Source organism: Phyllostomus discolor, chromosome 1 (assembly GCF_004126475.2).
Source record: "Phyllostomus discolor isolate MPI-MPIP mPhyDis1 chromosome 1, mPhyDis1.pri.v3, whole genome shotgun sequence".
In the NCBI taxonomy this organism is placed as follows: Eukaryota; Metazoa; Chordata; class Mammalia; order Chiroptera; family Phyllostomidae; genus Phyllostomus; species Phyllostomus discolor.
In genome coordinates, this window is record NC_040903.2 from 22,867,446 (window position 1) to 23,155,039 (window position 287,594).

General features: G+C 47.9%; 1 protein-coding gene across 8 annotated transcripts; it reads left to right on the forward strand.

The window, feature by feature from the left end:
• Positions 1-5,993: 5,993 nt before the first annotated feature.
• On the forward strand, positions 5,994-213,296 carry TBC1D1 (TBC1 domain family member 1). 8 transcript variants are annotated; one of them, XM_036019712.1, is made up of 22 exons: positions 5,994-6,174; positions 16,560-17,065; positions 108,221-108,739; positions 110,714-110,803; positions 111,912-112,016; positions 112,497-112,626; positions 118,485-118,576; positions 125,743-125,853; positions 130,447-130,575; positions 131,879-131,965; positions 134,904-135,148; positions 136,983-137,144; positions 137,946-138,065; positions 139,161-139,300; positions 173,167-173,352; positions 180,202-180,363; positions 186,029-186,187; positions 193,154-193,398; positions 195,750-195,909; positions 202,099-202,268; positions 208,760-208,933; positions 212,821-213,296. In XM_036019712.1, exons 2-22 carry the CDS (start codon positions 16,649-16,651, stop codon positions 213,019-213,021), a joined length of 3,804 nt encoding a protein of 1,267 aa, XP_035875605.1. In that variant the 5' UTR covers positions 5,994-6,174; positions 16,560-16,648; the 3' UTR covers positions 213,022-213,296. The 8 variants fall into 8 exon arrangements, with proteins under 8 accessions (XP_035875605.1, XP_035875597.1, XP_035875611.1 ...); XM_036019704.1 differs by having other exon boundaries at positions 134,904-135,187; positions 212,821-213,021; XM_036019718.1 differs by lacking the exon at positions 137,946-138,065 and having other exon boundaries at positions 134,904-135,187.
• The last annotated feature ends 74,298 nt before the right edge of the window (positions 213,297-287,594 follow it).

Genomic DNA, 287,594 nt, shown 5'->3' on the forward strand with positions numbered 1-287,594 from the left:
AAAAAAAATATTTCCTCATGGAACAGGGGCAAAGAAACAGATGACAAATGTTAGGCAAGTAACTAATAAAGCATATCAGACAGCGATAAATGCTATAGATAAATATGACTTTTCAAAAGATTGATCAGAATCCTCAGAGGTAAGGTGATATTTAGACAAAGATCTAAAGAAGCTGAAGTAGGGGCAACGTGGGGGTCTGAGGGAGGAGCGTGCCTGGCAGAGGGAACCGTGAGTGCAGTGGTCTGGGGCAGGAGTGTGCCAGGCAGGCCTGAGGCACAGCAAGCAAGGCCAGGGCAGTCTGAGCAGGGAGGGCCCCAAGGCTGGTAGCATGAGGTGCAGGGGTGGGGTGGGGTGCAGGTGATGGAAAGAGAGCTCCCTCAGGGCTGCATAAACCGTTAGAAGGACTTGGGATTTCAGTCTGGGAAATCAGAAGCCGTGGCAGGGTTCTAGGCTGAGCAGTGGCATACCCCACCCACCCAGCATGACAACAGATTCACTTGGCTGCTGCATGAAATGCAGACTGCAGGGTGGTGAGGGTGGAGGCAGGGAGCCCAGTTAGTCAGCTACTGCCGTTTTCTAGGTGAGATTACACATTATGTACCAGCAATATAGCGAAGGCTTTGGAGATGAAGTGACTGGAGGTCTTGTAGTGGTGGAAGCGTAGTCATCGTACCAGTCTGGACAACATCCCTGAGACCCATAACTCTGACAGTTGCAAAGAAATCCTCACAGACCTCAGGCAACTTTCAATATCCCTTCTCAGGGGGATGTGCCAGCTAGCACCTGCTCAGCCTTGCTCTGGAAGCCCACACCCACAAAACCAGCTCGGGTGGCAAGTGGGACCCCGGAGTAGAGGCTGCATGCTATCAGAGAGCTGCTGGTAACTGTGGCTTGTGTAGAGCGATGATTTAACAAACAGGAGAGGGAACTGAAAAGGGAAGTGGAACCAGAGCCCAGAGTTCTATCTGCTTTGTCCATAAAAGGAGGTTGGACTCTTCACAGAAGCTGGCCCTGGGGCGCAGACACAGTCCACTTGTCCTCACATGACACAGGTTTATGTGGTTCCCCCCCCGCCACTCCCCCACCCCCTGTAAGCATGAGATGGCTCGGCAGTAAAATTCGTGTTTACCTAAACTGCTGAAGTTCCAAAATCTGCACTGGTTATCTGCTTGTTTTATTTATTTTTTATGATCCCACTGCGTTTTGTCATTCTTATGCCTTTCAGAAAGCAATTCTAGGGGCAAGTCAATGAAATGGACTCAGACCTTGACTTCAACCCATTTACTTGTCATGAACAATATTTCTTACAGCTAATTAGGACACTTGGGAATGACTTCATGTACTTTTTAGATGCGAATGGTTACGTCTCAGGTTGGCACGGCTGGCAAACCACCCAGCACCTGAGCTATGGTATGGCTTCCTCCCGTGCTGGAGGCCGAGGCTGCTTCTCAGTCTCGTGCCCTTTCCCGCTGAGCTCACACTCGCCTCTGGAACCTTCTCCTGACATCCCCGGTGTCACCATCAGTCCCGGGATCCAGAAAGTCACTACCAGCTCATGAGCACCAGCACCCGCACTGAACCGCTCCAGGGTTCTACCCAGGATTATTTTAACTCCTTGCCTTTATTTACACCAACTTTGGAAGACGCACTAGTCAAGAACTCTGACCCTATTATGTATATTTGGGAATTAGGTGAAAACGCATCATAGCAATAAAGTTTGGATTTCTAACTTATATAAATACTCAATAACCGACAGAGCTAAAAATATTGAGTAATTTTATTAAAGGTCTCTTTTCTACTTAAACAAAGACTTTTCATTCTAGATTTATCCATGCTTCTCTTAGCTTTTTACAAGTTGAGTGGCCTGTTTTTTGTTTTCTGGGTTTTTTTTTTTTTTCAGCATCTGGGCTTCTCATTTGCTTTAGTGCATCAGTGGATCACCGTTTTCTAGAACTCTGCAGCCCTTCACAAACTGATACTGTGTTGGCCACAAAGTTAGTTTTTGTTTGTTTGTTTGTTTGTTTTTTATAGGGCGGCTCTAGTAGTGCTTAGTTGTCCTTAATTTCATTTGAAACAGTTTTGTTAGATTGTATTGTGACAGTTGTCATATCACTGTGCATTTAAAAAGAAAACATTAAAACTGGTAAATTTTTGTATAGCTATTTTAATATTGAAAGTGGAAGCAAATATGCAACATTTTTGGCATATTGTGCTTAATTATTTCAAGAAAGGTAAAAATGCAACTGAAATGCAAAATATGATTTATGCAGTGTATGGAGAAGGTGCTGTAACTGGTGGAATGTGTCAAAAGTGGTTTGCGAAGTTTTGTGCTGGAGGTTTCTTGCTGGACGACGCTCCACAGTTGGGTAGACCAGCTGAAGTTGATGGCGATCAAATTGAGACATTAATTGAGAACAATCAATGTTATATACCATGCAGAAGATAGTCAACATACTCAAAATATCCAAATCAATAGAATTAGTGGTGAAAATGAACAAAGTCTTTTATTTTATGGAAAAAAACCGCACGAACTCTTTGGCCAACCTAATATTAATGTCCATGGCCTTTGGCAACGAACAAATTAATTGTGCTGCAAATGACGACTTTGGGAAGGAGTCTATAGGGAAAGCCCCAGAAGAATGACCCTTGGCGGGATTTCAGAAGGAGCGGGAGGTGCAGAGGTTGTCCACAGAAGGCCAAGGCAGCAGTCAAGACTGTGGAAGCCTTTCTGTCTGGGGTTTTCATTCACTGAGCCGAGGGGTCAGGAACTGGTGTCAGCTAAATGCCTCGTGCCTTGTGTGCTCCTGGGTCACACCAGTCATAAGAATCAGGGGCCTGAAGCAGAGTCACAGAAGAGCTTGGCCCCATTCCCTACTTACATTTGTTCCTGGTGACTTAGTGACTTAACTATCAGCAGAACACCTCCGCTGCCCCCAGGGGCTCCCTGCTGCTCCAGCCTCCGGCAGGACCTTACGCCAGCCCTGCTCTGAGTCACACAGCAGCAGGGCCAGGGGAGGAGCTGTTCTTTCCTGGAGCAAAGGCACCTGCAGGTGAGACCTGGGTGGTTAGCTCTTACTTTCTCACTCTGCACTGGGACAACTTGATGTCCCCTCCTGGTTTGACACCCTTCATCCTGCCATCAGCCCCCAAATCCCCTTTATGCTTTCTTCCAAAACTGCTAGAAATGAGTGCAAATGAGGCTGAGGGGGCCATATCCTACTCTCTGAGATGTGTATTTTTCCTGTGTTATAAACCCCTCATTATCATTCCTAGGCCACTACTTCACCCTGGAAACTGGAAAGATGATGCAGAAATCACTGCTGTGTACAAGGCCATGACCCTTCCCTAACCTAGGTTGGGTTATTTACTTATGGTCATTTGCCACTAAGTTATAAGTCACTGAGCTGCAACTTGCTGGTTCTTAGCGAGGGAGTGTGGGGCAGGCATGTGTTCCCCCTCCACAGCCTGGGCCTGCCTCTGCCCCCCCTCACTCCTCTCACTTCCTGCCTCGGTGACCTGATTAGGCACCATCTGGCAGCCTGCCTGCACCCTGGAATTAGGGGTGAGGGTGGAGTGGGAGTGAGGGGGTAAGTGAGGGAAAGAAAAGGGAAGGGAGTGGCAGCATGATAGGCGGTTCTGACCAAAATGTTAGCAGAGCCCAACCTTGGACTAACCCTTCTCCCAGAGGCAGGGGCTAGCAGGCGGGGTTGTTAGGTCATAGTTTCATCCATCACCTTCCAGGTCATGCACGCATGTAAGGCAGTTGAGGGGTGGCAATGAAATTGATGACAGTGTACTTGTCTTGACATCCAAGCACTTGATGTACGTGTGTCCAGCAGGCTGCTCCAGGGAGGGAATGTGAACTGTCAAGTCGAGGTGGAGATAAAGATGTGGAATAATGACGGTGTGACCCAGGCGCCAGTACGGCATAGCTGGTTTACCTGGCCTTGGAACCAGTGAACATTCCAGTCCTCAGAGTATTCATGTCCATGTATATTCCTTACCTCTTTTTAGAAAAGATTTGAGGCTAAGTATACAAACAATTGCCCGATAACAAAGAATGAGCCAAGTGCTATAAGAGAGTTTACACAGCGGCCAAAAAGAAAGTATATTATTGGGAGCTTTGGATTTTGGAGGTTCCAGCACCTACTAGCTTTCCCAGAGGCCTTAACTTAGTTTCCTCATTAGTCCAGGGGCTTTAATTCACCTCTGCTCTGCAGAGTTTTGTGAAAACTAGAGACAATACATGTAAAGTCCCTACCACAAGGTCCCAAATAGACTAGCCCCTCAATGAAGAGTAGCTATCACCACTACTAGAGTTTTAAATCAAGCTGTGAACAAAACTTTTGTGTCCCACTCAAACATACCTCCCCTGGATGCTTACTTATTATGTCCAGGGGAATGGGCTCAGAGAATCTCATAAAGGGATCCTAATCAAACAGGACCCTGCTCTGCGGGAGGCAGGGATGAGGAGAGAGTCACCTCGAACCCCTGTTTGCCTCCATGGTAACCACAGGTGCTGCCATTAGTTGAGGCCCTTGTACCTACCACTGAGCACTTTACATCCCCTTCCCATGTGTCCTCGCAGTGGTCCTATAACGTGTGCATTGGTCCCATTCTACAGGTGAGACAAGGGAGGCCCTGCAGCTTGCCTAGGCCACACCAGGGGTAGAGTTGGGGTTTGGGTTCAAGTTCAACCCTGAAGCCCAAACTTTCTGCCACTTCCCTAAGGTGGGTCTCCAGTTACACTAAGCAAAATAACTCCGAAGATGCCTCTCCAGGGCTGCCCCTTCCACTCCTCACCTCCGCCTCCCTCCTCTTCCCCTCCGCTCTCCCGTTCACTCATCTCTGGAGTTGGGCCGTGTGCGGTACTTTCTTCAGATCCGGCATCCTTCTCAGGAAAGAGAGATGGGGGGGGGGGGGGGGACAGGGATTTGGGAGGGTTCCTGTTTCCTGCTCACCGCCATCCCCTAACCCTAGAAGCCCACTTTCCCAAGCATCTTGCATGTCCCTGGAGTGCCTCCTTACACTCTGCAAGACCGCTTGGGAACTTTCCCAAACCTGATCCAGGGCTAAGCACGCCTCGCACGCGCACGCGCGTGCACACGCGAGAAAGCTCCCAGTCCGGTCCCTGCGTGGCCCCTGCAGTTGTTCAGAAACCGGCTCCCTGATATTTCGTAGGGGAGGGCACCTCAGCCTTTGCGGCGTCCCCGAGCCCTCGCTTTTCCTGCCTTGCCTGCCAGCAACCCATAGCTTGTCGTGGCCTCACTTCACTCTCCGCCGTTATCCAACGCAGGCCTGGAAGACGGGGTGATGCGGAGGGCAGCCAGGTGGCTCGGCCGCCTTCCCGTTCGGTGCAGGTCCCTGACGGAGGGAGAAGGCGAGAGTGCAAATGAGGCTAGCCTCGGCGGGGGCGAGAAGAGCGGGCTGGCAGTGCCACCTGCTGAGAGCCCCGCGGGCACGGCCACCTGCTATAAATAGGCTGCTGAGGACAGAGTGTGTGACCGCGCATCCCGCCACGAGGGCCTTAATCACGCGCGGGGGCCCTGCGCACCAGGAGTCCGGCCGGCCAGGACCTTACGCTGGGACGGCACCCCAGACACCCTCCCCACGCCCTCCTCCGGGGGGGCTGGAGCCTCCGGCGGGCCCGGGATGGACCGCCAGGAAGGGGGGAAGCGGGCAGGCGAGGGAGGCCGCGGCGGACCCGCAGTGCAGCAGCTGTTGGCCGCCCGTGACTCGCCTGTCCCGGCCGCGCCGCTCGCGCAGTCACACGGTGCAGTGGGGAGGGGGGGCGCCGCGTCCCTCTCGGAGGTCCCGGGGGGCCGAATCGGGAGATCCCCACTCCTGCCCTCCCCTCGCCTCGCCCGCGCTCGCCCAGCCCGCGAGGAGGAAACGCGAGCCGCGCGCAGACACCTCCTCCTCCACCTCCTCCTCCTCCGCCGCCGCTGCTGTGCCTGTTGCTGCCGCCGCCGCCCGCGGGGTCCCTGGTATCCTCAGCTTGGGGGAGAAGAGGCGGGAGCCGAGCCGAAGGCTCTCCTCCCGGCTTCCTGCGGCTGGAAGCCCGCAGCCCAGGGCCACGATGGAAGTCCCGCCCGCCCAGGCCGGCCCCGAGCTGCCCCCGAGCACCTGCGCGCCCCGGCCCGACCCGGCGCAGTGAGCGCGCCGCCCTCCCAGGTAGGCGCCCTCTCCCGCCACCCGGCGGGTTCCTCCCGGGCATCCCGGCCGCTCCCCGCCGCAGCGGCGCTCCCGGGCCCGCGGGATTCGGGCAGCTCAGGGGCGTTTCTGCCGTCTCCGCGGCCCGGGCGTGTGTGTGTGTAGAAGGGAAGCTCTGGGGGAGGAAGTGCCTTGCCACCTCTTTGATCTCCTGCTTGGATGAAAGCGAAACCTTCTGGTTGTTAAAGACCCAGGAGCTCCGAGGAGCCCGCCGCCCTCCCCACCCCTGCTCTCGGGTCCGCGGATCTCCCTCCACCCCCTCCTGCCAAACATCTCCAGGGCTGGCGTTTGTGAGGCGACCAGACTGAGGGGAGGGCGCCCGAGTGAGTCATCCCGTGCCGCCCTTTGAAAGTTCAGGGTACTTTGCAGGAGTAACTTGAGCGGCGGCACCAGTGCGTGAAACATGTCTTTCTATGGGCACGTCCTGCGCCAGTCATTTCGAAACCCGGCTTCATTGTTCCCAGCGGCTTCAGGCTGTGGGACCTCTCCAACCCCGGCACATGCTGTTGTTTTCATTTTCAAAAAAAAGAGGTGTCGTTCTGTTTGCCATCCACCTAGAGGCGGCTGGACTCGTGATTTATTTAAAATAGCCTCTTCTCTGGAAGTTGCTTAAAAAGGAAAAGAAATGGAAAGTGATGAACTGTTTCCTCCACCAGTTTTCCGAGTGCCCTGCATTCGCGGATGAGTCGTCGCTGCATACGGCTCTCAATCCTCCTTGTAGGCGATTGGGTGGTTTCATTTATTAATGTAATCAGACTTTGAAAGAGCACTTTAAAACGACCTGGTTTAAATGGGTCGCACCCAGGAAACGCAGCTATTTCTGCAAGTCCAAACTTCTAAACTTTTTGCACTGTACTTAAGCTGAACTGCAGAGGCCTCGGTAGAAAGCTCCTGTTTTCAGGAAAGCAGAAATTCATTCTCTCCCCCAGAGTCCAAAGGGGATTGGTTGGAGGGGATTGGGTGGAGTGGCCACCCTGGGTTTTGTTGTGTTTGGGGAGCCTGCTCTGTGTGGGAGGGGTGGGCGGAGGAATGAATGGGGAGCTGTCCAGGGAGGCGGGGACTCCCACCTCGCAGAAGTGCCCTTCTCGTCTGCGAACACTCCTGTTCCATCGCTCCCTTGGGTTAGGGAGCCTGGAGGCAGGTGAGTCTCAGAATTGAGATGGCTCCTCTGGGTTGGGGAGGAGTTCCTTCCTGGGAACCCTGAGGACTTGCAGGAGGAAGGACATTGCATACAAACGCTGGGATAGGGAAGGGTTGACTGCTTTGTAAACAGGTGTTTTACTCATGTTGGAAATGGAACGCTACCACAGTCTCAAATCTGACTATATTTTTTCTAACCAAGTTATAGGGAAGTGACTCTTTTTTTAAAAAAAATATTTTTTGAATGCCTACTTTATTTATTTTTATTTATTTATATTTTTAGAGAGGGAAGGGAGGGAGAAAGAGAGAGAGAGAAGAATCAATGTGCGGTTGCTGGGGGCCATGGCCTGCAACTCAGGCATGTGCCCTGACTGGGAATCGAACATGCGATGGGAAGTGACTCTTCAAAGTGCTTTCTCTCCAGCTGTATCTATAGGTAATCATGGACAAAACAAGCTACTGGATGGTGAGCACGGCTGTGAGTTACAGGGTGAAATGTTGAGGGGGCATTTTCCAAAGTGAACCCAGTGGAGTATCCTGAGACTGTTAATTGAGCACAGGAGGTATAAAGGGGACTAAAAGTGGCTCAGAGCAGCACATAAAATCATCAAGTGATAATTAAAATAAATGCCTTTATGTGGATTTCCCAGCTGTTGGCAAGCCCGTAAAATAGGAGGGAAACGCAGTGATGTTGTCAATGATGATCAGATAGGACCGAGCCACAGCCGGCCATTGTCCGCCCCGCAGAGCACTCTGGGGGGTTCCCTTCACCGCAAACACACTCCTGGCTGGGCGCAGACTCGTCCGTGGTGACCTTTTCTCCCATTGTGACATTGTTTGTCACGGTACCGGGGTGGGAGAAAGACACCGGCCACTCCAAAGAAACCCAGCTTGCCCCTCGCCCTCCTCACCCAGCTGCTGACGGTCTCTGTCCCCCACTTCCCCAGAGAGCAACCTGCACCAGAAGGGCTGCAGTGGCCATCTGCCGAGCTCCTGTGGGGGGCAAGGTGTGGGCGGTCCATTCCTTTCATGGCCACAGCTTCTAGGATGTGCCTCTGGGAAGCAGGGAGGATGCACTCGGTAGCATGGTGCTTCCTGCTCCTCATCCACACCAACACCTCCAGTCACTACAGTGCCCGGAGACTGGCTGCCTGCCTGAGAGGAGCTGGTCTTTGAATACGCTTTTAATCTTCTGTCACAATAGGAGAGCTCCCTCAGATGCCTTTGCCTCCCCTCACACCTTTCTCTGCAGGTCCCCAGTTTCTGCTCTTCACATTGCCCGGATGACCTAAAATGTGTATCAGCTCATCTGGGGGCTTATGTCTGTGTGTGTGTGTGTGTGTGTGTGTGTGTGTATATGTGGTGGGAGTGGGGACTTTTCCCTGCCTTTTCCTTGCCCTTTTCCCTGCCTCCTCAAGTTTAATGGCTACATTGCTGCCAGTCTGTGATATGTTTCTCGGCCCTTTTCTTGATCATTAAAAGCTGGAGAAGCAGGCTCTGCTCATTTAGAAAGGACTGTGAGTCCGCTGAGCAGACAAGGAATGTTGGGGGTGGCCAAGGATTGTCTTACAGTACCCTTTAGTGACCTTTATCTTCATTTCTTCCTTTCCAACTTCACATTCTGATAGAAATATTTTTAAACCAGACTCTTCAGAAAAGACAGGAAGGGTTCCCTGTTTCAAGGTTTTGACATTTTCAAGTCATTGGGTGTATTCTTAGATTTAAGGACAGTGTGTCCCTTTTCGGGTTTCAAATATTTAGAAAAAGATTCATCACGCATGGGCCACGTGAAACAATCTTGCCTCTTAGGTTTCAGCGGAGCCGTGCAGAATGCAGGAGCGTGTTTTAGCGCCCACACAGGGCATTTCATTTTGAGTGCGCCCGTGTCCTCTGTGACGAGCAGCAGCTGTTTTTCTCTTAAAATGGAATGTACGTATTTAACAATGCATTATTTATGACCCTTGACTCTGCACTTCCAAAGCAGGTAAGCACTTACGGGTTTATCGTCAAACTTGATTTACCTCTGTGAAGTTCTTAGAATGGTGCCTGATATGTAGTGAGCTCTCAAATATTACCTTATTATTTATTTGTTTACTTATACTTTTAGAGTATGACTTTGACATTTGATTTGGATTACTGAGACCAAGAAAGATTTAGGTAGACAAACAACCTAACTACTCCACTAGAAAGGCATTTTAGAGGTATCCCCCTCTAGAAATAGTCTTATATCTCAAAGAATAGGCATGTGGGCATAAGGCAGGTCTAGATTCAAGTCCCGGCTTCACCGTCTACTAGCCAGGGGATCCTTAGGTAAAATAAGGGTGCTGAAACATACTTCTCAAAGTCGTAAGAGTATAGAAGCTCTTACATGTAATGTCCAAGAAGAGGCAGTTAATCAAGAGCAAAGTGGTTAAGAGCAAGAATAAACTCCGCGGAAGGACCTGGGTTTAACACCCGGCTGTGCTTGTTACTAGTATGACCTTGAGCAAGTAATTTCAGTTCTCTGTGCAACAACTTCCTTCTTATTCCCCATCTTCAAACTGGAGTGACAATGATAATAGTTCGTAAGAGTCCTTCTTCCAATGTGGTAATAGTCCTTATTGTCCAAGGCGGTCGTGAGAGTTAAGTCAGTTAACAGACACAAAAGTGCTATTATGTGTGAACAATTATTACTCATAGACAAACGGATAAAGATGAGGTACATATATACAGTGGAATGTTACTCAGCCATAAAACATGAAGCCTTGCCATGTGTGGCAACATGGGTAGACCTAGAAGGTATTATGCTAAGTGAAACAGAGAGAAAGACCAATACCATGTGAGTTCACATGCATGTGGAATCTAAAAAACGACCAAACAAACAAAACAGAAACAAACTCATTGATGATACAGAGAACATTTTGGTGGTGACCAGATGAGAGGGGGGTGGGGGAGGATGGGAAAAGAAGGTGAAGGGGTTAAAACTACAAACTGGTAGTTGTAAAATAGTCACGGGGATGTAAAGTACAGCATAGGGAATATAGTCAATAATATTGTAATAACCTATTGGGATGCTTGCTTTGTAAGTTATGTAAATGCCTAATCACTATGTTGTACACCTGAAACTAGTATAATATTGTATGTCAACTATAACTGAAAAATAAAGTTATTAGATTATATATGTATATATATATATGTATATATATACTACTATTACTCTTAGGAGAATAACTTAAAGCAGCTATGCCAGGAGGGAGGGTTAAACATAACCCCTGAAAGCCACTGGGCCCCCCACCCACCACCCCTTTATCCTGTGCAGTACAGTGGAAGAGTTTACAAGACGTGACAGTGTAAGGACTAGCCTTAAACTGGCTCTGATTTACATAGGGAGGAAATCATTCAGAACATCATTACTTGACGTGTCAAATTAGAGAGGTGCACGCTGGTGCGGGAGCATCCCTGATGATGAAGGTTAGAAGCTCTGGCTCCAGGAGCTCCGTGTGATGCTGACGACTGCTCCAAAGGGACCTGTGGGTGATCCCTTGGTGAGCAGCACACTGCTCTGATTGGGTGGCGTTCTATGCAAAAACAAACAAATGATTTAGCCAATCCGGTGGTCTTACTGCATGATGAGATTAGAGTATTCGGGTGGCAGAATAATTCTGTTCAGCTCCATGCCCACTCTGGGTTAAAGAACAGAAAAATTAACCCCTGATATGCCATCAGGGGTGGAGGGGAGTGGCCACCTGGGGCCTCCCTGCCCTTCTTGGAGGCGCCCAATAGCTCATCAGTATGGGCTGTTTCCTAACCTGGCCTGGAGCTAGAAGCTTCCAACACACCTCCTTTTATACTTCTTTCTTTTCTTCCTCCCACCAGTTCTGCCAAGGTGAAGGCAGAACCTGCAGAGGCTGCAGTGTCATTAGCCTCTGGAAAGTCCCCCTCCTACTCCCGTGGTTTGCTGGCAGGGAGCGAAGGGGCTGGAAAGAGAGGGGGTTCCCTGTGGCAGCCTCCTCCTAAGGCCCACCGCCCACCGTCATTGTTCCTCTCACTTCCTTCCTGATCAGTCAGTGCCATCCTTTCCTTAGGTCCCTCCCCCACATTTATGTTCCTGACAGGAGGAGGAGAGCAGCTTTCTGTCCCCACACAATGCCAGGGACATTTGGTATCATGCATTATGAAAATTAGATTCGCCAGATTTTAGAACTAGAAGAAAACTTGGGGATGATCCCGTTCCATTCCCATACGAGTCAACTTGAAATCTGGAGACGTTCAGCAACTTGCTTTCATAACTGCATACTCGAACGTGTTTTCAGGAGGAAACTGAGGTTCTCTGTGGCACTTGGATGGGAGTCGGGGACTTGGATTGTCCTAGTTCTGTCACCAACGTTGGACAAACCACTTAACTTCTCCAGAGCCCGGTTTGCTCCCTTCAAATATGAGGGAAATTCCTACGTGGCTTTAAAGGACCTTTTCTAGCTTTAAAATGTTACGATCCTAAGTGCAGCCTTCCAGGAACATTTTTAGTGGGATTCACTGGAAGGACGGCTGCAGCTGTGCTGGTGCCCACCGTGTTCATGGACAGTGGCAGGTAGGCGTTGGATAGAATGCAGACGGTCTCTGTCAGTGATCGGGCTGCACACACGGGAGCACAACTGAACCTCACTGGAACTGCAGGTCACAGTGCGTCTCACCGAGGGGATGAGGTGCAAGGGGCCTCCTGGAATCGGTCGTTCAACCTGGGGCTTGAAGATAAAGGTTGTGTGCGAATAATGTGGATGGAGACAGCTCAAAAAATAATCTAATTGTTTGTTAGTATTATTTGAATGGTTAATCTGTTTAATGGAGTATTTTATTGAAAAGTACTACAAATGGTTAGCTAGTCTGTTATTATGAATCTTATGTCAGCAGAATCTGGATTGCTTATAAATAATTGTGGCCATGTCTGAGATAGAACTTATTGTTTCATAGTTCACAAATAGTATTATGGTCCAATCTGCTTTGTTCAGAGACACTGACAGTGAAAACGTTAGTTTTGTCTATGAAATGGCAGAACTTATTTGATGACTAATTATTTACCAAATTATTGAAATGACTAAATTGTATATTTTTGGGGCATTATGTATATATTCCCTTATAAGAAAACTAAAAGTAATTCTGTGATACTGTTTTGCCATCATATTAATAATGGTTTTTATCTACAACATGTGGCCCAGGGTGGCTATGAATGTGGCCCAATACAAAATCATAAATTTACTTAAAATCTTTTTTTCTTTTTATGCATCGTTTTTCACTGGTGTTAAGTTTCCTTAGTGTGTGGCTAACCCAAGAAAACTCTCCTCCTCCCAGTGTGGCCCAGAAGGCTGGACACCCCTGAATTCTGCACTGACTGAGAGGTCTCAGGTCTACCCTTGTCATAATTCTAGTACTTCTTCAAACATGTCTTAGGATTAGCAGCTGTCAGCGGGTAAATCTGAAACAGATTCAGTTACAGGGGTGGAAGTTAACCCAGACATTTAACGCCACTTTCACCTGTAGGCGAGAGAGAGGGAAATGAGCGAGACCATTATTTATGGGGTTATATGAACTTCAGGCCTGTTCTCATCACCAATAAAAGCTGTACTTCAAAGGAAAAGAGACAGGCACTACACTTGCATGCAATGCGCTGGTGCTCTACTAAAGTAGGGGTTTACTTCTGAGCTTTTGAACATTGAAAAGAAAAATTAGTTCTAAGCTATGTTCACATTATGTTGTAAAATTCACTCTTAGCATATATGCATATATATCATATAGAAATACAAGGGTCAAGAGGAGAGACTTCTGTTTCAGAAAAGGTTTAGAACTTCAGTACTGGTTTCAGAAATCCCAAACCTTCCGGGTTTAAGAAGCTTGCAGTCTTGTTGACAGACGCCTCTTCAAACTAACGTAGACGTGACGATCAGGTGCAAAGCGCAGAGATCATGGTGGCGGATGCCCTAACCCACCTTGAGAGAAGGAGGTGGGAGTTGCTTGGCCCGTACGTGAAATGTGTGCTGGGAGTATTTAGAGGACCAGAGTGGGAGTCCTCGGGCGATGATTCTGCATGGGTCTCTCGTGTCTTGTGAGACAAGGCAGTCACTGCCTTTGTTTTGAACTTCCTTTTCTTCAAATTTGCAAACAGCCACAGAAGCCAGAAATAGTGTCTCCCTCTGGAGCAAAGGGCAGATCCGCTTACTCCCCATTATGAAATATTTGGGCTCCCGATGCTCAGGTGTCTGTCCTGTAGGTCAGCATGGATACAGGGTGCACCTGGCCTAGGAGAATTGGGAGTCAGGGAACTGACGCAAATGCTGCCTCTCTGGCTGCTGCTGCTGCTCTGAGTCATACACTGTCCTTTGTCTCACACCCAGGTACCGCGTGTCTCCCACCAGCAGGCTAGCTGTGGCAGGCTAACCTGCTAAAAGCTCAGAGCCTTTATGGTCTGTGACCGGCGTTGCTGGGAGAGAGGAACAGGATGCTCTGTGGCACAGAAACCTGAGAAACACATCTCACACAGGAAACCCTAACTAGGTGCATGAAGGCAGGCATCTGAGGGGAGCACAGAGTTGGACCAGATTCTGAAGAGACCTTATATACCATGTAAAAGACTTTAGATTTTATTTGGGCAGTTATTAAGGAATTCTTAGCAGAGGAGTAAGGATCAATTTTGTGTGTATGTTAAATTACTCTAGGACATATATGTGAAGGACGGATTGAAGGTTGGGACTCTTTTTTATCTCTAGTTGAGAAAAGATATGGTAAGGTGTCGAGTCAGTTTAGAAGTGATGATAAGACAGGAATCGGAGTGATTTATCTTAGTTTATTCCGGCTGCATTACACAGCATACGGTAGACGGAGCAGTTTATAAACAACAGAAGATGGCTGGGAAGTTCAAGATCAAGGCTCTGGCAGATTCCATATCTGGTGATGGCCCACTTCCTCATTCACAGACTGCCGTCTTTTTTTCTGTGTCCTCATGTGGTGGAAGGGGCAAGGGAGCTGTCTGGGCCTCTTTCATGAGGGCACTAACTCTGTCCATGAGGATTCTACCCTCATGACCTAATCGCCCTGAGAGGCCCAACCTCCTAATATCATCACATTGAAAATTAGGATTTCAGCACACGAATTTGGGGAGGGGAAACACAGACCTTGAGTCTATAGCAATGACTCCTTTGCTTGTGGCTTAGTCAATAAAATAAGTATTGTTGCTGGTCACAGAGATATAGCTTAGAGGGAGGAAGAGAAATTTTGGAAAGGGGAAAGGAAAGAAGTGAGACTGAGTTAGTTTTAAAATAACTAAATGGAGACTGAGGTGCCTGTAGGCTATCTGGAGAGAAATATCTCATGGCTTGTGCTGATCTGGGATTCTTTGAGGTTCAATGGGAGGTGAACACTGGAGAATCATCAGGGTGTGTGTGGTAGACGCATTCTTGGCCAGCACTCACGAGCACGGGTTGAAAATGAGGTGTAGACTCTCAAGTCACCAGTGACAACTAACTCGAACTCTTTAGGCCTCAGTTTCCTCGGTCACAATAGTGGCAATAATCGTGGTCTCTAACTGGTACTAAGGTTAGAGATGAAGATCCTTATAAAGATGAAGTGAGATAACACATGCTGAGTGCCTGGTATTTAATTAAAGTAAACTCTTTGCAGCAGCAGCAGCAGAATTGGAATGTGGTTGTTGACACCAGGAGGTTAGGTGAGATTTTCCAAAGAGAGCAAGTGGAATGAGGGGAGCAGGGAATGAAAGCCATGGAAGAGACTGAAAAGAAGGAACCCAGAGAGGAAGGATGAGAACCAGAAGTTTTCAGCAGGAAGGGGAATGGTCAACATTGAGAAATTCACCAGCAAGGGCAAGACAGTTAAGAACTCAAAAGCCCCCTGTGGGTTGCGCAACCAGAGGATGTGGGTGATCTGAACGGGAGCCATTTCAGAAGCGATTTCAGTGCTTCTGGTCCGAGTCCAGATTGTGGATGGACAGTCAGCAGTGGAGACAGCGGAGACTCTATCCTGCAGAAGTTTGTGTAGAAAAGGAAGAGCTGTGGCTGGAGGAGGTTTGGAGTCCATTGGAAATACCTTTAGTTTTAGGCTAGGACAGTCTTCATGCGCTCCTGTAAAATATTTATGGGAGCCTATTCTGAGCCAGGCGCTGTGCCAGGCACCAGGGATGCAACGGCGACAGGCAGGTGTGGCCCTGGTCTGGGTCCTCAGCATGTGCATACGCGCTCAGGAAACACATACGAGAATGCATATGAAGGGAGCAGATGAGTACAGAGTAGGGCTTCTGGTGCTGTGGGCAGCTCAGCCTTGAACAGAAGGGTTTTGGCGTGCAGTGGAACAAGAAGGTGTTAGGGTACGTGGGATACGGGTATTGAAAGTGAGACACACGGAGGGGAGGCAGCTGAGAGAGTCTGGTTCTAGTAGAAGCAACATCCTTTAGCAAGGTGTCGGGATGATGGCGCACGTGAACAAAACAAAACGATATTTAGGACAGTGTTTGGAACATAATGGCCACCGAGGACCCGTTAATGGAATTTGAATTTGTGATTCTGAACCTCTGTACTACGTCAGGGAGAGGCTTTTGGAAGTTAAGTGGTATCATAAGCAATAGATAAGGTGTTAAAACTGGTCTAGTTTATGATGATGGATAGCTGATATTTTTTCTGTGAGATTGCTGGGGGTTTTTTTGGGGGGGGAGGGGTGGCAATTACCAGTACTGAATTTGGTTATCTTAAACTCCTTGAAGCATAGGTGAAGTAATATAACAGTGTTTCAAGCTGTCTGAGTAGTATCACATTGTTTTCTATAGAGCTTGCCTTTGTGGGCCCTGTGAAGCTTAAGTTTAATAAGAATTTCCCCCATGGGATCTTTGTAACCTGTTCGTAAGTGTGGCATTTATGGCACATTCAGGTTTTATATGAAATTCAATTTCAAGAAAGCTCTTTCTCGGCTTATTTGAACAAACCTCCATTTCTTCCTGTGTTTGGGTTTCAGACTTTTTTAATTGAATGTGTTGGGGTGACACTGGTTAATAAAATTATATAGGTTTTGGGTATATACAATCCTACAATACATCAACTGTATATTGTATTGCATGCTTACTACCCCAAGCTGGATTTCAGACTTTGAAGTTCTCCTGAACTAATAACCCTTTGAAAGTAGCTCTTGCTGTGGTTTCATCAAATCCTGATGCCTCTGTGTTTCCCTCCCAGGATTCTGTACCAGAAGCACGTAAAATAGATTGCTTGGTCTAAAAGAGAAGAGCAGCAGCGCTTTGCTGAGTTTCCAGACCTCTGGCACGATGGAACCCATAACATTCACAGCGAGGAAACATCCGCTCCCCGCGGAGGTCCGGGTGGACTTCGGGCTCCAGCTGGTGGGCTCCTTGGCGGTGCATTCTCTGACCACCATGCCCATGCTGCCGTGGGTCGTGGCAGAAGTGCGGCGGCGCAGCGCGCAGGCCTCCAACAAGGAGCCGGCTTCCAAGCAAGTCCGGCTTTGCGTCTCGCCCTCGGGACTGAGATGTGAACCCGAGCCGGGGAGAGCTCAGCAGTGGGATCCCCTGATCTGCTCCAGCGTCTTCGAGTGTAAGCCCCAGCACGTGCACAAACTGATCCACAACAGTCACGACCCAAGTTACTTTGCTTGTCTGATTAAGGATGAAACGGCCAGTAAGCGGAGCATCTGCTACGTGTTCAAAGCTGATGATCAAACAAAAGTAAGTGGAGGCTGGGGAGAAACAATTAAGGTGTGGCTGGATGGTTTGTATTGCACAGGGGCCCAGACATTCATTTTACTATGCTGGCATGAATAAGAGGTAATGCTGCCGTTACATGCAGATTATTTCACTGGACTTCTGGTTTATGGGGATAGTTTCTCTGTAGTCTTAAGGAACACTTGATAACAGATACTAGAAATTGCAAGTTTATGAAGTCAAAATTCAAAAGAGAAATCTAACTGTATAAATAAGAGCTGAACTTTTAGGATTTAGATCATTTAAGGAGTGTGTTCTAAAGCGGTGCTTCTCAACCAGAAATGTGTACACGAATCACCTGGCCATCCTGTTAAAATGCACGTTCCGCTCCCGTGGGGCTGGGGTGGAGCTCAGGACTCCGAGTGTCCAATGAGCTGTCAGGTGATGCTGATGCTGGCCTCTCTGCAGAGCGCGCTTCGAGAGGCCAGCTCTAGGTCAGCGAACTCCCCATTTATGATGCTGTTAATAAAAATATACTTATTTATAAGCTGTGTAAGAATGCAACCAGCCAGTTTCCCAAGGCAGGATGTTCCCCCAGGCAAGGACTATATTCACAAGAACAGTGGATAGGAATCTAAGTTTGATAGTTGCTGGGTGGTTCATTGTTGTCCTTATTGCTGTGTGCATGTGTGTGTGTTTTGCCAGCTTCATGCCAGATCTGATTAGCTTGTTATTGTTATATCTCATGATGTGGCTGAGAAAAATATTATATGAGAAACACAGGTCATCATATATTTCTCATATAAAAATGTCATCAGCTCCATTATTTACCTGTTCATTTGTGTTGCATTGTCTTTGGCTTTCCTATTTTTTTTTTCAGTTCTGTGTAAGACTTTTTTACAGCCCGTTCTGGGATGGTTAGTTCAGATAAAATGGAAAATATAAGCCCTACAGACACTTTCTCTGTTGGGCTCATGTAAACTGTGATTTGGTACAGACTCCGGAAAGCAAATGGGTGAGGGTGCCACTGCTCACGGGTGCACTGAGGAATACCTGGGCTGGGCCCCCCAGGGCAGCTCACTGCCCCTGTAGCTGTGAGGATGCCAGTGTCCACCCACGTGGTAGATGTTAGAGGAGAGACTTGCTAATGTTTTCTTCCTGCATCCCACCGGGTGTTTTACGTACTTTCCAGGGTGCACCAAACTCATTTGTCAATTCATCTTCTTGGAGACTAAGTAGATTTGTGGAAGTTCACTTTTGTGTGCTCACTCCTTGGTCCTTTTACGCATTCATTCACTGACTGCTGCTCCAGGCACCATGCAGGAAGATATTAGCACAGGCTAGGAGGAAGGCAGGAGCATCAGCAGGTAAATACTGTGTGGTTGTGGTGTGGTGGGGAAGACAGAGAATGGGACCTAACGCACCAGAGCATAGGGAAGTCTTTTTAAAATAAAGGCTAGTCTGGGGCATAAAACCCCTCTCTTCCCCACAGAAGTAGATATCTTCTTACTGTGAATCATTTAAGGTTAGTGTCCATGCATCTCAGGTAGACAGGGCGGCATCCTGGTTTAGGAGTTCAGGGGGACTAACTTCCTGGATCCCAGTTTTCCACCAAGAGTTAGTGAATCAATCAGGCGGCTTTGGCTAGAAATAAATGATAAAGATTTTTTTCAAGGGTCTTAGAGCTTGTGAACCGGAAACACTACTAGGCAATACCTACCTACAGTGTTCTGAAGAAGAAAGAAAAGCTAGGGTTTCTTCCAACAGACAGTATATCCTGGAGAAGAATCAGTCCTGCATTCTTAGGCTCTGGATTGGTCTGGGAAGGGAATCCTCTAGATCGGGGTCCCCAACATCTCGACCTTGGACCAGTATCGGTCTGGGCCTGTTAGGAACTGGGCCACACCACACGAGGTGAGCTTGAATGTAATGCGCTTGAATCATCCTGAAGCCATCCCCCCAACCCTGGTCCATGGAAAAATTGTCTTTCATGAAACCGGTCCCTGGTGCCAAAACCACTGGGGATCACTGCTCTAGATGATTGGTGGTCTAACTACCAGATGCCAGGAGGTATGAATACATGAACATTCTTTCCTTGGATTTTCAGGGGATAATCAGAGGTTTATCTGGAGGTTTGTATTTCCAGGCATTGACAGACACCGGACTGAAAAGTTCAAGTTCTAGTTGCTAGGCTAGTTAGAACAAGGATAGTAGTTTGGCAGCTTAGCTGCAGTGACTCCATTTTGTCCCTCTGTTCTTTAGTCTCATCTGCTGTGCATAAACCGCGTGGCCACACTGAGCCTGCACCTTCGTCTGTGAAATGGGGGTAATTATTGTCTCTCTCTCATCGAGTTTCTGGGCAGACGAAGTGAGTCGACTAGGACCGGAAACGTACTAAGCATTTATGACTATCAGAAAAATTTCACCCAAGAAAGTCTTACTAGAAGCCAATTATATGTTAATTGAATCTCATCTTCAGTTAAAAAAAAATAGAGTTCAAGGTGAGTGTCTTTGGCTTTCAGGATGAAATCCTGGCCATCTTTTAAAAATTAAGCAACATTTTAGGAACTAGGCACTTACAAAACTGCATTCATAAACTTAATGGTTTCTATTCTTTGGGCAAATTCCAGAAGGAAAATGAGAGGATTGAACAGCCTGTGCTCCGGGCCAGCTCCGTGTAAGCACTGTGTTTCCTTGGGGAGAGGCTGTGCGCACAATAGTTGTTCGGCACTTTGCACTTTTGACTGTTCCCCAGCATCTTCCGTGGCCATCTGAGAGTAGGCCTCTGGCCAGGCGTTCGGATGCCAGACAGGAAGGAGAGATTTATAACTAAATTTTGTAATTGGGGCTTCCAGTCTTGCCAAAAGTAGAGAAATGGCCGTACTCTATATTCTAAAAGCATGGTAGAACTATGAATTAGTTCTGAAGTTATTTTTGGCTTGCATACAAATTGTCGGTACTCAGAGTAATAAATTGCTATCATCCTGCTCATTTTTATAAAAGAGCAGTTTGTAACATGGGAGCCTCAGTCAGGGAGTCAGCTGTTGTGGGTCGTGGAATGCTGCGCCACCCTGGCCCTGATCTTCACTGGCGGGTGTCTCTTATGTTCCGGGGCATCCCTGGCACTGTGTCTCGTAACAGAGGCTCACCTGCTGGCGGGCATGGTAACCTGTGCCATCGTTTCTCCTGACTGTTTGTGACATTTGCTCAGGGAGATGGTTCTCGAAATTCTAAAGACCCCTTCGAGAGAGATGAGACCACCATCAGCTGTGTTTGCCAGAGGAGATATCCGCATTCACTGCCGGGGTCACAAGTACAAACCTACTGTTTGAGAGGAAAACCGCTCATCAGAATCTAAATGAATTTACCGAGCAATGTCTAGGGAGACGAGAGGCACATAAAAGAATAATTTCATAAGCACAGCATGAGACGGTTTCCAATTGTATGTTCCACAAGCAAAGTGTATTAGTGTGGCATCTCGACCCTTTTTTTTTTAAGATTTTATTTATTTATTTATTTTTAGGGAGGGAAGGGAGGGAGATAGAGAGAGCTAGAGAGAGAGAGAGAGAGAGAGAGCGAAACATCAATGTTCGGTTGCTGGGAGTTATGGCCTGCAACCCAGGAATGTACCCTGACTGGGAATCGAACCTGGGACACTTTGGTTCCCAGTCCGTGCTCAATCCACTGAGCTACGCCAGCCAGGGCGCATCTCAACCCTTTTGATTGAAGCACCTCTTCCCACTCTTAAAAGTCACTGAGGGTCCCAAAGAGCATCAGTTTATGTGGGTTACTCCTACTAAGACCATATTAGACATTAAAGCTGAGAAATTAGGTCTTCACTTATTTAAAATTCACTTCATTATTTAAATTTTATTGTAACTATTATAGATAATTAAGAAAGTATTTAATTATTAAAATAATTTATTTAAAATAAGCTCCTAATACGTTAGTATAAGTAATATTTCTATGAAAAAATGGCCATAATTTTGAAAAATGATTTAGTGGTGAGAGGCACAGGGCTGTTGGTGGCGGTCAGAACACCACGGCATCAGACGCTGGAGTCCGACTGGACTTCGGTTCAGCAACCTCTGTACTTGAATTCTGGCGAAGAAAGAGTTCAGAGCCAAGACTCGAACCGTAAGAGAAAGTTTATTTGGAAAGTCATGGAAGTGGGAGAAGTGAGCTGTAGAGGGAACGGCCTCAGGAAAAAAGTTACAGAGGCAAAGAGGGGGGTGGTGACTTGGAGCTTAGGAGACCAGAGGGTAAAGGCAGTGTGCTTGGGGGGAGGGAAGAGGGGGGGAGGGGCCCGGGTGTGCTCCTGAGTGGGGGGAGTGCGCTGAGTCCTCCATCCTTAGGGCTTTGAAGGGTGGGATTTTAGGGGGTGGGGTCCCAGGAGAGGATCTCAATAGAATATTCGTCAGCTTTTCAGGTGTGGTCTTTCAGGGTACTGGTCTCCACTGATTGGTCAGGGCCAGGGCAGGGGTCATTCATTATTGAGTGTGGCTGGTCCTGAGGTCAGCCATGGAATTGCTGGTTTGGTTGTGCTGCTTTTCTGGGCCCAGAGCTGAAACACAACAGGGCCCTAGATGTCACCCCTAAGGGCTGATGCTTAAGGAAGGGGTTGTACAAGGGCCTGCATGGGGGTCACATAAGGCTACTCTTTGGCCCTCTTGTTCCTTCTTCAAGGGGGTCTACCCATGACTAGCAACATGCCAGGGGAGGAAAGGCCAAGGGAGGGTCTAAATCATATGACCAGTGATGTGAAAAGTCAGGGGGTCCAAACTGCATGAAGGGAAGAAAAGGTCACCCTGGGGGTGACATCCTCGTTTTCTCAGTTTTGCCCATGGCTAGGCACCCTGGGCTTTCTGCCCTGGTGACCTTCTGTACCTGGCCCATTGTCCTTGTGTTGCCCGTGCAAACAGGATTCTTCCACAGAGCCACAAGAAAAACATTTCGGAGACCCACACATAGGAGGATGGGAGCAATTGCTGTAAGGTTTATTGGAGCGAAGACAAAGTACTGCCCTCAGGTGCCCGATGTCTCATCCACGATCGGGTAGCTCAGCTCCATCTTGCTGCAGGAAGAGTCCAGCCTCTGGGGCTGCAGGTCCACACTTGTCCTCACCAAGCCTGGGAGGACCAGGGCCCAGAAATGCCATGCCACTACCCAGGAACCCAAAGTGCTAGTAGTATAGCTTAGTCTCTCTCCCCCATCCAGCTGAGTGTCTGATCCTTCCTGCACTGTGATTGGTCCTGCACTTGGGTCCCTGTGGCTGCCACACCCAGGCCTGTACGGCTGCTACAGAAAGAGAATGTGGGAATGAAGAAATGAAACTTGGGCCTTTGTTAAGCTTTGATTACATCTTATTGGGTTTGGGAAAGGATAAGCGCACTTTCAAACTAACCTCTTTTCTGGCTCTTGCAGGCTGGGCCTTCTCCTTGTGCCATCTTGGCTTCTAGTGTTTCTGTGCCCGGCAAAGGAGTTTCCCCTGCTCTTTTATCCCTCCTCATGTGCCCCCTCCCCGTGGTAACCGTGGAGGATGCAGCTGTCCCCTGGGGAGCCCGTGAATGCTACAGCTTCCTAGTAAATCAGCCTTAATGTCTGATTCAGCTCCCCAGTTCCTTATGCTTCAATTCTGATTCTACTGCCTTCCTTTGTTAATAAGTGACTGCCGACCTACAGTAACACTTGCTCTGCTCGTGTCTGTTTAACTCGGGGACACATCTCTTTAATGTATGGATTAATAGACAACTGCTGGATTCTCAGCTGCTTCTACGGTCTTTGCGATGTGTTGTTTTGCTTGAGTGCATGGAAAAGGTTTGGCATCGTACAGATATGTAATAAGGAAATGGGAAAATATTTTATAGCCATTTTAGAAAATGTTTCTTTAACACTGTACCAAAACTCAACAAGTGGTAGTTTCTTAAACGTTTGTTACAACATGAATTCTGAAGTCATATCAAAGTGTTACCGGAGGAAATAGGTTTTTTTAGCAGAAGTACTCTTTGTAGTTTGTTATAGTCAAACTCATTGGTCCGTCTCACACTTCAATGACTCTTTTACGCATGGGAAGGAAGCTGAAGTTTTGTCAACCTGAAGCTGCCTGTTTGGGATGTTTGTTTTAAGCTATTTGTTAAGAAACAAGACTCAGAAAGAATCTTTGACCCTCCCCCGACTTTCCTGCCCAAGAGATCCAGATAGAAAACTCTGCTTCAGGAAGGAGTGTGTAGGATGTCACCTTGGCCGGATTTGGATTGGGTAGGGCAAATGAGGGCTCCAGGCAGAAGCCTCTTGGCCAGATACCTCCGTGTTCCGCCCTTTCTGAGGAGCCTGGCAAGGATTTTCATATATATTTTACTCTTCCTCAACTACCTGCAAACCATCCGCTGTCACTTCTGGTATCTAACGCCCCACCCCTCTTCCTCCTTTGTCCAGGAATGTCTCCTAGACCCAGTGGTGCCTCACTGTCTTTGGCATTCTCGTGCTTATGTGAATTCCCCACGTGCATGTATTAAACACTTTATTTTTTTCCTGTTAATGTCTTTGTTAATTTGATTATTTGGCCCAGCTGGAAGAATGCAGAAGGTGGAAAGAAAAATATTAATTTTTTGATCCCTCACATATCATGAACTGATTATTGGAAAATACTGGTTCACTAAATTATGCAGGCCATACTCTGAGAACTGCTGTGTTAGAGAAACACAATCTTTTCTATTCCACTCTTGAGTTGTACACTAGCCCACTAAATCCTCAGATTTATCGGGCCATAGATTACATTTGCTCATAAAATCCAAGAATACCCCTCAGAACACATGGGAACGCCGGGAGTGAGGTTCTGGGTTGAAGCGTAATTTTGAGCGTAGGTTCACGGCAGGAAGCGGTGGCACCTACTCTGGAAGGCCCGTGGTTGCGGGGCTCACCCAGACCAGGCCTTCACCCAGTACATCACAAAGAAACCACGAGTTCTGTCTGGGCCCAGCCCTCGAAAAAACATAAAGTCTAAGAAAATTATCTCAAGATTCTTCCCTTATCCAGTTTTTCAGCTTTGTCTAGTCTACAAAAACCTGAACTCGGAAGAACATCGGATGTGCCACCACTTTAGGTCACCCCTGGAATTTACATTTTAATTCTTTTCTTCATCTAAGGAGTGAAACGTTCTGCTTCCTTGAAAGAGACCTTTCTGCACGAAGTTGCAGGGAGCGGAGGCATTAGGGCTGGGGCTTCTGCCGTTGTATGTGTTGCTGTTTAATGTCAGTAAAAAGACTGTTTTTCAATGGGGAGCGGCCGGGATTTTTGAGATGGTAATGCATGCAGGGGAAGTGTGGGCTGGTGTGCAGGTGAGGGGAGGGAATAGTGTGTGCGTGGTGTGAGTCAGAGATGGGGTCCATGGGACTGATTTTGCTCTAAGTGCACACTGCTTTTTAAATGACTTTCCTTTTCACACCTGAACTAGATCCTGGCTTTTCACACACTGTTCTGACTTTATTCAGATTCTGATTTTCTGGATTTGGCATCCAGTCTGGGCACAGTGTGCATGTCCCATAACCGTGATGGGACAGATGTCATTAATGCAGGAGTGCTCAGGGGCTTCCCCTTCTCCAACCTGCCTTAGAGGTTCTGGCGTCTGCTAAAATCCGGCTAGCGTATTCCCCTCTCCTCCACAGAGGATGTGTTCTTTCTTGCTGGGAGAGAAGCTAAACTGATCTCCAGAGTAGAGCTACAACCTTAGGGATGAGGAGGGGAGGGGGAAAGTGTGGGAGGGGAGGCTGGGGTGGGCTAGAGGAGCTGCAGTAACTGCACAGGAAGTGGGAATCTACTTGAAGAAAGGGATTTTAGTAAATGTGGCGGAGGAAGATGTGTTTGAGAAAAGGTCAATGTCCTTTGAGTGAATGGGTTTCCTTTAGTATGATTTTTGGCAATTAAACTGCATTTCTGGAAGGTGCCATATATCTGAGACTATAAAGCTGGTGGGTTTCCCTACCGCTAATTTTAAGACTACTTAACTATGTGTAGACTTAAGAGCAGTAAGCATTCCCTTTTCCAATTTCCAGTATAGAGCCAGGGTGTTCTCGCACGAGGCCCGGTAAGTGCGTCGTCTTTCTCAGTAGCTGCCCGGCCTCTCTGGATTCGATTACGTTGTATATGCAACAAAAAGGTGGCCTGAAGTTACTTTCCTGTGATCGGCAAAATACCTCAGTCTCCTATGTTAAAAGCCAGAGTTGCCTTGGTTGAGTTTTATGATTTAATTTAAAATTTGGGGGAAGTTATTTTTAGATTGTAGCTTTGTTTCAGTTGCATTTTACCCATTACTAATTTGTCTTAATAATTCTCCATCTGCTTGGAATTTTAAGTTAGTGACTTAAAACATGCTCCACTTATTTTAGGGTTTTCGTTATAGTCTGCCTTCAGTTGGGTCTCTTGCTCAGCTGTTATATTTGCCAGCTCATTACTTTCCTTTGCTTTCCTCCCTCCATCTTTCCCTGCCTCCCTCCCTGTCAAAGATTTTATTTATCCACTTTTAGAGAGAGGGGAGGGGAGGGAGAAAGAAAGGGAGAGAAACATCCATCGGTTGCCTCTCACAAGTCCCCAGCTTGGGACCTGGCTCACAACCCAGGCATGTGTCCTGACCGGGAACTGAACCAGCGACCTTTCATTTGTGGGATGACACTCAACCTACCAAGCCACACCAGCCAGGACTCATAACCTTCTTGCTTTGCTGAAGGGAAGATCAAAATTATAACACTGAGCAGGGTGCTTTGTTCCTGAGGATGATGATTCTGAAGAACGTAGTATTATTTTAGATATTTTTTTATCTATTGCCCTTTCTGCATTTGGGCATAAATTCTAAATATCAGACATTGTTATTATTATTGTTTGGTACTCGGGCAATGGTTGGGGAAGGTTTGCTGTGTTGGTTTTAAATCTGTGGACTTTTAAATCTGTGTTGAATTCCCCCTGGGCACCTCCAATCCCATTCTGGCTTATTATGTTTTATTTGGGGTCCCACCAGCAGTGGTGAGTCAGTGCCCAGTTGCACGGAACAGGGTATTCGCACCAGCTAATCATCACTTGAGCATGCATCATGCTAAACAGAAGTCGGTTGCCGGCTGCATGAGCTGGCAGGCACTCCTTTCATCTATAAAAAGAATGTCCCGGACCGCATGAACTCTGAAGTATTTGCTGGAAGGTTTGGGTTCCTGACACTGGGTGGATTACACAATTTATCGTTGACTTTGAACAATGAGTCTGAGGGCTTCGGAAGCATCCCCCTTACAGCAGATGCTTGGAAAATATTTTTAAAGTCTATTTCTTTAATACCTATCACATTAAATAGCTTTGCATTCTTTTACTGAATGCTTTGAGTTTGATGATTATTTTTTAATATGCGTCTGATCCTAAGAATAGACTTTACAAGTATCTGGAAACTAGAGTTGACTTGTATCTTAAAAGGATTAATCTGTGGCCTAGACCTGGCCATGTGGCTGCTCTGAATTGAGATGGACTGTAAATGTCAGAACAGGGGTTGGAGAGGTCTTCGTTTGAAAAACAAAACCGTAAAATATCTCAATAGTGTATATTGATTACCTGTTGCCATGATAGGCTTTTGGATATACTGGATTAAATAAAATATACCACTAACATTAATTCCACCTCTTCCATTTTACTATCTCTAATGTGCTGCGGAGAAAATTTCCAGTTGCATAGGCTGTGTGCATCTCCTTTTTGCCAGGCAGCTCTGGACGCCACTAGTGACCTAGGGAGTATTTCTGGGAATATTCTGATCATTCATCTGAGGGACTCCAGGCTGTCTCCTTTCCTTTGCTAGCTTCTATTCGTTGATGATAGAGTTTTGCTCTCAGTTCTCCTGAAAAGGTTGTGTACAAAACTACAGACTGTTTTAATTTTGGATGTGTAGTGCAGTGGACAAGAGCCTTGAGGGCTACTGGCTTGGGATATACTAAAGCAGATAAATTTCTTGTTTCTACTTTTTCTCTCTATGAAATACTTTTCCTCCCTCTGGATGCTTAGGCATCCCGCCCCACTAGTTATGCCTGAGCCTGCACCGAGCAGGTGTGTCCGACCTGAGGCTCGTGGGCCACCTGTGGCTCAGGGTGGCCATGAATGCGGCCCAACACAAAGTCACGCATTTATTTAAAACATTGAGATTTTCGCGTGATGATGTGTTGCAATGTATTTAATGTGTGGCCCAAGACAACTCTTCTTCTTCCAGTGTGGCGCAGAGGCGCCCAAACAGCGGACACCCCTGATACAGCAGGCCGAGCTGCAGGAGAGGCTGGGTTGGGGGGAGGGCGTGGAGGAAGAGCCTGACGCTGGGCACCCAAGAAAAGAGGTGGACTTGAGTGTGATCACTACTGTGCAACTGTGTGTGACTGAGCACCTTACATGTGACGTCACGGCAGCCGGTCCTGCAGCAGACTTTCCCATCTGCTTTAGTCCCGGTGGTGCATCAGCAGTCATCACTTTTGCTGGTCGAGTGACGTAGGCATTTGTAATGTTGCCGTTTTCACAGGAATTCATTTGTTGGAATGCTACCAATGTGTCATGTACAGGGCTGGGCACGAGGACACACAGTCAAATAAGGCATCAGAGCCCCCTCGAGAAGTGTTACGATGTTCCACATGCCAAATACAGGTTCTGAGTCCCGCACTGCAGGAGTTAGCAACCATCTGTAAGCTATGGCAGAGGAAATTTGGAAGAATGGGAGGAGGACTCCAGTAACAATGCTGCAGTTACTTGAAAAGCTACCATGTACAAAAAGTAATGGACAAGCCCTGGTCGCTGTGGCCCAGTTGGTTGGGCATCATCCCACAAAGTGAAAAGGATTGCTTGTTCGATCCCTGGTCAGGGCACATGCCTAGGTTGCAAGTTGGGTCCCTGGTTGGGGGCAACCAAACGATGTTTCTCTCCTTCTCTTTCTCCCTTCTTTCCCTCCCTCTAAAAATAAATAAGTAAAACCTTAAAAAAAGTAACGGAAAAATTGTTAATTACTCCAGAGAGCGGAACTGGGAACAATGCGAATATGTAGAAAGGCAGATTTTTCGCTTTTCCTGACAATGATAGCCATTTGATAATCCCGTGGGTTATATTGAACAACGGGCGTGGATGGGTCTAGTCTCAACGTGGTTTTACCTGGAAAGTCATCCTCTTCCTTGTCTCCACATCTCCCACCATGAAGAACGTACTTCCTGGCAATGTTCCACCTTTGTTTCAGACATCCGAGTTGATCTTAAATCCAATTTACATCAAAGTGAACTTGTTCCCTGTATGTCTAGCTGTTTGTCATAAATCTCTCTGCTGGAGGCACTGACCCAGAATAAATGTAATGCATTTTCCATGGGACATCTGAGTGGGTTTCAAAGCCCTGCTATGAGTTTTCCAGGCCAGTGAGTTGGGTGTAGATCGAATGGATGTTTTAAGTGGAGGAGGTAGCATGAGCCAAGCCATAGCAGGACAAGGGAATGCCCATGGTGGCTGCGGATGCTGTGATTAGTGTTTTACAAATTGCATGGTCAGTGATAAGACAGCAAAAAAGGCTGGGGCCAGAGTTTATGGGGCTGTGTGTGCCTCTCTAAGGGGGTTGGATACTCTCCTTGAGAAGGTTGCATTTAGAAGCATTGATTGGGGGAAGCGAAATAATTGGGTTTGGTTTTAGATTTTGGAGTGGAGGATAGAGTAGAGGAATGAGGGACAGATGAGGCAGACCAGTCGGGAGGTTGTAGACGCAGTCGGGGGAAAAACTCAAGAAGCGTCCTGATTCAAAGTGTAATAGGGAGTGGCTTGTTCTCACAGACCCCACGTGACATCTTCCAAACACTCCCAGATAGTCGGTTGGTGTCTAAGGGAAGGGAAAGTCAGTCAGATTTCAATTTCCTGTCCTATTGATACTGATCTGTTTGGTCCCTAAGGAATGAGAAGAAAAATAACATAGAAACAAATTCTCAATCTGATTCTGCTTAGTCTTCTAAAAAATATATCCTGGTATCTCCCATCTTAAAAACAAACCCTTCCCTGACCCCATTTCCCACCCCAGCTTCCTTCAGTTACTGGACCAAGTTTCTGCTCTATTTTTCGAGCGTTGCCATGGTGGTGACCTTCACTTCCACTCATCCACTTTCTCCTTGGTTTACCAATGGAGCTTCTGTCCTGACTGTGCCATTAAAATGGCTCTCATGTCACCAGCCACCTCCAGCTTGTCCGGTGATCCCTTCATCACTGCGTTTCTCCTGGGCAATTGCTTAGTCGCTTTCAGCAGCTTTGGAGAAAAGTAGGTCGTTCATCTTGACACTCTCCCTTCTCTTGGCTTTTGGAAAACCACGCCCTCCTGTTTTTTCCATTCGACTGCAACGGTGGTTTCTACCCAGTCCCCTTTGTTGTTGTCCTTCTCAATTCTGAGTTGTGTGTCCCTCAATGCTTGGTCTTCCACACGTCTCTTCTAGGCACTCTTTCCAGAGGGACTCATATGGTTCAATACCACCTATTTGAAGGTGACTCTGGAGAGTTCATCTGTTGCTACAGGCTCACTGAGGATTCCCAGACTTGTGTATCCAAGTGCCAACCTGACTTTCAATGTGTTTGTCAAGTAGGCATCTCAAACCCAATGTGGTTAAAACAGAACCCCTGGATTCACTCCCCACCCCCTTGTCAGCCTTCTCAGTCTTTTGCAGCTCCTTTATGGCAATGACAGTTGCTGCAGCCAAAATCTAGGAGTTGTCTTTGATTTTTCACTTTCCTTCACACATTCATCCAGATTATTAATACCCGTTACAAGTCTGCCACTTCTCTCATTCCACTGCTAATCCTGAGTCCAAGGCCGCATCTCTCCTGGACAGCGTCAATACCTCCTGGCTGTTCTCCCTGTTTTCGTTCTTGCTTCTTCTCTCCACCAAGAAAGTATCCAGACCCAGCTTTGGAGAACCTATCAATCATGCCACTCCCCTGCTTGAAACCTTTCTAGTGACTTCTCCCATACTTGGGTTAAATTTATGTGTTGTTGCTGGGGCTTACCATGGGGACCTCATTTTCCCACATTCTTTCCAGTGCCCTGTGGACCCTGGCCACCCTGGTGTTTATATTACTAAAACACGACAACCTCATTCTTCATACAGGTCTTTGTACTTATTATTGCCTCTGCCTAGAAGGCTCTGCTCCCAGCTCCTCACGTGGCTCTTTCCTTGAGTCATCATCTCTGGCTACCCAGTTAAAAGTGCCCTCACACCAATCACTGTCGCTTCATCTGGTTTTTAACTTCTTCAGAATACTTGCTGCTATCTGACATTATCTTGGTTATTCATATGCTTCCTTGTTTACCATCTCCCCACCTGCCTAAGTGACAGGGGAACAGAGCCAGTGGCCGCCAGACCTCAGTACCCAGAACAGTGCCTGGGACCTCGTGGGTGCTTCATGAATGAATGGATGAATGAATGAATGAATGAATGTTACTTTTTTGTATTCATTCTTAGGTATGTGTTCCTCCTCCCCGCAGCTTCCAATCTCATCGGGAAACTCCCTGTGTAGCCCTATTAGTTTATTTCCTTGCTTGTCTTTTCCTTCCTCATCAGGACAGATGTCTCTTGTTCAGTCGGGATTTTATTTTTAGATAACACCTCTCTTCTTCTATTGCTCTTGAACTTATTTTCCTCTAGAGTCTTTGTTCATAAGATAATACTCATTGGCTCTCATCCCTTTGAAATCTACACACTTCTCCTCCTTGGTTTTTAGGAACAAAAGATTTTCCTGGGATTTTTTTGGTGATGGTGGGAAAGGCTTCACAAATGTCCAAGCTGCCTTTACTGGTGAGAATCTCGTCACATGTATGAGTTAAATCCTTTCAGCTGCTACTTGAGCCCATTTTCTTACATCAGTTTTTTCCAAAATAAATGTTTTCTCTGATTATAGAAACATTTATGCCAAATGTAAAAAAAAATCAGTACAAAATTGTTAAAATTAGAAGTTTTGCCTTAATCCTACCTCCTAGAGAGAAACCAACATTAACAGAATAGTATATATTCCTTATCGAGTGTATTCTTTGTTGTCATATAAACACATGGTTCTATAAGTAGTCAATTCATATATTCATTTCTACCATTTCTGTTTTAACTCAACCCTCTCAAAATTAAAATATATTAATAAGAATCAATATTAACATAGAGCATGTTAAATATATTAATGTAAATAAATATATCTCTACATAGTTATAAAATAAAAATATATACATACATAGCTATAGCTATAGTTATAGATACATGTAGATGTGCTCTGTGTCATTGAGGTGTATCCTTTGGAGTGACTGCAATTCCATGCAGCAGGGTTCAGAAGGGAAGGGGTAGTCTCATGGCTGCGGGAGAGGGGCTCCTGGGTGGCAGCACTGTCTTTGTGTAGCTTTGATGAGCCATTTTGGTTCGGAAAAGAGAGCATGGCCAGGATGGGCTGAATGTGACTCAGAGTTGTCTAATCTGCCTAGCATAAGAGACAAGTGGGATTTTAGAGAAACTTTTGTTTCTCTAAAAAATAAACACACAGGACTACATCAAAGAAAAAGCTTCTGCACAGCCTAGAAAACCATCATCAAAATAAAAAGACAACCTATGCAATGAGAGAAAATACTTGCAAATCACGTATCTGTTGAGGGGCTAACATATAAAATTTATAAAGAACTTATGCAACTCAATAGCCAAAAAACATTTTGACTTAAAAAATGGGCAGAGGAACTAAACCAACATTTTTCCAAAGATGTGAGACAGGTGGCCAACAGGTACCTGACAAGGTATTTAACATCACTGACCATCGGGGAAATGCAACTCAAAACACGAGATATCACTCCATACCTGTTAGAATAGCTACTCACTCTCAAAGAGACAAGATGTAACACATGTTGGTGAGGATGTGGAGAACAGGGAACTCCGGTGCACTGTTGGTAGGAATGCAAATTAGGACAACCACTATGGAAAACAGTATGGTGGTTTCTCAAAAAAAATTATGAACAGAACTACCTTATGACCCAACCATCCCATTTCTGGGTATATACCCAAAGGAAATGAAAACAGGATTTTATTTTTATTCTCACCAGAGGACATGCCGTAGATTTCTAGAGCGAGGGGAAGGGAGCTAGAGAGAGGGAGAGAAACAAAGATCGGTTGCCCCTTACATATGCCCTGACTGGGATCTGAACCTACAACGCAGGCATGTGCCCTGCCCAGGAATTGAACCCATGACCTTTCAGTTTACGGGATAATGCTCAACCAACTGAGTCCCAAGATAATGGAAGCAACCCAGGTATCCATGAGCAGATGAATGGACAAAGAAGGAGTGGTATGTGTATACAACGGAATATTACTCAGCCATAGGAAAGGAGGAAGTTCTGCAGTTCGTGACAGCGTGGGTGGACCTTGAAGGCATGACGCTAAGTGAGATACGTCAGACCCAGAAAGACAAATACCATATGGTGTCGCTTTTATGTGGATCTGAAAAGCGAAAATCACAGAAACAGAGAGTTGCATGGTAGTCACCAGGGGCTGGGTGTGGGAGAAATGAGGAGAGGTTGGCCAAAGAGCATACATTTCCAACTATAAGACGAGTAAGTCCTGGGGACCTAGTATGCAGCGTCGGGATTACAGTTAATAACACTGTGTTAAACACTTGAAAGTTGCTAAAGAGTGGGTCTTAAATGTTCTCACCACAATGAAAGCAATGGTAATTATGAAATGAGATGGGCGTATTAACCACCACGAAGGTGGTAATCATTTTGCAATACATAATTATATGAAGTCAACACCTTGTGCACCCTAACCTTACACAATGTTATATGTGAATTACATCTCAGTAAAGCTAGAAAAAAAAAGATTCACGAGAACAATAAAAAAAGAAACAAATAAAATAACAACAACAAAAAATATTTTGGAGAAAGCCAGGCTTCAATAGTATGGAACGTGGAGGCCAAAGTGAAATTCCTATTTTTGATGGAAAATGAGGGAAGGACTAAGGTCTAAGAATGGGAGGCCTAATACTTGTTTTTAGCTGGCTGCCGTAGTGTATTATGTTGCAGTGGAATAGCTCACTCCGCCTCCCACCAGGGTCTCGCCTTGCTGATATTCCCAAATAGCTGTTGCAGTCTACAGCGCCTGAGAGGTCGCGTGAACATTGTTTGTAGACACCAAAGAAATGGGTCCGTGTGGTCTGTCTGCACACAGTGAACAGAGGAGGGACAAGTACGAAGAGTGACCGGAGGCAGGACAGGGAAGACAGCCAGTGCTCACTGGGGGCCGGACATGGGAGGCAGAGGGAACAGGAGGAGCCGTGACTCCCAAGAACCCCTGGAGAATTTGGGATGGATGCTGGACTTCTCTTTTCCCGTGAGAAGAGAGAAATGATTTTCTCACCATTTTGATGCATTTTCTTCATCTCTCAAATGACAGAAGGACCCCAGCTGCTATCTGGACTGTATATGGATGTGTACCAGAATTTATCCAGCCCTATTAATGGTCACTGAGATTTTCCCCATTTTCCCTCTTTATTATACTTGTCTCTGCAATGAGAGTTTTGCATTGCTTTGTATCTGCTATGATGCTGGCCCCTCAAGAACAGATGAAGAATATTTTGAAGCTGATCCCCTTGGTGGCAGGTGTGGTTTGGAGCCTGTGCTTGCCCTATGCTACTTCCACAATGCTAATTTCAAACCAGAGATTACATTCTAATTATAATGGCATGCCTTAATGGAATTCATAGCTAAAAAAACAGCCACCAGAGACAAGTTGTACATGCAGGGGAATAAATATCACTTCCGTGTGATTTCCATTCTCAAAGCTTGATTTATAACACGTGGACTTCTAAAATCTGTTCTTACCCTTCTCCTTCCACGAGATCATGGATTTTCCCAGGAGTGCTCCTAATAAATGAGGTGACTTCCACTGACTTTTACAATGAAGAAAACAAAAAGAAAGATGGTTTTATCTTGAAAGCCGTGATGGCACTTGTGGTTTATGAAGAAAACAAAATGACGCTAAATTAAGATTTTAGGCTTTTCTGTTTGGACATTCATGTTTTAAATAGTCAAAATAGCATTTTTGATCAGTATCCAAAACTGCATGTACAAATGCACACTTCATCTATCAACTAAAAACAAATTATGATATTTTAAAAAATATATATAACATACTATTTTAAAATTTTCTTATTGCATTTCTGGTATATATAACATTTTATATATGTCAACTAGCATAATTCAATGTAATTGTTAAATAACTCTTCCTCTAAGGTGTTAGATGATATTTTATTTCTTACAAGAGAATGTCAACCACAGGGGAAAAAAGATGACCCCTGTCTGGAGTCTCAAAACCTTATTTCCTTCCCTTTTAAAAAAATTGGAAACATGCATCTTGGAAATGAAAAGTTAAAAAAAAAATAAATAACCTGGAGGATTTTAAGGTTATAGATTTTTAATTGATCATACAGTTTCTATGCAGTTGACTACTGGGAAAAGAGCAATTACTTCTTTTTAAGACTCATAATATGATCACTGATTAAAAAATGCAAGTGCATATTTCTCAAGATAGATGCGCTAACATAAATTCAGAAGCTGCAGCATCATCTGTTTCATAGTTGTGTTTTAAAAAGATTTTTAAAATGGATTTTTCAATTATAAGTGACATATAATGTTATACTAGTTTCGGGTGTACAACATAGTGATCAGATATTTATATACCTTATGAAGTAATCACCCCAACGAAGTTTTATAGTTTAGATGTTTGAAATGCCCCTTCTTCTGACTTTGTCAGCGGTGACTAATTACATTAAATTATCTATGTTGGCTCTTCAAAGTTAAACTATTTTTTTTATTATCACAAGCAGAATGTTCTTATTTAGGTTCACTATCACTGGTGAAAAATGGTTTCGTTCAGTAAGCAGTAACTGAACGTCTGCTCTGTCCCACATGCTGTGCTAGGCGTGAGGGAGATAAAACCCAACAAACAGCCTGAGGAGCTCGGGCGTCCAGGGGCCATGAGAGTTGGTGGGGGGTGGGGAGGGTTTGGGGTGCAGTGCCAGCTGGATGCTTCAGTGTAATCTGGCGAGAGATAATGAGGTACAGTTATGTCAGGGCACAGGGTAAGCTCTGCTGCACCTGGGGGATCCAGGAAACCATCTTTGAGGAGAATGTGTGAGCTGAATCTTTAAGGAGAAATGAAAACCAAGTGAGGGGAAAAGGCACAGCACTATGAAAGCTGTGAGCGGGGAGGTGGAGAGGGGCAGGAAAGAGGAGGGAGAATGAGTGAGTAGGTTTCTGGCCTTACTGGGCTGCCCGAGTTGGGGACTGGAATAAGGAGTGGATTTAAGGGAGAGGAGCTGATGACTTCCATCTGGGGCTTGTGGGGTGTTGGAGTTTTTTGGGGGGATGTCCCATGAGCTGAATCTCAGAATGCCCAAGGTTAGAGGTATGCAGATGGAGCATATGCATGGTGGTCAGAACTATGGGCGTGGGTGACAATATCCAAGGAGAGAGGATATCCATGATATTCTAGGAGGGAGGCAGGGAATGGGAAGTCCGACAGAATATTAAGATAGAAGGAGACCCACAAGACAGCGGTGTCACGGGATCCAAGAATCAGGACAAGGACAGCAGTGTCAAGAGCAGCAGTGAAGTCTGTAAAAATCTAGCTGACAGATGTTCCCTGCATTTGGCCCCGTGGGTGGTCCTCGCATGGGGACCTTCGTTTCAGTGCAGCGGTGGGGGGTGGACGCCAGATGTCAGTGCAGACTGACTGAGCCGCAAAGATGCCATTGTGACTTCTGCCCGCCCCACATATTTATGCACATACATATATAGCTAGGTAACGTTTTCATTACGCTTGACCTAGTTATTTTCTTCCTTTTCCTATTTTTATCTCTACTCAAGCCCATCCACATTTTGTTTTTACCTCCCCTACTTTTTGACTTTAAGAGCAACAGCAGCAACTAATTTGCATGGCTCTTTGTGATTTACAGAATGCTTTCACATATGGCACTGTATTTAGTATGCTTACCCACCCACCCTTCAGTATTGTAACTAATTGACAGTTGTTTAGGATCGAGGTTCCGACACATAGGGCCCCAGATGCCTTGTAATGTAATCTTCCTTTGATACTGAGAAAGCTGAGGCTCAGGGAGACCTAGTGTCTTAATGCTGAATCTCACTGCCATTCGGTGGACTGTGCGGTGCCTGGGCGCCTTTCACAGGTGGTGTGCTGTCTTCCCCAGTTGCCCTGTGGGGCTTTATTCTGGCCCCACCAGGTACCAGTTATGCCAACCTCTTTCAGAGCGAGTACAGCTGCTTTCTTGCATGAATCCAGTCCCATCTTGTAGGTGGAAGGAACGAAGAAATAAGCTCAAAAAATTATACATGTCTTCTGATTATAAAAATGACGTATGACCACTGCAGACAGTTTGGAAAAATATGGAAACATATACCTAAGGAAATGGAAACCACCCTATAATTATGCCATTGGAAGAGAATTGTTTTTAATGAAAGCTTATAATAAATTAATACAAAGCTATATTATCCTCTATTAAAAAAGATCAAAGCAGTTTGGTGTCAATTTAGTCTGTAAAACAAAAGGGAGAAATTGGCCTTAAAAGTCTCTCCGTCTACCTCTGATATGTTTAAATTACTCAATTCAATTACTGTAGATTGATGTCTTTCTGTTTGGAGGACATTTATCCTACAGAATTCGCCAGCTGGTGCCCTGCGATGGCTCTGTGATTATCCATCATCATTAGAAGGAAATGCTCTATAATCTGTCTGCATTAACTTTAAATCACTTGGAAGGAATGTCTGTGCTTTGGAAGAAAGGTACCCTGTGAGGAAAACGTACAGGGAGACCTCTCTGGGGAAGATGGTGAATCCTAGCAGGAAACGTTGTTATCTAAATTCTGCTGCCCGAGGCAGAGATGGTGTAAGTGACTCGGGGATCTCAGGACACCGATTCTCTCCCTTCGTGCCTCCGAAGGGTCCTCTCTTCTTCCCATCGCTGCAGGTCAGGTTGGCTTCTTCACGCCTTAGCATCGCTTTCCAGGGCTGTTGGAGCCCTTCTACACTTTTGTCTACGTTAGAAGGTGCCCGCTTCTTCCTCTGGGAGGAAGCCCCGCTCTACAGCTTGGCCAGCAGAGTGGGGCAGTGGGGGGACTCAGTTCATTCTGCACGTGACCAAGCAGCCTTGTTCAGGGTACAATACATAAAACTCTGTGTAATGGTCTGGTTCTGGCTTTTTGAGGCTCACCTTTCTCTGGGGATGTGGAGGCTGTAGATATTGTAGATGTAGGTGATGCCGCCCCAATTCCAGGTTGACGTGAGCCCTGATAGACACAGTCCTCAAGTCAACACATGCTTATTGAGCGCTTACTGTCCAAGCCTAGTCCCCATGGCAAGCTACCTGGACTGGGTCCCAGGCCCGGCTTCTCCTCGGCCACAGCCGCCACCACCTTTGCGTTTTAGGGACTAGGCCTTTCAACCAGGTCCTTTAAGTCCAGCTGAACTTACTAGAAGTAGTGTTGTCTACGGGTCCTTGAAATATCACCATGTCATCATTAGCAGTTATTCAAATTAATACCCTCCTATCATAGTCAGGGGCGTACATAGTCAGGGATGTGTCTGCTAAATATTGCAAAGCTGCATGGCCCCATCTAAAACGCTCGTTATTTCCAATTTCTCTTTTCATTTGAAGCTAGAGTCTACTCTTCTGCTAAAACCACTTCTATTTCTTCTGTGAGTATTGGTTTTTAAGCTCACCAGGGCTACTTGGTCTCAAGCTTTTCCTTCTCTCAAGCTACTCCTGAGGAGTCTCTCTCGTTACTATGGATGTTTAACTCATGTTTTCTTTGGTCTGGTTCCAGCTGTACTAGGCATCCTGAGTGTTTGCTTTACCATGATGATATTTTACAAGCAAAATCAGCAATTGCATTGTCTTAGACGTTGTAGATGGATTTTTCATGTAGAAACAATCGTGCAAATGCTGTGTAATTTTGTGGAAATAGGGGATGCAGTGTGAAGCTGAGCTGCCTCAGTACTAATTCTCATGGTTTTGTTCTGTTGAGGTGTTCTCAAAAATATTGTGGGATCTGATTCAGGTCATTGTGTTGCCTTCACTGAAACAAAAATGATGGGTAGGTAGCAAAGGGCATTAAGGCCGTACTCTAGAGCAAGCGGCTTACTAGTTTAGGGACCTCGGGGAAAGTGCGGACTTTCTCTGGGCCTTCATTTCCTCCTCTGGAAAATAGGGATATTACTAGTACCATTATCCTGGGTTGTTGGAAGGATTAAGTAAGTTAATACGTACAAAGTCCTTAGAATAGGGCCTGGCACATAGTAGAAGCTACTAGTCTATGAATGTTAGGTAGTACATGAAAAACACTATCTGGTTATCTTTGGGAAGTCAGGCACCATTTATGTGTGCATTTTAATAAAGTAGTATTACTTTTTTAAAAAAGATTTTATTTATTTATTTTTTAGAGAGGGAAGGGAGGGAGAAAGAGAGAGAGAGAAACATCAATGTGTGGTGGCTGGGGGTCATGGCCTGCAACCCAGGCACGTACCCTGACTGGGAATTGAACCGGCGACACTTTGGTATGTAGCCCGTGCTCAATCCACTGAGCTATGCCAGCCAGGGCAAGTAGTATTACTTTTTAATGCTTTGGCCAAGCTCATTGTGATTCAGTCCAACAGTGACAAATACCAAATATTTGAATGTTTTAAAACACAGTGGTGTTTTTATACTGTTTTGCAAACGTTTGATAACAAACCACTCTAGGAGTTTTCCCTCTTAGATGGGATATATCTGTTGTCAGTGCAGGTGAGCTGAATAAGCAGAACCTTAGCTTTTTTTTTCTTGTAGGTCTGGTTGTTGAGTCTCTGGTCTGTCACCCTTTCCTAACTCCAGAGGCAGGCTCTTCTGCTCTGGTTTGCTCCGTGCCGTTTGGTGAGAGTCTGTTCACTCCCTTTCTTCCTCAGTGCGGGAAGGCCGCCAGCCCTCCCACCGGGTCTGCTTTTGAAAAAAGTAGCTTGTCTGTGCACAATGAGCAGCCTGCCTGTGCCAGAGTTTCTTCTAGGCTCTTTCTGGCTGAGGAAGGACGGCTGGCGGCTCTGGCCAGGGATGCCGTGTGCTCGCTCCTCTCTGTGGGTGGCCAGAATCAGAGCTAAAATATAAGAAGCCTAACTTTAAGCTATTTTTTTCTCTTGCAGAAATAGATGCTATTCTAATGAAGAAGTTTAAGATGGCAAGTTAATTTCCGTTTTTATACCGCAGTAGTTACTTTTGCGGATAACTATTTGAAATTCAAGGTTATAGGAACTGTAGGCAGAATTATCTGAAGCAAGCCCTTCCTGAAAAGCTTCTAGGCGTGGTTTAGGAACTGGGGACAGGAAACAAAGAATCTGCTTCTGGATCACTAGTTGAGCCCATCATCACCTCTCTTTATTGGTGTTATAAATTTATCATGATGAAACTATAAGATGGCTCAAGGTGTAATGGCATTCACTTATTGTATCTACTTAATCTCTTACAAATTTTATTGAAGCATAATTGGCATACCAATTGGCACAATTGGTATGTTAGTTTTGGATGGACAACACAGTGATCCCACATTTACATACTTTCCAGTGTGATCGCCACACACAGTTTATTACCCACCTGTCACAGTGCGGCTATTACAATATTGTCAACTGTACTCCCCATGCTGTACACTACACCCCATAGCTTATTTTTATAACTGGAAGTTTGTACCTCGTATATCTGTTTCTGATAGTATCATAACCAAGCAGTAGTGTCTGTAGTTAGGGGATGCTAGAGCAACCTTTCCTTTCTATAGATCTAGTCTAGTATCTATCTGTTTACTTACCTATCAGTCCAGATCTCGAACCAGGAACAACCACAGGGCATTTACAAGTATGCAGAAAATGCAGTGACCATCTATGGGTTAAAAATTGGGTGACAGAGGCAAGAAACACAATGATAAGGACATAATATTGAATTAGAAAGGAAAGTTAAAACACAGTATCATGTAGCATGACACTAGCATTTTTGAAATTCAGTACTCATTGGCCTGCAGGGGTATTGTTAAAATTTCAGGATCCTTGGTTTCACCAGGAGCCCCGGGGCACCTGCACCGTTAACGCGTGCCCTCAGGGCCTGGGGTGCAGTGGTGTGGGACTGTACTCCACATGCACTGACCTGTTTGCTTGTTGCTCACGGGTAAACTCGGCTCTGAGCTTTCTGGAGTCGACATGAAAAGGGAAGACTGTCTTTTCTTAGTGTGCAGAGAGAACATCTTTGACATGAGGTTTAAATGAAGATTTAACTATACTTATATCCACTTTAATAGCTGAATAAGATCTTGACTTGCATAGGAATTCAGAAAGGGAATGTGTTCTATTTTCCTCCCTAACAGGAAATCTGCCATTGAGACTGTTTTACTCAATTAAATGGCATTAACTGATCTTTTTTGGGTGTGTGCCAAAGTCTCTTAGGGAGAAAGGAAATGAAGAAAAATAGCGGAGTGGGTGGAGGCGGTGGTGGGAAAATACAAAACAAGGAGGAGGAATGAGAGAATAAAGATAATATTGGCTACCGTTTTGGGTAACAGTTTGCTGTAATCTGCAAAAAGTGAATATATTGCATAACCCGTGACTCAGCAGTTCCATTCCTAAGACTGTCCCCTATGGAATTTGTGCCATTAACGCCAGGAAACATGAACAGAAAGTTTACAGCAACATGATTTGTAACAGAATATTGGAAATAACCCAAATGCCTATTAACAATAGGAGGGATAAATTGTGGAATACTAAACAGCCACAGTGAATGAACTACAGTTGTGTGCCATAATATGGATACATTTTTAAAACACACTGCTGATCAGAGAAAGCCAGGTGGAAGAAAATACATACAGTATGATCCCATTCACATAAACTTCAAAGCGGGTGAAAAGAAAGCTGATACATTTTTAGGGACACATACTAAGAAGTCAGGAGCCACAGCTTACCAGGGAAGGAAAGGGCTGGGAACATGAAGAGACTCTGGGATGATGACCATCGTTTATTTCTTTACTTGGGTGTAGTTATGTATGTGTCTGTATTAATATAATTCGGTAGGTTGTTGCACTTTTCTGTATGTGTGTTATTTCTCACAATAAAAATGTTTTCTAAGTGTAGAGTAACTGTTGCCAACAGGTTCATGGATAAGCTTTATCCACACAATGGAAAATGACTTTGCAGTAAAAAGGAATAGACTATTGATACATGCCACAGAGGAATGATCCCAAACCATTATGCTCAGTAAGCCATTCCAAAAAGGATGTCCTGTATGATTCCATTTATAATGTAAAGGGACAGAAGGTAGCTCAGTGATGCCCTGACTGGTGTGGCTCGGTTGGCTGACCGTCATCCTGTAAAGCGAGAGGTTGCTGGTTTGATTCCCAGTCTGGGCGTGCGTCTGGGTTGAGGGTTAGGTCCCTGGGCGTGGAGCTTATGAGAGGCAACCGATCAAGGTTTCTCTCTCACATCAGTGTTTCACTTCCTCTCTTTCTCCCTCCTTTCCCCTCTCTCTAAAAATAAATAACATCTTAAAAAAAACCCCAAAAAAGCAGCCCAGTGATTGCCTGGCAACAGGGCAGGGTAGACGTGGAAGGGAGGGCTGACAAAGGCCACGAGGAAACCTTTGCAAGTAATGGAGATCTTCATTATCATAATTGCGGTGATAATGTTGCAGGTGTATCAAATGTCAAAATGTATCAAATGTGTTCCTTAAATATGCGCTGATGATTATATAATGTGTTTCAATAAAGCTGTTAAAAGAAAGTGTTGGGGGCAGGGGGAAGAAAGGGCTAGAAATGCCAAAGAAATGGAACTGTCCTGTCCCTCACAGGATTAGGGGTGGAACCACGCCCAGAGTGAGTGGGAGGCGCTGCGGGCTCGGACGTGCCGAGCGGGCCAGCCCCTCCTTCCTGTGTTGGGGGACAGCCATTCGTCGAACCGCTGTACCTTCATGCCTTCACTTGTCATGGGACACACATACCTTTCTTCTCACGATCTTTCATGAGGAAGGGGGCCCCAGAAGAAGTCTCCCATTGGCCGGTTCGGTTGCTCGCTCACAGTTGGTTCGGACCAGGAGGCCTGGAAGGGGGACTGAAAAGTCTCAGCATTTACCCATCTTCCACATTTGCCTTCCCTTAGGGTGAGGCATCCAGAGATGGCCACAGGGTTTGGCTGTAGAGTCTCACCCACTGAGCCGTCAGACAAAGGACGTGTTCTCCTAATGTGCACATTTTTTCAAAATAAATAGTTCAAGGCAGTGTGTTACACGTCTGGGTTAAATTTTAGAAATGCACTAACATAACCTGTTTGGAGGGCAGATCTGTGTGCACTGCAGCATGAATATGTTCATCAGCTCAACACACTCAGCGGCACGGGGTGCTGGCCCCCCACTGTGCTCAGTTATCATGGTTACTCGGATAAACGTAAGTTAAATCATTTCTTGGAATCATATCTAGTTCAAAAATAAAGTGAAATACAAGGCTAAAGGCCAACTATTTAAACAGGGAACTAGATAGAGATTTTGAATAATTAAAAGTTTTAAAGGTAGAATATACTATTAAGTTATTTAACTTTCCCTTAGAACGCCGAGTTCCGTAGTTACAGGTTTCTAGAGAGACAAGTAATGCTTTTAAGCAAATCTGCTTCAGTCGTCTGAAGATTTTGTATTGGATGAAATAAGTACTGCCCATATATTTGTTTTTCTAATGGAGTATTTGCAAGATATTAAAATAAAAAGTAATTACCTAAAACTGTAAAGTAATGAAAAGGTGAAGAATTAGGCACATTCCCAAGATGCGGACTTTAAGGGAAGCAGAGAAAATCATGCTGGATAATACTTTCCATGCTCCTCCTTTCATATGGAGAGAAATGGATTAGGAGACTTTTTGATAGACTTTCATAAGAACAGGGATGACTATTATCACTTCTTACATGCCTACATAGCATGAACCATTTGTCACGTATATGTTTTAATTCCAATCATCACAAAAATTCCTGAGAATGAAGTATTGTTGTCCCCAGCACCCCCTAACCTTCCCCCCCGCCCCCCCATTCCTGTCTTACCCAAACTCATCCACCCCAGACCTTTTGCAAATTTGTCCCGCAATGGAGAAAACATGTTACCCTTCCTGCTGCCTCACGTCTGATTTACTTTGTCCTCGTGCTGGTAACGGAACAGGATCGAGACATATTGTACGTTTGGAACTCATGAATCAGCTCTCAGATCCCTGCATCTGTCCCCGTTTTTCTGCATCAGCTTCAGTCCGTAGGATTTTGACTAACAAATTTGGAGTCGTCTGAGAAAATCTTAAAATCATCTGTCATGGTTTTTTCCCAGTGGCAGCTAAACACTGCATTCGTGGGCTTTTGCCAGAGTAAACAGTCTGCGTGCTGGGGAGATCTCTGAAACCTAATTCCCAGTCCTTTCCCAAGTATGTGTCGAGACCCGGCTCTGAGGCCTGCCCTTTACTGAAATAGCTCCGCCAGCTCCCCATCACTGGTTCCTGTCCTGGTGCGCGGTCCAGCCCCCGGAATGCAGCGGGAATGTGCCATCTTTCTCGTTCCTGAGCTTTTAACAGAGGCGTGAAACCAGACATTTCTCACTAATGTCTTATAATTGTTCTGTTTTAATGCGTTCATTAGAACGAAGGTCACATAAAATCGGCTTTTATTTTTCTCACTGATATTTGGAGAAATAATCTTACAAGGCCTTACAGGATGGGAGCAGGTACTAGAGAATCAAAAGTGCCAGTACTAGTGACCCTTACGAGCAAGCATCAATCTACTTTAAAGATGAGCTATTATTTTAAGAGGGATTTGATCTGGACATTTTAGGGCTTCCGAGTTGTGGCATTTCAGAGCAGGAGTGGCCCTGACGAGACACCACGTCGAACTCCTTCACTCTGCAGAGAGGAAAGGCGATTCCAAGCGGGCGCGTGCGGGCGGGAGGGCAGGCCGCAGCTGGGACGGGCCCAGACCCCCTGCCTGCTGCCCTCACAGAGCGTTTTCTAAGTGATTTCCACATCAAATATAATTTTAGAAGTTTATTTAATAAACTTAAAAATTATGAATAGGCATTTGAAAACTTCCATTGGGATGTTGTATTGAATTAGGTGTGATACCAGGTGGTTAAAACAGGATATATTGCCTACTTTCTAACCTAAGATCAGAAAAGGTTTGCACCTAACAGTTGTACACACACGTACATATATCCACGTATACTAACAAACACATACACATACACACATCTATATATATGCACACATATATGCACACACATATTTATATACACATATATGTCACCACAAATATATATGGCAGAATAATAGAATATAAGGGCTCTGGAATCAGGGAAACCTATAACCCTGCTGTATTTCCCCAGGTAATTATGTGAACTTTTAAGATCTAAGTTTCACCATTTGTCAAATGAGGAAAATACTACTAGTCTTAGTCTGACTATGAGAAACAAAATAGATAATATACGTGTTTAACACATTATCTGCCACCTACTACGCTTTTGATAAATGTTAGAAGAGTAGCTAACACTGTGAACCATACGTACAGGTGTGGACGAGTAAACTGAAGGAAAGATAGGTGTGTTTCGCTGTCTCAACCTCCATGCTTCGCGTAATCATCACAATGGCTGGACGCCTCTGGTCTGGGGACTGGGCCCAAACCAAGGGAAGTGGCACATTGGGAGAAGAAGGCTTTTACACAGAGGGCGACAGTCTCAGGACTGATCCGTGGTAGATGGGGAAAAAGCCTTCAGGGACCTGTGGAGTGGGGGGGCCAGGCAGCCCGTTGACTAGCCTTGTCCTGGTTGACGGTGAGCAGAAGCCACCCTGACTGCATATGTTCTGTGTAAGTGATGACACTGACATATGTCAGTTCCTACTGGGTGAAGCAGTGACCCTCTGGGTCAGCTGGGAGGAAGCTGGTGGGTGAGAAGTTTTGACCTCAGGCATCCAGGGTGTCACAGTCTGAATTCTGAGACCAGGGTGGGGGTGGGGGCGTGAGTGTGAAGGAAGAGGCACCAGATGGAGGGGGATCTGGGTGTGCAGCTGTTGTCTGGGGCGTAGCCAGGAGCTACGGCCAGTAAGCTCAGAGGAGTCAGAACGGGCCTGGGTACCACAGGTGCAGGCTGTCCCAGAGGCTGTGCCAGGGCCAAATGGTCTCAGGCTGTGCAGACAGCCCAGGCACCTGGGGGTTCTGAGACCTAGACCAAGGTTAGCCAGCAATGAATCCAAGGAATTGGTTGAGACCTAAAGGGAGTGAAGAGAGCAAGTCACAGGCGGGACCAAGGCAAGGACAGGTTGGAGGATAAAGGGGATGAAGATGAGTGGCTTCAACTGTCACCTGTCCCTATGGTTCCTGGTGCAGAGTTTGTGCCCCAAGGCCTGAAAGTTGATGCAGTGGCTTCTGACCAAAGGAAAGGAAGCAGAGTGAGCATAAGGAGAAAAAGAGTTGGCTTTTGTTAGGACAGGAACCTGAGGCAGCCTGCAGAGAGGAGTCCCACAAAGGCTAAAGTATAGAGATTTTGTGAATCAGGCTGGGGCTGGAGCCGGCTTTCTCTGTAGGCGCTGCTTTATCTGCTGACCCTTAAATCTTGCTTTTCCCAGGGTTCTGTCACGGACTGCCTTCTCTTCCCACCTGAGTCAGAGTAGGCTTGGTTTTGCTGCAGTAACAAATGACTCCCAAATCTCAGTGGCTTATAACAATAAACAGTTATTTCTTGCTCTAGCTATGTGTTCATTATGAATTGGCTTCCACTCAGTTGCTTATAATCTTTACTCTGAGACCCAGGCTGACTGAGCAATCTCTGGAATGCTGCTGCTTGTCACAGCAGATGGCGAAGCTCAGTTGACCTGAGCTTAAAGCTTCTGCACAGAAGGGAGGTGACATATGTGATTTCTATTCACATTTCATTAGTCAAAACATGCCTTGTGGCCAAGCCTGTCATCAATAGTGTGGCAAATGGAATCCTTCCCTTCCCCGGGATGGGGCAGTGAATCTTTGCAACAATAACAGAGTTCACCCCAGGATTGTTCCGACCCTGGGGGCATCTCAGTAGTCCTGTGCCTTGGTAGCTGTCCTTATGATGCCAGGTTTCAGCCCTGTAGCTCAGATCTCTGCACTGAAATCCTGGGCCACCCATGCAGATGCTAATCAGGCTGGTTTCCTTGGTTGCTGTCAATTGTTCAGGACCAAATTGAAGTCTTTTCCTTTTCAGCACTTTTTTTTATCGAAGGCTCACTGCCCACCTGGTTACCCAAACCAGATGCCTCAGTGTTATCTTTGACTCCTCTTTCTCTTTCTTCACCCCATATCCAACCATCAATCAGAAAGTTCTCTTGGCTGTATTCAGTAAATGTCTTGTGAATATTTCTGCTACTTTTCATCTCTCCTACCGCTGCAAATTCAGGATATCCTCTTTCTATCCTGGACTACTTTGGTGAGCTTTCAAACAACCTCGATGCCTCCATATTTCCCCTTGTCAATTCATTCCACCTGGCGTCCAGAGTGACCTTTCTGATTGCAGATCTGAGGTTTGCAGAACCTGTTGCCATCTCTGCTTAGGCTCTTGCATGGCTTCTGATGGTTCTGAGAATAAAGCTGTGGAACGCTAATGAGATTCCCCATCTGCCTCTGCAGTGTCACCTTAGCCATTACCCTACCCCTCACAATGGTTGATGCTTCATGCCCTCACCATACTGACCCCCTTCCCTTTGTTTGAACATGCTATGCTCTCTTACTCCTAGAACATTGTATGTGTTGTTCCTTCTAACTGTTATGCTCTATTTCCTCTTCAGCTGGCTAACATTTCTTTTAAAAAACTAAATTTATTGGGGTGACAGTTAATAAGATTATATTTCTCAAGTGTACAATTCTGTACTACATCATGTGTATACTGCATCGTATGCTCACCACCCGAAGTCTGGTCTCCCTTTGTCTCCGTATATTTGACCCCCTTTACCCTCTTCAACTTCCCCTCAACCCCCTTCCTCTCTGGTAAGCCTTCTGTTGTCTGTGTCTGTAAGTTTGTTTGTTTTGTTTGTTCATCTGTTGCTTTCTGTTTTATGTCCCACATATGAGTGAAATCATATGGTTCTTGTCCTTGTCCATTTGACTTATCTTGCTGAGCATGATACCCTCAAGGTCCATCCGTGTTATAGCAAGTGGTAGGAATTCATCATTTCTGATCGCTCAGTAGTATCCCATTATATATATACCAAATCTTTATCCAGTCGTCCATCGAAGGGCACTTAGGTTGTTTCCATGTCTAGGCTATCATGGACAATTCAGTGACTAACTTTAACCCACCTCTCAGATGTCAGCTTAAATCTCACTTCCCCCAAGCAGCTCTCTCTGGCTCCTTCCTGAACAAGTGTTCTTGTTGAGTGCTCTGTGGCACCGTGCTTCCTCTTCTGTGGCACAGGCTGCCCTTTAGAGCTTACTTAAATGTCTCTTCTCTGTTTTGCTGCTGCGCTGCAATCTCTTTGAGGGCAGTGGCTAGTTTAATATTATGTTTCTAGCTCCTAGCAGAGTGCCTCACACAGTCTAGCTGCTAGCCAGTATTTATGGAATGATGACGCATGACTATATATGGTGTCAAACAGTAGGGTTTGGCCTGAACTCAAGAGCAAGGCCAATGACATGAAAATGTCCTTGCTTCCCTAATGTCAAGGGAAGCTGAGAAAGGCTAGCTTCAATTTCAGCTAGAAAGATAGCATCAAAATACAACAGATTTCTTGACAAAGCAATATATATTATTAATATATTATATTTATGTATATGACAAAGATAGGAAAGATAGGGTCAAGGAAAAAGTGAGATCCATTATAATACAAGCTTCTAGAGAGAATGGGTTTTGTTGTTCATTGCAGAATCCTCATGCCTGGAACAGTTCAGTGCCTGTCAGGCCCTTTATGAACACTTTACTGAGTGAATGGATGAACAGGTTGTGGGTCACAGCTCTTGGCTGCTAGAATCAACCCTGGCTATTATAAGCAGAAAAAAGGATCTATTGGAAGGATATAGGATAGTTCACAGAATCAATGTAAAGACCAGAGAATCAAGCCTTGCAAATGAACAGTGACCAAGGGCAGCTGGGCAGGTGGAACCATGGCCAAGGTTGCATCACAGGGATACCTTGCTAAGGACACCGCCGCTGGCACCGCTGCTGCCGGACGCTGAGGCCCCTGGCACCGCCACCACTGTTATTAGCTGTGGTATCACTGGACTCAGCACCACTGCCCTCATTGCGGGGCAGGGCTCACTGACCCTGTGACCTGACTCAGTCCTCCAAGATTCAAAATCCCAGACAGGAATCCCTGACCGGCTGAACCAAGGTCGCTTGCCTGCCCACTCGCTGCCAGGAAGTGGAAGAGAGTGAACATTTGTCCCCATCAGCAGAGGGAACCGTGCTGCCACCTGTTTTGTCTCTTTAAATAAAATGGTCATTCAGGCCAGGCAGCCTAAAAACTCTGAGTTTCACTATGGGAGGACCAGACAGAAAAATTCAGAGCCAAGGAAAGTATTTTCTCATTTAAAATACTTTATTGTAAATGCTCACTATTGAAAACACAACCAGTTCAGAAATTTGTCAGATATAAAATGTAAGCCCACCCCTTACTTCCCAATTCCTGTTCCACCCCGAGCAATAACCACTGTTTTCAGCTGGAAATATGTTTTTACATGCTCTTTCAGAACACTTTTTGGGTGTGAGTTGTTTCTTAAACTGTACAGGGCTGGACTTCATAGGTGTTACTGGGTGCTTAGAAGGTACATATAAAGTTTGTTGTCTCATTCCTTTTACTTGGCAATTAAGTGGCTGCTTGGAGTCCCAAGGCGATGTCATGGCACATCGTTGTGATGGGTGGGCACAGCTGGGTTCTGTGGGAGGGAAGGCACTCACTCCACCTTTGCCCTAAGTGATTTGAGTTGCTGAGGGGACAGCTTCCTGTTTGAGAGTTCTGTTCTTTAAAAGAAAAAAAACACCAAAATTGTCTGAAATAATATTTTGCTGAGATTTTAAAGAAATAAAGTTCTGGTAGGAACTCATCCTTAACTGACCAGGGAAGTTATTCTGGGTGTGTGACTGTTGATTTTCCTTGTTGTCTTGGCCTTAGGCTGGTCTGTAAGTGCCCAGGAAGCAGCGCTCAGGCGCCCCACAGTGGTTGGGCAGTGCAAGTGCAACACTTTTTGATTGGGGATGGTTCTGCATGAAGAACAGCTGAGTTCTTGCTCATATAAGCGATGTGAATTTTAACAAAGTAGAACTAATTGTTAAAAGTCTTATTTGTAAGAAATGGATGAAAAACCGTATGCTAAAGTTGTAAACTGAACAATATACTTAAGTGCGGTTGGATAAATGCATCTGAGGTTACTACGGGGCTGACCCAAACCGGTCCCTCAGATTGGCCCCAAAATAAGGCATTGGCCTGGAGTCCAGTGTGGCCTCTGAGAGCCAACAGCAAAGGCCAGCACTTCATTTCAGTCTGCTTTGCTCTGCATTGTCCTGTGCCCACGTTTCTGTCAATGAAAGATGTTGCATTTGTAGTTTTTGAATGGATGTGCTTCTTCTTTGCCACAGAACCAGCCCCCAGTATTTCTACACGGAAGGGAGCAGGTTCAGTCAGACCGAGATGTGACACCCAGAATTCCTACACAAAGCCATTATGTCTGAAATCAAAGCCATATTTGTACCTAAACTGGTAGCCGTTCTGTTTTATACTCATGAAACGGGATGCATCTTAGGCCTTTTTGATAGACTCAAGGAACAGATACAGGTTGAAAATGTAAAATGTGGATTAATTGAGACCATTCCATTTTGGATTCACGGCCAAAATAAAAGTCGGCTGTGATTCACTTGAAAATATGCGGACATTTTTGCGTGTTGATAATAGAGAAGGGTCTTCATTAAAAATATTATTTTACATGTAATTATAGCAAACGTATAATGAATGTGACAGAAGGTACCAGTTAAAATGGCAATGTTTAAAACGAGATGAGAGCAATACACTTCAGTGTTTTAATTTGAATTTCATTTGCTCTTGCCTCGGTGTCTTGACCGTTACACGAACCGTCCTCAGTGGGCTGAGAATGTCGGAAGACCTGGTGTCATCCGAATCTGTTAAAACAACACCCTTGCTTTGTCTGAGCAGGAAGTGAACAATTCTGTCGTGTCCCGAGGAGAGGCTAGACCATGACTGGGGCATTGAAAGGTCAGCAGTGGCCCAAGGAAAGGTCTTAGAGGTGTCGGGGGAGGAAGGAAGAAGAAGCTGAGTTGTGGTGGCCGTTGGGACCAGAAGTGGGAGTTGCGGCGGGAGCGGTGGTGTCTGCAGAGGGCGTGTCTGAGTGGCAGTCGTGGCAATGTTGAGACTGGTTGACCTTTCAGCCCAAGGGCCACGAGCCAGGTGCTGTACTAGGCTCCACAGCCACAGGATTCTACATGGAAATGAAAATACATGTAGAGCCCTGGCTGGTGTGTCTCAGTGGATTGAGTGACAGCCTATGAATCAAAGGGTCACCCGTTCCATTCCCTGACATGACTAGTTTGGGGTCTGGGTCCCCCGTTGGGGATATGTGAGAGGCAACCACACACTGATGTTTCTCTCCCTCTCTTTCTCCCTCCCTTCCTCTTTCTTGAAAAATAAATTAATTAAATTAAAAAGAAAAAGAAAATACATATCTACATGAGTCTTATAGACCAAGGCTTCCAGCAACTTTATACATAATAGCCAAAAATGGAAAATGTTCAGAAACTGAAGCCAACCCAGGTGTCCATCTGTAGGTGGTAAGTTAAAGTGCCAGTCCCCAAGAAAAAGAATGCAATGCACACAGCAGTGTAGACAATCTCAAAATCATTGGGCTGAATAAAACGGCCCCCTTCCTAAGACAAAGAGGACATGTTGTAGAATTCCACTTTCATAAAACTCCAGAAAGTGCAAACTGATCTATAATGAAGAAAACAGACCGGTGGTTGCTTGGGGATGGGTAGAGGGAGGGGTGGTTTGCAAAGTGGCACAAGAACTTTTGGGGGGTGATAAAAATTGGGGGTAAATTGTATTGATTTTACAGATATGTTCATAAAAATGTGAAGTCAAACAACATCAAATTGTACACTCTAAATATGCACCATTTACTGTAAAAAAAGCTATACAACAACAAAAAACCTCCAAAAAAGAGAACAGGGCTGGTTAGACAGTAAATGCTCAATGAATGTTAGTTAATAATAGTAGTAATGGCAATACGAGGCAGGCACCATTATCATCTGTTTCCCAGAGGAGGAAACAAGCCCAGAGAGGTAATGTAACTTGTCCAAGGTCGCCCAGTTGGTACGATGAGAATGCAGCCTGACTGTAGGATCTGAACCCCACAGTGGGAAAGCGAGTGTGGAGACAGAGCTCAAAGAAGGAGCCAGCCCCGAAAGAGGGTTACAAGAGTCCCCATGTCAAGGAGGCAGCCAGTACAGAACAAAAACAGCAGGCAGGGGGGAGAGCAGCCACTGAGAATGTTTTGTGGTCATTCTTTAAGCACAGGAACTTGCCTTTTCTCTTTCAGTTTTTAATTCACACATTATAAAATCCACCCGTTTAAAGCCCACAATTCAGTGGTTTTGAGTGTGCTCACAGAGCTGTGCAACCATCACCACAATCTAATTCTGTAGCCGTCGGTGCACCCACCAAAAGAAACACGGCATCTATCAGCTGCCGCTCTCCATCCTCCCCTCGTCCTCCCCTTCTTCCTGCTCAACCCCCAAGCCTTAGAAAACCAGGAATCTGTTTTTTTGTCTCTATAGATTTGCCTCTTTTGGATATATCATATAAATGGAATAATATATCATGTGGCCTTTTGTGTCTGGCTTCTTTCGCTTGCTATAAAGTATTCAGGTTCATCCAGGTTATCACATGTATCTGCCCTTCGTTCCACCTCACGGCTGAATGATATTCATTGCACGGATACACCTCATTTTGTTTATCCAGCCATCGGTCGATGGAGACTTGGTTGTCTCTCCTTTTGGGCTACCGTGAATAGTGCTGCTCTTCTCCATCAGTTTTGTTTGAACCGATGGTTATTAACTGGTAGAGAGAGGGGCAGGTATCAATCACAGGCATAAACGCCATGCAAGCAGAAGGCTCTGAATTTATTTGCAGGCCTTCTGGTCTATTTTGAATTTAACAAGGTATGTGGGGACTCCTGAAATGTTTTCCTCCGAGGTAAAGAATTAGACTTAGGCTATGGGTAGCCATAATTCTGTTTCCTAAAACTAGTGTTTAGGAAAGTCATTTGCAAAATAACTGGCAACGTTTATCAAGCACTCCCTATCTGCTTGGCACGTCCTACGAGGTTGGCGGGTATTTTCCAATATAACTTTTACACTAACCTCTGTGCCAAACGTGGTTATTATTTCTTTTATGGAAGAGGCTTCTCAGGCCCAGAGAGGTCGTGTGTAGCGCATGCTGGTGGTGCCCAGCTGGCTCTCTGACCCACCTCTGAGGTCCCCGCAGCTGTGGGCAGGCAGCTTCTCATTTTAGCCGTCATGCATCTGTGGCCCTCGGCCTGAGGCTCGCTCAGGAGCCACAGGGCTGTTGCTCAGACAGCCCAGAGGACAGTGTGGCAGTGCCAAGAATCCAATGATCCCAGGGCAACCCTGAGCTAATGAGGTAAATAAATACTCAGCTTCCCTCTTTCCTTCCAGATGTTCTATGTCAGGAATCGGCAACTTTTTCTCTTAAGGTCCAGATAGTGACTATTTTCAACTTCGCAGGCCATACAGTCTCTGTCGCAACTCTTCAGCTGAAAGAGTGAGGCTGGCTGTGTGCCAATTAATCTTTATTTACAAAAAGAGGTGGTGGGTTGGATTTGACCTGCCAGCTGTGGTTTGCTGATCCCTATTCTTTGAAATTCCTCGGAAGATTGCCCAGGGCAGTTGAACCCCAGTGGGTGGTGCTTTTATTGCCACACCAGTCCTGGCTTTTCTTACTTTCCTGCATCATTGTCAGCACACCCTCCTCACTTGAGCTTCCTGGGATCTCTAACCAGACAAGCTGCCTATCCCCAATTCCTTTTCTCGGGGCCTGTTTTTGGGGGGACCAAGTTGAGAAAGCAGGACAATGCCATTTAATACAATATTACGACGGGCCGATGACATTGAGAGGTCACATCAGTGCGTGTCGATATTGTAAAACATGGAGACTTCTGCATCGTTAATGCCATTTTTCCTTCATTTGTGGAGAAGTGCCTTAATGCCCTCTCTGCAGGAAAACTTCATAATGGATTGATGGGTTTCGTTACTTACTGTAAGTGAGAAATATAAATGTCTGGCCAATACTCTATGCTTCCCCCCAGTTTGGGTCTTGATTTGCAAATGTATTGTCTTTCAGTTAAACAGCACAAAGTACAAAGCATTTAGGTCTTTTAAAGCTATATACTCAAGTATTTATAAATGAAATAATATGTTGAGGATCGTCTTTCGAATAATTTGTGGGAGAGAGGTGCGCGTGGGTATAAATGAAACAAGACTCTTCTTGAGTTAACAATTGTCGATGTCAGGGCGATGGAACCTGGGAGTTCATTATAATATTTTCTCTACTTTTCTATTTGAAATGTCCATAATTAAAAAAGTTTCAGAATTTGTAGATAAGCGCCTGCAGTTATAAGGACTGCATTATGGAAGGAAAGGAAAAGTGATCTCTGGCCAGAGGATGGGGACCAACTACCATTTCATCCCTTCCTATATGGAGAGGACAGGCTTTTTCATCCTGACTATACCTAAGACCTCCTGCAAGATTTATCTTACGTGGTCAGCGTCGGGGGAATGACATTCGGCTAAGGAAGCCAAGATAAGGTGACACTTGGCAAAATGGGAAAGTGGACATTATGCTCATAAATTAGCAACCTTCAAAGAGAACAAACATTTGAAAGCAATCAGAGTATCTGTTCAGTAAGACACTTGGGATCTATAGAGTAGCTATAGTGTTTGCCCAGGAGAATAAAACTCTGAAGATCTAGAAGGAGGTCACAGTGTTTGCTCAGGGGAGCAGGTCGTTAAGCTAAGAGCATCAGCTCGTGGAGCATTCCCATGAAGTTCAGTTGATAATGGACATGCTCTTCGCCACGCCCCTGCTCTGTGGGTATATGAATCAATACTTTAGTACCTAAGAGTCCTCAGGCTATGAGTAAGTCTTTTCCTGGCTTTGTTCATCATTTCCCCACATTGCTCATCGTTACTGTAAGAGACCTTGGAAAGGGATGAAGGGGAAGCTGGGGAAGGTCTACCTGGAAAGCAGCAGTGTGCTGCCAGGGTTGGCGAGGCCGAGACTGTTACCGAGCCTGTGGCCCAGCCCACACCAGTCCACACTAGGGGCCCTGAGTATTTTTATGCCGTGACTTCATACCGTTCTCTGAGTTTTCTGTCATGTTCTTCACTCAATCAGTTGTGAATGTTACAGGGTAGTTTTAGGTTTTACTCTTACAGTGTGTAACTTAAAAGTTCTACTGAGTTTGTGGGAAACTGGTATTCTTGTGCAAAGTCATTGGAAAGATCTGAATTACAACCTCCGTCTCTGGAGCCCCGATTATTCAGTCCCTGAAGTCCTTGTTGTTTGCACAAATGTGATGGTTTTCAGGTGAGTGGGGCTGCAGATAACCTGGGCTAATTTTCAGTGGAAGTCACAGTGAATCAGCATGTGTGGGTGATGGGTTACGGTTATCGTCATGTGCTGATTGACATTCAAGGTCTGTGAGAGCTCTAGGTCACCCACACAGTTCCCCTCCAGTCCTCCCCCACTCTGGCACTCGGACAGATCTGGCATTCAAATCCAGTATGTGATGCCCCTGCTGACAAGTTGGAACTGAAAAGTGTAAATGTTAGATTTTGTCATAATATTAGAAAATTACAGGGGAATACAGTGTGGTATGAAAAGCATGTTGTTAATGAGATAGGATCAGGTAGGAATTCTTGGATGGATAAGAGAGGGAAGGTGTTTTTAATATGGGAGTGATCATGAATAATTCTTCTGAACTCAGTTTTAAGTTGATACATGTTAATAACAGACTTCATTTAAAAAGGTGTCAAAGTGTCATGTGCAATTAAGGCTTAATCAAGGAGAGACACATGCGTGTCACTACTGCCAACAGAACACCATTTAGGTGGCTTTTAATTCCCCCATTGCTGACACAGAATTCAACAATTTTGCAATTAAGTTTAAGGTCTTTCAAAATCATTTTCCCTATTAAACATATCACCGTAATTGTTGACTAGTGACTTGAATAAAAGACTGTAGAGAAACATATTTGGAAGTAAGTGCAAACAAGGCTGATGAGGGGGAAAAGTGACCAGCGCAGGTGTGTACACTAGTGGTAAGATCTACAGAAGCTCCATCCAGGGAGTGATGGGCATGAGCCAAACCCAGGAGGTTGTATACATTGGGAAGTATGGGAGGTTCGTGCGGTTCACGTGGTATGTGAGGGGGGGACGGTAGCCAGTAAGGATGGGTTCAGCTCCAAGTAACAGAGTGCCCAATTCATAGTGGCATGTGCCCTCGTTCCTCAGCATGCGGTCCCTGGACAGCAAGGTCACCTGGGAGCCTATGATTAGTGTAGAGTCTGGGGCTCTGCCTCAGACTTTCTGAGTCAGAATTTTCTTTTTGGTGGAGTTTCCAAGTGACTCCTAGGCACATTAGAGTCCAGTTGAGGCAATCACAGTATTTGACATCTCATTTAATAAGGATTTGAAAGTAAGCGGTTTCAGAATGGCTGTGTCTACACCATTCGTGTCACAGACTTTTATCTCAGGATTTAGAGGGAAGCCGTCCAGGAGGCTGATCTACGTCGTCAATCACACAAGCTCTCATCTCGTCACACTCTGCCCTCCTTAGTGTGCTGATTCGGCCTTGTGGTTTGTGGACTCGCGGTTCCTAGAGGATGCTGCAGCTCCTTGTGCAAACGAGTTCCAAGCAGGAGGGATGGGGCCCACTCTTCTAATATCTCATTGGCCATGACTGGGTCACATGCTGACGGGTACACCAATCACTTGGGAAGAGGAATGGTGTAAATGTGACTAATTTATACCATTCACTAATTTAGTTTTTAAAAATGAATTGCCTACTATGTGCCAACTCCTGAGAATCCTTGGGATAAAGCGGGGATCACGTTTCTTTGCTCATTAATTGAACAAAACTAGGGTGGTAAAGAGGAGTGGGGGCAATGGTTGTGAGGTAGGAATCACTGTCTGCCACACGTAGGTGAGTCCAGGTTTGAAGGAGTCTCGGAAGCCATGCCAAGCCTGGACTCAATCCAGCTCTCGTTGGAGAATCAAGAGAGTGGCATAATCAGATGTCTGTTTTGAGAAGTCAGTCTAGCCTGTGGAGCGTAGACTGAGACCAGTAAGCGAACATATGCAGTGGTCCGAGGGAGAGGTGGTGAGGGCTGCCCCAGGACAGTGGAATGGAAAGAAGGGATACATTCATAAGGCTGCCCTGAGACAGAAGCGTTGCTCTGTGATGCTGTGTGTGGGTGGTGAGCAAGGGAGAGGACTCCCAGGTGGTTCCCTGGGCCTTTGGTGGGACAGCTCTCTCAGCTGCCTAACACTAGCTGACATTTTTAAAAGTCTATGTATTTCACACACATAGGATCGCAGGATGCAAAGCCCTGTGACCTAGAGTTTGCTCTTTATTTATCACAACTGATTTCTATGTCATTACATGTAGAGCTACATCTCATCCTTCTTTAGCTCTATTTTGATTTGTAATTTGACAAGTATTATAAAACATAAGCAAGTTGAACACCATTTATAATCTGATAAATGTAAGAAATTATAAAAAAGCAGGGAAAGGATTTGCCCTTTCCACCCTGCTTCTGGAACAGGTGCCTCACCCGATTTGTGTCCTAGGTCTTACAGACACATCGAGAGATTCTGGTCCACGTGCGTACTCTCTCCTTGGTCTCTCTCACAGTGACGCTGTTTGTATTAGCCTGCAGTGTGCCGCTTCCACTGTTGCTTTCCCCCCAAATCTTTGCCTTTTATTTGTCATGAGCAGCCCATGCTCCAAGAATAACTGTATTCACTGTAACAGGACTTTACCTAAAAGTTTACACCTTCTTTTTTTCTATTTATGTATGTATTTAATTTTTAAAAGATTTTATTTATTTACTTTTAGAAAGAGGGGAAGGGAGGGAGAAAGAGAGGGAGAGAAACACCAATCGGTTGCCTCTCGAGTGCCCCAAACCAGGGACCTGGCCTGCAACCCGGGCATGTGCCCTGATTGGGAACCAAACTGGGGACCTTTCAGTTTGCAGGACGATGCCCAATCCAGTGAGCTACAGCAGTCAGGGCTATTTATGTATTTAGATCATAATCTACACAGTCTGCCTCTAACAAATGTCTAGTATGCCGTGGCATTAAAATTGTGTTTATGGGCTGCCTGTCTCTCTTCGCTAATAAGTACGTTTCGTGAGGGCAGAGATTTTTGCTTGTTTTGTTAACAGATGTATCCTTACAGTCTACACAGTATGTGGGCCCAGATGGGTGTTCAATAAATGTTTGTAGACAAAGGAACACATCTGCAGCTGATTATCCTCATTGTACTTTTCTTTAGGACATTGAAACCTCCGAATGGTTTTTCCCTGTACAGCCATTCTGTGTCTGTCCCCCTTGACCTCATATGGTGTCAACTAATTTTAATGTTAATGTAAAGAAAAGGGGGTACATTCTCCCAGAAAAGTCACTCGATGCATACCACAGTGAAACATGAGGATTATCATTATCTGGCCTTTGGGGTTACCTGCCCCCCTCTTCCCTGGCTCCCTCCCCATGCATGAAGCCTCAAGCTGGCTGCACCACCATTCACACGTCCTTCGTGGCTGCGGGGCCACAAGCAGCTGAGGAGATGGTATAAGTACCACGGCCACACCAGCTCAATGTGGCAGGGACACCCCTCCTTTCCAAAGGAAAGAACGAACTTGATAGAGGTGAGACATGGTTTTATGCAATGCTTTCATTCTTCACAACCATTAAAGTAATAAATATTATCACCCTATATGAGATAAGCAAATTTATCTCATCACAAGAATATACAGTAAAGGGAGACAGCTGATACTCTAATGCAGACTTTGCCTCCAAATTCTACTTGTTTTTTAGCTTCCATCCCTTTCTCAAGAAAGTTCAAAAGAGATGAATGATTTTCTTCTTCTTCAGCATTACTTTTAAAAGGTCAACAGTTGATTTACGTTTCCTGACAAGCTGCCTAGGCTTGTCCTCCCTCCTGCCTTCCTCTTCTCTCCTTTCTCGTTCTTTCCATTTATAGTCCAGCAGACGACAGTGTTTTGTGATGGCCTGTGGATGGTGGATTTTATTGAAAATTCCAGACAAATAAACTTGCGAGCGGTCACGGGTGGAAGCTTACAGTGGAAAATATGATTTTCAGCCTTTTTTTTTTTGTCTTGCGCTCAGCTCTTCTCAGAGCCCCAGAAACAGATGGCCGCGTTTGCTGGGTCCGCTGCTAGTTTTCCTGCCCGCTTTCTCACGCACGTCCACGGCGGCTGGGTTTACTTTTAAACACATATGCTAAGAATAATGCCATGATTTTTAGATGGACGTTCTCTAGGAGAAAATTATGCTTCGGGAAGAATCTGTGAGATCAGCCTACGAGACCTGTCTCCTAGAAAACCCATTCTCGAAGTAGGCCATTTAAAGTCCACCTTCCAACTCCAACCAGTAAGTGCCAAACCCCTTGGCTTGGCAGTCAAGGGCCTTGACCGTGTGGTCGCAGATGATTTTTTATACTTTTTCCCCTAAGTCCAGGATTTTGTATCCTTTTCTCCAGCACAATGGGATTGTTGTTTTTCCAAAATAGCCAAGCTTTCTTCTTTTTTGCCCATTTTGGTTTCTCTTATCTGGAGAGGTTTTTCTCTTCTTTTACTGGATGAAAGCATTTCCTCTCTCCCAGCTCACAGGCCACCTCCTCTAGAAAGCTTCCCCAGACTGGATTTGCTGTCACCCCTCTAGCCCTCACAAGTCTTTGTTTATTCCTTCTTTGGGACACTTATACTATATCTTTTACTTTATTTCTGCCTCAATTCAGAGAACCACTTTAAGGCTATTCATTTAGAAAAGGAATGCGTCAGAATACGTAAAAAGATGCTAATGGTGTATTGGGGCAGAGTTGCAGAAAAGCAGTTCAGTGTGAATGCCTGCATCTTGGCATGCGCAGTTTGTTTTACCGTCTCCGCACCCCTCCCACCCCTATTGCCTTCCAGTTGCCATTCACATAATTACTTGTGCTGCCTGAGCCCTCATGGGCTGCGAGTTCACGAGCTCCGTGGAGCAGTTCAGTCAATCACTGGATACACCAGGTTCAAGTTAAGGCTCTGTCACAGACCAGCTAGCTGGCTGTCTCAGGCTGGGGGTCAGTGTTCTGATGGTATCTCTGAATGGCCTTTTGTACTGGAGGTGGGCCGTATGCAAATAAATAGGTTTGCTTTTGGGTTTGATGTTTTTTGCCTGTGAACTCAAATACAAACAGATGGCCATGTGTCAGAGATTCCTGGAATGAATTGGAGAGCAAGCATATTTATCTTCAGACTGAAAGGACTCCCTGCGAAACTGCCTCCAGCTTGTCTTGAGGCCTTAGAAACAGCAGTGGCACTTTGCTGCTGTCCATCAGGAGACGGGGCTGGAGTAGGGCTGGCAGCTGTGCGCAGTCCTCACCGCGCCCCTGTACCCTGTACCCGCACCAGACACCAGAGGAATCACAGTACCTGGAATGTGCCCGCTGAGCCCAGACAGGGCCTCCTGACTTGACTCATCGCTGCAGCTAAATTGCTACTGCCAATCGGTCAGAGTTGGCAAAAGAGAGACGTCATGGTAAGGCATGGTTGCCATCTTGTAATTAGGAGAACTTTGAGGTGCTGCTTTAGTCAAAAATGACAGACTTGCATTTACTACAGATTAGTAGGGTGTGAGATCCTGTATGCATGAGGACATTATAAATTAGGAAATGCTATAAAGGCAGGTACTCTTTCTTTATTGGTGCCCTTTACCTAAATGGTTTCTGAAAACCATTTCAAAGTGCCTGAGAGATGGGTGTCACCTCCATTTTATGGGTGTGGAAAACTTAGGAGTTGTGTAGGTTGGCCTGAGTCTCCCGGCTCACAGTAGGTGGTACGCAGGGACATCCACCAGCTAGCTCTGTCTGACCTCAGGCCTCTGCTGTTTGCCCGAGATCACAGCCTAGGCATGTAAGTTACTTCTCACAGCAACAATTTCTACTGAAATTAAGGTTCTGTTTCCGTATAGAGTGGGGTGTGTTCCTTCTTATTCTCCCTGGTTCCACATTCCTTCCAACCCAAGGCTCCCACTGCTGGGGATGTGTGAACAAGATTTGCTCCTGCAGAGAAAACAGGGGACAGGAAATAGCAAAGGATAAAGGAGGAAAGGCCACGGTCAGGTCAAGAGTTTCCCACATCTTGTACCAGTCTGGCATCAACCAGACAGAAGCCGTAGGGAGGTCCTAGAAGCCAGAGGCTGTAATCAGAAGATGGGAAGATAAGCGGAATGCTGAAAACACAAGACACACGATTGCAGCTTGGACTAACATTGATTAGCCTAAAATGTCTGCACAGGTAAATGATATGAATGGATCTTAGTTTTGCTTCTAACATCTCACTTAAAGCAGCTTTATGTTCATGTCTTGGATTTTGTATAAAGCTTTGACAGAGTCACAGATTTCTGATGTCAGTCTACGTCATCTGTGAGGCTTGAGGAATTCCTCCATGGTTGCTGGGTTCCAGGATTTAGTGACTATTTATCGCACAAGTTAGTAGTTTCGTTGCTGTTGCTGAAAGTAAGTGGTGGTTTGATACGATCACCAACTGGCAGTGACCGTGGAACGTTGTGGATGGCTCATCAACACTCAAGAAAAACATACACAGAGACAACCAGGTCCTGTGGAGAAGTAGGAACGGAATGGCCACTCTCTCTGGTGGGGAGACCACCCCGTCCCCCTCCGGAGAGACTTTTTATTGGGTTTGTTTGCACAAGAATTCAGGTAAAGCTCATTAATCATTGCCAGGAAGTAAGGATCAAACAATAGGTAACAAGGAAGTCTGAGGGCCTATTTTGAGTCAGGGTCAAAGAGCTGTAAAACTTTGAGGAATAAACTTACTTCTTCCTTGGACCCTTATCATTCAACTGAGAGCATTCTAAACAAAGCAGGTTTCACAGGATTTTTACATGTTCTTTCTTAGGCATGATCACCCGGGGAACCCACCCTTTTCAGCACAGGGCGGCACCACCCTGTCATTGTTTCAGGTTTAGGTGGAGCAAGGGAAGTAAGGCAGCCAAAAGATTAGGAGATTTTCTCATAGACAATGAGGACTCGGGCTTTGTCAAAGCTGAGGGGCTAGGGTCCATCACCCCCTTTTGCTGTAGACCCAAAAGTCCTTCTTTTGGGGGCCTCCCACGTGATCATGCCTGTCTTAGATCATTCCCCCCTTGGGGAATCTTACCCATCATTGGCTATCCGACCAAGCATTGGGGGCCAGGCAGGGTGAAGTAAAAGGAGCAGAAGCGGTGCTCCTGCCAGGGAGATAAGCTTTTGTCTCCTTGCTGGCTTACGGTCCAAGGTCATTGCCTTAGCCTTAGCCATGGCAGGGGTTCCCAACAGTGGTTTTGTCTCTGAATATTTTATTCCATAAGAAGCCAACTAGATAGGCTGTTCAAGAACCATCTGAGGCAGCTAGCTGCCAAGGTTTCTGGATCCCTTCCCAATCAAAGGATGCTGAGAACTAACCTCCAGAAAAGATACAAATTCCCAGGCCTACGATGCCTTGGCATCCTTTCTAGAAGAGTCACTATTTTGTGAACTTCTGTTCCCCTCACACTTCTCACTAGAGATGGTTTAAGTTAACAACTTCAAGACAAATCATAAAATGTTTCAGAAGTAATTATAGATGGTTTCTTAGTCATGTTTTTGAGCTTAGAGAGCATTCTTGATTCTTCTCCTAGCTTTCCTCCAATGGCAAGTGCTGTTGGCTCCATTTCCAAGATATATTTGGAATCCATCAGTTTCTATCTGATTTTCACTGCCAACCACCGTCCTCATCCAAACCACCATCACACTAGAAACCAGTTCTAACTGGAGAACGGGTTTCTTGCTTCCATCTTGCCCCTCAGTATTCCATTCTCCATGGTCACAGTGGCTGAGTGAAGAGTTAAACCATGCAATTCCTCTCCTCCAACCCACCAAGAGTTCCCTATTACTTTTAGGTTACGGTCCAACTCCTTGCCACTGCCTTCAAGGCCTTGGGTCGTCTGTCTTTTGCTTTTATCATCAGCGTTCTCTTGAGCCACTTTGTACCTCCATCTTCGGTACCCACAGAGACAGTTCCCTCCTTCCACTCACAGAGCCTTCGCACACGATGTTCTCCTAACTTACGACGTGCCTAGCTCATCGGGTCTCAGGTTTAGAACTAACAGAGAGACCTACTGACTAGACATTTTAACGCCAGTCCCTGGCCCGCAAGCCATCCTCTCTCACACTACCTTGTCTCTTCCTGCAGAGCACTTGCCTCACTGTGTGATTGTGTATTTCACTCACATTCTCCCTTGCTTATAGCTCATCTCCTCCACTAGACTGTGAGCCCCAAGAGGGCAGGGACGGCACCTGCTTTGTTCACCACGATGCCCGAGTGCAGGCACGCCTCGGAGGTTTTGCGGGTTTGGTTCCAGACCACCCACATTAAAGTCAATATCACAATGAAGCGAGTCACATGAATTGTTTTGATTTCTCAGTTCATATAAAAGTTCTGTTTATACTATAATGTAGTCTATTAAGTGTGCAATAGCATTATGTCTAAAAAAATCTATGTTCATACCTCAATTATAAAATGCTGTGTTGCTTAAAAAATGCTAAACATTATTTGAACCCTCAGCTAATTTTAATGTTTTGGCTGGTGGAGGGTCCTACCTTCAGTTTGTGAGGGAATTTGTAAGGTTAATACATAATAACAGATGGGGAAAGATACACCTAGCTCAATGGTGGTTACCCCTGGGCAGGGAGGGAGAACGCTATAAGTAATATTTTACTTTAAAAAATATGTATGTACATATGCACAAAATATTTATTTTTTAAATTTTATTTATTTCCAGAGAGAGGGGAAGGGAGGAAGAAAGTGAGGGAGAGAGACATCAATTGATTGCCTCTTGCACGCCCCCAAACGGGGACCTGGCCTGCATACTAGGCATGTGCCCTGACTGAGAATCGAACCAGTGACCTTTCTGTTTGCAGGCCAATGCTCAGTCCACTGAGCCACACCAGCCAGCTCTGTGCAAAATATTTAAAACTAGTAAAACTGGGTAGTAGCTACATAGATATCATTCCTATTATTCCATTGATTTTTAAAAAAATATTTTGTCAAAAATATCTTTAGAGAACAAGAATGTTGTTCTCTAAATGTAATGTAACATTACATTTAGTAATGTAACAAAAGTCCAGTAACAGAGTCTACTGCTTTGTAGATGAGGAATAATCTGGCTTTTCTTTTAACCTCTCGGGGCTAATTTCTACTTGGCCTTTGTGTGTGTCACCTCATTAAGCCTCACTTCCTCCAGGCATTTTACAGGCCCCCGGGGGTGGGTTCAAGGCCTCCGTATCTTTTCATAGCATTCGCTCTTTTCCTTCTCGAAGCACTTCTCCCCCGTCACGTAGCTTCCTGTTTACTTGCTGTCTGTGCCCACTGGACCCCGAGATGCTCCTCTAGGGGCAGGTGGCTTCTCTGCTGCAGCGTCCCCAGAGACCGGTGTGCAGCCATGCGCCAGAAATGCTTACGAAGTGGCTCAATGTGTTAACCGATATTTCAATGGCTTAAGTTCACTGCTAGGCACACGGTGGGCCAGAGTCGGATACTTGAAATCAGCAGTTATATTTGCTGTGTATGAACGATGAACTGAAACAATAAAGCAACACATCTTGGCCCCAAGGGGCTATGTGTCCCTTTCTGGGACCTGGCGAGCCTGTGGCCCTTGTACCACAGTGTCACAGTTGGAGTAGAGGAGCAGGGTGATGTGCTTCTTGTAAGGAAACGTTATCCTAGACCCACTGACTCATCTAACCCAGCAACAGGCTCCACTAAGCTTTGACAAGGGCCATACCCACTCAACCAAACTTCCTGGGCACTGGGAGGTCAGGGGCCTGCAGTCCGGCAGCCAGGCCAGCTTTTCACAGGGAGGGACACTGTGCCTGCCTCCCCCACCCCCTGCCAGCAGCCCAGCCCCTGCTCTGTCTCAGGTTAAGGGTGTGACGGGCTCACTGGCCCCCAGTGTGGCCTCGGCGTGGAGCCTGCCTCAGGCCTCACTCACCTCGAGAAGGGCCCTGCTGCCTCAGACTCAAAGAGAACTCACTTCCTTTCCCTTTCCTTCCTTGCTCATTCATTTGAATATTTTTTAGAACCTGCTGCCCCTGGCCCCACAAGAGAGGCAGAACTTTTTCCCCAATAAAGCCAGCTGTAGGCTGGAAGCGGGTGCTTGTCTCAAGGACCTCCCTTGACCAGACCTGGTCCCTGAAATCTTAGAGCGTGCAGTCCAGTGTTGAGAGCAGTTAGGACCGTTCGCTTCCCTGACATTGCACCACAGGTTTCCCAGGCAAATTATTTTACCTTCCTGAACCTCGGCTTCTCTGTCTGTGACACAGAATAAATAATGCCTCGCAGGAGAGTGTTGAGATAATAACTAGGGGCCATGTAGTGACGTGGTTAAGTTGACAGAGTGCTTACGCCCAGATCCTGGTTCTGACCCTTCAGGTTCCCCATCAGAAACAGGGCGATCCTGGTCCCTACCTCACACATTGTGAGTGCTGCATGCCTGGCCCCTAATGAACGCCATCCGAAGGTGTGCTGGTTGTAGCAGTGTCTGCTAGGTAGTAAGGGCTCAATGCACATTATGTTCTATTACCATGATTATTGCTTGTCTAGGTCTGTTCAGGTTGCTGTAACAAAAACACCATAGATCAAGTGGCTTATAAAGTATAGAAATTTATTCCTCACATTTCTGGAGGCTAGGAAGTCCAAGATCAAGGTGCTGGCAGACTCGGTTTCTGGTGAAAGCCCACTGCCTGGTTCACAGATGGTCATCCTCTCGCTTCACCTGGTGGGAGGGGCAAAAGATCTCCCTGGGGCCTTTTTTAAATAAGGGCACCACTAATCACCTCCCAGAGGCCCCACTTCCAAATGCCATCCCATTAGGGAGTAGGTTTCACATAGGAATGTGGGGAGGATACAAACATTTAGTCTGTAGCATTCTGCTGCTCCTGGTCCCCCAGAGTCCATGTCTTTCTCACATGCAAAATACACGTATTGAGTCCCAATAGCCCCTGAAGTCTTCGCTTGTTCCAGCATCAACTCAAAAGTCTAAAACCGAAAGCCTCCTCTAAGTCTTATCTAAATCAGATGCAGGTGAGACTCCAGATGTGATTCACCCGGAAACAGATTCCTCTCCAGCTATGAACCTGTGAACCCAGATAAGATATGTGCTTCCCAAATACTACAGTGGGACAGGCATGGGATAGACATTCCCATTCTAAAAACAAGTCCAAACTACAGGGAAAACCCCATGAGATCTTCAGACTTGAGGGTAATGCCCTTCAGCTTGATTCTCTGTCCTCCAGGCTCACTGGGGCAGGGGTCCCGCCTTCTGGACACAGTGGGACAGAGGTCCTGCCCCTGCAGCTTTGTAGAGCAGGAGTGGAGCCTCCAAGACTTTGTGGTTGTCGTGAGGATTGATGAGATAACACGAGGCCTGTCCTGAAAAGGTCCAGTCCTTGTTAATATAATGAGAATGGTTTGCATGGCATCCATGCAACCTGGCAGCCAAGGAGAGAGGACTGGAATGTGCGTGCACGAACAATGACGAGCTGCACTAGAGCGGAGACAGTAGGTGCTGTTGAGCGAGCATGTGTGCTGTGTGGCCATTGCATTCAGAATGACTGAGTGAGTAGAGCAATGAATGTGTGTCAAATTTTGTGTTGAGTTTGAACATTCCTTCAGGAAACTATCCAGATGATTCAGAAGGCTGCAGCTGTGGGTAGGTTATGACTGGCAGCTTCATCATGACAATACACTCACTCATACATCACGTCTTATACAGAGTTTTTTGGCAAAATATCAAATTACACAGGTGACTCAGTCCCCCTACAGGCCAGATTTGGTGCCCTGAGACTTTGGGCTTTTCCCAAAACTGAAATCACCTTTGAAAGGGAAGAGATTTCAGACCATTGATGAGATTCAGGAAAATACGACAGCAGATGGTGATTGGGAGAACCGTGTGAAGTCCCAAGGTGCCAATGTTGAAGGGGACTGAAGAATCACTGTCCTGTGTATAATGTTTCTGGCATCTTGTATCTTCTTCAATAAATGTCTCTTTTTCATATTATGTGGCTGGATACCTTCTGGACAGATCTTGCATACAAAAATATTTGGCACGCATAAGTGCTCAATGGATATGGTCCCGAGCCTTCCTTCGTGACCCTTAACTTTGGTAAAGGGGTACTTCCGACAAAAGGCAGGTGACTGTTGCCACTGAGTTGCAAGCATTTATTCTTGCCATCACCCCAAAGGTAAGGAATCTACTCTAGGTTCCTGGAAAAGTTCCAACAGCTTTGGTGCCCTTGCAACATTATGATCTCAAGACTGATAAGCAGTTATGATTAGTTTCACCTTGACCCTGAGGCAAGGCTTTCGAGGTACAAACCCATCATTGGCATTTAATTGAGCACATGTTCCTGAGAGAAGCTGGGAAGGGACCCTGGAGATCACGAGACTAAACTCTGAAATTTACCAGGTGGACACAGGCCCAGAGATGTAACACAGGCTTCCTGAGATCACACAGCCAGTCGTGGGCAGGTAGAAGCTAGGGCACACACCTGCATGCCCAGCCCCGTGTTCCTCCGGGCTGCCTTTGAAGACATCCCCCTCCACAGAGAGGAAGACTCCAAAGGGCTGTGTGCCAATCAGTCAGACCATTCTAGGTGAATTCTGATCCTCCTCTGAAAGCCGGTTTATCTTCCCCTTGCCCAGCACATAACCTGTGTCTGCTGGAAAAATTCAGGTGAGAAGAGCCATGTCTCAGGCGCGCCCCCCACTTGTAAACATTTGAGAAATTGAAGGAGAGTCCAACACGAAGGAAAAAGAGAAGCTATTTCCTTCTTACACCTTCTCGGCCCTTATGTTTCCATCAAAGCCAACAGAAGTTGTTTCCATTTCTGTATCTTATCTAACTGTCTATGGAGACCAGGATGCTGATGGTGGCTTATTTTATTTTCTTTAAAGATTTTATTTATTTATTTCTAGAGAGAGGGGAAGGGAGGGAGAACAAGAGGGAGAGAAACATCAATGTGAGGGAGAAACATCGATCCGTTGCCTCTCCTACATGCCCCAGCTGGGGGTCGAACCTGCAACCCAGGCTTGGGCTGTAACTGAGAATGGGAACAGTGACCTTTTGCTTTGCAGGACAGCGCCCAACCAGCTGAGCCACACTGGTCAGGCTGATGGTTTATTTTATAGTCCACGTATTTCTTTGCTAAGCAGTGACTCCAGAGAGACCTTTTATTTTAAAGTTTTTAGAGAGGCTTTACTGTGGAACATGGTATTTGGATCTTAGCTTCTAGAAAGTATGCTTGTTCTGTGCACCTGAAAATTGCGCTGAGCTAACCAGGTACACTCCTCTTGGTGGAAGGCAGGTGTGCCTGGTGTGGTGGACTTTTGTAGGAATCTCAAGCCACAGCAAGGAAACAGATGGGAATTGCTTTGTGCGGCTCTGCAGAGGAGTGTGGCTCCCTGACAGGGCCAGGCAACCTGCAGGGAAGAATCACCCTTCTGCCTGTGTGCATGTGTGCTGTGTGGTTCTGACTCAGAACGCTGACACACACAAATTTAGGCTTTGCAAACAGTGAGGACATTGACAGAGAATTTCGATTGTGTTTAAAGCCTGCGAAATCTTTAAGACAATTTTTTAAAGAGCAGTTTTAGGTTCACGGCAGAACTGAGCAGAAGACACAGATTGCCCGTGGCCCCTGCCCTCATATGTAAATCGCCTCTCCCTTCATCAAAATGCCCCACCAAGAGTGACTGTTTGTTACAACGGACAAACCTGCACTGATACATCACTGTCCCCTACAGTCCGCAGTGCAGTTCCCATTACAGTTCCCTCTTGGTGCTGTGCATCGAGTAGGTTTGGACACTTGTCTAGTGACATGTGTCCATCATTATAGTGTCATACAGAGTATTTTTGCCCCCCACCCAGAGGTCCTCTGTGTCCTACCTACTCACCCCTTCCCCAGCCCCACCCTCAGCAACAACTGATCTTTTACTGTCCCCATAGTTTTGCCTTTTTCAGAATGTTGTATAGTTGGAATCAAATAGTATGTGGCCTTTTCAGATTGACTTCTTTCACTTAGTAATATGCAGCTAAGTTTTCCGCATTCCTTTTCATGGTTTGATCACCCATTTCTTTTTAGTGATGAACAATATCCATTGTCTGGATATACTACTGTTTATTTATCCACTCATCTATTAAATGGCATCTTGGATGCTTCCAAGTTTTGGTAATGATCAGTAAAGCTGCTATCAACATGCCCGTGCAGGATTTTGTATGGATGTAAGTTTTCACTTTCTTTGGGTAAATATCAAGGAGGGAGATTGCTGGATTGATATTTACCATTTTAAGGAACTAAATGAAGGTGAACAAATAGAACTTGTTTTAGAAGTGGGAAATAATTCTTATTAAAAGTAAACTAAGCTATCTTTTAATGAAGAAGGAAATTGTGATTTGTTATAGGAAGAAAAGGAAGTTTGGTCTGATTTGCATTCACTGATAGGTTTGTTCAGGAGGCAGGAGTTGATGTTTTTCAGTCTAATTTTTAAGGAGAAACATACTTTCCAGTTTAGAAAAGAGGTTATTTTTTGGTGAAATTTGCTATGCAAGTGGTGCTTTTTCTGTTTCCATTATAAATTATAATGAAAATGTCTGAGTTTAAGGTTGAGCATCTATATTTAGTTATAACACAGGGAGAGGATGTCAAAATCTTTGACTCTAAATTTTCAGTGTGTTTTCTTTTATGAGCTCATTGCCGCTGGGTTTTTCCATGAATTTGAAACATGTGTGTGCAGTACTTTGGAAAGAAGATTATTTGCTTAAACTTTATAGGATGAGCTAAAAATAGAAAAACACTGTTTCTATTTTTGGAATGTCTTTCCAGCTGAAAAGTGAACATGATCACTGTATATATTAAGCAAAAATATTGAAAAGGAAACATATTTAAATGGCAAAATATGTTAACTTAGCTTGTTTAGAAATGTCACAAGCATTTTAATGAAGAGATAAATTTGTGTCAAAAAGTAGATTTCTGTTTTAACAAGACTGCTGACTGCAGAGAGAAAAAAGGCGTCCTGAAAGTGGTGTAAACTTTCATCTTTAGGAGGTTTGTTCCTGTCTGGTTCCCTCTGGAGTTACAAGTTCAACAGCTTTCTTTTTTACACTGCAAAGTCAGTAGTTCCAGTGGGGTTGCAGCCAGCTTTTAATTTTGCAAGGGTTTTGGATAAATATAATGACGTGAAGGTGGCTGGAGCCCCGAAAAATGGTTTTATTAAGCCTGCTTGCTATTATTTTGACTTACAAGAAACTACAACTGGACACACATTTTCCCTTCCACCTTCTAAGTTCTTCAAGGCTGGGCTCAAAATCATAACAGAGAGATTAACAGGGGAGAATCAAAGTTTTAATACATGTGTAGGGAATTCACATAGGCCTGAAAATTCCAGAGATACTGAGCCAACAGTGAGGGTATATACACTGAGGGTATACATGACACTTTGGACAAAGGAGAAAATGGGGGGATGAATGGGGTATTAGATTTCAGAAATGAGAATGGAGGATTCACAGGTGGTTGGGGAAGAGCAGGAAAGTCTTTGCTAGGCAAGCCCGAAACAGGGAGACACAGGGCTCTCCCGCTAACAGGCACTTGCCTGGTGCCCTCTGAGTTACCACACTTCCTTCAGATCAGGCTAAGGTGAACATCCAGAGATCTCCTTCCTGGAGCAGGTTTCCCTGTCTGAATCTCTTGGACAGGAAAGTGCGGGGAGGGTCAAAGGTTCTTTCTGAGTCTTTTGTTTCCTCATAAACAGCTTAGAAATCAATATCCCATAAAAGCAACTTCAGGGGGACAGAATTTGGGTTCCCTTTGCAATCAAAACATAAAATTAGAGACCTCAATTTAAACGTTGACATGGTTCTGTTAAAGCACAATGCTCTTTAGTGATTACCTGAGCTTACTGTCGACCTCCAAATAAGCCTTCACCTGGTTTGTTCGTTCACTCTCCCCCGTGCTTCCTTTTACTCGTTCACCAATTCCCTGAGCGCACTTGCCCTGAAGCCAGTCTTCAGAGTGCTCAGTTTTGTCACTCAGAGACTCTGTGTTTGAAGTTAGTGTGATCTGAAATGTGAGTCCGTGTGTGCTTGAGAGAGAGAGACAGATGTGGACCTGGAGGGAGGCACAGGACGGTGGGGAAGTGAGGGAGGGGAGCAGTGAGTAAGTGGGGGGTGTGAGTGGACAGAATCCGTGGCTTGGGGAGGGATTTCTGAACCGTCTGAAAGTGTGAGGGGCTAGTATGCTCTCGAACCCTCAGTCTCTGCCCAGCTACAATGATCGGGACCTGCCAGAGAACCTTGGGGTGCTCACTGTGTGGCTTACAAAGTGACAAATGGAATGCAGTCATGCTGCCAGACGCAGCGACTCATAAAAAGGGGGAGGAGATACCGAGAGACATCCGGGGGGCCCACTGAGCCTGGCATCAGTTTTGGCTAACACGCAGTCTCCTCTTGGACCTCACCTGTGTGCCCTGTCTATAAACCCCGGCAAGACCTTGAGACCTCCAGCCCATCGCTTCTGTATTATTTCTACATTAATGTATCATATTGCATTGCTCAGGGTTCTCTAGAGAAACAGAGAAAATTATTTAGGTATATTCAAAGTCCAGTTACGTCTTAGCATGTATTACTTTTTATGACCAACTAATACTCCATTGTACGGGTATACTGTATTTTGTTCATTCATATGAGGGAGAGAGTGAGGGAGCGTAGAGACCTACTATAGGAATTGGCTCATGGGGTACGGAGGCCGAGAAGTCCCAAGGTCTGCCATCTAAAGGATGGAGAACTCGGGAAGCTGAAGGTGTAACTCAGCATGAGTCCAAGGGCCTGAGGACTGGGGAGCCGATGGTGCAAGTCCTGGTCTGGGTCCTAAGGTGTGCTGATGTTTGAGGGCGGGAGAAGACGGGTATCTCAGCTCAAGCAGAGGGCAAGTCTGCCCTTCCGCCTTTTTGTTCTATTCAGGCCAAAGACTGGATGATGTCCACCCAACGTTGGTGAGGGCAATCTTTACTGATTCAAATGCTAACCTCTATCCAGAGGCACCCTCACAGTTACACCCTGAAATAATGTTTACCAGCTATCTGAGCATGCCTTGTTCAGTCCAGTGGACACATAAAATTAACCATCACACGTACCCATTATTAACCAACAGCAATTACTACTATTATCACCACAGCTAACGTTTGCTGAGCACCTACTATATATGCAAGGACTTAAGCAGAGTGTTTTACATGCATCTCATTGAATCCTGAAACTAGCCCTTTGAAGTGTGGGTTCCATTATTGTAAATCCTCAGGAAATTAATCAACCTGAAGTCATTCAACTATCATCACATAGAGGGATTTAAAAATTAAGGTATAATTCACGTACCATGAAATTTGGATTTTTAGTATATTCATGTCACCACTATCTAATTCCAAAACAATTTCATCTCCCCAAAGAGAAACTCATTAGCCATCACTCCTAATTAATCCCTCCCCAGCAGTCCCTGGAAAATATGAATCTACTTCCTGTCTCTACGGATTGCTTATTCTGGATATTTCTTGTAAGTGAAGCCATACAATGTATAGTTTTTTGAGTCTGGTTTCTTTCACTTAGCATAATGTTTTCAAAGCCCATTTGTGTCTTAGCATGCATTACTTTCTATGACCAACTAATATCCCATTGTGTGGGTACACTGCATTTTGTTCATTCATTCTTCAACTGCTGGACATTTAGGTTGTGTCCACTTTTAGCCATCACGAATAATATTATCATGAATAGTCACATACAGGTTTTCTCATGGGCAGGTGTTTTCAATGCACACAGAGGGATTTTTTTCATGATTTTTCTGGACTTGATAGTATTCTCAGCAAGTATTTTTTCTGGAAACAAACTTCTGTGCTGGTGGGAGATGACCAAGGAGTGTCCTCTGTGCCTTTGTCCAGCTGGGGTCCTTCCCCCAGGGAAGCCCACTCTCGCATCACCGTCTGCAGAAGAGTCAAAGTCTCCCAGCCAGGAAGCTGGTTCTTCCCCTGTGGCCCGATCTTACCTTATTTCTCTGGGAAGTCCACGGAGTTCCTGCTGGATCCTCCTGCTAGGTCTTCCCTGCTGGACTCTCCAGCTACTCTTTCTGCGCCTTGAGGTCAAGCTTCAGGTCTGACCACTTTTGCTATTTTTTGTAAGGACAGATGTTGCTTTTATACAATAGGTACTAATGGATGTTTGTGAATTGAATAAACTTCTGGTCAGCTGCTGCGATATTATGATTTATAATAAGAAAAATATATTGGATCTTTTTCCCCCTTCCTGGCAGAGAGAGCTCCTAAACTCCTTGGGTTTTCCCATGAAGAGAATGAGAAAGGTGTCTTTTGTTATGTTAATGAGCGATTTTTTTTTTTGGTTAAACCCCTGGGTCAGCAAAGGTTAGAGGTTGGTTGCTAGGGGAACCAACCACGTGATTAAAGGGTTGAAGTTTCTAGTCCTGCTCCCTAGCCTCTGCGGAGTGGGGAGAGGCTAGAGATCGAGTTCAGTCGCCTATTGCCAATGAGCTAATTAATTATGTTTATATAATGGAACCTCCATAAAAACTCAAATGATGGGGTTCAGGGAGCTTCCTGGTCGGTGAACACGTGTAGACGCAGGAAGAGCGCGCTCCCGGAGGGCGTGGACGCTCTGTGCACTTTCCCCGTTCATTGTCCTGTTCATCTCTGCCGTCTGGCTCTTTCTGAGGTACAGCCTTTTGTGATAAACCACTAAACTTGGAAGTAAAATGTTTCTCTGACTTCTGTTAGCCGTTCTACAAATTAATGGAACCCAAGAAGGGGGTTGTGAGAACCTGTGATCTGCAGCTAGTCAGTCTGATGCGCAGGTGACAACCTGGACTTTGGTTGGCATCTGAAGTGGGGGAAGAGGACAGTGCCGTGGGATTGAGCCCTTAACCTGTGGGATCTGACGATATCTCCAGGTGGATAGTGTCAGAATTGAGTAGGAATTCTAGGTTGGTGTCAGAGTAGTGCTTGGTGAAAGAAAACACACACTGTAATCAGTGTCAATTGTAGTTGCCAAGTGGTTCTGATTCATTTGAAGTTGAGTTTCCTTTTGTTAGTATTGCAATGGCTTTTTCCCAAACCAGGTCTTGCAGGGAAGTGGCGGGGACAGGTTGGTAGGGTGAGGTCATGCTTTCGCATCTTCCCCTGATTTGAGTGGGAGAGCAGCCTGTCTGAAAATCCCTCCCAACCTCAGAAGGTTTTGCGGTCCTGGCCTGTTGCTCCTCCTCAAAGGAGGGGATGGGCAGCAGAGTAGGGCAGGGGTGTCAGGGTGGTTTTTGAGGGGGGTGTTAGGGTCAGGCTTAGCAGGGGAGCAATTCTTCGAGGATTTACCTGTCTCCTCTTTCTCAAGTCCTTCCTTAATATCTCAGGAAAGCTGAGTGGGTGAGAGATTAGATCAGACTTTTAAAGTTGCTTGGAAAGGTAGCAGTCCTGGATTATCTGTAGATCCTATTTGTTTAAATCTCTGCAGCTCTATCTGGGTAGCCTATTGCTCTGCACAGAGCAACCAGATAGATAGACACAATTTGCTTGTCAAGGTGGAGTTTTAACAATTGAGCATACCTTCTCCAAGATGCCACAGTTCATTCATTCCTTATTGTCTCACACATGGCCCTCTTCACACATCCATATGACCTGCCTGCCCTCTGAGGTCTCTGAGAATTCCACTCTGCCCAAGCAGCCAAATCAGCAGCCTTCCTTCCCTACCTGCTCCCCTTGACACCACTGGTAACTCTGATAGATAATCAGGTCTTGGAACTATCAGCATCTTTGAGCAGTGACAATTCTGTCTGTAGAGGTTCTCAGTTCCAGTTGAAAGAGAATCACAGGGAGCTGTTAAAAATCACTGATGCCTGGTCTATATACAGTTCTCTCCTGGGGGAATATTGTCTCAGGGAAGGATACACTTTTCCGACGGGAGGGAGTGTGGTGATTTAAGGAAACTTGAGTGTGGAATCAGTTAGATTGGAGTTAACAGTTTCCCTTTAATGAAATTTCAAATTGTAACAGAATTTCTTTGTGCAATGTAACTGTCAAGCTACATGTTGTCGGTGAATTAAAATAAGATCTTTCATGTGTATTTCTTAAAATATTTGGTGTTAGAGCTCTACACCTTACTATCTCCCAAGTCAACTCTGTGGAAAGGTCCTTGGGTTCCCGTGAATCGAGTGATTCTGTCCAGTGCTGGGCCAGGGAGACCCGGAGCAGAGGGAGGCCTCTGTGAGTCTGAAAGAGATGTAAGGTGTAGGCAAGTTCAGGCCAAGATCTGCAAGAGCCTCCACTGTGATGTGTATGTATGGAGGCTTGGATTCGGGTTTAAACAAATGAAGTTTTGATGTCCCTATTTCTCCTGCACCCTATCCCATTGTAACCGCACTACATCCAGGATTTGGTCTGACTTCAATTTTTTTTCCATAAGAAGTGCAATTTTTATTCTCTTAAATTTAGTGTAATTTTTTTTTGCCATTCCACCTCCTGCCCAAGTGGCAGGAAATTTATTTCAATCAGTTAGAGGCAATGCAGGTTTCTTTAGTCAATTTCGGACTCCCCTTATTTGCTCCTCAGTGTTGCTTTTAAATGGTGGGCATTCTCATAGAGCTCAGTCCCAGCGGCGTTGGAGTGATGGGGGACTACAATGTTAGTCATCAGCCTAACTTGCCCTGCCTGGTGCTCAGCTGCCCATCCACTCCCATCAAGATGATGTTGTTGCCTAGGCACTCTCAAGATTTCTCTGCAGTTCACACCATTCCAAGGATACACGACAATTTTAACCGCTTGCTTAGGGGGCTGTTTGTCAGTGCTGTATTATGGTTAGACTGAGGTCAATGAATCTCCTGTACTAGTGCATTCTCAAACTTTCCATGTACATACAGCTACCTGGAGACATGGTGAAACGAAGGCCCTGACTCTGTAGGTCTGGATTAGGGCAGGGCCTGCGTTCTAACAAATCGTCAAGTGACACTGAGGCTGTGGGTCCATGGACCGCACTTGAAGGAGCAAGGCTGGAAAGTCAGAAGGGCTCTGACTTTAATGGAGCTCTCAGCCTGCATCTCTTCCACTTGCTTGGGAAAGTGATGTGGTCACAGAGAAAGATTTGGTTAGATGGCTACAAATGCACTCCCGTTTTCTGACTCTTCATTTCTTCAGGGAACATCTCTGCTTAAAAGAATAAAAGAAAAGCACTTCCCTAAAATGCTTCTAGGGCGGGTTTCAATTACCCAGGTTTGCTCTTTTGGAATGATACCTCTCTTGACTTCCACCCTGCCTTTATCACTTATCTTCCCATGCATCCCCAGGGAAGGAGAAAAAAAGAGATGACGCCCCCTACATCTCCCATGATCCCCCTCTTGGTACTCAGGTCTTGAGTGTGGACTACACTTACTTCCCTACTTTAGCGAATAGAGTACAGCAGAAGTCTTGGGATTAATTTCTGAGATTAGTTTATACCAGCAATTATCAACCGGCGTGCTGCAAGAATTATTAAAACATGCAACACCTCACTATTTAGTCAGGGGCACTGACATTTCTCCCTTAGATTGTCAAATAAAAAATGACAACAGCCAACGTGATAGCCATCCTGTGTGAATGAATCAAAATTATACCGATTCTTTAGTCAGATCAGCAAAAAATATATTTGTTGGTGGGCTGCAGAATTTTAGCAGTAAGTTTGTGTGTGCCATGGGATGAAAAGGGTTGAAAATCGCTGGTTTAGACAATGGCTGACTTCCTTCTTGGACACGTGCTCTTACTCAAATCACCGGTGCTGGGCTGCAAGCTGCCATTCTGAGAGCCGCCCTATGGAGAGGCCCACCATGGTGCAGCAAGAAATCGATGCCCTGAGACCAGCAGTCTGCAAGGAAGGAATCCTGAAAACAACTAGATGAGTGATCTGGAAAGGGGATCCTTCAGCCCCCGTCCAGTTTTGGGATGGACTGCAATCCTAGCTAACAGCAATCTCAAGAGAGGCCTTGAGCCAGAGGCATTCAGCTAAGATGCTTCTGGGTTTCTCACCTATAGAAACTATTGATTTAAGCTTCTCAGATTTGGGGTAATCTGTTACTCAGCAATGCTAGGCATTTGGAGAACCCAAATGGGGATCCCATTAAAATGTCTGACTAACCTAGCATGAAGATAATGCACAATTATTATGACAAAAGGAAAGAGAAGCAATGTTCTTGGGCTAGGGTGGCTATTTGGAACTCAGTGAGTGGCTCAGAGTAACACACGCCTTCACTTGTCAGTTACTAGACCTTTGGCCTTTTTACTTTTTATTTTGTTCAACGTGGAACTCTCAGGTGTCTGAGTTTGAACCTCAATTTAACCTTTGTAGCTATAAACCGACTACACTTGTACTTATCATCTTGCTGTGGAAGAGAACCGGCGAAATCAACATTTCTCACTTTGCTAAACCCTCCGCGGGATTGGCAGGAGCAGAAGGTGCCTTTCCTCCGCTCCTTTTCTAGTCTCAATAGCCGAGTTGTCTGACTCGGAGAAAACCACCTTCGATTACACAAAGGTTATTAGGGGCCGGGGAAACACTAGTCCTTTTGTTACCAGCAATCTCCAGAGTTTAGGGATGGGGGTAGCCCCTAGAAAGTTGGGCGGGCTTTTGTGTTCTCTCCAACTCTGGGGCTTTGATCAAACTTCAGAGACAGGAATTTCTAGTTTTCCGAAAGTTGTGCGAAACGGACCCTGGAGGCTTAGAAAGCCGCGTCCCTAGTCTAGTCTTCAGGGTTTGGACTCCTCCCCTCCGAGCTGCGCCGCGCGGGGCAGCGGGAGCAGGGAGATCCCGGTGCCTCCCAACTTCCCGCCGCGCGCCCGGCGTGGGTGTGGGCGGGGCGAGGGCGGGGCGGCCCGCGCTCCCTCCCCTCCCCTCTCCCGCGCTGTCCCCACCCACTTCCCTTTCAGAGTCTGGCTGTCGGGCGGACGCGACCTCTCCGGGCTGTGACGCGCGGGGAGGAGCCCGCCGCCGCCTCCGCCGGGCTGGTAGCCATGCCCACGCCCCGCCGCTCCGGGAGCCCGCTCCGGGCTGCCTGCCGTTCCACGGGCCGGCGACGGGAGTGAGCGGGAGCGGGGGGCGAGGAGCCGCCGCTCGGCCCGCGATGTCACCATTGTTCAGCTGGGTGGCCAAGGTAGGCGGCGTCGGGCGGGCGCCTGTTACCAACGCGGACCGCCCTGGGAGCCGGTGTCCCGGCGGCGCGGTTCTAGGAGCATTTGTAACTGTCGGGGATCTGGAGCGCGGGGAGCGCGGGCGGCGGGGTGGTTCCACTTGAGCCCTGGCCGCCTGCGGCAGGGGGCGCCCCGCAGCCCCGGGACCGCGGTGGGAGAGTGGCCAGTGCGCCTTGGGTCGTTGTCCTAGAGGTTCTCATTCATTCGTAGCCGTCCCCCTCGGAGCAAACGGGCAAGTAGTGTCACGCCCATTTCACAGGTGGAGAGAGTGAGGCTGACACGGGGACCCGGGGATTCGCGCCTGGCGATCAGCTTCTCTGGCCCCTCAGCCCCCCACGCGCGGTGGATTCGGTGCTTGGTGTTTTATCGGCTCGGACCTGTGTGTCATCCTCCTTGATGCACGTTTGTAGGTGGTCTGGAATTAGACTGAGGACGTCTAAAATGCTGATGAACATAGTGCACTTAGAAAGTGTCTGTCTTTTGTTTTTAACTCCCTGGCTTTAAAGGCAGGTTTTGAAATCTGAATTTGAAATGTAAGTTATTTGCTCTCTATTTCCTTAAAGTTTTATTTTCAGAACATTGGCGCCTTCAGAATAACCGAGCGTGACAAATCCAGGCCAGTGTCAACTATTGCAAAAAGGAAGGGATTGGAGTAGATTTGCAGAGTTCCCACTAGCATGAAAACACAGTAATAGAATAATACCCCACCCCCTGGGTGGTTGTGCGTTTTGAATGATGCACCCCTCACAGCCTCTAGGGCCAGCGGGGCAGTAGGGCATTTTTCTCGCTCCCTACGGACCCCCTTCCTTTGCTAGCACCTTGGCAGTGCTCGCTCCTGGGGTATGGCATGGTGAGTAATAAGCTCACATTGAGAGAACCCGTTAGCCATTTTGTGACCCTTCACGGATACTAATTAGGTGGTTGTTAGAGCTCTAGTTATGATGCAGTGCTTTTGGAGTGTTGTTTTAAAGTACGTTTTTATGAATACCTGTTTATGAGACATCTAAGCCTTTGCCTATCATTTAAGAGACAATAAAATGGAGACACAGAGACCAAATGAAATTAGTTGTTAGACAGGTGCCATGTCCTATTCCTCCCTAGAACTTTCCCTAGAACTGAATCCTCCCTAGAACCTTCATTTCCTGAAACACAGCTGGTGGTAAAATGAACTGATGAAAAAGTTCCAAATTGTCATTTTCTTGCTGAATAAAAACTGATAATACCCAGATTTTCTGGCTTGAAGTGATAGCTAATTGGCTTTTATAAATAATGGTAAATTTTTAAAAAGGTGTTACATTGTTTGAAAAGTAATTCAGGGTGTGTGGTCTGGTTATATGTTACTTAACCCATTCTAGGTTGAGGATTTGACTGTAGTTAAGGCCAAAATGAGGGGAAAAAACCCAAACAAATAGAAACTTACCTTTTTAATTACAAAATCAATAAGAAGTTAACCTAAAAAACCCCCCAACTTATTGCCAGTACTGTTTTATAGTTTTATTTACTTTTCCAAAATGTATTTAATAAAGTGCTTTCCACAGGGATTTGAGATGGACTTTTGGCCTGCGGTGGTGACAGTGAAAACACAGGACCACAGCCTTATTTAAAAAAAAAAGGACTTTTCACAAGGATAGTCAGCCTACTAGCAATGCTTCTGAAAAGTTTATGTAAATGAACTCTATGTTAATAATTTGATCTAAATTCCGAATGTTATTCCAAAGTTATTTAAACTGCAGAGCAACAACAACAAACTACAATGTTTGGGGAGCAAATTTGTCAGTTGTCAGCATAATTTTTAAAAGTATTGTCATTTTATTTCTTCTAGGTGGTGTGCTATTATGAATTGCATCCTGAAATTGATTTTCATAGACAATATGTTATTCTCTGAGAGCTTTTAGAGTATGAAAGTTCATTTCTTGGGGTTATAGATTATCAGAGTGACTTTCTATGGAACTTATTTGTTTTTCAGTTGAGACAAGTCATTCACACACTTTGCATTATAGGCTAGGGAATGGTTTAAAGGCAGAAGCGAGAGGCACAGATAATGCACACAATGCATAATCCCAAAGTGCATTTATATTTGATTTTAGAATGACCCTTCAAGAACACACAAATGCAAATGAGCACACACCTCATACGAACATGTAATTTTCTTTTCAGTTTTGACCCTTGCAAACGGCAGCTCAACAGCTGGTGGGGAAGGAGAAAGGGGAGTGGGTATAGCTTGAAGCAGATGGGTACCTGAACATGAATTTGTTTTTCTTGGGTGATGCCTTAATCTCGCATGACTGTTTACGGTGAGCAGTTTTATGGTGTAAAAGTAAAGCCAAAACGGGGAAGAATTTTATTTCAAAGAGATTATCTGTTAAAAAATTATAATACATACTTTTGTGTTTGTTTTATATCTAGTTCCAGGACCTGGAACATTAAAGCAGGTGTGCATTGTACCGCAAGTGGGGCCAGGTTATATAGAGGTGTGATTTTTTTTATTAGTCTCTCATTGAGAACACTTGAGTTTTACGTAGACTAGAACAACAAACCTCTCAAGCGTTGTGACTTTCATACCAATCCCAGAGACATCCCCAACAGCCTGGCAGTTCTGAGTATCTCTGTGCCTCCGTGTATCAGTTGGTGAGGGCTGACTGCAGCGGAACCGCCAGGCAAGTTTCTGAAGTTACTCGGGTTTGCACCTGCTCGTGAAGGTAATGGGTAAGAGTATCGCTAGCATCTCACATTAGTGGATTATAAGTATATGTGCCCATTTATCAGGTAAAATGGAAAATGGGACCTAAATATAGTCAAATTTGCTGTGCTTTCAAATCCAAGTGCCCGTTCATATAACTTAGGCCTTGTATTAACGTAGTTCCCAGTGCTCGTGTATTTATTCAGTAGGCGTTTGTTGGGTGTCTTCTGTGCACCAGACACTGTTCATGCCCTGGAGGAGTTTAGTTTATTTTGCCAAATAGATTTAACCTTTGGAAAGTGCACACTGAGGCTTCATAAGCCAAATAGTTAAAAATGCATTGGGGAAGGAATGAGTCTTCTATGAAACAAGTAATCGATTGGCAGACTAGTTGGTATTTTACAGAATACCAGGTTTCTCATGTTTTGGCTTTGCGTAAAACAGAGGTTTATAGCCGTTATTCATTTACTGAGTTATTCAATAAAATGTTTTTGATGCAGATATTTTTTGAGCAGGTACTGTTTGAGGAACTGGAATTAAGCAGTGAACAAGGTAGACCAGGTGCATGTTTTTATGGAGCGCGAACTGTAGACAGGTGTGGCAGCTAATAGACGGGAGAAGCAAGCAAATAGATGAGCCAGGTGATTTCAGGTGGTGGTGAGTACTAGGAAGAAAAGTCAACAAGGTGGTTTGGTAGAGTGACTGGAGCCTGGGCCGGTAAAGAGGTGACATTTCATCAGTGGTAAGAGGGCACTAGACGTGTTCCAGGCAGAGGGAACTGCAGGGTCCAGGGCCTGGAGGTGGCACCAGGAGGGCCTGTTGAAGCAGCAGGAAGAAGGCAGGTGTGACAGGTGCAGCGGGGGTGTGTGTGTGGGGGCGGGGGTCGACCCTGAGTCTGGAGGGGTTGTCTGGGCCAGGATGTTGAAGGCTCTGTAGGCACAGTATGGGTTTGGGTTTGCTTTGAAGAGCCGTGGAAGTCATTAGAAGGTGTGAAAGAGCAGAGCGCCGTCAGCTCAGCCCGTGTACACGGTGCGTGCAAGGCGAGAGGCCACTCAGGCCGCTGTGGTTCAGGTAGGAGGTGAGAGTGGTGGCTTGGACTTGGGTAGGAAGGGGGGAGCACCAGTGGATACATGGCGGTTCTTTGTCTTCTGAAATGGTGTGACCCAGTGCGGTTCTTTGCTGTCTCGTTTGTCTGAGGTTGGTGCCAGTGACCGGGTAACTAATTGCTGCTTCTACGTTAAGTACAAGTGCAGCGTTTCCTTTGTTCGGCTGCGGCTAACCGTGGCTTTCAGGCGCAGCTGTGCCCGTGCTCTGGGCGTGTTTATTGACTTTGGAAATTTTTTGCAGACTGGATCAGTCCACCTTGGGTGCCTCAGATGAGTTGAACTTGCCTTTCTGTTTACACAGAACACAGCAGCCTTCCTGTAAGGTGTGGATCTGACTGGCTGGTGTGGATCTGACTGGCTAGTGTTCAGGCAGCAGACCTGCCACCTTGCCTAAAGTCAGTCCGATGTCGGTGAGTCCTAGCTTACTGTGATGGCTTATTTAAAAATAGATCTTACAAGGTTTTTTCTCTCCTGTAGACTTCTACGACTTTTAATTAGTGGATATTTGAGTTTAATAAAGAGGAAAAACTTATTGTCCTAGTCCAACCATCCCTTGAATTTGAAAAATTTGCTGACTCTGCTAAGCAAAGCTGGTGTAGCCCTGAACCAGATTTTGGCAGAGAACCCGTGGGGGCGTTTTTGTCTGGTGGTGGCAGTAGCTTCTCTGGGCTCCGGGAACTCCGGTTGCTCAGCGTGACAATACTTGGGGCCAGGCAGGTTTTACTAAGGGAGAGTGGAGAAAAGCAGGGATAGAGAGCCCACCTCATCCATGAGCCCAGAGCACATCTTCTAAAGAGAAAAAAAGCAAATGATAATTTGTTTCCCACATTCCCTAAACTGCTCTGAGCCTATAGGAGCTCCTGCCCTTGTCTTCCATGTGTATTAAGCCCTTCTCGTTTTGCACCCCTCCCCTGAAACATTTCTGATATTCACTCATTCATTCAATGCATTGTACTAAACAGGGTAGAAAATAACCCCCAGGGCGTTTTCTTTGTCCCGTGGGAGTTTCCCTGCCAGGGGACGTTAGACCACTAGCCAGCTGGCCGGTGGCAGGGGACCAGAGGGGGTGGCTGCACCCCTGCCTGAAGGTGGCCAGAAAGGAGGCAGCAGAGGGCAGCAGGCTGTTGGAATAACGTGTGTGCAGAAAGGCCTGGAAACACACTGGAGAATCTGCTTTAGGGAGTAGCAGAGGGTGAGCCTGGCCAGGTGAGCAGGGGCCAGGATGCACATGGCAACAGATCCCTTCAGAGACGCTGGCATTTTACCCCGGGGCAGTGGGGACCCCTGTGGGGACTAAAGCCTGTTTTTGCCCACATTGTTGTCACATCGTCTGTTCTGTGTGAGGCCTTGAGTTAGTGATCTCCTCTCCTAGCCTGTAGAGGCTATGAACATAGGAGTGGTGTTGTGTTATATGCCAGCGCACACTAACCACCTGGGGACCGTGTTCACATGCAGTTCTGCTTTAGAAGGTCTGGGATGGAATGCCAGATCCTGCATTTGCAACAAGCACCCTGGTGTTGCTGCTGCTGCTGCTGGTCTGGGGACCACACTTTGAGGAGCAAGGGTCTCAGTGTAGTATTTTTGGTTACACCTACCTTTAGACATAGGAGATGCTCATATTTTTTTTCTGAACAGATGCCATTATTTCCAGTTAGTTCCTTGTATCTTCTGAAAGGATAACAGCAGAAATTAATGAAATAAAACTTTAGAAACTTAATATCACAACAACCTTGAGATTGGGTGTCTGGAGAACAGTAGAAAAAAATTTACTCACGCACCCCCCCTTTTATTTTTAGAGAGAGAGCAGAAGGTTCAGAGACTTCCCACAGATCCTCTGTTCCCACACGTGCCTAGCCTCCCCCATCCTCAGCATCGCCAGCCGGGGTGGCCCATTTCCTACAGCTGATAAATCTGCGTTGACCTACTATCATCGTCACCCGAAGTCTTTAGTTTCCGCTAACTATGGCTCATTCTAGGTGTTGTGTATTCTGTGTGTGTGGACAAATGTGTAATGGCATGAATCTGTGGTATCACACCCAGTAGTTTCAGTGTCCTCAGAATCCTCCGTGCTCTGCCTCTTCTTTGTTCCGCCTCATCCCCTGGCAACCACTAATCTCTGTAGTGGTGCCTTTTCCAGAACGTCATGTGGTTGGAACCATAAGGTCTATGCCCTTTTCAGATTGGCTGCTTTCACTTGGTAATGCACACTTAAGGTTCTGCTGTGTCTTTTCATGGCTTGATTGCTCACTGTTTAGTGCTGAACAATAAATATTCCATTGTCCAATTGAGTTTATCTGTTCATCTATAGGAGCACATCTTAGTTGCTTCCAAGTTTTGACAATTGTGAATAAAGCTGCTATAAACATCTGAGTGCAGATTTTTGTGTGGACAAGAGTTTTTACCTCCTTTGGGTAACTATCAAGGAGCACAGTTTCTGGATCATGTGGAAGACTAGTTTAGTTTTGCACGAAGCTGCCAAACTGTCTCCCAAAGTGGCTGTGACATTTTGCTCCCCACCAGCAGTGAGGGAGAGTTCCTGCTGCTCCAGGTCCTCACCAGCATTCGGGCTCGTCAGGGCTCCGGATTGTGGCCATTCTCACAGCCGCGCAGTGCCGTCTCACTGTCGCTTTAGTCGGCGATTCCCTAGTGGCACGTGGTGTGGAGCACCCCCTCTTTTGATGGCTAACGTTCAGTGAGTAAAAATAATAAATTAGTCCTTTATACATTGTGTTTCTGACTCTAAACCCTCCTTCTTCTGTTATTTCTATTATTTCTGATTTTACTATTTGCAATGTGCAGAACCACCAGTCTATCGCACTATTAGATTTATAAGACAGACAAAATGGAAGAACTTTTTTAGTGTTTATGTACTTTGTTACTTTTTCTGCAAATTATTTTTATTTCTGTCACGTATTATAATGGGATTAAAGTGACAGGCTTTGTTCTCTTGCTTTAGTTGAGCTTTGCTAAGTTAACTTTGCTAAGCCTGCTTTCTTGTCCACGAAGTCGATTTAGTATATTCTTTATCTTTTTTAAAATATAGATCCTATCTTAAAATTGAATAATGTCAAAATGTGCTTAGGAGATTTCGAAGAACACGGCTGAGCTTGTGGTCTAAGCCACGCCTCTGGTGCGTGTGTGGCACTGGGCGCTGTGGCTCCAGAGATGAGTAGGACTCGGGCCCCGCCTCCAGCAGCTCGTATGTAGTCTTGGAGGCAGAGGAGCGCCCGTGAAGACAGTTTAATGTGATGATACGGATGCGTGCACAGGGAGCCCCTCAGCTGTGGTTTCCGGGCAGACCTTCGAAGGAGATGAGGTCCGAGCTAAGCCTTTGAAGGAAAGACAATTGAGTTGATGTGGTAGGTTATATGGGTCGTGGAAAAGAACAGGAAATATTAGTGTTAGTTTTCCAGCATGTTTTAGCATTATTCAGGGTTGCATTCCAACTGTGTTTGCCTTGTTTTTGAGACCAGTGATTTTTAACCTTGGGGAAGGCACATCAGGTTAAATAAACTACTCAGATGCAGGGAGATTCAGAGTTAAGAAGGGCCCTTGCTTTCACTCCAGCACACTCTGGGCTGTGTATACACTTATCAGTGGCTGTGGCCAGCCTGGCCGTGGTCTTTCTGCTGTAACCAGAATGTAATCTTGAGTGTAATTCTACCAGCTCTTTTCTACATGAGGAAACTGAGACCCAGAGCACCGAAGTCATTTAATTTGAACAGTGTCACACAGCTGGTTTGTGGCAGAACTTAAGCCCAAGTTCTTGGACCTTTGCATATCTTTTTCCTGTCGCCCCACATCCTCACCAGCATTCAGCCTTGTGAGGGCTGCAGATCGTGGCCGTTCTAATAGGCATGCCATCCCATTGTTGCTTTAGTTAGCAGCTCCCTAGTGACACATGTTAATGTTGTCCCTCTCATTTGTTTGTGCTTTGTCTTTAAAGTATTTTACTAAAATCAAAAGTCTGTGCATCTATCAAACTAGTGCTTGCATTTTGGAGTACTTGATTTAATCACCGAGTGTATACCTGTGCGCCACAGAGTGTGTTGGGGTGCCTGCGAGGAAGAGGGCAGAGAAAGGAAGCCTGACGCTGAGCATCTGTTGGGGGATGGTGGGGCCCTCTATCATGTGAAGGTGTCACAAATGCCCCAGAGCCCGGGCGGCCCAAGTAGCTGTGTGAACTGTGTGCAGGAAGAAACCAGGACCCGAGTATTTGAAGAGGGTGGACGCTGCCAGCGTCCAGTGTGGCTCCCTAGGACTGGGCTGCGGTGACCTGCTGATTTCACTTGGCGCTCCCGTTTCTGGGGGCCGTGCTGCGGGAGATGGGGCAGGGCTGTATAGTGTGTCTCTCTCTTCTGGCACGGGAGATGGAGTTTGCTCAGAAAAACATCACCCGCAAAGACGATTTAACAGGAAAAATTATATTAGCAGTAACACAACCATGGAAAGGAAGATATAGTAGTGTTTTTTGATCACGTAGTATGTCCCAGCCATTATGTTGGAAGTAGTCCACTCCCAGCTAATTGTGGAAGCAATGGTTCGATTCCTGCCTCCTGTGTTTTGTGAAGGAAGAGCATGAGGAAACTGGAATTGAGAGATCAGGAGCAGGTGTGATAGAAAGAGGTCAGTTTTGAGATGACCATAAGCCTGCATTTTCTTCTTGTTGACCTGAACTGTGGGCTTTAGAGAGTGTTCACTTAGTATCCGATATTCTTTTTCAAAGTGCCACAAGACCACGCTTCACAGTTACTCAGCTTCTGTGGAAAATTTTCTGATGTCAAGAGTCCACCCTGAATAGGCTCTCCAGAGAATCCTGCCACAGTGGATTTTTTCTCCGCTCTGTGGCAGAGCACCAGGCAGGAAGTCACAGGCATGGGCTGGAGGCCCAGCTCTGCCCTGAATTTGTGTTTGACCTTGGCCAGAAGCCACGGGAGTGATGACTGTGGCCCTGCTGTCCATCAGGAGGCCCTGTTTGGGTGTCACATGAGGTGATGTGAGTGTGAACTGTCAGGTTCTTGTTAGGAAGAGCTTGTCTAGTCGTGGGAGGTGTGGCCATTTATTTCCAGTACCTTTCCTGGCTTGCACTCAAGCCGTACCTCCTTGGGCCTCAGGACTTGATATGCAAAATGAGGTCATTATGTAGAATGATTGCTGATTCCTTTCAACTTGGAATCTAGGGCTGTATTACTGCAAGTCAGGCCAATCATCTTCGAGTGTCCACCTCTGATAAGGAAGAGCAGGCTCCGGGAGCCATTGGTCTGGGACACACCTTGTCTCCACCTGTCGCCGGTGGAGATAGGACCTTTAGCCAGTCACTTCTCTCTAAGCGGGAGTGTGCCCATCCACAAAGTGGGGATGGTAGCGTCATCCAGGCAGGGGAGGATTTTTCCACGTGGCATGCTCCGAACAATGCCTGGCTCAGAGTAGCACTCAGTGAGGGGGAGCCCTCACTGTAATTGCCACCTCCACCACCACCATCATCATCATCATGGAATTTGGGCAGGGAGAAGACCTTTACAGTTGCTTAGTTCTGTGCTCTTTTTTAAAAGATAAAAAAAAAATTGAACCCTCCAGAGGTGAGGTCACTTTCCCCAAGTGATAGCTAAGATTAAGGTGTTCTGACTCTTGGCCTGGAGATTTGTGTCACTTGATGCTCACTATGATGGTTAGAGTTTTTCTGTTGTTTTATCACATTCCGCATGCATTAAACACAAGCCCTTGTTCAGTAGTACAGAACATGGGCAAACTGCTTCTGGCAGGCCCAGGTAACTTAGATCAGATAGGGAGAAAATGGGGCAGAGAGAATTCCACAGGCCTCTGCCACAGCAGCCCTTGCGACCTTGCCCGAGGTTACACTCTACCTCGATTTCCCCTTCCCTAAAAGAGAGCAAGCTGCTCAGCCAGCTCTGACGTCCTCTTATCTCTCAGAATACGGTGAATAATTTCTTCACTTCTACGGCTGTTACAGTCCAGGAAGTAGTGTGCCAACCAAAGATGTAGATACTCTAATTTTGGAAAACTTGAAAAATAGGAAGGAAGTTTATTTGTTTAGCAGAATGCACAATTGTAGGCCCGCTGAAGGCAGAGAATGGTATTTTGCGGAAGTTCCTTTCACAGGGTGGACCCAAAGGAAATCAGTCATTAGGTGAAAATACACTGCAAGGTCTTTGAGACAGTATTTGCTTAGAGACATGCGGGCAGGGCTATTGTGATGGCTTCCATTGTGTCAGGCTTTCTGGTTTTTTTTTTTTTATACATGTAAATTTCCAAAGTTAGAGATTTAATTGTAATATTTCACTTTAGAAACACAAACCAAAAGCCAACTGTGCACTGATTTTTAATAAATTAACTGTATAATGGGCATGAAATAGTGCTAGTACATTTACTAAGGTCACAACCTTCTTAGAGTTTTAGAGACCTCCGTGCTACTGAGTTTCTAGGTGAGTGGAAGGGGTGGATTCTCTTCCCATGTTTGAAAATACTGTGTTGGCCAAGAAGTCCGTTACATTTTTTCCATACGATGGCTCTAGTAGTGTTTAGTTGTCTTTAACTTCATTCGAAACAATTCTGTTAGATTGTATGGTGACAGCTGTCATATCAGTGTGCATTTAAAAAAAACTCACCAAAGTTGGTGAATTTTGGGGCAGCCATTTTAATATTGAAGATGGAAGAAAATAAGCAACATTTTTGGTGTATTATGCTTTATTATTTCAAGAAAGGTAGAAATGCAGCTCAAACACACAAAGATTTGTGCAGTATATGGAGAAGGTGCTGTGACTGATCGAACATGTCAAAAATGGTTTGCAAAGTTCCTTGATACTATTAACATTTTGGCCAAATAATTCTTTGCTGTGGGGCTGTCTTATGCACTGGAAGATGTTTAGCAGCACCCCTGGCCTCTACCCACTAGAAGCCAATAGCAGGAGATAGCTGACATAAAATATCCAAATCAATAAAGTTATTGGTGAAAATGAAAAATGTCTTCTATTTTATGGAAAAAACTTTCAGTGAATGGACTTTTTGGCTAACCCAATACATGGGCAAGGGCATGGAGATGGATATTCAAAGGAGCAGAAGCCCAGATTTTTTTTGAGTGGAGTTGAGTGAGCCGCCTAGCCCCATGCCCCAGTTGGTGAAGAGCAAACTCACAGGGAAGAGATTGCGGGGGTGGGGTGGTGGGGACATGGGCAGCAGTGGTGTTCTGAAGGCCGGGACAGGGTAGTGTTTCGGCGGAGATGAGAGAGAAGCCTCTGGTTTGCGAGTGGCAGGCTGCCGCCCTCACAGCTGTGTTTCGGGAAGACGAGGCTGTCAGTGGGGAGAGGGGTGGGTGGTGGAGGCACTGGGTGAGGCCAGAGGCAGGGTGGCCGGTCAGGGGACTTGCTGCGACTTGGACTTGGCTGAAGCAGTGCAGGCCTAGACCAGCGCTTCGGGTCTGGGGCTTGTTGTGAGAAAGCTGACGGAAGGGTGGAGTGAGGAGAGAGGAGAGTAGAAACCACTTTCCAGGTTTCAAAGTGAGTTACCTAGAAGGCGTTGGGGAGACAAGGAGGAAGGAGAGAGGACCGTTTTAGGGCAAAGAGAATGAGCTTGGTTTGGATGTTTTAAGGTCAGGGCGCCTGAAGTCTGGATGATGCTTAAAGAGGTGGTTGAGAATCTGAGTCAAGTTTAGGAAAGAATTCAGAGCTTCAGATGTATTATAAATTAGGGAATTATCGGAAGGACACTCGACTTTGGATGGTGAGTGCACAATGCAGTGTGCAGATGATGTATTGTAGAATCATATACTTGAAACCGATATGATTAATGACCAGTGTGACCCCAATAAACTCAACAACAAAGAAAGGAATAAAAAAGAAAGAAGGAAAAAAATCTTTTTTTTTTTTTTTTTTTGGCCTTGGGGTAGCGGCTCAGGTCCCTGGAGAGAGACAGAAGGAGCAGAACACCAAAGAATCTTCTCCAAGACGTCTGTGAACAGAGCGCATTGACCAAATACACCCTGGATGAGGTAGTTACGGTATTCAGATTGCCTTATACCATTCCTCCCCTTAGGGCTTCTCTTTATTTTATTTTTCCCTCTTATCCTTGTCAATCAAGATGAAGTCTCACTTTTGAAAACAGCAGGATTCAGAGAGTCCAGGCCCCACTTGGTTGGCAGACTGCTTGTTCCTTGACTGCAGAATTAATGGAGGGTAGGCCAGAGTTGAGTGTCAGGGAGGCACTGAAGCTTCTGGACGCACGGAGCCATGCCCTTGGCCTGGGAAACAACAAAGGTTTGGATGCACTCCCAGTGGCCGATCTGGGCTGGCACAGCCAGCCTTTAAACCTTGTCAGCCTTGGTTTCAGTGTTGGTTCTCTAGGAATGTTCCCGATTTAAAATACCTGGTCTGGGAAAGATGAAGCCCCCAGCCCCGGAAGAGCAGCCTGCAGGGCAGGGAGAGGCGGAACTGTGCCGGCGAGCTGCTGTGGGTCTCCGCGAGGAGCCCCAGAAGCGGGCAACTGAAGGCCTGACTCTGAGCGGTGTGGACACGCTCCGTGCACCCGGTTCTCCAGCCTCCTCAAGGATGTGCTCAGTGTTCCGTAAGAAGTCCGTGTCATTTTACAGAGCTCTAGTGGAAAGGGAGATTTTTGTCCTCTAAGCAGAAGTCTTTCTCGCTTTGTCTCTCTTTCTTTCACATTTACGAGAGAGCTGTGTGCTCACACACCCCTTCCCTGCGACAGATTGCTACGGCAGTGACCTGTGCCCTGTCTTCCCTTCCCAAGCTGGAAGCCCAGAGCTCCTTCCCCCAGTCTCCGTTCATGGAATTGCAGGCACCTTGGGACTCGCATTGCTGCTACCTCTGATGTCTCCTAGAGCCAAATGTGAAACTCCCTACACGGCTGGATTTGCAGGAAGGACTGGTCAGGCTGTGGCCCCTCTCCTCACTTAAGGGTGCCACTTCTCCTAATGCTTTTCATTCTTTTAGTATCCAGGTCATTTTGCCAGCTTATCCTAGACTTACAGTCACCAAAATCCTCCAATCGTTTTCACGTGGACTTTGGCAGACTGTTTCTATCCCTTGGGTACTTTCCCAGCTGAGGTTTATTGTTGTTGTCCTTTTGCAACTTACATATAATACTTTACATCTGTCGCCATGTTCCTGATGTTGGGATTTTTAGGTTTGTTTTTTTCATTCTATTAGCTAATTTTTTAAAATGGTAGTGATACGAAGAGTACTGTAGTTCAGTCAATAATATTGTAATCACTATGGTACCAGGTGGGTACTTGAAATATCTGGGGGTGGGAGATCGCTTTGTAAAGTATATGATGGTCTAACCACTATGTTGAATACCTGAAACTAATACAAAATAGTATATACTGGGCCCTGGCCAGGTAGCTCAGTTGGTTAGAGCGTTGTCCTGATACGCCAAGGTTGCGGATTTGATCCCAGGTCAGGGCACATACAAGAAGCAACCAATAAATGCGTAAATGGTTGGAACAACAAATCGATGTTTCTCTTTCTCTTTCTCTCTCTCCATCCCCCTCTCTCTTTCAAATCAATCAATAAAAAATAAAAATATTGAACGTAAACTAATCAAAAAATAAAAAAAGAATGCGATAGCTCATGCCCTTTGGTGTGACAATGGCTTTGGAGCAGGTGGCCGGGGAGCGGTGTTTGGGTGAGATCAAATATTGTTCCCTGCACACGGGGAGCACAGGCAGGGTCGGGGGAGGAGAGTGGTAGCCGAGGGCTGGCGCTGGCTGTGCATTCGGACCCGGACAGCTTCATTCTCTGTGCAGTTTATGCTGTTTCATTTCTGTCTTGTGTGTGGCTTCGGTTGATTCCCTTCTTCTCTAAAATCATGGAGAAAACACTTGCCACTTAATCCTGATTTTGAGGTGTCATATGCTAGGATACAACGAGTTCTAGGAACACTTATCAAAGTTACCTAACATTTATAACTTCTGAGGAGCAGCAAATAATACTGTTATTGTTGTACTTGGTATTCCATAAAGTGTAAAATATCTAAGTGGAAAATAGATTAGACCAACTCTAACTAATATCCTGTACTGGCCAAAGTTCTGATCTGCTCATTGATAGAGACTAAAGAAAAAAGAATGGCTACTTGGTAAGAACAGTTTATTTCAAGAAAAGCACTACAACGATATGAGATAAAGGCCTGTTTCTACTAACTGAGTGAAGTTCAGGATTCTCAAACACATGTGACAGGTTTTATTCAACAGTGCAGTTACTGCTGTAAAAGCTAGTGTGGCACACTTAAAAACTGTAAATGATTAATATACAGTTGACTCTTAAAGAATGTGGGTTTTGTGGCACCGACGCCCTGTGTAGTTGAAAATCTGCATATAATTTTTGACTCCCCCAAAACTTAGGTTGTCCCTCAGTATCCACTGGGAGTTGGTTCTAGGACCCCTTGCACGTAACAAAAGCCCCGGATGCTCAGGTCCCCTGGGTAAAATGGTGTGGATCAATGCACACAGTTGCTCTTGGCACCACGGGCCTCTAACTGCTGATGGAAAACAGTCCAAGGGGCAGCTGTATTTATAAGACATACCAGCACTCACTCTGACAGTCACGCATTAGTAACTCTGAATTTTTAACATTGGCTCGGACACGATCACTGACCTCACAGGTGTCGGTGACAGAGCCGTGGCTGGGCTGCTCTGTATGTTTGTACAGGTTGCACACGGTGCCCAGCCAACGGCAAAAGTAGGGGCCAAATGCAGCCCGTACTCTGCTTACTGAAGTTTGCTGCCCCGGGTTTTTGTCTGTGAGGTGGAGGTGGACAGAGCTTTGGCTTTTAATAATCTGAACAAAAGCACCGTGTGTGTGGCGGGGGGGGGGAGGGGGGGTTATGTAGCTCTGTGCTAGGAATGATTTTGTGCTTAAAAAATTAACATTGCTGTTGTCAACATGATTCTCTACTGTGCCCACAAATGTAATATTTTGAATCACATTCATTTTACTGCATTTTCTAGGAAGTGATAGGAGTGTTTATCTGAGTAACGAGGCTAATGTTTTCTCTAAACTCATGTTTGAATTGTTCATAGAATAGATCCGTTCCTACTATTATCACAATTTTGATTTAAGCTATAGATTTTTGTCTTAAGTGTCTGTTCATATATAAGGACACTCTTTCAAATATTGCTTCTAGACTGTCCTCTCAAGTTTTTGGTTTCTGTAGAGATTTATTTTTTGGATTGTTTTCTGTGATTTAAAGACTTCTGTATGTTATGTAGTGGAGCATTTGGGGCACATGGAAATGTATGCTATTTCACTTATATATTGAAATAATTTATTATCATACATTTAAAATGATTTTTTTCCTTTCTTCAAATAGTTTTGTCCCTGGAGGTCCTTACCTAATTAACAGTAAACAGTAACCTCTAAAATGTCTTGAAGTTTAAGGACAATGTACTTTCTTAAAAATTAAAGCTAACTTTTGTAAGATTACAGAAACAATACGTGATAATTACAGAAAACATACTGATCAGCAGCAATAACAAACCCGACCACATTCCTGCCACCCGGGGATGAACACAGGTCGCCTCTTCCGGGTCTTTCTTATTGGTAAGCACTGATTTAAGTTGTGTCTCTTTTGCTGAAAACAAGCAGAAGAAGTAGCAGCTCTCTTCATGAACACTCACTTTTCTCCCCATCTGTCCTGATTTCCCGCTAGGATGCCCATGTGGACTGGGAGTAGCTGGTGAGAGGGATGATTCCCTGAGCACACCCTGATTTCAGTGTCTGCACAGTTTCCATTTTCCGTTCAGGAATAAATGTTGAATTCATGGATAACTATTGAATTGTAATTTGTGTTCAGATTTCTAGATTTTTTTTTTTTTTGGTCTCAGCTTTTCCATCCAACCAGCTACCAGTTCTGGGCAGTTTCACCTTCCAAATCATTCTTTATTTTCTCCTCTCTTCGTCTGTCTGACCACGGCCCTTGTGAGGCAGTCATTCCTTTCTCCCCAGGTGCTCGCAGGTTCCTCCATCATTCACTTCCTCAGTCTGAGTGTGAGGAACTGGCCCTGTGACAAGGCCCCTGCCTCCAGGGACTGATCAGCCCGTTGGGGGTGAAGGCAGGTAACTAAGCTGTTCCCACTCCGTATCCTTCTGCCCTGTCATCCTTCCCCAGCTCTTGTGCCTGGCAAACTCAGCCTCTGCACAGCAGCCACGTGGCCGGTCGGGCGTGTGGAGTGGCCCGGCCTCACTGGTCTCCGTCTCGGGGGTTTGCTGGCAGCCTGGGGCCTCCCTCCTTGCCTCCCTGACAGACCTCTCCTGGAAGGCAGCCCAGGGCTCCTCCTCTCCTTTGGGCAGGGCTCTGCGACCCCTCTCCTGTCCTGCCCACCCGTCGGCGTAGGTGGCCGGCCTCTGTGCATGGGCTGAGCTGAGGCTCACGTTGCGTCCTCCTCCACCTCTACCTGGTGCCACGTTCACCTGCAGCCCCGGTGCCCAGCGCTGGTCTGGAAGGGTCTGCGTTTCTGTGAAATGGGAATATTGCCGTCTCCCTCAGAGGGTAGGTGTGAAGATTCAGTGAGATAATCCGAGGAAGGCATAGTGTCTGGCATTGATAAGTGGTGCTCAGTGCCTGAGATTCATGTTAACTAGATTCAAGTGGGAAGTGTCAGAAGCCGAGCTTTCTCCCCCGCCAACGTGTATATGAAATACTGGGGTCACACTTTCTCTACCTAAATACTAGGAAAGGTTAGAAAATGAAGTCATTTTGTTTGTTTCCTTCATTGTAATCTGTAGAGTTTACCGTATACCACTTTGGTGTATTTTCAAGTAAATATATTTAAATTGAGGTGAACTAGCATTACATTATTCACTTTGCACTTTAAGGTGGAGAAACAGAAGATTGCCATTCATTTGCCTGCTATGTTACAGTGTCTGTGTTCAGCAGACACCAACACAGGCCTGCAGGGGTCACAGGACTGGACCCAACGACACCCGACCCCAGCCGAAGTGTCGTGTGGGTAACGGACCCTGTGCTGTGACCTGTGTGACCTGGAGGGCCAGCACCTGGGAACCCGGGACTGGAGCAGAGGAGGTGTTGGGACTGGATCCGGAAGAACCAGATGATAGTGGACAGTCAGGAGGAACATTCTGGAGTCAGGGCCACCCTGCTTGCCTGCAGCTGTCAAATGCGAGCTGCAGCCCAAATGACAGTTTCCTGAAACGAAGATTCGAAGGTTGTTATTGTGTCATGTTTTCTCTCTTCTCCCACTGGCAGGGATAATAGCAAGTTAATTGACAATAATCTCCATCTGTATATTAGACTAAATTACCATGTTCAAGGACTAGGTGGGCAAAAAAAATCACATCAGAATTGAGTAGTTGTAACATTGGGGAAGAGTTGTAACGTCTCTATATTAATGCAGCTCTTACATTATGTAGAAATTAATTCCATAACTCTAGCTAATGGACACTTGAGTTTTACCCAATAGAATTTTCTTTCCTTATTGACTGCATCGTGACATTCTAATTTCTCTGTAGATTTTGATGGCTGCAGCTTCTGGTGCAGCTCTCTCGTTTTCCGTTGGCTTTATGTTTGCCTTGGAATGGGGGGATGGCTTTGCCGCATTAATCCTGTGTGCAGCCTATATGCACCGTTGTCCCCAGAGAGATGACTGCTGCTGGTGTTGGTCTGCCTTGTCCTTGAGTGAGTTGTCATTTGTTCTCCCAGCTCCCTGGGCTTCCTTTAGTCCTGGGATCTGAGGATGGAAGTCAGGGGTGGGGGCCCATGAACTTGGATAGGGAAAAAAATGCATCTTCATTTTTACTATCTTCTTACCGAAATTTAACACTGTCTTCAATTATGAATGTAGTCATCCAACCCAGAAGGGTAAGCAGCTCCTGGGATAGTGACATCAAGCAAATCAGTTATTTTTATGTTGCACCATAGATGTCACACATTTCTACAAAATGCCGTCTATGCCCATCATCACTTTGAATCATAGCATTTATTGGACTTGCGTCTAGATCTTGTTAAATGTGGTGATAAACACATAATGCTATGTCATGATTATTTGGGTAGTCCCCTTTTAGTATAATTAAGTTCTATCGTATTCCCTTGCACTCTATTTTTTGTACTAAAAAACCTTATTTTGAGATGGGGCCATAAGGGTCAGTCAGCGGGGCCTGCAACACAAAGTTTAGGAGCCTCTGCTTTGGTCCCTGGGGTGCATTTGAGAGAAGGCATGTCAGCATTTGCTTAGGGAGGAGTGGTAGGAACGTGGGGTATATAATTAAAGGCTAAAATGCTGTCTCTCAACCTGAGATGCCTACTACCCCATACAGTCTTGCCCGTTGCCCACACCCACAGCGGCACACAGTTTAACACAACCTCAGTAGCTCAGAGGTCATGGTGCAGTGTATGCTCACCACACACCAAAGGGCTAAGCTCCATTCTCTGTCGCAAGGGTCCCCAACCTCAGGCCATTACTAGTCCAGGCCTGTTAGGAACTGGACCACACACAGAAGGATGTGCGCTTGAAAGTAATGCATTTGAGTCATCCCCAAACCACCCCCCTACCCCTGGCCTCCTCCCGGCTCTGTGGAAAAATTGTCTTCCACGTACTCGTCCCTGGTGCCCCAAAGGTTGGGGGCTGCTGCACTATAGCCTTTGAAAACATACATGATCTGACTCCTACCCAAACTTGGCCAAGATAAAAATAGGTTAGGCACTTAGAAGGGCCAGACTTCCGCTGTCCAGAAAAATCTTATCATCCGAAAGGACTTGGTCCCAGCATTTCTGGCTTCTTCGTTTCACGGCACTCGTTCCTCCCGCACATCTTTGTTGCGTGCACAACGGGCGTGGGCATGGCATTGGGGGTGTTACAGATTCTGCGAGATTCTCTTCTGAAGGCTACTCGAGATACTTCTTTCTCATCACCGAGAAACCTGGAATTCACTCAAGTTTCACTTTACAGTTGCAACCATTCACACATTGAACAGATTTACTGAGTTCTTGCTGTGTGTCAGGCACCGTCCTAGGCACCGTGGGCTACGTTAGTGAACACAGTAGACAGTGATTCTCTCTCTCCAAGCTGACATTCAAGCACTGACGTGTTTCACGCCCCAGAGTTGGTAGGGCTGTCCCAAATATGCCACACTAGCTGCTCACCACGCCCAGACTTGTGAGTTCTGCCCCTCTCCGTCCTGTGGGCCGTGTGTCCTGCTTTCTCCGCTCGGGTTTAATCAGAGTTCCTACTCTTAAATATTTGGGGTCACTGGAAAGTGGGGGTGGGTGAGGTAGGGGAGAGTGCTGTTGCCTACACCATGCTTGGAAATGTGGGAAAATCTTCCAATGATTGGTATTATCTGCTGCTGGCTGATATAGACTAAGTTTTTGTCATTTATTAGCAATTCTGTCTGAAAGGTATTGGGACTAATAACAAGCTGACTGCCTTTATGTACTGTTACTTTATTATTTTATTTCATTTTTTTTTAGCGGCTTAATGGAACCATTTATTTTGCATGTGGTTTTGTGGGTAAGGAATTTGGGGAGGGCTGTACCCAGCAGTTTGTCCATCTGGCTTCACGTGGGGCAGCAAGGTCCGGATGACTCACTTCCAAGGTGGCATCTTCGCTTGCGTGTCTGATGTCTCAGTGCTCCTGGGCTTTTCTTGCTGTCCACCTGGGGCCTCAGACCCCAGGGCTGCTTCGGTGTGACCTGGGCTTCTCAGGTACTGTTACTCACACAGAAATTTGACCTTTTCTTACTTTGCAAACATGAAGGTAACAGCTAGCATTTATTGGGAGTTAATATACGCTAGGCTGTATTCCAATAACTTCCACATTCATTGTTTAATTTTATCCTGTAAACAACCTGCAGGGTAGCCAGGAACATCCCATTTTGACGGGTGAGGATGCTGAGGTTCTGAGAGGCTGTGTCCCTTGCCCAGGCTTGCACGTGAAGCCCGCTGCAGAGTTCGGAGCTCGTTTCAGCGTTCCAGTTACAGAGTCCCCCTGCAGGACCCGCCAGCTGGTGGGGGGGTTCACGGCTTCAGCTGGGGCAGGGTTTGGGGCTGGTTTTCTCCTAACAGTTGTGACCAGCAGCAGCGAGAGTTCATCTCCGTCTTTTTAAAGGTTATTCTGCTTCAGTTTCTGCTCCCAGATGTCCTTCCTAATGGAATATTTTCTGCAGTCTAGTAAGCAATTCTGAGTTCACTCTCATCATTTCTCTGCTTACCTCCCTTCCCACAACACGCACATAAACATTTTACATACTCTGAAATGTAACTGGGGATCCAGACTATTTGTGCAAAGGTTGGGATGCTTATCACACATTTTCCAGAATGGCTTATTATTGAGCAGGGTTTATGACAAGTAGTGTGAAGTAAATTGGATGAAGGAATTGGATCCCGGGTAGGTTTAAACATCTTTTAAGGCATCCCCATCGTGTATGGTGCTTGCAGTGAGTGAAATTGATGCCGCGGTCCTCAGCAGGGAATGAGATGGTTCTGTGTGGGTCTGCAGGTCAGTGCTTTCCGCCCGTGATGAGAAGAGTAAGTTTCAGGGCACCGGCCCTCCCTGTTTTGGTAAAGGAAGTGACCATTTAGTATACACAAAGAACCACATGCAAGAAAAACCAAACTGTTAACTGGGTAATTTCTGGGCTGGGATTATGGGTGACTTTGTATGTTTTCGTTTTTGTTTTTCTTAAAGATTTTATTTATTTTTAGAGCAAGGGGAAGAAAAGGAGAAAGAGGGAGAGAAACATCAGTATGTGGTTGCCTCTCACGCACCCCCTCCTGGGACCTGGCTTGCAACTCAGGCGTGTGCCCTGACTAGGAATCGAACTGGCGACAATTTGGTTTGCAGGCTGGTGCTCAATCCACTGAGCCACACCAGCCAGGGCCTGTATGTTTTTCTTTCTTAAACAACACATGATTGTATATTAAGCTTATTATTGGAAGTAGAAGATGACTGACGAATGCATTCTGCTGCGGTGTTGTAAAAGGTGGCTGGAGTATTGGGAAGGGGTCAAACCATCAGTGCTTGTTTTCCTTGGTTCTTCTGGTTGGCTCTCTCGCGCCAAGGCAAGATGCCACAGCCCAGCCTGCCTAACCACCCGGGGTTCCTGGAAGGGAGTCAGGGGCAGGGCTCAAGGCGCTCCTCTTTTTTCCGCCCCTTCTGCTCAGTAGCAGCCTGCCGGCAAACGGTCTTGGTCATAAAACAACTGACCTTTCATTTCAGCCCAGAGATGTCAGCCCCTCTGGCCTGGAGGCATGTTGGCCGGAGGTGACTTGGGGGCCCAAGCCGCAGGGAGTGGGGGAGCAGAGTGTATGTACCAGGAGGGGAAAATCCTAGCTGTATTTTCCTCTTAAAACAAAGGGAGAGGGAAAGAATTCAACAGCAAAGCCTACATTTTCCAGTAGGTGCCTCAGTGCTGGTAAACTGATTCCATTCAGTGTGTTTTAAGTACACAGGGTGAAACTAAGGTGCTCTCTGGGGCTGGGTGCACATGAGTCCTGGGGCTTTGCACATTCTGCTGAGAAGTAAAATTCTGACCTGAGGTGCTGGCAGTGAGTCTGTCCCCTCCCCAGTCTGTGTCTGGCCCGCGTGGTGCTGTTCCCAGCCTCTCGCTGAGTTACCTGTATTCTGAGACACAGCACAGCTTCCGCGGGGACAACCCTGTTTCTTGTTTCTCGTTGCTGAGGCTCAGAGCCCTGCACTTGGCACAGGGAGCTGTCTGGCATTCAATTCCTTTGGGGGGAAGCAAAGCCTTATCTTTTCCCCCCCCCCCCCCCCCCAATAAAAAGGCCTGCCCTAGGAGGTCTGGCTGAAACCCAGAGAATTCCTTTGCTGTGTTTTCCATTGAGGTAGATTCTGCTTACAGGTAAGCAAAGGAGGCATGTGACCCTGGAGAGAGGGCAAGGCTACGCACCACTCCAGAGGCCCGTCGCTGAGGACCGGCACCAGTTCAGCCTCAGACGTGGGGCACGGGGAGGAAGATGCCTTTCAAGAGAACTGGAACCGCCTCTGAGTGGCACATTTAGGCCTGTGAGGGGGGCACCATGTGGACACTTTGCAAATAACCCGTGGTTTTGGTCCTGTTGCTTAGTCCTTGTGTGTTACATGTGATTACAGACTTTTCTCATTCCACACAGCAGGGAGCACGGGGGCCTGGGAATCCTGTGTAACAAGTCATTCAAACGCGAATTTCACTTTGGCCCCTTCCGAACATTTTTTGATATGATCTAAAATTTCATACATTCCCTTTTATAGAGGGAAAAAGTTGAGTCCATTCAGACTCCCTGGGGTCTTTGGTGGCTGGTTTTATTCTAAGAAAAACAGAGTTTGTTAAATATATAAATCACCCTGTTTGCTCATAATAATTTATGTGAGATGTACTTCATACTGAGTTTGTATTTCTATCTTAACCTGCTGAACACTCCTACTCCTGCAGTGCTTAGCTTTCACTTTGTTTAGTCACTTGGGTATTTGTGTATTCCCTCGGCGGGGTCCCCGAAGGAGATCTATGGGTCATTTCTCTTTGTATTCCCAGTAGAATTTGGCATGAAGTTTTATATGTGTTAATAGGACTCTTACTTTCAAGTGGCAGGCACCCAGTGTAAAATGACATTATCAAAAAGGAGATTTATTGTTACAAGAGTCCCATTTTGCCGGCTTCAGGTATAGTTTGATCCAGGTCCTCAACTGTATCAGAACCACCATTTTCACCCTCACTTCCATTCTTTCCCTCCCTGTCTTTGCATCACCTCCTCTGGAACTCTGGCGATGTGCAATGACACCTGCAATTCCAGGCTCAAGTTCATATCCTCAGAACTCTAAGCCCAAAAGCCAGATTTCTCAACCTGGACACTAGTGACATTCTGGGCCAGATAATTCTGCCGTCCAGACTCTCCTGTGCATTGTGGGATGTGTGGCAGCATCACTGGCCTAGTGGCATTTCTCACCCTTCAGTTGCATCAACCCAGAATGTCCCCAGACATTGCCAAATATCCGCTGGGGGAGCAGACTTGCCTCTGCTTGAGAATGACCTTGAGCATGGGGCTGGGAAGTCTTTTTGAATTGAGAGCAAAGTCTTGGTGTGGTAGAGAGAGGATGTGTTAGGGGATGTGGTAGAAAGCCTTGTGCTCCCTGGTTCTTCTGCTTATTAGCTGGGTCACTTGGGGTTAGTTTTTCCCACACTTCTCACTCAAATTAGATCATGCCTGTGAAAATGTTATTTTTGGTGAAGTTTTTATTGCAGTATAACGCACAAACAATTATACATGTGGTGTACTAAGGGACTTCACAGCTGGAATAATCGTGCACAGCCAGCGTCCGGAGGCCCCTCCCAGCCAGTCATCCTCCAGAAATAAACACTGTCCCGCCTCCCACCAGCGTAGTTTGGTTTTGCCATTTTCGAACTTTTGCAAAAATGGAACTATGCCTTGTGATTTTTATACCTGTTTTTATTCATCATGACGTTTGAGCATTTACCATATTATTGCGTACAGAATAGCTTGTTTACCTTCATGCTGCCTGTTTGCAGTTGTGCAACTGTGCCTTGTACTTTTCAGTTCTGCTGATGGGCTGTGGGTCGAGTCTGGTTGTCGACTGTGAGAGGCGCTGTGCTGTCCTCGTACACGGCTGTCGCTGAGCCAGGGCACATCTCTGCCGTGATCCCTGGGCTGGAGTTGCTGGCGCCTGCACCAGAGTTTTATTGGGTTGGCCCAAAAGCCTGTTTAGATTTTTCCATAAAATAAAAGACACATTTTTCATTTTCACCAGTAACTTTATTGATTTGGATACTTTGAGGATGTCGGCTCTCTCCTGCTTTTGGCTTCTAGTGGGTAGGGGCCAGGGTGCTGCTACACATCTTCCAGTGCACAAGACAGCCCCACAGCAAAGAATTATTTGTCTAAAATGTAAATATACCAGGAAACTTCACAAACCACTTTGGACATGTTTGATCAGCCACAGCACTTTCTCCATACACCGTACAAATCTTTTTTGCATTTTATTGCATTTTTACCTTTCTTGAAATAATAAAGCATAATATGCCAAAATTGTTGTGTATTTTCTTCCATCTTCAGTGTTAAAATGGCTGTGCAAAAATTCACCAATTTTGATAATTAAAAAAAAAATGTACACTGGCCTGGCTGGCGTAGCTCAGTGGATTGAGCGTGGGCTGCGAACCAAAGTGTCACAGGTTCAATTCCCAGTCAGGGTACATGCCTGGGTTGCAGGCCATGACCCCCAGCAACCGCACATTGATGTTTCTCTCTTTCTCCTTCCCTTCCCTCTCTAAAAATAAATAAATAAAATCTTTTAAAAAATCTTTAAAAAAATGTACACTGATATGACAGTTCTCACAATACAATCTAACCAAATTGTTTAGAATGAAGTTAAAGACAAATAAGCACTGACAGAGCCATCACACGGAAAAAAACATAATGGACTTTCTGGCCAACCCAATAGAAAAGGGACCCCAGTTTCCCTTTTCAAAGATTTCTTAACATACGCAACTAATATTGGGTGATTGCTATTATAAACTGCTAGTTCGTTGTATTTGTGTTTTTTAATCTTTGAGAGCTTAGTTTGAAGTAAATTTTGATAAAAATTACACAGAGTAGTTTTTTTTTTAATAAGGCATTCGCTCTGATGTATTTTATTAGCTGAGACCTCTGAAATGCAGCGAATCTGTTTGCCCAGTTTGCCCGGAAGTGGTATAAACAGCTCATTGGAACCTGGGTAGTGATTCCGTGTTTCCGTCTTCACTAGTCATTCATCTCTTTGTGAGCTCAGTCTGTGCAGTTGGGCTGTGTCTGTGCTGGTGACGCCTTCTGATCGGTCGTTTAGGGTATGATGGTGTAGGGGACAGGATGAGCAGGTGGCCTTCCTTACCTCGGGGCATGGCAAGGGGCAGATGATAAGTCTGGGATTCTGCCTGCTGGAACTGGGGGGGCTTCTGAAAACCTCAGGTGCCAGAGCCCCACCACCGAATGGGACTGGCTGCCTCCTCTGCACCGGGGTGGGGCTGGGCGTTCGTTTTTTAGAATATTGGCGGTTCTAGGGTGCAGCCACACTTGGGTTGTGAGCGAGCACACTAAATGGAGAGGGTGGAACAGTGAGGACCAGTGTTCCCAGGCGGAACATTCAGTGATGCATTCCATGATTTCTGTCAATATTTATACTAACCAATCAAAATGTTTTGACTTTTAAAACTTGTTTTAGAAAACTTACAAAATAATTTCATAATCTCTCAGCGATATCTTCTTCCACTCTTTCATTTCCTTTCTTACCTTCTGCCTGTCCCTGTTGTTCACTCTTGCAGCTGTTAAATCATTTCTTAGGTTGGATTTTAGCCTCACTGTTTTAGAGGTTTGTAGGAATGTGTTGGTTTAATCAAAAGGTTGTGGTGAACCGATTATTTTGGAGCATGACGCGGAGTTGGTGTTTGCATAGACCCTTTCCGTGTGGTTTGAAAGCCACGTTTATCCAGTTTGCCATTTCAGAGCCAGGGAAGCTGAATACTCCTACTGTTTAACGTGACGAAAGGTATGAATGGATGCAGGTGTGTGGCCCCGCGTTAGGGACTAGCAGTCATTAGTGTTTCATATGTGCCAGACGCTTCCTCAGCCAGCTGATGAGCCCGTCTGATCTCCCTTGTGGGAAGATGTAACACATTAATCTGACCTGGTGGCTAACTGCAAGCACAAAGCAGGAGGTGAGACCTCTGTGCTCAGGACAAGCCGTCTCTGGCACACATTCTGGGCCTTGCTCGTGCTTGCGTCCTAGCATCTGTCACAGTGTATTGAAAATCCCATGTTAAGATGTGTCTCTTCCCTCCTGCACGGCAAGCCCCATAGGTCAGGAGGAATCACGTCTTACTCCCTGCACGACAAGGCGCACTCACATCTCCGAGTCGGACCTGGTCTCAGCAGGCCGAACTGCGGGGTGAAAATGCTCACGCGTGTCCTCCCTAGATGCTGTCAGGTGCTTTATTCTCTTTAGATGATTTAAGACAGAGTGAGGAGGTAGGAAAGACTTGATTTAATTTAGTTTTCTCCCTCTACTTACCTTGTTTTTCACCAAAAAACAAAACAAAACAAAAGAAAACACCCACACACTTAACACCCAAAACAAAGCTGTGCCTCCCTGAAATAATTATGCTGAATAATCATTTTCTGTTCGAAGTGCTTGTTTTTAACCCCTTGCAGTGAGCAAACATTTCATCCAAGGGACAAAGGACAGTGTGGCCTGTCTTATTTGTGCAGTTTTGGAATGTTTTAATGTAAATAACAGGAAAAAATGCCAGTCTTTTAACTACACATACAGGCTTCTTTAGATTCATGTAATATTTATTTGTTACTAGTTGGCAGAAAAACAAAAATGTGAATGTTAAAGTAAAATGACTTTCCATTCTGAATTTTGTTTCAGGAGCTCTTTCCTAAGGTCTTGTGAATGAAACTACACTTTGCGGTGCGTTTATAATCCTTTAAAATCCCTAAATCCTTTAAAGGAAAGTTGACCCAAATGTTTAACAAGGGCTTTATTTACAGAATGAACATTTCCGACTCTCTTAGAGTGTCATTTTCTAGCTATTTAATAAGTACAGTATTCACGTAAGCTTGCTGCAGAGATGTCGTACTATGCTGTGCGTTTGTTAGTACACGAATTCGAAAGACACTTGGTTGTGAAATTAGTGATTTACTTGAAAGTTGAACCTTAGTATAAACTTAAGTAGGTCCACAGAAGAGCAGTTCAGTAACATTGTATGTCTGAACTGGGCCTCTTTAGTACTGAAAGTTCCTATTTGTTGTGATCCCTAACGTAAAGAGGAAATAAAACCAAACCTTAAAGCCTGTGGAATTTATTCCAGTAAAATGTTTTTCAGATTCTTGTTTTTGCTTTGGTTAATTTGATGGACTTTATCTGCTTATCTGCAGCCAGCAGTGACGTAGATATTATTGCTGCGACTAAACTAAAAAAAGGTTTTTGTTACAAGTACCCAGATCATATCAGTGGGAATGAATTCCACTGGCCTCAGCGGATCTGCCCTAGAAGGGTCCGTGTATTTGTAAATATTGTAACTGGAAGTGTATGTTCTCCTAGAGGCTGAAGTTGATCTGGAGACATTTTTCACTCAAGTTTGCTTCTTTTGGGGGTAGTGTTGGCATCCCCCTTTATTTTTATGTATCTCAGTAATCTGCTAGCTTCTGCAGACCTGTCTTGGCCCTTGGTTTGTTCCCAGTCGTGTCCCCTCCCTTTCTGGAAGCGGGAGTGCTGGCTTCCCCTGCACCTCTGACATCATCCTTGCCTGCCTGCCTTCCTGCTGCTCTGCCCACAGCATTGGTGTATCCTGAGGTCTCATCCTTCCTCCCTTTCTTTACTTTCCCTTTTTCTCCTGCCAAGGCACGTTGACATCTGAATCTAGATCTCCTGTCACAGGGGTCAGGGCCATTTGTCCATCTGCCCACTATTTGTCTTTATTTTCAAGTCATCCTGCTCTTCCTCCACATGTGCAAAAGCAGAACTCATGGTAGTATCTCCCCCCAACTCGCTTCTTTTCTGCATTTCTGACTTGGGCTAAAAGCACAACCATCTGCCAAGAAGTCTAAGCCAGAGCTTTGCAAGTCCTGCGCAGTCTTCAGTACCCTCCCCTCCTCCTTCTAGGTGATCACCATGTCCTTTGGATTCTGTCTTCCAGATTCCTTCCATTTATTTATTTATTTATTTATTTATTTTAGAGAGGGGGGGGAATGGAAGGAGAAAGAGAGGGAGAGAAACATCAATGTGTGGTTGCCTCTCACGCACCCCCTTTACTGGGGCCCTGGCCTGCAACCCAGGCATGTGCCCTGATGGGGAATCAACCTGCAACCCCCTGGTTTGCAGGCCCATGCTCAATCCACTGAGCTACACCACCCAGGTGTCTTCCAGATTCTTTTATTCATCCTTTCTCCCCATCTTCAGTGCTGACCTTTAGCTCAGCTCCCAGCAGGCCCCATGCCAATTTTTCAGTACGCCATTCCCTTCCCAAGCAGGGCTGGCTGGCATCCATCTCTCATTTCTGAATCCCTGCCTCCTGGCATTGAATCATACCTGGAAAAATGTTTGGAAATAACTGAAGTGAATGATCCAGTTCTCTCATGTAACAAGTAACAGTGTAGGTGAGTCCAGGACAGAGTTATGAAGAATGGGGAATTCAGGACTTCCTCCCAAGGGGCCGTTATACCCTCCTCTTCCAGAAAGCAGCGCCCAGGTCTGTTCTGGTAACGGAACTAAACAATCAGGAGAGGTTTATACAATTACACACATTTGGAGCCCATTCTTTATTTAAACAGTCTGCTAGTATGCTTGAATGATTTATAGTAATCTTTAAACATTAGGTGTTTAACTGTCTATGATTTATTGTTGAAACTGTGTTTGGCAACATGCCTTCAAATATTCTGAAGTCGTTATATTCCTCTGGTCAGGATCCCAGTGATGTTTTTAACCCCAATGATCTCCTTTATACGCACATCGCACATAACTCCCCAGAGCAGGGAGAGGCAGGCACTGACTGACCTTTGACGGCAGCACGTCATCATTTTAAGGCTCCGGTGAGAGTACAGAAGACATTGGTGGTTGGAAAAGCGACCACAGCTCGAGCCGACCGAGGTACAGTGCACTCTTTGTGCCTCTTCTGACCCTGCAATGCAGGGACCCAGGTCCATCCTCTGCTTTGTGTCTGACTTGAGTCTGTGCCGTTTATTACTGAGTCACCGTAAGTGCCTGCGACTTCACACATTTCCTCCTGCCTTTGGTATATAGTGAAAGACGCCGTTACTCGCTTCAGGTGCAGTGGGTGGCCCCGTGTACAGAAACATCAGTTATTTTAACAAACCTCGAAAGACTGGGTAACCTTTGAGTTTTCTGTTCAGAGAGTGGTTAATCATTGGGACGACTCACATGACTCCTGGTAAAATAATTTCACACGCTGTGCAACGTTCCTTACTTGCATAAATTGGCTCTTTTTCTTTGAAAAACAGCATTATCCTTTACCTCACAGGGACAACTTTTAACTGAAAAACCTTAAGCATTTCTTTTTTTGTCAAGGAGAGAAACAGAGGCTGTTGTTGCCAACATCCCGCAGTGACTTGTTGGCAAAGGTGTGAATGAAACCTACACTTCCGACCTCTTTCTTCTCCTTTTCCCATCTTTTTTCATACTGATGGGCACTTTTTAGGCCTCCACATGATGTCTAATTATTTGGCAGCAGAGGAACGAGCTAGGCTACAGCGTCAGCAAGTAGTTCAGATGGATGCTTAATATCTGTTGACGTTTCTCCTTATTTAGTGTCATTTAGGTTTTATGCTACGATAATCAATTTTTTAAATATAAAATATCCATAAAGGTATTTTGACTCTCTATGTGATAAAATATCCCTAAAGGTATTTTGACTCTTTATGTGATACAATACCTTGAAAGGATGTCTCATAACCTTCTATGGCAGAGATGTGCTCGATGTAAAATCAGAGAGAGAAGAATCATTTGAGTCACTGGGTCTTCAGAGATTATGTCATGAACCCAGAACATAAGTATAATCTATTAAAAATGCCTCCTTTTACTGTATATATTGATCTTTGACCTGAGTTGAAAAGGTTCCTTTTTTTTCCTTCCCTGTAATGTTGTTAAAAAGGCACTGGGCCTTAAATGGAATTTTCTTACATAGGACAAAGAAAAAAAATAGCTCTGGGTGTTAGGTCATGACAGTAACTGGCCACTTGCTTATGAAGACTGAATCCATGCCGGTCTCATGTTAGTGCCGTGGCGGTAGGTACCTCAGCCAGATGATGGCGCAGACGCTCCTCCCTGGGTGACAGACTCACCTTCCTGTCTGCTGCTGCTGGAGGGATCTGGTCCTAAGCTGCTGGTGAGAGGGTGGGGCAGTCGGGACGACCGCAGCACCGGAGAGCGGTCTGTTCATTCTCGTGATCGTGACTTTACATCGAACCCAAAGGCTTTGGAGGCTCCTTGGGTAGAAGCCCCAGTGTGTTGCTATAATAATGACACCGCTGTGGTTGCTTACTCTTTGATTAAAACCTCCAAGCTTTGCAGTTCATACTATTCAACTATTAGGAAATATAGGACTTCGCATTGAAGAAAATAATGACGTTCATGTTTTATAAGATTGTTTCCGTCTTGTCATTCTCCTCCTAACCATGTATTGTGGAAGACTTTCCAAGGTACACTGCCGTGAAATCTAGAGTAACTGCACAGTATTTTGGTGAGCCACCTTGGGGACAAAACTCCCTGGGAGGTGACACCTTCTCCAGAGAGGACCTTTGGTTTTGAAGTGGGACCAGCCTGCATTTGAATTCAAGGCTCGCCACGTTGGTTGGGTGTCTGTGAGACAGTTGACAACCTTGTGGGGTGTACTGGGCATGTGAATCCTCTAGTGTAGCCCCTTGTCTGTAAGAGGTGCTTAATAAATATGGCTGTCCCTCCCTCCTCTCTGCAACTTGTGTATTTCTCTGCCCACGGGAAGGCAGACTTCTTTTTCTAGAAGTCCGGTAAGCTAACAGTGAGACATATGCCGGAGAAGGAATGTGCAGCATCCCCGTGGAGCCCTCCTTTGTCTGGTACCCTGTGACGGAGTGTGCGGTGGGGCCAGGGAGAGCGTGGTTTTGGCTCACTGTGCGCGTGAGTACCGGCTACTGCGTGTTCTAAGGTAACACTCCGTCTGTCCTCTTCCTGCAGGTGCCTGAGATCATCAGCTCCATCCGCCAGGCTGGGAAGATTGCCCGCCAGGAGGAACTCCATTGCCCGTCGGAGTTTGATGACACGTTTGCCAAAAAGTTCGAGGTGCTCTTCTGTGGCCGGGTGACCGTGGCGCACAAGAAGGCCCCGCCAGCCCTGATCGACGAGTGCATTGAGAAGTTCAATCACATCAGCTGCAGCAGGAAGGCCGAATGTGACTCGGCCTCCCTGAATTCTGAGACCGCCAGCCCGGCCGGGGGGTTTTCCTTCACGGACAAGGTGCGATCCGTGCTGCAGCCGGCCGGGAGCGCGGAGCAGGGCCGCTGGCCCATGCGCAAATCCTTCTCGCAGCCGGGCCTGCGCTCCTTGGCCTATAAGAGGGAATTTCAAGATGGAAGCCTTCGAAGCCACAGTTTCTTCAGCTCTTTTGAGGAAGGCGACATTGAGAACCACCTCATCAGTGGACACAATATTGTGCAGCCCACAGATATCGAGGAAAATCGAACTATGCTCTTTACGGTAAAATATCCCCAAGCCTCATGCTCATTCCCAGTCTGAGATAACTAACTTTTCAAAAGAAAATCAGCTTTGTTGAGCGAAGATGCTTAGTCAATCGCTTTGGGATTTATGAGCGAAGCCATATATTTTTATACTGAATAATTCTTTTCTCAGGATAACATCCCTGCTTTTGTCCTAAGCCTTTGCAATCATCAAGGGGAAAGATAAAGAGAATCCATTTCCTTGTGTAATTTTTACCTCCCTGCACCATGGTTGCAAAGATACCTGTTCGCTAGAGGATTCACATGCCCACTACACCCCACAAAGTTGTCCTGTTCTTTCCACGGGTGGAAAGAACGTAGTTAGTATGTGTAAAAGAGACCCCAAAGGGATTTTTAAAAATTTATATTAATTTCAAGTAATCTTTCGACAAACTCTTTTTTGGGAAATACTCCTTCCTTACTGTTTTTATTAATTTTTAAGGCATTTACCCTTTGTTAATAAGGATCATTGGAATTAGAGATGTTGTGATTTTTGAAATTTATACCCAAACTGAAATATTAGTTTAGCCAACTGCCTATTCACTTTTTCTCCTGCAAGTTTGGTCCAACGTCTGAAGAGGGATGGACAGGGAAGCTGACCCTGGCAGTCAGGGTTCTTGGGCCCCGTGCTGGCCTGGACTCTCCTGCTTGGGCTCGGCCCCCCTGGGCGTCCCCCGGTCTGCAGTGATGGATGGGCTCGGGGCTCTCCCGGCAGTGAGCTGGCCTCTGAAGGTGCAGAGAACGGACTGTGCTTGGCCCTCCTTCTCTGTGTTTTCTTTGGCTGAAGGCTGACAAACATCCCAGAGAAAGCAAAATATCTTCAATGTCCTATCTCGCTTTTGTGCCCCACTCAGGGCAGTGGGATGGCTGAGGGATAAGGAAGCAGGCTACTTAGGTTAGTGCTTATGGCTGCGTGCAGGTTTAAGATCAAGAGAGTGAGTCAGGGTAAAGTGGGCTGATTTCTTCCTCTTTTTGTCATAGACCCAGTCAGCCTTCTGCTTTAATCTATTAAATTTAAAAAAATCCCTCCTGGGTGTCATTAGGAAAGCTGCTTGGTGCATTTATTTTCAAGTGCTTATCGTGTGACTGCTGAGTACAGGGTCCCTTGCAATAGAAATACACAAGAAATACAGCAGTGAACGAGACACGTGGCCTCTGCCCACGTGGAATTTAGATTCCGGTAAGAGAGACCCACAGCTGATTTCAAGTAATTATCTCACTGCCATTGTCATAAATGCTGCAAAGTAGAGGGTGCTGCAAGAGCATCGCTGGAATCAGGGAAGACTTCTTTGAGGAAATGATTCTCACTGAGCAGAGGGTTCAGAGTAGACAACAAGAAGAGTGTCCTGGGTTCAGGAAGCAGCAGGAGAGAAGGCCCTGGGGGCAGGGCAGAGCACAGGTAACAGGTGGCCGTTGCCACTCAGTCCTGTTAGGAAGTCTGTTACGCCGACCCACGTCAGTAAGACAGTGCTGACTCACGCTAGCACGCTAACTTTCGCAAGTCAGGCAAGTAGTACAGGGATGCCTAACACACAGTGTGGACTCCACAAATGGCAGGGTTTTTTTAACAACAGTGTAAAAAGACTTTTCAGTAAAAAAAAAAAAACATTAGAAAAGTGGGAAGTTGTAAAGGAGAGCCTCTGTTTTCTGGAAGACTCCTCTCGGGAGGGGGCCTGGTGGGAGCTGAGGCCTTGCTGCTGACGTTTGGTCCCTCCATCCCCAGGAAGGCCTCCGTCTCATGTAGGTCCGTGCACTAAGTCCTCCTGTGCTGCCCAAATCCGTAGGATGACTTACACCTTCGAAGCGATTTTTCTGTGGTGAGACAGTCGGGATTTTCTAGGACTTGCCCCCTTTATTCTTTATTTTCATGGGTCATGAAATGAGAACGTTTGTGTGATAAATTTGAATTCAGCTTTCATAAGAAGCTGGTTGCTTTTTTTGTTTGTCTTTTAAGATTGGTCAATCTGACGTTTACCTCATCAGCCCTGACACCAAAAAAATAGCGTTGGAGAGAAATTTTAAGGAGATTTCCTTTTGTTCTCAGGTGAGTGGAGACGGGTTGTTGGCTGAACTGCAGCAGAATTTTCAGTGAATCATTTTAATACCTGTCCTCCGACAGCAGTGCTAACAATGGTCACAAGATGTGTGTGTTCTGAGTACTCGGTTTGTGTTCCTGCTTGTCTTTTTTCTTTGCTTTGGTGTATTAAGGCAAAGTATAAATATAATTGAGATTAAGAATTTTGTTTTTAGAAACAATAACCTGGAGAAAATAGGTGTACTTTTTATTTTTTTACATTACTGGTGGTAATGTTTCCCAGTGGTGATTTCCAGGTGTATATGTGTACACCTCTGTGGGTGTTTTACATGCATATTTGTATATACACATATATACATATTTTAAAGTAGATACTTATTTCTCCTCTACAAAAATTCATAACTTTTTGGGGTACCAATCTCCATCGTTTCTTTTTCCTTAAAATATAATGGAGAGCCGGCGCTCTCAGGAGACACCGAGTATTAGCATCTGTGGGCGGCGTCTTGTCTGTACTAAGGTGCTTCTTCGTGGGCACTTTCACAACAAGTTGAGCTATTGATATTTACTAAAAAGAACTCTTAAGAAACTATGACAGAGGCCTGGCCTTAATGTCTTATTTTCAAAAGCTTCTCTATTCTTTGTGATTATAGTTTTTGACTCATTCTTCATACTGGTTTACTTCAGTATTTACCCATTTATTTCAGAAGTACACGTTTCACATCTTTTCACCTTTGTGTCTGTGTGTGTCTGCGTGAGTGTATATGCAGGTGCACGTGTGTGTGTAAAATTGAGTTTCTTCATTAACCTCTGGTCTGCCTTTGATTTCCCAAGTAGCTTTTTATTCTTGAATCCCTAACTAAGAGACATTCTTGTTTTTCTGTGTCAGCTTTTCTGCGCTTCCTTTTAGTGCTGACCTGAACATCAAAGACTCCGGTTTTCAAATCTTGCTTCTCTTATTGTGGGAATAATCAGAGTAACATTTTAGAATGTTACTACTTAAAATGTCTGAAAAAATAACTTTGTGGTGCTCTGTCCCAACATTTTCGCTTGCCGTTCTGGCGGCGATGCCACGTGCGGATCCAGCTCAGTGCCCCCTCCTCTCCCCCGCCTCCGACAGGGCATTCGACACGTGGACCACTTCGGGTTCATCTGCCGAGAGTGCTCAGGAGGCGGCGGCTTTCATTTCGTCTGCTACGTGTTTCAGTGCGCGAACGAAGCTCTGGTAAGCCTGAACGAGCCCTTCTTACCCCGGAACCTGAGCTTCACGGGATTCCAGCCTTGCTCATTGTTCTCTGCAGAACCACAGTCTCACTGACATATCATTGTTTGGATTTAGTTATTCTTTCATGCCTATTGTGTATCTAATTAGCGCACATGTGAGACTTATTTGGTGGTGCATTTTCCATGTTCATTTTCAAAGAACTGGCTCACTTGCACCCTCTGGTTTGGCAATTTAAAAAATGTCATTTTCAACTTTGGATCAGAGGAGTTGGCCTTTAATTCGTGTTTTCAGTTTTTACCTCATCTCCTTTAAGAGCCTTGAGCATCTGAGTGGTACTTCTCAAACGGGAACCCAAGCAGCAGTGATTATTACCCACCAACCTCTGACTGAGTGTTCAGAAAACTCTTGAAATGCTGAGTCCTTCCCCAGAGTTCCGAATGCTCGGCCCAGCTCACTTTACATGGCCCTCTCTTCGACCAGGTGGATGAAATCATGATGACCCTGAAGCAGGCGTTCACCGTGGCGGCCGTGCAGCAGACAAAGGCACCGGCCCAGCTGTGCGAGGGCTGCCCGCTGCAGGGCCTGCACAAGCTCTGTGAGCGAGTGGAGGGTGAGTAGGGGCCTGTGCGTGCTTCAACACAGTGGGAGTGAAAGGCGCCCGGAAAACCAGGCGATCTGCATTCATTGAAGGGTTCTGCCTCACAGAGCCTTGTATTGGTTACTGGGATAGTTGGTGAACTCTCAGCATATAGTTGGTGAATGTGTTCCGTTTGTCAGGCATCATGCTAGGTGCTCGTGATATGAAGATAAAGGTCCATGCCCCCTCTGCCATTTCCCCGGCCGGGGGCTCTGAGAGTAGTGGAGGAGTGAGGGGGAGAGGGTACGGAACCAGCCCAGTTGTTCCTCAGGGTTGTGTGACTGGTCAGTCCTATTGGCTGCTACGGAGAGGTCTAGTAAGATAGGACCCAAAGAATTTCCACTGGGTGTCTTGATCAGAAGGTCCTGGGGAACCTCTGCCAGAGCAGGCTTAATGGAGTGCAGGGGACAGAATACAGGTCGCCATGGAGTAGCAATTGGGAAAGAGTAAAGGAAGCAGTAACTGAGTATGGACTACTGTTTCTAGAAATTTGGCTTCAGGAGAAACCGTAATGTTATGATTGGCAGCTATTGTCTACTGAGAATGCAAGCTGTGCTAGGCACTGTGCTGAGTGCTTTTCACTACATCGTGGGCAAAGAACGACCTGTGTGTTTTGCACATTGTAGGGATAAGTTGTGTATTAAAGACGAACTAGTGTAAAGTAGGAATAAACTAGTCCAGGAGTCAGACCCAGGTGGGGAAGCGCCAGCCGGCACCTGCCACCGAGGCTGTCCTCCTGGTGCAGTGATGAGCCAGCTGACGTTTTACAGTTGGGAGGGTTTGAGCAAATCCAGAGCCCGAGGGGCCACATGAGTCAGAATGGAGTGGGGGTGTCCCTCCGCAACACGGGTGGGAAGTTGGCCTCAGGCAGGGAGCAGCGCTGTGTCTCGGACGGCAGGGGCCCAGGGCCAAGGGTGAGGATGCTCTCAGGGGGAACCCCAAAGTGGAGGGGTCCACTCCTCTCCGTTCTTGATTTTGCATCTTGTTCCATTTATGGGAGGATTTCTAAAACTTCGTCGTGTGTGGTTCTGAGGGGAACCACAGATGTAAGCAACCCGTGTTATTGTAAAAAGTAAACAAAGATTTGCCTGTTTCTCTCTAATACTTCTACGCTCTGCTGGTGTAAAGAAAAATGACCTTATTATTTAAATCTGACTTCCCTTTTTATATTTGTAGTAAAAATACACGTGACATGAAATGGATCATTTTAACCTCTTTTAAGGGTACAGTTTGGTGGCCGTACGTGCACTCGCACTGTGGCTGCGTCACCACCGTCCATCTCAGAGCTTCGTCATCTTCTCAGACCGAAACTTACGAAAGATCACCTCTCACTTGCCCCTCTCCCCAGCCCCTGAGAGCCTCCACGCTTTCCATCTCCACGAGTGTGCCTGCTCTGGGTGTTTCACCCAAGGCGGGCAGTGTGTCCTTCTGCGTCTGCCTTAGCTATTTAGCATAACATCTTCTGGGTCCATTCAGGTTGTGGCGTGTGTCAGAATTCCACTCCTTTCTGAGGCTGAATAATACTGCATTGTGTGTACATGCATTTTGTGTGTCCATTCATCTCTTGGCGAACATGTGGATAGTTGCCAACTTTTGGCTGTAGTGAGTGAGGCCGCGGTGGTTGGTAGTATGCAAACACCTGTTCAAGTACCTGCTTTCAGGTCTTTTGGGAACACACCCAGAACTGGAATTGCTGGGCCATGTGGTAATTCTGTCTTTAAGTTTTTGAGAAACCGCCTTAATATTTTTTACATTGGCCGCACCATTTTACGTTCCCTTCAGCAGCCTCTCCACACCTCGCCAGCGCTCATTGCGTTCCGGGCTTTTTGGGGGGAAACCACACTAACGGGTGTAAAATGGTATTGGTTTCCCTTTTTAAGTGAGATAAATTGACAATTTTCAGCTTAAGGTTTTTGAAAGCTCATTTTCTGGCATTATAATGTCCTTTAAAATGAATTAAAATGATTAGTATTTTTAACTGTTTCCCTAGTTGTTACTGTTTACTGACATTACACAAAATATGTCTGGGAACAAGAACAGTTGGGCTTGAGCTGGAGATCCCCTCTGAGAGGGTCACTAACCCTTTCCTCATTGGTCTTCAAGACACCGTACACGATGACAGAAGTGTCCCTTAAGAGCTTGTTAAGAACTCAGCAGTGACTTTGGCCTTGAGGATAAAGCAGGTTGTGATCTCCAGAGACTGGGAGGGTTCCAGAGTTCCACTTCGTAAAGCTCCTCTGGTCTGGCTTGGCCTTCAGAAAGTCATAACAGAAAAGTTTAATCGGGGTAGGAATTTTGCAGCTGCAGTTTTGGAATTATCACTTAATCCATCTTTCACCTGATAACACCTAAGCAAAGCAGAAAGCTTGTGTGCTATAATGTATTGTAACAGCATCCATTATGTAGGCTGGGGAAGGTACGTCCAGACTGCATCATGGAAAGCATTTCCAAAGTATAGATGGCACATTATGAGAGGCATCCCCAGCAGGGGGGATGCTAATTATTCATGAGCAGTGTGAGGGCCTTGCCATTTGCTCTGTTCCATTCTAATCAGTACAGTGAAGTGGCTCATTGAAGTTCGTGGCATGTTCCCTTAAGAGTGGTTCTGATAGGAACTTCTGGTCTGGCCGAGAACTCCATAAACTGTGCAGAGGACCAATGACATGGCCACAAGAAGAAAGACTTCAAGACTGTGTTGGGTTAATTGATACAGCTACGCTGTGCCCCGGGATGTAGAAAATAGACGGAATACACGGTGCAGACCGGTGGCATTGGACACTCCGCGGTAATGTGCACTCACAATGTGGAAGAGGTGCAGCTGTGCTCGGGTCCCTGTTTGAATTCCTACCATTTATAGAGTATTTTATGGAGTATTTTGCTTATTTTAAAGTTTAGAGGAGCATTTTCAGAATTACTAGAATGATTTGTACTTTCACTAAAAAGAAAACAAACTGTTGAGCTGGGGTTTCCTTTTGCACTCTGAGAAAATTTGCCTCTGGCAAACCAGAGCCGTCCACCAGAGCTCCGCATAGGAAGCGCCTTTTCAGCAGGGACAGTGCGGAGGCAGGCTCAGCACCACCGGGCGGTGGGGGTTGCAGGTGGGGCTGCCCTCGACTCTGGTTGCTTTTTTCTTGCCTCCCTCTCCCCGTGTGAAGCCTTTGGCATCACGTGGGGAGTGCTGCCACCTTGCTGCAGAAAGCATGCAGGAGGCACAGAAGGACCAGACCTGCGGGGGACCACCTCTGTTTTGAGTTGGGGCAGGAAGGGCTGAATGAACCCAGGCATCCCGAAGACAGTGATAAAACTTGTCGAAGCATCTCTTCACATCTGCTGAATATGAAGAATAGTCTGTGCTGCCTGATTTCACCTAAGATTGTTGGAAGTGTATGATTAGTCTAACTCTTCTTAGAACTTGGGGTTTCTCTCTACCTGTGAATGTCTCATTGAACCACACAGCACGTCCTAGCTAGGATGCTTACACTGTATCAGAGCCATCCTCCATATGTGGGGAGGATTTTTAGTTAATGATTCCTGAGGGCTTATGTTACTGTAAATTTAAGCACTATTTTGATTCAACATTTAAGTAGTTAGTTCAATAAAACCAGCTGCCTGTCTCCTTGGCTTCTGTGATCCAACATCTTGCCAGAAGAGCGCCTGAATTTGCTCTGCCAAAACCCGCCTGTCCTTTCTGCACTCGTGCCCCGCCGTGAACCAGTTCACTTTGGTGCTGAAGCCCTCACGGGCCAGACGACCTAACTCTGTAAAAGGGAGGCCGTGAGCATTGAAGAGTAATCTCTGGAAGCAAGCAGACGTGGCTCCGATTCTAAACTCTGTTCCTTACTTAGCTGATGACCTTGGGCAAAACACTTGACTTTACCTTGCATCAGTTTTTTCGTTTTTACAGTGGGTTAATGAAAATAGGCCCACTTCAAGGATTATTTTGAGGGTTAAATAAGATTTTGCATGTATTGTCAAGCAAAGTGGCACAGCAATCGCTAAAGAAATAATGGCTTTTATTTTTATGGTGGCTTCTTAAGGTTTTCTTGGCAACAAAAAAGGAGGGAAGGAAGGACTTGCTGGCAGCTGAGACTGGGTAGGGGGCCGGCATCCTTGCCACCGCATTTTGGGAGGGAGGAGGTTGGGGGCAGGCCTGGCTGCTGTTCAGCTCCTGTCCTTGGACAAGTCGCCTGGCCCCTGGATCTCCGCAAACCCATCTGTAACACAGCGGCACGATCTTCCCAAGTTCCTGCTCCAGCTTTGAGAGCTGCCTCTCCTGGCCATCCTGAGTTGTATAAGTGTGTCCATACCATTCTCCAGCTTCTGGAGGAAAAGGCCAAGCCCCTGCCCGGGGCTCACTTGGGAGGAGACGAGAGTGGCAGGTGGACGACCAGAGGGCTGCCCTTGGAACTAAAGTACAGGCACACCTTGGAGATGTTTCAGGTTCCGTCCACACCACCACAATAAAGCAAGTGCCACAACAAAAATGAGCCTCACGAAGTTTTTGGTTTCCTATGCATATAAAAGTTATGTTTACAAGCGCGGGCTGCGAACCAAAGCATTGCAGGTTCAATTCCCAGTCAGGGCACATGCCCCAGGTGCAGGCCATGACCCCCAGCAACTGCACATTGATGTTTCTCTCTCTCTTTCTTTCTCCCTTCCCTCTCTAAAAATAAATAAATAAAAATCTTTTTTAAAAAAAGATATGTTTATACTATATTGTGTAATAGCATTATGTCTAAAAGAAAAATGTACACACCTAACTTAAAAATACTTCATTGCTTAAAAATGCTAACCATTATCTGAGCCTTCAGTGAGCTGTAATCTTTTTGCTGGCGGTTGTCACACACCTTCAGTTTGTAGAACATGCAGTGTCCTCAAAGCACAGTAAAGAGAAGTGCGGTGAGACGAGGCATGTCCTCAATGCGTAGCGGTTCTGTTCGTGGTGGTTAGGTCAGTAAGTGAGTTCGTTTCAGATCTCATCGTGTGCAACACTGACTTCTGGCACCGAGGAAAGGCAAAAGTAGGTTTACAGTTGTGAGTACGTGAAACACAGAGTTTATTCTTGTGTTATTATTTCTTAGTCATTGGACTACTTATTTGTATTACGACTATAAACCTGCTTTTGCCCACCCCTGTGTGTGTGGAGAAGTAACTTTCTAAAATATCAGACATTAATGGGCACTAAAACTATGACCTTATAACTTTTTCTCAGAACCCCCTGTATGAGCAACTAACTTGTCCTAAGATCGTTAATAAGCCAGTGGTGGAAAGAGGAAAGTTGTTAGCCACGTGGTTCAATTTTGTGTGAAGGAATCTAACCTGCAAGGGAAAGATGTTGGTCAGTTTTCAAAGGAAGTAGTGGTTGTTTCTCCTTAAGAAAAGTGATCGAGGTCATATGTAAACACTCATGAGAATGTATCATTTTTGGAGGACAATGTTCCAATCATGTGAGGTGTTCTAACATGGAGCAGTGGAGCTGCGCGGACCTGAGGTGGAGTCCAAGGCGGTGGTTCCCTGGAAATTCCGTAAGCTCTCTGTGTCTCAGTTTCCTGAACTGTGAAACGTGGGCAATCAAAGCCTCTTCATCAGGTTGTTCTGAGCATTAAGGGACAGGATGCAGGCCTCGTGTTTAAGACATCGAGGGCTTAACCAAAGAGTGTGAGTCGCTGGCATTGTCATCATCACTATTAATTAGGGTTTCCACAAACTCCCACAAAACGCCTGAAGCGGGTGGGTAGGCCTGTAAAGAGAGTGCGTATAGAAGTGTTCGCTCTGCCTCACAACTTTTACGTGTATTTTCACCTCTCTGTCTGTTTTCTTTCCCTTAACAGGAATGAATTCTTCCAAAACCAAACTGGAGCTCCAGAAGCACCTGACCACACTGACTAACCAGGAGCAAGCAATGATTTTCGAGGAGGTGCAGGTACAGTACTGGTGTTTGTTCTCCACGGGGGAAGAAGAAGAGGCAGCAGCTTGCCTGTGCCCTGTGATTGCTAGAGCACGGGAAACCAGAGCGGTCACGGCCCCGGGGGGGGAGGCAGCCCTGTGCTCCTCCTGGGTTGCGCTTCAACAGCCCCCTGCAGGAGCCAGGTCAGAACTGCAGGTTCACGTCAGGTCTTGGTTCTCATGTGAAAACAGCAAAACCAGGGAAGCACGCCCTTAAAAATAGTCTTTGAGCCTGAGAGAAAGGACGTTCTGAAGGGGAAGAGCCCCAGTCTGGGGGCCGCAGACCTGGACTTCGGTCCCTGAGCACTCGTCTGCCGCGAGGGAAACCTCTGCCGGCACCTCCTCGTCCGGATGGTGGCCCTCCCTGAGTACGGGGTTGATGGGGACCACGTCTGTGTGTGGAACTGAATTGTTCCTCCTCTCTTATTTTTATTTTTATTTTTTAGTTTTGAAAATACATTTAGTTGATGTTGTCTATTTAGAACTATATGTCAAACCCAAACAAAGCACAAAACACAAACCACGCTCACGAGCTTTCTGCATGGAATCCGGCGATGTGCGCGCCTCCTTGCACTCAGACGCACGGTATCTCGGGGAAACCACGCTGCGCATGCTCGCATGCCTGTGTCTGTGCGTTATGCATCTTTAATGAGCCCATCAAAAATCTAATGTCTGCCGTAGCGCAGGGGCATTTTCTATGGCTTTCCGGCACTTTTCTCGGGGGTCAAGCACATCAGAACAAAGAATTAACACCTCTTGGTGGGGAGGAGAGCGGCAGGGCCCAGCTAGCTCCAGACTCACTGTGCCGCCCAGGAAGGCTCGCCGCGCTCCCTCCGCGTCGGGCGAGGCCTGCGCACTGCGGGCCCAGGGTCTGTTCTCTGTTGGTGTGAAGAGTTAGAGGAGCATCTCTCTTTAATCCAATGTCACAGCGCCCTCAATCCCCTGTTCCTCCACGATAGGATGGGCACGTGTTAGGAGGAAAGCACAGGAAGACTTTTTTAAAATTTCATAATGCTAGGGACGTAATTTTCATGATTTTTAATTGGCTTTCAATTTTCTTGTTTTCTTCTGAATTGACTTGAAACATACCACTTTGTTTTTTCCTTAAAGGATCTTTAGAGTTCTAAGTACACAGTACACTTAGGCAGATTTAATGCGATTTGTACTTGGAATGCATAAATGGATAAGCAGATGGTAATTTGCTTCTGTTACAAAGGCACCTAGAGCTGAAGCTGGGCCATCTCATCTGATGCCGGCCACTTGCTGTCTGGTGCTGTCGAGTCACTCTGGTAGCAGCGTTCCTCCTCTGACGGGAGTTTTCTTTTCGGCCAAGAGAGCACCGTGCGGCTTTCCCCAAACAGTGTGATGTGTCAGGCTCGGGCGTGCACAGGGCATTTGTGGCAATGAGAAGTTCCTAATGAATGCATTTCTGAGATGCTCTTTGACCTGTACAAGTTTTGAGACAATGAGTACATTATGGCAAAGAGACTTTAGGGAAAAGCGGTGACAAAGTTTTACTTTTCAACAAATACATTCAATTAGTATCCTGGGCCCTGATGAGCTGTCCGAGAAGACTGTGCAAATTTCTGATTGGTTTAGACACCAAGGAGAGGTACTGGGTCAGGACAGCGAGCTCAGACTTCGTCCTCCGTCATGGCCAGTGCGGGTTGTCCTCCGATGATTCAGATTTGTTACGGATCTGTACTTTTAATGGCTTATTGATCGTCTTCTTGAATTATTTCCTCAATTACTATTTGTGGTTTTCGTACAACATTTTGTAAACAAAGTCATTGGTTTCCTTTTAGATAGCAGTGCTGGCTAATGCGTTTGAAAATCATACATTTCAAAAAGATCATCAAGGCTAATATGGCTTTGCAGGTTCGTGAGTCCTCATGCATAGAACAGCTCATGTTTTCCTCAGGCAGGCGTTCCTGGAGGGTGATTTGTTTCAGGAGAACTCTCCAATAGCACATTTTCGTAAGACAAACGTGATTCCTATTGAAATGAATGGTGCATGATTATCAAAGCATACACAATCATGTTTGTGTAAATAAATGCTTAATGCAAAGTAAAATGCACCCCAAACAGAATTGTAAAGAAGAAGAGCCCTGGCCTGTGGCTCAGTCAGGAGCGTCATCCCGTACACCAGAAGGTTGTGGGTTCGATCCCCTGTTGGGGAGGGGGGTCAGCCAGTCGATGTTTCTCTCATCATGTTTCTCTCTCTTGTTCTCCTTTTCTCTCTCCTGCTCCCTCTTTCCCTTTCTCTCTCTCTCAAATCAATAAACATATCCTTGGGTGAAGATTTTAAAAAGAGAGAAAGAAATGAGGGATTGTCGTGCAGATGAAGCCGGAGTTAGCATGCTGCAAACTCACAGACTGTGAGCTCTGAGAGCACAGTTCTGTGCCACAGGGGCGTCTGGGCCTGCCAGCCCCTCTCTTCACAGGAGGACTCCCCACGGCCACAACACTGCAGAGCCCCCTTTTGGTTTATGATCTGCTTGGCACGTGTCAGTTTTGTGCATATCACACTGGGCTGATGTGGAGATGACCCCAGAGACCTTGCTGTCTTCCCAGGCTGCCAAGCTGCTGGCCGAGGGTGCCACGTGCAAGCTGGTCCTCTTCAGTACGAAAAACCACGTTTAAGCCGAAGTAGGGCTAGTGAAGGAGATGTCTGATTCCTTCCATCCCAATGAGTGTATTTCAGGGAATGACTTAACTGATACTGAGTGGATGAATCAAGTAGATTTATATTCAGTAAATGTTAATAATGGGTTAAATAACAAGGCTTTCACCCGTTAAAGATGAATGGTTAGAGGAGCTTTTTTCCCCTTTGTAAAGAATATGGATCAATGTCGTTGCATTTTGTATGGTTTGAAAATTATTTCTTAGAGGATTTGATGCTGGTTTTTAAAAAAGCTCTCAGAATGTAGTGTTCAGGTGAGCGTTGTCATTATAAGTAGTTTCCTCCAAGACCACAGGCTTTCTCAGCATTTTGTATCCATTAGGCAGTGCTGGCAGTTTATTTTTAATTACCCGGACACCCAAGTTACAAGCACAGAGATAAGGTTAAGACACATGTAACAAAATCGACTTTGTTACTTAATAGGAAATTAATTGTTTTGTTATTGTTCTTTTACAAAATTGAAGTATGACATAACCACAGAAAACACTCAGATCCAGGGGGTGTAGTTCAATGAATTTTTTTACAAGGTGAATGAATATACACCTATGCGCCCAGCACCTGATTAAGACAGAGCACTTCCGGTCCCTGGGAACCCCCCCAGTGGTACCGCCCAAGCCACCACCATCCTGACTTCTGACACCGTCAATTAATTTTGAACAAGCAAGTTAATTTTTGACTACAGTGTGATGTTCCAACTTGACTCCCCATTGTTCTCCTCAGGCTTGTCTCTCTGACTAATGAATGTTTATAAAATGAAATCACCTTTAGGAATTCTGATTTGCCACTAAGGAGGGTAGTGAAGTTACATAGGAGGTGGGGGGGGGGAATAACACCTTGCTAATCACTTTAACTCAATAGAATGGTAGCCCCTCATCGTGTTGTTTTAAGGGAGGATTTAGTTTTCAACCTTGTATGACACCATGAAAATGGTATCATTTCTCTGCTTTGCTGACTTGCCTCTGTGCTGTGTGTGTTTTTTTTTAAGATTTTATTTATATATTTTAGAGGGGAAGGGAGGGAGAAATGGAAACCTGAATGTGTGGTTGCCTGTCACACACCCCCTACTGGGGACCTGATGTGGCCCACAACCCAGGCATGTGCCCCGACCAGGAATCAAACCGGTGACCCTTTGGCTCACTGGCTGGCACTCAGCCCACCTAGCCATACCAGCCAGGGCACCTCTGCTGTTTAAACAAGCCCTATGAAGTGGTCTCTGGTTCTTGGTTTCAGGGTTTTTTAAATTTAAAAAAAAATTTTTTTAGATTTGATTTATTTACTAGTAGAGAGAGGGGAAAGAGGAGAGAAACGTTAGTGTGTGAGAGAGACATCGGTTGGATGCCTCTCACATGCCCCTGACCGGAGACCAGGCCTGCAGCCCGGACACTTGCAGCCCAGACACGTGCCCGGCCGGAACGGAACCGGCAGCCTTTCAGCTCGCAGGCCGGCACTCGGTGTGCTGAGCTGCACCAGTCAGTTCTCACTGTGCAGCAAGTGTGCTCAGCTGTGGTCTCATTTTCTGCCCATTTGATTAGTTTTTTTCATGTATGCTTTGAGGAAAAGAAAATTATTAACACTATTCCTTACTACTGTATTCTTAGCCTTTTTTGATATTTTTGAAATAAGTTATCATGAAGCATTTCTCCAAGAAAAATACACATCATCTTGTGAGAGTAGTGGGAAGTTTGAAGTAGAAGGAAGATACAGAAGAGGAAAGAGTGGGTCAAATCTTGGGTGCCTGCTCCTGCCGAGGGCTTTTTGTAATTCCTCCTGCTCCTCTTTTCTGCACTTTGAAAAAAATAGACTTTATTCTTTTTAAAAAATGATTTTAATTATTTATTTTTAAGAGAAGGAGAGAAACATCAGTTGCCTCTTGTATGCCCACAGCTAGGGGTCTAAGCCTGCAACCCAGGCATGTGTCCTGATTGGCGGTCGAACCAGCAGCCTTTTCTGTTCACAGGATGATGCCCAATCCACTGAGCTACACCAGTCAGAACTAAACTTTCTTCTTCTTCTTTTTAAAAAGATTTTATTTATTTATTTTTAGAGAGATAGGAAAGGAAGGAGAAGAGGGGGAGAGAAACATCAATGTGTGGTTGCCTCTCAAGCGCCCCCTACTGGGGACCTGGCCCACAACCCAGGCATGTACCCCAACTAGGAATTGAACTGGCAACCCTTTGGTTCACAGGCCAGCGTTCAATCCGCCAGAGCTACACCAGCCAGGGCTAGACTTTATTCTTGAAGGTGGTTTTAGTTTTACAGTAAAATTGGGTACAGAGTATGGGGTGTTGCCATATAAATTCCCACCTTTGCATCTCCCACCCGGCCAGTTTCCCCTATTAATAACATGTTGCCTAAGTGGGGTGCATTTGTTACCATTGATGATATGTTATTATTAACTAAAGTCCTTACCTCACCTTTCGGTTCACTCTTGGTGTCATACGTCTTATAGGTTTGACAGATGTATTATGATGTGTATCCACTGTTAGCTATAATCCAGAATTGTTTCACTGCCTTAAAAACCCTCTGTGCTCTGCCTGTTCCTCCCTCCCTCCCTCCCTCCTCACTCCTCCAGACCCAGGCATCCACTGATATCTTCACTTATTCTGGTTTTCCTTTTCCACTTTGTCATGTAGTTGGAGTCATATAGTACATCATCTTTTCAGATTGGCTTCTTTCACTTAACAGTATGCATTTAAGGTTCCTCTCTGTAGGTCTTTTTGTGACTTGATAGCTCTTCTTAGTGCTGAATAATATTCCTTTGTCTGTATATAACATAGTCGATCCGTTCACCTACTGACAGACATTTGGGTTGCTTATAACTTTTGGTTATTTTAAATAAAAAGCTGCTATAAGCATTTATGTGCAGGTTTTTGTGTGGACATGAATTTTCAACTCATTTGGGTAAATACTAAGCAGTGCAATTGCTGGATTGTATGGTAAGAGTATGTTTAGTTTTGCAAAAGACTGCCAGCTGTCTCCGAAAGTGGCTGTACTGTTTGTTCCCGCTGAAAAGGAAAGAGAGTTTCCATAGTTTCCTGGGCTTCTAAACTCACAGATACCCGTATCTTCCTGGGGTCGGCAGTATTACACTGGGATTGGTACTTGACCCCACTTCCCTTTATTGAGGATCTGATGGGACCTTTCTCTGGAAAAGTCTGCTTGTTGAATAAGATGTACAGTGTTAGAACATGGTTCATGGCTTAGAATCCAGGTTGAGAGCATCTCTTCTGGCCTCTAAAATATTTAATCCTTAAGTCAGAAATTTGAAAGAACAGAAAGTCCTCCATAAGAACTTCCGTAATATTCACTATCTTTTCCTTGAATAACAGGAATAACTTATTTGTAAAATGATCTTTTTCTTTAAGAGACGGAACGTCAGGTCTGGGTTAGTGCCGCCTTTGCTTCTAAAGCCTGTGACCAGAAGGGTGAAACCGTTGCTCCTTAGTTAGCGGAGGGAGGAGGTTGCTAGAGCGTCGTCCCCGACTCAGATGATTGTATGCGTCATCCACTTCCTACGCCGGCTTTGTTCTGAAGGGCAGGCTAGGAGTTTGGAGTGGGGAGAGGTCCAGCAGCAGGGCAGTGGACAGTTGTCCATGTGAAAAGGATGTATTTCCAAAGTTTATAGACTTCCAAAGTCTTGTGTATCTCCAGAGTAATTCAGTTTTGTTGTCTTCTTATCCAGAGAAAATAATCATTAAATTATGTGGTCTTCTAAAAATTAATTCTGACTGATGATTTCAAACCCAGAGAATCTGGAAGCCGGAGGAGACCTGGGGGTTTACTTTGTGCACGATCTTCCTCGAACACACGGGGGAGCTAGGATTGAATGGCGCCTTTGGTCACACTTCTGGGCAGTGCTGAGAACCTGCATGTCCCCATTGCTACTCCCGTGTACTTGGCCACACCCCTGCCTGAAAAATGAAAGACGTGGAGATTTTTTAAATAGAAAAAAAATGAGTCTTTACCTTGAAATTTTGTGTGGAAGTGCACGCCTCATGGGGCTTCCAGAAGGTGCTTCATGGCGATCACCTTTGGATGTGGAGCCGTGAGCCTGGGTCCAGTTGCTCTTTCCCTTTCCGTTTCACTAACCTTAAGAGTGTGTAAATGTAGCCACAGTGGCTCTTGACCTCTGGGTGTTTACACAGACTTTGTTCTTGTCTTCTGTTTTCAAGATTGTTTATTTGTTAAATATTTTGACCATGCCTCTATCTGCCGTGAAATATTTATTTTGGGTATAAGGACATCAGACGTCAAAAGTTAAATCTGGCCCACTGGCTAGCTCCAGTATATCTTTTTAAAAAGTATTTCCACTTTGGGGATCTTTGGTGCCCCCTAGTGAGATGATTTGGTAAAAGCATTAGTTAATGGATGATGGATGCTGTTAGCATTTCCAAAGGGATGGTTTAGTGGTTTTGTTGACAGTGAAAAATAAATGTAATATATTATTCTTTTTTTTTAAGAAACTGAGACCAAGAAATGAGCAACGAGAGAATGAATTAATTATTTCTTTCCTGAGATGTTTATATGAAGAGAAGCAAAAAGTTCATACCCATATTGGGGAGATGAAGCAGGTATGACTTTTTTTTTTGTCGTCTTATAAGTTTACAAGGCCACTGTGCAAAACAGAGTATTGAGGATTTTATGAAGCCTTGAGACCTGTCTTTGTCCCTGTATTTTAGTTTCATGTGTTACACGCGGAGGGAAAACTGGGGAGCATCCGACTGTGCTGGAGAAGGCGGGCCGTTCCTGCGTCCGGCGGCCGCGCAGCCCTGGCTCTGACGGGAGGCCCGGGGCAGAGCTCCCCTGTGACCTGACTGGGGTGCCGTGTCCCTGGGATATGCACGCACAGCATCTCTCCGCACTGGGTTTCTGCCTGCAGTGGGCTTTGGCAGTCGTGTGTCTTTCCTGCACTCTCAGAACTCAGCACAGTGTCTGACAGTGTTTTCAGTCCCCTTGGCCACTGCAGGGTCCCCCAGCAGTGATGCTAACGCCAGTACACTACTGTCTGTGCCTTTGGCCTTGGTGTATGGATGTTCTCCCTTCCAGCTGCACCCTTCAGCTGCTGCGGGAGTCCTGTGCTCCCCCTGCCCACTTCTGGATGGGCCGCCCGGTCTCTGTTTTCAGTTAATTCTCTAGTTCATCTTTCAGCTGTTTTTTCTTCTTTCCATTGCTTTACCCCCTCATTTTTTGCCACTAATAGTTTTTCCTTGTTCTGTTTTTCCCCAACGTGTTCCAACAGGAAATTGGTAGTTCTGAAATGATTTGTAACTGCTGGAGGGGAATACAGCACTTGGGGTGGGTGGGAAGTTCTGACCTGGGTGCTAACTCATTTTTGTGGGAGAGGGTGGTGTCCTTATGCTGCGGGCACAGGTTAGTCCAGTGGAGAAATACATCTGTTCAGTGGGTTTTTTCATGTGAAAACACCAGAGGACTGAATGTGAAAGAGAACAAGCCTCACCACACAGAACGGGCACCTGGGCAGGACCTTCTCTCGAGGTTTGTAAACCTTCTATCACCGAGGGGCCCGTGTCTACGCCTGTGAAGAAGTGACCTTGACCCCCAGCTGGGTGTGGGCGTCCCCAGCATTGTCTTCAAAGGAGAGACTGCTAGATGTTTATTTTGAAACAAACAAGGACTGTGTTATTTTCTAAACATGTATTATTTTCTAAATGTGAATTATTTTCAGATCTATTTTTTAAAATATTTATTTATTTATTTTTAGGGAGAGGGGAAAGGAGGGAGAAAAGAGAGGCAGAGAAACATCAATGTGTGGTTGCCTCTCACACACCCCCTCCTGGGACCTGGCCAGCAACCCAGGCATGTGCCCTGACTGGGAATTGAACTGGTGACCCTTTGGTCTGCAGGCCCACACTTAGTCCACTGAGTCACACCAGCCAGGGCTCAAATTATATTTATTTGTGATGATAGACATTTAAAAAATTATTTTCATAAAAGGTTTTTATTTTATTTATTTTTAGGGAAAGGGGAAGGGAGGGAGAAAGAGAGGGAGAACATCAATGTGTGGTTGCCTCTCACACACCCTCTCCTGGGCTCTGGCGTGCAACCCAGGCATGTGCCCTGACTAGAGATCGAACCAGTGACCCTTAGTTTCCCAGGCCTGCACTCAATCCACTGAGCTACACCAGCCAGGGCTGGAAAAAAAATCTTATTAGATAGGAGAGGAGAGTAGAGAAAGCATTGAATTAGGTGTATGGAGATTCTGATGGCTGGTTTAAAGGAGAAAAATACAAGTGCAGTTTTTCTTCCATTTCTGTAGGATCTACTACCCACTGCTAGTCTTCGAGCCAATATTTTCTTCATATATCAAAACAATCCATTGTAAATGCTTCTATTTTATGAAAACTTTTCTGACAAGCTTGAAAGCAAATCCACCGCTTCTTAACTTTGTGAGTGAACAGGCATTGGGTCGAAGGCAGTCCAGTGACAGCTTTTTGTGGCTAATTCCCTTTGCTCTGGAGGCTGCCGCGAGTCAGGACAGGCTCTTGTTCTTGGTAAATGATTGAACAGAACCAGGTGCTACTCGTAAGGCACCTGGCCGTGGTGTGCAATATTTAGCAGGCACTTGGAATGTGTTGTATGCGTCTCTTACCTCAGGTGTTGTATGTTTCCCATGGGCCAGCCTGGCGATCATTGCTCGTGCATTCATTCCTCAGCGAGCAGGTGCGAACTGTCCCGAGTGCTCAGTGACTCAGTCAGAACACAGAGAGAGCTGATAGTCCCCCTTCTTGAAGTTCTAACCTGAGTCATTCTTTTAATGCATGTGCTCATTCTCATAGAGGTAAAACTCCAGATGACTGGACAAAGCTGAATGTAGCTCTCATCAGGACTGTTTCTCTTTTAAGCTTTAAAAAATGTATAACATGCCCTGGCTGGTGTAGCTCAGTGGATTGAGCGCAGACTGTGAACCAAAGCATCGCAGGTTCGATTCCCGGTCAGGGTACATGCCTGGGTTGCAGGCCATGACCCCCAGCAACTGCACATTGATGTTTCTCTCTCTCTATCTCCCTCCCTTCCCGTTCTAAAAATAAATAAATAAAGTCTTTAAAAAAAAGAATGTATAATATTCATTGGTGAATTAGGATTTCATCATGACAAAGAAGATGCAAGGTCTTTGACCGGTAAAATAGCTGAATAAAATTTAAAAATGCTTAATTGCAATAGGAATCAGGGGAGACAGATTAAGAGATCATCTATACCAGGGGTGTCAAACTCATTTTCATCAGGGGTTATATCAGCCTTGAGGTTGCCTTCATAGGGCTGAATGAAATTTTAGGGCTGTATAAGTGTAACTACTTAACAGTTAAGTGAGAGCTCAGCGCTGCCGCCGGGTAGAAACAAGTTGCCCCCTGGAAAAAACAAGGTAGAGGGCTGGATTCAGCCTGCAGGCCTTGTGTTTGCCACCTGTGATGTTTGCAACCTCATGGATATACCATGAGGTTGGCAGAAATTTAAAAATCTGACAATACCACGTAAAGGTGAATTCTCATGCTGCTGCTGCTGCTGCTGGGAATATGAACTGATACCCTTTAGGGGAGAGAAATTTGCCCGTATCTGGTGCAGCCAGAGATGCATAGATAGACCCAGTGACCCAGCAAGGATGTTCCTAACTGCCTTATAAAAACTGTCACGTGTGTGAGAAGGAGCTGTGTACCAGTGAGGTCACTGTAGTCTCCTCTGCAAAAGTAAAAAAGGGAGTCGGTGTTTAACAATAGGAGTATGAGTAAACTTTTATGATTATACAGTGAAACACTACATTCTGATCAAAGTGAGTGAATCAAAAAACCTCTGTGAACACGGGTAAATCTCAAAAACAACATTGAAGGAAAATGCTAATTACAGAAGTGCAGGGACAAGGTGATACATTCATTCAAAGTTTTAACTACATGTAAACCAACATACGTGTTTCATGGATACATACATATATAAAAGAACAAAATGTGAGTTGGTATGATGAACACCACATTCAGAAGAGGGGTTATTTTTGCAGACGGAGGAAGGAGAGTGATTCAAATATGTCTGTAATTTTTCCTATTAAAAGTAGAAAAGTAAATAGAATAGCTAATGATGGCATTTATTGAGAGTCAGGTAGGTTTTAAGTGCTCTAATGTGTATTAATTTATTTAAAGTCTCATACCGGCTCTGTGAGGGAAGCTCACTGTGCATCTCCCGTCTGCAGGCAGTGGAGCTAACAGGGCAGCAGGCAATGACCTGCCCAGGCCACAGCTGGGGAGAGCGAAGGGGCGCATCCACGTGGGCATGGAGCTCCAGGGCCCGCACCCCTCACTGATCTCCATGCCCACACAGTGTTACCTCGGCCAACGGGGCTCCAGGGTTATAGAAAACCATCGGGTAACAATTCATAGAAGTAGGAAGCAATTTATGTATGGGTTTGGTAGATATGTTTTAAAATATGCCTCTCTGTCAATAAGTAACATTAAACCTCATTTAACAGTTGGCAAACAAGCTCCACTATGTTGCCAGTCTCATTGTGGTCGATCAAGGGAGTGACGCTCGGTGGCAGAGGAGAAGGACAGGGCGGGTGGAAACTGTAGGTGGGAGGGAAGACGGCTCTGAAGGAAGTGGTGAAGAGATCAGCATGGGCAGAGGGAATGGATTCTTCAGTCGGTAAATCTCTTCTATGTTACCCTCCAAAACGCCCCAAATGGTAAGTTGTTGCTTTACTTTAAAAAGCTAATCACAGCTACTACCTTCATACCAGAGGCGGCACTCGGTGCTTTACTGGCTTTACCTGTTTTAATCTCACACCAGAGCCTCACGATCCGATCTTGAGTCCGGGCTCAGTTTACAGAAGAGGAAGCTGTAGCCCAGAGAAAATAAGTCACTTGCCCAAGGCCAGTCAGTGCCCGGGACGGGCCTCTTCCCACTGCAGAGCACAAGTTCTAAACGGCTTTGTGAACTGATTCCTTCACTCTTTATTGTGCTCAGAGCAGGCAAAGCAACTCTCTGAGGCATAGCTGTTTGCTGGACTGGCAGCCATGTCCCTGAGGAGCAGGGGAGCAAGGCTGCAGGTAGAACAAGGGCCGGGGATCAGAAAGATGCATCCAAGAGGTTTTTCCTTCCTTTAAAAAGGAAAAAGAAAGGACGTTGTAAGTAACTTAACTCTTCATTGTTTCACTGTTTAGATGACACAGGTTCCTGCAGAGAATATTGGAAGTGAATTACCATCCAGTGCCACTCGATTTAAGCTTGATATGCTGAAGAACAAAGCAAAGAGATCTTTAACGGAGTCTTTGGAAAGTATTTTGTCTCGGGTAAGTAGCACATTTCCTCCAAATTTAAGTTAAATCACTCTTTAAAAGAACATAAGATTTGATTCGTTGCTTTTATTCTATCAGTGCCCATCACAAACTATAGAAGGTGAAATCTTTTTAAATGTCCTTTCAATCTTAGAACAGTGCTATCTGCACTTGAAATTCAGTTTTTACCTTGGTCTGGGTTAAACAGATTTTTTGTGTTGAATTGTGTGTAGTCAACCCCGTAGAATTTTTGTCTCCCCAAAAGATGTTATTCGTTGGCTAGTTCCTGTAAAGGGCACGGAGTAGACACCCCCAGGTGTGGGCTCTGTTCTCCCCAGTGTCACCGGGTGCAACTTAAAAACTCTAGTCCCAGGCAGCTGCTCGTGTTCTGTGCCTGGAACTCTCTGCATCAGTGTCAGCAAACTATAGCCCTCGGGACAGGTACCGCCCTCCTCCTGTTTTTAAATAAAGCTTTATTGAAACACAGCCCCAGTTCATGTATTCACTGGTCATCTGTGGCTGCTTTTGTGCAGAGTTGAGTAGTTGCCACAGACACCAGAGGCCCACAGAGCATAGGAGATTTGTTTTCTGGCCCTTTACAGGAAAAGTTTGTAGACTGCAGCTCTAAGAATAGGAAACAGATACATAGGCACCAATCTGAGAGTTTTTAAGGAAATTTCTATCTCCCCCCCACTTTGAATGAGTATAAGTACCCTTGATGGCGCTTTTCGGAAAGTAAAGTTTGAGAACCTTTCTGGAGCTTGCAACATCTTCCTACAGTTTTTTTGGATTTTGTAACACACTCCATTTAAAAAGCATGCTGTATTATTGTAGTTAAAGTTTAGTTTTATTTTGTTTGATGATGTTTCTGGGAATTCTGCAGCATCCTTAGAGATCACTAAAAGCAGTCCATTCATAAAGCCAGGGTGGGGGTGGCTGTTTCTGAGAGCTCCCACGTGGACAGACTATTGTTTGAGTGTCATACAGGTGAGGTTACAGTGACTTGTGACTTGGGAGAGAGCTGTGGGGTATGCTTCCATTACCAGGTGATTTTATTCATAGACGAACTGTCTCTTCTTCCTGCCTATTAAACCTGCCGGCTGACTAATCCACAAGGTGTTTGGAGCATTTAGGTGGGTGCGTTATTGTAGAAACAACAGGACATAAATGTTGATTGTCTCAATGTACACATGTGCTCAGCAGTGTTTCTCAGAAGATGCATTTTTCCTCAGTGTATTTAGATAAACCCAGATGCTTCTAACTGATGCCTTTGCCGAAGCCTCAGGGGTCATAACTCGGCTGCCTTTTCTTTCCGTAGGGTAATAAAGCCAGAGGCCTTCCGGAACATTCTGGCAGTCTGGATCTGGACAGCTCCGTGTCCAGCACATTGAACAACACCAACAAAGTAAGCACATTTTTCTTCATGGGACATCCTTAAGAAGCTAGCCAATAGTTCTTGCTCATCTTCTGTCTTCAAGGCCCGTCAAAAGGGACAGAGAGGCCCCTAGCTCCACCCAGGAAAGGTTCAGAGCTTCCAGACTCTGTGGTGCCAGTGGAAGGCTGGTCATGCAATTTGCATAACAAAGCCGATGGCTGTTCCTTGAACAGAGAAACAGGATCACGAATTTAGACCACTAAGAGCTGACTTATCACATAGCCACCAAGGAATTTCTTTCTCCAGTAGATAATCCACTATTAAAAATAATTGAAATTGGGCAAACCTCGAAGTGGGTTGGTGAATGGTGAGGAGTATGCAGCTTCAGTTCCCGAAACTAACTTTATCCTCTAGCCGGCTCAGTGATTATGACTAAACATTGCTGTGTTAGTCAAATGAGCAGCTAAGCCTCAGCCCTCGAACCTGCTGCCAAGCACAGCTTCGTGATGATGACCCAGCCAGCGGTTCTCTTTGGTAGCACACCTGCGTCCTTGTTTTAATTTCTTGCTTTCTAGACATTGACACGTATGCGTATTTAAACTTGGTCAGTTCAACTTCGAACCACCAAATTGTGGATCTCGGGTTTTGTGCCCAGGAGGTCAGCGTTCCTCCCGCTCCCGGAGGGCTGTGGGTTTGCGAGAGAGGGAATTTCTGTGGCGGCCAGCTCCCTACTGCAGCAACTCCAAGTTCTGCTGAGATCCCTGCTGGGCTCGTGGCTTTAAAGCTTTTTGATCATAACCAACACATTTAACATTGCAAAACAGTCACAAACACATACACATACGCTCAGAAAATCATAATTTATCCAAACAACCAGTGAAGGCAAAATGCAGTGGAATGTTGCCTCCTCTGCCCTCCACTCACTGCTTCTGATTCTGTGTCATGGTTCGCTTCCAGCTTGGAAGCGTTGTGGTTTATCTGACGTTTGGAGATGAGCAGACACAGCCCCTATCCTGTAGGAACTTGTCTGGTGGGACAGAGGGGCAGATCCACAGGGAACCCCGGCGTCCAGTGGAGTCTGGTGGGAGCCCTGAGAGTTCGAATAGGAGACAGGGTAACTCAGCAGTCACACGAGGCAGGATGAAGGGAGTTATTTTTGCTCAGTGGAACCAGAGAAAGCTCGGGGAGGGGGGTCATGATGCTTTTGAATTAAATCTTGAAGAGGAGATGGTAGGAATGGTACCTGTGCAAGTGGGCTGGGGAGAAGGTGTTTCAGATAGATCAGTGCAGATAAAGTCACTGTGAAGAAATTCATGTTGGTCAAGTGGCTCTTCCAGTAAGTCTTGCTTGTTTTTTATTCCTCTCCAAAACCCCCATCTAGGAATATACACATAGTTTGAATTTCTAGGGTAATTCTAAGAGCAATGCAACTTTTCAGAAGCCACCTGTGTGTATTACATGTGTGAGTATCTTTACGTGCGGTCCTTGCATCTTCTTTTCACCCTGAGGTTGAGAGACAGTCGTGCAGGTACGCATGTAATGCAGTTGGATCTCTTCCAATAAATCGTTCATCTGGGAGTTTCAGAGAAGCCAAACATCCAAACGGGCCTTTCAGGTGTAAAATTAAGCCAAGGGTTGGTTAGCGCTCTCACATAATTTGGAGGGATGTTACTGAGAATGGGGATAAACAGGTTTGCATGATGGAGATTGTTTGCTGTGATGTGTTGTCTTAGAAAAAAATTTAAGTCCTTACATGAAAAGGATCTTTAGAACTGTAGAGTCCTGAAGAATAAAAAATGCTAGTTATGTTTAAAATATCATTTTGTGGTATGTTGAGAATTAAGCTTTTCTTATCTAATTCCTACAAAATTAAGTGTATATAATCTCTCCCCTCAATAAATTTATTTTTTAAAATTAAAATCCTTAGTACGTATCATCTAAAAGGCACTCAGTTATATAGCAACTGAACAGAGAATTTAGATTCTCCAGTCCACCATTAGATGCATTCATTTCTTTTTACTCTTTTTATGTTGATCTGTTTATCCCTTGTAGCAATTTCAGTAGAGACAAGCTGGTACATTTCCTCTTAGTTCATATTTTTTGATTTGAGAAAAATAAATTGGCCACCGATCAGCTGCTGGGTGTGCAGTGCTAAGCATCGATTTGCGTGGTAGTTCATGCTGCTGAAAGGGTATGTATTTTAAAAGCCCAGTGTTGAAATACTGTCGTGATTCTCAGTGAATGTATGAGTACCCACTCAATAAGTTCACCGAATGCCTAGCAGAACAATAACTTACATTTTCGAAACATTTTACAGTGGACAGATTACATTCGGTTATATTATCCTGCTTAATTCTGAAACCCAGTGGGGTGAGTTTTTACTATACATGTGAGGAAGTTGAAGTACAGAAAGAAGTTAAGTACTTGGCCTTGAATCGTAGCAATAAGTGCCTAGGGAAAGATTTCCCATATTCTAAGAATAATCTAGGATATGATTTTGAACTCCAAAGATTATCATATTAAATCTTAGCATTAGACCAGATTCAGAGAGAGCCTTAAAATGTGGGTGTAACACATATGAACACACTTGGCAGAAAGAACTTGATTCGTTTAAACAGTGCAGACAAGTTACACAACCTCAGGACACTGCGAGTAAGCAACAGCACAGTTGTGTTTTCTAGAGAGAGGAAGCTGTTTTGGTTTTCCTGAGAACAGTTATATGTTACAGTTTCTGTCCTTCATGCCTGCACTTGGGCTGTTTCCCCTTGGTTGCACACGCTGGCATTTTGTGTCTGACAAGCCAGCGTTTAACGGGCCTTTACTTCTGTGTGTATTTTGGTGGCCTCTAGGTGGCATCATAATCAGATGTGCTTCTGTGTCGAAATGCGTTCCTGCCACTGGGGTTGGAGATCCGTAAATCCCACAAGTTCCCTGGGTTGCGTCTGATCCGCTGTGTGTTTGCCACCAGGAGCCGCCCGTGTGCGAGAAGGAGGCCTTGCCCGAGTCGGAGAGCAGCTTCAGGCTCCTGGGCTCCGACGACGACGACCTGTCCAGTGAGTCGGAGAGCCACCCCGCAGAAGAGCCCGCCCTGCTCTCACCCCAGCAGGGCTTCCGAAGGCGTGCCAACACCCTGAGCCACTTCCCTGTGGACGGCCAGGAGCCTCCGGAGCCCGCCCAGGGGTCTCCAGGGGTCTCGCAGAGGAAACTTACGAGGTATCACTCAGTGAGCACAGAGACACCTCATGAACGAAAGTAAGATTTGTTTAGAATGTGAATTTGTTATGTAAAATATCTGGGGCATACCTGTTACTAACCAGGTATGTGCATCCCACGTGTATTTACTGGGCAAGGAGAAATCTGAGTCAGGGGTTACTCTTGGCTTAAAAAGCTAACACTGGAAGCAGTGACTCACTCCTCCCACCCGACCCCCTTGGGACACGTAGATATGGGAGGTACATGTTACTTATTCAAGTAGCTGGTCCAGGTGTTGTGAAGCAGCAGGTAAAACTGAGCAGACATGCATAAGAGTCACTCCTCGAGCAGTGTGAGAGGCAGCATCGACTTTGGCACTTGGCTTCTGCTTTGAGGAAGAGTGGGGAGGGGGCCAGCAGGTGAGCAGGCTCCCTTGGAACCCTGGGGCCTTTCTCCCTCGGGACTGACAGGTAGCCGTCCTCCCCGAGCAGTGTGTGAGGTGACGTGAGACCTGCCCTGGCCATGGCGGCCTTGTGTCCTGGTCCTGGCTCTGTCCTGAACGGGCTGTGACCTGGGCAAATGTGCTGAAATATCTCTGTGACAAATTGGAATACATGTTTTCTGAAGTCTCCATTGGTGTGAGAGTTCTAGATTCTTCTAAGAGGATTTAGTGATTGTAATACTTGGGCTGTAATTGGAATTTCCTGGTTACAGAGATGGGTAAGCAATACAGAACCAGAAGTTCTGTCTATTAGGGATCCCTTCCAGGGTCCCTTGGCAATGCATTTGACCCTAAGTGTCAGAGACCATAAATGCACAGTTATCTGTAAAAATAGCGTTAAAAAACCTTTTCAGTCCCTCACCTCACAAACCTCAAGTAGGGCCACACCTAGTGACAGGCCTTCCTCTAGCGAGAGCAGAAGCCACAGGACATATGTGTCACTGTAGGTCATACATGGATAATAGACAGTCCATGTGGGGGCCTGTCGAGAAGGAACAGAGTTAACCACCCTCAAACGACACAGCAGGGCTCTCAGCTTTGTTTTCAGTCAGCTGTTGAAAGCAGTGTGGCGGTTCTTTGGAGTTCGGGGCATCCTTCAGAAGCTAACATTACGTGACATGCTAGAGACAGGCAAGGTTGGAGGCCTCATGAGGGTCTCACCGTGTTTCTCACAGCCCGTGTACACACTAGGCGCTTCCACCCTGCCTGCGTTCCCTGCGCCCCTTTGTCTCTGGCATTTTCAGTGGGAACTCATACATTCCTGTCCAGAGAGTCCTCGCTCCCTGGCTGAGCAAGGTGTTTCACGCAAGGCAGAGGTGGTGGACCCAGTGTCCCTGACAGTGCGTTTCCCTTCTGCCCTACAAGTGCAGCTTTCCTGAGCTTCCTGCTGGACACAGGTGCCAAGAGGGATGGGGAGATGTCCCTCCCCCCCCCTCCCCCCTCCCCCCATACCTATTTTGCTTTATTCACCCCTTGTGAACTCTTCTCACTTACGTACAGGAAATGAGACATTGACATTCAAGGCAAGTTATTGTTCATTTTCAAGAGAAATGCATTTTACAAACTGGATTTTGTTTTGCTTTCCTTCACTTTTGTTTAAATTAATTTTTTTTTCCTGTCAGTTCCTAAAAAGGGAATAGAAGAAACAGTACATTTGGGTGCGGAGACATGTAGGAAATGACAAAGAATGACCTTTCACAATACTCTTTTTTTTTTCTTAACTAAAAACTACCTCTGCCAGGGAGAGTCGGATGCACCAGCCTCTTGCCTGCTCTTTTGTGTCCTCCGAGTTCGTCTCCGAGTTTCCACCCTCGGCCTCTAAATCCTGGTGCTTTCTCTCTAATTGCTATTTAGTGCGAACCATCCACCGGTTGGCGAGTCTAAAAGTTGCTCAGGTCCTTCAGTTCCTGCTCCTCCTCCACCTCGTCTTAACCCCTCCGCCTCCTCACCAAATTTTTTTAAGTACCTAAAACATAACTCGAGTGGAGAACAAAGTGGGAACGCTGTGCCGAAGAGGTGAGCACACTCGCATGGCAAGTTCAGTGTCGTTTGTCTCCCTGGGAGGGCCGCCCAGGGAGGATGCGCTGAGCAGGGAGCCGGGGCCACGCACGGGCACGTGTGCGCACGCACGCACGCAGGGGCCATGCACGGGCACGTGCGCGCGCGCACGCTTGGTGGTTTTGTTTTCAGTCTGTCATTCGAACTGACTTAGTTTTACCGTCGATTCATTTCCACAACATTGGATTTCTTCAAAATTAATTTTCTCAAAAGGTCTTGATGGCCTGTGGGTTTTATATGCTTGTTTCCACATTGCCCCGCCCCGGTTCACACGCACGCACGCACGCACGCAAGCAAACAACACTGAGTCCGACCGTGTACGCTACATCAGAAACTTCCTCCTCAATTTAGGAACATTATTTTTCCCGTTTGAAAGAAAGAGTCATTTTGGAAGATGGACTGATTTTGTTGTTTTGGTTTTCTTTTATCACAGTAAGAGTGCTTATCAAGAATATTTAAAGTGTGCCACACAGTATTAACTCTAGGCACGACGTCGTATGGCAGACTTCTAGCATTTATTCATTCTGCATAACTGAATGGACGGGCGTTTTTAAATTAATTCATTGATTCCATTCATTTAAAATGGAATTGTATTAACTGAAAAATGAAAGTTAAATCTCATTTTAAACTTTTTAATTTCTTGCCTGGTTTAATTTTCTTAGCATTAAAACTAAGATGTTTCTTTTATTTTGAAGTTGTTTTATACTTTGTATGTTTGTATTTCTTTATCCTAAACTCTTTTTTCAACCAAACTCTCAGCATCTCCTACCGTAATGCCCTGCGGAAAAAACTTCATTCTTCCTCCTCTGTGCCAAATTTTCTAAAATTTCTGGCTCCTGTAGATGAAAATAACACCTCTGACTTTCTGAGCACAAAAAGGTAGGGTCTAATTTAGATATCTGAAGCCTAGGTAGAAGTGTTGAATTATTAATTAGATAAACAGGGATTTTCCACTGTTCTTTTGCCATTTAAAAAAGTCATTGTAGCTAAATCTATTGTACCTTCTTTCTTACACATTTTCCTTACTGAATGTCATTTTTAAAAATGTATAGTCAACCTGTTCTTTGATGAGGATTGGTTTATTAATATGTTGTTATTTTCAGAAGATTAAGGAAAGTGTAAGCAGTTCTCTAAGTGAGAGCTGTAGGTGGCTGGGTGTCAGGTCTGTAAGGTTCAGGTGATTGCTTAGTTGTGTGTGTGTGTGTGTGTATACGCATGATGGACAAAAGTAGGTTTACAGTTGTAAGTACACGAAACAGAGTTTATCCTCGTATTATTATTTTTTAATTGTATTATCTTCCATATGAAGGACTGTAAGCCTACTTTTGCCCACCCCTGTATGTATACACTCAGTCGTAAATGGTAAGGGCTTCCCCAGGTTGTCCTGCCAACAGGGAGAACGTTACCGTGATTAGATGTTATTCATGTATGTTGATAAATACACTTTGTTTTGTAGTTTTAAAAATACAAATGTTAAAACAGTAGTCATCCGTAAGTGACCATGTAATTATTGCCTGGATGGTTCTGTGTCATTTAACTTTTTTTTTTTCGTGGTGATCTGTGGAGACCAGACGAAGGCCTGTGCTGAGATGCTATTCTCACAGACAGGCCAGGGAAGACTGGGGCCCTGGTGACAGCGCCCCCTGTAGGCAGTTTCTCTTTTTAATGAAGTGGCACCAAGAGAGGCCCAAGTAGCTAAGAATTTGTTAAGCATATTTCTTAATACCGTTTACAATAGAAATAATCTAGAGGCATGTAATCCTACCCTTTTTATGAAAAGCATCCTGTAGGAAAGCAATGCTTTAGGAATGTTGATCCACTTTGTGTTTGATTTAACTTCTGCAGTTAGCTCATTAGATTTTCTTTTGCAAAGATAATTTATAATATAGTGCTGCTTTTAAAAAACAAAAATGTCAAACCGAAACACCTTTATATCTCCTCACCAGCTATAAACCCATTGTCTTGTAATTTCAGGGGCTTTGAATCCGAAGCCAGCCCTCTCGGTGACGCCAGCGGGACCCCCGTGAAGACCCGGAGACACTCATGGAGGCAGCAGATATTCCTGCGAGTGGCCACCCCGCAGAAAGCGAGCGACTCTCCCAGCAGATACGAAGGTAAGGCCCACTCCGAGAATAAACTGCTGGATTCTGGCATGAGCTTGACCTGTAACAAAGGAACGTTGGTGGAAGAAGAGGTGAAATGGGATTTCAAGTCGTAGTCCCCTGATTTTAAAGCTCCCTGGATGGCACTGGTACTCGAAGGAGTACTCAAAAGTGGACCCCGCTTCCACCTGACTGGGCCCCTCGGTCACTCACGAAGGTGGCGTAGAGCTCACTCTGGGTCCTCCTCTGAAACCCAGAGCAGAGTGACTGTGTTCCAGTCCCAGCTTGGCACCTCAGGAGCCTGGCACTGGGGCGAGCTGTCTCCATTTCTTACCTGTGACCCAGGACTGATTATATCTCTTGCCATACTGATTGAGATAAGAGAACATGACATTTTACTGACTTTTTTTTTTAAAGAAAAGCTTTCAGAATTGGTAAGATTAGAAAGAGTCAATGAAGAGAATGTTTTAGTATAAAGTCACTTCCCACTGTGTGGCTGGCTGGCTGGTGCTCCCAGCCCTATGCTGCACTTACCTCCACCTGTCCACTTGGGGGCGCCGTGGAGCCACCATACTGCCCACACCTTCCTGCCTGGTGGAGCCCTTCAGTGGAGCTACTGTGCTGAGGGGCTGGATCGCTCTCACCGCCACTGTGGGCAGGATGGCTGTGCCTCCCTCTTCCCTTGCCAGAGTGAAGAGGCCCACCTGCTGCAGCGGGCTCTTCCTCCCAGGTCTTTGGTAACGCCCTGTCGCGGGGGTTGGGGGAGGGTTGTGGGCAGAGGTGGGGAGGGTGTGGAGAGGAGGGACCTGAGGGAAGCCCAGGAGGGGAAACTGAACTGTGATTTGTGGCTGAAACAGCAGAACAGCAGTAACAGCCAAAGAGGAGTTTCGATGTTCACAAACAGTGCCCCAGTACCGCTGTAGCTGTACTGCACAGGGGGGAGTCGTGGAGATTGAATTGTGATCGTACATTTAACGTAATTAAATGTATAATGTGCAATGATAATGCATTGAAAATGCTTGGTGCAATGGCTGGAAGTGTACGAAGGCCGTGGATGGCTGTAAAACAGCCCATCCCATTTGAGAACCGTTCTGAGTTTTCTAACAGACTTTCTCAGGTTGAGCCACATCCTGCCCCCTGTCTCCCCTGCCTGTGGTCCCACTCTGGTCTCTGGAGCCGCACAGAAGACACTTGCTCCCGCTCCCTGTTCTTCCAATGGCAGAGGGCCCTGGACACCGCTGCTTGCTTTGATGCCCCTCTCCAGGCTCACTGCCTCCGTCCCTTAGCCCTCACACAGTTTTCCTGTTGGGCCCTGCATCTGAGTGCACTCTGTCCCCGTGTTGGGAACCTGCGCCCAGCATGGGCTCCCACGGCCTCCAGCCCTTGTGGCAGGTGGGGGCCCTTCTCCCACCGAGCGGCCACTGTTCTCTGAATGCAGGGCCACCTTCAGAATCCATCTCTGCTCTAGGTCACCATCTCCCATTCTTGACTCTTACGGTATGTTGTCACTTGGCCATGAACTCTTACTTGAAAATTAGACTGATTTCTAGTTGCACTTGGGAAAAGGTTTTTAAAAAGCTTTTTTTCCAGACAGTTTGTGCTTGTGAATTGTTACAGCATCGGTCTCAGCAGTTGAGGTGCTTGTGAAGCTTGATTCTCGTGACCAGTGTGTTGTGGAGAGCTGTGTGAAGCTGACGAGCCACGTTCTCTGTGTCTTTAGGTGATTGACAAAGGGCTGAGTGGGACAGGGTCATGCCACTGGTCCCAGTCCGAAATCCTCACTGAGCCTCGGGCCCCAGGCTTCCCAGCTGCCAGCAGGGATGTGTCCTGAGAGCTCCCAGGCAGTGTGGGGTGGCTGTCACGGTGCACCGGCCACCTTTGCTCTCCGACAGACTCCTACCAGGGCCCCTGGCCCTCCCCACATGTGCCGCTGCCTGAGGCCTTTGCCCAAGCTGTCCCTTCTGCCTGCAAGGCTCTTCTTCCCGTGTTCCCATGACTGACTGCCTCACTTGCTTCAGGTCATTACTTAAAATCACCTTTTCAAAAAGCCTGTCTGGCCACTTTGTCTCATCGCACCTCCCCTCCTGTCACCAGACATTCCTAACCTCCTTCCCCTGAGCTCCCCCCAGCCCTTCCCTCCGCAGCGTTTACTTACTCATTATCTTCATCATCAGGTTCCTCCTGTCTCCACAGGCTTTACGACTTTTCAAGGAGGGCGAGTAAATTGCTGAGATTCTTCTTAACTCCTTCCTCTTTCTCCTGTTTCTCTATACGTTTGTCCTTTCTGCTCTCTTGTTGAAATTAAGAAATGCTGTCTACATTTTTTTTATTATATTGTGGGTACTCTATGTATGAGAGAGGGAGAGAGAATAAAATCATTTAAGACCAAATTGGTATAATAATAATCAATTAGTAGGACCTTATTTATGGCACTTGCTTTGCATGAGTTATTTCCTTTCATTCCCAGTCAACTTTGTGACCGTCAGCATTTTTATTGCACCCATTTTACAGATGAGGGACTGAGTCGTGGAGTGGCTTAAGTCACTTTCCCCAAAGCTCAGCTCAGGCCAGGGCTGCAGCCAGAGGTGACAGCGTGACCGCCTGGGGTGGCCCTGCCAGTACGTGTGTCCTGCTGTGGAGCTTCCTCCCGTAGGAGGTTCCCCGTGGGCATCTGTATCAGACGTGCAGTCACAGTCTGTCCGAGGTCTCCCTGGTGGCCCGGCACCAACACGCTTCCGAGCATTTCAATGTGTTGCCTTCGGTCGGTTCCCCGCCCTCCCTCCCTCCCTGTCAGCACTGGGACTGGAGTGTGCCGGGGAGGGGGGCTGATTTCCTAATATCTGTGAATTTTCTTCTCTCAAAGTGGGCATCTTCATCCGCTATCCCTTTCTGCACCCCCTGTTTGAGGTTCGGAGATGGCAGCGTCTTCCACGGTGGCCGAGGGCCACTTGGGCCCACACTAGGTCTGTTTCCTAGTGGCCGGACCAGGGGGCAGCCCTGGTATCTGCCACCGGTCGCCTTGGTCCGCCTGAGCTCTGGCTTGGACAGGACGGGCATTAGAGTTTTTTTGTAAGAAACACTTAACAGTGCTTTCAAAGTGTTTTGGATCTTCAGAATGACTTTTTGGGACTGCTTTACGTTTATATTCCAGCGTGTGAACTTCAGTTAGACAGACAGGAAAGCTTTAAACGTTACTAAAGAGGGAGGCCAGATATTTGTATTGTCCCATCCATTTCATCCCGCTTGGAAAATACTAACAAAAGAAACAACCAGTAAGTTAAAAGCCGTGGTGCTGACGTGGTGATGAGGGTACAGTGAAGGAGAAACAGACGGACTGGAACCTGGACAGGAGGATGCTGGCGAGTGGGGAGTGGGGCTCCCAGTAAAGATGGTGGAGGAAGCGGAAGATGCAAAGCCAGACACTGTGGGTGGAGGCAGAGAGATCAGACTGGCAAATGCTGTCTCAGAGTCAGCCTGTCATGTACTCAGAGGTAGGTCACTCTCCATATACAAAATCCCTGTGAAATAATTAAACCACAGGGTCTGAATCTTACATTTTAAAGATGTTTCTCATGTAGGTAGGCAGTTTAGAAATGTACTTATATATGGACCATACTGAACAGACGGTCCTGCTGGACCAGTCTGTAGAAGCAGCGCAAACATTCTCAAATGCCAAACGGTTTTCTTTTTCTTAATTCAACAGAGTCCAGTTGGTCTTTTGTAGGACTTTCCACTTGAAGTTAGCACATTCTGGGGGGGATGGCTCTCATTCTGCCCCTCAGAGGGGGAGGTCTCTGCTGCTCAGCCGGTGGGGCCGGTGCACAGTGCCACTGCATGGAGGGCAAAAAGCATACGACACACGGGGGAATCACCCGTGTGTACTTGAGGGCTTGGCGGGACAAACGTCTTTGTCATAAAACGAACAGAGGCCGGTCATAATGTAGAATGCTAAAAGCTGCGTGGTCCTTTACATCGAAAGCAAAGGCTTAGGTGATACTTGAAGTTTGCAGTGGCCACTTCTGGCTGCCCCCCCCGCCCCCCCCGAGCCCCAGGGACGTGTGTTCTTTCTTCTCTGCATAGCGGGTTCCTTGGGCGAAGTTTTGTGGGTTGCTGAGCAGGTGAAAGACTTGTACTTCGGGAACTGTAAAATCAATAGAGGGTGTGTTGTGGGGGTTCCATTAAATCTCTTGCAGGGCAAAGCTGCTGAAGGTTGGGTGTGTTTCAGCCTGCCTTTGTAGAGCATGGCCGAGGGCAGGTGGAATTGTTCCTCTGAGTCGAGGACAGTGATGTCGGTGGCTTCTTGTTTTCAGAGCCTCCCTGCTGCTGCAGAGCCACCACAGACCTGCCCGAACGTAAAGTCGGCCAACACACTCCCACCCTTGGGTGTAGGCGTGAACGCGGCTGTAGATGAAGTGGCTTTCTCCAGAGCGTGGTCCGGAGCAGCACTTCGCAGACTCGCGTGTGCTCGGAGTCCTCCAGTGATGTCGAGAAAAGGCAGATACTGCGACAGTGGGTCTGGGTGGATCAGAGGGTCTCCATCCCTCGCAGGCTCGCCCCTGATGCTGGTCCTAACTAAGCCCATGTGCAGCCAGGGCTCAGGACGAGCAGCTGCGGCACATCCAGTCCAGCCCGTCTGGTGCAGGAGTCGGGCTCATTCTGTGCCCCTCTCTGCTGCTCTCCTCACTCTCGGTGACCCAGGGAGTCTCCCAGGGCCATAGACTTCAAATGAATCTAGGTCATCAGTGACAATTTTTTTTTTTTGAGAAGATTTGTGCTGCCTGGAGAAGCAGAGTTAGTCTGATTGGGAAAACACAGCGAAAAGAAAAATATGGTGACAGGGATACAGAAAAATTTGATAACGTGCCAAATGAAACCAGGCACAGTATCAGTGTGCCTCTCTCCTGCCGTTTCATCTTCCGGGTGTGCTTTGTCCCTTGGGTGGCAGCGAGGGCTCAGAGCGTGCAGGGTTTGTTTTCGTAGCTGCGGGCTCTGACTTGATTGTCAGGCCTGCAAAAAAATGCTGAAAGTGAACTTTGGACTGGATATTTGGTAATAGAAATACTCCATCGTTTTTCTCCTAGTGTATCATACAAAAGATCATTCTTTTTTAAGAAATCAATTTTTAGGTGACTCTTGACTATGGGATGGGGAGGACCGCTCTATTTACCTCTGTGTGCCAAGGAGCAGTACCAGTCCTAGCCCAACACCTTTCATCTAAGCATTTTAGATCACATTGTGCAATTAAGGATTTCAGCAACACTGGAAGGGTTCAGGGATTATCTGTCTTGTTTGAAAAAAAAAAAAAGGAAAACCCATTTGGTGTAGGTAAGACTTACTGAATTGAAACCCATTGTATAAGCAAGTAGTCCATTGAAACTAAACTTAAAGGGTTGTTGTGTTGTGAGTACGGCTGTGTCAGTCTGCCTACTTGATGATAAGGCCAAGTCTATCGGATGAGAGGTTAGATATAAATAGCAATGGCAAAACTAAGGACTATGGCCTGAATCTTTGTAATGACTCATTTACATTGTGAAAATGTAGACACTGTTGTTCGACGACGATTTATTAGCATTGTGCATTGCCAGATTTTCAAGAGTTCATATGCCATTGGGAAATCTTAATGGATGGCACGAGCAGGATAACTACAAGTAAAACAGCTGGGAAATTGAGCATTGTGGTGACGCCTTTTGTTTTGATCCCTGGTTCTCTGCTGGCACTGTGCACCCCAGTCGGCTGGGGAGATCTTTAAAGTATGGCTATACCTGCCTCTCTGGTTCTCTGCTTTACCATGAGGCCTGAGCATGAGGGTTTTCTTTTTTCTTTTTGAATTCCCCTGAATGATTGTGATTGCCCTCCTGATGGAGACCACTAGTTCAGACATCGGAAGGTGACTTAGGGCACTGTCACCACTTGGTGGCAGTGTTGCTCCCTGTGTCTTGATGGCTCTTTCTTTAAAATCCCAGGAAAGTGTGCTTGCTTCTTTTTTTCTCCTGTGGTTTTGTCTGTGGTCTTGTTTTTGTTAGAGTATATCTCTTCCTCGCTCATTTGCAACTTAATTGAATGAAGAACTACCTACTAAATCATGTTTTTCTTTATTTTTCTACAGTGTTCTAGCGGGCGGGCAAAATAAGGGAGGAAAAAAAAATGGTTTCCTATTTCCAGAAACATATGGTGTTTTAAGATGGTTCTTAATTTATTTTCCATATAACTTGGCTTTTCTGTGGTGAATAAAGACCAGGGTCAAGATAAAAGATCGCAGGCCAGGAGTCTGATTCTTCATGGATTTCTGTCGTTTGAAGCTACTGGCTTTTTTCCCTTTTATTGTGCTTCCTGACACACCATTGCAGACTTTGGGGGGAAACCACAGTAAATGGCAAGACTTCATTTCAGCTTGCTATTTTTGGGCCTGATAGCAATTGTAATTTAGCATGAGCAATTGATTGAGCTTTTCCTAGTTAACCATTGGTGTTTATAGTCAGTCCTTACACTCAGTGCAAAGGCTGCAGATAAGGGCTGTGGGTGACCCAGAGACATCATCTCACCCTCTGGTCCCTGGTGGGAGGCACTGAGGGCTGAGGGCTGGGCCCTGGGGGCCCAGGAGTCAGAAGGTGTGTAAATCCCTGCTCCCAGCAAGCTAGCTGGCAGGGAATTCCTCTTGGGACTAGGCTAACCCCAGGGCGTGTGCCCATGCATGGCCAGGTGAAAGTCCAAAGTCAGAATCTTGATTTGTCATCTTTGAACTTTCGTCTGTAGGCACTAGGGAGCCATTGACGTAGGTAGTTTGAAAATATTCTCAGGGGATAAAATCTGTAGACATAGCTGAACTTGAAGCAATCTCAAAGTCAGGGCAGGACTAGGGTGGGGCAAGGAGGCGTCCTGGGTACAACATTTAAGGAGACTGTCACTTTCGGGGCCCAGCAAGTCCTGACCCTGCATTAACACGGCCCTGAGAATGGCGCCTCCTTAAATATTGCATCCTGAGTGCCTGCTTGCCTCCCCCTCCTCCCAGCTGTTCTCTGCTACCCTCCCAGCACACAAGTGGCCTGGACCATGCTGCCAGGGAGGCTAGATTCACTTTGAAAAGGGAGTCCTGGGAAGGCACAATGTGTTTTGTTTAAAACACAGCTTTATCAAGATATAATTCATATATTATACAACTTGCCCATTTAATTTTCCTTTTTTCCCTTATATTTACAGGGTTGTACAACCATCACCACCATCTAATTTTAAAACATTTTTGTCCCCCCAGAAAGAAGCGCATAGCTGTCACTTCCCATCACCCTCCCTGCCCAAACCCTAGGCAACCCCTGATCTTTCTGTTTCTGTAGATTTGCCCGTTCTGGACGCTTCCGTGAATGGAGTCATGCTCTGTGTGGTCCTGTGTATGTGGCTTCTTTCACTGAGCAGGACATTCCCAAGGTTGACCCTGTAGCATGTACCAGTGCTCTGTTCCTTTTTATGGGCGTATAATATTCTGTGGCATATGTAGACCTCAGACACATTTTGTTTGTTTACCCGTTGATGGACGTTTGGGTTGTTTCTCCCTGTTGGCTATTATGAATAGTGCTGCTATGAACCTTCGGGTACATGCATTAAGAGAAGGTTCGAAGGGTGAGTTGGTGTGGAACCTTCTTCTCTGGGGACTTGGAGTAGTTACCTGTGATTCTGACCATGAGGACGATTGGACCAATGTGGGTGGGTGAGGTTCAGTTCCCTACACCAAGCTCTCCTGCTGGCTGCTGTGGAGAGACAGAATGTGGGGGACTCTGTGTTGCCCTCAGAAGCGCCTGGGAAGGCGAGGGGTGAGGGAGAGCCTTCACCAGGGCTCCCACAGCTGCCCCCATCCCACGGGGGCAGCCACAGAGCCACAGGTTAGTGACCTTGGCTCAGGGCTGCATTTCTTTCGACTGTTCCCAAACTGAGTATGCCCACACTCACTTGGAAAACTCGGGAAACACCGATTGCGGGGCCTCACCCCTAATGTTTCTGAATGTTGAGGTGCAGCTCTCCTGGGGAAGCCTGAGAACTTGCATTTCTGCAAGTTCCCAGGTGACGCTGATGCTGCAGTTTTGAAGACCACACTTTGGGGTCTTCCGTTGCTCAGACTGCAGCTGTCGACAGCCAAGGGCACATGCAGCCCATTCTGATTTACACTCCGACCAAAACAGCCCTGAGTGGTTGTTCGTACAATGAATAGATCAGAAATTCGAAGTGTGTTTTATGGCAGATTATGAAGGAGCCAAGAAACTGTTTTACTGCAGTAAAGCTAATTGGATATTATAAATAACCATTGTAATTAACCTTATGTATTAAGCATTTAGTGTTTGCACTTTTATAGTCAGATGCCATCTTCCCATCGACTCCATGCAGTGGGTGCTACGGCCCAGCAGTCGAGAGGGGAGTTCAGGTGCTCCCACAGCGTGTAGTTCATGGAGCTGCGAGTCGGCTGGACTCTAAATCCAGGCTCTCAGACAACATAATGTGCTGCCGACAGCTTTAGGAATGAATTATCAGGAGTTTTGCCTGGTTTACTCGCTTAAATTAGTGTTGGTGTGGTGATAGGTTGTGTTAGAGTGAAAGAACAATTCTTACGTTGGAAATAGTCCAGAATTAAACATTAACTCTTGCTAATAGAGCATACATTTTGAGCATTACCTACTGTAATCCTGATTTCAAAACAGAATGAGAATTTTTCTAGTTGAATGGTTTCTGTTCATTTCATTTGTTTAACTGAAAGCGTGTATGTCTCCCAGAGGCGGCGGAGCCATGCACCCTTGCGGGACGTGAGCTGGCGGCCCCAGAATCACGCTGTTAGTGCAGCCGGCGGGCTCCGGACTCTTGGAATCCTGAGAGAAAGCCAAGGGATGCATTAAACTGTGCAGACTTTTTGTAAATGGATTTTTCCCAAGTAAATCGTTTGATCACTTTCATATAAATAAGAACATTTGCAGAATGAGTACTAAGAATTTAAATATTATTTGCCAAAGTAGGAACACTGTAATTATGATCAGATATCATTCTGAAAATGGTTTGTAGTACCAAACTAAAACTATACATTTTATACTTGAGAGAATGATGAAATAGGTTTTCCACAGAAAGTTGAAGTATTGTGGTTCATTCCCTATCCAGATGCGTGAGTTCGAGAACTTTCAGACCAGGACAGTTCCGGTCATGGTGAGGTTGTAGCCTGACCTCTGTGGGTTTAGTTTTTGGATTTTTTTTTTCAGCACTGTCTTCCCCATACAGTTACCAAGGGGGAGTTTTTCTCTTTCCTATTGGCACCAGCCTGTCTCGTGCTGTAGGGGCGGGCTTCTAACAGGAAAGGTGGGGACCTTGCAGGGCTTCCAATTGTCGGACTTAGCCTGGCGGTCATGGGTGTGGGTACCTGACTTAACAAAGAGTCCTTTCTTTCTGTTGCTGCTTAAACAGTGGCTGGTATAGTTCGGGTCATCATTCTCCCCAGGAGAAACCAGGGCACACCACACTCTAGATGTTTTCTTCCATTCACCCTAACACCCCTGTCTCAGCCATGCCTGTGTGTCCCAGTGTCCGGTGGGCGCCGAGGTCAGATCAGACGTTGTACCGGCACAGGACAGAGTCACCAGATGCTCCTTCGTCTGCTGGAGGTTCCTCCTCATTTTTCATTGCCTTCTTTTCTCCGCTCGGCCAATTCCACGTTTTTCGGTGGCTCACCTCCAGGTCCCAAACTTGACATTATCTAGAGTGTGTCTGACTGACAGTATCAGAAGTCTCACTACGTGGGTGTAGCAAAGGGGTTACTTTTTCTTACATTAACAAGTGGCCTGGACAACGGCAAAGCCAGACTGGTTCAGTGGCTCCACGCTGTCACCACACCCCTTCTGTTTTTCTGTGTCATCGTCTTGGCTGCCTCGTGGTCATGAGATGGCTGCTCCACCTTCAGCTCCCCCTCTGGTTCCAATCAGAAGGAAGAAGAAAGCAAAAGAGGAAAGGATGACCCCTCTATACCAAGAGAGCAGCAAACCCTGTTGCAGAGATTTCCAGTAGAGTTCTACTTGGTCTCGTTATCTGGAGCTCTGTCCCCTGGTCACGCGTAGCTGTGAGGGAGGCTGGAGCCCCCGATTTTGGGCTGAGCGTATTGCCACCCCATCTGTATCCGGAGCTGTAAGAATGAAGGCGAGAATGGATGTGGGGTGGGGAGCCAAGGGGCTGCAGCACTGCCCGGGCCAAATGCTTGCCCTCTCCCTGGTGTGCTGTGCTTCTCCATGCAGCCTTGACTTTGCACAGATGGTGTTCTGTGTCCAGAAATCTCTTGTCTTCCCCTGTCCACACCCCGCCCACAAAGCTTTGTAACAAACAGTGACAGACTTTCCTTTTCTTCTCAGGCCACTTTGGATGTCACCATGCCTTCTTGCTCTGGGGCATAATCAGCCTCCCCCTTCCTGACGTTCCTTAAGGGTTTGTGTTTGTGCCTGCTGGAGAACCACTTGCTTTGCCTCGGGGTTATTTGTCTTGGCCTCTAGATCTGTGTTGTTCGGTGTGGTAGCCACTAGCCGTGTACAGCTATTTAATCTTAAATGTAGTTTAACCGTAAACTAACGGCATTTACATACAATACAAACTTAGTCCCTCATGCTAGCCTCGTTTCACGGGTTCAAGAACCACCTGTGGCTGGTGGCTGCCTCATTGGGAAGCCCAGCTCTCGGACGTTTCCCTCATCCCGGAGAGTCCTCGGGACGCACTGCTCTGGGTGAAGAACTCTTTGAGATCTCCCTTCGCCCTGACCCTGTCACTCAACCACAGGTGTCTGCTGCAGGGTGGTGCTTATGTTGGGTTGTCGCCTAACTGAAATGGTAAACTCTGGGCACAGGCAAGATTTTCTACCACCCACATGGCTCCTAAAAATACTGTTAGTGCATATGCAGGAGCGTTGAGTCCACTGCTCTCAAAGACTCCTACAAGGAAGTGGGGACTTGGAACGTCCTCTGTTCCAAATCCCCTATTTTACAGAGGAGGAAACCGACACTCAGAGAGGGCAGGGCACCCACTTAAGGTCATACAGGGGATCAGTGGTAGAATGGGCTGGAATCTTGGTTGTCGTATTCGCGTTTCACATCTCTTCCCATTGAACCAGACTGCACCGAGTATCACCGACCCTTTTGTTTTTCCCTAGTTGTGTTCTGTTCTTGCCCCTTCAACCAGTTTCCAGTGTGCTGAGAGAGGAAGTTGTTGCCAGCTCCTGAGGTATCTGCAAGTGCCCAGTGCAAATGGGCGGTGCTCAGGGAGTGCTCAAGAAACAGTTGAGTGTAAGGCTGTCTTCATCAGTGATTGTTTAGTTGCAAGAAACAAGTGACTCAAGCAGCTTAATCGGAAGGAGGCTCATAGACATCAAGATGAAGTGAGAACAGGAAATGACCAGGTTGTCGGGAACCAAGGACATCTCCCTCCTTTGGGACCATGGAATCCTCCTCTGTTCCCTTTTGGTGTCCTTATTCTGCATGCCAGCTTTTCCAACTTGCTCATCTCTCTATAGAGTCATGCCAGCCCCCAGGACTAATATGACCTCCTAGCTCCAAAGGCACCATCTACCTGACTGGCAGCCTGGTTTTATTCCAGATTTTGAGAGCGGATTGGCCCAGCTCATGGTCGCACTTCCAGGGAGGGAGAGGAGGAGCATGATACCAACCTGGCACCATGGACCCACCCAGAATGTCGTCTGGGTATGGGGAGGAGGGGGCAGGGCCAGTGAAAGTACCTGGGGCTCACCAGCTTTTGCAGTCAGTGGTTATCCAAAAGTGAGTAACACTGGCAGGCAAGCGTGTAAATTTCTTATTACCAGAAGAACTTACATAGAGGTTACTGACCTTCTGACAAAGAAATCTGCTGGGAAAGAAGTTTGATTAATATGTTTACCCAGTAGTAAAGAATTTGGGATTCTTAGAGCAAAATAGTCATCATGCAGCTCAGCAGCCAGAGGTGGTCAAGGCAGAGCCCCCAGGAGGAAAGACTGGCGAGCCCCCACTGGGCGTGGACCCCAGACGCGGTGTGTGGCTGGCCCTGGGGAGCCCCCCACACGCCTGCATCCACTTTCTTGCCCAGACCCTGCAGGCTCTGGGGGCACATTTCTAACACATAGTTTAAGCTCTGTGAAGGTGGGGACACTGTCTTGTTAGAGTTCTTGAACTTAGCACAGGGTTTAGTTCATAGTTGGTGCTTCATTTCTGTTGGATATGGGGAGAGATTTTGGAACAGTAACCGAGTATGGGTATTCTTTGTGACTACTCAGATTATTCTATGAAAAAAAATACATGGAAACATATACATGAAGGGAAAAACACAAAACATTTTGCTTTTCTGTAGAAGTTGGGAGAAGGTGTGGCGTTGGCTGATATTTTCCCTTTTTCTCTTTTCCAATTTTATAATGTAGTGACCTTTTGACAGTGGGAAAAATTAATTTTTAATTATGAAAGAAACATTTAAAATAGGTTAGTTTTTTAGAAGGTTCGAATGAAAACACATTTCTGTGTCAAATCTTGGTGGTAGCGAGAGTTCAGATTTATTGGGAACGGGCTTGATTATGAAGTAACTCCTCTCTAGTGGGCTTGAGCTGGAGATGACCACTTGGTGATTTTTTTCTCCTCTTTTTAGTGGAGTTATTCAACTTGGCATGGCCAGTCATTCAAGTTGAGAAAGCGATAGCCTTAATTCGCAGAAATCAAGGTGCAAAGTCAGAGACCCGTCCTCTGCCTTTGAAGGGGGGTGTTCCTTGTTCTGACCTCCCCACCCCCAGGCTCTCGCTCCCAGGGCCTCCTAGCACCCGCTCGCCGGCCGGGAGGAGAGTCCCGGAGCGCCTCAGTGTCCAACGCCATTGAGAGTCCCCTCTTCTCTGGTCCCAGCAGAAGTGAAATCTCAGTGTGTTTACAGGTTCACAGAATAGTTTGGGACTCTCTTTTTTCAGTGTGAAAGTTATGTTAATAAATCCAACAGCCCCTGGAACTCCTTTTGCATGTCTGGAACTTGTAAGACACCCCATTGCATCTCCTCTGATTGCTCCTCTCCCACCACAAAAAGCCTTTTCTGCAACTGTAGTCGGTAGGTTACTCCAAATCAGTGTGTTCTATTTCTAAATTAACATGGTCTGCTCGAGTCTGAGTCATAATTTAAGATTCCTGGTGATACACTGTGTTGTGGTCTCTGAAGAAGTAACACCGCTGACATGAAAACACAAGCATGTGGTGTCCGTTTTCACATATAGCGACATGGTCCATCGCCCCCAGTGCCTCCCAGTGGAGGGCTTTTGTCTTCTGTGTTCTCTGGTCGCCTGTGTCACTGAAACTCCAGCCGCTGCCACGGTCCCTGGGTGGCCCACCTTCCACTTGTCACGGCCCCTTTAGTTGCGCTCGATAATCGTCTTCCCTGGTGTGGGTTTGAAGTAGTTTCCTCACCATCCTTTTGCTGCTCCGTTCTCTCTGGAATGGCACAGTTCTGTCTCCACAGTCTGGCCTGTGTGTCTGTGTTGGCTTTTGTCTGAGTCAAAAAAGGTCTTTTGTTTGCTTAGATGCTTCTGTTGAACATTTCTGATGTTATACCCTGAGTCTGTGGAGCTCACTAAATTCTTGATATTGTTGATAGCTAATATTATTTGGAGCTTTTCATGTTAGAAGGAAAAGGGATTCCTAATCCCATGCCTACTTCACAGATGAGAAGGCAGAGGCCCAAAGAGCATGACACCCACATGAGGCTTCATCAGCATTGTGCTAAGGCATAGTGCCCCAGTGAGCCAGGGCAGCCTCATTGGGATCCTTGCGGTGGGCGGCCTGGGCGGTGGGGTGCCAGTGTTGCCGCCCACCCTCAGGACCAGGGTCCCCACTCGGTTCCTTCCTTCGTAAAATCGGGCTGCAGTAACCATCTCCCTCCATGAGAGGCAGCATTGCACAACGGATGAGAGCAAGGCCAAGTGCGCGCCCTGGGAAACCCTCACAGCCGTGGGAGGGACACGTGTCTGGATGGCAGCGAGACCAGGCTTGGGGATGTTTTGATTTTGTTTTTGAATTGGTGTGAACTTTGGGAGGATATCCTGGGGTCGCAGATCTTTATTTACATCAAGACTCTTTCCTTGCATACCTTTAGAGTTGCCAGAGTTTTAAAAATGGGCCCTGTGAGTTTTTTCCTGTTGCCGCATTCCAGCCCGTGGCCCTTCGTTTCCTTGGTCTGTTACGAGGCGAAGTAAAGTGAAACTCCGTGCTAGCTGATAACTCCCACTGCAACAGCTGCTTCTGCAAATGGCTTCTGGACACTTGAGGGGAAGAGGGCTATGTGTGATTTATAAACTTTCAGAAATACATGATGGACTAGAGAGTCAGTGTAGCATCCTGGTTAAGAGTGTGGATTTTAAAAAAGAATTTTAAATTATGGTTAAAACTTACAACGTAAAATTTACCGTCTTAACCATTTTTAAGTGTGTAGGTCAGTAGTGTTAAGTATATTCACATTGATGTGCAACTGGTCCCCAGGACTTTCTGATCTAGCAGAACCGAAACTCGGTCTCCATTCCTTGCCTCTTCCCCCTCACCCTGGCACCCACCATTCTGCTTTGTTTCTATGAATTTGACTACCTCACATTCCTCATATGAACCGAATTGTGCAGGAGGGGTCTGCCTGTGACTGGTTTATTTCACTTAGCGTAATGCCCTCGGAGTTCCTCCTTGTTGTAGCGTGTCACGGGCTTTCCTTCCTTTTTAATGTAATACCCCACTGAAGGCATCAGCTACATGCTGTTTATCTGTTCGTCTGGCAATAAAGGTTTAGGTTGCTGGCAGCTTTTGGCTACTGCGAGCACTGATGCAGTGAGCATGGGTGTGCAAGTAGCTGTCTGAGGTCCTTTTCCCAATTCTGTTGGCTGTGTCCCTAGAAGTGGACTTGCTGGGTCACGTGGTGATTGCAGTTTTAGTTTTTTGAGGAACTGCCATCTGTTCTCCGCAGCAGCTGCGCCATGTCACGCTCCCCCCTCCCCCGCAGTGCCCGAGAGTTTCAGTTTCTCCACATCCTCGCTGACACTTGTTGCTCTCTGTGTTTCGGTAGTGGCCATCCTAACGGGTGTGAACTTGTGTCTCATTATAGTTTTGACTTACAATTCCCTAACGATGGGGGATGTTGAGCACCTTTTCATATGCTTGGCCATTTGTACATTATCTTTGGAGAAATGTGTGTTCAAGTCCTTTGCCCATTTTTAAATGAGCTATTTGGTTTTTTTTTTATTATTATTATTAATTGGCTTAAAGAGTATGGATTTTTAAATCAGACTAGCCCAGGCTTCAGTGCTGGCTCCTCCATTTAGGAGCCGCTCAGCCAGGGACAGTTGCCTCAGAATCCCCAGCACTCGCACAGGCGTGGTCATAGCACCCACCTTTTAGAGTCGGGGTGTGTGAGCGGGGATGTTGGGGTAATGGTGCGGGAGCACCCAAGAAATGGGAGCTAGTGCTTCATAAGAGAGTACAGGTAGCCTGTACTCCCTAATAGGGTTGCAAGGAGTTAAAAAAAATACCTGGCATCTCAGTTCCCTCCACAAGTGGCAGCCATTCTTAATCCCGACTCACCCCACCTGCTCTTTTAACATCAGTGGACTTTTAGGACAAGCCGAAGGAGGTTCTTGGACAATCAGCGACTGTGGCATATGGAGTACATTCATGTTGCCGAAAAGAACCTCTCCGGGCCTCCCGGACAGCGCGCTGGTGGTCTGCACAATGGCTTCAGCCTTTTGGCAAAGTGCATGTCATTGCTGAAGCCACAGCCACAGAATCCTGGGTCCTCAGGCGGCAGCTGGGTACTCCCGCTCTGCCCCCGGTGCACACCCGGTGCGACGGGCCCTCCCCCTCCCCGAGCCGCCGGGGCTCTGAGTTCCGTGGTGGAGAGTCTGTGGCCCAAATGTGCTGGCTGATGCAGACACAGGGGTCTGTCTCCTTTTCAGACTCTCTCCATGGGCAGAAACAAAAGAGCAGGGGTCACTGTAAAGAAATTAGTCATAGATGTTTCACTCCTTAAAGTCATCACAGCAAAAGCTTAGACAATGTACCACCCTCAAGACGTCCCGGCTGTTGACAAGCACAGTGAGGTGAGACCTGGCGACTGAGCACCCGATCATCAGGCTCCGCAGGGTCGGTTTCCTTGGGTGCCGACCCTCCTCGGTGTTTAAGGCACCTCCCTGCACCGCGTGTGCAGCTCTGGGTGTTCTCTGCTGTGCCGCCTCCTTCGGAGTGGCAGGTGTGTGCTGTAATCTTTACCAGATTACAGAACTTTGTTTTTGAAACAAAGCAGTCAGTTTCTCCCCTCTGTTTTTCCTGTGCCCACAGGACACCTCTCACTTCTTCCTAATTCCGGAGTGGGGGCTCCGTGTGCTGGATGCACCATCTTCAGCCGTGGTCACGGGGGCCTCGAAAGGAAACGTTGCCTCTTTAATGAGCTTTTGGGGTGCAGTATACTGTGGTGATGTTTAAGAAATTTACTCATCACAAAAACAGTTTTTGAACCGGAAATGTTCACTGTACAAAGCAGATGATATTTTAAGTGTTTGAAGTCGGTTGAGGTTTTAGAGGAAGGTCCGTGTGCTGATTTGGAGGGAAGGAAGCCGCCTCCATGATCGTATGGTTGGTTTCCACGTTCTAGTTGAAGACGCCAGAGCCCAGACGTAACGCAGCTGACACCCGAGTTTCCCACCGTCGAGAACACTCTTGGGTCCCTAAGAAGAATGCTCCTCTCCCAGCTGATTTCCTTCAGGATACGGGTGCTTCTGAGGAAGGTAGCAAGGCTGGGGTTTTCCAGGTTGAAAGGTCTCATTTCCACATATAACCCAACGAGCGTGGTGTCGGCCTGGGGGAGGAACCGGGTTCACTATTTTAAACTTCTTGCTTCATGCTGTGGACTTCCCCACCCCCGCTCCCCAGCAAAGCACGAAAGTATGCATTTCCTAACTTGTAAGTCATGGGCTTCCTTGCACGGATTTGGACCTTAGATCACATCCAGATAAGCATTGTGTCATGGGGTGGGTGGGGTTCGATTTTCAGCCACAGATGCGTGAGCCGCTGGAGGGAGGGCAGCAAGGTTCATAACCAGCCGGGGCTTCAGCAGTCCCTCCCTTGTCTGCGTGAAGTCCGCGTCCTCGCTGCAGGACTGCGTGCCAGCACACCACCCCCTCCCGCACCCCCTACCCCCTCTGCCTTGGTTTGCTCGGTGCCCCCGCCGATCACCTGTGTGTGCCTGTGGGACCGTTCTGCCCTGTCTTCCTCTGATTTTTACCTTGGTCACTCACTGCTTTCTTGCGGTCCCCGCAGTCCCCCTCCCCCAGCCCCTTAACGACATCTGCTTCCCATTTCTACTTCTCCCCCTTTTCCAAGAGTTTCCCCCAAAAGGGCTCCTCAGCCCTCCCCTGGGCGTTACAGGACTGTGATGGCGTCCTCTTGTTTGGGTTTATTTCTCGTTGAATAGCTTCCAGGGCGCCTCTCCAGAGATGCGTCCTAAGTGTGCCCGTCCCGCCCGACCCCTTAGGGCTGTGGGACGAGGGGCGGTGACCTGCTGCTCTCTGGCCTTGCTCCTACATGGGTGTGCCTCAGGTGCTTCAGACCCTTCACCCCACAGCCATGTTTTAAAAGGGGATTGTGGCCTGAGGCGATGACATAATTCAGTGCTAACAAAAGCCCAGAATAAGGGATGGAAGGGTCATTTGTGTATGTTCACGGAAAACCCCAGAGAAGGCCGGAGGGAAACACGTCTCTTCCGGCAGCGCCTCTCACCCCGTCCTCCGCAGTCCTGGTGCCACTCGGCTTCCCCTCGCGGATCTCCACGGCCGCAGCGGCTGTCCCTCTGTCCCTCACGATGGCTGTTCCTCTAACTCGGTCTTTGTCCTCACAGCATCAAGGAACACTAGTACAGTTTTTAGTGGAAGTCCAAACTTTGCATACAAGGTCCAGCCCCTGCCCAGGACACGAAGAAGGGGAATGGGGTGTACGGTGTGTTATTTAACACACAGATATTCGGAGGGCACCGTGGCACACAAAGCACTGGGCTAGGAATTGGGTGGAAAGCAGTTTCATGCTAGGTGAAGGAGCATGCAAGTATAATGAGGGGGACTGTAAACAAACACCAATGGAGAGAAAAGGATGGGAAATGTGGGGTGTGGGTATAGTGGGGCTCAAGGTTCTGGACTGGGAAGCTTGGCTGCAGACGGAGGGGAAGGGCCATTCAGACCCCCCACAGGGTTTCTGTTAATTGTCTTATAGTGACACATTGCTATTCTGTCACTGGCATAAACCTTAATGACTTTGGGGGTACAACTTTATGAGAATAAAATGATCCTTTTCCACCCCTAGCTTCCTATGTGTTGTTTAAGTACAAATTAAATACACCTATCTACCCATCTGTATTATAAATATCTGTCAGAAACTATACCTTGACTCTTGGAGCTTTCACAAACCCTTCATGCTTTCTTGCCTTCAGTGTATTTTACCTGATTTTATGTTGAAAGCCTGTGTTTGCCTCACATCTTGAGGCTGCAGAGTTGTGGTCCTCTTTCTTTTCCTTCTGTCCTCTAAAGGGAGTGCAAGCGGTCTCAGCTGGAAGTTGGGCCCATAAGTCAGGTAGCGGCGTTGCCCTGCATGGCCACCTGGGGACTTGGAAGTGCACCGTGTGCGGCTGCCTGCCGGCTGGTGCGCTGCAGCGGTCGGGTTGGAGGAGCACTCTGAGCCCACTTCCTGCAGCAGGGTAGGCCGCTGCCCCCCTCTGACCAGGAAGGCGAGAAAGAAGGGTGACGTGATAGACCAGGCGGCAGTCCACCGCTGAGTCCTGCCACCAGCCCTGCTGCACCCAGGATGCCGCCAGGCAGCACAGGGTGGGTGGCACGTTAATGACGGGGGTGCTGTGCATGCGGAAGGAAGGGTGGCTCGGGGCGAGGGTACCTCGGGACCTTTGCTCGAGCACATCCTGCTCTCCGGCCTCCAGGCCTGCCCTGCCCCTGCAAAAAAAAACTGAGTTTCGTCAGCCCCTCAACACACCATCCTGTTATAATAAAACCTGTCATCTGTGCTTTCAAAACTCTCCTTTTTCCTTGGCTGCCCACTGCATTCTTTGTAAAGGAAACCGTACAGTGGCCTGTAAACCGTAAACGCAGGCCTGCTGTGCGGCGATGGGGTGGAGGGGGTTAGAACCACATCTGCTCCTGCTGTGGACTGCATGTCCCCCACCGAGTTCCGATGTGGAGGCCCCAGTACCAGGCGTGTTGGCATTTGGAGGTGGGGCCTTTGGGAGGCGGTTAGGTTTAGGTGAAATCATGTGAGTGGAGCCCCCAAGATGCGATAGTGCCACCTTACTGAAGTCAGAAGAGGAGACCAGAGAGCTGGCTCCCTTGTGCTCCCTTGCGCATTCACGATCTCCTCCCCACCCTCTCCTTCCCCGCCCCCCACCACCACCCCTGCCCACAGCCAGACAAGGCAGACCAGGAGGAGGGCCTTCCCCGAGAACCTGGCCACATGCAGGCTCCCTGATTTTGCCCTTCCAGTCTCCAGACCTGTGAGAAACGAATGTTTGTAATGATGTGAGCCACTCGGCCTGCGCCGTGGTGCCCTGGCAGCCCTCACTGACCCCGACAGCTCCATTCCCTACCACTTCCTGGCCCCCTGCGTGGACTTTGCCAACAGAGCTCCTGGGGATCAGGTTCGAAAGCTCTGGTTGAATAATGCGGCCACTTGGCCACTTGGCTCTTACCAGGTCTCTCCTGACCCTCAGAACACCCTGGGCTGTGGGCAGGAGGGACGTGAGAGCGAGGACACTGGTTTCCTCTCCAGGTGTCTTTCCTCCCACCTCAGTAGACAGCGAGGCACAGGAGGCCCCTTGAGAGCGAGCATGGCTCCCCCCTGCACCCCCCCCACCCCCCACCCCCGCACTGAGGCGGGGCCACCCTGCCTGGAGGGGGTGCTGGGAGCTGTGCCGCACAAACGCACTGCTTTTCCGCAGATGGTTAACTAACACGAGCTAAGAAATCACGATCTTAGCTTTCAGTAGTATATTTTTCTGTTTGTGTTGGGTGACTTATCGGTCCATGTTTCTGACTCTATGTTCACACTGGGAAGTTTTCTGGCAGGAAAACTGTCATCACTGTATTATTGGGGGTAGCCTACAGGGGCTAGCAGGGAGGGGCTGCTTTCTGAATGCATTTCTTAAGAAAACGGTACTAATTTTTGTTCAAACAGTTGCCTTTGACAAAGATAGAAACTAGGGTTGGCTGGTGTTTTAAAGGCAAGATATGTTACGTTTTAAATTTTTGTTTAATGGTCAGGTTATCCGTAATGGATGCAGCCATTGTCTAATTAATTTGACATTGTTGATTTAGAAGGCACCCCTGTTCCCTAGTGTCCTGTAGGGTGAAACCACCAGCTAAGGTAAACCTGTAGCCTAAAATAAAGTGAAAGGATGCCAAAGACCAGGGGCCTGCAGACCTCCCTGTGCACTGGGATTCTAGTTGTTAAGACCCAGGGTGCTGGTTCCACCCCAGAGTCTGTGGCCCAAGAGCGGGTCCGAGGCGGGGCCAGAATCTGCAGTCCGGACAAGCAAGCAGGGACCCAGACGCTGCTGGAGTGGGGAACTCCCATAGACTGCACTCGTGGCCTGGGGCCTGCTGGTGGTGACCCTGTGTGCTGTCGTGGGAAGGGGTGTCAGGGAGACGGCTTGTCCTCACACCCACCGCAGGGTCCAGGCAGGGTGGGCTTGACCAGCAGCAGGGGTCCTGGAGAGTCAGCAGTGGAAATGATGACCGATGGCTGGTCTGGCCCCGTGTAAAAACTCCACGTGGATGAGATCAAAGGGCTAAGTGGGCAAGTCCCCGCGTGGGTCACCCTCCCTGGCTCTCAGACACAGAACCTCGTGGCTGGTCACAGTTTCATCCCCTCTCTGGAGCTCGCAGCAGGGTGGCGGCCTCGCTGGGCGCAGGAAACCCTCCGCTGGGCAGCCTGACTCATTTCTTGCCGCCTGTGAGTGCTCCTCTGCTCCCACCCCAACACTCGCGCTTTCCCAGGGTCACGTGGGGCTGCTTGAAACGTCTGAACCCATCGTGACGTCACTTCACGAGGAGTGACCCTCTCTCTCTCTCCGGCAGTCGGAAGTCCTGGTCACGCTTCAGGACTCAGCGCTTCACCGTCCCCTCCCCCGCTGTCCCTTCCCCCGTCGCACGGAGGGACGGGCCAGTCTTACCACTGCCATGGTGGCCCCTGCAGGCTGCGCTGCCTTTCTCACGCTGACCGGTCACGATGGCGCACTCAGCTGTCCCCTTGGGGACAACAGTCGGTTTCATTTCATCACTGTTGTTGGGATGAATTAAATGATTGACTGCTTGGAGGGGTGCCTAACCCCTTATTTGTAATGTGCTTTTTATAAAGCTTTGCGTATGTAACTTGATATAGGTATATACATAAACATCAGGTATTTTTATACAGGTCCATGTAAAGTTCTAAGTTTTGCATGATATAAGACCAAAACTGTTGAAAAGAGACAAGCTGCAGTCACTTGGGCCTGGAATCATGTGCCACCTGAGGGCCTTGCTAGTTTCTTTCTACTACTCTTTTTATTTTCTACTACTACTTATTTATTTTTAGAGAGAGGGGAAGGGAGGGAGAAAGAGGCATGTGCCCTGACTGGGAATTGAACCGGCGACCCTGTGGTTTGCAGCCCGCACTCAGTCCACTGAGCTACACCAGCCAGGGCATGTTTCTTTCTACTTCTGTGCATGTATTTTCTTGTCCCCTCGGTCTAGACTGAGCCTCTTTCTTCTCTCCCTTCTGCTTCGTCTTTTCCAAGAGGCTCCAGGCTGCCTTGATCACCTGCTTTTCCGAGCTCCTCTTGCACGTGTTATCTGTGCTCTGGGCAGCGATTGGCAGCCCCTCGGTGCCTTTCTCGGAACCGTGGAGGCTCAGCTGAGGTTTGCTGTGGGGCTGGAGGAGATGCTGCAGGATCTGGCAGGGAGGGAGGCGGGAGGAACCTTTCCAGAGGGCATGACCCTGGAGCTGAGCTTTGAAGGGGGAGGAAGGGAGTCAGCCAGACAAAGAAAGGCCAAAAGGACATTCCAACCATTGTGAGAGTGGCCGGCCCCTCCAGTGTTTTTGTGCCTCTCGTGACCATGGGTCCTGGACACCGTGACCAGGAGCCTCCTATTGTTGGAGGGACCCCTGGGACAACACTGTCATTTTCTTTGTAGAACAAATGTCCACCTCCCCCAGTTTCTTTTTAATCCCAGCCCTAGTCTGCTTGTGGAGATGTCTACCCAGTGGATACTGCTGCAGGTTTAGAATTAAATAATGATAATATTTAGAAACTCAGCATTTATCGCCAGCCAAGTTGTTTTAAGTGTTCTCAAGGAGTTTTTTTTTCTTTTAAAGATTTTATTATTTTTTTAGAGAGAATGGAAGGGAAGGAGAAACAGAGGGAGAGAAACATCAGAGAGTGGCTGCCTCTCACGCACCCCCTGCTGGGGACCTGGCCTGCAACCCAGCATGTGCCCTGACTAGGAATCCAGCCAGAGACCCTTTGGTTTGCAGGCTTGCCCTCAGTCCATTGAGCTGCACCAGCCAGGGCTCAAGAATTTTTCATTTAATCCATGCAACAAAGCTGTGGGCAGTAGATGCTGTCATTGATGAGGAAACTGAAGCACAGAGAGGTCAGGGGCTTGCTTATTTCCTGGTCAGTAGGTGGCAGTACTGGTGTAATTAGGTGCCTCTTCCTTCCCCTCTTTGCATTCATTCCCATTACCTGGAGGCGCTGGCAGGAAGCCAGCCTGGGGTCTTGTGCTCCTGGACCCCCCAACTAGTTAGCCCTGCATCTCAGGTCTGGCCACGGAGGGATCAAAACAGCCCTCGCATGTTGGGTGGTTGTGAGGACAACGTGTGAGTGTTCGTGCAGCACACTGCCTGGCACATAGTAAATACTCAAAAAATAGGACTTCGTACATCCTCAGGCCTCAGTGTTTTCAATAGGGAGGCAGGGTTGAGCTGAGACATCTTGTTAGTGCCCCTTTCAGCCCCCAGTTTCTGCGTTCCTGTGAGTGCTGACCATTTCCCCCACCAACCAGAAGAAGGAAGGAAACCGAGTGAGGGGGGGCTGAGGTCATCGTCAGGCAGCGGGTGCTGGAGGGAAGTCCCTGGACACACCCTGCATGCACACGTCCTGCCGGCACGGACCAAGGGCCTTGGTGGAGGTGGTGCTTTCCCACCCCAAGGTGCCTCACGAAGCAGCGAGGCCCGCCGTCTGAACTTCAGCGTTTTATATATATTCATATATATATATATATATATATACACACACACACACACACACACACACACATATATAACAGGAGAGTGCACACCGTGGCTAAGACCAGAGCTTTCTGTTTCAACTGAGGCTGAATATTTGTTCCTCTTTATAGTTTTATTGTTTTTAAACAGGAAACAAGAGGCCTGACCTTCAGCCTTCTCAGAAAGTTCAATATCATTCTCCTTGCAGATGCAAAAACAAATGCCAATTATTTCAAAGGCCAGTTTTATCCCTTGTGTTAAATAAAAATGCATTCATCTAGAGCATTTTCTTGGTTCTTTTCAAGCTTATGTGGTCCCTGGGTCCCCTCCACGGGGGAAACAAAAAGCTCTTGGTGCTTTGGGACTGTGCGTCCCAGCCCAGCCCAGGCCAGAGGGAGGAAGCCAGGGGGCTGGGCCGCTGACCAGAGTCCCCAGGAGCACCTGCCGTCTGCCCTTTCTCCAGCCCCGCCTCTTCCGCAGGCTGCCACCGCCACACTCCCTTTCTGCTGCTCCTTTGAGCTGTCATCACAGCCCCAAGTCCAGGCTTCCTGGACTCCCAGTCGTCTTTATGGAGCCTCAGAAACTCACCCCACGTGACTGATCTGGGAGGGTGTGGGAGTAAGGATCTGCGGGGCTCTTGCTTCTGTTTCTGTTTCTAGTTTCTGCATGCCCAGGTCACTTCCATTTTTTAAATGTGTGCCTGCCCCCCCCTCCCCCCCAATCCCATAACCTCACCTCCCATTCATCCTGTCTCAGGCAGGGCCAGACTCCCTGTTCTGTAATCTAGGCTCAGCCACTCTTGTCTACCCTTGCCACAGGCACGACATCTGGTCATGAGCCAAGGTGGGTTACTGAGTGAGTGATGGCTAGTCCCCTGCACACCTTGTTCATGCCGCTGCACAGACCTGCAATGTCCCTCCGTCACGTCCACCTGCCTGAATTTTACTTGTTCTTTCTGAACCACTGCCACTTCCAAAAACCTGGGGCTGATAACGAGAAGAATAACAAGACATTTTATGGAATGCTTCTAGGTGCCAGGCGTGGGTTTTTCCACATGCTTACCTATTTCATGCCCACTGTAATCCTGTGAGATAGGCACTATTATCTAAATTTTGCAGGTGTGGAAACAGGTGGAAAGTGGTCAGACCACCTGCTTTGAGGTTAAGTAGCTAGATTGGTGGTGGAGCTAGTATTTGACCCCAGACATCTGGCTCCAGGGACCATGCTCTCGACATAATAAACAGGAGAAATTCATTTTCTATGCTGAACTTTTAGAATACTAGTAGTCATGTGCATCCTTCAACCACCCTGCTGAAAATGTTAAATTATTATTAAATTTATTGGGGTAACATTGCTTAATAATATATAAATTTCAGCTGTAAAAGATTTTAACTTGTGATCTGTGTACCCTGTTGCATGCTCAACACCTGACACCTAGTCTCCTTCCGAGGCCGGGTGTCTGAGCCCCTCGCACCCACCTCACCGCCCGTCCACCCCCTTTCCACTCGGGCAGCCGCCAGACTCCTGTCTGTGTCTGCGGTTTTGTTTGTGGTGCCTGTCCACTTGTTGCTTTCTGTCTTACACTCCACATGTGAGTGAAATGATATGGTTTGGTCCTCTTCCATCTCACTTATTTCACTTAAATAATACTCTTGAGATCATCCACGTTGTCACAAATGTTGGTATTTCACCCCTTTGTGGCCAAGTAGTACTGCTCTGTACCCACGTATGGCATCTTCCTTACCCAGTCACCCATCAGCGCGCACTCAGCTTGCTCCCGTGTCCGGGCTGTTGCACGTGGCGCTGCAGTGAGCAGCGCCCTGTTGACGTCTGAAGGGATTCGTATCTGCACTTACAGCAGCGGGTGCCAAACACTTAAAAATACTCTTTTTGACCAAACAAATGTTAGTTACTTTTTTAAAAAAATGCTGTTTCCTTATAGCTAGACCATCGAAGAGTACAAGTGTAGAGAAATCAGGAAGTCCTTTTATCATTTTTCACAAATCGCCGAAAGAAGTCCTGGCAGGGTTGTGCCGTGCGTTCAGAGCAGTCTTGGGCTGATGAGCTCATTGGTTCGTGACTCCTCCGTGTGCCCCCGAGTTTCCAGGCCCAGATCCGGCGGGGAACAGCAGTCCCTGCTCACACAGCTTCTCCGTTCTTCCCTGGTGGGGGTAACGCTGTTCATGCTTGGTAAACAGTGCAGTGGTGTCCGTAGAGGACTGCCGGCTCCTTCCTTAAACCTACATGTTCCTTTTGCTTGGGTTTTATAAGACATCTTCCCCAGCTGTGGTTAGCAGCGTGCGCTGCAGACGCTGGCCCCTGTTGCTGTCAACTTCCCTCCAGAGGATCCACGCTCAGTTTCCATTCTCGTTTCCAAAATCTGTTCATGCTGTGGAAACAGTGGTTTAGGAATAACTGGAACTTAAACATTTCTTTTTCTTTTGGCATGGGAGAGAGGGACTGAGAGAGAGTTATAAAATGCTCCATTGTGGGGTAACAGAGAAAGCCAGAATATTGGAGAATATGGGTCTGTCTCTCCCTTTTCTTCCTGGGGCTCCTGTTCCTCACAGGGCACCACCCAGCGTGTGATTTACTGTCAGGTCTGCAACTCCAGTTCAAAACTCGGTATCGGTGTCCTGTGAAAATGCAAGAAAGGAGCCCCGTACCCGATACTTTCCAGAGCCAGGCGCCGGATCAGAAGCTGGCTGTGTGCTCCTAGTTCTGACATCCTGTCCCAGCCCGGGTTGGGTTCATCCCAACATGCAAGGTCATGCTCTGCCCCATGCATTTGTGTGTGAGGACAGAGAAGAATGCAGCAGCAGCATGGAGTTGTTGGGGAACGGTGTGGCATCTAAAATACTGGCACGCCAGCATAGATCACGTTTATGACTCTATTGAGAATGTCACCATGATGATTTAAATGGAGGCAGTTGTCTCGTAGGGCCCCTGAGTTATGGCTGGTTTTAAAATTCTCAGAACCCATCGAGGACTGTTGTTTCTGAAAGCCTACATAATTTAAGCATCCTACATTCTGTCATTACAGGAGATGTCAGAATAGTAAAATCCAACCCCAGACTAACGTGTCACTGTAGCCCTTTGGTTTTGTGGCTTCGCAGACTGTATAAATATGTCTCAGTGCCTGTGGTCTCCATAGTTGGTGGAGGCGGAGGTGAATGTTGTGTCTCACTGTGTCTCCAGTCCCGGTGAGGGACTGGAGCCCAAGAAGTGTACGTGTTTGCAGACAGGGACCGACCCCGCTGACCTGGGGGTGCGGCAGCCCCTTCCCTGGCCCAGCCTCTGCTCTTCTAAGCGTGCTCTTCCTCAGCAGCCTCCCCCCGTGCAGCAGCCTCCCCCCGTGCAGCAATCTCTCGGCAAGGACGCAAGTCAAGGAAAGAAGCCAGACCCCCAGTGTGGTTCTGGAAAATAGCAGAAACATCAAAGCAGCCTCTCTCAGACCACCGAGTAGTACATCCCATCCCGGGTACATGAAAGGGACTCCATAAATGCTGGTGTCAGGGGCTCAGGAATTCTCCAAGTTGCAATAAATGCACATATTTATTGTCAGAGCAAGGTTCGCAGCTGAGAGTTGTCCAACATTTCTGTCATCCTCATCCTGCCAATCTGCTCAGCCCCTTACAGGCATGAGTTTGCACATCAGTGCACACAGGTGTGCTCGCTCACACACGAGAGAGGGCCAATAGCAGAGCTGTAGCCTTAGGCCAGCTCGGGATCTGTCTGCATTGGTAGGAAAAGGGCCTCTTGGGTTGAATTAGCCAGGCCAAGTTTAGAACGCACAGATATTTAACTGTCCCCCTTTTATAAATTACTGAAGGGGACTTCCGGCAAGATGGAGGAATAGGTGGACGCACTGTACCTCCTCGCACAACCAAGATTAGAACAATAATAATTTACAACAATAATTTACAGTCAGAATAACACCCAGATCCGGCAGAGGATTTATCTGAATGGAAGTCGGGCAGCCAAGAAGTTGAAGTAGACGCGTTCATCTGAACTGGTAGGAGAAGACGAGCCGGGCGGGTGCGGGGCGGCGGCGCGCGGAGGTCGGGGGAAGGTTTGGCGCGAAATCGGCGCAAAAGCCATCCGGTGAGCAAGAACGCAGCGGTGATCCCTGAGTACGCAAGCTGCGGCTGGCAGACCCAGAGGGGTAGCGATTGTGGACCAGGGCAGAATTTGCGGCCCAGAAGCCCAGACAAGGGTCTGAGTCCAGGAGAACGGAACTACCGCCACTGTTTTCTCCCGTCCTGCTCCCGCTCCCGCTCCTGCCCCGCCCCCACATATAACGTCACAATCTAGTGACTGGGGTGCCCAGCCCCGGTGAGCACCTAAGGCTCCGCCCCCCACCGTAACAAGAGCAGCCAGACCGAAAAAAAAAAAAAAAGGAGAGACAGGGGAAAAAAAAAATATGTTTTCAACAGAGCAGATCAGTCCCCCAGGACTCATCCTTTTGAGCGACCAAGAATTAGCCAATCTATCAGATGCACAGTTCAAAACACTGGTGATCAGAAAGCTCACGGAACTGGTTGATTTTGGACGAAATTTAGATGAAAGAATGCAGATTACCATAAAAGTGATGCAGGAAGACATGCGGAGGAGAGCCAATAGTGAAAGGAAGGAATATGAGTCTCAAAACAATACAGTGGACCAGAAGGAAGATAGAATCAACCAAGCAGGAAAGCATGATGAAATAAGAATTCAAAAAATTGAGGAAAAGATTAAGAGCATCCAAGACACCTTTAAACGTTCCAATATCCGAATTATAGGGGTACCAGAATCAGAAGGGGAAAAGCAACAGATTGAGCACGTATTTGAACAAATAATAAAGGAGAACTTCCCCAATCTGGCAAAGGGAACAGTCTTCCAAGAAATCCAAGAAGCTCAGAGAGCCCCAAAGAAGTTGGACCCAAGAAGAAACACACCAAGGCACATCATAATTACATTAGCCAAGGTAAAAACGAAGGAGAGAATCCTAGAAGCAGCAAGAGGTAAGGGGACAGTCACCTACAAAAGAGTTCCCATCAGACTGTCAGCTGATTTCTCCAAAGAGACCTTACAGGCAAGAAGGGGCTGGAAAGAAATATTCCAAGTCATGAAAGACAAGGACCTACATCCCAGATTGCTCTATCCAGCAAAGCTCTCATTTAGAAGGGAAGGGCAGATAAAGTGCTTCTCAGATAAGGTCAAGTTAAAGGAGTTCATCATCACCAAGCCCTTATTTTATGAAATGCTAAAGGGACTTATCTAAGAAAAGAAGATAAAGAAAAGACATGTATAGTAAAAGGACAGCAAACTCACAAATATTAACAACCACACCTAAAGCAAAACCAAAAGAAACTAAGTAAACAATTAGAACAGGAACAGAACCACAGAAATGGAGGACACATGGAGGGTTAGCAGCAGGGGGGTGGGAGGAGGAGAGAGGGGGAAAAGGTATAGAGAATAAATAGCATAGAATGTAGGTTGAAAATAGATAGGGGGAGGGCAAGAATAGTACAGGAAATGTAGAAACTAAAGAACTCATAAGTATGACACATGGACATGAACTAAAGGGGGAAATGTGGGTGGGAGGGGGGTACAGGGTGGAGAGGAGAGAAGGGGGGAAATGGGACAACTGTAATAGTATAATCAATAAAATATATTAAAAAAAATAAAAGCTAAAAAAAAAAAGAAACTGAAAAAAAATTACTAAACTACTTTGTAACTAGGCTACTCTTAATGTGAACAAAAGGGAACATATCTTTAAAAATTTGTTCATTTTAAACTATAACCTCAGTCATTGTTGCCACGTAAAATGAATTTAGATGAAAGATACATTTTTCCCCTTCCCAGGGTTTAGGGGACCATCAGTGATGGGTTTTTAAAGTTCTGAATCAGGTTCTCCTTGGGGGTGATCTGGTCCCCGCTTCTTCCCAGGGGACATTCAGCAATGACCAGGCATTTTTGATTGCCACTCCTGGGGCGGGCAGATACCACAGTCCTCTATGGCAGTGCCAGGGATGCTGCTAAACGTTCCACAGTGCTCAGAACGGCCCCCACCCCACCCAGGACAAAGGCTATTGTGAAGCTCAAAATGGCAGTAGTGTGGGGGCTGAGAAACCCTGCTGATCTCCTCAGTGGAGTCCCTTTTATTTTGTTAATTCAGAAGTGAACTGACCACTGGTACTCATAGTCCTTCTTTGTGTTCTGCACTTGGCCTTGGCACCCTGACGGAGGCCAAGACAAGCTCTGGCCCTGTGAAGACCTAAATTCAGGCAGCTGGCAACAACAGCTTTGAACTGTGTCCTAGTGGTAACAGTGAAAGGAAGTGAAGCGCTGACGTGGTGATAAGCACACAGGGTCACATGCGAGAAGGCAAAGTGAACATGTGCAATGAGCCCCACAGTTCAGAGTGTGCTTGGAGGGTCAGCAGTGGTAGCCTCACCTGGGGGTCGAGAGAAATGCAGACTCTCAGGTTGCCCCCAGACCCACTGAATCAAGCTCTGCCTTTTAGCAGGATCCGCACCTGATGCTCGTGTATCTAGGAGTTAGAAAAGCACTGGATACACAGTTTTTCCTCTGGAGAAAAATACACCTTGACTGCAGCTCTGACTCTTACTGTGTGGCCTTGGCCAAGTTAAAAACAAAACAAAACAAAACAAAAAACCACCTCACTGCACCTTACTTGTTTTGGCTGTAAAATGAGAATATCATCACCTTTCTCATGAGGTGGTGGTGAGAATCAGACAGGCTTATTTGTGTCAGGGACTTATCGCATGGTAGAAGCTCAACAAACTGAGTCAGGATTGATCGTAAGAAAAAGAACACAGAAGCAGAGGACATTGGTGAGGCAGTTTATGCCTTAAACTTCACAGTCACCAGCACCAAACAGTGCTGCGCTCTTGGCAGATCTGATTTCTCTGGACAAGAAACTCGCAGAAGCTGGAGCTTCAGAAGCTTGTATAGACCGTAGCCCTTGCCAGCAACCTAGTTGGAGAGAAGAAATGGGCCGAACAGCCTAAACTCCTAGACACGTTCCATCAGCCTGGCCTCAGTCACACCTGTTCTGTTCATGATGCTCCATTGGAAAGTAACGTGGTGGGAATTTTCAGGACACCCAGGAGGAGAAAGGCTGTGGTAAAGGGAAGCTACGGGGTTAGGGGAAGGAAACTAGGTATGATGAGCCCTCGTTTTATTAATAGGGCTCAAGAATGGGAAAGAGTGCCATGTGATTTCACTTATATGGTCAATCTAAAGGACAAAATAAACAAAGTTGAAACAGGCTCACAGATACAGAGAACAGATTGACGGTTGCCAGAGGGAGGGGTGTCAGGGGATTGGGTGAAAAAGGTGAAAGTATTAAAAAGTACACGTTAGTAATCACCAGATAGTCCCAGGGATATGAAGTACAGCGTAGGGAATATAGTCAGTAATGTTGCAATAACCATGTGTGGTGCCAGGTGGGCACTGGAAATATCGGGGAACACTTTTGTAAAGTATATATGGTGGTGTAACCACTGTGCCGTACACTTGAAACTAATACAAAATAATAATGTAAACTAATTTTAAAAATTAGAAAAACTTGTCAAACTCAATAAAGAAGAATGGGAACGAATTTTCAGTTTCACTTCCCCTAGTTTCCCGTTCACCGACGGGTCCCTGAGTTCTTGTGCACACGCGAACATTCGCAGACACGCTGCTGTAACACACACGTGGAAGAGTGTTAACACGCCACTCCGACTACTGCTCCGGTGCCTGCCTCACCGGCTGGGTATCACTTTGTGGAAACGAGACTGTTGTGAGCCAGCGGGAGTGTCAGTACTTCCAGCACGACGTACAGCAGAACTTGAATCACGACGGAGTGTCCAGCGGAGTTTCAGCAGCCAGTGTAGGAAAAGAAGAAAAAAGGAAAGAGTTCAAATGGAAAATTCCAAACTGCAGAATAAGATTAAACCGACTCAAATTGCTTTTGAAAGAAGGATTGAAGTTGGTCGTATTCAATAATGATTAGTCCTATGTATATAAGTGTTTGAGAGATTAATTTGTCTTCTAGGTATTTTATAGAGGAACTTTTTTTTAAAAGATTTTGTTATTATTTACTTTTTTAGAGAGAGGAGAAAGGAGAGAGAAACAGTGATTGGCTGCCTGCCACGTGCCCCCCACCGGGGAACTGGCCAGGAACCCAGGCACATGCCCTGTCCGGGAATCGAACTGGCCACGTTTTGGTTCGCAGGCCGGCCCTCAACCCACTGAGCCACACCAGCCAGGACAGGAGAACATTTTTTAATTTTTGATTTAAATCAGAATGGCTCTGCATCATTTCTCTTTAATTTTCTAATTATAAAAACGTTTATTGTCAAGAATTGAGAAAATCCAGGAAATTCAAAGAACAACAGCAAGCATGCCCAAGCCCAGCACCCACTTGCGTCGTCTTTTACTCAACAGTTGTTTCAAAGGTACTGCTGGGCACCAGGGCTGTGCCTGGTGCTGGCCTGACCCTCGTTGTCAAGGTGGCTTTGTCGAGTCTTCTGGAAACTTCAGTCGATTGACTAAATTTTGGCATTTCAGCATTTTTCCTGTGTCCTCAGGGAACACTGGGTAGCAGACAGTAAGCACTGACAGGTTCACTGCGTTCCCGTGTGTTGGGTCCTGTTTTAGGGGTTTGTTGTGCGTGTTAACTCAGCCCCTCTCGCACCACTGTTAGGGAGGTTGGGGAGGTGCTGTGACTCCCACTTGGCAGACTGGAAAATAGAGGCACAAAGAAATTAATTCACTAAGGGTCACAGACTCGATAAAGGCAGACTCTTGACTAAAACCCAGGGAGCCCGGCTCCGGAGCCTGGTCTCCTAACCGCTGACCTGAACTGCCTCTCACAATGTTTTGACAGTGAGATCATACTACACAGTTTTATTTCCTGCATTTATATTGACAGCACGTGAGCACCCTCCTGCAATGTGCACAAACTGTGTTATTTCTTGCCTCAGAAAGAAGTAGGACTTTAATTTATTCACTTGTTTCATAGGATCATAATGGAATGAGCGTATATAGAAATGTGACGATAAGCATTTAAATGCTGCAGCGATCATTAAGGTTTCTTAATGGTTATCATAATTTTTTATTTTATTTTTATTTTTAAATTTTATTTTTCAATTACAGTTTCCATTCGGTATTATTTTATGAGTTTCAGATGTACAACATGGTGGTTTCGCAGTCCCATACTTTACACAGTGCTCCCCCTGAGCATAATTTCTCTATCCCAGTAATTTTAAGAGGTGTTAACATGCGCAAGTTGTTTTAGGAAATTAAGCATATGGAGCTTGTGTTTGATTTCATAGCAGGAAAACAAACCCGACTTTAGACGCAGGCCGTGCATAGTCAGTGCTGATGACTGTTCTGGAAATTAATCATTAACATGGAATTACGTCGGAGCTGTCGACTGGCAGAGATTGTATCGAGTATTATATCATGGGGATTGTGAGACTCAAGTCGCTGTGCAGGGCTTTCCACGGCGTGTAAGACCGTGACTGTATTTAGGGTCAGTTTAGACAGAAGCTCCCAAGGACGCGTTGAATCAGACGCGGACCATTTCTGCAGGAACCTCTGCGGTTCTTCGGAACTAGTCTCCCAGTGAGCAGGTGGGACGCTGTCAGCACGTGCGGTCGGTGTTTGTGAGTGGTAACGCTGCATGCCAGCAACATTGGGTCTGCAGCAGAGAGAGGTACCGGTTCATGAACTGTAAAGAGATTCCAGCTAGAGATAGAAATTTGAAAATTGAAGACCCAGGAAACACCTGAATGGTGGGGGTGTCCAGCAGAAAGCACAGGCCTCCGAGTTGGGCAGCTGTAGGTTGGGATCCCAGCATGCTTGCTCGCTTATTCACTTTACGACCCTGGGCAAGCTGCTTGGCCTCTCTGAGCCTTAGTTTCCTGTGCAGGCTGATCCCTGCCTTCTGGAGTTGTCCTCCTTGGGACCGAATGAGTCGCTGTACATGAAACACCTGGTACGGTGCCCAGGACTTGGTAGGATTCGTTAATGGTCGCTGCTAATCTTATTTCAGAATACCTAGCCATGTAACAGGTGGTTAAAAGGCGCATACAAGTGAGACCAGGTTGCAGTCCTGGCTGTACTACTTCCCAGCCATGTGCCATTGGCAAGTTACTTAAATTCCCCGCGCCTCACTTTGCCTTCTTTAAAACTGAATAGTTATAGTATCTATGTCATGTGGTGGTCGAGTATTAAATAAACTATTATACATTGAGGCCCTCAGAATGGTCTCTTACAGAGCACTAGGTAAATGTTTGCTATTATTATTTTTATTAATGTAGTCACTAACTCAGAAGAAGGTATATTGCACCTTAAAAAGTAGGTATCTCTGACCCTTTTCTCAGCTGCCACAACTTTTGCAGACTGTTTGACATGTTATGTGCTCATTACTGAAATGTCATTTGTCAGAGTGCATGTTAAAACACCAATCGTCAGTTTGGACGATATCATTATGTAGTATCTGAATGAGCAGAATTTTCTGATTTGGCACCATGTTTAAGTCTAAATTTTTGCTGAAAAATGACCATTCAGAAATGTCCTTTTCCCTCTCAGATTATTCCGAGCTGGGAGAGCTTCCCCCACGATCTCCTTTGGAAGCAGTTTGTGAAGATGGGCCGTTTGGCCCCGTGGCAGAGGAGAAGAAAAGGACATCTCGCGAGCTTCGGGAACTGTGGCAAAAGGCGATCCTGCAGCAGATACTGCTGCTGCGAATGGAGAAGGAGAATCAGAAGCTTCAAGGTTGGTGTGCCACCTTTTACACTGAACAGGCCTATGACTGTGATCTGGCTTAGCTTTGAAGCGACATCACATCAGATGTGAGCGTACTGCCTTCAGGAGAAAGCAAGATACTCTAACGTACATACATCTCTGTAAATGTGTGTATATATGTATGTAAACATCTGTTTACTTTTTCAAAGTTAACTCTCTTTCTGGAGACCTAAAGATCTCCCCAGCTGTATTAACTACGCTTGTATGGTTGTTTTCAGCACGATGTCCAGAACTTCTGAGACACGACCTGCAAATGCAAGCTTTACCCTTCTAAAAGTGGGTTTGGTTTTGTTTCTCTCTCTCTCCCCATGTGTTGTCCACAGCCAGAGTCTCTGCCTGGGTGTTACCTGTGATCCATCCCATGTAGTCATTCAAGTCCATAACCTCACTCGGTGTGCATTTTTAGTGAGTGGCAGGTAACCTGAAACCTTGAACATTCGCTGAGCTCTGCCTGTACTGATATCAAGGTGTTTTATGGAGGCAGACTCATTCACTCCTGAGGACAACTCCAAGAGGCAGGGCTTAGCCTGAAGAGGAAACTAAGGCTCAGAGAAGCCGGGCAACTTGCCCAGGGTCATGTCAGTATCAAAATAAGACATGAACTTTGAGAGTTTAGATTTTGTTCATTTCCTGTTTCCATGCTGTCACTTGAAGTAATAAATATTTTTTCAAAGTAGCTAAGTTTATGTACCCTGGGTGGTATAACGGAAAGAACATGGGTCTTAGGGTGTAGAGAGTTGCCTGGCTATAATTAATGAGTTTTGGTCAGGAAGTCGGGACATTCTCTCAAAGGGAGACCGTACAGGTGGTTCAGCCATGCCGTCACTCCTAAGGAAGTTTTGGAATTACAGTATAGTGGTTCCCCTTTAGCTGTGGTTTCCCTCTCTGGGCTTTCAGTGACCCCACAGTCCGAATATATGAAATGGAAAACCCCAGAAATAAACAATTCATAAGTTTTCAATTGTGCACTGTTCTGAGTAGCGTGATGAACCTCTTGAGTTGTCCCACTCCATCCTGCCCAGGACATGAATCATCCCTGTGTCCAAAGTGCCCTCGCTCTGTACGCCCTTCCCCCATCACTCACTTCGTGGCTGTCTGGGTCATCAGGTCCACTGTCATGGTGTCGCAGTGCTTGTGTTCAAGGAACCCTTATTTTACTTAATAACGGCCCCAAAGCACAAAATGTGGATATGTCACAAAGAAGCCGTAAAGTGCTTCCTTTAAGTGAAAAGGTGTCTGTATAGTAAAAACACAGTGTATACAGGATTCGGTACTATACACGACCTCAGGCTTTTGCACTGAAGGTCCTGGCCCACATCCCCTATGGGTAAGTGGGGCTGCTGTACATTTCACTGGACTTCCTCCTTTCAATAATGGTCTTGCTTGTTAAGAGATGAAAGTCTTTAGGATACTAGACTTGATGAGTATGGTTCATAGTCCAGATAAGTAAATTATCTTTGACCAAAAACAAGAAGTAAAATAATAAAGTAATAAGACCTTTTGATATGAAAGTGGTCCAACGGTTGTAAGAGGCTGCTTTCCAACACAGACGCGGTGCTGAAGCTGAGAGAGCTGGGTCGTCCCCTACGGGCGCATGAGCAGTGGGGGGCTGGGGTGTTGCACCGGGGCCTTTTAGAGCCGTGAGTTCTGGGGGTTCTCCCAGCTGTTTTCCTACCATTTGCTTCTGTGTTCCGAAGGTAAGTAATTCTGAAAGCAGGTGTCTAAAACAGGTTTGATAGTGATGGCACCGCTGAGCGTCGTCAGCTAAGTGACAGCTTTGGAGCACACCCTTACCTTCACGTGTATGTTGGCTGGGACTTTTGTGGAAAGCAAGAAGGCAGTCATGTTTATCCTGTAGGGCATGAGCCTTAGTGCTCATCCTGGCCAGTCGTGCACATGGCAGCCACAGAAATCAGGGCTCACCTGTGAAACGGGGATGCCGCCGGCTGGCCTCTTGGGGATGTTGGGGAGAGTTGTGACTGTAATTGGTGGGATCAGGATACCACAAAAGTGAGGCTGTTGTAAATAGCCACTTGCCAGACTCGAATGAACTGGGGCATTTCCTAAGGTGACTTGGGACGCCTTGCCTTATATACTTTCACTGGCCACTCCCAGCATCGCTCCGCTGCTTCCCCCTTCCTCTGGCAGTGCTCGGTTCTGTGTGGGCACTCATTTTCACTGCTGGGACTCATTTCTCTTCTTAGCTCTGTGAAGTTCAACACATGTTTACCTTTGTGATGGAGCACAATACACTTGCTGAATGTAGTTTAGCAAACATTATATTGATGTGCACGGGACTTATATTGCTGAGAAATAATACTCAGTAAGAGCCTGATCATGAGCTACCTAAAAATGTTTAGTAAGCTGTGTTGGGCTGGGATGGGGGGGGCCAGAATTTTGTCATTAAATACAGAAGCAAAATTTGACAAGAACTAACAAGGGAGTGTACTAAGTGCTAGAGAGACAGCCCATTTATTGCCTTTTTTTTTCAGTTGCTTTTAAAAAGGAAAGTTACATTCCACCTGGGAAGTGACTCTTGAAATTGATCATGGGTTCAGGACAACTGGCATGCTCTTTGGAAAAGAAATTTAAAAAACACGTATGAGGAGGTTCTTTCTACAGTTAAGTCTAGTTCCTGGCTCTTGCATATGTGGATTCAATATTTGTTACAGGTCTGGAAGCATTGCATCTGAGAAAGAACCAAACCACGTCATTGAAATCTGCATCACTCATTGTAGACATTTGGAAGCTGAATTGTAATTTCCCTTGTGAAACAGCTTATTTTTTTTTCAGCGAAGTTGGAACTAAAATGCATCTCCTCCCTGCTGCCGAGCCAGTAGCCCCCCGTTGTACCCCTCTGCAAGGCGGTTTTCCCTCTTTTGTAAATGAGAACACAGGCCACCTAATGCAAGACAGCAGGACACGATTCAATATAAGCACAGTTTTTGGTCAGCACATTGTTGCTTTTTTGGACTGACTCTCATAGTTCAGCGTTTCTTGTTTAAGATTAAAATGTTACAGGTATTACAGCTGCATAACGACACATCGAATTTGGAATTTTAATCGTAATTGAAGGTATTTTTAAACAGGTGTTTCCCTGGTTTAAAAAATACTATGTTGTAAAAAAGAATTAAATAATGGATGTAGTTTTTCTAAACTCTGTATAAGCTTGGGCTCATTGAATTACTGAGGCTTCCACCCCTTAGCCCTCCCTTTCCAAGCTTTGGGGAGGTGTTGGCAGTCGGAAGCCTGTTTATCTGTGGACGAAGTTGCTAACAGCACAGGATTGGGGTGGGCAGCCACCGCCCACCTTACACAAAGGACATAAACCAGGTCTGAATATTAATCCAAAGTCCAAGTTAGCTCATACATCCATGTTCAATGATGTTTTTAGATGGCTCTTTTGCAAAGTTACAACATCTGATCTCACACAGACCTGGCTTCCTCCAGCTCTGGAAGCTCACAGACATGGGATTTAGACCCTCATTTACTATAATAAACAGTTTGGTCTTGTATCTGATGTTCTCGCCTTGGCTCCTTGACGTTTGTCACAGGCCCACCCCATCTGCCTTAGCTGACAGCATTTTGGAGGCCGAGGATTTGAGGCATCATCAGGTTATCCAACAGCAGGATGTTGCTTGGGCCAACAGCAAAATGCATGGATTAAGCCTTTGCAGCTGAGTCTTCTGGCCAGATATTTCTGTTCTGTTGACTCCAGAGCAGGTTTCTCGCCGTGCTTGCTGGGCTCTCCAGCGCAGCCTGACATGCTGATAGCAGAGTTCACTGCCAGAGAAGCGTGCGCTAGCCCCAAGAGCCCCGTGCTGCCGGTGTCAGCAAGGCTTCTCCTGCACCCGACTGGCCACAGGGGCCCCTTCAGCTCGGATGGCATCTATCGTGTTTCCTCGCAGCCAGAATGAATGTAGGGTGGCCTTTTTTTTTTTGAAAGTTTGCACTCCGCAGAGGTAGGGACTTGTTTAACAGGACCTTGAAAGTATATTCTTCAAAGTTAGAAGGAGAAGAATAAAGATAGTAGGTGACAAATCACAAAAAACAAGGGAGAGTACTAGGCATGGAGTCACTACCAGCCACCAGCTAATTGGTAACCTTGTCAAGTCCCTTAATTGCCGTGAACCTCAGTTATTGTGTCCACGAAGTGAGAGGCTGGACCAGGAATCTCTGCAGGCCTTCTTAGTGCCTCCCCCGCCTTTTTTATGTATTTGTGCTTGAAGGCAGTAATTGGGTCAGTTAAGTACAGAATCCATGCATCAGATGAATAAGGTATTACCACCAGGGTGCCATTAGCCAGATTCACTGAGTTAGCATTTGCTCAATTTCTAACTTGGAAAAAGAAAATATTTTATATTGTCAGCACTTACTTTTCAAAACAATGTTTTGTACCTTTTTCATTGTCTGACTCAGATATGGCACCTGCCTGTCAGCTCTGTGGCTTCGTAGGGGGAGGGCTTGGGAAAAGGACAATGACCTCTGCTCACCTTTCTGTCTGAGAGAAAGCTGTCCCCCGGCTCTCACCTTGATGCCAGACACTTCAGTTCCTCCCTATAGGCCACTGGTGCCTCTCAGGCCGCTACCCTGTGCTGGAGCTCGGAGGGAGCGAGTCTGAGTAAGTCCTTGTGTGGTTCCTTCAAGAGGAACTGCTTGGGACTCCAGAAGTTTCTTTCACCGACTCAATCCCCACAGATTTTTGCAGCCAGAAGTTATAGGGACTTACCTTCCTGGCACTGGAACTCTGGGCTGGGGGGCCTGGTATGGGGCTGGGACTTCTTGCTGCTGAGATATCCCTCCAGAATTTTTATCTGCTACACATGGATGTAGGACCAGCCCATTCTGCGTCTCTGCTCCTCTTACCACTCTGGATGGATGTGGTTCTTTAATTCTGTAGTTGCCAGACTTCCATTCAACTCAATTTCTGTATGTTCTGAGTGATGGTTGTTCTGTTTTTTAGTTGTAATTTTGATGTGGTTGTGTGAGGAGGCAAGCCATGTTTACGTGTGCCACTATCTTGACTGGAAGTTCTAATTCTCATTTTAAAAGCATTAGGAACTGAGGTTCAGAAGCATTGTGGTAAAAAAGAAAAAAAAACATAGTGGTTTAAACCCTGAGGGTTTCACATTCTACCACCAGCACTTCTTACTTCTGTGGCCCTGGGCAAAGGAAGGACACTGCTCAGCCTTGGTCTCCTTCGGAATAAAATGGGGTTGGCGTGGGAGAGTGTATATATTTGCAGGGGATGAGACAGAACAGACTTCTGACGTGTACACTCACTTGCCAATGTCTGCAGGACTCAGAACAACTTTATGCCAATAAACCGAACTATTGGGTTGGACAAAAAGTCAGTTACATTTTTTCCATAAAATAAAAGACATTTTTCATTTTTACCAATACCTTTATTGGGATATTTAGAGTATGCCAGCCATCTCGCTATTGGCTTCTAGTGGATAGAGGCCAGGGGTGCTGCCAAACATCTTCCAACGAGTAAGACAGCCCCACAGCCAAGCATCCTTTGGCCAAAATATCAACAGTACCAAGAATCTTCACCAACCACTTTTGACACCTTCAGTCCATCACAGCACCCTCTCCACAGACTACATGAATCTTTGCTTTTGCATGTCGGTTCCATTTTCACCTTTCTTGAAATAATAAAGCATAATATGCCAAAAATGTTGCATATTTTCTGTCATCTTCAATATTAAAATGGCTACATAAAAAATGCACCCATTTTGATAAGTTTTTTTTTTAAAAATGCATGCTGATATGACAGCTGTCACCATACAATCTAACAAAATTGTTTCGAATGAAGTTAAAGACAAACACTACTAGAGCCATCCTATGGAAAAAGATAAATGAAGTCTTTGGCCAACCATTTCATATTTAAATGAAATGGACAAACTTCTTGAAAGATGCATTTTACCAAGAATGGAAATGAGAACAAAAAGAACATCTGACTGGCACTGTGCCTGTTAAAGAGATCAAATTTGTACTGAAAATCTTTCACACAGAGAAAACTCTGGCTCGGGGAGCTCCCCCAGATGCTAGAAAACACACAAGATCCTTAATTGATCTGTGTCTAACCCCAGGAAAAAAAAAAGTGTAACAGCAAGCTCTGTAGCACAGTGAGGCTGAGGGTCGCAGGGCCGCTCTGCTTCCTGCTCTGGGACCTTGGTGAAGCCCCTGAGCCCCTGGTGCCTCTGAGTGACATTCAGATTAAGTGTCACTAAATGTACTGTACTTAAGACATATACTATTTATTATTACTGTAAAGAAGTCGAGTTTAGCAGCTCCGCAGAAGTCTGTATTGGCTCATACTTAGCTGTGTATCCTCCCAGCTCTCCTAATAAACTCACAGTGTAGATCTCAGATGTGATGTGAAGTGGATTTGGGGGCTGACAGTGTTACCACTGTATCTAAATTGGATTTAGTGGTTTTAGGTGGAAATGAGGTTGTCAGTTTTAATCTACTAGAATTGTTCATTTAAAATCCTGTATCACACTCCACCCCCACCCCCACCCCCACCCCCACTCCAGTTTGGTAATTCAGGTATAATTCTTCTTAATACCGCTTTGGACTGAATGGGGTTGGTGGGAAATAGTAGCTATCTCCATATACCTGAGGGCATGTCATATGAAAAGTATAGATTTATTCTCTTCAGCTCCAGGAAGCAGAAACACAACTATTGGCAGAAGCTACCCGGAGGAGGTTTGGCCCTAAATAAGAGAACGCCACCCTTGGAGAGCCAGGCTGTGGAACGGAAGACAGGTAGCCGCAGTGCTCACTAATGTGCTCTCGAATGGTCTGTTCTAGCTTCTGAAAATGACTTGCTGAACAAGCGCCTGAAGCTTGCTTATGAAGAAATCACTCCTTGTCTTAAAGAAGTAACGACAGTGTGGGAGAAGATGCTCAGCACTCCAGGAAGATCTAAAATTAAGTTTGACATGGAAAAAATGCATTCAGCTGTTGGGCAAGGTAAGCCTTACTGGGAATCAGTCTGCAAACCTCACCCCTCACTGACGGTTGGGGAGAGGTATGAAATAAAAAAAAATTTAAATGCAATTTTAGTGGGCATCTCTCTCCTGTTTTCATGAATTAATCCGTTTCCAGATATCTTAGTTAATTGATGTGACTTTCATCACTTTTCATGATTCCTCTTAAGCAAATCAGTTCCAAGGCCCAGAAAACCAGTAAACAGGAAGAAGACAGAGGAAAACTCAAGGACTTAGCTGCCCACAGACTGGGTAACGATATGATGCTACACTCTGAGTTCAGCAGTGGCCTGAGAACCAATTGTGCGGCTTCTCCCTGAGTACCCTCGGGAGGCAGCACGGAGTGTTGGGCACAGACTAAAGACAGGTCGTCCCAGCTTCAGATCCCAGCCCTGCCAATCTGCAGTGTGAGCTTAGGCAGGTGACTTAACCTCTCTGAGCCCCACTTTCCGCCTGTGTGAGATGTGGGTGGTGACAGTGGTGGCCGCGAGGAGGAAATGAGCTGATCCCTGGGAGCACCCTGCCCCTGTGTCTGCTCCACCAAAAGGCCCTGGAGAGTGGGCAGTTTCGCCACTGTTTTTAGTGTCGTCTGCTGACCGTGTACCAGTCCAGACCACTGCTGGCTCAGGATAAGTACAGAACTTGAGACCAAGCATTTAGAAGCTTTTACAGCCATTTGACAGATCCTAATAAAAAAAAAAAAGTGGACTTTTATTTTGTCTGGATTTTTTCCTCACTTTATTTTCCTACTAATTCATTTTTTACTATATGGTATAAAGGTATCAGTTTGCTGTGGACTGGAAAATTTTTAAAGAAAAAACTGGCCCTTCATCACAGATAGTTGGAGAAGCAGCACTTTAGAGCTTAACTGCAGCGATCGTTAGTGTCCGAGTGAAACAGCCGCTCCCTTGCAGACATGTGTGTGTGAGGGTGCTGGCGAGAGAGGAAGCTCTGAGTCTGTCCCGTCCCAGTGCTTCTGAGTTCTGGCCGGTCCAGTCATGGATAACCAAGTGTTTAGGAGGGTGGCAAATATATAAATCTTATGGCTTTCCTCTGACTTTATTACCGTTCAGTGGAAGAAGTTTCGCATGCATCGTTCGTCTCTGAGAGAGTAAGTGGAGCTGAGTGGTCTGTTCTTCCCCCTGGGTTTTGACAGCATCAGCTGTAGTAATACGTGGTCGCTGCTGGTTGACTCTCCCCTTTCTGTGGACCGGGAACGTGGACCGAGAGCAGCTGAGTGGTGGCCGTGGAGCTGGTCTCATCCTGGTGCTGGGCACCGTCTGGTACCGCCTGTGGTTGAACCGCACCTCGGCAGTACTGTTCTCTGAGACCAGAAATGTGGTAGGTGGTGAGGACTCAGGTTGCAGATTGGCCAGGGCACCCTGGGTGACATCTGGCAGGTGTCCCCACGTTTCTGGGCTCTGGCCTCCCGGCTGCTAGAGTGAGAGGCATGGGCCAGGCAGAGGATCGCAGAGCTCCCTTGTAGCTCTCACGTTCTGTGCAGCCATAGTAGTGGCTGGAGGCTTACCATTGCCCCACGTGGCCCTTGGTAGTTGGTTTTTCTTTTTTTTTTTTAAAGAGGATGCAGAGAAAAGAATGAGTTACTCTTTCCCTTTTTACTGTTGACTACATAAGACAGCTTTGCTTCTACAACAGGTAAGTCATCTGGGTCTATGATAGCTGTTCCAGATGTTTGACTTTCTTAGAAACCTGACTCCTGGAAATAGTGGTTTTCATCAGACATTCCACAAAGGGGACCACCAGAAATGCTCTCGGTATCCGGACCCCGTGCAGTGAAGTTTGGAGAGATGGTTGAACAGTTCGTGCACTGAGGGGAACTGAGGCCGACCCGGAATTTCCTCATGTGTTCCCAGCAGTGCCACCTCACTCTCCGCGGTGGGAACTCTGTGTCTCCAGCTGTGAGAGGGCTTTGGCAGTTACTCAGCTGGTTTCCACACGTAGGATTTAATGACTCCAAGCCAATGGCCACAGTCCACGTGTGGCTCAGCATAAGAAATGAGACCAAATCAGAGCCACGCCTTTGACCTTCAGGTCTAGGCCAAGTCACTTCCAAGCCCTCAAAAGAAAAGACAGTCTCATTATCAGTAAGAGGCCCCTCCGTGGTGGAAATAAAGGGATTTATGAACTTTCCAAGTCAAAACCGAATCACAGTAGCAGGATTAGGGTGTCAGCTTGGGAGAAGAAAGAATAGTTCTGTGGAGTTTTAAATATTCCAAAGTTTAGTTTGGGTTTAAATGGTTTACTTAATGATTTATTTGAATGACCTCATTGACTTAATGATTAAAGGATGTCAAGTAGACCATTATAAACTGGGCGTGCGTTTCTAGGAGTAGGGGTGCCCAGAGGAGACCCGAGCAGTTGGAAGGATGGGCCCGATGCAAACTCCCCTTACCTTTGACCCAGCAATGCCACACATAGGGACCCAGCCTGGGTGTTCATCAGCCGAAAATGGTCTGCAGTGGGAAGGAATGCCTATTGTGGCATTAATAGCCAAGAAATGAAACAGAACCCAAATCCCCAACCATGTGACCGCACCCACGTCATATTCCTTGAAAATGACGCAGTAGGTTGGTACTGATGCAGAAGATGAGTTGCTAAATGAACGACAAAAGGCCAGCAGGGGCTCACGTACAGTTGCGTGCCTGTGTGTGTGTGTCCCGGGGGCCTGCGGACATCTGCGTGGTGAGCGGGATGACAACCATCTGGCCCGCCTGGCCTAGCCCTGGTGCACCACTTGTTCCAGGAAAATAATTAATATCCTTCCTCTCCTTTGCTTTCACAAGCTTCCTGTTTTGGAGAGTGAACTCTATATTTACCCTAGTTATGGGTAGTTTTTCATTTTCTTCTTTATACCTTTTGCCCTTTCAAACGTTTTTTATTTAAATAGCAAGCATGTATTACTTTTAAAGTCATAAAACTTAAAAGGTGTTTACACTTGGGTGGTGGGTGGCCGCCTGTCCACCCGGAACCCTGCCTGCAGGTCCAGGGTAGACTCTGCCAGAATCCTGTCTCGGGTTGGGCGGGCAGGCAAAACCGAGTGTGGGGACGGGGATTCCAGGTCATTCTCAGTAAAAGCACTGGCTCCGATTTGCATGAGCCTTTGCGTTTAAATCGCACGTCTGAGCCTTCTCTGAAACAGCAGAGTACGTGGTGTTGTCCAGTGACACAGCCAGGGTTTTCTTCCTCCCAAAGGATGAAGGTCTGATAAGCTTAATGCGAATGATTTAGTAATAGGAGGAAATTGTTCATCTCATAACTTGGGAAAATTTCCCAGTTTGAAAAAAACATTTTGTGAAAAGCCCCACTATAAATCACTTACCATGCTGACTGGTTTTCGGGCTGCATGTATCTCTAATACGGTTTGAAGTATTATTAAAGGCTAGGCTGTGCATATTTGCACACACAGGCACCTAACATACATCTCTTAGCAGGAATAGTAGAGAATAAGAGAAGCAATCAAATAATATCAAAATAATAAAAAATAATATGCCCAGGGCATGTTAGTTTCCTGTGGCTGCCATAACAAATTACCGCAAAATTGGGGGCTAAAACAACAGAAATTGTCATTTCACATCCCGGAGGCCTGAAGCCTGAAGTCTAGGGGTCGGCAGGGCTGCACTTGGCCTCTTCCCGCTTCCAGTGACTGCTGGCACCTTGGCTTAGAGCTGCCTCCCTCCAGTCTCTGCTTCCGCGGTCCCATGGCCGCCGCCTCCAGCCTCCTCTCTGTGCCTCTTACAAAGACGTTTGTCGCTGGATAGAAGGCCCACCTGGATAATCCGGGGGGGGGGGGGGGGTGATCTCATTTCAAAATCTTAATTATATCTGTGAAGACCCTCTTCCCGAATAAGTTAACATCCACCTGTTCTGGGGGTCAGGGTGTAGACATGTCTCTTTGGAAGCCACCATTCGACCCACCACACTGGCCATCGGATTAACGCTGAGCTGTGTGTTCAGAGAAGGTGCAGGACGTGGTCACAGTTAAGTGTGGCCCCCCCCCTTTTTTTTTTACAGTTGGTATGTGTAAGGGAAAAACCAAATTACTTAGCACACCTTAAGTATTCCCAAGAGATGGCTGTGAGTGATTATTTCAAAATAGTTCCTGTGGGCTGAGTAATAGACCGACTGCAATCTGGTTCAAATCTACAAATGGTTATTTTATCATTAATTGCCAGGTCGGAGCATAAAGTCTTTCTCTCCAGTGCCCGGGTGAGCAGGCACACGTCTGACCGTTGTGACAGGGAGGACGTCGGTAGAAAATGTCACTCCCGCAACGGGGCTGCCACTAACCAGCTGGGTGCTCTCGGGCAAGGGACCTGTTCTCGGTGGCCTGTGTCCTGGTCTTTTTCAGGAGGATAATAGTTCCTGTAGCAGGTCATGAGGATCACGGGAAGTGCTCAAAATGGGGACCACACGGCGACCTCTCAGGAGACGGCCGCAGCTGCTGCGGCCACTGCCCTCCTTCCAGAGTAGAAACTTCCCCCCACGGGGGCGGGCAGGGGGGGAGGCCCTGGCCGGCCAGGGAAGTCACCTTTTCTTCTGGGTGGGGGAAAGATTAACCTTTACTCAGGGGTTCCTTTCCTCTCAAGAGAACTTCCTTCAGAGATGAAAAGGATTTGGCGCCTTATTCTGCAGTCTTCCTTCTCTCCCCATTTCTACAATGGGGCCCGGTGACAGCTGAATTATGAACCAAAGAATTTTGAATTTTGAAGACTGTCCCATTTTCTAATGAGGTTTGCCCTAAATAACATCATTGACTTTAAGAGAACTTTTCTTGGTTGCAGACATTTTTTATCACTTTGAGTGTTCAAATCAATCCCATTTGAATCACTGGGCAGAGCCTTCTGGAGAATTCCTCTTGTTTCCAGGTGTCCACTGCATGCCCCCCTGGCAGGTGTGCACAGACGATGCCCTGTGCAGCCTCTGGCCCTTCCTCCAGCCCCCCCTTGTAGAAGGCCATCTAATCAATAGCCTAGAATCTCAGCTTTGATTAGGCCACTCCCTTCCAGCTCAGAAACATCCCATGGTTCCCCGGAGCTACCACGTGAAGTGCAGGCTTCTCGCCCTCAGTTTGGCCTCTGATAAAACCCTTCCAGTCTGACCGTCCCCTGCCCCTCCCCACGTGGGCCCGGTGCCCGTGATGACAGGACACCCACAGCCCCTTCCTCCGACTTGTCGTCTCTCTTCCTTTCCCCTACTTGGAAGTCCTTGCACAAGTGACAGATTCTGTGAAATCTTTGTTTCCTTCACCTTAACTCCCTTTGATTATGTCCCTTGTGTGAGATGACATTCTGTAGAGTTACGTGCCTGGTCTTCCCTCCCTGGGACACTATGAATTGGCACAGCATAGGGGCTCATGTCACTCCCAGTTTACGCGGGGCAGACTCTGCTACAGTCTGAACAGAGTATTATTTGAAAGGTGAAAGGCAAGTGAAGGGGGAAAGCGGAATTGTGGAGGAAGGAAGGAGGTAGGACACAATTCTGGTTGCTTCCTATGCTGCTAATGCATAATGGGACAAGAATTCAGATCAATGGAATAAAATACAACTCATATGTATTATTAAGTTGTATCCTGTGCATAAAGTCTTTCTCTGTATTTTCTCCCCCCCTCCCCCACTCCCACCCCGAAGGTGTGCCACGCCATCACCGGGGTGAGATCTGGAAGTTCCTAGCAGAGCAGTACCACCTTAAACACCAGTTCCCCAGTAAACAGCAGCCAAAGGACACGCCATACAAAGAGCTCTTAAAGCAGCTCACCTCCCAGCAGCACGCAATTCTTATCGACCTCGGTAAGTCTGCAGATCGATTTGGTGTGGAAATGGAAGTTTCACTCACTCGAAAAATCCGGAGAGACTGTCCGAGTTATTTAGTGATCTGCCTTTAGGTTTAGCAATCAAAATTTGTTACTGAGCCTTTCAATTAAAAAAGCCCTGGAGTAATCACAAATGCCTTGGTCAAGCATCCATCAAAGTCTCCCTCCCCTCCCCGGGCAGTGCGTTAGCTCTGCTCAGCGTGGGGCACGGCCGGCACGAAGGCTCCAGTCAGGACCAGGGTCCAGGTCGGTAATTCAAGAATTGACGGGAGGTTTCCTGGGAAACGTGAGTGTCAGACCTAAGGAGCAACCTGGAAAACATACGTGTCGGAACCGAGGTTTGTTTTAATTACAGGAGCCACTCCCTGGCCTGTGCTGCTTTCAAACGGGACTGATTAGAGAAGGTGTAGAACGCAGATTGTGTGCACCTGCGCCCGTTTCCTTTTGGGAAGGGGCAGGCACCTTGTCTCTTGAATAGCTCTGAGAAACAGTGAGATGGGGACACTGTGTTGGACACATGTGCCATCGCTGCGGTGAAGCACGTATGTAATTAGGGTGTAATTGGGATGCAGTCACGTACAAAAGAGCTTCTGACTTGTCAGCAGCCACACATGGGGTGGAGGCGGGGTGCACCCTCTTCTGCCGGCTGCCTCCCACGGGGGCCTCCCTCTCCACCGTGGCGGGGCTCCCGGGCCTCCCACGGGCCCCCCGTGGAGGCCGCAGGAACCTGGCCCTGCCACTGGCGAGGCGTGTGGCCCTGCTTCCGGAACATTCATCCTGGCGTTGCTGCCGCCGCCTGGGGCTCGCTGGAGCCTCCGTCCACTTCACGCCCAGCAGTGGCCTGGCTCTTTAGGTCCCTGTAGCAGCAAGGAGGGAGGGGGGACGTTCCCAACAACATGAAGCAGGGGCTGGATCCGTAGTATTGCGTCTTGCCTCTCCAGCCACAAGCAAACCTAACTGTAAGAGTTGGTTTCACAGGTGCTGCCCTTTCGGTCTAAGTTCACGCATCATCTCTGAGAAAGCACCCCTGACTGTAGCCTCTTCTCCCGGCTTCTGGCCACATTAGCTGCTTCTCTTCAGCCATCTTTTCTACCCATCTCTCACCCCGTGGTACTTATCACACTTACTAAGTATTAGCGATTATCATTATTATTTAAAGCTGTTACCTTATACCCAACGTTGCAATGCTTATGTAAACTCCTTTCTGTAACGGTCACCACCCGATCAGGTGGACCTCAATCTCTCCCTGTTCAGAGATGAGAAACGTGAGGCACAGAGAGGCGGTTCACTCCCGGTGCCACAACCGATGGGTGGCTGAGCAGTGTGTGTGCCTCCCAGGCCTGTGTCCTGCACCCCGCCCTCCCCATGACTGTCCTTGGTGTTACGGCAGCGGCGGCAGTTTTTTTTATTGCTTTTCACCCCACGGGATGCGCCCTCTGTGGGCTGGGCTGGGGACCACCCAGCTCTGAGGACAGAGCCTGCCACGTATTAGATGCTCGGTAAGTCTTGAGATGTTGAAGATGAGGCCCTGTACTAGCCCCTTAATCTCGTGTGACCCGCACAACAGCTCTGGGATAAGAAACTAGGAAACTGAGGCACAGGCAGGGCAAGTGGTGAGCACGGTCCTACAGTTTGGCAGGACCTGAACCCACTGCGGCTCTGTGCTGCCTCCCCAAGGCCCACCGCACCCCTGCGTTCCCATGGAAGTGGTGGGAGGGGGGATGCTGACAGGCTGTGAGGAGACCTCAGGGACCCAGTGGGGCTGGAGCCCGTTTGGCCCACTGACCCCAGGCAAGGCAGCTTTGTGAGTTGGCAATAGCTCTGTTTGCTAATGTGATGAGTAACAGAAAAAATGACATCATGTTCCTGTCATGTGAAATGAAGTAAAAAATAAATGCGGAGTAGGAGAGTGGAAGGGAGGGAGTGCAGATGGCTCTTCTGCTGCCCTCTGCTCCTTCCCAGGGCTGGGGGAGGAGAAGGGAGCACGCTCTCCCCTCCTGGGTTCAGTGCTCTCTTCCCCGGCTTCCTTCTCACTCTCCTTGGTCTGGCCCGGCCCTCGGCCTGCTCGGTCTTCTCCCAGATGTTGCTCAGAGATGTAATCGCCTTTCCCCGGAGCAGAAAGAGACGCCAGGTCCACGCAGGGCCAGGGGGCCTCCCCCCCGGAGAGGCCCTTCCCAGAGGCCCTCGGCTGCGTTTCCACCAGCGGGCACGTAATTTGGGTGTGCCAGGATTCTTTTCCCACTCACGGGCAGGGCCAGGCTGCACGCACATCCTCCGGCCCTGCCCGTCTCCCACCCTGCAGGCCAGCTGCAGCCGCCGGCCCTGAGGGCTCTGGCCTCCTCTCTCCATGGCTGTCCCGGCCCTGGCCTGGCCTCCATTTTGGATCCCCTCCAGAGGCCCCTCCGGATGCCCCTCCGGATGCCCTCCCGAGGCCAAAAGGAAGCTCCATTTCCAGTGGTACATTTCCCGGGTAACCTCTGTGTATCTCTTCAGGCTTTGTCCATGGACCTACCAGCGCCATCCTTCTCTCTGAACTTGAACTTGCAAAACCTGTGTTTTGACCCAGACCCAGCGGTTCCAGGGAGCCCTACCTGCCAGGCTCTGCTCTGTCGGGTTCAGGGAGGTCTCGCTTAGAAGTCCCTCCAACTCCAAGCTTCCCCTGGCTTCCTCCTCACCTCTCACCAAGAGGCGGCGTGTGCCAAGTCAGTTGTTTAGTCTACGCTTTCTATTTAGTCTGCACGACGGCCAACTCAAGGCCCAATAAAGGTGTGCAGTACAGAGTGAAACAAATCAGATTTCAGGTTTTCGTAAAAAGTGATACCTGTATTCTGGCCAGAACAGAATGCTTATAGGTTGGACATACTTTGAGCTTTGATGCATTTTTGTCTTCCTGCCTCTTGCTTTACTTTCTGAAATTAGATGTGAATCTAATCAATGTTTTTGCAAGATTTTTTTCTTCCAAAGAGTAAGAATAATAAACTACAGTTGGGCAGTACAAAACATTCTCTAGGTTTATCAGATATCAAACATTCTTTTTACGACCCTGTATGAACTTGGGCATGTGTTATCCCACTTTAGAGGTGATGCCTGAGTACCAGAGAGGTTGAGTCCTTTGCCCAAGTTATAAGCTTGGACAGTGGGAGGAAGTTCTAGAACCTAGGTCTTCTTAGTCTTCCTCTCCTGTCCCTTCTAGGGCACAGTATCACTTCTGTTTCTCTTGGCACTGCCTGCTCCATACCAGCACAGCTTTTCCTCCATAGTCAGGTGGCAAGTGGCTCCTCAGAGTGGACCGCACTGGCCGGGAGAAAACAGCTTCTCCCAGGGCTCAGCAGATGATACTTAGCAGATGGTTCTCGGGGCCTCGGTTCAGGGACCCGCCCCACCCGTTAAGCCTGGTTTCTGTTATATCCATTTGTGCAGCCCTCTCTTCTCCGGCTCTCCATCCTGGGTGGGCAACATGGGCGGACAGGCCTCCTGCCTTCCAGCTGGACCTCCTGCTCCAGGTGTGGCCACGCTGAAGGCTGCCAGTGACCCTGAGCAACTGGCTGGACACCCTCTTCAGGCTGCACTTCATCCCCCACCTTCTGCCACTTCAGCTGCTGCTCGAGCTGGCATCCCAGCCTGGACACCTCCCAGGAGGCATCGCCTCCGCCCCATGGCGCTGTACAGCCTCTCCCAGGATAGAAGGGTCGTAGCTGGGACAGCCCTTGAATAGGTCCAGAAACACGGGGACACCACGCAATAAGAGAGAAGAGCTCCGGATCTCCCCCCATGTCGATCACTTATCATTTTGTGGATCTGTGCTTCATCAGTCAGTAAAGCGGTGGCAGAGTTTATGTGCCCTGCAGAGGTCTGGGGAGCCTTTTGGTGCATTTTTGGATGGATTTCTAGAGACCCTTTCCCAGTGACCCCTAAACAGGGTTAGCCACGCCCATGCTGCAGTGAGAGGTAAAGCATGTATCTAAAGACATGTTTAGGTCATGGATCCAGCATGGGAGCCATTGTATTGATTTCTGCTTCCACTTAACATATTTTAACCAAAGGTTTCAAAGCTTCCTGGTATCTGGAAGAACAGGCTCTAATCCAAGTGTTATAAAAGAGAATTTTCCCTGTGCTTCTTTAGAATCTGTAAAAGATGAGAAGAGCGGCCAAGAGGAAGGCTCCGCCAAGGGAGTTTGAGATGACTAAATATAGCTGGGCAGGGCGAGTCCCCCTTCCCCCTCCCAGCCTGGTAGTGGGCCTCACTGGGCCGGGAGTAGGGGGTGGCCGAGCCACGGAGGGCTGCGTGTCACGTGCTGGGAGTAGGGGGAGGCTGTTCCTTGGCAATGGGTGGGTGCCCGTGGCGAGCACCACCTTCTGTGTCATCTCGGGGTTGAAGTCCTGTGAGAAACTAAAAAGCGTTGATGGTGAAAGACAGAAAGGTCCCTGTAATTTGTCATACCGCAGTCTTGTTACATAGCACACCTGTCTTTCCCATTGGGGGCTTTGCTCTATGGAGGTCCCTTGAACAGGCGCAGCTTAGGAGTCTGACAAATGCATGCATAGCTACGCATAAGAGTCTGCCGTTGTCTCGTGGTATCCAGACCACATCATGCAGTATTTATTTGATCCTTCTAAATATGCTCTTCGACCTCAGAGTGATCTAACTACATGTGGGTGACAAAAGAAGAGAGTAAGGCGGGGTGTGTCTTCATCCCTTTCATAGAGGTCTGGAATCTTCCCACATCCTGCGAGCAGGTCAGTGGTGTGCTGGCCAAGGTTTAATGGCCGCCTCCCCGCTGCCCCTCAGAGGAAGCCCTGGTGTTGCGTCTGTAGATGTCCGTCCATGGTGGAAACACGCCCGCCCTGCTCCCAGCTTGATGTCGCTGATGGTGGAAGTGAGCAGAGATGCACATGGAGCCGACCGGAGCCAGTCCCAGCAGCCACTGGACTCGGCCAAGTGTTCCCTAAAAGCAGTCCGAGTAGAGGAGGGCTCTGCCTTCTTAATCTTCCCCCGGGTCATTCGGGGGCGATGCGCCTGATGCTTCTCGAGTGCCCCGTGCACTCCGTGCCCTGTGGGAAGCACACGGTTTGGAGCGCCGGTGTGGCCTGGCCATGGGTGACCTGGCTGTGCCATCAGACTGCCACAGTGCCCTCCTCCAACCGAGCCTTTCCCAAGAGGTCCCTGTCGGAGGCCTTGGCACAGGGCATGGGAAGCACGTGTGTGGTTCCTGTTTCACGCTGGCTTGCTGATCAAGGTTGTATGTTTGGCAGAGTTCCACCTAAGGTTTGCTCTCAAATAACAGGCTGCTCAGGAGCAGGCCGCGGGGAAGACTGATGTCACCACCGCTGCAGGCTGCCTAGGGAGCTCCCTTCCCCAAACAGGGCGCCGCGTTTGCAGGGCCAGTTACAGATGAAAATGCAGAGCCCACTGTTGAATTAAGAATTTCAAGGTGGCGACAGCATTAAACCAGCACGAGGCCCCCCGGAGCACAGAGCCTGTGTGGCTGCGCAGGGCACACGCCATGAAGGCCCTGCCCCACATCTGGCACCTGTTGAGTGGCCAGAGTGGCAAAAGTCACTTTCCAGGCTGCCTGCGCATCCTCTTAGGAACCTTGCTGAGTGAGAACTGTCCTCTCTGCAAGCAGGGCCAGGCAGTGTGAGCCTTGTTTCTGTGTGGTGTGGCATCGGTATGAGGTATCTGATGAGCAGAAATGATAACACTGAAGGATTCAACTTAAAGTCAGTTAAACCTTTCCTGGTGTTCCTGCATGCCACAAGACCCCTGTGTGTTCTGCCACCCGCACCTATTTGAGACCCACAGAGAGTGGCGCTGTGCATGCCCCCCAGGGCTGGGGCGGGGCAGGGTAGAGGATGGAGCTGGGAGTGTAGGCGAGGAGGTGTGTGTGCAGAGCTCTACTGAGGAGCTCTTGGTTACTTTCCAGCAGTGGGATGACATGTGTGAGGTGTGTTTTGGGAACATTTGTGGGGAGAAAAGGAGTGAATGCAGGATGAGGAATCAGGAAGGTAGTAAGGGGACTGCTGCTGTTCAAGTTCAGATAAACTGTTCTGGATTGAGAAACGCTTTCTCACGAGGCTGAGGAGCAGGAGTATGCCTTTTTTTTTTCTTGGCCGAATAATTAAGCCAAACAATTAACTTGTGGTGGAGATGCACCCTCTGCCTCTGCCGGTCAGACGAGGCCAGGATGCTCACCTGGGTCCACACTTGGCCCTGGCTGAGCATTTCCCCCCGGATCAGGCACTTCTCTGGGCCCTGGAAACCCACTCCCCCACCAGCCACATTCCAGAAGGACAGGGCGAGGCCGGGTTTGACAGGTATTGGCCACAAAAGCCTCCCAGACAAAAGAAGTTTTTAAACCTCCTCTGAAAACCAGCTTTTTGTGTAAACAATCAGGATGTTGAGAACTTATTTTTTAACCTCTTTGTGGAAAGAAGGTCCCTGTTTTATGTAAAAGAAACACCTGCTCCTCAGTCCATTTCAGAGTACCACTGCCTGTGGTTTAAAGGTACAGAAATAACGCGTGAGGCCAGAAGCACTGGCAGGCACCACACGGGCAGCATGGGGAAAGCTGATCCAAGATCGTGTCACCAGGCTGGGCCTTTGGGCCACCTTTAGATGCTTCGGGGACAGGTGCTGCTGAAGAACCACAGCTGCCTGCTCCTCTGTGTAGGGGACCGACAGCTCTCTTTTTGCTTTCGATTGGAATCCAGGTATCTGTAGAACCTCAGGTAGCTCTGATTTCCTGCACCGCACAACAGCACGAGTACTCACTGAAGTGGTCATTGCAAACATTATTCCAAGAACAGCCAGGTGACCTTGTGTGCAGAGCTGACTTACAATATCCAGCTTCTAAAAAGCTGTTGCTTTACCCCGAAGCCCATCAGAATCCTGTTCGACAGGCTTTCTCTTCTAAAATTATGACTGCGTGTTTTGTTTTCACAGGGCGAACCTTTCCGACACATCCGTACTTCTCGGCCCAGCTGGGAGCGGGGCAGCTGTCGCTCTACAACATCTTGAAGGCCTACTCGCTTCTGGACCAGGAAGTGGGGTATTGCCAAGGCCTCAGCTTTGTAGCAGGCATTTTGCTGCTTCACATGGGAGAGGAAGAGGCGTTTCACATGCTCAAGTTTCTGATGTTTGACAGGGGACTGCGGAAACAGTACCGGCCAGACATGATTATTTTGCAGGTAGATGCTCCTTATGTTTTTGATGGAGACACATGTTGAAATGTTTATGATTCCTTTCCAGGTGTAGCTAAGGATCTTTTTCTTCTTTTTAAATTTTTATTTTTAAATTACAGTTTATGCTCAGTATTATTTTGTAGTAGTTTCAGGAGTACAGCATAGTGGTTAGTTATATACCCAATATTTCCAGCACCTACTTGGTACCATGTGTGGCTGCCACAGTGTTATTGGCCATATTCCCCGTGCTGTACGGAGGAGCTTTTCCACCAGCATTTATCATTGTAACAGTGATCTTTGCTGAGAACTTGCTCTCTGCTGGTGTCACAGCAAGTGTTTCACAGATGCTCCTCTCCTCACTAGCCCTGAGGAACACACTGTTCATCGGCTCAATTTATAGGTAGGAAAACTAGGACTCAGAAAGGTTATAAAATTTGACCAGGTCATATAGCTAGCAAGTGGCCATGTCGGGATTTAAATCCAGGCCTGGCTGAGTCTAGGGCCCTCCCTTTTATTCCCCATCAAAGCATCTTCAGACTACCCACTTCCTGCCTCCTGCTGTGTTTGCTGCTTCTGTGCCAGGGATCCAGGGGTCAGCTCACATACCACGTCCCAGGAGATGTACGTCCCCTGACTTCTACCCCAAGAATGCTGGATCACGATAGCCTGCCTTATTTCTCTTGCATCACAATCTCACTGCCTGAAATTACCTTGTTTGCTTATGTGTTTATTTTCTGACTTTCTCCTTAGCCTATGTTATGAAAGGGGAAGGATTGTACCTGTCTTGGAGCTGCGTCTGCAGTTCCTAGAACAGCAGTGCCTGGGTGATAGGGAGACCCAGTCAATATTTGTTTTTGGTTTTTTAAATTTAAGATTTTATTTGTTTTTAGAGAGGGGAAGGGAAGGAGAAGAGAGGGAGAGAAACATCAATGTGTGGTTGCCCCCGGTGTACCCCCTACTGGGGACCTGGCCCCCAACACAGGCATATGCCCTGACTGGGGATTGAACCAGTGACCCGCTGGTTCTCTGGTGGCGCTCAGTCCACTGAGCCACACCAGCCAGGACAGTATTTGTTAAATGAATGAGTGACAGGAGGGAGGTCATATCCAAAGAAAAGTAAACACAGCAGTGTGTTTTAAGTGCCAGGTGCTGACTGCCACCTTCAGAAGTGGGATAACTCTGGATTCTGCTTGAGAAATATTCCTAAATGTTGGGCATATGTTTGTGTGTTCATTTGCCAGTGAGGTACTGCGGTTTCAGAGCCTCAGTGAAGTGTCATTGGAAAGTGTACACGAGCACTGAGGACTCTTTCAGAGCACCACACTGTGTGGTTAAACGTCCAGTTCACCTCCACCTGCGAATAGGAACCCCGTGGGTGTGACCCTTACAAAAGGAAGCCACTCAACTCACTGAAAGATTTTAACCCCCATAACACTTTCCATACCTACTGTCATGTTCTTCCCGCTTTCTTCCCATTGGCTTTAGTGTAGTCCCACCTGCCATGTAAGGGAGCAGAATTTTCGAGTTTTATGAGCATGTAATTTAGTATTGTAAACACACAGCTTTCAGGGGAGGCTCGTGGCCATGGTGATTAGAATCTTTTACATCCAGAAGCCACGGCTGGTACTTCAGGGTACCATGTTGTCTGGCTCTGGAACCTGTTTTTCCGGTTCAGACCACATGTATCCTACTTGCAGCATCTCGGGAGAGACCGGCCGCTAGGTTAGCATTGCCCTGGGCTCGTCACGGGGCCTCCTCCCAGGAGAGGGAGCCCTTTATGCTGAAGCTCAACTTCAGCTGGAAAAGTTGTTTTTTCCGTCTTGAGATAAACACTTCTTTTTTGTAATTTGCCCAGGACCAGGGATCTGTCTACTACATGTTGTGAACCCACAGAAAGCCCACTCGTCCTGCCTCATGAGCAATGTAGGGGCCCAGGGGGGTTCACTAACTGAGCAGATACAGTGAAGTCCGTGGGCAGAGTCCTCACGTGCGCTCCCTTCACTCCCAGCAGGGAGGCTGGCGTCCCACTGCTGCTTCCCCTGGGTTTGAGTTTTGCTGGGAGTGTGTGTTTGGAAGAGAATTTATGAAGTGCTTCCACGAGATGGAAGTTAGCTTCTCTCGGCCAAGGACACAAGGGCACCGTAGGAAGAAAGGAAGAGGTCGTAGACCCGGCGTTACTGTTCTGGGCCTGCACCCAGCCAGGCCTTGCATGCAGGAGGCGCCCGGGAGGCTCTTGGGTGGATAAATGAGAAGCTGAGGTCGAATGACACCATGAGCTACGTAGAACGTTCCAGGTTCTGACAGTTCTGCACTCCCGTCAGACAGCGAGCGCTGACACTGTGTGTGCGTCCCCGCAGATCCAGATGTACCAGCTCTCCAGGCTCCTTCACGACTACCACAGGGACCTTCACAGCCACCTGGAGGAGCACGAGATCGGCCCCAGCCTCTACGCTGCCCCCTGGTTCCTCACCGTGTTTGCCTCCCAGTTCCCGCTGGGCTTCGTGGCCAGAGTCTTCGGTGAGTGTGTGTGAAGCTGGCAGAACCCGCGTTCTCGTGGGGGATGAGAACCTCGGGCGGTCACGCCACAGTGAGTCATCTTACTCTTCTGCCCATGTCCTCCACAGAGCAGGGTGCTGTTCGGCACTCTGCGTTTCCTTGGGGTTGGGTTTCACCGCCACCGGACTCCCTACGCGCCTTCACCTTGTGGGATCAGACTCGAGTCCCTCGCCACCAGGCGCTCCCCCTGGAGCGGACAGCTGAGAGCCTCGGCCAGGGAGCCCGGGGAACGCTCCAGGGGACGCTTGTCAGACTCGTCCTTCTCGGTCTCCCGGGCCTGTGACGCTGCTTGTCCCAATTTCAAGTGGTTTTAAAGTGTGTTTTATATTCAGTCACTTGATAGCTTTAAAGACCTATAACCCTATCACCCTTTTTTAGATTTGTTTTTAGAATTAGGGAGCATCTTGAAAGGGATGTTCACTAACATAGAGAGAACACTGTGTTGGGCAGTTTGGGGTAGACGGCTTGAATATCCAAATTGTAGAAATGCTAAAATTTGCTTTTGAACATTATATTAAGTTGTCTTCTCATGCCCCACGCCCTGCCCCCGAAGTACTAGATTTCTGTTATTATCTGCTTCAGAAGTTCCCGTTTGGATTTACTAGAAGAATCTATGTTCTTAAAATCTTCACCAGCCCCCCTCTTCTTTAACTGTTTCTTTCCCCAAGTGGATTTTCAGTTTCTGTCCCTAAAAAGAGGATGTTCAAAAGAAGAAAACAGATACTCTCTTCCTGGTTAAATAGCAAGATTTCTTGAAGGATTTACACTATAGTTAAAAAAAAATAACTAAAAGCCTCAAAATTGTCTGCTCAGCTTACAAAGAAGAGAGTCACAGAAACTCCTAAGGTCTCTGGCCGGAGGCTTCAGTCTTTCTTGCCCAAAATTTCAGGGTGTTTTCCTTTCCTTGCTCCAGAAATTCAGAGAATCGCTAGTCACTCACTCGCCTTTTCTCCCCCTCCTGCTCCGTTACCCGGTTTTCCGCACGGGGCGCTGGGGAGCAGTGCAGCTTGCAGGGCTGGGAGGGAGGGCTGCTGTGCCTGATTGGGAACAGCTCACGCATCAAATGACTGAGTGCAGGGGACTGCACAGGAGGGCCACCGCTGAGCTGAGCTGTCGCCGTGCCTGGCAGGAGGCTCTGCAGCTGCAGATAGTTCCGGGGCTTGAGGGCCTCACCTCTGAGGAAAACATCTTGCCTTAGGCTGCGTAAGTGGGCAGGAGGCACTGACAACGAGCGAGCAAACTGCCTTGGAAATGGACACCCGGAACTCTATGAAGCTCATCTGCTGCCTTCATAAATAGAAGCTGGGCGCTGTAAAGGTGGATATTTCTCGCTGTGTTCTGTAGTCCACGCTGGCCACCGGAGTTCCTCATCCATTATCCGTGAAAACCCGCACATAAAGATACTAGTGTCCTTGTCGTTCCCGGGCCTCGCGGACCCCTGTGCGCGGAACGCAGTCCTGCTGGCCTGGGGCCCAGGGCTCCCCAAACTGTAGGCAGGAAGGAGGGACTCAAGGCAACGCTGGGTTGTGATGTCATTTTGCAAAATAACACTGTTTTTTTTGCACAGTCCATTCCATCTGTCCTTAAAAACAATTTTGTGAGCAGTTTCCATAGAAAAGGTATTTTTTAAGAAAACCATTTGTGTACTTAGCATTGGTGACCTGAACCCTGTTAATTAGTAGACGACCTCTAATTAGGTGTATGCTACTTGGAGGGACAGCTGCCAGTGAGGCATGTGTCTTACCCTTCACCATTAAGGCGCCTGATAATCACACTTTTCCGAATGTCAGCCCTCCTGTCCGGGTGTCACATCGTGTGAAATAGCCTCCCCCTGCCACCCCCCGTATTTTTCTAGTTTGGGTATAGAGGGCTCCCTGGAAGACGCTGGCGCTGTTCCCTTTCTAATCGTGTCTGCCTTTGAGGAAAAAAGGACCAGGCTTGCTCCTAATGGAAGAGGAGACTCCTGAAGCTTTCTGTAGAACGTGCTTCCAAGTAGGTGGAGAGGAGATCGAATAAAAAAACCAAGGGTTGGGCAAAAAGCACAGAAGCCCCCTGTGACATAGGGAAGGATTCGGAGAGGCCCAGGACTGAAATAGACTGGGCAGACAAGACTGTTTGCACAGCCTGGGAAAAGTGCTCTCTGGTGACGCGATGCAGTGGTGATGAAGCGAGTGTTCGCCAGATTGGCTCAGGCTGTCACCATCTTTCACCTCCCTCCTCCCTGCTCCTGGTAGGAGTGTAGGGTGTCGCAGCTGGAGGGCTGCAGCCTCCCAGAGGACGTTAAGGAGAGTGAGTGCCCTTGACAAAGACAAAGGTGGCTAGAAAAGGGCCGTGGTACAAGTCCGCCCACTGTACCAACCTGTGCTGGGTGTTTATCGGTCCCCCCACCCACAGGAAGGTTGCCCTTGTGCATCATGGGGAATTTCAAAGAGTTCCCATACCCATTAGCACAATAACAGGGCTGGCCAAGTGCCTTCAAAAGAAAGAGCTTTGAGTTGTTCTCAGCAAATAATTTGCAAAGTGGTGGAGTCAGCTGAATTTAAGGTTCCCTTTACTTCCTGCCTGTTGAAACCCTGCGCCTGTTTCTAGGTGGCTTGAGAGAGGGGAGGAAAAGGAAGCAGCCAGTGCTGTGAGCTGGGTGCTCCAGCAGGTTCTCGCGCAGTGACTTGCCACTGTGGGAAATTAAATTACTTTTCCAAGAAGATTATTGTTTTCTTACAAAAAAATTTCAGAATGTAAATATGTAAGGGTTGGAAAATGGGCAAAAAATGAAAATAATTGGGTTGGGGCAGTGGGTTTCAAACTTTGAGGGGGCTTTCCTCCAACACTGCCGGCACAGGCCTTCCTCGCGCACCGGAGCGAACTCCTTCCTTGAGGCCTCCCCGGTCCGACAGGAGCTCCTGGGGCTGGGCTCTGCCAGGCTCACGAGGGCAGGTAACCGGCTGGCTTGTCTTCAGAAGGACAGGCGCCAGCCGTGGCCACCCAGAGTGCTGGAGGAGCAGGCAGCTGGCAGCGTGCACTTGTGAGCATGCTGTGGGGGTCAGCGTGGTCTCGGCGCTGGCACTTCAGGAGGTGGCTTTCTCTCTCTGAAGCTAACTAACCCCCTTAAGGGTTAGTTAGGATCAGACCCATAACCTGGATCTTATTAACATCAGCTTCTTACCAGTGCTCTGGCCCACTCAGAAAAAAAGGAACAGAGGTTGCTTTGGTGACGCTGCTGCACTCTGGGTGAAGTTAGAGTGGCAGGACCTGGCCCCGAGCCTTGGGGACCAGGCCCCCCCTCCGTCTGCCTGCAGCTGGAGCTCTTGACCCACCCCACTCGCCCCACGCTCCCTCCTCCCCTGGTGTGGTTGTATTAACGCCTGTCTGCATTCACACCCTCTTTCCCTTTGCTCAGAGTGTTGCTTATTCCCTGATTTCTCACCTAGCGAGTCTCTGTTGGTCCTTCAAGACTGAGTTTGGCCACCACCTTTCCTTGGACTTGTTTCTTCCCTTTTGGTCTCCAAACTGCCTGGGCAGAGTGCTTCTGCAGTTCGGCCTTTGTTCATGACTGATTCCCCAGGACCCAGTGCAATGCCTGGCATGTATCAGATGCCCAGTGAATGCTTGTGAACTTATATTAGGGAAACATCTCAGCAGGTAAGAGTGCTCTTAAGGTGCTGAGAAGAGCATTAGGAAAGACTATTCCTTTTGTGCTACACTAAATACAGACTGTTATACCCAATGCAAATAACATATCCAGAGTTACATTTTATTTTGTTTTTTTTTTTTTTAGCATACCAATGAAGAGAGCTTTAAAAAAAAAAACTTTCCGTGGGCTGGGAACCAAAGTGTCCCAGGTTCGATTCCCAGCCAGGCTACATGCCTGGGTTGCAGGCCATAACCCCCAGCAACCGCACATTGAAGTTTCTCTCTCTCTCTCTCTATCTCCCTCCCTTCCCTCTCTAAAAATAAATAAATAAATAAAATCTTTAAAAAAAAATTATTTAAAAAAAAAACTTTCCAAACTTTCTTTTGTTTTTTCTTATAGTCCGGAAAAGTCTGAGTTTAGAATCATAGGAAGCACTGCACTAATCAGATTTGTTATAGAAACCAAGTTTGTTGTGAAAACTTGGAACTCATTGTTAACCTTAAGAGACTGCCGGTATGGATAACATATTTGATTATGTTCAGAAAGTTCCCCACTGATTGTTTAATTCCCTTAGATGTGGCACGGTATCTAATTTTTAAGTTGAATTTATTAGGATGGCATAGGGTAATAACACTGTATCAGGTCCAGGCGTACAGTGCCGTAATCCATCAGCTGTATATTGTGTATTGTGCGTTCACCACCACACGTGGCGCTCCGTCTGGTTTTGAGATGTCTGCCCCTCAGAGGCTGCAGGAATGGAGCCGCAGCAAGTCTGGAAGTACAGTCCGTTCCCTGGCCCCTGCCTGAGACGCCTTAGATATTTCTTCTGATGAATACCATCAGTTTTTCTTCAGCTATGAATGTTGGAAGGCTTAGTGTCTAAGCCACAGACTCTTCAAATTTACCTTTTTTTTTTGGAGATATCTTTTCTGTTTAAAAATACATCTTGTTTATAGTGGTATTTCAGATCTTTTTTTACTTCCTATAGTGGTGAATTACATGGGAAAGCTGTATATTTTATAAGCAGACATTTCACAGGACAGTTCTTCCATAGCACCGCTCAGCCTTCAGAGATCAGTTCTTTCATTTATCTTTCCAGCCTCCGCTGCCAAACCAAGGGGGGAGGCAGCCGTCGGAACTTCCTGGTTCCCTGGGGCCGCCCCCAGCCACAAGCAGTTAGCTGTGAAGTTTGTGGGAACCGGGGCCCTGAGCTCTGAGAGGGGCAGGCTGGGCTCAGCAGCAGCATCGCTCAGGGCTGTACTCAAGCCTGCACCGAGGGTGCTCACGTGGTTCAGGCCTTCGTGAAGGTCACACACGTTTGCAGGGCAGACCTGCCAGCGGGCATCGAGGTCTAGCCTGCGCGCTGTCCACAGACCGCTCTGACCCGACGCCCTTCCCACGCACACAGAGGCACCGCGCTGGGGATTCTTCCCCTCACTTTCTTTTGTCCTCCTTGGCTTGATGAAGTGCATACCTTCTCTGTCTCTTCATTATCCTGCAGCCAAAAGGGAGAAAAATATTGACAGTTGCCTCTAATTAGATTGATGTTCTCATCTTTAAAATTTTATCTTTCCATATATACACACACACATACACACACATATGTGCACATACATACATATATACATGCATATGTATTATTCCAGTTCTTAGGTAACCTGCCTGAATCTAGTCACCCAACTGTTAGTTACTACAGCTCTGCTTTAGCCCCAGGACACTTGGACTCTCCTTCGCCACTGGCGTCAACTCTGTTGAAGAACAGGAGCCAGAGCTGGGCTGGCTGTCACCCCATTGCCTCGGCCACGTGCCCTCCCTCTCACTGTGTACAGTCAGTGTGGGGCTTGCTAACACAGGGGAAAATAGGGCAAGAGCTAGAAAATGACTCTGGCAGTGTTCTTGGACGTCCTCCGAGGAAGATGATTTTTACTCCATTATTCAGCCGACATTCAGTATGCTTGTATTTAACAATGTACTTTTGGAGCTCAACAGACATTTTACAGCCTTTAGAGATCTTTTAATTCAACCTCTTATTTCAAAATAGAGAAAGCAGGCTTTTTTTTTTTTACTTTATCTCATGCTGTATATTTAAATGTTTGTATCTAAATGCTATATGTCTGATGCTGTATATCTAAAAACCTGTGTTTTACTCATAAAAACATATGTTTTAGTAACTCCCTTGAAATCTAGAGCATCCTACAAAAATAGAATGATAAAAGGTTTTTTTCTCAATTTAACTTTTGAAACATGTTTGAATTTAATATATTTTTGGAGCAAATAAAAAAAATTATCCAAACCTGTGACAAAATCGTAGCAGTGTATTTGCCTATACTTCTTTTATTAATTGCAACATTGTGTTGACAGCCCCATCTGGAACACTCGGCTCCTGCAAGGGAAGTGGAGCTGGCAGGCTGGGACCGCGTGCCCCTCAGCCCGGCCCTCAGAGCTGGGGGGAGGGAAACGAGTGGGCTCTCATCACAGACGGGTCTGGCTTAACTGTCTGCATTTCTGTGTTTTCCCAGATATGATCTTTCTTCAGGGGACGGAGGTCATATTTAAAGTGGCTTTAAGTCTGTTGGGAAGCCATAAGCCCTTGATTCTGCAGCACGAAAACCTAGAGACCATAGTTGACTTTATCAAGAACACGCTGCCCAACCTGGGCTTGGTGCAGATGGAAAAGACCATCAGTCAGGTACGATTCAGTCCTAACCTTTCAAAGGGCTTCCACAGTCTTGGGTATGTAGAAACATTATTATTATTATCATCATCATTATTATTTTGAGCAGGACCTATTTCCTACCATTTTGTGTTCCGGGTAGCATCTTGCATGATGCCTGGCATGTAGGAGTCATATCGGAAATACATGTTAGTGGTTAAGTGCACGTGTGAGTGTGCATGTGTGTTTGTGAGTATAAGTGTGTCACGGAAACACCACAGCAGTGTTTAGGTGTGATAACCAGCACAGATGATCAGTAATCTCTTACAATTAAGAGGTTTCACCCCTAGTCATTTTTTTCTTCTAAAATATATACATTTATTTAATGTTGGCTTTTGTAGAATACTTTTTTTTATTTTTCTGCTGAAAATATTATTTTCTAAAAATGACTCTTTCATAGCAAAGTTATAATAGAGTGTATATATTTTATGTCAGTTTATTCCATGGTGTGTGCGTCTTATTAGAAGTCCCTCCCACCTCTGTGATGACAGCACCTCTGGTTTCTGGGTGCAGCAGAACCATCACTCTCTGAAGTGCTCGGGGCGAGGAGTGACTTGAGCCAGGATTTGCGACTAGACCAGTTGTGGAATGGTCTAGATTCAGGATGGGAGGAGATCTGGACTTTGTTTAAGGAAGAATCTTCTAATAATGATTGCCAACTACGAAGGCCTGAGCTGCGTGGCAGAGGGCGAGGTCACCCTGGAGGCACCCAGACGCTGGGTGGCTTCGGGGCACTGCAGAGTCAGCAGCCAGGCCGCTCAGAGCCTAGAACTTACCTCACCTGCTGCAAATAGGATGAACACATACAGCAATTCGGCAAAAACAAATAGCAAGATAAAGCTTAAAAAAAAAACCACCTTTATTCTGAGGATTTCTGAGAGTCCAAGAGGAGTCAGTCCAGTGGTTCTGGAGGCTGCGCACGCTGGTGCAGAGTCTGTCATTTCCTGTGCCACCCGGCCTTAGGTGCTGAGCCCAGAGGAGGAGCGGGAGGGGCGGTGTCCCGCCCAGTCCCGCTGTGGCTCTCGCACGTTTCCCTGCGCCTCTCCGAGAGAGCGGCTCTCCCCTCTGCACCATCGTCTTCGGTTCATTGATAGGCTCTGCCTCACTCTGTGTTTTATGTCCCTGGCACGTCTCTTTGTATGTGAATATCTCTGGCTTGCTGAGGCCCCACTTTTGCCAGGTTCTGTGTGAATCTATAAATACACATGATCTCATCTGATCACGACTGCACTCCTGAGAGGCGAGGCGGTTTTAACCCACGAGGAGCCTCGGGCCCAGTGGACAGTGAACTGGCCCACGGTCGCCCTGCTGCAGAATGGAGAGAGGCCTCAAACTTGGGTGCCCTGGCCTTAGAGTGCTCTGGCAGCTACTCAGCACGCACACTCAGCACTCTGGGTGTCGTTTCGTTATGGAATTTCTCTTTCTTTTACCTGGATGTTAATACCAAATTCTCTACCCTTTTGACACTTTAATTTCTGGCATTCATGTGCTTTTATTCCTTTTGGAGCTTCCATTGCATGGACTGTGTTATGGCTGCCAGGCAAATGCAGAGCCTCGGTCGCCTAATCCAGAGACCATGTCCAGTGGGCGCCTTGGTGCTGCTCCCGACTCCAGGGCACGCAGCGTCAGCCGGCATTCGGTTTACCTCCTGGATACTGCGCTCTAGGGAAAAAAAAAACGCTTCCTCCCCTTTCCTGCGAAGGTAGTTATGGAGGTGATCGGGTGCCCTTTAAATGTTGGAAGAACGGACGTGGATACAACATGGGGAGAGAGCAGCTCTGGGTGCACCTGATTTGTTCTGGCAGCTGTTAGACCACTGGCTCCTAGATGACTCTGGAGCATATATTATAATCCCCACTTAACGCTGGGCGTGGAGAGAGTAACATGCCCACACCCTGCGTTACGTGGCAGAGCCAAGGATGTACCGTGTCCAACACCAGAGCCCACCCTGTGCAGAAAATAAGCATGCAGTCCAGTCACCACAAGTGTGGTTAGAGCTGCGGTGGTTCTGGAGCGAGGCTCAGGGAGCCGGTCTGGAGGGGCGAGCGAGTGCTCATGGCTGGGAACTGAAGGCGCGCGGGTCAGCTGGGCTGAACGAGTGAGGCAAGGCAGGAGCCAGCACACGCTTTCTGTAGAGGGCCAGAGAGTAAGGCTAGAGGCTTTGGGGCAGCGAGGTCCCCAGCGCAACCTCTCCACTCTGCCTGTGCAGTGCAGAAACAGCCATAGACAATCCGTATAGGATTTGAAGTGGCTGTGTTGCAATAAAACTTTATTTACGAAAACCCGCAGTGGGACAGATTGGGTCCATAGGCTGTAGTGGCTGACCCCTGATGACAGCACATGCAAAGGCACAGGTGTGAGGAAACAGAGGGAAATTCCAGGTGCCTGCCGTGTTTGGCTTGTGTGTGTGTGGTGGTTGAGGTCTCAGGAGTTGTGTGGGGAACACAAAAGTCTACATTTTGGGGCCCAGGTTTTTATTCTGCCAAAAGGCTTGATGGGAAACTCTTAGAATGTCAGGTGGCCCTTTCCTCTTTTCTCCCATGTTTTCCATCTGGAACTTGCCATCTCTGCTAGGCTTACTGCCCTCTGCCCTCCAGAGGGAGCTCTAATCTCAAGTCTTAGGCTGAGGCTTGAGGCCCGAGGCCCAGCACGCTTCCTCTGCAGCCTGAGAGAGCCCAAGGCTCGAATCTTGGAGGGCCACAGGGTAGATGCGATAGAAGCAACACAGTCATTGCAAACAACTGTCCTTTGCGTGGATGGGCAGAGTCCGGGGCGTCCTGGGTGACGGCCTTGGCTCCATGTCATTAAATGTCCTCTCTGTGGACCCTCTCAGCTTGAGCAGCTGGGACAGCCTGCATGTGGGATGGGAGGGAAAGCAGCTAAGGACTGGGCCCTGGAGCACTGGCTCAGTGTGGACAGGCGCCTCGCAGCAGCCATGGAGGGGCAGGTCCAGACCTGAGAGCCCAGGACAGGGGGACAGGGGTCTCTGAAGGCTCTGTGGAGTTTCTCAGTTGAACATAAGCCATGAAAATCCCTGACCCAAGAAGAGGGGAAGCCCTGGGAACAAACAAACTAAGAGAACCTCAGGTTTGCACTCTTGTCATAGTGAGTGTCGTCTGCCTACGCAGCCCGAGTTCGGAGTCAGGAAGGAGAACGGTGTCGCAGGGGGGCTTTGGGAGGCAGGGCAGATGGCCTGTTCTCAGCATCCTTCGGGCTCCATTCAAAGTGTGGCCCCAGCCTGTCAGTGTATCATGTAGGAACTTGTTAGAAATGCAGAATCTGGGGCCCCACCTAAGACCTGCTGAGTCAAAATCTGCATTTTAACAAGATCCCCCGGGGATTCACACACTGGGGACCATTTGAAAAGCTCTGCTCTGGGCAACGTCAGTGTAAACACACTAGACAAAGTTGAGCTTGTAGGGTGGAAACCAGAATCTTAACAAGGTCCCTTTGTTCAGAAGGTACTCCTCAAAATCAGCGGCCAGGCTGCCCCTTCTGCCTTTGGGAGGAGCCCTTGCCGCTTGAGCAGTCTGCAGTGCTGAAAATGAGTGCTTTTGTAGAAGGCCCGGCAGCGCCAGACCCAGAGGGTGTGGTGGGGTGGGAGGGATGCTTTGTTTTACCACTGGCGTTGTTCAGGGTCCCTCGCATGTGGTGGTAATAAAAAGCAGACCAGCTGTTAGTTGGGTTTATTATTGTTTTTAAATTCAGTGCAGACACCTCACCCCCGTACCTGGGCTGACTGCTCCACTCTCTGGCCTTTGGGGTGCCACTGCGACCAGCAGATGGGGGCAGGGTCTGGGGCGGGGGCAGGGAGGGGATGTGGCTGGCTGTGCAGACGCCAGGGTCCACGGCTCCGTTACGCAGGGTGTCCACGGCCTGCAAAGGGAAACTCCGTCTCCAGTAGCGCGTGAGCCAAGAGCCGAGGCCGTTCCCTGAAGAGGAGATCCAGCTAGTAAACAATATCTGGGAAAATATTTAGCTTCGTGCATAACTTAAATGTAAATAATATATAATGCTTTACTGACTAGATTAACCAAATGGAATTTTTAATGCCAACGCGCAGTGCCGAGGGCATACTCTGTCTGGCACACACGCACGCTGCCAATGCTTTGTGTGCCTGATTGTTCCCATTTGGGAAGCAGCTTGGCAGCACGTCTCACAAACCGGTAAAATATTCATACCCTTTGACTTAGTAATCCCATCTCTTGGAATTCATCCTTAGAAAACAATCCAAAATATGGGGAAAGCCATATGTACAAGGATGTTTAGAGTTGTCATTTATAACAACAAAAATTTGCAAGTAACGGAAGAGCCCACACTTGCGGGTGGATTAGTGTGGCTGTGATGTGTCGAGTTGGTAGAAGAGCGTGAAGCCATTTCTAGTTACGATTGTGAAGAATGTGGAGCGACTCAAAAAGGCGTTGTCTGAGGACCGGGGCCCCTTGTGCCACCAACCACATGCCGCCGTGGCTTGGGATTAATTCTGGGGCTTAGCTGCAAAATCCAAGGGCTCTAGTGTTCTGGCAGCCAGGAGATAATGGTGCAATTAAGCAGAGATGATTACGACCGGAGAAGGTTCCTAGGTATTAATGGGGTCCCTCCACCCCCAAAGAGTTTATAGCTTTGGGCACAGTTGAGAGCCATTAACCTTAGCAGATCATCAATCTGTAAAAGGCCAGAGGTTTCATTCCCAAGTTTTCCAGGTTAGGACCACCTTTAAAAATAAATCTTGGTGGGGGAAAAAAAAGTATGTGTGGGACATTTATTCTGCACCATATTTCTAATCACACACTAATGCCACGGCGATCTCAGTTTTAATGTTGGTGCATTTTACTCTCTCTGAGCTGCTCAGAAGCTCCGTGATATGGCGTCCCTCATGCTTTGCCGAGGCACGAGGTTGAATGTGAGGGTTTTGCAGCCAGTGTGCGGAAGCGGCTCCCTGAGCTCAGAGAGCGCCTGCCTTTCCAACTTGCCTGGCGTGCGCTGCGGACCTCCATAGGTTGTATCGTGTAACTCCAACAGCAGTGTGGGGAGGTGCCCCCCTGCTGGAGGCCACATGCTGATCCTGGGAGAGGTCAAGTGCCTTGCTCAAGGTCATTCAGGGAGTTGCCAGTGGAGCCCCGATTTGAGACTAAGTCAAAGCCTCAGAGTCAGTTTCCGTGACTGAAAATAGAGATGCTAATCTCTGCTGACCTCCCGGTCACTCTGCGGGACAGCAGAGCATCGGGTCCTTACGGTAAACTGCTCACACACATGCCCCGAATACAATGTGCATTAGTTCTTCCGCACAGGACAACTTCTGTGCCTAATTAGCGTTAGCCATTGAATTAAGTTGAAAACCAGGAAGCTGAGAAATTAACCTCAGGGAAGGCAAACTAAGATGGTTATGAATGGTGAGAAAGTAAACATGGTTTTTGAACATTGATTTCAGGGAAGATAGGACGCACTGGTGTTTGCATGCTAATGAGTGCCATCAGGGGCACTGAGTTTTTCATTGATTTCAACTCTGTTGGTCTTTCTTTCTTAAGGAAGAGTGCAGTGAAGAGTTGGTTTCTGCTCTTGGAAAGCCTAATTTAATTTCAATAAATGTTCATTCTGATCATGCTGGCTTTTTTCTGTGGTGACTGAATTCCCGAGTCGCCCCAGGTCGATGGCGGGTGCTGAGAGGCACACCCGTGGGGCGCTCCCATACCAGCACGGGGAAGGAGCGGAGACGCCTGGGGCAGCTGCTGCTGCCCTCTGACCCCTCTCCAGCCCTGCCTCCGTCAGCTCAGCTCCCCAAGACAAAGCCCAGACGCGAACAGCTCACTCACTCGTGCACTGGGAGTTGTTTTTCACACGGGTGGTTTTTTCATCACTGTTACTATTATGGGAAGGAAGGCCGCTCAGGCATTGTTTCGTATTCACTCATCTGTGTGGGTGACTTTTGGGTCTGGGCTCATTTCTGCAAGTCCTGTGTACAGAGAAGGTTTTCAGTAAACAGTTCCATTACTTAGCTCTTCTTGTAACTCTGAAAACCCAGCTGAACTATAATTAAACTTTGACTCGGTGACTGGGCAAAGCGGGCCGCGAGCCTTTGTTTTGTCTCCTCCCCCTGCCCCACAGTGGATGTGTCTGACCCAGCACAGTGTTCGGAGAAGAAGGAAATGCGTACTGGAATAAGAGCTCAGAATAAATTATTGTGAGGCTTTTTGAAAATACAGTTCTGGCTTTTGGAAAATGAGTATCAGAGACCCACACTTACCGTTATCTTAGGGTTATTTTTCAATGCTGCTTATCTTTTCTTCCCAAGTCAAATTATTGTTTTCTCAGTGCAGAGTTTTCCTTAAGTATCACCAGTGCACCAGGCATAGGGCAGGCGGTCAGTGGATGCCCGTTGGCATGGTCAGGCGTGTACATGTGTGTATGTGTGTGAGAGAGAGGTTTTTCTCACTTTCAGTGCCTCATGACGTCTCTGCGTTTCACAGGTGTTCGAGATGGACATTTCTAAGCAGTTACAAGCGTATGAGGTTGAATACCACGTGCTTCAAGAAGAACTTATCGACTCCTCTCCTCTCAGTGACAACCAAAGAATGGACAAACTGGAGAAAGCCAACAGCAGCTTGCGCAAACAGAACTTTGACCTCCTTGAACAGCTGCAGGTAGCGCGTGTTCCTGAGGCAGCGTCCCGAACCCGAGTGTCTGTGGGCGGTTCATTAACTCGCCCAAGGCCCCTGCAGGCAGGGCTTTCCCACGCCCGCAGGCCCTTTCCGTCCTGGGTCTGCCTGTAGTTGGGATCAAAGCTATCCCAGGAGGAGGGGGCCTCTTTTTGGCAGCAGACAGCTCGCCCTTTGCTGAGGTCAGACAGCCCTAGAGCTCGCTGAGGGGCTGTTTCTGCAGTTAGCAGGAGACAGGCCCAGAGATGAACTGGGGTTCAGGGCAACACGGTGCTCGCGGCTGAACGCCAGCTCTTGTGCTGTGAGTAATGACGAGAGCATCAGAGGCTTGCGGTTCCGTGAGCCAAACCAGCTCGGTCCACTGAGGGAGGCAGGGGGAGGAGAGCGACCCCGAAATGTCCCTCAAGAGAGAAACCACAGCAAGTGACCACGAATGAGACCAGAGTCCTTGGTGCGTCTGCCAAGGTGTGATGCATGAAGGACCCAGTTCTCCACTCCGGAAGCTTCCGTCTTCACATGGATGCGTGTGGGTGAACCCGCTGCAGAAAGGCAGGCGCAGGTCGTGCACGCAGAGGGGTGATGTGGAGCGGCCCAGAGACCCGCCCTTCCCAGTCTCCCACCCACGCCTCCACCCCGGGCAGACCGCTGACCTGCTCTGTCTGATCCCCTCACGGGTGTGACGAGCACAAGGGTATTCCTAACTGCTCAGCACACGGCCCCTTTACCAGCCAGACGGAATAAAGGAACCGTGCAGTCTGCTTTTCTAACATTGTAAATGGATGGTGATGCTGTCAGAATTGTGGTGTGTTTAGAAAAATTTTTTTTTGAGTTTCTACAGAGAAAAACACATATTCCTCCCCCACAAGTATGTATTTTATGGTGTTCTTGGGCTGACCTTAGAATAAGCTTTCCATCCTGATCTGAGACTCTTATTTTTCTCCGTAGGAAGCTGCCGCTTTGCAGACAGGAGCTTGGTGGTGATAGGAGAAAGGCCAGCATTTGAGAGCCTAATAAATCAGCCTTGTCTGAAATGCCTTTCTCTCAGCAGGGATTTGTCCCCACAGACTGAGTAGATATTTACTGTAGGGGAACAAAGAAAAATGCTCTCCCCAGCCAGTCCTAACTACCTGTCACATTCAGAAATTTAGCTGCTTTTTCTCTCCCAAGATTGAGATGTCCTCCCTGAAAGTGTGTCCGGGTGCAGCCTCTGCAGGACTCTGGAGCCGCCGCGTGTGGGGAGGGCTCCAGGGGAGAAGGAGCCTGACCCAGCCTCCAGGGGTCCGCAGGGCAGGTGTTTTGGATGCCTCCCAAACACACAGTGGGTCCCTGATACCCAGGGTCCGGCAGGAGCCAGGCCTGCTGGAGTGTGGTCGGTGAGGTACGGGGATGTCTTGCCCGAGATGGACAGCAATTTGAACATTTCACCTAGAATGCCATACAGTGTGCTTGAGTGTGATATTGTTATGTTATGGAATTACACGCTTATGATTTTACAATAAGAGATTTCGCAATAAAAAAAAAAAAACAGGGGGGTGTTATTTGTGCCAGACCCTGTATCACAGGATGGAGGCAAATCCAAGAAGCCGAGACTTGCACTGGAAGCACTCAGCTTGGTAAGACGGGCAGTGCTCAGACAGAAGGCTCACCTTGCTGGGCTGGTGAATGTCCGGGTGTGCGTGTGTGTGCGCGCCGACGGGTGGAGAGTAATTTCATGTTGCTTCGGTGACACTGTCCCTTTTTGTGAAGGGAGGGAGGTGTGAAAAGCTGCTCTGGAGTCTGTATTCTTCAAGGAAGGCATCGGGCGGTGATAGTAATAGGTGTTCTCCTCGGAGTGTTCTCTCTCTCGACCACGTGGCTCCGTATTTCTAGAGGTGCCGTGCCAGACTGCAGCTTATGCCCACCCACCAGGATTTACTGAGTCCTTGCCAGGCTGGCTGTGAGGGCCACTGAGATCCATAAGACACTGCTGCTCTCAGAGAGTTGGGGTGCGGATTGTCTGCGAGAATCGCGGGTGTGTGTGCACAGTCCTCCCGGTACCCTCTGTGAGCCACAGGGGTCACTGTCTTCCAGCCAGGCTCTGGGCTCCGGGAGACTCTCGCCTGCTCAGGGTGTTTCTCGCAGTTTTCGGAGTCCAAGCGTAGGTGTTCAACACCGCGCTTAATTTCCCAGTGTAAATCCTTTTTTATGTTTTGCCCAAGTATCAAAATTGATTTGGTGTCTAGCTTTGTTCTGGCCATTTATTCCCCCAAAGTCTCACTTATTTATTTGGTAAACACTTGAAAATGTTGTCTAGCTGCCGGAGAGCAAACTGTTAACTGTATTGTCCGTTAGCATACATAAGACCATTGCATAGACATGCCAGGCGATGCCGAATAATAACGGATATACGGTTCCCGTAACCATCAGCCACACCTCACTGAGCACCCGTGGCGTGGTGCCGTGGGGGCCAGACCCACACGCAGGAGGAGACGTGCTTTCCTCCATGCAGGAGCTCCAGCCCCAGGGAGGGGGCCTGGCCTTCGTGCAGAGCAGTAAGTGAGCACGCAGAAAGCTCACTGCTAAGCTCTGTGGTGGCCTTCAGAATGAGCGGTCCTTCCTGGGATGTGGCGGGCCCTGGCCCAGGCCTTGACCGTGGATGGGACTGTGAGGATCAGAGAGTCCTGCGTGGAGATTCACACAAGCACAATGACCACCCGCTGCCTGCTAGGCTGACAAACTTAGGATGTCAGCCCTTTGCCCTTCTATTTAGAGTGTGGCAGGGGCACAGCCAGAGCTAGACTTTGAGTCATGCGTTGTCTGTCTGGCGCAAGTGTTATCTTGTTCAAAAAACTGTTTCTCCTGTTTTGAAAATGAGGGGGGAAATGTGCCATGTTTCCCACGTGAAATAAATGGGGGTGCGTTGAGGGCTGAGCTGGATTGCCCAGACAGAGCAGAGCCTTGGTGACCCCGTGACCCAGGCACGGCGGAATGCGCCTGTGAGCCGAGGCCCAGGCCAGGGAGGCCTCGAGACCTCAGGGCTTCTGCGCTTTTCCCAGGAAAGCGCTCAGCTTCAGTGGAGCCGACTCACTTGTTACCTGGGAAGTCTGCCCAAGTGCACCGGAGAGAGAAGCACCTGGAAGTTCTCCCTACCTGACATTAATTTTGTGCTAGCTACTGAGGACCTGGGCCAGGTGGACAGGAGGGCACTGCTGGGCTCCCTGGCAGGGGTGGCCAGTCTGAGCAACTGTGCACGTGAGGCTCTGAGCGGAGCACTCGGCTGTTCTGGGCACTCCACGTGTGGTCCAGGTGCAGTGCCAGGCTCCTGGACATAGTGATGTCTTGTTACTAGAAGAAAAATAAAAAGAATCTCAGATTAGAGAGCGATTCCTGCTTGGGCCTTTACATGGAATCCCTTTTGACTGTGAGTTTGAAATCAATTTGCACTTGTAAATATATGTAGTCATCAAAGTAGGCCAGGCTGCGCTGCAGTAATAATAAAGCTCCGGGTCTCAGTGGCTTTGCACAGAAGTAAGTCTTTTTGTCCCCGAAGCTCCACCTCTTCCCCGTGAAGCGTCCTTTGGCCGGATCAGAGCTGTCCTCCCTGGAGTGGGTGACTCAGAGATTGGGCTCCCTCCGCACTGAGAAGCCACCCTCTCAGCCTGCAGCTTCCAAACTATCCACAGCAGGGGAGGATCTCCGATGGCCCCGGCTACCAGCAAGGGAACCTGGGAAATGTAGTCTTCCTTTGTGGCCAGAGAAACAGTAAATGGTAGACTCCTCTCTGCCTAAGTATGGCTCCACAGTTCCCCAAAGGCTGGGCAGGGGGATGTACTGCGGATCCCCTTGTGTTATCACTGGGCACTTACATTGTCCTATTTTCTTTTCTTCTCCAGGTGGCAAATGGTAGGATTCAAAGCCTTGAAGCCACAGTTGAGAAGCTTCTGACCAATGAGAGCAAGCTGAAACAGGCTGCCCTTGCCTTGGAGCTGGAGAGGTCAGCCCTGCTGCAGACGGTGGAGGAGCTGCAGAGGCAGGCGGCAGAGCAGAGCGGGCCACAGCCCGACCTCACACAGCCCGAGCCTGTGGGCGACTGACAGCACCTCGCAGGGCACGGCTCCATCCTGACACTGTCCAGGCCTTAATTGGGGGAGACAGAGGACGCTGGAGGGAGAGAACGAAGCGTGAAGCTGCTTCTCAGGGAGGACACTGGCTTGCCAGCACGCAGTCTCCTGAACTAAAACTCGCGATTCAGGGGGGCGACTAGGTCCCCGTGTTTCTGTTGTTGTTTAGGTTCCGGTTGGTCCTGATTACTGTAATCAGTAGGTTTAGATGGCATGGACGTGAATAAATGCACCTTTATGTTTCCTTTTTTAGTATCACTGTGTTTGTGAAGAGCATCTGTAAAGCCGGAAGGGCTCGGGTGACTCCCTGGCAAAGACGTGGGCCCGTGGCTCTTCCGAGGAGGGTTGGCGTGCCTCCCCCCGCCTTCGGTGTCCCCGGTGGGCCGAGCCGCTGGCCTTCGTCGACTTTTGTTACGGAAGGCACAGATGACCTTAGGGAAGATCACAAGTGATTTATTTAAATTTAACATCTTGAATTTGATCACTCTTCTTGGTATTTAATGAAGTTTTTTTTTTTTAAAATAGTATTTTCATACATTATTTTGCTTAGACCTTAAGTATTAATCAAAGTCATTATGGATAGTTTGATGGGAAAATCACCGTGTTTAAGACTCCCTGAGGTGTTGCTAGCATGCAACCCACAGTTGTGGAGTCTGAGATATTTATTTCTTTGTGGTGTTTCATACTCACGTTATAGTTGTGTATTTATTTTTGCCTGCTGTATGACATAATGCAGCTGTGTGTCCCTGTGAGCCTCCCTACCCTCGGGAATCTGATTCCTTGCAGAGGTAACAGGCCACTTCAGGAGTTTTTTAGGGATGCCAGAGATTTAGGGACTGTCAAAAAGAGATCAGCCTAAGGTTGCAACCAAATTCATGGCAGCCGAGAGCAGTTTTTCGAAGGCAGGGTTGTGTGTTTTGAACGGAACTCCCAATACAGCGGCCCTCCTCCTCCCCGGGATGATGGGGACCTTGTGCCTTCATCAGGCAGCACGCGCCCGCGGTGCCACCTGGTCACCGCGAGCAACCCCTCCGCGTGCTCTCAGACTCAGTGGCGTTCCTACGAGGGGTGGGTCAGGACCTCCGTGGGCACATGCCACGTCCTTGACAGGAGGATCTTTTCTGGTTTTTGTCATCCTAACCCAGAGATTTTCAGCCGTTTTCATCTCATGGCACACATAAACCAATTATAAAATTCTGTGGCACCCCAAAAATGTATACATTTTTTTTTCCTGACCTGACCAAAAAAAAATAGGTATAGTTTGGATTCATTCACACCAGATGGTTATTGTTGTGTTGGCTGTTGTCATTTGTTCATCTGACAGTCAAAGGGAAGAGAAGTCAGTGCCCCTGAGTAAATGGTCAGGTGCTGCGTGTTTTAAGAATCCTTGCGGCACGCCGGTTGAAAATCGCTGTTCCGACCAGTTCTTCTATTCCACAGGGGCTCCTTTTGACTCTTTTGATTAAGCCTGAGGTGAAAGGGAGGACTCTTGTATCCAGAGTCATTATGAATCCCCCAGACATTTCAAAGGAAGACAGGCACGCTGCCCCAGGCCCTGGTCACCTGGTTGAAGTCTGGGACTCCTCCCCGTGTCCCGTGTCAGAGGACAGCAGCTCTCTTCATAAACGAAGGTGACAGACCCAGTCGCCTTTGTCCCAAGTTGTTCCATCAGGTATAACTTAGAAGAGTGAACAGTTGAGGGCTTTTTTCTGCGTATTTTACTATTCGAATGTTCGATAATGTTGAAATCTGGACATCTGACCATTACTCAAAAACATTGACTCTACATTAAATAACAAAGAAAGCAATAAAACAGTTTATGTGCACACTTTATGGTGTTTGTTTTTTTTTATTTTTTTAACCGGATTTTTGCTTTCAGCCCAGGAGTGAAGGGATGCCTCACGAAACCCGTGGGTCGCAGTGTGAAGATGATCTAACCATCAGAGAAATCCCCTGAAGGATTGATTGGTGTCTTATGTTTTCAGCATTGCTAGCAAAGAGCTTGTCGGGTTCTAACACCCCGACACAGGGTGTGATGCGACCAGCCCCATCCGCCAGTGGTGTGCACCAGCTGGTCAGCCGGTGCAGCCGTGAGCTGGCGCTGGGCAGAGAGGGCTGTTGACACGGGCCTGTGCAAACAGGTTGGACGGAGGCTCGCCTGTGACTTGGCCACAGAAAGCAAGTATTGTACGTGGAGCCGCCTCCCATCACTGTGTGAGGAGCGCAAAGGCAAATTTTGAAACCAAACACACTCACATGTGCTCTTCAAAGTTGTCTTTCTTTTGATACCACTTGTGCCCTCTTAGACTCAGGACATTATGAGCCCTCAGGAAGCTCCTTATTAGAACACACTTACAAAAATCTATTGTATGTGGGACACTCCATGTCCCCTTGGGGACTCGTACATTCGGTTTGGTTGGTGGATCAGGGAGCAGGGCTGCTGGGAGCGCCGTGGGAGTCAGGGCTTGTCACGGGACTGACACCCAGTGGAACCGCATGAGGAAGTGAGGAGTGAATCTGCAGGAGGAGGAGGAGGTGTGTGCTATGAGGTGTGGAAACCAGCTCGTCCTCTGAGGGGCGAAGCCCACACTCCGTGCCGAAGTGGGCCTGGGCAGGGTGGCATTGGGGAAGCTCTTGCTGCCACATAGTGACCACCGCTGTGCAGTGGTCACTATGTTACAGCCAGAGACACCTACTGGGGAGCCTGGGGCCACCCTTGGCCAACACTCAAGGGCAGTACTCGAGAAGAAGAGATGGAGGTGGACCGGAAGAGAATCAGGACAGGTACCTTGGGGACTGTTCACCGCCATATTTGACTGTGATGACCTTCAGAGAAAAATGGCCTTTGCTTCGCTTTTGCCTTCCGGATCTCACACAAACACATCTTTGAGCCAATTCCAACCTATAACCACCCAGGAAAGGACTCTGGGAAAGGTAGTTCTGTCTTAGATGACTATACAAACCACAACAGTTGATTTTGAAACCTGCCTGATTTGAATGATAGCACGTGTGCGTGAGTCAGTTTATGGAGGCGCTCCATCTGGTTAGTGATGCGGTTAGTGATGCTCCATGTGGTTAGTGATCCATGGAGTTCAGAGTCACAGATTGACTTTGAGAGTCACTGATGATGCAACATTAGAGACTGAAAACTCTGAGGGGCCATTGCTGGCACCAGGGCTTCCCCCACGCCTCACCTGCTCCCCTCTGTCAGGTGTCCTGCAAAGTGAACTCCAGATTCTTTCTGTGTGGTAGAATAATTTACAGGCCACACCGTCTTAAATTGAAACCGTGCTGTAAGGGTTTGGAATGGCTAAGAATAACCTTGGGCTGCGAAAGCTGCAAGGAACCTTCTACTTCATAGTAGAAATCCACATCCCACCTCGTTTTATAGAGGAAAAAGCTAAGTGAGGTGAAAAGAGGTTCAGAATCCCCTAATGGCTGGCTGCAGGATCAGAGTAGATTCCCAGTCTCTTGGCTGTTTAGTCAAACCACCCAGCTTTAATTGCCGTGAGTTCTAAGAATTATTTCTGATGACATCAAGATTCAAAGCAAGGCCCTGACTGGTGTGGTTCTGTGGGCTGGGCATTGTCCCCCAAACCAAAAGGTCGCCACTTTGATTCCAGGTCAGGACACATGCCTGGGTTGTGACCAGGTCCCTGACCGGGTTGTGTGAGAGGCAACCAGTGATGTCTCTCTCGCCCATCATTGTTTCCCTCTCTTCCTCCTCTCCCCTCTCTCTAAAAATAAATAAAATATTTTTTTAAAGATGAAAGCAATGAGCCCTGGCTGGTGTAGCTCAGTGGATGGAGCTTGGGCTGTGAATCAAAGGGTCACCAGTTTGATTCCCAGTCAGGGCACATGCCTGGGTTGTGGGCCAGGTCCCCAGTGGGGGCCACGTGAGAGACAACCACACATTGACGTTTCTCCCCTTCTCTTTTTCCCCTCCCTTCCCCTCTCTCTAAAAATAAATAAAATATATTTTTTAAAAAAGATGAAAGCAATGAATGGTCTGTGTCATTTTCACAAGGGTGGCCTGTATAGGAAGGCCCCGAAACCAGGTTCAGTTTATCGTCAGTGAAGCCAGGGGGTCCCGGCCCACCCCACGTGAGGACTCAAGGGCAGGCCCGGGCGCGGCTCCAGAGAGCCGTTGTTGTCCTTACCTGTGGACTTTGGAAACCCTGGAACTGTAATGTTTTTAGGGAGAAAAAGAGGTCAACCCAGAATTGTCTTTGGTTTTATTAAAGGGAAAGCTTCCATTATGTAAGGTTTGTATTTTGTTTGTTTTGTTTTGCTTTTGCTGTCTTTAGAAATGATGGGAATGACAGAAAACTGTGCTTGAACAATTAAAATAAAATGTAAAGAAGAAAAATGATCTGAATGATTAGGGAAATGTAAGAGTTACAATATCGAGCAGCCACAAACAGCCGTTATTGGGACCAATTGAAATTGATAACAAAAAGTAAAAAGACTCTTTTAGGCTTCATAGATATTTGCCTTTATATCGCTAAACTGAATGATCAACCACTCGGAGTGTAAACCCTTACAAGCAAAGTGTCTGAATGTACCACTATGTGAGTGTTTTAAATGTTAAATATTTTAAATTTTAAATTATATTAATAATTTTAAACACTAGTTCTAATGTTTTAAATTTTTAATATTTTAAAATTCTACATGGCTACAATGTATTAGAAAGTAGAAGTTCTAACATGAGGTAAAATAGTTGAAAGATATTAATGACAAAGTTGGTAATCCTATGTTTTTAAGAACAATGAACATTTCATTGCAAACACTGGTTTACGATATGGTAATTCACGTCCAAGTTCAGCCTAGGTGGGCAGTGGGTTCTGATGCACTCAGGCTGGGAGGAGGCGACTCCCCAACCCCAGTGGCTCTGAGTGGAGGATGGGCCCTGCTGGTCATGTTGAGTCACGAAGCTCGTTCATTCCCCTTGATTCACCAGTTACGCAAAGGTTTTTGTTGAAATCTGGTGAGAAAGTTTCCATCGTCCCTGATGGCTGATAATTTATTGCTGTAAACTAATCAAAGTGTTAGAGTTTTTTAGATTTTGAAGCCAAGGACTTGAAAGCCCTCAACCTCTTCATTTGGAAAGTTCTGAACAAGTTATAAAAGCATTTCCAAGAGTGAGTAACACTCTCACATGATTTTTTGGCCAAAAGTTGACCTAAACGATGGAAACAGTTCCAAACATCCTCTTCTGAAAAGCCCTGTACTTAGCACTTTCTCAGCAGCCCTGTCTCTCGGCCCCTCATCTGGAGCCCTCTGCTCTCAGCGGCCAGGGCAGGAGTGGCGTGGGAGGTTCCGGCCCTCAGGTCCTCTTGGGCCATGTGGCTGCCAGCTCACTTTTCTGTGTGGCTGCTGTGGGCATGTCCTTGCCACCAGCCCCTTCCCACAGCCCCTAAACCTGGAGGTCCTGGGCTGGGCAGAGTGCTGGGCCGAGTGGAGCCGAGCAGAGAGGAGCTGAATGACAGAGAGAGGGAGGGAAGGAGGGAGGGAGGGAGAGAGAGTTAAAAATAGCAGCTGTGACTCACTGTACTTTATTGCTGCGGTGCCCTTGGCTCAGAACCGCTGGAGATAGCCTGGACTCGGACAGGGCCGGGGGAGTCGCTTTATCACCTCCTTTCTTCCGGATTCATCTGCTTTTCCTCACTCTCTGGCTCCATCTTCCTGCCCTTGTTTTTGTTTTATCCCATATTTGGGTCTGTGTTGACCAATTCTGGGTGTCTCCTTCCTGTTCTTCTAGACGCTTCTTTCTAAATCTCCATGTTTCTCATTTCGTCCGGCCATAGGAAAAGCTGACCCCTTGATTACTGTTAAACTCTGGCTTTGCTTCTCAGCACCCTGCAGGGTGACACCCCGAATCTGACCAAGGAAGCCCACCAGGGAAACGGAGGCAGGTTCGCTTGGAGGGCTATAGGGTGATACTGAAGTCCCACCCATCTCCATGCTTCCTGTGCTCTCTACCAAGGATGGCACGATCCATTTTCCTCCCTTTGAGGTGCACGACAACCAACTTCTAAATCCCGTGAGCTCAGATCACCTAAATGGCTTGTGATAACACAGTCACCTGTGTGGACTCCCTGCTATATCTCTGCCAGCGGCACCTGTAGGACTGGTGGTTGTACAACCAGCTCCATGCTCTTGGTTCTTAAGGCCCAGATCAGACGACCCAAGCGGGACTGAAGGCTAGCTCACAGGACAGCGTAAATCTCAAACAAATGCTCACCACAGGATTCCTCTCTCTTCCCCCATGTGCTTCTGTGATCACACCTAATATCGCTATACCCCGCTGTCCACCTTATGTCCACCTTGTGTCCACCCTGCCAGACCGTTTTCACTCCTTTCCGCAAATGGTTATGGTGCGTCCAGCTACAAAGCAGGTCTTGGGACTATAGGACAGGCACCTGCCGTCCTCCAGCTTTTATGTAGCAGGGGAGACAACTGAAGTAAGTGCACAAGGTCCTGGGTGGGGGCCGCTGGCGCAGAGTAGTCAGAGGAGGCTCGTGGAGGAGCTGGTACTCCAGATGAGATCCCAAACAGAGGAAACGGAACCCGCCCAGGGGGAGACGGGTGAGAGTGGCCTGGGCAGCTCAGAGTCAGACGATGGGAGCGCACTTTCCAGATGATGCATAATTCTATCCTAACCTTCAATTTTGGCCTAGAGATAATGTTTTTCAAAAACCTCAACCCACGTAACATCATGTCTTTTTCAGATGGTAAGAAAATACTAACATATTTCCAGATAAAACTCCTATTTCTGCATAGTCCTGAGACAGGATAGTGAGAAGCTAGGAAAACTCCTTGGCACTCGGGGGAGGGAAACTGAGACAGAGCTGAGCACAGTGGCTGGGCGATCACAGCCAGGTGCAGGTGGTCTGCACAGCGCAAGACCCGAGGGCCTCCTGGGGGCAAAACTGGGAACACAGGACCTCACCCCGGGGTCAACCTCCCCCGCTGGCCTTTTCTCTCTGAAGACAGCCTCTAGGCCTCAGTTGTGTTCCAGCTCCGGGCCCAGAAAAGCAGCAAAACCAAGGGGCAAGGCCAGAAGCAGCTGTAATGACTGATGACCCCCTGCCCTGTCACTGACCAGGGGGACCACGACCCTGAAAGGGCGCACCTGGAGAACTGATGGACACTCTACTGAAACCCTCCCCTGAGATGTCCCTCAGGGTTCCTTCCTGTGAGAGAGAGAGAGAGCCTCACGTCCAAGGACCCAGAGTGCGCTTCCTCTGGGGAGCAGCCCGCGCCACTTTCTTCCCCTTTGTCCCCCACTTCTTTCCCTGCGGGCACGTGTCTCCTAAACTCGAAGGCAGTGGGCAGCTGGCGGCTTGTCCCAGGCTGATCGCCCGAACCTGTCCCCAAAACCCCCTTTTCTCTGGCTTCCCAGGGAGCTGAGGCAGCCCAGCCCAGGCTCTCATGTTGTTTCTTCTGTGCTGAGCCCTTTCTTCTTGTTTCCCTGCCCCCAGCTTTAATGAATGCATCCTCGTGGTCACCCGGACTCGTGTCGTGAAATCTTTCCTACACGAAATCAAGAATCCACATGCTACAGCTGGCCCCAGGCAGACCCGCGCAGGGCCAGGCCCCCGTCCGGTAACAGTCCCATAAATACAAGTGAGAAGTTATGGGCCTCATCCACTGGTTGTTTCAAGTGACACTATCCTCAGCTTAGCATGCAGCTCCAAAGAGGAATGAGTTGGTGACATGGGCACTGTGACAGACACCTGACAGTGTTGTTTTGGCTTATGCTGGCCTCACCTGCAGACAGCCTGTGGACACAGCCGAGCTGTGATTAGGGGAGACTAGGCGCTGGGAAGACATTCCTTAAAGTTAGGGGCGTGAGAGTTCAAAAGGGAAGGAGAGTCAAAGACTCACGGAAATTCTCCAGAAGTAAATCCTGACTGCTCGAAATACATTCCAGGGTCCTGGGAACATCTGAGTAAAGAGTAACTCGATTGCTGTTAATACTCTTTTGCAATAAATTGACAATTTTGTAAGAGATACTAGAAATGGGAATGTACAAATCTTTGAAGAATTACAAAGCTAGCAAAAATTCCCAGTTGCTTTTTTTTTTAAATAAGGAACTGATGGTACAAATTACATCTCATTGAGCCCTGTGCAGTCTTTTAAAATTATTTTATTATATTTTTCCATTACTGTTTATCCCCCTTACAGTCACCACACTGTTGTCCATGCCTGTGAGTCCTTTTTCCTCGATCCCTCCACTCCTTACCCTCCCCCCAAGAGCTGTCAACCTGCACTCCATCTATGAGTCTGTCTCTATTTTGCTTATTCATTCAGTTTGTTCATTAGATTCCACATATGACTGAAATCATATGACATTTGTCTTTCCCAGACTGGCTTATTTCACTCAGCATAATGTTCTCCAGGTCCATCCATGCTGTTGCAAATGGTCAAATTTTCTTCTTTTTACAGCCAAGTAGTATTCCATTGTGCAAATGTCCCACAATTGTTCTATCCACTCATCTACGGATGGACACGTGGACTGCTTCTATATCATGGCAATTGTCAGTAACTCTGCGATGAGCATAGCAATGCTTATGTCCTTTCAATTTGCGGTTCAGGTTTCTTCGGATACATTCCCAGGGGTGGAGTCGCTGGAGCCCTGTGAACTCTTATCGGCATCAACCACGAAGGTGTCATTCCAGACCTTCCTTTAGTCCTCGGTGCCTGCTATAAGAAACCCCAGGGCGTCTAAGGTGCTTCTCCTGAGTAATGTTTGTGTTTAATCCAGGGGCCCCTGTGCACTGATCCTATGTGGACTTGATGTGTCCAGAACACTCCCAGTCAGATTAGTCAGATTAGTAACCCTTCGTTCGGTCCGCAAGTGTGCAAGCATTTTGTTCTGGCCCTCTCTGGTTACTTCATTCCAGTTATCTCTTGCTTTCTCCTATCTTAACACTCTGGTGAATCACTGTAAATCCTTTGAAGGACAAAAGAGAGCCTGGAACCCGAAGCCACAGCTGGTGGTTAAAGCCCAAGCCCTGGAGTAGGCAGGCATTCAATCCCACGTTCGCATCTGTTCGAGAGAAATAACAGCTTTTTCACGGGATCGTCATGTGAATATTGATGAGGAGCACTCTGGCTAAGACAGAATTAGCAAGCAATCAGTGTTGGCCATCACTTCATTATAATTATAAAAAGTAAATAAATCTTATTCTGTGAGCTTGAACTCGACCCCAGGCAAAACTTCTCAATAGATTATAAACCTATTTACTCTTTAAAATTAATATGATTCTCTTAAGACCATGTCCTACCAGGCAAATATGACGTTATGGTTTTGAAAATGCAATGACCACATGTAAGATGGAAAGCTGTAGGAAAACATATTTAGATGACAGGAAATCTTCGGACCTCTTTCACAATAGCTTAAATAAGTTGGAGTTACAGGGACAGAAGGGCAGTTCAGCTGTGTGGGGGTAACAGGGTAAGCCCGTCATTCGGAGGGCACCCTGCCCGTGTCCGAGGATTGCCTGGTGTTGTGGGGAAAAATCACCCCCTGGAGTCGGTGTCAGAGTCACAGTCCAGAAACCTAGTTCCCACCTTTCAAAAGATGGTCTTTCTAATGCATTTTCCCCATGATGATTATGCTACATACACATGGTAAAATCTCAAACACACCACGGAAACATAGAAAAGCAAAGTCCTCCCCCAAGCTAATCACTTGTATTAGTTTCTTATCTCTTCTTCCAAAATTTGGTCTACGTATTACAGGAAACACGCACGTCTGTGTTTGTAGAAACATTTCAGGTAAAAACCGGCATGGGAGGCAGGGACCTGTGCTATTGCCTTCGACACAGATCAGCCCCCGACCGAGAGGAACCGTCAACCCAGAAGGAGCCAGAATCCCCGGTGCGGACAAGCCCTGCCCTAGGGGGTGGGTTTGAAACCTGGGTGCGTCACAATCCCCGGGAGGGGAGACTCAGATCAGTGTGGAAATTCAGATCGCTGGGCCCCCACCCCCACAGTTCTAACTCAGGAGGTCCAGAGTGAGGCCCCTAAATTTGTATTTCTACACGTTTCCAGGCAGGTCCAGGACCACACGTGTTGAGCATCTGCCTGAGGTCTTCCCCTCATCAGCATGGACAAGGTGGGCTCACCAGGGCCAAGTCCAGGTTCTGCCCGTAGAGAGAGAGCGGAACACCACCTCTCTATGAGAGGGCCACACTGAGAAGCAGCAGAAGTAGCAGAAATCATTTCCTTTCAGGGCCCATTGGCAAGAACTTAGTGGCATAGCCACACACAGTTACACAGGAGGCTGGGAGATGCAGTCCTGAGCGGCCATGAGCCCTTCAAGGGTGGCAGGGATTTAGCTAGTATAAGGAAGACCAGAGAGAATGGATATTGGGGACAATTTTCAGTCTCTGATGAAAGGTGTCACGTGATCTGCACCACACCCCTCCATTCTCCCTGACCTTGATCCCTACCTCCCCTTCTCACTTGCTGTTCTCCGACCCCTGCGGCCTCTGTGCTCCCCTGGCAGCCGCACACTCCCGTCTGAGGTCGCTGCTGCTCCTGCTTCGGGAGCTCCTCTCCCACCCAGGCAGCCACTTGGGTTTGTTTCTCACTTTATTCAGGTCTCAACTTAAAGGTTACCCCTCAGAGAGGCCAGCCCTGACTACCTGTCTACCAGGTAACCCCGCCCCACTTGCCCCTTCCCTCTGTCTCCCCTGATGCTGCTTTCTCTGCCCATGTCACTCAGTGCTCCTGGAGGAGTACTGCATATGTATTTGCTCCTCTGTGTGTCCCGGCCCCAGGAAAGCAAGAGTGGTGAGGGGGTCAACTGCCTTCTTCCCTGTTAAAACCTGGACCAGCACCTGGTGCAGAGGAGGTGCTCCAATATTTCTGAACAAGTGCAAGTGCATGCTCCATGTTTGGTAGACACTGCCAGATTGCCCTTCAAATAGATCTGTCCTTTGGTTTGCACGCTCGACCCTCATTGGTTTGGAATGTTTTCTTTGAGCTTCTTCTGGCTGGTATGGTTGCAAATAGGCCCTTATTCTTCTGCCTTGTGGGGGCAGCTTCATCTCCCCAGGCCCTTGGGCTCACACTTCCCAGCTGGAGTGTGAGCCAGAGGAAACCATGGGGGCTGGTAGGGACTTTTCCGAAGTTGGCAACACCATTTCTCCAAGGACCGTGTGTAATGGCCACGCCCATTTGATGTAATAGCCCAATCAAGGCAGAGGTGCTGACTCATCTGATTGAGCCCCGGAAATGTCACCCCCTATCTAATTATCTTGACCTACAAGATTCTTAATGGCTCAGAACTGCCTTATCAGCTCCAGCTGATCTAAGAAAATAAACATTTCATAACTGAAAATACAAGCAACTGCAGACACAGAACAGCTCAGCCCCGACGCATGGTTCTCATAAATAAACCAGGCCGTGGCGCGCTGCAGAAATAACTAGAATTGCTGTGACTTCGAGGGGAGCCAAATGGAAGTGCCTGTGCTGAGTGGATGCTAAAGTCGCCCCCTAGTCAAAACGTGGGCAGGGGCCAGTTGAGCCAAAACGCCTCGCTCCGACCGGAGCCCCTTCTCACGGAGAGCCCTCGAGCTGCGTCTCTCTGCTCAGACTTTAGGGAAAGGGGACATGCTACAACCGAATGAGCTCGTCTGAAGGGTCTGGATGAAACCTAGCAGACAAGACGCCAGCAGCCGGCAGCCTGTCTGGAATCGGGTCTGACTCTGCGGCTTCTGTGTTCTGCACCGAAGACCCGTGTCATCGGGTGCACAGCGGCCTAGGGCCGGGCCCGGCCCGGCCCCTGTGATTCAAAACGGGCCAGGCGCTGGGCCCCGAGACAGAGATTTTCAGCATCACTGGTTAAAATTAAAACAGTTTCCTGGTAACCAGAAAAGGCCAGTTATCAGAAGAACCTCATTTCCTCAGCATTTTGATTTTTGAGATTTTCATAGCGATAAGAGGAAAGCAGAATTATTTTTCAAGGGAGTGTGCTGTCGCCATTTCTCTGGGAAATTTATCTCCTAAGACAAGTCATCCGTGTGGTCCTCTCTGGATGGACAGAAGAGCAGCCCAGACAAAGTCAGGGGAGGTTCATCTTTGCCCACTGGCTCAGTTCAAGGGCAACTCACCCATCGGCCAGGGGAGGGGCTACCCTTCAGCCAGCTTGGGCAAAAGAGGTCATTTGATTCAGACTGTGCCTATAAATTCCCCCAGAGCATAGGTGGAGATTTCCCTTACTCCCCAGTCCGAAGCCTCTCAGCAACCAGCTTGGCGGTCTGCATTGCAGGAGTCCACCCACGGAGAGGACTAGATGCCCCGGGAAGCTAGCCCAGCTTGAAGCTCAGGAAGGCTCCAGGGCTGCGCCAGAGACAGCGGCCCCCGCAGGGTGGGGACCTGTGGGAAACCATGGGTTGTGGCTGGTTGGCCCCAGCTACACAGTCCCATCAAGGCCCCTTCCTGGGTTTTCCAGAGGTTCTAGCATCTTCTGCGCCAGGTGGGGATCATAATGCTGTGGTTTCCTGGGATGAGCGCCCTCCTCTGTGTTCACAGGTGGGATCAGACCTTGCTAAGCCCAGGCCCTCAGGGCACCCAGAGAAAATCTTTTTCACGGGGTGTGGTTGGAAATGATTTCTCCTGCGCACAGGCCCACCGAGCTTTCCAAGGCCACAGACCTAAAAATGTTTCAGACACCGCGGAAGCCAAAGAAACTTTCCCAGTGTGCCTCGGCTGCGAGTGTTCCCACAGCCTGTGGTCCAGAGGTTCTCCTCTTTCGCTCTTTCCCCTTTCTGTCCCTGCCCCCATCAGATCCCTCCCGTTGGGGCAGCCTGGTTGTGACTGGAAGCTTCCGTCCAGCTGGGAGAGTTTAGTGGGAGGGGAGGAAACCACCTCCACCAGCAGGGGACTTCAAGCAGAGCAGCCCTGTCCCAGAGTCCTGCAGATCTCCGGGGACCAAATGGCTTTTTAAGTTTTGTTTATTTATGCCTTAGCTAGCTATACAGTGCCCACGACCCATCCCCACCCTAAGACTTGTACCCACACTGTCAGGGGGCCTGCTAGGAGAGGACCCAAGAGGAGCACGGGGTGATGCTCGGAGTCTGGCCGTCCTGTCTCTGGCTGACCCGGCTGTCTGTCCTGCGAGGCCCCGCCCACTGGCCTGCCACAGCCCTCCCTGCGTCGGAACCCTGGAGCAGGTGGCGTAAGCGGTAGATTGCCCCCCTCCCCACAGTTCAAGGGCAAATGTAGCAAAGGCTCTAGGGCTGTGCTGAACGATCCAGTCACCCCACGTGGAAACTGAGCACTTACGATGTTGGTAGTGCAGGTCGAGATGCGCCGTACGTAGAAGATACGCACCGGATTTTGAATATTCGGTTTAAAAAGGGGATGTAAAGTCTCGGGAATAATGTCTTTCATGCTTCCATTTTGAAGTGATGCTATTTTTGATATATTGGGTTAAGTAAAATATATTAAAATTTAGCTTGCCTGTTTCTGTGTTACTTTTACGCATGTGGCTTCTAGAAAATGTGAAACAACCCCCGCGGTCTGCAGGATGTTGCCCTAGGACAGTGCTGCTCTAGGAACTGGGAATCTCCAGTGTGGGCGGAGGGTCCGGAGAGTTGCTGAAGGGGAGAGCAGAGCAGAGATGAGGTCAGGGGAGGCTTTCATCAGAGAGGGGCGAGGAGGGCTTTTTGCTTTGGAAGAAACTGTGGAACTCACCCGCAGCCCAGCTGGGCCAGGGCAGCAAGGCCAACCGGCTTTTATCAGGTGCCTGTTTCAGATGAGGTCCACTCCAGCCAGCCTCTCCGTCTGCCAAGGCATGTCAGGGCCAGGAACTGGGAAGCTGTGATGTGATCTGTCTCCAAGCCCTTGAGCCCTCCAGGAGAGGGACCTGCGTTTGTTCTGCAAGTCGCTGGTGCAGACAGCGGCCAACACAGAGGCATTTTTGTATCTGAGCAAAAAACCCACTAGTAACAGCTGCCGCTTCAATGCCGTGGAGCTATCCAAAGCGCTTACTGTCTATTCAGTGTTCTCAAAAATCCCATTCAGTCGGTTTAATTACAGCTTGCATTTCACAAATAAGGGAGCAGAGTTCCCCAGGAATTATAGCCGGCAGAAAGTCGCCCTGGTGAGACAGGATATCAGGATTTGCCCCACATCCCTGTGTCTGGCCCCCCCGACCCGCCATGCTCCACCTTGTCCCAACCTCCGCTTGGCACTGGAGCCCCGCACCAGCTGCTGGCCGGGCCCACTCCACAGCCGGCTGCTGGCTGGGGCAGGCTTTCCTGGAGTCTGTTGGCTGCTCTTAACCTAACAGGCACAGCCCTGTGCCTTGGGCTGTGGGGTGAAGGAGACACACCCAGCAGCGGCTCTCCAAAGCTCTTTGCGGGCTGCGGTGCCCAGGCCCCTGCACTGGGTCCCTTCTGTCAGTCTCAGGCGGTCCCTCAGGGTCTGAGCCTGGGGTCAGCTGGGCTAGTGGGGCTTTTGCCTTTAGTGCAGTCCCCTTGTTTTCTGTTTCACCCTGGCAGCTCCCATCTGTTATTTGGATCTTATAAATAGCCGCAGCTAGGGTGTGACTTGGGTGGAGACCTGGAGACTGTACTCCACCCTGCAGGGGAAAAAAGGCTTCTTTAATTCATTTCTTCTCTTGGAAGCCTCTAGCTGTTTAGAATGCCAATTAGGCGGCAGCTGCTGGGGTTTTTCCTTTCCCATCCCAAGATGGCCTGTCTGATTTTCTGAGCCTGTTGACTTAAGCTCTTACAGGAGGTTGGGTGGGGCGGGCGTGGCAGGACCACAGCCGCCCTGAACTGGGCTGGCCGCTGCTCTGCTGGAGCCTGTGGGTGGGGATGGGCGAGGTTCCACCCAAGGGCCCAGCCCTGCCCTGTGTCCTCCCAGATGCAGGAGTTTAAGGTAAGAGGAAAGCTGGTTCCGGGCCAGAGGGGAGTCCGGCTGGCCAGTGCCAGAGGAAGCCCCCAAACTAATGCCCGAGCAGATGCCCCGGAAGCGGTCCTCGGCCTCTGGGCTTCTGCAGAGCTTGGGTCTGCGCCCCATGCCCCTGGCACCTATCCATGCTGCCTTAGAGCCTGTGTCTGCTCTGAGGTGCTGTGTCCTTGTCGGTGCAGCAGGGGTCACAGTGCCCGCCCAAGGCTCTGGGGAAGGTGGTGCCGGGCACAGCACCTGGCACCCTGGGAGGGTGCGCTGATGCCAGCTTTCACCAGCTTCCCTTTTAGGGTGAGGCTCAAAGTCAGAAAACACTCAAAGAGCAGTTCCTGCAGGCTTGAAAGCAACTCGTAGGAAGACACAAGTAAATTAGAGAGCTTCCAGTTTTATCAGCTAAAGAGTAATATCTAAAGCGGGGTTTAAAAACGCAAAGCATTATATAATAAAATGTAAAATGCATACTCATACATACTTTTTTAAAAGCATTAACAAGATAAGATGACCACACTAAAGCCCAGTGGGTTGCCAGCAGACAAAGGTGAGAAACACCCAAATACTCTCCCTCCAGGGGTCATCATCGGCATTAAAGCTCCTTGATGTGTGGTCTTTAGCTCTGTTTCCTGTGTATATCAGTGTGTGGTGTGTGTGTGTGTGCTGTGTGGCGTGTGTGTGTGTGTCTGGGCCAGCAGGGGCCGAGGCTCCACCGCAGTCAGTGAGATGGGCAAAGGCTCTTCAGGTTTCTGGGGCTGTGCCCGGGGTTCGTGCACCTGACGGGGGAGAGACGGAAATGGGGTGTGAGGGGCCCTGCAGAGGGAACGGGGTGACAGGGAAGGGGTGACAGGGAAGGGGTGCCGTGGCCTCCGGCCTCCAGCCTCTACCTGCCTTGGGACTGGGCTTGAGTTTCCTCCGAGGAGAGGGCTAAGAGCCACAGTCGAAAGGAGCCGTCTGTGTGACAGACTGTCTGAGCCCGGACACAGGCAATTCTGCCTTAGCGCCTCAGCGACAAGCTGTGGCTCAGAGCCTGGGGACAGCCTCGGCACTGTCAGCCGTGGTGACAGGGGCATTTCTTTAAGGGCATGTGTTTGGTGCGCTCCCCCAGTGCCGTGCGTTTCCTGCGGCCAGGACGCGGACAGCCCCCTGGGTTTGATCCGAAGCGGCGGGAAGACTTTAAAAAGGGGGCTCAGGTCCTGCCATTCAGCAAGGGAAGCTCAGTGTCACCGGAATTTGGGCATGAAAGTGAACATGATGTCATTACTAAACAAATACTGAGTCATCTGCTCGCGTCACTTCCTAAGTAGGAAGAACCACATTAATTTTAAATTAAATCCACCGAGTGCAACCCAGCATCTCAGAACCCTTGCAAGAAGGCAGGGTGTGGAGTGGCGCCCCAGTGGTCTTCAGGTTCCCTCAGCCAGGAGACACCCGGGGTGTTCAAGGCCAGCCTGCTGCCTCTCACTCCTCAGAACGCCACCCTCACTCACCTGGCAGGACAGGACGGAGAAGGAGAATAAACAGGAGGCCCGCCCACAGTGGCATCTTACATCTAATTTGATACCCAGCTGAGCCGACAATCTGAACTCAGCGCATCCCAAGTTGCAGAAGTGGGCCCAGTCTCTCGGCACCCAGAGCCCCAGCTCTGCCTCCTTCGGGAGCTGGGAGCTGACGGTCCGAGGACTTCGGATGTGTTCCAGGCCCCGGGGAGAAGTGCACCTTCTCGTGGAAAGAAAGGCCACAGCCTGGACTCCATCCTCATCCACGTGACCAGAGTTTCCGTGCCACCGAGGAGGAGGATCAAACTAGAGAGGACTCCACACCCTCCAGGGGACAACGCTGTCTTGCAGGGCGCCTTGGGGGAGTCCAGTTGCACCTCATGTCCCTCCTGAACATGGTGCCTGAGAGTGACACTCCCGAGAGAGTGTCCGATGGGAGGAGATTATGGGCTGGGAGGTGCTGTGGGGACCCCTTTCTTTAGACAGGTCCTTGCCTTGGAACTTCCTTGGCCTTGAGAGTTTTCAAGGGTCCAACCTCTTGTTCTCTGTGGATGGGCCTTCCTCCCCCAACTAGAGAAAGTCTCACCGTTCCCCCAGAACCTTTGATTTCCTCTTCTTCATTCTAAGAATCTTCATGATCACACGTCAAGATGGTCTGTCCTCAGGCATCAATGCCACTTTCAGAGGGACAGTATTTAAAACCCGAAGACAGAGCCGAGCATGGAATAGCTGTAGATACAGACAGTTGATGTCATTCATTCACTCATTCATTTTCCTTCACTGAGTGCCAGAGAAATGCTTCTGGGAACGACCATCTCCACTGCTACCACCTTCTTCAAGCCCTGCCCCCGTTCTCTCTGAACTGAACCAGTACAAGAGCTTCTTCATGTTCTATTTGTTTCCATTCTTCCTTTCTCCATTCTCATGAAGGTGATCTTAAAACACACACACACACGCCCCAAATGTGATCTTTGTTCTCCCCGTTCCCACTGAAAGTCACCGACTGGCTCTCCCCTCCGTCCGTTTGCTCGTGGGGTGAACATGAAACCCCTCGAGGCCCTGCTGGGAGTGGCTGGACCTCCCGCCTTACCCCCTTCCTCCCTTTCGTGCCGCAGTGACACTGGCTGTCCCTTGGGTCCCCCAGCGCGTACATGTCCTCTTCTCCCTCCTTCAGATCCTTGCCCGGACTGTCTCCAGCCTTCCCCTCGTTACCTAAAAGTAACAACTTTACCCCCGATCTCAGCTCAAACATTGCTTCTGCACCTTTCACAGCCTCCAGGCCTGACCGATGTCCCTGCAAGGTGCTCTCTCACCGTGGCGACTTCCATTCACACCATAAATCGGAGGGAGTGCTTGCACAGCTCTCCGAGGGACCGCTCGCTCAGTGTGGCTCTCCCCAGGGGATTACAGATTGCACGGGAATGGGGCCTCTGCCTGTACACTTACCATCATGTTCTCCGCGCCTGGCCCAGAGCCTGAGACAAAAGTGCTCGATAAACATTTGTCGAACATTTGAATAGAGGTGTAGACGTGGCTCCCAGGAGTTCACCAGCACCTGGGGGAAAAGAAGATCTCTCCTTAGTCCCCAAAGCCCTCTTCCAATGTCGTCCTCATTGTGAGGTTTCCCTGTCTAATTCCCCCCTCTCCTCTCTACCCCGGGATGAATAAACCCCTTTTGGCACATGCCCCCAGCGCGCCCTGTGTTCCCTAGGAATCCCTGTTTGGCTTTTGGAAGACCGGTCTGCCCTCATCCACACCTCGGAATGGGGCAGCTGCACCTGGATGCCGGCGTCCGTTTCCCAGGGCAGCCAGCACAGGGCACCGCACACTGACCTCAAACAACAAAATGCATCTCTCACAGTTCTGGGGGCTCGAAGTCTGAAATCAAGTTGTCAGCGGGGCCGTATAGCCTCCAAAACACATAGAGGAGAGTCCTTTCTTGCCCCTTCTGGCTTCTGGTATTTTCTGGCAGTGCTTGGTATTTCTCAGCTGGCAGATGCATGACTCCAGTCTCTGCCTCCATTGTCACATTGTCAGCTCTTTTTTTAAGGTCACCAGTCATATTGGATTAAGGGTTCACTCTACTCCAGGTGACCTCCTCTTAACTAATTATATCAGCAACTACCCAAATAAGGCCACCTTCTGAGCTGATGAGGATTATGACTTGAACAAATCTTTTTAGAGGACACAATTCAACCTACAGCCAGCATAATCGGTAACCCGAACTCAGGTCCCCACCTGCCCTCGGTGTCTTCTCTCCAAACCCACTTACCCTCCTGAAATCTTCTTCTTCATGGGTGGCCCCTCGGCCCATGTAAAGCAGAACAGAGAGTCATCCTATTGTCCCGTCTCTTCCCTTTGTAATTAGTCATGGAGTGCTATTGGCTATCTCTTCAACATTTCCCGTGTTCATCCCCAATGACCCTGCCTTAGCTCCTTCATCATCTTTAACCCGGACAGTTGTGGGAATGGAACTGGTCTTTCCATCTTCTGTCTGAACGCCTTCCGATTCATCCTCCGTGTTACATCATGACAGTTGTATGTAAAACACAAACATGCCTGTCATACCATGTCTAAAACTCTTCAAAAGCTCTGCTCTGCACATGCGGTGGCCCAAATGCCTATGTACGGCACACAAGATTTTATCATCTTGCCCTGACTATCCTGATGCAACTTTTGAAACTGCCTCTCTACATTCTCTTCTCCATTGTTTTGAACTATTTCATATCCTGAGCCTAGGAAATGGTGCTCTGCCTTGGAGCTTGCAGTAGAGACATTTACTGCGCATGGAAGAGCCGTGTGTTCCTGTGTGTTCCTGTGTGTTTCACAGCCCAGTGAGGCATGTGATGGGTTCTAGCCAATGTGCTGAGAATAGACCTTGTATCCATCACCTCTGTGCTGAGGTATTTAGGAGCCAGTGTATTGCCTTTCAGCTTTTTGTTTCCTGCCACGCCAACTTGGAAGCCACCCATTCTGGATGGGACAGAGATAAGTGGGTATAGCCTCCACTAGCCTGGGTCTCCAAGTGACTGCGCAGAGCCGAGCCCTGCCCCCAACCCTTCCACCCACCCCGCAGCCAGCTGACCTGCATTTGACATGTGGTTTGAGTGAGAAAAAACATCCTTCGTTATATTAAGATACTAAGACTTAAGGTCCTTTTGTTACCTCAGCATAACTTCGTCTGCCCTGACTCACACAGTGCTTCTGTACAGGCTGTTCCCTCTGCCTGCCCCACCCCGAGTTCCGCTGCCTGGGAGAGTCCTACTGGCCCTTCCAGCCCCGTGGTTTTCACTCCGTGAAACTGATCTGATCCACTACCAAGCAGAGTTCATTGCTCCCTCCCGTGCCCCCACTGCACCTTGTGTGCAGTGCCGACATGGTCCTAGTCACCTGCCACCACAGTCATTTAATACCCAGTGAATGCGGAAGAGTAGACGGTAGGTGCCCTGAGGGCAGGGACCGTGTGTTGTTCAGCTACAAAGTGTGTATCCCCAGCACCCCACAGGGTGATTGGCACAAAGAGGGCACCCAATCCAATAAATGATGGGCGAGGGAACTGACTGAGTGTAATGCGTACAGGCTGCCGGTGGAGGGCGGTAGAAAAGGAGCACGAAAACCCTGTGTGGGCCTCTGTGGCTCAGAGACGCGATGACAGAGCATTCAAGCTTATGTAGAGCTCAGAGTAACATGGGCCTGCATAGTGTGTATTACTGGGGTCGAGCAAGTGAGAGGGTTCTGGAAAATAAAGCTGCCACATGTGCAATCAGGAAGAAGGGTTTAAAAGGAAATCCAGAACTACTTCTAACTCACGAGAGAGTGTCCGAGTGTGGAGTTACAGGGTGTCCTGTCAGCGGGAGATGCTTTGGGAAAAAAACGTCGGACAGGTGTGACACAGACCGAATGATGATCAGATGGAAATCACAGGTAGGGGACACACTGGAAAAGCATCAAACACGGGTTCTAAGCAAAATGCAACATTTTCTGTCTGTCTGTCTGTCTGTCTCCCTATCTATAATCTATCCTCCCTGAGAGCAGTGAAGATGGGTCCAAGTTTTGTGGGGTCCCTCGCTGTCTCTTCAAATTTTATTTTATAGCAGCAGAATCCTCTACCCCCAGCGACGACTCGAGCAAGCCTATGGACTTCTTGTCACGTTCAGGCAATAAAAACTATGCTTTCAGTTGCCAAAAATAGCCTCACTTCAGATCTTAGCATTCCAAGATCTGAACCCAAGCAGTCCCAGGTAATAGTTAAAACTCTGCAACTGACTTAGCCTCAGACCTCCTCTCCTCCCTTGGCTCAGACCTGCCTCGTGCTGGAAGCCTGCCCTGGGAAAGGAGCACGGTCCTTTTCCTCTCGTCTCCTCTGCTCACCTCCTCCCCTTGCTAGCTGCTGTTTTCCTCTGCGCCTGGAGCGAAGCCCAGAAAGAGAGGTAAGGGAATAATATAGTTCTCACACGGCTGGGTGGCCTGAGCCCTTTGGGCCGGCAGCTGGCCTCTGTGGGGTGGCCTGGCAGATGATGAAAGCTGGCCCCGTTACGGGCTCTGCCGAGACCTCCAGCTGGGCCCTGGTCTCCTGTGGTTCCCTTGACCTGGGGCTGAAGGTCTCTGTCCCTCTGGGTGGTCTCACGTGACTCCTTCCCCAGCTCCTGGGGTTCCAGAGGTGGAATGGCCAGTCCTTCCTGCTAAGGTCTTCTGTCCATGCCTACGGGCCCCAAGACCACCCCATGCTACCCCACACCTGCTCCCTTTCCCATGGGCCCGCATCTGGTCTTGGAACACTCCCCTTGCTCTGCCACAAAAATAGCATGCATCACTAACATTTAAATGTCACTTAACAAGCCCCGGGCAGATAGCTCAGTTGGTTGGAGTGTCGTCTCAATATACTAAGGTTGTAGGTTTGATTCCCGGTCAGGGCACCTACAAGAAGCAACTAATGAATGCATGAATAAGTGGAACAACAAATCAATGCCTCTCTCTCTCTCCCCCACCCTCATCTCTCCCTCTAAAATCAATAAATAAAAATAATGAAATAAATGTCTCTCATAGTGTTCCAGCACTGTCCTATGTACTTTATGTTTATTATTTCAGTTAATGCTCACATCACCTACAAGGTAGGTAAATCTGGTGGGCCATATCCACGGATGTTTATTTTAAAGCTTCTGTCTTAATTTCTGTTGTCACAATACACTGTAAGCACATTTCACTTGTCACTGATTTTTATTGCAGACACGGGCACGGAGAGATTGAGGCTTTGTTATCGTTCCTCACTATGAGGCTTAGGGCAAGTCAACAATATCTCCACAGCGAACTCACCAACACCAAGATTCTTTCTTGCGCTACAATTCTGTAGGTGTTCAGGATGGGAGGTGAAAAAGGCTAGTTAGGACCTAGGGCATGGACAAGCCCAGGCGGTACAGATACAAGCACCCCTTAAAATTCTTGAGCCTATTTAGCCTTTGAAAAAATGATATTTAACATGCTTCACAATCTAGATCGTTATCATTGCTTCTTTTATAACCCTCATGAACAGTCTCAATAAAAAGTGGTTTCAGCACGTGATTTTCAGGAACCTTAAAAACATTTGTCCCTCTGACTCATTAACCCCACTGCCAGAAATAATTTCTAAAAAACAATCAGAGGCATGCACAAAGATTTGTGCATCAGAGAATACATCACAGTAGTTTTTATGGTAGTCAACAGTAAGAACAACTCACTTTGTTCAATTTCTGTTCACATGACAAGGTCTCAAACTGAGCTAAAAAAAAAAAAAGTAGTGCTCTCTCTCCTTGCCCTGCCTTGATTTCTTACCTCCGTGAACAAATCCAAAAGGCAATGGAGCAGAAAAGGGAGAGACTTTATTCAGGGAAACAGTTTGCGAACCAGGGAGACAGCCTCGGGCGAGAGACAGAGTGTGCTTCACCAAGACAAAGGGGACTGTTGTTTTTTTATACAGAAAGTTCCCGCTCAGGTTCCTTAATTAGATCCATCTTATGCAAATAAGGTATCAAAATGAGTACATTCCTGATTGGTCTGAATTTTGCAATTCTGATTGGTCAGTATTTCGCACCCTGATTTGCTGTTCTGGTGCAATTCTGAACGGATGGGGCAGGTCTCAGTCCTTGGTTGAAAGGCGAAAGGAGGAACGCCTTTATGAAGGTGTAAAGGAGTGGAACACAGGGCTGGGGAGCCAAGAGTTCAGTCAGAGATTCTTCCTGGTCTTCAGAGTGCTCGGGAAGCCCCTGCCTGCAGGTGGCTGCTAGAATCTTATCATTTATTTATTTATTTTAAAGGATTTTATTTATTTATTTTTAGAGAGAAGGAAGGGAGGGAGAAAGAGAGGGAGAGAAACATCAGTGTGTGGTTGCCTCTCACCCATCCCCAGCCTGGGACCTAGCCCACAACCCAGGCATGTGACCTGACTTGGAATCAAACCGATGACCCTTTAGTTTGCAGGCCAGTGCTCAATCCACTGAGCCACACCAGCCAGGGCTGGAATCTTATTTCTCATAGAATTTGAGCCCTTGATTGACCATGGAGAGTCCATCACAGCAGGTAAATAAATTCTTTCTCAGGGTTCACATGAAACAAACCTTTCTCCTTGGGGTCCACACATCATAACGCTTATCACCATCTGATGTTATGTTCATTGGTTACTTGTTCGCCATTTGTCTCCCAACTTGCATGTTGGCTCCACAAGAGCATTAAGAGCAGATCCAAGTTTTGCACAGACTAAAGTGCATCTAAATCTGAGGTAATTTTTAACGAAAACAGTAACAAATAAGAATATAACATTAGGCATGGAAATGAATGTTGATTTAGAATGAAATGAACAAGTCTTTGGAAGACTTCTCATTAGCCTCACAGTGAATCTACCTCAGAGAGGAAGGGTTTGTTCTGTTTTGTTCAAAGATGTATCTGGAGGACGTAGAACGGTGCCCGGCATGCCGTAGGTGTTCAGGAAACGTTTGTGCAATATAAGACTGACCAAGAATGCAGAACTGGTTGAATGAATGGACAAAAAGAGGTGGAAACAGTTACATAACTTGCCTCCAAACACAGTGAGTCATGGGAAGAGCTGGGCTGAACATCGCTCTGCTCCTCCTCCCTCTCTGGGTTTGTGGCTGCCCAGCTCGACTCCATTCCCAGCCTCCCTTGCAGCCAGGTGTGAGCACAGGGTGCAACTCATGCAAGTAGCTCTGAGCAGAGATCATGGTGCCCCTTCTGAGCCTGAGCTAGGAGGTCGTGGGAGTGTCTCCTCCGTGTTCCCTTCTTTCCACCTGCTGCCTAAAACCAGACATGGTGTTGACTCAGTTGGACAAGATCCTGAAGGGGACAGTGGAGCACAACGTAGAAAGAACCAGGGTTCCCGGATGACTGCACAGAGCAGAGCTGCTTTACTGACTGGCACAGTCCATATCTGGATCATGATGTGACAGGGAAGTCATCTTCTTTGTTCTCTCAGTCATGGTATTTTGGGGGGCCTTTTTGTTACAGCAGCTTAGACTTACACTAGCTGATACAGTCTTCAATACCAGGCTCTTTTCATTGTGCCATCCTGCCATGTAGAAACACTGGAAATAGGGACTTACTTACGGTCAGGCTTGAGAGATGTCTTGTGGCTTTTTCCTGGCTGTTCCTAAAGCCTCTCTTCTCTGGCAACAATGGCTAAGTGTCAGGTACTGTCCTAAGTGCTTTCCATGAAATGGCTCCTTTAATTCTTACTTTTTATGTAGATAATTGTATTATCTCTCTTTCAAAGATGAATAAACTGAGGCACAGAATGTTTAAGGAACACGGCTAGTAAGTGGGAGAGCTAGGATCTAGACTCATGCTGGCTGGTCCCTTAGACTGGTTTCCCAGACACCACGCTGTGTTCTGACACTCTCCTTCTTTCCTCTGCTCCCTCCCTGTCCTCCAGGCCCTCTCAACACTCCCCATTGCGAGCAGGCCAACGGGAGCACCAGGTGGTCATAAAGAAAAGAAGTTCCTGCCTCTTCTTCTCTGTCAGTTGTTCTACATGTATGTCTCTTTGGTATCTTCTCAGGGTGTTGTGAACTCCAGCATTTGGGGACTGTGGCTTGGTGCGTGTCAGACCGGAGTTCCACCAGGCACACCGGGCACCTTTGAGAGAGCCCTGAACTCTGAGCCCGAGGGTTGGTCTCTGGGTCTGGCTCTGGCTCTGGCACAGGTTTTTGTGTGACCTTGACCGTGGCATTCCCCTCTGTCAAGTGACATGCATGGATGGTCTCTAAGGTTCTTCATAACTCTGAAATCTGCCATCTGTGGTTCTTTCCTTCATCAGCCCACTATCTGCCTGCCGGTCTGCCTTTCTGCAGGATGCAAAAAAGCAAAAGCTCCACATTTGGGGTCTGGGAGGGGCAACGTGTGGCTTGGCTAGACTCAGAGATGCAAAAGGAGAAGAAGAGGATAAGTCAGACTCTGCTGGTCTCCTGGCTGGTCTTGCTGTCCACAGGCTCAAATGTCTCCCACGCATGCACATGTAAATGACACAGGACTCAAGGGTAATAGCAGGTGCTGGGAAGGTTCCAGGCTTGAAGGAGAACCTTGAACTCAGCTGACCAGCTGGTAATGTGACCTCCAGCCTGGAATCCAAGTTTACCTGCTCATTGAGGTAGGCTGCAAGACTCCAAGAGGCTAACAGATGAGTGTAGCGCCAGTGCCCATGAACTTCTGTCCATTGTGGCAGAAGAAGTGTCCCCCTCAAAGAGCAAGATCAGGTGAGAAGAAGAATTTGAGGATGTGTGAATGAATAAATGAGCGAGAAGACAATCCTATTCCTGCCAATGTCTTGAGCAACCAAACAGAAAAGATACTAGGCTCTCCGGGATGGCTGAGGTGGATCACCCATCAGCACTCCTTGTCGAGCTGGTCATGGCTGGAACATTCAGGGTGCAGGAGGCCAGGGAAAGCCTTTGATTCTGGCTGTCTGCTAAAACCGGACATTCCTTCCTTCCTGATTTGACCCTAGTTCCCCTTCTGCAAATTACTTGCACAAGGCTGATACGGTATCGGTTCTCGGTTAAGACAGTGGCAGCTGGGAACCATTTGGTCATATTGTGAGCACTGACAAAAGCAAAAAGGGAAAAAAACACGGAAGATACAAAACCTCAAGCTGGGCCCTTGTGGAGAGGAGGATGTCGAGTGCTCGTTGGCTTTCTCAACACTGTTAAGAGAACACCTTGGCTTGCATGGCTGAGCAGGTGTTCTCTTTGTGGCAGACCTGAGAGCTCCTTGCCTACTCTGCTGAGTGGGTGGTGCCGAAACGAAAGCTGTAAGGAAGGAGCCAGTGTGATAGGAAAGGACGTGAGGGGCCTCCGAGAGATCAGGAGCAGAGGGACAATGACCCAGAGTTCAGAGGTCAGGGGCATCCGAGGGCGCAACTCTGCTTTGTGTTCCGTGAACTTTTCTCTAACAAGGGAGGATGCGTCTTTGCGGCCGCAGATCATTTGCAATTCAAAGAGCAGGGTTGAAAACATGTTCTGTGTGGGAGGCATTCTCAGCGTCGCGTCCCAAAGACCTCCTGCCTGAGGGGAGCTGCCCCGTGTATTTCAGAACCGTGCAGAGACATGGGTCCCTTGATGCCACCCCTGTCCCTCTCTTCTTTCCCCTTTCTCTTCTCCCTTCCATGCTGTCTGTGTGTCTGTCACCTCAACTCAGACTGGCCACCTGGAACTTCCCTACTAGATCATGTTTCCACCTCAAATGGGAAATAGTCCCTCTCTGGATTGTCCAGCGTCCTGGGATCAGGATGGCTGAGGAGGGTTGTTAAAATGGGAGTAGAATGTGGGGGTTTTCTGGGGGTTCCAGGGACCTCGCTCCCCAACCCTTCACGATAAAGGTCAGTCGAGAGGGGGAAGAAAACAACGCACGGCCTTATGAGAAATGACGGCTGGGTCAGATGGAGGCTGCAGAGGCTGGCTGAGATTTCAATTATCCTGCTATAATGAAAACTGCACCACCGTTAGCTGCCGCAGCAGAAGGTCCTTACTGGTGGTCCCCTGTGACAGCAGCATCCAGCGGGTCACATGGCGTGGACCGATTCTGCGAGGGGCGGTTACTGAAGCATCTCCTCGTTATCAGCCTCCACACAGTCCCGGGGACGCTGCAAATGAGCAGAGACGGTGCTTTTGTGCAACTGAACAGGGAGGTGCCAATGCTAATGTCATGGTGATTTAAGAAGTGTTTTTTTCTTCTCCTACCCTTTTTCTGTGACCTTTCCTGGACTGATTTGAATTTATGATTCTCTGCATGTGTCCCGCAGAGTGCCAGATTTGGGTCAATAATAATAAATAATGAACAGGGTTATTTTCCAAGTACCCTCTATGTGCCAGGCAGGGAATGGCGTGTTTCACAGACATTATCCCTCTGTGCTGGAGACTGTGCCCCAGTGTCTGTCCCTCCTTTCTTCCTTAATCGTATAATCCCAGAGTTCCGGCCAAGCGCACGACTTCGTGCAGTAAGATTATATGGCCCAGCTTCCTTTCTAGCTACGCGTGCCCACGGGGTCAACGGGACAGGAGCAGAAGTGCTGTGTGAAATTTTCAGGAAACATCCTTAGCTGTGGGGAATGTGCCTTTTTGTGTGGTTTTGTTTTTATGCTGACTGGAATGTGGACATGATGGCTGGACGTGAGCAGCCATCTCAGTCCATGGGGGTGGAAACTGCTCTCTGACAATGATAAAGCAACAAGAAGGAGCTGCAGTCCTTGACGATGGTGAGGGAAAGCTTTGAGGTTTTGGTCACCTGCAGCTGAACCTTTCCTACCAGAAACACCCTGCAGAAAGGTAGTAGAATGAGGTGCTAAAGAGTCCAGGCTTTGGGGTCACACACACCTGGGTTAAATCCTTCCCCCTTCCACACCTGCCAGCTCCGTGGACTTAGGCAAATTCCTTAACTGCTCTGTGTCTGATCCTTCATTTGTAAAATGAATATAAATAAATGGATTTATTATGTCCCCTTAATGGATTAGGGGACAAATGAAATTATATAATAATATATTTAAAATTTTCAGCATCGTGTCCTGCACACGGTAAGTGCATGATGAATGGTAGATATTATTATTCTAATGTTATAGATGAGGAGAATCTCATCAGACTTCACAGAACAAACCTAAGGGAAGTTCATGAGTTCCTCAAGGCTGTGCAGATAAGTCAGAGAGGTGACCCCAGTAGCCCCCAAGACCTATGATTTTTCCATGACATTGACCTCCACGAATGCCCAGACGTCACCATTAAAGACACAAAGAGCCTGGTTAACTGTTTCTCATGCTTTCTGGTTAACACACCCAGACACACACGCACCGTGAAGTCAGGCCTGAACTTGAACCCGCACTGCACACGTCTGCCCCGTGCTTGGCAGGGTCTCCTGCTGCCCTCTCGGTCCCTGCCCACGTTCCTGCGCTAGGCTTCCCACGCACGGACTCTGCTGTGCCGTGAGGTCTCCGATTATTCCCAGCCCCTTGGTCTCTTCAGATAAGCGCGACTGCGAGCATGACCCTGCTGACGGTTTTCATCTTCACGGACAGGTGGGAAGAGTGTTCGGTAAGTTACCAAACGGCAGTTTAGGAGCAGGAGAGAGAAGGCGCACAGGGAAGGCCACTGTGTCTTTCAGTTTGACGTGTGGAGACTGCAGTACCTGGAGAAGGGGATAGGGCCTATTTCTGATGGGATGATCATCAGGATCACCTGTTTGGCACAGAGACAGCGGGAGGGAGGGCGGTGGGTCGAAGACTCACCCCACGGCCGAGTGGGGTGCCCACACCGCGTTCTCCGACTGCTGAGGCGTTTTCCCATCCACCGGGAATGCGCGTTGGCAGGTTTCTCTCCCGCCTTCGCAGAGCGGTTGTTGCTCGGCGGCCCCTGCTCGTGCTGGGATGACCCTGGGCCGTTTTCTCCAGTCTGGCATCGTGCAGTGACAGTGGCCACTTCCAGACAGAAACCTGTGGCATCCCGAAAAGGGCTGGAGAAACTATCAACTGTGACTCCGCACTTTGACCTGAGTGATGGAGGCAAATCCTTCGGGTTTTTTAACATCCGTGAAAAGAACCAGGCTCTCATAGTCTACACTGTGAGTGTTGTTCTTCTCTGAAAAGATGTACTTTGATTATTTAAATTCGATCAGAGAATATTCATATGGTGTCTTATGGGTTTTTGTCTTTATATCTTGAAAAGAATGATTATGAGAATGAAGTTTCATGTATCTCAGTTTTAATAGTGTATGTCCCATTGGAGTAACGAGCTTCCTTCTCCCTCATCTTTTTCGGAAACTGCCTAAAACAGAGGCAAAGGAGAAAGGCAAATGGAGACCAAAATATCACCTTTCCTACTGAGAAAGCTGCCATTGAAGAAAGTGGAAGACGGGCAAATGGACCTCTAAACGCTGAGCCCAAGTGTTGGTGGGGCTGCCTGTCTGTCCACAGGCAGAGTCGGACCACCAGCAGCCTCCACACTGGTGGGCGCGAAGCTTCGCTGCGGTGCCCACTGTGGGTTCGAGAGCCATCTGGATCTGACTCACCGATCAGGTAAGTCCCCCTCTGCCCTGGGGAGGGCGGGGAGGGCTGCAGGGAGACCATCGTGCTCCTGGACTCACACCACCAGAAGGGGGCGCTTCAGTGGGAAGAAGCACCTCCTCTCCAACGGCCTTAAATGACAAAGTGCATTGTCGCAGGCATTTTTGACCCATCAGCTCTGGTTTCTAACTCTCTTACTTCCTCACTGCCCCTTGGACATTCTAATTTGAGCAAGAGAAAAAAATGCACAGTGAAAGCAACACTGAGCTGGATATCAGGAGACATGGCTGGGGCTGGTGGGTAAGTCCTGTGGGCTTGCTGGGCTTGCTTGCCTACAGTCCTTGTGTGTGCAGGCTGGGGGTGCAGGAGAGGGTGCTTCCCCTTGCTGCAGTGTCCGTTCTACGGTCTGGGTCCCCTCCCTCCATCTCTGGGAAACTCAGCCCTCTCCTGTCCCTACAACTTCCTTTTTCCTCAACTGGATGCCTTCCATGGGCTTTTAGACATTGACAGGTCTTTCCCACTTAGATACAATACATGCGCATGTCCCCCGTTCTTGCCAGCAACATCCCTATCTCTGTACTTTTTTTTTAATTGAAAAACTTTAAAATGTTGTCAGGGGGCCACTGTCTCTGCTCATGCACCCCTCAAAGCAGCCTGGCTCCTGGCTTCTTGCCTTATGACGTCACCCAAGTCTCTCTCACCAGGTGGCCGATGATCTTCTGCAGCGTAGTCCAAGGGATAAGTTCGTTCTTGTAGTTGACTTCTCAGCACTAATGGACAGTGCTCCCAGTTCCTGATTCCAGAAATCTGATTTCCCTTTGTTTTCCCAACACAATACTTCCTGGGTTGTCTGCCTTCGAAGGCTCATTGTCTCCAAGTGGGCTGTATCTTGGGATTCTGCAATCCTTAGGTTCTCTCTAGTTTTTACTCCGTTCTCTCTCAGTGAATGAATGATTAGACAATCAGCTTATTCATTCAGCACACTTTTATGAGCACCTGTTACACAGCCGCGGCACTGGCTAAGCCTGGGGAATTCAACAGTAGGAAAAAAATCTCAGCTCTGACGGAGATGACATTCTAGTGGGAGATGAGAGTCAAAGGAAGAAGTAAGTAAGTACATAATGTATCATGTGGCGGTAAGTGCTATGAAGAAAAATAAGTCGGGTGAGGGGATCTGTGTGTGTGTGTGTGTGTGTGTGTGTGCCTGTGCGACACTAGAATTACGTAGACGGGTCAGGGACAGCAAAGCCTGGAAAGAAATGAGTGACAAAATTTGGTATCAGGGTACAGTTGCCCGCATACAAGTTAGGAGCTGTTTCATTCCTCGTCTATTGTTCTACAAAAGTTTTCAAAGAATTGGTGTTTGTTTCTCTTTAATTGTTTCATAGAATTCACCTGTCACTGGTCTCCTGGCCCTGGCCCTTTCTTCCTCCAAGCTGTTGGATTCCTGATTCAGTCTCCTTACTTGTCGGAGGTGGGCTGTGATTTCCCGTTTTTTCGGGAGTTAGTTCAGGCCCCATGCATGTCTCCAAGAGTTTGCTGTTTCATCCAGGTCACCTCATCTGCTAGAGTACATTTTATTCAGAGCGTTCTCTTCTCATCCTTTTTGTCTCTTGAGGGTCAGCTGTGACGTCCCCACTTTGACTTTGCTGTTGTTCTTTGTCACTCCAGCCGGAGGTCTGGGGCTGTCTGAGGTGCGGGCTGAGCCGGCGCGACCTCGGGGCAGAGCGCTCTGGACCGGGTGTCGGGTAAGACCAGCTCACCAGGCACTTCTTCCAAGCGCTCTCCCCAGACGGCGAGCAAGCGCTTCGGATCATTATTCTCCCTTTCCGGACGAGGAAACCAGGGCACGGAGGGGAGAGAATTTCCCCGAGAGCCCAAGGCTGACGTGAGCAGAGCCAGGGCCGCCCCCAGCGCACCGACCCCAGTGCCTCGTCGGCCCCTCTGAACTTTCACCTTCCACAGTCGGTGAGTTCAGGACGCGGAATTATTTATCGTCACCGATATCAGTGAAATAAAACCTCATGTCAGAAATCTCAGTGTAGAGAGCATTTTTCTTTTTTAGAATGATATGAGAACGCTGTCATTTCCAACTTGGGGTAACAAATGGTACAATCACTACCACCTAATTTTACTCCCCAGCTGGTTCCAGGTTATTAATAACCGCAGCTGGACCATCCCTAATACATTTGGCTTTCTTAAAAACCTCCAGCTACCTTCCAGTATATGCCATTTCAGAAAATGTGTTTTTCCCAAGTATTTTTTTTTCCTTCCCGGGGAAACAAAAACATGTTTTCACCGTACACTATCCATACGCTTCCGATTTAGTTCTGCTCAGATCTCAAAAATGTCGCTTTGTAAGAGCTGTTTCATTCCTTTTCAAACTCTCTTGAATAGGAGTTTCTTAACATTTCCTTCCTCTTGAGCACGGAGAGGGATTTCGCGAAGGGAAAGAATAACCTGATATCAGCACAACTGGATGGGTTCAAACCGAAGCCAACGTTCTGGGAGGGCCTTGGGGAAGCACGCTTCCTCCTCCAGGGCGACGGCAGGGGGTGACTCAGAGCCTCCCGGCAGCCCGGAGCCGGGAGCTCAGGCTAGGACTCCTCCGCCACCGGCTCCGGAGACACGGGAGGGATATTAATCATTGGCCCTTGCTACATGCCCCACAGTGGAGCATTTAAAAAAAAAAAAGTGAGTAGGAGAAGAAATTTCTCCTGCCGGCTTGAGCTTTAAAAAGAAGAAGGAAGTAGGGGGTGAATGAATGTTTGTAAGCTGAGGCATAAGTTAGAGGGGGAGGAAATGAGACCGGGCAGGCGGGCAGGCGAGACACAAAATGCTGACGCTGAGGATCCTCCGTGACCTCAGGATGACCCAGAAATCTCATCGGTTTCTGCAACAAAGGCCATAAAATATTGCCTTGTGCTAAGAGTGAGTTTTGTCAAGAAAGCATCGGCATTGCGTGAAATCGGCAGAATTAGGAGTGGTGCCAAGTAGGGAACAATTTCCCTTCATCCATCCCCCCATGCATCGTTTGTCCATCCATCCACCCTTTCATCCATCCATGCATGCATCCATTTATCCATGTATCCATGCACGCATGCATGCATGCATCCATCCATCCCATGATCCAGCCCAGAAGCACTGAAGAAGGCAGGCAGGAAGGATGGAAAGAAATGGAAATTCTATTGATCACTCCCTATGTCAGTAATAACACATAGGCTTAAGCTCAGGGCAATGCTGATTGATCGGTAGTAGGTAGGCCTAGCACACTGTGTTGAGAAGGATTCCGAGGTCCAGTCTGTCCTCTCTAGCAAAGAATGTTGGAATCAGTTCAGACATAGGCATGAAAATAGTGTCAGCAGTCACACACTTCCTCCCATGCCCCCAGCCCAGGGCTGGCTAGACGGAGGAGACAGAGGAAAGCTTAGCCTGACAGGCGGACAGGAGTGAGAAGGGCTGGGCATGGTTAGGAGACAAGGGCAGGTGTGAGGAGGGAGAGTGTGGGGTGGCCAGCGCCCCCTCCCTGCTCTGGGCCCGGCCCTGCTGCCCACACTACCTTGACTCCTTGAGCCCCTGTTCCTGCACTCAGAAAGTGAACGCCTCCCTGGCTCAGTGGCTGAAACAATGGGAACTCCAAAGTGACGACGTGGGAGCCAGACAGTCCCGATCCCCGACTCCGCCACTGAGATGCTCTCGGCCCTGCCAGCCTCCTTCTGAGCCTCGGCCGTCCCATCTGCCAAACGGAATAAAAACACCGGCCTTCCAAGATTGCGGGGAGGACTACATGTGACCCCAAGGGCCAGGCCTGTCGTGCCACTTCCTAAATGGTTTACATTCTAATAAAAGTGCCCTTGCCTTCAAACTGGCATGCTTATGGGCACAAAAGGGAACGGGAAGAAACCTCAGTGACAGATGAGACATACGCAGACCCCGCTGATCCCTGGGATGAGGGGATGAGGAGCAAGTGGTCCCTCTGGAAGAGGTGGGGAACTTAAAATATTTGAGGACAAACGGGAAAGTGGCTTCTCTTCCCCGGCTGTAAACTTGGGACGCTCCTCTCTTTTCCTGGTGTGGGCTTCCGTGTTCTTCAGAGCAGGGGCCTGTAGTTCCGAGCAGTGGGCGAGAGAAAATCTAATTGCTTCCCACACAACAGTGACTCAAGACCCTGATCTTTTCTGGATCGACCCCAAGCAAACCCACGAAACCCTGTGCCCCACGGAGGAGAGCTCCCGGGGAGCGCTGTGAAGGCTGCGGGGCTGGCTGGCCGGCTGGCTGGCTGGCGGTGCAGGGGCTCCTGGGACCTCGGATGAAGGCGACCTGAAGATGAGGAAATGCTGCAGACACAGCCACGCCACCAGAAGGAACCAAAACACCACGAGGAACCCCGTTTAGTAGACCACGGAAAAGTCCTCTTTGTTGTTTGAAATTTTTATCTCGTTTGTGGCAAGTCTAATCATTTAGCAACGACCACAGCTGTGTTCGGGCCTCTGGGTTTTCCCCGAAGCTTTACCCCCTCTTCAGAGGAGGGACAAGACCAGCTGGTCAGGCCACCTCTTCCCCGCTCCCTTTCCAGTGTCTGAAATGTGTTTGCAACAGGAGGAGTGTGGAGCGGCCGCCCAGAGATTTTATCAGGTTCTTACGACTCCAATTCCGGTGGGAGGAAGCAGAGTCGAACTATAGCTGCTTGGGTTCATGCACAAGGCATTTCTGGGCATGCAGTTCAGCTCTATTTATCCTGCTGTCGAAATGAGTCCGAAAGAGTCAGATGGTTTCTCATTTTCATCCTCGCTATGGTAATGACAGAGAATCATGGAGAAGATTCAGGTTTCCCAGACTCTGCCAGGGGAGCAGTTGCTATTTGTCAGTGACCATTTTCTCACCTCTGAAGGCCTCTGGTCAGTGTCTCCCTACTGCGTGCTCTAAGGAGACCCTGAGCCAGACAGCAGCAAGAAGGAGGGAAAGCAAGGCAAGGTGGCATGCTTCAGCAACAACTGCAGAGTGGCCGGGGCGGGGGCACTGCCTGCTCCACACAGCTGCAGAGTGCTCCCAGGCTGGCCTGGGTGTGGCTCCTGAGGGGTGGCCCGCTGGGTTCCGGCACACCGATGTGCTGGTGTCTACAGAGCCTAAGGAATGAGGGCGTGGTGGGGGGCAGGAAGCAGGGGGATGCACTCATCCATTGATGGATCTATCTGTCGATTCATCCATCTAAACTGTTTTTTATGCACTGCCTCTATGTGGGTGCTGGGGATATGGAAACAACACATTGGGTTTGTGCCTTCCGGGGCTCACAGTCTTGTGGGCAAGAGAGGCCAACATGCAAATAAGTCTAGAAACGTCGGCAGGATAGCGGGAGCACGTCGGGTGCCCGCTTGGCCTGGAAACGCTGAGAGCGCTGATCTGGAAGGGTGAGTCGAGGGTGCCAAGAGGGTGGAGGGGCATGCCAGAGGAATGTCTCCGGGTTGCGAAAGAGCATTGCCTGAGGACAATGGCAAGGCTGGAAAAGATTTTAAGGAGGGAGTGAGAGGCAAAGAAGGCAGCGGGAACCATCCGGTTCTCAACATCTGGCTGAGATTCTGCTTTCTCAAGAGAGGACTTTTTCCCTTCCCCTGAACTCTGAGAAACGCTGGGGTCTTTGTGTTGGGATCACCTAACACCATTTACATACCAGCGATTGGGCCAGGGAGACTTGTTTCTCCAGGCCAGACGCAGGAAGCTATTTCTTGCTCCTATTTCTTGCACAGACCCTGGAAGCAGCCTCAGGACTTCGAGGACTATTGTGATTCTTACCCTTTATGGGGTCAGGGCTCTGTCTTTCTTCCACTGGAGAACGGAAAGAATGTCTTAAAACAATCTCCCTGGAAGATACACGTAATTTTGCATAAAATTTCAAGGGTCTCCAGAACCATCCCCCCTCCCATGCCCATTCATACAGTCCAGGAGAAACGGTCCCCCCCTGGTCGGGCAGGGCAGGGGGCCAGGGGACTGGAATGATCCAGTGGAGACCCAGAGGGGCAGGGTGACCCTGACCCGGCGTGGTCATTCGGCTCAGACTCCTGAGAAAGAATGTCTCCAGGCGGGCAGCCCTGCAGCGTGCCCTGATCCGGGTCAGGCGAGGGTAGGCAGTGCCGACCCGCGCCCTTTACCCAGACTTCCTGTGGCCCAGTGGTCTTGGACCGGGCCCGCACAGCCGCAGCTTTTCAGCTGGGCGCATGTTATATCAGCACAAGCTTAGCCACTTGTGCTGTATTTAAAAAGCTGAAATACATGCAAAAAATCCATGATGAGTAAAATTTCAACATGTTCAATAAAGATGGAATGTAATCCTGTACATGCCCCACTTTCCTCACCCTCATCCCAGCCCTCGGCTTTGCAGCCAAGTGTCTGCTTGAACGTCCCAGGCTTGCATTTGAGCAAGACTTTGAATTCTTGTAAATGAGTGCCTGGACACAGTTATTTCTTGTGGCTGTCTAGGAAAGGTCCCAGGCAGTGTGAATGAACACGGCTCCTTCTCCATTTCTGTTTAGCTCCAGCCAGCCAGCCTGCCAACCTGTGCCCAAAGCTTGTGTGTTGGCAGTGACCCAAATGTTCCACCAGGTGGCACTCTTGCTCCAACCAGGTACCCCTGAAAGCCTCTTAGCCAAAGTAAAGGGATTTAAACCAGTTGCTAAATTGTTGCCAGCTGTTTGTTTTGAAAGGCCAGAAAGAATCCTTGAGCAGGCACTGGGGTAATCCGAGAAGAGGTAGGAAGAGGATTGGAGGAATAGTCTGGAGGGTAGAGGCTGCTTCCTAACAGGCTGTGCTGCTCTTCAGCAGGTGAGAAAGATGAGAATTTTAAACCTCCTTTTGTCCTCAGAGGCCATGTAAACACACAGGACAGGCGAGAGAAAAGAGAGATTAATGGGTTTCTGTGGAAGCATAGCCTGCTGGGAAGAAGCTGGGGCACTCACCTACAGTGCCGGCTCCGCCCCTTCCTAGCTGTGATTTTGGACAAATGACTGGACTTCCATAGCCCGTGATTCTTCCTCTCTCGATGAGAGTATTGCAGCTGCCCTCCTGGAGGGTTGTTAGAGGGTTAAGTAAGTTGAGGTACATAAGGCTCTGTGCGTGGTGCGGGCACCAGTAAGTGCTCAACACAGGAAAGGTGTTACGAGGGACTTTCAGCCTGGGCAGCTGGGTTGTGTAGCCTCCCTCGGCTGGTGTATTAATTAAGGAGATGACCTCAGAGTGACCTGGAGAAATACCTTGATAATGAACCATGGCTTCCGTGGAGTCAACCAAAAGAATTTCCCACCTGGATCGAGTTTCACAGGTGTGATTTCTGAACCAGGAAATTAAGCTGGGTCCTCCCGCAGAACTGTCTCACCCTGCGTGACTTGGGGGGACCCTTGGCCGCCAGGTGACTGACCCTATTTAAACTGTGCACTGTTGTGGAAAGTATCCCCTTACGCGGATGGGTGTCAGAAGCTTCCCATTCACCCACTCTGTCTCCTTCAGTTCTGAAATCCTGAACCCACAAACATGCTCCAAGGTAACTTCTTCAGTAAGAGTGAGGTTGGTAGGGGTTCCTGTTTATTGAGGCTAAATATCAGTCACTTCACATACACTGTTTCATTTATGCCTCCAAACCCTCTGCAGGGGGAATCCAATCCACTTTACAGACAAGTAAGTTTAGGGTTAGGGAAAATGAATACCTCGTAAAGGCTTTTTCAGCCAGTAATTGAATTGGTATAAACTTAGGCCTGCCTGACCTCTGAACCAATCACTCTATCTATCTATCTATCTATCTTCTATCTGTCTGTTATGTATTTGGTATGTTAAATACAAACTATTCCGACTAATTAGAGCAAGTTCCTCAGAGACCTCTAGGGTGTAGGGAAATCTTGGACTTCCACTGAGGCGTCTTTCTTGATAACGTAGAGATGTATTCATGGCTGGGTCTCTGCAGACACATACGTGACACGTAGATGTGATATTTTAAGTATCCTGCTCTTACCCCGAGGCTCCATAACCCTGACTACGGTTGCCTCCGGGTCGGCCACACTTCTGGGAGTCCCTGGAGAGAGGGTTTTGCTCCACACCCACTCACCCGGAGGGACAATCAGACAATGTTCCTCTCCCTGGGCACCGAGCTCCCTCCGCTGGCACAGGAAAAGCCGATTGACCAGGACGGCTTCACGTTTCAAGGGGAAGTGACTGGGCAAGACAGAAAGTGTCAGAACAAGACCGGTTTGACCCGGCTGCAAGGAGGAGCAGAAGAACAGGCGCTATCGTCCCAAAGGAAAGACATTGCCCACCGGCCATCGGTGGAGGGATCTGGGTTTCCAGTTCCTAAGTGAGGAAGACCGCTGCCTGTCGAACGGTGTGGAGTCACGTGGGGAGCCAGGGCGGATCAGTGAGGGTTCCCACTTACAACACACGTGTCCCCCCAGTTCAGTGCATTTCCTAAATTCGTATTGTAGCTCCACTCGGATTAATAACGTTTCTCCCTATTGTAGGAGGTTCAGGGAGATTCTGCTTTATCAGAATATGTAGGTTTCAATTAGGTAACTAGAGAATAGGTTCTTCTCCAGGATTTAAAAACTGTTTTGTCAACGTATTTCAATGAAAATATGATTGCTTTCACTTATTTAGTAACTTTAAAAAGTCCCACTTATATTATTGGACATTGATTTGATCTTAAATGTCAATGAGGTTTATGGGTCAAAATAGAAAAAAACAATGTTTCTCTTTTGCACATAAATCTTTTCATTAAAATTAAAATAAGCCAAAGCAGTGCAATAAAATATGAAATCCCTGCAAGTTCTTAGGGACACAGATACAGTGAAAGATACTGTGCATTCCTAAACGGCTGCATGTGGAGATCAAGGGAGGCCTCCCCGAAGGGACCCGGTCTTCCGTGTTTCTCCTCCCCGGTCCCTGGCACAGGGCTCACATACGGGCTGTGCTCCACGCGTGTTTACCGACTGGGGCTGAAGTCCAGCACGCGGACTCGCCTTTATTTGGTTCCTGGAGATGAAAAGGGCCCGCCCGTCTTCTGCGCTTCCAGCCTCGGTCGGCGCGAGTTCCCTCCGCAGAGGGCCCAGCACAGGAGCCTGGACACACGGCTACCTCCAGAGGGGTCTGGGTCTGGGGGCAGGGAGCACTGGTCCCCTCTGCCCTCCTGATTCTTGAGGGTGGGGGGAAGGACCGGCACCTGGGCGGCGCTGCGGGTCAGAGTGCGGTGCGAGCCCTTTCATTGCGCACGGATGACTGCGCCTCGGGAGCTTCCTTTATTATCCAGCAGGAGCATGTAGGAGCCTTGTTTATTTATTTCTCTCCCTATATAGCATATTTATATACATATACAATGTAATAACATTGTATAACATTTACCTTAGTATATCTGTGTACTTACTATTCTTCTGCTACAGCGTATCAGGAACTTTATTTCTTATTCTCCCATTGGATCCGCACAGGGAGGTGAAGCCACGCCCATCACTCACTGCACGTCCATTCATGCAGGGGGAAACCGAGTCCCACCGCGTCGATAACCAGCCCAGGAGACGGGCCTCGTGTTCACACCTGGGACTGCGGAATGGAAGCTCCTGACCCGGGGCCAGACTTCCTTCTCAGCAGCGGGGACCCATGCAGACCGCGGAGGAACCGGGGCTCTGCTCGCGTGGCACCAGGGGCGGTGACTTCGTGAACGCGGCCCTTCGGGGGACCGGTCCATTCGGCAGGCAACCCGCCAAGGACAAGAACGTGAAATGGACGTCTCATTGAACAATTTCATGTTTGAGTATTTTCTTCCCTCCAAGTCTCCCCACTGAAAAGTCCTGGAGTTGAAGAAGACTGTAGAAGAACCGTCAGGATGGAAGATAGTAATTTCTTTCTGTTGCATTTCTTTTAAAAGGCCGTATCTAACCCTCCCTGGATCTGCTTACCCCTCACAGAGGAAGACCAGCGAGTCTCAGGCTCTCCCACCAGAAAACCGTTTCCACTGGTCAGAAGAGCCAAGGGTAGTACTGAGGTTCTATTTACACCTTCACGAAGACAAATTCATTCCCAAGGTCAGCGCCCATTCCCTTTCACCAACCCTGATGGCATGTCCATTTACTGCCTTTCGATCTGGCTGGGTGACCCCGGGAGTTGCCACGGATGCCTTGTCCAGGCACTCATTTCCTGCCCCCCCCGCCCCCCGCCACTGCATCTGGAGGTCGAGTGAGTGCGCTCCCTGTGCACCCTCGTTCCTGAGTGGGAATCGGGTGCCCAAGACGGGGTCAGGGAGGAGGAGCCTGTGGAACAGGCATGAAAACAGGGCCTGTGGTGAGGTGTGACAGGCAGAGTTCTCTCTCTCCAGGAACTTAGTAATGTGTTCAGAGATGTACAGGCCACTGTCGTCTGGGTCCCCTGGGCACCCCTGGGTGCCTCGGTGAGGGGCCCAAATAGCACCCATGAGAAGTTTCCTTTTACACCAGGAAGCCCTCCTGTTGAACCCAGCTCCTGGAGGACTCCTAATTCTAAGGCTCTCCTACATGCCAGGGAAACCCAGGTTTTCAGCTGATCCAAGAAAAAGGCTCCTTTGAGGACTCGTGGACGTGAATGACGGTGGGGGGATTGCGGGACGGGGGGTGGAGGTGGAAGAGGGTAAAAGGGGATTAAATGGCAATGGGCAAAACACAATAATTTTTTTTAAAGAAAAGTCTCCTTTGATGCTAAAAGTGGGAGCATTTAAGTTTCCAGGTGGCTTCATGCAATTGTCTCCCCTCGGTCTGACAGGGTGGAGGGAGCAAGGGCGTGAACAGAGCTTCCACAGCACAGCTGGGGACTCCCTCGCCGGCTCTCAGCAGGGCGGGGACATGCCTTGAGGAGACTTAGGGTGCTTCCTGTGCAGTGTGAAGGGCCTTACCAAAACGACTTTTCTGAGTGTCCAACCCTTTCACTATCTGGAGAGGTTCTGATTCACCTTTTGTTTTTTGGAATCTTTGTGTATTGAGCTTGCATTTGGCGCCTTCAGGGAGTCTCCTGGTGTGAGTTTCCTAGGGCCCTAGCACAGTCCCTCCGCTGGGTGCAGGAAACAGTGGAACTGGGCTGTCTCACCATCTGGAGGCTGGAACTCGAGAGCAAAGTGGCGGCGGGACGGGTTCCTTCTATGGGTGGCGGGTGGCGAGGGATCTGTTCCTGGCGTCTGGCGACTTGCTGGCAATCTTTGGCATCCCGGGCTTGTAGGTGCAGCGCCCGATCTCTGCTGTGGTATTCACCCCACACCCTCCCTGTGTGTGGGGCTGTGTCTACACTCCCTGTGTCTACACCCCCTGTTCTGTACAGGGGCTCACGCCACTCCAACATGACCTTATTTTAACTAACAACATCTTCAATGACCCTACTTCCCAACGAGACCCTACACATTCCCCAGTAATGGGGTTAGGGCTTCAGCAGACAAACACTCGGGAGGGGGCCACAGTTCAGCCTCTCGTTCCACCTGAGGCACCTCTGCATTGCTGGCTGACACCAGAGACACGGACACCCTCCTGCTTCCTTCCGGTGCCGGGACGCTTGGGCCTGGGGACAAAACTGACATCACCTGGAGTGCTTTTGGGGGAAAAACCACAAACCCGGATGCCCACCAGGACTGCCCCTAGCAGAGCCTGCACGAAGGATGTCCGCCGGGGCTCCCGTCCAGCGTGGACATGCTGGACGAAGGGATGTCCCCCGCCCCCAGAAGGATGGAGAAGCGCGGTGCACAACTTAAAACTTATACATTGTTCACGTTGGGAATTTTCCATTGAATATTTTCGCAGGTCACTGAAACTGCTGATGAGGGGGCGACTGTGAGCGTTCTTGGGTCAGTCCTCCCAACACCGTGAACCTAGGTTTGCTGCGCCGTTCCCAGTGGACCGGGCACGGTGAGGCTCATGCTGTGCTCCTGTGTGCTGCTGGTCACTGCATGCCAGTGTTTCCTGGTGGGCAAGAAACCATGAAGAGTGATTCCTTTTCAGTGATCTTAAATGTGTGGTTTGAAATTCTCCACCACAGAAGTGGACTCCTCTTCCACTGGTTCCTGAACTCTGCAGGCCGTAACCATGGCCTTCCCGGTGTGGGATCTCTGCCCATGGAAACCACACCCCTGCCTCACGTGGCCACCGCCCCAGGGGGGAGTGGCCTGCGGCACGAGTGGGAAGAGCAGTCCCATTCCCGAAAAAGTGTCCACTCTCGTCAGGCACAGCCCAAGATGACAGGGAAAGCATGAGGTCACTACCGGTGGGAGACAAGAGAGGACACTGGCCAGCTAAATCCTTCGGCATTGAGACGGGACAGCCTGGAAAGTCACCTGGAGAGACTTTGGAGCTAGCCGGGGGTGGAGGGCCATCCTACGTGTCTGCCAGGGCCAAGGTCCCCCTCAGGTCTAGGGACCTGGACGGTCTGAAAGCCAGTGTGTGAAAACCACGCAGGGCCAGCATGTGTGACTCAAGTGGGGGAACAGTGGGCAGATATGAGTGGTTTCCCCAAATCAGGAGTCAGCACCACTGGCAGCCTGGTTTCCCCTGCAAGAAACCACGGGCCAAGCAGCAGGGGCGACCTAGGCCACCTTCCTGGAACCGATCCAGCTGCAGGGGTCCTGGTGACTCCCCAGGTGGGAGTCACTGAACTCTGAGGGCACCAGCCTCCCGTCCCCACTCGGGGCGCCCCAAAATGCAGAGCTGGGGCGTGCTGCCTCCCTTCCCGGGTCTAAGGGCCATAGTGATACCCACACCCCTGCTGCGGAGGCTCTGACCTACTGGGCTGGAGGCCCGACTCCCCCACCCACCGGATAAAAGCTGCCCCAGGTGATTCCAACGTGCAGCCACAGCTGAGAGCAGGTGATCCAGCCCACTGATTCACCACAGACCGCCTGCACGCTGGAAGCACCTGAGAGGTTTAATGAATTCCAGCTAACACCTGGACGCCACACCCAGCATTTACCAATTGGTCTGGAGTGTAACCTGGCGTGGGGATTAGGGAATCATTACCTTTCACCTGAGGTGGCTTTTTAAAACTTCGAGTGGTGCCCTGCACCTGACTGGCTATCAATTGCACGCTCAACTTGTAAGTCCTCCAAATACTGGTTTTGCAGGAGAGTTCACTTGGTCCACCCCACCACGGCTTCGTGTGACCCCCAGTGGCCCCCAGGGGTATCTTCCTCCGATGGGTCAGACAGCAAGGACTGAAGGCAATGAGGATGAACTTACTTCCAGGAGCGTGTTTGAGAAACACTGCAGCTACAGTCGGTCAGACCAGGTCAACTCGCCTGCACGCGAACCTGAAAACTCCCTTGTATGTTCGGAGACACAGCTGCGGTCTCCAACCCTCTTCTAAAGGCTTTCTCGCCCTCATGCTGTGTCCGGACTGCCTCTGTCTTACCCAAGGGGCCAACACAGAGCATCTTCCTCCACGGAGGGTCGATTTTATGGCAGCGTAGGTTTGGAAAGTCAAATGATCTTACTGACTAGCATTAATATCAACACATACGAGATTGTTATAAACCACAATGCATAATTTGTACTTCAGAAAATGAAAATATCTAAGAAATTTCATGCTGTCTAAACTAATGTGATATGTCAGTTACAGCTCAACTAAAAAATAACGTCATGCTGGTACCGGATACTTCTGGCTAGCCCTGCATTCACTCCCGTCTCCTGTTACGAGTTATTTTGTTAGGAAAGTTTGGGACCTACAGAGACTATTGGGTTCAACTGGCTTCCCCGCCTGTGATAGATGACCTTGAATATGCTCTCCCCCTGGTAGTGGTGCTCTTTGCTTATTAGGGTACCTGATGCTCTCCTTTGTGGGCCTCAAAACCCACCTAAAATCCCCCATCCTCTGGCCTGCCTTTGTTTCCCTCCCATTTAGGGGTTATCCCCGCCTTCTCTGTACTGTGCAGAGTATACAGCTCTACCTCTACCCTTGTTTCACGTTAGTGTATTTATCTGTTTGTGCATCTCTTTCATCTAGGAGACTGGATACTCTTCCCTGGCAGGAATTACTTTTATTCACTTCTCTTCCCAATGCTTTGCCGGGCATCTGACATCGAACTGATCTCAGTAAGAGTATGTTGATTAAAAGCAATGGCTTTTTTACTTCTTCAGAACTAACTGAAAAATCCCAAATGCTCCAAGTTGCTGCTACTTGAGATCTAAAAGGAGATTGTTCATGTTTTTTTTTCCCCCCCGAATCAGCTGTGTGACTCTGAATGTGTGTCCAGAAAATACGGGAGCTGCCTGGCAGGGGGCTCCGGGAGGGGCTGCCACTAGATCCTGGCCCCTTGGGGAAAGAGAGAGAGGAGGGCATTGAAGGAGGGACCATCCGGCAGCTGGCCCAGCTGTGGGGCCTGCGGCCTCCACCCTCCTCTGCCCCTCCCAGGCCCTTTGAACAGCTCTGTACTTACAGCCGCTTGGACAAGCCCTGGCATTGTTTGCCTCTGGTGTAGGGTCAGAGGCCTTATAGGAATGGCATGATTCTACTTCCTTAAATAGTGACTAGGGAATGAAATGAGTAACCGTGTCTTTAATTAGCCATACCCCAGAGGCCGGGAGGGGGCTGGTAAATGGTGGGCTCCCAGCCAAGATCAGCATTGCATGGCTGGTACTCAGTCCAGAGAGACTTGGTGGGATGTTTTATTTGCCTCTTCGCACCCCCCACCCCCCATCAAGCTGTCCTGTCAGCCCCGCCCCTTCTGCCATCCTCTCAGCCTGATGGGTTGCTCAGGGTTGACGGAAGGCACAGAGGGAGGAAAAAGGCTAATGGCCATCTCTCGGCATCTCTCCTGCACTAGGCTCTGGGCCAGACACTGGGAACAGAGCCGTGGAGGATCAGAGAAGCTCAGGATGTGACCCAGTGAGAGCATAACCCCTGTTGTCCTGGCCCAGAGCAGCGGCAAAGAAAGAGGCTCCCAGGGACCCAAAGATCTTTCAGAATAATTTAAGTCCCTTACTTAAATTAATGATAGAACGAAAGAATAAATAGCATCCTCATGGACAGCCCAGACCTACCTTCCCTCCATATAACCTCTTCCTTCTCCAGCCGCTGCCTCATAGCCGGTGGGAGCTGCCTGGCTCTCTGTCTTCAGACCCTCAGGAACCGCCCCGACCTAGGGGCAGGACTAGACATCCTAGAGAAAACATTTTTCTGGCCCTGGCCCGCATGCCTCTCATCTCTTCTAAACATTCTCCTTCCTTCTGTTCCTCCAGTTTTCTGTCCCCAGCCCTTGCTTCTGTGTCAGAGAAGAGAAAAGGAGAATTCTGGCAGGGACACCTCTATCCTCAGAGATAGTAAGAGCGGTGGGAACCAAACGGGCAGAGGCTTTCTAGCTGGCCGGGAGAGGGAAGACAGGTGGGGGGTAGTAGGGTTGGTCATTTCTCTCCTGTCCCTCATCTCAGGGAACATGATGGGAACAAGCACACGGGGTGGCGGTGGCGAAAGCACAGAGCTGAGATGAGGACTCCACCTGGGGTGCACAGGGATCATCCCGGGAAGACCAAACGCCCGAGATGAGGTTTGAAGGAAGACCAGGAACTCACCCAGAGGCCAAGGAGAAAGGGGTTTCCGTGTAGAGGGAACGACACGGGCAAAGTTGCCTTGGGTAAGGCCGGAGAAGGTTGGAGCCTTGCTCTATTTTGTAGCCTCTGACCTCTAGGCCTTCCAGAAGTGGAAAGGATCGCAGATGAGGGTCAGGATCCTTCATTGCAGCTGTTTCTATCGAAATTCTAGGACTGGCCCCAGACCTGGGTGAAGAATGTGTTAATGAGCTGGCAGGGCTAGGCCGCTGAGGTCCTTGTCTGTCCCAAGGGCAAGGCTGAAAATGCCCTGGAGGTGCTGTGGCTGGGGAGGGGGGTGGTGAACGTGCAGTCTCCTGAGAAGGAGAGAGCGCCCTGGGCAGGTCCAGGTGGGGCGGAGCAGGGCGGGGTGGGGCGGGGCACTCTTTGGAACAAGGTGAGAAGCCTGACTCTGAACAAGGCTTTCTCCTCGAGCCCTTCAGCTTCCTCTTTATCAGGTCCCCCTTCCCATCCTTTGGGGTTCTTTTCCTTAAATTGCCCCTTAGCCTGGGCTCCCCTGCCGTAATTTCTTCATTCCCCCTGTCTCTGACCTCACACACACGTTTGTGCTTCAGAGATTGTAAGTGTCACGCTGTGCAGGAATCCTGTAGTGAGCTGTGATTTCCAGTAATGGCCTTCCTGGTGCTGTACCACCATGAGGGATTCCACAAAAGAATCTCTGAAGGCAGAAAGTGTGGCCCCCACACCAGCGTCGGTCAGCGTTGTCCGGGGGCTTGTTAGAGATGCAAGTGCTTGCGCCCCAGGATAGGACCCAGCCTTCGGTGTTTGAACAAGCCCTGCGGTGCACTCCAGCTCCGGCACGCTCCGCTGTGCTGGACGGCTGCTTCACCGCAAGGCGTTAACCAGCCAGGGGTAGGAATGGGCCCCCAGGTTTGGTGGGAAGGCTCCAGGGCAGGGTCAACACTGTTTACCTCGGGGCCTTTTCTCAGAACGGATACCAAAGCACTATCTGCCCTTTTCCACAAGCACCAGCAGCTTGACAAAATGCCAGATGTTGCATCACAGGCAGAATTCTGACTTCTCTGCAGGGGAGAACTTTGCTCTCCAAGGGTGGGGGTGGGAGGGGGCCTCGGGGTTTCGGCCAGGACATAACTAGGCTCCTAGTGGCTGCAGGTGACCTCCCCAGGAAGTGTTTCAGTTCCAGGCCCAAGGAACACATCTCCCCCTCTGACCCCTGCTCCTGGAGAGTCCCCACCCCTTCCCCTTCCCCTTCTCAGAAGCGGCCACGCCTAATTCTCCAGCTCCCCTGGGAGCTGAACAAGGGGAAACGGACTGTAACGGAAGTACAAGAAATTCAAATTCCTTACAAGGGACTTTCTGAGGGCAAAGTCTGGCACAGATTTTGGGGGCAGGTTGCACAATCTTCCGTGGACATCTCCCTTAGGGGCCGTGGAGCGCGGCAGCGAAAGCTGGCTCGGGACCTGGGCTCTAGCCTGGCTGTTCTGTGCTTCCGCTCTGTGAACCTGGGAAAGTTACTTGACTTCTCTGTGTGTTTATTTTCTTCATCCTGAGTTAGAAGTCACAGTGGCCAGCAAGGTGTTTGGATGGTTAAATTAGATGATGTATCCTAAGTCAGCACTGGCCTGTCAGCGCTCACTGAGCATCAGCGGTTGGCCACTGCGATGCCTGACGTGGGCCAGGCCCTCCAGGCATGCTTCCTGAGTGAGTGACGGGACCCACACGCCCGGCCTGGATCCACCGAAAGTACACTCCACGGCTATTTCAGATCCCCTTACATTCTGAACAATTAAAGTACCAGGGAGTGCACCCGCTCCCCAAGGCTTAGTGAGACTCTCAGCAGTTATTTTTTTTCACAGTGGTTTTCCACCTCTGGACCGTCTTCTCCTTTCTGGTCTCTTGTTATCTGGTAGGCAGGTAGCAGGGAATCCTAGTGCCTTCAATTGCTCCCGTGGACAGAGGGAGGAAACCGTTAAAAAGAAATGGGAAGTGAGGCTTCTCAGGTAGAATTATAAGGCTTAACACCAGGTAGCATTTCCAGACAAGACTCAGCTTGGAAGTCTCTTAGCAAGTTGGAGGAACAACTCCTCCCAGCAGCCTGGCCCCGCCCCCTACGCGTTGCCTGCGGGAAGAGCTCCGGTCTGCACCTCCTAGGGGTCCAACTTTGTCAGGGCTGAAGTTGGGTAGGGACTCAGTTCCTTGGCTGAGATGCTTTGAGGAAAAGAGAATGAGCTTTTTCACTCACATGCCTACTCACAGCATGTCAGACTGGAGACCATATATCTACCTGGAGATTTGTTTATGCATCTATACCCACTTAATGTGGGTGTTTTCTCCCCACCTGGGCCCTGGGCATTTTATAGGGAGGTTGTTAAGGAGCGGGGCAAAGGCTGGGGAACCGGAAACTCTGGAGCGTGCTTTGGGGTCCTCCAGCACACCCCTGCAGCCTGCACAGCAATAGGGCTGGAAGCTGAACAGCAGAGGCAGCCATCTGAGACGCATGCTTCTGGTTTTGCCCAAGTGGTCTCATTTCCCCTGTGGGTGAATTGCCCAGCCCTTGCAATAGCCACCCCCGCCTCACCTGCCCTGGCAGGGACCTTGCTCCAGGTCACCTTGATGGCTGGGCATTCCTCTGTGGCTGTCACTAGAACTTCTGCTTGTGAGGTGAGCGTTTAAGAAAGCCCAATATTTAAAAACAGGAACTCACAAAACAGATGAGCTGGGGAAGTGGATGATTATTTGTTTCTGCTATTTATAGGACAGAGTCAGTTTATAACAGAATTATTTTTATATGCTACTTTTTCCAGAGCTCAGAACAGCCATCCAATCTAATTACGCCTATAAGCATTTATTTTTATAGCAGCTCCGCTCGCCCCCCTGGGGTCAGACGTAAGCTCTTCCAGACTCTCTCTCCTAGTGCGTTCATGACGTTGCCCAGGGCCTGGCGCTCAGCCCCGCACTCAGAAGTTCCGAAGCGTGGTCTCGTCTCCGGTTACACGCAGGCCCTCACTCGGGGGACCAGTGTGGGTGTCTGGGAGCTGCAGCCCACACCTGTTCTTCCAGGGGCGTGCTGCCTGGGCAAGCAGTCCTTCTTCCTCTCAAGGTGTCCTGGCCACCAACCCCCCCAGCCTTCGCTGGCCTTGGCTTGAATAATCTGTGCGAGGTTGGAAACAGCCTGAGTGTTCTGTAGGTGTCTGTGTGTGCGAGCCCACTCCTCGGTGGCTGGAAAACAGGCCAAGCGTGAAGGAATAAAACTGTACGGGCTGTGAGGGAGAGAGGTCTGTGCACTCCTCCTGTCTGCCTTCCCACCTCTCCCATTAAGTCTGACTTATACTGGCTTGGGTGGGGTCTTGTGTCTGGGTCTAAGGGGGTTATTTGAAAATGAAGCTTGTGTCTCTGAGGATTCACCTGTAAGCAGGGCTGCTCAGCTGGGGGTTCTGTGCTCTCCAGGCTTGGGGTCCAGGTGCCTCTTCAGGCTCATTCCCAGGAGGTCCCCATCCCACCCAGCCTGCACCTCCCCTCCAACACCGCCCCACGCACCTGCCTCTGTCCAGGTCGCCAGCCCCTGGAGAGCATGGCACATTTCTTGCCTTTATATCTCCAGGGCCCAGGATGATGCTTGCATAGAGAAGATCCTCAATGGACGCGTACTCAGAAAGTGGCAGAGGGATGGCTATCTCCCACCACACCTGTCCGTCCTGCCTGGCACTTAGGGAACTTTATTTAGTGCCTACTATGTGCCACTATTCCGGGTGGCTCTATTCCAGGTGGCTGGGATACATCAAAGCAGACAAAAGTCTCTGGCTTTATGGACAGACAGTACATTCTAGTGGGAGTGACAGGTAATAAGCAGGATAGATTATTAATAAATTATATGATATACTACAAGGTAATCTGTGCCATGGGAAGGCAGGGAAAGGGAGACTGGGAGTGTGGGGTTGGGGGGAGGCAAGCCATAACGTTAAATAGGACGACTAGGGCAGGCCTCAGCTGGAGTGAAGGGGCCCCTCACCTGAACTCCAGCAGTAGCTGTCTGGCATTATTGCCTCTCCCGTGTGTGTGTGTGTGTGTGTGTGTGTGTGAGTGAGTGTGTGTGTGAGTGTGTGTGTGTGACAGACACACAGCTATAGACTGCACCATGCTGGCACTCCTCCTTGGCTGTAAGCATCCAGAATGGCTTCTGCACCGGATTAATACGTGTATCCCTCTCAGCATCTAACACATAATAGATATTTAATAAGAAGTGGTCTGATGAATGAATGCTTAACAATGAACTTGCTGAAGAGAATGACACGGACCCATCTTTTCTCAAAGGAGAACAACTCCCAGATGAAGGCCACAGCAGGTGAGGCCCCTGCGCGTGTGGACGAGTCCTGGAGGACGTGGCAGCAGGGGACTCTGGGTGAGCTTGGTAAGGTCAGGGAGAGCTTGCTCTTTTGAAATTTCCTTTAATGCTGTTTGTGTGTATTTTTAATGAAAACATGTCACATACATTGAGAAATTACAATGTGTTTTGTAATTACAATGGTAATTATTCCTCAACAGAAATAACGGTCAGATTGACTATATTGTGCATGTATACCACTTACCCTCTTTGCATTAGGTATCGAGCACCTTTGGGTGCTTCATGAAGCCCAGTCTTTCTTCCGTCTGCCTTAGGGCTGCTATGCGTCGGTGCCTCCAGGAAGAGAGGATCCACGGGCAGGCAGGGAGCACCTGGGGCGGGGGCGGTGCGCTTTCGGTCCGTGTTTTTAGGCCGCATCAGTTCTTTTAACCCAGCCAGGTAAGCTCCGGCAAATGTCTTTTCTTCAGGGGACTGATTAATGCTTTGGCATCCCTGAAGCGTTCATGTGGTTTTACAAAGGTGGTGATATGCGCACCCAGAGGACACAATGGAATTAGGGCAGGTAAATCCCTGCTTGGGAGGGAAACCAGGTGCAGAGAGATGAGGTGGGGAGCAGAATCGTGTGGTGTGACTGCCTGTGCACTGTTTTGGCCCAATTTGGGGTGAAGATTTTCCCCCGAAGCCCTGAAGGGGAAGATCAGTCTTGTCTGCTTCCGGGAAACTTAGAAGAAACTTACCTGCCTCAGACTGCCTCTGTGCTGTGCTAGATCTTGTTTGCAATTTCCAAAACGGAGCAATCAGAATGATTTTATTAATAAAATAGCTTCCAACATACGAAAAGCTGTGCCCCCTCACTAGCAAACTGGGAGATGCAAATTAAAACCACAATTGCACCCATAAAAAATAGCTTCCACTTATCAAAGCCTGACCATGTGCCAGTCTCCACGTTTAGATTATACTGGATGCCTCCCTTCTCATAGCTGCTCTGGGACGTAAGGGTCACTGTCCTCACGGTGACGGACAAGGAGAATTACACTGTGAGGTCAACTGCAGCCAAGTTGCCCAGATTGGAAATGTCAAAGTGAAGGTTTAATTCCAGGCCTGACTCCAGCACTTGGTCTTGTAACCATTAAAGGAAAAGAGAATCGTTTTCTTGAAAAAATGCGGGGTACCCTTCCCAGTGGTAACTGTGGAGGCCACAGGAACACGGGGCCCAGGGAGAGCCCTGGGTGCTGCAGTGACGCTTCAGAAGGGACGCAGTGGTGCCCGTGAGACGTCCACAGCACGTGAGGCCCCTGCGTGTGTGGACAAGTCCCGGGAAGACATGGCAGCAGGGAAACGCTAGGTGAGCTTGGTAAGGTCAGGGAGGGCTTGCTTTTTTGAGATTTCCTTTAATGCTGTTTGTGTGTATTTTTAACAAAAGCATGTCAGATACATAGAGACTGCTTCTTAAACAGCATGGGGAATTTGTCTTTTTAGCTTCAAGTTTGTTGACATTGAGTCAGTAGATGATTAGTCAACACCACGTGCTCTGTGCTGGGCCAGGAGACTGGTGTGGACCCATGAAGCCCACATGTGACCGAATCCCCAGCCTCTTCCAGCCCGTCAGGAGTCTCGAGAAGCCCTGCAAAGGGAGGGTTGGGTGTGTCCCCTCTCTCCCCTCCTGGAAAGCTACCTAGAGGAGAGAACCAGCCCCAGGGCAGGCAGCGCCAGGAGCTGCCTGAGCTGGACCGTCGGCCCCGGGGGAGCTCGGGGAGCTCTGTGCGGACTTTGGGCTTCATGGAGACTTTGACAGCGTAGAGCCTGGTCCGGCCACATTGGACTGGGGCCCTTCCGTCTGATGGATGATGTAGCAGCTGTTGCATTTGGTGTGTGAGTTCCCAGGGATGACTTCTGCTCAGTGAGCTACACAGACTTCCCTGCACCATACATTTTGATACCTTCCTGTGACACCTGTCGTTGCACCTGTGCCCTCTTTTACCTGAATTACCAAGGGTCATTGGTCGTGACTGGTCGCAAGTAGGTGTGAGAATGTTTTCCTTTTCCTTTCTCCAGTGCACCTGCTGCTTCTCCGGAGCTTTTGCTTTATTTTGCACTGCTCTTGCTCTTTCCCTACCCTGACCCACCCCCTTCCCTCTCTCTCTCTCTCTCACACACACACGTGCATGTACAACATGTTTATCCTCTCTTTGTTTCCATGACCCCAGGCCAGGCCACCGCAGGTCCGTGTTGATGCCCGCCGCTCCCCACCCACACACTCTCCACCAAATTCCTCTCTTGGGTTCATATTTACGCAAGCAAATAAACAGCTTTCTGAAGAGGGATGATATTCTTCCCCATTCCATCATCTTTTTCTTTTGTTTACTCCACGGTTGATTTTCATTCACCATTCCCGGAACAAGCAGGCACTCTGGATGTATTTGTTTAAACAAGTCCCAACTCACCAAATTATAGATTTGCCCTTTGTGTTAAGATTCTGTGTTCACAGTCATGGTTAGTCCGTTGATGTACAAGCGTCCCCGACAACAGCCACCTTTCCAGCTTCCTCTCCTGCCACTCTCCCCGCCCACCGCACTCAGCTCCAGCCAGCCGGTCTCATTTCAGTCCCGCAAACCCGCTGCGTTCTTCCCCACCTCAAGGCCTCTGCAGAGTCTGCTCCTTCTCCTCGAGGTGGCCTTTCCTCCCTCCACCCCCATCCTGACCCTTCCCAGGCCTCGCTGCTCCTTATCTTTGCACCCTTTGCCTAAACACCCTCCCCTCAGAAGGCTTCTCATTGCTTTGTGCACAGTGGGTCCTCACCCCTCTTTCTTTGTCGCTGCTCCTTCTGCCCTTCACAGCTGATCAGGTTTGCCATGAAGTATCATTCGTGTGCTCCTTGTTTGGTGTGTCCGTCTTGCTCCCCAGGATGTGAGTTCCATGAGGAAGGAGAGAGATTCTGCTCTCAACACCCTACCCAGCACCTGGAAGAGCCCAGCACAAAACAGATAGATGTTTGAAGAGTTATTAGTTGAATCGAATGGATGAATAATTGAATGAATATTTTCCATAACCCTTTCCCCCTCTTTTTAAAATTTCTGAAACTCACCGGGTACTTTCTCACTGTTCTTCTGCTTTTATAAATAGGTGATTTCCCTTGAACGTGGGTTTCGGGTTTTATCTGGGCATTTTCTTCCTGTAAGGTGCAGGTCTCTGCATCTTGATGGCAGAATCTTCTGTCCTGTTCTTATCTGCCCTCATGAGATGCACCCCTTTCCTTGTCAATTGTCATCGTGGAGTTCAAAACAAGATCTGGTGTTATGTCCCTTGGATGAATATACTGGAATAAAATGTGCAGCTAGAACAGGAAAAATCGACCTGATTATAGATAATAATATGCGTAGAAGGGAGGGTGCTGAGGAGTGAGGCCCTAAAATTGAGGCAGAAGAGTAAAGAGGAGAAATGCGGCCGTGGCACGTGCCCGGGACTAGAGGTAGGGAGGGGATTTCTTCACACTGATTACAAAGGTGGCCTCAGGGTGTGCATCGGCAAGGCAGGCAGGACCCTCCCTTGTCACTGTGCCCTGCCGGTCAGCGCACAGGCAGCACCTGGGAGCTTGTTTGAATGCAGAGACTTGGCCTGGCACTGGACCTACTGAACCAGAATCAATATTTTTTTTTGAAAATTATTTATTTGTTTTTAGAGAAAGGGGAAGAGAGGGAGAGAAACACTGATGTATGAGAGAAAGATCCATCAGTTACCTCTTGCACAGCCCCGCTGGGGACCTGGCCCACAACCCAGGCCTGTGCCCTGACTGGGAATCGAACTGGCGACCTTTTGCTTCATGGGCTGGCGCTCAGCCCCCTGAGCCACACCAGTCAAGGCAGAATCAGTATTTTTAACAAGCCACTTAGGTCTTTTATGTAAGAGTTTTACAACTTCTTTTTTAATTCTGAGATTCACCAGTCTACTCTAGGTAATCGCTGAAATTCATATTGCTAAAGGCAGACCAAGCAGCTAGGACATTGTTGGCATGTGTCCCCAAAGACTTCTCTGCCGGGACCTGAGGGACACTGCTTGTGTGAGCTCTCCTCTGGCCACAGGGATGGCCGAAGTTGACACGGGCTGGGACAGCGTTCATGGGGTCTTCTCGTTTCACCTGGAGTCCTTACAAGCCAAGACGCAGACTGGAGGGGTGGTCCCATATTGTAGGCTTCAGAGGAACAGAGTTTTCAGTGCGCAAAGGTGAGGGTGGCATGAGGTTCTCAAAGGGGAGGCAGCACAGCAGGGTAAGATCCTTCAAGAATGGAACCTCTGCTGTGCAGGAAACTAAAAACGAGGCCAGTGAGGAAGAAAAGGAGGAGGCGTCTGAAAAGGCAGGGGTGGCCCCCCGCCAAGGTAGCTCTCGGGATCCAGACACACACAGGAGGAGGAAGGAAGGACACAAGAATTTAGCAGAGTGGCTTGGGTGGCTACCAGGAGTAGCAGGTGGTTAAGAAGAGAAAAGGGTGTAACTTGTTAAAGTGCTGAAGACAAGAAGGGCTTCGGTGGGTGAGTGCGGATCGGGAAGGACCAGAGACAGACGTTTCTGCTATTTGCAAGACTGAGCGTGCCGCAGCCTCCACAAAGCCCCCTGACCGCTGGCCCCTGCCGCCACTTTCTATCGCACCCCCCTTTCGTATTTATTTCATCGCATTGGGCACAATGCTTGGAATTATCTAGTTACTTATGGTTCTACTCAGTACCTCCTCCAGCCCCTTTGAGAATGTCAGCTCCATGAGGGCAATGACCTGGTTTGCCTTATCAGCCACCAGGTTCCCAGGGGCCTGGGATGTAGGACTGGTGCCACGTAAATCTGAATGAATGCACTGAAGTCTGAGACAGAGCCAGATGCCTCAGTCCCTTGTTCTTGGGAGGTATCTAAACCGTATTCATTCCCATCTACTCGTCCAGCTCTGGAGGGGAGGCTGTCCGGAGGGTAAGGGGCTTACCGAGGAAAGGGGAGAACGGCCCACCTCTCTGGAGAACCTGTGCTACATCTGCACGTGTGGCCTCACGCATGCCATTTAACCCTCGTGCTAACAGCGGCTGGAATTCTCCCTTCCATTCTACAGGGGAGCCCAGGCTCAGAGAAGTTACGGGACTTGCCCTAAGCTCCTCAGCCAGTAAGATGGGGAAGCCAGATATGAGTGACATCTCTCTGGTTTCAAAACCCATGTGCTTTCGATTACATCGAGGCTTGGTGGGAACTGGAGTAAAAGAGAAATGAAGCCATGTAACTACTTTCAGTAAATTTAAATTTCCATGCCCTGGTCACGACAAGCATAAAGCCCTGTCACAGTGATGCCGTTTAACAAAACCACTCCCAAACCCCGTGGTGGATAACAGTGAGCACTTCTCTCCCGTCCACGTGTTTGGGGGCCGGCTGCCATTTGGCTGATCCGGGTGGAGTTCTGCTGGGCACTGCTCCAAGCCAGGGGTTGAGTCCAGGTCTGCTCCAAGGGTTTTTCATTCTGCTGGTACCGGCAAGCCTCCCAAGGCATGTCCTTCCCTTGGCAAAGGCCGAGGCACCGACGGGATGAGTGGAAACACATAATACACTGGGCCTAGGCTGAGAAGGGACACATTGTTCCTTCTGCCCACATTCCAGTGGCTGAAGCAAGTCACATGCCGGCCGAGCTCAACACCCATGAAACAGGGGCACATGCTGTCTCGAGTGGGGAGGACTGCAGAGTCACGTGGCAGAGGACGCTGATCCAGGTGGTGACAATGGGGGATAGTGACGTGCCTGACTGTGGGGACATGTGGGCACGTGGGGGGGGGCAGGTGCAGTGCCGTGTGCCCTGTGTACGTGATTACGTGGAAGCCCCACAGAGAGCCTGTTTGGTGGGATCACTGTTACCCCTATCTCTCAATGAGACAGCCTGGGCTCCTCGAGGCTGGCTGCTCAAGTTCTCACGGGAGCGAGGGGCCCAGCAGGGACATGCACCCAGGTCTGTTTGGCTGGGAAGCCCGTGTTCTCAGTCCTGACTCAGCTCCAACGAAGGAACCGGCAGCTGCGCTGCTAGAGGAGCTGCCGGTCATTTGTGACAAACTGTAGGTGAGAGGGAAGACTGGACACGCACACAAACAGGTGAATTTTCTAGAAGCGGAAGAAAGCGGCCTCCAGAAACTGTGTATAAGCTTGAGTTTCTTCCTAGGATGGATGCTTTGGGAAAAGCCCTGGCTCCCATAGCCAGGCTAATCAGTCCGACCAGATGCTGGCGGGAGACCCGGGGGATTCGTCTGAACTTCCTCATGCCAACCCCTCAGCTCAGACGCGCGGTACTCAGCCACCCCTTTGGGTCCCAGTTTTGGTTTTCTGCTCCTGTGGTGCGTGCTGCTCTTTAGTGCCTGACTCTGTTTACCCCAGACCTTTGACTGGGGCCTCGCAGTGGGGGCTGGAGGGCTGCTGGCATACACGCCCCCGTGGGCTCCTGCCGCCCATCTGTGTGGCTCTCAGACAAAGCCTGGCCCCCGGCCCCTGCTCTCCTTACCAGTCTGGCGTGCTGGCAGGGTTCTCTCAAGCCCTACCACCCCAAGCAGGGATAGCTCCCCCGGAACATTCTAGAACAAATTTAGAACAAGTGGCTTGTGAGTATTTCTGAAAGTGATCCCACGAGGGGGAGCACATTAATGTGGCCTAGCGCCCACCTAATTTCCTTTGCGGAAAAACCGGACTGGCTGATCAAGGGGGGTGGTCACGAGGGTGGTGTCCTGCGTGTCAGCGTGCCTGACAAACTCATTCACAACCTCTTTCAGAAGACCGGGAAACACAGGCTGATTTAGGACCAGAAAATTAGTCTTTGGCTGGTTAAAAATTATGCTGTCATTAGTCAGATGTGCTGATTCACGGCAGCCAGAGGGAGGCTGCTGGTGTTGAACAGTGGGACTCTGTGCTCAGCCCGATCCTGTCAGGGAGTCCCCTCGCCCCCGCCCCTCTCGCTGCCCCCTCCTTCCGCCCTCCCCCGTCTCTCTCTGAATAACTCGGGTGAAGACACAGGAGGCTGCTTTGTGCAGTTGGTGGGTGGCAACAACAAAGGGGGAGTAGCTAATACAAAAAGCGAGAGGGTCAAGATTTTAAAAATACTAACATGTGTAGCAACTGACAGAGAGCCCTTCTCTAGAGAACGATTCCATTTAAGTCTTTAAACAACTCTGTGCGGTGGGTACGACCAAGTACCTTCATTTTATCAGATGAGGAGGCTCAGAGCTTACATACATTCCCCAAGGTCACTTCGCATCATCCTGCGGAGCTCCCAGGTTTAAAGCCTGGATTGTGTAATTCCACATTCTCTACTCTTTAAAATGGGCCCAATGCACAAGAGAAAATTGATGGAAACATGTTTCTTAATATGCAAGCACAGGTTGGGGGGGCCCTCCGTGCCAGCTGCCATGGGAACATCTCTAACGCCACCCCCCTGGTCCCCAGACCTGCTCTGACAGCCCTTGGCCTTGCTCTTTGACAGAGGCAACGTTCCCCGTCCCTTGCCCCCAGCAGGGCCTCTTCCAGGCGATCAGGAAGCTCGTCCTGCTGAATCAGAGCAATAATGTGAACTTGAGCCCCTGTTCTTGTAAAGCTGCACTCTACTGGTCTGATTCAGGGGTGCCAGGGGCATGGTGGGAAAGGCGGGAGTTGAGGGGTCCTGCTAATTGGTTGTGCACCCTTGGGAGAGCCTCTGTTTCTTTTTCTGCAGGAGAGGAGACAAGTAGCATGAATCTTAGGGGGAGCAATGAGGACAGACTGTGCGAGATGACGTAGGTGAACACTGACGCGGCACCCGGCTTGTGGGACAGCCTCATAAACCGCAGCTCACCTTCAGGGTCGGGAGGCTGTGGTGGCTGCATGATCATGACCATGATCTTTGTTTCTCCTTTTCTCCGCACCCTCCCCTCTCTCATTCTGTAGACTAACTTAGCTTCTCTCTTCGGGGGGAAGACTTCTTCCCAAAGAGAGGAGGGACATCAGGTTGGCAACTTCAGGATTTCTCTCAGATGGATGAAGAATGCCATCTGAGTATGAAGTCTTTCCACATGTAGGATAAAGTATACACCATAGGATAAAGTATAAAGGATAAATGAAAATGTAACACTACTGTGTCCCCGTAGCCATCAACATTATTAGTACCTATGCCTTGTATCCCAAACGAATACTTTAGCTTCTAAAATACTACCAGGTCCACCATATTGCCTTTTACCCATTTTAGACACGCGGCCTCATCTTTTAACATTTCTGAAATAAGCCTGTGTCTTTCAATGAATGATATTTTATAATCACCATTAGCCATTTTTCCTGTTTTAATGTTTCTTAAATCTTAGAATGAGGGAGGTCTGCAATGGAGCAAGGGCTACTGACTTCACCTCCATTTGGCGGTGTGCGTGAATGTCACAGCAAGGGTGCAAGTCTGTAACAACAGATGGGAGAAACGTCCCCAGGTCCCTGTGTGGGCCCAGCAGCGTGGGCAGCTCGCCCATGGGAGGAGGAAGGCGTCAAGTGGGGCCAGGCGGTGGCCCTGTGCTCTTTGGGTTCTCGTAGTGCACTGGCTTGACCTCTGAGACCCAGGTGAAAGGGAGGTTCAGGATTCCACACACACCCCACTCCCCGATTCCTTGCTGGGCATATGGGAGTCCTCACAAATCAATTTCAATATGGGGCCGCCTCTGGGGAAAACACCCACCCTGTCTAAAGTCAGGTCTTGCATTCCTGTGACAGTCACACCTGACTTGCTAAGTAGCTACCGCGGGCACCTTCGAGGGGCTGTGATTAAAAGTTAGACAAAACCATGCTCCTGGTGCCAAGTGATCCTGCTACATCCCCCTGCCTGCCGACCGGCGGCCCTGGGAACGTGAGATAATATTTATGACAAGAAAGTTTGGGAGCACAGGAAGCAAAACAATTCGGCGGCCTGGGGTGGTGACACGGGGCAGACCGGGCTTCCGAGCACCGGGTCTGTTTGCACGGGCATAGGCCATCCAAGCAAAAAGCAACCGGGCAGAAACCTGTAGCTGCCGCTGCCTGTCAGCAGCCTGCTGGGAGATGGGCAGGAAGTTTCCAGAGACCCTTCCACTCACAATGGGCCTGTGGCCGAGAGAGGGAGGCTGCAGGTTGCAGGAGGCTGTGTTCGGTCTGGCTGGACCCCCAGGAGGGCCAGGTTTCCGGACTGTAAGTAAATGAAGGGCAGTTAGTACACACAAGGGCTCACTTTTCAGAACGTGTATTCTGTCATCCTTGCTTCCTCTTGGGTTCCATCAGTGTCACACACGCTGTTTTCTTGCTGTTGGCCTGATGTTGCCCCATCAGGGAGTCCACCAGGAGAAGGCTTAGGAATTGGACCTCTGGTTCAGTGTCCCCTCTGCCTTGGTTGGTCTAACTCCTGTGGCCTTTGAGTAGGCTGACCTGGGGCTTTCCCAGTTTCAGAAGGGACTAAGGGTGACCATCACAGCCCCCAAACCTGAAGGCACCCTGCAGTGACCCCTGAACCCATGGCTCTGAAGTAGCTGACTTTGCCCTGAATGCGGTGGACAGGGCGGCATGCCATTCCGTCCTCCTCCCGCCCAAACCCGAGTCCTACAAGGGGCCCAGGAGACAGCCACGCAGGGGTGGGATGGAGCTAGGCAGAGTCCGGGGCTGGAGGAGGGAAGCAGGAGGGAAGAGATGGAGCCAGCTGAATCGTTGCCCCTTTTTATCATTTACTGAGAGATCTGTTCATATCAGGGACTATGTGATTGGTCTTCTACAAACCTTATCTCATGTAATCCTCCCAAGGACCCAATCAGGTTCTCGAGAGAAACAGAACCAATAGAAAATGTGTGTATATGTATATCTATATAGGTATAAATAGATATCTAATATAGAGAGATATAACTAGATATCTCTCTATATACTGAACACATAAAGCATATCTGTATCCACTATTTATACATCTAAACAGATGTGTGTGTGTGTGTGTGTATGTGTATAAAACACATAGAACATATCTATGTTATATATGGGGAGAGAGAGAGAACGAGACATACTGAGATTTTAAGGAATTGGCTCCTGCAATTATGGAGACCGACAAGTCCAAAATCCGCAGGGTGGCCTGTGGGCTGGGGACTCACGAGACTTGCTATTGCAGTTGAGCTGGAAGGCTGTGTGCCGGCAGTGGCTGCTGCTTGGGGCCGGGGGCGGGGGGGAGCCTTTTCCTTCTGTCCAGGCCTTCATCTGACTGGGTGAGGCCCGCCCACGTTATGGAGGGCCCTGCTTTACTCCGGGTCTACCGAGTTAAATGTTAATCTCGTATTTCTAAAAAAAACCCTCTCAGAAACATCCAGAATGATGTCTGACCACATATCTGGGCACCGGGGCCCAGCCAAGTTAACACATAAAACGAACCATCACAGGCGTATATTATTTTATCCCCACAGTTGAGCCTCAGAGACTTTCAGGACCTGGACTGAGATCACAGAGTCAGTAAGTGGCAGCTGTAAGGTTTTTTGCTCTTAGTTTTTCAAACCCAGGTATTTCTGTATTTTAACGTTTGGGCTTTTTGCCACTTTGTGCTATTATCTCCTGACATGTGGTAGCTCTGGAGAGATCTGAGATGCAGAAAGTCAGTTGGTGTTTGCAGGTGAGCCGCCGTGAGGGTGGACAGAGCAGAACTAGCTGAGCGATGTTGGCCAGAGCGCGGCTTGTGTGGGCCTCGGGAACCATGTCTGCGAGGGATCGAGGAATTGGGGCCGGTCAGACCTACCAGATGCTGGTTTCCCGGTGGTGAGCCGCCTCATTCAGAACAGTCTGGGCAGCATCAGAGACAGGTGAGAAAATGCAGTAAGGAAAGACCGAGAATCCCAACACCTAAGAAGGCGAATAGCATGGTGGGGAAGCTCATGCTCCTGAAATCCTCCCAGTTCAGACAAGGGAGCAAGAGGCACACTCCACGTCTAACAATGGACCTGCTGGCTGGAGGGGGCTCGCCTAGACACCTGTCCAGCCATCCCTGTGCCCTGTTCCCAGAGATCTGGGTCTGGGTCTGTAGTCTGGTCTAGAGGCAGAACTTTCCACAGCCAGCTCCCCCTTTTGCTTCCTCTAAGCCAAGAAACCAGAATTTGAAGAATCCTTTCCCTGTGAGGAAATCCCAGCTCCACCATGTTTCTCCCCTGAGGATGAGGTAGTTACCTCCCGGGTCTGCAGCAAAGCCTCAGAGGTTGAGGCACCGCAATACAGAGCTCCAAGAACATCCCGGAGACCTGGAGGGAGGCCTGTGGAAGGGCAATACCACCAGGCACTTTCTTAGGCTCATGCAACAGGAAACAGAAAAGAGACTCTAAGGGGTTACTCAAAAAAGACCCATGATAGTTTACCAGATTTTGAGCCAACAGTCATCCACAGAGTTCTCGTGAAAATCCCCATTTCAGGGCTCTCTGAAGAACCAGAGGACTGGCAGCACAGAGCTCGCCTCCTATGGCAGTGGAGCAGCCGCCGCTCCCGCTGCAGGAGGCTCGAGCACTCACACCTTCTGTCGGCGTTCAGCCTCCATCCCTGTCCTCTGCCGCCCGGCTTTGGAGTCCCTGCTGTTGACCCGCACTGCCTCTACCTCTGAGGAAACCACAGGGGGATACGTCTCCCCCAAGATAAAATAAGTTGGTACATTCCAGAGCTAGCACTGTCACCCAGACCCTGTCGTCCCCAACCCAGCCTCTTTTCTCCACACCCGGATGAGAAGCTGCAGGCAACCCATGGTATCCTGACTCCAGCCTAGCGTGTCTCCAGCATTATCCTTGGCATGCCATGAAGACTCTTGGGAGGTAGGAACCTAAAAGGGAACGGGAAGGTAGTGGTGGGAAAGGTAAGATTTTTTTTTAAACAGTGAGAGACTATGACTTAAAACTCAGGGAGAGGAAAAAATTTCCCCAAACACAAAAGTCAAGGAAGCAGAGTGTGGAAGAGAAAGAGGAAGGAAATTCAAGCTGCTGCAGACTTCAAGCTGTCAGAAGTACCAAAATCCCCCTCAGTGGAGAACCTAATTTTTACAGAAAGTCTTGCTTAGTCCAGAGTCTGGGGACTATTGAAATTGAGAAACTTTAGAAATTGCAAGTATTTGTTTAGATGGAAGATAAAAACTGGCTTGGAAGGAGTAAGGGGAAGTCCTATTTTTGAAGTGGACACTGAAATGGAATAAATACTGCTATAAAAATAAGACAGCGATAGCCCTGATCGGGTAGCTCAGTTGGTTGAGATGTTGTCCTGTACACCAAGAGGTTGAGAGTTCAGTTACATTTGGGGCACATGCCTAGGTTGTGGGTTCGATCCCTGGTCAGGGTGCTTTTAGGAGGCAACCAGTCGATGTTTGTCTCTCCCCCCACATTCCTTTCTGCCTCTCTTAAGTCAATAAACATATCCTTGGGTGCAGATTAAAAAAACCCAAGACAGTGATATAAGCATACTGTTTCAAAACTTAAAAAGCAGTTTTATTTGCAGTATCTTGTGTATCATAAAAGGCTTATATTTGTTTTATGGCCAAAGGGGTCTCTTCTTCCAACCTCCTGCTCCCCTGACGGAGACCTGTGAGCTTGAATGGAGGGAATGCTAGAAATATCAGACCAGGCATCCGTGAGAACAGATATGTCATTGGAAGTTCTTGCCTAGCAACTGTTTGCAGAAATTAGCTGCAGAGGTAATGGGTGTACATGGCTGGGGAGACCTTCTACCTCGGCGGGTTGGTCCAGCAGGTCTTTTCTGAGCTCTAACCTGCACACTAGGCAGGCTGTGGCTGCAGGGAGGATAGTGAAGAATAAGAGTTAGATGGTCCCCGCACTTGCAGAGCTGACTTGGTCCTACTGTGTGCTGTGATTCACTAAGACTGGATACAGTATCATTTCTAGTAGACTTTTGCTTCCCCTGGTATCATTTCTTAGTTTACCTGTAACATTGGCAGGCCATGTGGGCCTCCTTTTGTCCCTCCAAAAATGCCACGCTGTGTGCAAATGGCTTATAATTGGCAGGACTTGAATCGACACAGCATGCAGAAGGTATTTTCAAATGTTTCCCCTGCCCGTCATCTACTTCTACACAGTCCGTGTTTGCAGGGTCCCCAGAAGATCCTTTCTCTTTCATGCTTCCTTCCCTGTCTTCTTGTGCCGGCCAGGATCTCTGGCATGACAGTGAAGACAGTTGTCCTATCCCTAATTTCGAAGGAAATGCTCCTGGCCATTGAGGTTTGCACACTCATCATTTACTGTTATCGTGGTGGTGGGTTTTCAATAACAGTGCTTTTTTCTTTCCTAGTTTAATCAATTTCTCTTACCATGATGGATGGTGGATTTTATTGACTGCTTTTCAGCATCTGCTACAATCAATGATCATGATATGTTTCTGTTTTGGTCTGTCTGTGGGGTCTATTCATTCTATTGTATTATTTAGTGGTAGAGTCAGTTTGCTAATGTTTTGTTTAGGATTTTGTATCTGTGTTCACGAGTAAAGTTGTCTAGTAGTTTGCCGTTTCCAGATTGGCCGTGCTTATTGCTATGGTTACAGCAGCCTCATCAAAGGAAGGGCTATTTATTTTTCTATTCTGTGGAAGAATTTATCTAGGACTGAAATGATGCTTACTTTATGGGCAGATTTCAAATTATGGATTTAATTTTTAAATTTTTAATAAAATTGTTAGTTCTTTTTCTCTTGATAACATTTTGGTACAGTACTTTACATTTTCTAAAAATTTTCCCCTTTTACTTGTTTATAATTTTGGGCATAAATCTATTTATAATATCCTAATTTTTTTAAGATCTGCAGCAACTGCAGTTATGTTTACTTTTTCACTCATAATTGATGTTTTAAATGATGCTCTTTTTCTTTTTAATCGTTATTACCAGAGGCTTGTCAAATTTTCAACACCTTTCAAAGAACAAATTTTGGATTGATTGACCCCCTCTGTCATATAGTTATATGTAAAGTTATTGATTTCTGCTCTTAATATTATCTGCCCTTGTGTGGGGTGGGCTTGTTCCTAGTGTACCGGGACGTGACAGTGTTGGTCTTTGGGATCCCAGACCTACCGGGCGGGCTCCTGACACACCTTTTCTCAAGTGCATCCTGTCTTCTGAGTTCCCATGGCCAAAACAAAGGTTCAGCTGCACCGGGGTTTGGCTTAAGCCTCCCAGGGCAAAGGAGATGGCCTTCCTAAATTGTCACTTACCAGATTAAGCAATACAAATGGGAAGTCACAGAACAGTCACAGAAATGTAGATTTCAAGACCCAGAATACAGTTACTAGTGTGGTGACACGCATGTATGGGGCCAGGTGTATTTGAAGCAGGGGGCCACTCTTTAAAGTACATAATTTTCTAGCCACTTTGCCATGCATCTGAAATGAATGCAGAATAATAGTGAATGTAAACTGTAATTGAAAAATAAGATAATAAATTAACACAAAATAATATAATAATAGGAATAATAAATTCTCAATTTTACCTTTTTTTCTGGCCTCTGAGGAGTCCTCTTCTCACCAGAGCAATGACACACTGAACAAAGGTACATGTTAAATGTTTTGTTAAGAAAGTTAGCTGTTTTCAGCAGGAGGATGGCTGTGACCCAGGATCCTGAAAGAACAGAAGTCATTCCAGTTTATTCTCTCCCCCCTTCTCTCCCCATCTCTCCTATGTCTTTCGCTCCCAGCTTTCTGGCTTCAGAATCCAGGGTCTAATCTTGGGGTCTCGTGTAGCTTCTAAGGTGGCTTCGTATACTTCAGGATGTACAGCTGATAATGGTGGTCCTTCGTTACCTACCATACAGATATAATTATGCTCACATCATGCCTGTTTCTTTACTCTGGAAGGGCAGGGGAGTGGAATTGGGGAGAGGGAAGGCACAAGAGGAGAGGTGAATGTAAAACAAAATCCTCCCTCCCTCCGAGTCTCTGGACTCAGAGAAGTTCTGGGTGTTACTTCCTACACACCAGGGGGACCATCCCAGACCGGGCAGACTTTTTCCTGATGATGACACAAAACCGGCCACAGGCCATCCTCCTGCCTGTCCCACCCCCAACTGAACTTGTAAATTATTGAAAGTATTAGTTTCCTTATGCACATGCGCACATGAAGACTTTCCATAAATATGAATAGATCCTATAGTCTTTTTTCCCCTTGCAATTTTGTGCTTGATTCTCTTTCTCTGAGCTCCTCCTTCTCTCTCCTTGTTTATCACTCAGCCTCCACCAAGTACCACATATCACAGCCCAGATGCCTGCTTTTACACTTTTCTCCATGCACATGCAACCATACGAATGAAGATTTACTATTACTATTTCTATAAGAATAGGTTTGTGTTATATATACTGATGCTCTTCATTCAATAATGCCTCATGGAGATCCCTCTAAGCCAACTGATAAAGCTCTAATTTATTCTTTTAAATGGTTGTAAAACCTCCTTTTGTGTGGATATACATAATTTATCGGGCCATTCCTCTACCGACGGGCATTATTTCCAGGTTTACCGCTACAAACAAGGCCACAGTAAATATCCTTGTAAAGATGTTCTTTTTACTGGTGGTTTTATATTTATGGGGGAGAGTCCCTGGAGTGGAATTGAAGGATGGGAAGGTATGTGATAGTTATTAAATTTTAATAGACATCATCAGATTGTGTTTCAGAAAGGCTGTGACAATTCACATTCCTACGGGCAGTGTGTGACAGAAACTTCTTCCCCACATCTCATAGTGTTTATTCTGTCTCGTGGTCACTGAATGTTTTCAATTTAAACACCTTTTGGCATATAATCCGAGTGAACTAATATCTCATTGTCACATAAAATTGCACTTTCCTGATCATAATTAACTTAGATAATGCTGCTATTTGAATTAGCTTATCTCGGAATTGTCTATTTGCTATCTTTACATATTTCTTCTGAGTTGTCTGTTTTTGCTCAACTTGTAAATGCTCTCTTTATGTTATGGATGTTAATTTTGGTCTGTCAGTATGTTATAAATTTTATCCAGGATTTATGATTTTTCTACTAATTTTATTTATGGAACTTATTTCTTTGCCCACATATGCATAAAAATGTTTAGAGAGTTAAATAAGCTTATTTTTTTAATTTTCAAGCTGCTTCTGGTTTCCAACCTCAGTTTGAAAGGTAGGTATCAAGCTTAGGATTCTGTGTATTCTCCTAAATGAACTTGTAAGGTTTTTATTATTTCGTTTTTATATCAGAGTCTATTCAATTTGTTTATTTTGTTATACATATGGTTTAAGACAGTACAATAACATTTTTTTCCAGTAGGAAAATCCATTTTGCCAGTATCATGTCCATGCTCACACCCAGTGCAGCCAAGCGTTTGGCGTACTCCGTTACCGTGTATGCTGGGTCCGTTTCTGAATTCTCATTTGCTGCTCTGATCTGCTTGTGTATGTTTCTGCCAGTCGTTGATTGATTTGTATGTAATGAATCTGTAATGTGTGCCATTATCAGATAAGGCAAGTACCCCTTTACTATTTTTTATTTTCTTATTTCTTGTTTTTCCTGCCGTATCTCTTCTCCCATATATACATATGTTTAAAACTATATATATATATAACTATATATATATATAGTTTTATATGAAATTATATATAGTTTTATATGAAATTGTTTAAAACTATATATATATAGTTTTAAACAATTTCAAGAAACATTAGTTTGAGGTTTGATTCATGCTGCTCATGGTTTGCCAGGTTCTCAGGAGCCTCTCCAACCAGAAACCTGGGTTAGCCTCATGCGCACCCCGGAAACACCCGAGGTTTGAGACTGTGAGGGCTAAGAATCCTGCTGATAAGGAGGGCAGCTGTGTGGTGGCCACATTCTCAGGCTTAGGTCATACCCAAGAAGTCCGGAGCCACTGGAGGCACACGCTAAGGTCCCCGACCTGGATCCTGAATAATGAGGTGAAGGAGCTGTGCTTGGTGGTTGGGTAGGCTCAGTTCTGACAGTGGCTGGTGAATCTGCTTCAGGTGAGTGGACCCATCCTGTGACAACTGACCACAGAGTTATGGTGTCATATCTGGGACCTGCACCCTATCCAGGGAAGACAACTGATGTCACTGCAGAAGGACCAGGAGTCCAGATGGAGAACTGAAAGAGAGGAGGGAGACTGACAAGGAAGTGCCTTTCTCTTCCCCAGAAGCAGGGTAGGACTTGAGGGACCCAAGTCCAAGTGCTGATGAGGAAGCTAAAGCTCATTGCGGTGATAGGACTGACTCAGGTTCACACAGCTCGTTCAGTGGCAGAGCTAGAGTTCAAGTCAGAGGTTCTAACTCAAAGGCCCATGCTGTTCTGAGATCCCATAGACCCGACTCCTGTAGGACCGTGACCGTAATCATAGCAGCATCATTGAACGCTCACTACGTGTCCCAGACTGCCCTCCGCGCTTAGCATGCAATAGCCCGTTTCCTGCTCACGGCGGTGTGAGGTTGGAGCCAGGATTTTCCCTGTGTTTTAGAGGAGGACACTGAGGCATAAAGAAACTGAATACATCATCCAGGGTTACATGCTTAAAAAGCGGTAGGACGTAAATTCAAACTCATTTTAGCTCCCAAACCCCTAAATACCACTACCCTTACGCTACACAGCCCTTTGATGTAAGTTCTCTGCCTCTGTTCCTCTGATTTGCTTTCCATCCTTCGTAAGGTGTGTTTACTGGTATGTATAGTTATTATATTTGTTTGCTTTTTCCCCAGCGTGTCAGTTTTAGGGTTGTTTTTCTGTTATTACAGTGAGCTCGGCTGAATCAAGAGCATTGGGTAGGAAACTGTCCCTCGCCCAAGCCTCCATTTACTGATGGAACTGGGGGTGTTCTGGAATGTATTTGCTGATGTTCTGGATTATAAAAACAAAACAAACCAAAAGGAAAAGCTGGGAGGAGAGACAAAGTGAAGACATGGAGACTTTCTGGAATGCGCCCTCCGTCTCCAAACAAGGCTCGCTGGGCTCCTGGGAGTCTCTTCTGGTTCCTCCCAGGCTCCCCCCGGATGAGGGCTGGTCAGGGGCCCATCACTAGCTGCAGTGGCTCTCACTCTAGGGGACAGGGACAAACCTAAAACAAAACACGGCGTCGACTGAGATTTTCCCGTTCCCTGATGGTATGCTCACGCTGTTGGAGAGGCTCAGGAATTCTGTCCTTCTAGTAAAGTCAACAAATATTTCTAAGCACGCACTGTGTGTAAGGCGTGATGGTGGGCTGTGCGTGAGGCTCATACAGGCCTTGGCCTTCGTCTGTGCTCAGTATCTTCGGGCAGGCGGGTGCATATTAAATTTACATCGGTTTTGTTAAGTGTCCTACTATAGGTTAGGTAAAAATACAACAGAAATGTAGGACAGGGAGAGGTAAATTGTCAATGAGAGGTGTGGGAAAACCATCTTAGCATATTGGATTAAAAAATTGTATTTGAACAGGCAGATTTGTGGGAGGTGTGGGGAGGGCATGGAGGGCAGTGGTCTCGCTCAGGGGTCAGGAACCTGGGTTCCAGCCATGTCACTGTCGGCCTTCCCAGCTGTGTGACCTCAGGCAAGACAATGTCTCCGAGACGCTGTTTCTTCACCTGTGATGTGGGAATATTAAAGCATTGACCCCAAGAGTACATACTTCCCGTTGTAAGATAAATAAATTCTAGGGTATTAATGTAGACCATGGACACTATAGCTAACAATACTGCATTGTATATTTGAAAGTGTCTAAGAAAGTAGATTTCAAAAGTTCTCATCACAAGAAAAAATAACTAATTACATGAGGTGATGGATGTTAAGTAAACTTATTGTGGTAATCATTTCACAATATAGGCATATACCCAATCATTAGGTAGAACACCTTAAACTACTCCAATGTGCCAATTACATCTCAGTAAAACTGGGGAGGGAAGCACCTACCTCACAGGTTTACTGGGAGAATTTCAGCTCAGCCTCTGGCACATTGCAGGTTCTCGGTAAATGCTCAGAATGAAGTGTGTGTGTGCCTGTACGCATGCGTGTGTGTTAGGAGTGTTTGCTGGTAGGCAGGAAGGCAGGGAGCAGAGCGGTGGGGGGCAGGGCACTGTGGGTGACCATGGGTATGGGTGGTTAATGTTGAAAACATTGAGGGAGGGAGATGTAGTGAGAGATCAGACTAGAAAGCTAAACGAGAATCAAAGAGTGGGAAAATCTTAGAATTTACTCTGCTGGAAATGAGGAGTCAACAAAGTTTTTGATCCGATGATTAGAAAATACCCTCAGGTCCTGGAAGAACTGACCAGACCCTGGGCTGCAGACTCAAATATTTACTCAGCGTCTGTTCAGTGCAACCGATTGCACCACTCCCTGAACTTGTGCCCCGGCCCCGCCCTCTCCCCGCTCCCCCCTGCCTCCCGCCTCTCTAGAGGCCCCCCTTCCAGTGTGTTTTGAGGCCTGGAGGACAAAGGTGATGTGAACTTTCGGAAAACAAAACAAAGCCAAACCCCAAAATGATGTCTCACCCAGTTACATCCTCCGAACCAGCTCTTCCTGAGTTTCCTCATACAGCCTCCAAAAAATCATGGGATTGGGGGAGAGGTTTGTCAAGTTAGCAGAAAGTGTCAAAACACGTGAGTCTTGAGCTATTTCCACAGAACTGTCTTTTCTTCCCTGGTACAATACCAGGGGAGAAATACCTTATGAACTTGTACGGAAGGTAGAGGAGCTAATAAATCAATCACAGGGGACTTGCAGCTGCCAACCCATCCTCTGGAGAATGGAATCCTGAGGGCAGGTTTGGGGAATTGCAATCAGAATCTGTGGAGCTGCCAAAGTGCCCTGTCCTGGCCTGCCAAGTTCCATGTGAACTTTTGCGAACTTTCCTCACAACAGTTGGAATCAGCTGCCTTTGTGCAATGCAGTTCCAACTTACAGCATTACTGAATGTGGGGTTGCAGGGAAATATGCCAGGCCAGTGCATTTCTTTAGCCCATGAAGCTTAATTGCTAACATTAAATCTATGGCTCTGGCAATCTTTCTGATCATAAAGCTGCTGGGAGCCCAATCTGGCATCCCTTTTCTTGATTCTTCTTCTGAAGAAAGTCAAAGAAATTGAAACTATCATGGGACTTATGATTTCCAGTCCATGATTAATGGCATGATTGCCTGTTTTCTTTGTGAATTCACCCGTGGGACCCATGGCATCTGCACCCTGTGTTTGCCAGTAGACACATACATGGGCCCTGGTTTTATCTGGGTGGTGGGGTTCAGGCCCGTCCCTTCGCTCTGCAGGGAGATAGCTCTGTGATCAGCAGGCCTTTTCCAGGGGAGTAGCACTGGGGGCAGCCTTCCGTGCTCTGGGTTGAGGAAGAAGTTCTGTTGGCCTCTCTCTGCTCTGTGACCGGGACTCGTTCCAGCGGGGCCTTCCAGTGGGGGCCTTCCAGATGCTCCCTCTGACCACAGGGCCGGCCGGAGCATCGCAGTCTGGCTCGAGCACAGGCTTTCTCACCCTTGCAGTGACACCGGGCATCTTTCTTCCAAGACATCTGTTTTTCTTACAGTGAACATTGTGTAATTTTCACTCTTCAAACTTCCCATATTTAATGAGGAAAGAAGGCTTATCTATAGGGATGCTCTGGCCAAGTTATTAGTTTTGGGATAAATCAAATGTGAGCAAGAAAATGAAAATTCTGATTATCGATTTCTCCGAAACTCTTCCTCCTGCCAGAAGCAATGCTGAGCTGGCCCCTCTCTCCCAGTCACTTTCGTGGCATTGTTGTGAGGGTGTGTGTGTGTGTGTGTGTGTGTGTGACTGCTTGTGATGCGGTGGGATGTGGGGAGGGAGGGTGGGGTCTTCAGGTCAAGTCCCCCGGCTTTTAGGGAAAGGGAAAGGATCACCGTTACATCATTTTTTCTTTTACTCAGAACTGAGTGGGAATATGGGATGGGGGAGAGGAGGTATAGGACTTAGTTTAATGACTTTGTTTTATTTAATGCCTTCGAGCGTTTAAGTGTTGCTATTTAGTTTATTTTGAGATTTCAGATAACATTGAATGAGGATGCGGCTTTTTATGTTTATTGAAAGACAGCTTTTATTTATTTATTTATTTATACTGAAATATATTTGACATATGACATGATATAAATTTAAGGTGTACAACATATTGATGTGATACATTGATATATTGCCACAGGACTGCCATCGTAGGGGTAGGTAGCGCCACTATCACGTCCCATAATTACCGTTTCTTTTTTTCGGTAGTGGAAATAATTAACGAGTCTCTTTGCCAGTGTGATGGTTATAATGCTACAATATTGCTGTCTATATTCACTGTACAGTGCATCGGCTCTCTGGGACTTATTTACCTACTAGTTTCCAGTTGGTACCCTACACAGCATACCCCCTTCTTTCCTCTCACCCTCCAGTCAAAAAGCACTGATTTTAAGAGTCTGGGGAAGGTTAGGATAAAGTCTCCTAATATTGAAATATATATGATTCCCTCACCTAGATGGCCCTCCTCTTCCTCCATCCTCTCCGAAGAGAAATCTGCTCAGTTCTTAAAGCCCAGCCCCCATGGCACCCCCTCGGAGGAGTCTGCCCTGACCGTCCCACCCAGGAATCTTTTCTCCTCTAAAAACCCCACTGAAGCCCTGACTGGTGTGCTCAGTGTGTTGGGCGTTGTCCCACAAAGCAAAAAGTTGCTGGTTTGATTCCCGGTGGGGGCACATGCCTGAATTTCTGGCCAGGTAGGTCCCTGGTTGGGGGAGTGAGAGAGGCAACCAATGATATTTCTCTCCCTCTCTTTTTCCTTCCCTTCCCTTCTCTCTAAAAATAAATAAAATCTTTAAAAAAAGATTAGAGAGCTGTTTGAAGAAGAGCTGCAAACAGCTCTAAAAAATAAAATAAAAATAAAAACCCTACCGCACCTTGTCGGAAGCTCCTTTTGAGCAATGTGCCCCCAGCGCTGTTACTTACACGCATCTCTGAAGTTTACAGCCCCCACGGTTTCACACAAAGGCGAGTGTGTGCCTGGAGGTATGTACTCAGAAGTATTTATGGTGTAAACAGAGGGCGATTCAAAAATTCTGAGAAAAAAAAGAGATAGGTACCTACTTGAATACACAGGAAAAGGACATAAAAGGGACATAAATCTTAGAAGACATCTCAGGCATCTGCCTGCCGCAGAGCCACACCCTATGGCAGCAGAGAGAAAAAGGCCAAGGGTAGGCCAAACCCATCTGTGAACTGAGTCCTTCTGTTCTCTTTCCTACATTGAGCAGTTCAGTTTTTTGTGCTATTTTCTTAAGAGACGGGATCACCTCAATGGTTAATCAAGGTGGTGTTTTCTTGTAATAGGTTCATAACTCACACCTTTGACATGTCTGCGTGTGTAGCATCCTAATGACCTTTTCCATTTTTCCAGCCGTGTCAGGGTGAATAACTGGACCACATTTGAGGTTGGTCAGACACGCAAACACACCTCACTGCTGGCTACGGTCATCAGATGAGCCACACTCTCCGGCAAAGCGACTAACAGTCTGTTCTGGACCTGAAGAAGGTCTGACGTTCTTGTGAAGTTCCAAACACAGCTGTTGCCAGTTGTTTAGGATCTCTGATTTGTGCTTCACTTTTTTCAGATTCCCATGTTCTTTAAAGCAACAACGACAACAACAAAAATAATTTTTAAAACCCTTAAAGATTATTTCAGAAAACCAATGACTAAATATCTTATTAGGAAATCTTGGATGTATGTATTCTGGCTTCATGTTCAGAATGCAGATTCAACATACTTGCCCAAGACTGCTTTCTCCTCAAACCCACTGAAATGATAGCAAAGACTTTTTTTAAGCATAGACTCATAAGGACCGAGAAGACAGGAGGGGGGACACAGAGACATGATTTGGGAAACTGGACAACAGATGAACACGCACAAACTGGCTTAGCAGACTGGGAAAAGCCACAGCGCAAAGTGGCAGCAGAGGAAGACGCCCACTGACCCGCCACAAAGGCGGGGACACGTCTGCCCCTGTGCTCGAAGGGGGAGCCGATGTAGGGAGGAGGGTGAGACCTATTGGAGAAGTGATGGGATCTCTAGTTCCCCGTCCCCGGGCCCTGCATCTGGGGGTCTATTCTTGTATACCTAAGAGGTATTTGGAGGTTTACTCTCAGGAAAACAGGAAAGTCTCTGGTTGGGAGATTTCCAGATGGATGGGCACCGTGGCCAAAATAGAGGCATTAAGTTCCCTAATGCAGATTGATGGTACAGAAATGCCCCCCTCCCAAATTTGTCAGAGAATATGTTAAGCAAGGCCCAAGTGACAGACAGAAATTGAGTGGAAATTAAACCTCAGTGAGCGAGCCTCTGTAACTAGCAGGGACTTGGGCCCTGACAGAGTGATGGTCACCATGTTTCACAATCAGCAAAGGCACCAGCTTATCGGAAAGATGCTAGATATAAGTATTTGCGGAGGCCACACCGCCTGCACCGTATGGTTGTGCAGCGCTGCAGGCAGCGGCCCGGCCGTATCAGAGCACACGGGCTGAAAGCAGGTGTAGTCTTAGGTGGTCTGTTCTCACTGTTGATGTGCCTTCCGTGTCCTACAGGTGGGGCCTAGGATAGCGCCCAGATTATGTCTTTTGCAATTGGCTATTTTAAGATGGGGAACACATTCTGCAAAGCAGGCTCACCCTGCTGGTCCCCGTTTTTCTGCTGCTATTTCATATTAGTTCATTGACTTTGGGCTCATACTTGTTAATGAAATAAGCACAAGAAACAGTTCCTGCTGGTAAAAGAACGATAAATATTCCAAGCCTGTCTCCAAATCAGTGTAGCTGGAAAATGATGTTAATTGAAAACAGTTTAACTCAGGAAAAAACTCAACAAACACCAAGTTCTTTCCCATGTGTTTGCTACATTAACTGGTCATTTTATCACTTACTCTGCCTTCTTAAAACAGGATCATTGGCAGAGGAGTGACTGACTCGCAACTCTGCTTTGCTGTATGGGGGGAGGGAGGGCGCGGAGGCGTGGACAGAGGTGGGTCTGGAACGCTGACCCGGCAGGTAAGGCGTCTAGCTGTTCCCTTCCTGGTAACCGAGCACTCGCTCTGAGCTGCTCCTTCGCTGGTGAGCAGCCTTGGGCTCCCCTGAGAAAATGCCAGCCCTTAATCAAACAGGGCCAATCTCTGCACTTGCAGTCTGAGAGTAGGTGAAGTTTTCAAAAAGCCAAAATTATTAATCCTCCACCCGATATATCTTTTAAGCCTTCTGGAATTTTGCATTTTGACTGAGTTTTCTTAATTTATTGTGGATGAGTGACCCAGAACGTTCCCGTGCTCCTTTTTGTAAAGAGTCTTGCTGTAAATCGTTCACGAGCTTCCTGACTGGCCTTCCTGCAGGGAGACAAGGAAGCGCTTTTAGGCCCCGTGGCCCCGCCCCCCTCCATCCAGGCTCCCGTGTGACCCCCCGGGTTTCTGTAGAAGCTTTGCTCCCATGGGTCTGACTTCAGACCTGCACTCTCTGAGTGTGTGCCTTTGGCAGGGTTCAAGTGCAGCTACCTGTTGTTTCTTGAGGTGGAGCCGTGGGTGCGGCTGCAAACAAAAATAATTCCGTCCTGATAAACCAGGTGGTGGAGACCCGTGTCAGCAGGGCGGGTCCCTGCTCGCTCTTACCCAAGCCCTCCGCAAGAGCCCGGAGTCACACTCTTTATCTCTGTCTCCTGACCCGGGGTCAGCGTGCCTTTAAACCAGCCTGTTTCAGACGTGCCTCGTGGTGTGTCTGAACACTGGACTGTGGAGCGTGGCTCTGGAAAAAAACAGACGTTGGCCATTATTCGGCAGTGATAGAGGCTTGGTTTTCTTTCTTGGAAAAATCGGAAAGGGTGGTGGCTTCATTCCCCAGTGCATTAAAAGGAAGACTTCCCTGAGACAAAAGCCTCTTTGAATACTAGCGTGAGCTTCAGAAGGACATATGAATCCCCGTTCCCCACCCCCGCATCCCCCGGCCCAGCAGCATTCTGAGTTCCCATTCAGACCCAGCTCCTGCCCTGCTCCCAGGACTGCTGTCCCCTGGACCTGTGCATAGGAGGCCGAGGCCGCTGCTGGGTGTCCCGCAGGTGTCTGAGCCCTGTGTGCTGGCCTGTGAGTCACTGTCACCGGCACAGCCCCTGCTCTTGGCTGTCTCGGGGAAACTCTCTCCTGGTCTGGCATGGGTGACCCTGGTGAGAAAAGGACAGAGTAACTCCTATGAATTCCCTACAAGCCAGCTCTAGAGAGCCCCATTCAGTTTCAAACAGAGTTATAAGACAATAAACAAAGGCCCTGTGTGTCTCAGCTGAACACCGGCCTGGGGTGAATTTCCCAAGTATCAACCCCTTGAAGGAACTTTCTCCCAAATGGCGGATCTAGGGAGGACATTCTCAGTCTGGTGACTCCGGAAACCTGGCCGTCAGTTCCCTCCACCGCATACAAACCTGCTGCTATAAGAAGGGTCTTGCACGCTGGTAGACATCAGCTCCTCCACTTCCTAGCTGCACGACCTTGCGGGAATTAACCTTTCAAAATTTTGAGTTCCTTGTTTGTAAAAGGGGGATAATAATGCCTCCCCGTAGGGCTGGGTTGTCGCAAGGATTCAGTGAGAGAATGTATCAAGTGCGGGTGAAGAGAAAGCATTTCATACATGGAGGCCCTATTGCTATTATTGAGTGTGCGCCATCTAGGGACTAGGCAGTGGACACCAAGGTGAAAAGACATGGCGTGGCCCCGT

Bases quoted from the DNA above. Each gene is read 5' to 3' on its own strand.
- TBC1D1 (XM_036019704.1), top strand. From the start codon at position 16,649: ATGGAACCCATAACATTCACAGCGAGGAAACATCCGCTCCCCGCGGAG. The intron at 138,066-139,160 runs GTAGGGTCTAAT...TTGTAATTTCAG, and splicing joins GACTTTCTGAGCACAAAAAG to GGGCTTTGAATCCGAAGCCA. The intron at 195,910-202,098 runs GTGAGTGTGTGT...GTGTTTTCCCAG, and splicing joins CTTCGTGGCCAGAGTCTTCG to ATATGATCTTTCTTCAGGGG.